Genomic DNA, 288,358 nt, shown 5'->3' on the forward strand with positions numbered 1-288,358 from the left:
ACATCAGATTTGGTGAGAGTCAGATTTGTGCTGCTTTTTCATGATGTGTGAACGTAGAAAATAACCAAATAGACAGAGATAGAGTGAGATAGACAGGATGTTCTGTATTTGTTCCAGTAAAATTACGCTGAAATCATCACCTGCTTCTCTTAAACCACTTTTCCCTGAACAGAAAGCCGTCTAAAGCTGGATATTTCCGGGCCCTGGTTTCAGTCTGAGTCTCACCGCAGCGTCTCCGGGCCTCGGCTTCAGGCTGAGCGCTCGCATCTGACATCTCTGCTCTGCACTGTCTATTTATTTTGATGCGGTTGCTAGGGAACTGTCCCAGAAGAACCTGCTGCTCTCTGGAAAGGTGGAGCATCTTTCATAATAGAGAAAATAAGCATATGAAGAAAGAGAGAGAGAGAGACTGAGGGAGAGAGAGAGAGACAGACAGTCTAAAGGTAATCCTCCCACAAACCCACCCACCCCCTCACCTGAGCTCTACCTGTCAGTGTTTAGCTGGCACGGCTCTTCATTAAGATCAACATCTGTTGCATCCAGCAGGGACACCCGTTATCACACTACTACTGTACACACACACACACACACACACAAACACATTCAGACCAACGCTTTGATCTTTTATTAATCATTTATTGTTTTATCTATTTAATTCATACGTCAGATCCCATTACATTTGCAGGAAATACCTTTTTTTTTTCTTTTTTCTATCTGTGGTCGTAATAGTAGTAATAATTCAAACAGATTCATACTTTTATATTACTGTCCTGAAGCAGACTGGCACAGGAAATGACATACTGTACTCTTTGATTTCAGAAATGAACATCGGACATGGTAGCAAATAATTTACATTAATGTGTCACGTTTTTTTTTTTTTTTTTTAAATAAACACGCTATGCTATGATACACACAGGCCTGTCACGATAACTAGTGATGTTGACTACAGGTGTGCAATATTTAGTTTTGCAATACTGTACCGATTCTCAAAAACGATTTTGAATTTTATTTTGTAAAGGGGGTTCATTTTTTGGTTTTGCTAGATAATAGGGGTGTTACCCTGTGTTCACACACTGGCAGGTGAAAGAGCGACAGGTCACAACTTATTTCCAATAGGAGGGCCCGATTTGTAGCCGTGCCAAGTAGCAGAGCAGCAAAGCATCAAGCGAGTGCCGAGCGGCTGAGTGTCAAGCGACAGACCGCAAAAGTGTTGAGTAACAAGCGATAGAGCGCCAAAGCGACTCAGCTTCGAACGCCAAAGCGTGCAAACAACAGAGCGCCAAAACATCAGGCAACAGTGCGTCAAGTGATAGAGCACCAAAACAACAGAGCATTAATCGACAGAGTGCCACAGCAGCAGGTGACAGCGTCAACGATAGAGCGCCAAAGCATCAGGCAAGAGAGTGTCAACTGTTAGAATGGCAAAGCGACAGAGCATCATGCGTTAAAGCGTTAAGCGACAGAGCGCCAAAGCATCAGGCGACAGTGTCAGATGATAAAGCGCCAAAGTGACAGAGCATCGAGCCTCAAAACCTTAAGTGACAGAGCGCCAAAACAACGGAGCGCCAAAACATCAGGCAACAGAGCTTCAAGTGATAGAGCGCCAAGGCAACAGAGTGTTAAGTGATAGAACGCCAAAGCATCAGATGACAGCGTAAGTGTTAAAAGATAGAGCGCCAAAGCATCATAATATCGAACACTAAGCGTCAAGTGCACCGAAGTGCAGAGCAACCAATCACCCAAGCATCCAGACACAGAGCAGCAAAGCTCCAAGCGACAGAGTTGAGATTTTCAACTGTATGCAAATTAATTTTGACATGGTGAATCAAGATTGTACACTTATAGGCAGAACAATTTCTTTAAACCAATTTTACAGACACAGGGTTCGAGATCTCAACCTTCTCCTCTGTAAAGCTTCCTCAGCAGTGTGAACGGTTCTGAACACAACAGAGCAGGATTATAACCACTGATTATTCCAGGAATTAAATGAATGAAGAGTTAACGAACGCAGCTGATGACTCCCTATGTAACTTGCTACATTAACGTCCGTGCTACCTGGCCAAACATTACCTGGAAAGCTGACAAACTCGGGGCAATGCGAGGGACTTGTCGCCAGCCAGTGTGAACGCAGGGTTATATCTTCATTCTCCATTGTTCTAATTGGGTAAAATGGTTTCATAAAACTTTTTGTAAAAGTTTGAGTTAAAAATTGAAAGTCTTAAGATTAATCACAATTTCAAAACATAGAAAATTATCATAAAGAGGTAGAATCAAATAATCTGATCAGCTGAGGGTGATCAGAGTGATCAATTAGGCGATTATTTTAGGAAGTGATCTTTGAGCATACCAGCTCATTTAAATATAATGGCCATTATTGAAGTTAACAATAAGTATTGTTCTTATTATCGCATCAGTGCATCATGGTTTTATCATATTATGGCATTATCGTGACAGGCCTAGATACGTACGTGTGCCCTAAAACTCCAGACGATTCCAGACGTATCAAACGATGATCTTTCCTCGAGCTGAACCTCAAAGCTAAAGTCGAGCTCCTCACCGCAGAAGCTTTTTTGAGTCATTTATAAAACAGGATTTAACGAATCTCAGTGGGTCGGCGCGGGTGGCCGTAGCCTCTGGGATGTGTAGCATGACTAAAGTGGTGTACGGTCTCGGGTTGACGCGGTAGTACGCGCGGTCGCTAAGGGCTGTACGTGCTGTTTTTAGCTCCACTAATGACCCTGCTCATTATTTTGGTTTTGAAAGTAGCAGACCTGCAGGTCACGACTCCTGCGCTGGCCTGTGGTCGGCCGCCTCGTTCTGGGCATTGATTTAACCTCTTTAACCTGTGACATTACTTACATTCGTCCTGCGTCGTCTCATCATCGTTTTCCCGATAATTACACACGTTCTTCTAAAGCGTTCGAGTGTTTATCGATTTGTAATGCACCTTTATTCCAATGATTTCTTTTTGTTTCCCCTTAATACATACATCCATAATACATGATCTGTTTGTTTCCCTTGTTTTTAATTTATATAAAAATGTTTGTGAAAGGAAAAGCTTTTTAAAAATGAATAAGTTACTGGCTGCTTTCTACTCATTGTGTACAAAGAAATAAATTTGTATTTGTTATACAGCTGTACGTCTGTCGTTCCTGATTGAGAGCTCCAGGATACTGTATTCGTATGTACATCCCTGAGATTATGCAAATACACCGACGTGCCAATGACGAGTCATGGGACCACAGTGTGTAAATGGATCATTATGTGATGCGTCATCTTGTAAGTGATGTTAATTAATACATGGGAATGCTGTATATCATATAATTCATCATTATCATAGTGTAGAGCATGGCGTAGAGGTTTTAGGGTAGGTAAAGTATTTATTTACTGCAGCATCATGATATTACATATCATGTTTCGTGGTTCGGTATCAATACTAACAATGTTCCAGTCTAAAACCTAGTTTAAGTTGTCCAAATTATAAAGAAAAACATATGTAATTATTTCAGTAAAGAAAAAAAGTGTTAAACAAGCCAGAATATGTTTTATATTTTACAGAAGATCAGTTTTGCAGATCTCTGCTGTAATTTCGCAGTCAGTTTTATGAGGTAGAGTCTCCTGGAATTCAGGCTTTCAGTTAACAGCTGTGCTGAACTCATCAAGAGTTAATTACTTGAATTTCTTGTCTCTTAATAAAGTGTTTGAGAGCATCAGTTAAAGTAAAGTAGTGAAGAGGTAGAGTTACAGGTATACAGTGAATAGTGAATATTTGAGTAATGTTCTAATCCAGATTATGAGAAGCAAGAAATACTCAACTAAATAAAGAAAAGTTAAAAAAAAAAAAACAAGAATTTTGAAAGTATCCTTAAGTGCATGATAAAACTGGCTTTCATCAGGACTGCCACAGGAAAGGAAGAGCAAGAGTTCCTCTGTTGTACAGCATAAGTTTGTCAGAGTTACCAGCCTCAAAAACCAAAAGTTAACAAACAGCTCCCCAGATAATTTTAGTTAAGAGTATTTTGGTTTGTTTAACACTTTTAAATTGCTACATGATTCCTTATGTGTTCCTTCATAGTCAGGATGACTTTAGTATTCATTTACAATGTAGAAAAACAAAAAAATATATATAAATTACAAATTGTGATTCCCAATACATCTAATCAATGATTGTGACCGGCAGTGTCTGGCTTGAATTGCCCATGTGAAGAGAAAAGCAAATTTACAGTCATATCTAGATTGAATGCAGTAGACACTTTTATTTTTACCTTTTACCTTAGGATATGGCAAAAGTCATGGAAAACTACAATCCTACCACTGGTACATTAGTCCAACCTACGCTCAGTCTACGTCCAACTTTATTTAGGTTTGCGTTTTACGTTTTTGGCAGTGGTGGATTTTGCAGCCGGTGCTCTGGACGTAGCACTAGAGGTAGCTGAAGCTTCTTTAGAAGGCGTTTTCACGCTTGTGCTCTTTCCTTGTGTCGTCTTGCATTTCTTGGTTCCAGCGCTTCCAGGCCTGTTGATTGGTTGAGCCAGTCCTGCTGTTAGTGGTGCTACTCCCTTTGCACCACCAGAAGAGCCTGGTTTCTTGGTACCTCTTGGTTTAATGGACTCTTCTTTAACATCATTGGTGCTCTTTGCTTGGCTTGTGTTGCTGTTTTTATCAGCCTCTTCATCAGCCTGTGCAAGTGTCTGAAAGTCTTTGTTGACTTCATCGACCTCTTTGACGTTGACGGTGTCTGTGGGCGATTTCTGTACCGTATCGTTCAGATCGGCGTCGCTGCCGTCTTTAGGTTGGTCTGAATGCCTGTCCTCATCCACAGGCTTATTCACATCTGCTTCTCCCGTCCCCTGGAGGTTAGTATTTTCGGTATTGAAGCATTTTGTCTTCTTGTCCGATTCTTCTTCATCGTTTGGCAGGTTGGAGCTGGTTTCCTCTGCTTTGTCAGAGTTGGTAGTTTCGGACGTTTCAGCAAATTCAGCTCGTCCACAGATATCCTTGACCAGCACCGCCGAGCTCTCGCCGGCAGTTTTGCTCTCGTCAGCCCATTTTACCTCCTTCTTCTTTTCGACCTTGCTTTGCCTCTTCACCAGGGCCTTCTTCTCCCACTTCTCCTGACTGCTGGCCCAGTAGTTCTTCTTCTCGCGGGCATGCTTGGTCCGTAGAGTCTTCCCGAGCCTCTTCAGCTCGTGCTGCACGATGGGCTTAAACTTGGGATCAAGACGCACAACTTTGTCGAAGTCCCGCCGAGCCTCTTCCTCGTTACACAAGGCCGAGTGAGCCCGAGCTCGCTGATAGAAGGCTTTCAGATTGTCTTTGAGAGGGACAGAAAGTGAGAAAGAGAGAGACAAAGAAAGAGTGAAAATTCCAACCACACATCGATTTCACGATAAATAATTCAGGTTAAAGAAAACATTACTATTTTTTTTTCCTCTTTTCTTTTACTCAAGGCTGCTGGATGGAATTACCAGGGGAAAGTAAGGAAAAAAAGAAATCGATACGGCGAGTGATGCAAGTGGTTTAAACTTCCTGGGAAAGCAAAGGATTGACGAATGAAACATCCAGTCAGGGCGGCCAAGAAGGAGCATGCAGCATATTGCATCTGACACGCCGCTGAAGGGCCTGTATTGCTCTAAAGAGTGAAGTGAGTGAAAACTGTAATTACCCTGTTCGCTACGAAATTGCGCGTGGGGTAGGAGGGGGGCTGGGGCTGAGGGAGGAAGATGTGTACATGCTGCTGCTTCCTTTTCTTTCTAGCCTTTTTCCTCCCCCCCCATCGTTCTCCAAGCTGACGCCAGCAGGTAGGAAAACCGGTACGTCTCCATGTTTAGCCCTGTTCACACCTGGTATTTTAAATGTTACTCTTGTGAGGCTTATTTCTCGCATCATTTCCGCTGGAGGAGGAGACGGTCACGGTTAAGAGTCTTTCAGTCCTCAGCCCAAATATAGATCAGCAACTACAAGTCTCATCTTCCATTAGCTTGTTATTGTAGAATATTATTGCTAAGCTAAACCCCTCTGGACGGTGTGGAATCGCACATGCGTCATCCTCCATTTGGAGTGGGGAAACCATGTCACAAAGGTTGGAGGGTAAAAAAAAAAAAAAAAAAAGCCTAAAATATTAGGGACTAGGGGTGGGCGATAAGGCTCTAAAATAATATCACGATATTTCAGGGTATTTTTGTGATAACGATATACTTGGCGATATAGGAAAACTAAAATAATTAATTAATTTCAGGAATATAGTATAATAGTGTAACAGTATAATCATAATGTGGCAAAATAAATAATATAGCATAAAATAATATAATGCAGCAAAATATATTGCAGAATATTTAGTGCATGCATATAAACTGCAAACTAAAACAATTATACAATAAATACACCTAAAGCTTCACAGTAAATAATAAACTACTTTTAAGACAGAACAGCCCTATTATCACGATATGGATTTTTAATATCATGATATTTCTGTGTCACGATATATTGCATACGATATATTACATAATACGATATAACATTGCCCACCCCTATTAGGGACAATTCCAAGAGTCAGTATATACATTTCCACAGTTAACCGAAGATTAAAAACACATTTTCCTTATGATTTCTTTGATTTTCCTTTTTTAAATCATATTTTAAAAGCACATATTTTACATATGCAAAATAGCTCTGGTTACATTTTTGTCACAAAGATTTTGGTATTCATTGGGTCACAGGTTATCAAAGAATAGGCATCTCAAGGCATGAGAAGGTGAGTCCGTACTTGCTTATTTTATTTTTTAAAATTCGACGATAATTATCTTAATCAAGTAGCACATAACTTCTTTGTGTCACTGGTGTTGTGTGCTTTAATTGTTAAAAATATATATACTTTTTTTTTTTTTTTATCAAATATATCACCATATATGTCTTTTATTTCATTGATTTTAAGTAGTTACACATGGTCAATGAGGCAGGCTTTTCACAAAATCCTCCATTTTAACTAAAATGTCAGTGGTGTCACAGATGTTACCATGTGATGTTTTTGGCCTTTCATTATTTTATTATTATTTTTTTTTAATAGTATAGGAAGTTGCCTTTAAGTATAAAGAAAGATCGCTTTATATTTGTATATTATATTATATTTTCAGTGCTTGTGTATAAACATACTTTGGTAACATGTTAAGTTAAATGGAATTTCTATATCACATTGTAATTTCAATTACAAATAAATAAATTGATGAAAAAATTAATTATTCAAGATGGGATAACACCAGTGACAAATTGTCCAAAACTCATTTTATGTTAAAATATATTAAAATCTATTTGGAATTAAGCTCTGAATTTTGCACATTTGGTAAGTGGAGTTGTTTAATTGATATTTTAAGGTTGTTTGTTTCTGGGACAAATTAAAAAGATTTTTTTAAATATATCCACTTGAATTCCCACTACAAATAGAGAATGACCCACATATTTAAGGTGGGCTGGGCTTTGCTGTCAGGGACACTTTGAGACACTACAATAATTAAGTTGCAATACTCATTATTGCTCAAAGTATTCACTCTCCCATCCAGATTTATTCAGACCTGCCAACCTTAAAAGTGGTATTGAATTAAAATTGAATTAAATTCTGAATTTTGCGAAACCCAGGTATGTGTAGATAGAATCCAAGAGGGAAACCAAAGGCCCTGAAAACAATACTGCTGATCAGACGCGTCCTCGGCTGTGATAGGTCATTGACCCGGCTGTATTCTAGGATTTGCAGACTGACCTTTATGGTTCTTCAGCAGTTTGCTGTTGAGGTGGATCACCTCCTGATGTTCCCCGAGCTCCAGCCGGCACTGACTGAGGTTCAGAGTGAGCGGCAGCCGAACTTTCTCCAGAGATTCCCAGTCCTCACCTTTATATTCCACTTCCTGCACACACACACACACACACACAGCAGCTGGGTGAGCAGTGAATTGCTTAAATCCCTGCAGGGATATTGTCTATATGCTTTTCTACAGGATCATCACACCGCTCTCTCCCCTGAGACGCAGCTGAGGCAGCGCTCCATCCATCCCTGTTCTCTCTGTGCTCTGCTGCAGATACAGTGTTCACACTAGAGCTGCACAATACATCACTACTGCATCAGCAATCGCCCAACGATACCGTCACAGAATACGCAACGTCAAGTAAATAATATATTATTGTTTTATAATATTGTATATAAAAAATATACAATTTCTCTTCTGCTTATTTTTAGGAAACAGGCCACATTTCAGGAAGTGGAATTACAATTAAATTAAGAAATGAATAATACATAATTAAGCTTTATTTAACAGTTTTACAGCATATATGACTGAGTCTTGTTTCCTCCTCTTAATAAAAGAGGCGTGGACCTATTTTATCTGTAAAGCTGCTTTGTGACTTTTTTTTGTTGTAAAACTTACTATATAAATAATTTTGAATGAATTAAATGAATACCACATGGATTTCATACATATATTATTAAATTCATCATCATTACAAATTTACTAAAATTGTTATAACTTAAAATTTGTGGAAACGTATAGGACAGCACTTAAATATTTTGCTTTATCAAACATTTAGGCTATTTGTGGATCTGTTGACCATTAGATGCAACAGCTTTACCCTGTAAATTACTTTAATAAATGATAATTACATTTACAAAAGGTTGTTTCATGTGTTTACTTTGAAATTAAGGTATTGCTAATTATTTAACATAATTTAACAACAAGAGAATGTGTGCTTAAAGAAGAACTCTGGTGTAAAATGGACTTAAATAGTGTATTAAAACTTGAAAAAGAGTAATTAGTGTGAATAGCCCTCCTCTGCTCTCCTGCAACATTCTGAGATACAGGATTTTGTGCACTTCGCCAAAACAGGCTTTTAGAATGAGTGAAAAGGGAAGTGTCTTGCCCCTGCAGAAAAATAGCTTTTTACACTGTTATCCAGCTCAAATAGCTCCACACCTCACTGATAAAATCGGAAGAGCTCCGACATTTAAAATGAGGCATTTTGAACTTTAAAACTGCACAAGAAGTTTATTAAAAACCACCATTTACATCCCATAGTGTAGATAAGTCTCAGAGCACCGCCATCTTAACTTTAAGTCACAATAAGTCAACAACTATCGAGCTCAAATAGTAAAACATGGGATGCAAGCAGTGGCTTTTAATAAACTTCTAATGCAGTTTTAAAATATGCCCCATCTTACTCATGCTAAAGCCTGTTTGGGTAAAGTGCACAAAATACTGGATCTCAGAAAGCTGCAGGAGAGCGGAGGTGTGCTATTCAACAAAGGTAATTATTTTTTATCATGTTTTAATACACCAAAAGTCCATTTTACACCAGAGTTCTCCTTTAAAGTTAGTGTCTGTGCTTCCATTAAAGGAAAAATGTATGTTAAAAGCTAATATAATATTTATTTACTCCTATCTTGGACAGACAAGAGTTGGCTTGACATGTTGGATCACTGATTACACAATGTAACACAATTAATATGTTACCCTTAATTGTTTTAATGTCTTTAATATTAATCTACAATGTGGAGAATACATTACATGAAGACATACAGCTCTGGAAAAAATTAAGAGACCACTTCAGTTTCTGAATCAGTTTCTCTGACTTTGCTGTTTGAGTAAAATGAAATGAAAAATATTGTTATTTAGAGCATTTATGTGCAGAAAATGAGAAATGGCTGAAATAACAAAAAAGATACAGAACTTCCAGACCTCAAATAATGCAAAGAAAACAAGTTCATATTCATAAAGTTATAAGAGTTCAGAAATCAATATTTGGTGGAATAACCCTGGTTGGTTTTTAATCACAGTTGAATTCATGCATTATATTCTCCTCCACCAGTCTTACACACTGCTTTTGGATAACTTTATGCCTTTGCTCCTGGTGCATCCATCTTCCTCTTGATTATATTCCAGAGGTTTTCAAATTGGTAAAATCAAAGAAACTCATGATTAAGTGCTCTTTCATTTTTTTCCAGAGCTGTATGTGTCCAATTTTTTGATGTAATATTGCGCTGCATCCCTAATTAATTGATTAATAGATGTTTATAAGTCAGCACACTCACCTTGGTCTGAATATAGTCCACATAATCCAGCGCCTCTTTAAATTTAGTCATGGCCACCTCAAAGTTCCTCTCTTTAATATGGAAACTTCCTTCATCCTGGAGCAGCATGATCATCCTCAACATCTGCTGCCGGTCTTTACCCTCGATCAGCGCCGCCATTCTCTCCTCCACCTCCGTCCTCGGCTCCTCCGTCCTCGGCTCCTCCGCCCTCGGCTCTTCCTCAGCAGCCGCTGGGCTCTTCTCCTCACAGGTCGTCTCCTCTCCGTCCTCCTGCTGAGGAGATACCTGAGTGTTCTCACTCAGATTCTCTCCAGGTTCTTCCTCTCTCTCAGTCGGACCTTCAGCTTCCTGTTTCTCCTCCTCTTCCTCCTCCTTCTCCTCCTCCTCCTCCTTCTCTCCGCTCTTCTTCTCCTCCAGCATGTTCCAGTAGCGCTCCTTATCCTCCCAGTACTTCTCCTTCATTCTCTCAGAGAGCTGCTGTAACTCTCTGTGGACCAGTCTGGCCAGCGTCACGTCCAGGCTGGACACCATCAGGAAGTCCTTCTTGGCCTCTCTCTCGCTCCACACGGCGGCGTACGCTTTCGCGCGCTTATAGTACGCTTTCACACAGTCTGTAGAGAAAGAAGAAACAGAACGGAACTTGTAAATTAGCTTTTGAGTTGGTTTATCAAATATAAGACAAAAAGCCATAATCATTAAAGTAATTAAAGTAATAACAAATAAATGAATAAAAAGTATTGCATATTATTTACTACATCTTGTCCTAATAACCCATGTGTGCTGCATCTTCTTATACTTCGCACTGATTGGTTTGGAGAATACTAAAAGTTCGGCAAGGTGTTTTTAACCAGGCGTTCCGCTGAATCCTGCCTCCCTTCAAATACTTAAGTACAGTAGTGAAGAAAAAATAATACTCCAGTACTTAAGTACTAAAATACTGTATTTACTAGAGTATTATTTTTTACTTCACTACTGTAGTTAAGTACTAAAATTCTGTATCTATACTCTACTGGAGTATTATTTGTACAGCATTGGTTTGTAGAATATTGACAGTTCAGCAAGGTGTTTTTACCTAAAGGTGTTGTGCTAAGCTAAATCTTCCCTTTAAGCACTTAAGTACAGTAGTGAAGAAAAAAATAATACTCCATTAGAGTGCAGATACAGCATTTTAGTACTTAAGTACAGTAGTAGTGAGGTAAAAATAATACTCTAGTAAATACAGATACAGCATATTGGTACTAAAGTACTAAAATGATGTATCTGTATCTGCTGGAGTATTGTTTTTACTTCACTACTACTGTACTTAAGTACTAAAATGCTTAAAAAACTTAACTACTGTAGTGAAGTAAAAATAATACTCCAGCAGAGTATATAGATACAGTATTTTAGTACTTAAGTACAGTAGTGAAGATAGTGAAGTACTTCTACTTCTTTATTATACAACTAGTAAATTTAGCAGAGAGATTCTGCTAGTACAATCGAGTACAATCCCAACACTTCTAACACTATTTAAGCGTTACAGTGGCGTAAAATGGGAATAAAATCTGTTCACAGCTAACTTGTTTAGGCCGCAGCATCTCACCCGGGGCGGTGTGGGCACAGCGGGCACCGTGGGTACAGCGGGTACACAAATCACTGCATTGTTCTGCTGTGTGTAGTGTTGTTATTGTGAAGATAAGGCTTTTATAGTACGAAGGAAACATACCACAGGGCCTAATCCTGTATACATGTCACTTTATCCCACTCAAGTAGGACACACACACACACACACACACACTCTTAATCCTCGCTCTGTGCTGAGTGGGCTCGGGCGCTTGGTGCAGATCCCCCCACCGATGGCGCTGCAGCGCTCCTGTTCCATTTGATCTCACTTCGCACTAAATCTTTCATTTTGCCAACATTTAAATAGAGCTTTTTTCTTCTGTAGCCGCCGGCAATAATGCTGCAGGAGAATCCGGCTCTGCAGACAATCCGCAGAGGAAGTGGTGAAAAGAGAAAGAAGATTTAAACTGATAGAGAGACGACAAAGTGAGGATGACACTTGGGATAAAGCTGGTCGGAGAGCGAGTGAGCGGAAAAGTGAAAAAAGACGGAAAACTGCGAGGAAAGTTGATTTCGTAGAACTCGATGAGATTGGGATGAGGGGGATGAGAGCGTATGATGCCAGTTTCCTGGCTTGTGTTGTGCAGAAGACCCAATATTAATGTTATACACAAGCACTGGTTAACTCGAAAACGCAATAATTGCAAGGGGGTGGCTGGGGGGGAGGGCAACTGCCACCCCCTGGACCCTACACGGTAGAAAAAGCATTACTAAAGTGCCCTCTATGGTGGCAAAAAAGAGAGAAAGAAATTCTGTATGGACTACAAATTACCAGTAAAAACACATTCTTTAACTTTAAATTATAAATTGTTATATGAAACAGATAATTAAAATTGTAACTATTTTTAGGTCATATTTTGTGTTGCAGGCAAGATAATCAGACAAAAACAATGCCACTGTCTTAATGACCTAACAGTTTAGGAACTGTTGACTATAAGATGGAGCAAATGTTAAGCTATAAAGTACTTTAATAAATGATAAAAACATTAACAAAGGATAAATACAAAAACATTGTCAGACTTAAGGAGGAGAAATGGGGGGCAACTACCACCCCCTGGAGCCCACATGATAGAAAAAGCTCAGCTAAAGTGCCCTCAATTATGGCAAAAAAAAGAAATAAAAAAAAAAGAAATATTGTATGGACTACAAATTATCATTGAAAACATATTCTATATTAAACAGATAATTAAAATTGTAACTATTTTAAGTCTTATTTTGTTTTGCACAAAAGGGGGAGGAAAGAGGGGCAACTGCCACCCACTGCTTCCCCCATGATAGAAAAAGCATTGCTAAAGTGCCAATCGTGCACAGCATACTCTCAACCGGAAACAACCGTCCACCTGGAGGAGCGCATCCAGCACTGAAGAGCTTACCCAGCACAGAGTGCCAATCAATATCTGGGCATACAGTCATTCATACACTTTTACGAATTCCTTAAAAGAACAGTTGTGTTAATTACAACAATATTCTGTTAATAAATCATGGATTAAATGTTGGTACTTAACTGTATTTTTGGAAAGGGGACAGAAATAATGGTGTAGTTTAATTTATAGCTGACAACCTGGATCCTTTATTTACTGTATTATAACATCTCAGGGTAGTTTTAATGTTTTTTGAAATGAGAATAATGTAATTTAATATAATATAAAAGCTATATAATATATAAATAAAAGGTAATCCACTTTCTGACCACAGTAAGAGTAAGTGTTTCTGTTATATTACAAAATAAAACTGCTAAATTTGTCACAAGGCTCTGTCAATTTAGTAATAAAGAAAAATAAAAAATAATGTTTCCAGATTAACTGCATGTAATAAGATGCAGAGTTTGTGTAGGACTGAGTGTGGCCCAACCCGAACGGACTCATAGTGAACTGTTGAGAAGCAAAAGCCCATAAACCACCAAACCACAGATGCTAATATGGCTAAACAGAGACTGAGCGCCAGCTGTGAGCATTTCACTTCATTTTCTTTGCGTAATTGCAGCTATAGGCCCCGCCAGCCTTCATATATTATTAACAACTGGTAAAAGTTTGTGTAATTTGTGATAGGGAATCTGCTGCAGTGTTTAAAACATTCACGCCATTATTCCATCCTTTACTTTCAACGGAAATGAAGCCAAGTTCGTCTGCCATTCTGTCAAATTTGCCACGAGACCAACCCGCATTCTCCACCAATGTTGGCTCGTCCCTAAGGAAAGGAGTGTAAACTCAAACGTACCTTTATTTGAACTCATTTTAGTGTGGAAAAAGAGAGAAAAGTGCCTTACTCCTACAGGTGCATGTAATAAAAATAAGAATATCATTGAAAATACTCTGCTCCCTTGATTTACAAATGAAATGTAAAATGTACTGATGATCAGTGATGGTTTAGAGAGACATGTCTGTCATCTGCTGGTGTTGATCCACTGTGTTTTATTATCAAGTCTAAAGTCAGTGCAGTTTTGTTTTCCCACAAAATCTTACAGCACTTCATATCTTACAGCTTCCCTCTGCTGAAAACAACTTTTATGGAGATGCAGATTTCATTTTCCAGCAGGACTTGGCACACTGCCCACACTGCTAAAAGTACCGATTGGTCTTATTATATAATATTCACATTGAGACACTGAGACACTGATTTTTGGGTTTTTATTGGCTCTAAGCTATAATCATCTACAATAAAATAAATTAACGCTTAAAATAGATCACTCTGTGTGTAATACAGCTATATAATATATATATATATCAACATTGCACAAAATTGACAAAATTCCCGTATTTCGCTTGTTATAAGAGGCTGTCCACCTGGAGGACTAAATCCAGCAGTGAGGAACTGACCCAGCACAGTGCCCTTCCATATCTGGGCACACAGTCAAACACACACACAGTCAAACACACTACTTACACCCTTTTGGATACCCCTATACAACTACTCAGTACACTACTAAGGATGCCTAAATCGAAGCCCAGCGATTTGAAAATATGCTTTATTACACATAGTATCAGCCACCCATATCATGTTAAGAGTTGTTATTATCATATAAAAGATTGTGTTAATATATTTTCCATTTAATATAGTTTTTTTTAAGCAGAAATTAGGATGGGTGATAAAAGGGGACCCTTGTAATTCTGCAGTAATTACACCAAAACTGAAAATAAAAAAATCCTGGATGTTAATCTGCACACATTTCTCTTATAAAAAATGTTATTTGGGTGAGTAAAGTGGTTCCGTTTATTTACAGTAAGCTTAGATTTCCAGTATTTTGATTAAAATGGCCTTTATGCTACAATAGCAGTAATGCTCCAACAATCCATCAAGCAGTGCAGTTTTATAGCTTACCAAAGTCATACTAGAATATTTGGACAGATTTCTTAAATCTGTAAACCACATAAAATCAGTTTGAGATCAGTAAGCACAATCAGAATTAATGCAAAAGGCACACTGTCGATTTTTGAAGAAAATTAAAGGATTTTGAGAGAGCCTTATTGTCCGAAAAATACAGTACATACAGTCAGCTATTAAGACGTACGGTATAAATCGTACCTTTGTGTTTGTCTATGAGTTCGGAGGCATGCTGGATCACCTCGTAGTATTCCTCCAGCTCCAGCATGCACTGACAGTAATTCAGAACCAGAGGAATGATGAGCTTCCCCAGGTGAATATAGTCCTCGTCCCCCGGCATCTCCTGCACAGAGCCAAACATCACCATATTAAAGCTCTGTGAATATAGTTACTAAATATGCACTGAATATTCTACAGCTAAATTATTTGTCTGGGAAAAAAATGCAAAGCTACATTTCCTTTTTTTTTCTAATTTCATCCCCTTTCTCTCCAATTTGTGAGGCCAATTACCCAGCCACACATTAGGACACTTATTATCACTAATCAGAGGTGTCAAGTAATGAAGTATAAACCCTCGTTATCTTACTTAACCTCCTAAGACCCTGATTGGCACCTGTTAATGTGCAAAAAGACTTTTTTTTACATTAGTTTCTGAGAAAAATAATGTCCACATATGAGGACTTTGGTTTTATATTTTGATTGAACACAATGAAGTCGCAATTAGTAATAATGTCAAAAAACATGTATTTTGTGCCTGAACACAGCAGCATTTTTAGCCTGAGTGCAAAACTTAAATTTAAAACAAAATTTACTGTATTTACTGTTCATTATGTTTTCTTAACAAAATGGAAAGTGTAACGTGTTAACTCTTCTGCCACCACTAGGTGGCAGTATAATGGCCTCATAAGAGGACACCAGGCCCTTGTAGAGCAAAATTCCTAGAAGGTTAAGTAGAAATTTAGGTTATCTACACTCTGTACTGGAGAAATTATTTCACATTTTCACACAATTATCTGAACTTTCTACTCCTTACAATTTAAAAATTGTGCACTACAGGCCTAAGTTGTTTTTCTTAATGGCTTTAAGTAATGTCCCCTGAAGGTAAATGAACTTTATTCAGTCTTCATGTACTTTTTAACCAATAAATTTCCTTGATTTTTTTCATGACTTTTCCACCAATACATTTCCTTCAAGGCAAATTTTCATGATCATGATTTTTAAAATATCAGTGCAGACATAAACAATAAAATCAAACATCAACTAAAACTATAATCCAAATTGATTATAGTAGGTCTAAAATTATTCTGATAAAAATGTTGACACACAATCTTCAATAATAAAATGTGTTTCAGATCCTGAGAGCTCCATTGTTTTGGTCTAAATTACTGCATTAACTCAAATAGATTTTCTCCATCAATAAACTGAAACACAAAGATTTGTAGACCAAATTTTCATGACTTTTTTCCAAAACTTATCCAGGCCTGGAATTTCCTATTTATTGATTTTTTTATTCCATGACTTTTCCAGGTTTTTTAATGACCGTACAAACCCTGAAAGTCATATTAAAATATTTTGACAGTTTCCACCAGAACTGTCTGTCGGGACAATCAATTATTGTGGTCTAAACCAGGTGTTTCAGTTTTAAGTGCATTGGGCGGGGCTAAGGTACTGTTTTATTGGCTGGTTTATGATTTATTCTGATGAATAGCAGGTCTCGTTTTCTGTACAAAAAAAAAAGATAAAAAAATTTAAATAAACTACATGCTGCCCATTATAATTGACCCAGGGTCTGAAAGGGTTAAGGTACAACTATTACCCATCCTTACCCTGGACTGCACCACCCGGAGCAGCAGCACGGCCTCCTTATATTTCTCGGAGGCCTCGCGGTACCGGCCCTGCCGCACCAGCTGATTACCCTGCAGATGGAGAGCAGGAACCACCTGCATCTTCTCATCCTTCTCCATCAGCCAGGACTCGCGGTGGTACGAGAGAGGGTCGCCCACCTGAGCGGGCACACAGAGAACACTGTGAGAGGACTGGCGGGGTGCCCGTCACAGTTGGCTGAGGACGGGAAGCTGCTGCTGTGTGTGCTGTGTCTCCCCTGTGTGTGCCGCCTGATTGGCTGGCAGGCTGTTGTGCCGGTCGTGAGAGGTTTGAGCAGCAGCAGAAATCTGTTGTAGGTGGAGGACGGGGACTGCGGTGTAAAACAGCCATAAGTTTGGACACGCCTTCTCTTCTTTTTCAGTGTGTTTTCTTTATTTTCATGACTATTTTCATTGTAGATTCTCACTGAAGCATTAAAACTATGAACGGTAACACTTTACTTGGATGGTCCATTTTATGGCCTAGTTGATGCTTAACTGACATTCAACTAAATGACTGTTAACTGCAACTTAACTATATGTTGAATGTAAATGATTTAAAATAGAACATAACCCTACACTTAACCCTAACCATAACCATTAATCAATCCTAAAATCTAACCCTACACCTAACCCTAACCCTAAATCAACCCTAAAATCTAACCCTACACTTAACCTTAACCCTTAATCAACCCTAAAATCTAACCCTACACTTAACCCTAACCCTTAATCAACCCTAAAATCTAACCCTACACTTAACCTTAACCCTTAATCAACCCTAAAATCTAACCTTAACCCTTAATCAACCATAAAATCTAACCCTACACCTAACCCTAACGATTAATCAACCCTAAAATCTAACCCTACACTTAACCCTAACCATTAATCAACTCTAAAATCTAATCCTACACCTAACCATTAATCAACCCTAAAATCTAACCCTACACCTAACCCTAACGATTAATCAACCCTAAAATCTAACCCTACACTTAACCCTAACCATTAATCAACTCTAAAATCTAATCCTACACCTAACCATTAATCAACCCTAAAATCTAACCCTACACCTAACCCTAACCCTTAATCAACCCTAGAATCTAACCCTACACCTAACCCTAACCTTAACCATTAATCAACCCTAAAATCTAACCCTACACCTAACCCTAACCATTAATCAACCATAAAATCTAACCCTACACTTAACCTTAACCCTTAATCAACCCTAAAATCTAACCTTAACCCTTAATCAACCCTAAAATCTAACCCTACACCTAACCATTAATCAACCCTACAATCTAACCCTACACTTAACCTTAACCATTAATCAACCCTACAATCTAACCCTAACCTTAACTTTAAATCTAACTCTAAACCCAATCCTGAAATGTATAGATTAGAGTTTGGGTTAGAGTTGAATGTAGGGTTTTATTCAATAGAGAATCATTTACTTTCACCTTTCAGTTTAGCTGCATTTAACAGACATGTAGTTGAATGTTAGTTGAGCACCATCAAATGGACCATCCAATTAAAGTGTTACCCCATGAACGAACACATGTTGAGTTTTATGCACAAAGGTGAAATAACTGGAAACATGTTTTATATTCTAGTTATAAAAAGTATCCTCCCTTTGCTCTGATTACTGCTTTACACACTTTTGGCATCATTCTCTCAATGAGCTTCTTCAAGAGGTGGCCACCTGAAATAAAAAAAGTTTTCCAGCAGTCTTGAAGGAAGGAAGGAGTTCCCAGAGGTGTTTATTAGCACTTGTTGCTCCTTTGTCTTCTTCACTCTGTGCTCCAGCTCACCACAAACCTGGATCTGGATTGGGTTCAGGTCCGGTGACTGTGGAGGTTCAGCTCATTTTTTGTTAAGTACATAAAACTCCACATGTGTCCATTCATAGTTTTGATGCTTTAGTGAGAATCTACAATGTAAAAAGTCATGAAAATAAAGAAAACGCATTGAAAAAGAGAAGGTGTGTCCAAACTTTTGGCCTGTATTCTATGTGTGTGTGTGTACACCTGTCGTACCGAGATTAGCTCCATGATGAAGATTAGCGGCTGCGGCTCCCTCATCAGCTCATCCAGCTCGGGGAAGCCGGTGGAGTGGTAGGTGAACACGTTGCCCATCCCACACATGTGCTTCTGCCCCTCCAGAGGGTCTTTACCCTGAGCGGCCAACCGCATTCCTTTAGACACGATGGGGTACAAACCTGTGTGCTGAGCAACAAAAAAAAAATACATTAAATAAATCCATTATTATACAGTTTCTTTAATTTTACCTAATTAAAAACCTCTGGAATATAATCAAGAGGAAGATGGATGATCACAAGCCATCAAACCACCAAACTGAACTGCTTGAATTTTTGCACCAGGAGTAAAGCAGCATAAAGTTATCCAAAAGCAGCGTGTAAGACTGGTGGAGGAGAACATGATGCCGAGATGCATGAAAAAAACAGTGATTAAAAACCAACCAGGGTTATTCCACCAAATATTGAATATTTCTAAACTCTTAAAACTTTATGAATATGAATATTTCTTTGCATTATTTAAGGTCTGAAAGCTCTACATCTTTTTGTTATTTCAGCCATTTCTCATTTTCTGTAAATAAAGGCAAATAAATGTTCTAAATGACTATTTTTATGTGGAATTCGGGAGAAATGTTGTCTGTAGAACATTTTACTCAATCATAAACCTATAAATAGCAAAATAAGAGAAACTGATTCAGAAACTGAAGTGGTACACATAATACTGTATCCTAGGAATTTTGAATATCATTGAAAAGTTACTTTATTTCAGTAATTCAGTTAAAATGTGATATATTCTTGTTGATGATTATTGGAATATTATTAATGATTATGGCTTACAGCCAATTAAAAAAAATAAAAATCAGTGTCCCAAAAAATTTAAATATTATATAAGACCATTGGTACTTTTGAGGCAGTGTGGGCAGTGTGCCAAGTCCTGCTGGAAAATGAAATCCACATCTCCATAAAACACTGCGCTGACTTTAGACTTGATAATAAAACACAGTGGATCAACACCAGCAGATGTTTCCTTTAATAAATGAAATGGTACCACTTTTATGAAGGGTTTATAAATGGTTTACAATTAGTTTATTAATGGTTACTAATTAGGTTGTAAATGCCTTAAAAATCATTAATAATCAGTTATAACACATACGTAGAAAGGGCAACAATATAGATGGCTGTGGGTTCATTATTTGGCAAACAACAGGTCATTGTTGCCCTTTCTATGTATGTGTTATAACTGATTATTAATGATTTTTAAGGCATTTACAACCTAATTAATAACCATTAATAAATACATTGTAAACCATTTATAAACCCTTCATAAAGGGAGGGTTTTTCTTGTTTTAAAGTGGTCCCAATGAAATTATCATTAAAAACATGCTTCTTATATTTATTTGGGTTATATTTGTCTGATAATAAAGTTTGTTTGTTCAGCAGAAAAATATCACTATGGCAAAAAAAAAATTTTTTTACACCACTGTACATGTTTGTTTGATTTCATTTAACTTTCTTTAATGCATCTGCTCCCAATTAATCCAGTATAATTGCAGATGGATTATATTAATTGTCTTTATTCTGTCATGTACTAAAAAAGTGAAATAATAATTAGCAGATGTATTAATATGTTAATAGATCATCAGTGTAGGAGGCCAGGCGAGGTTGTCTCATATGTATAATAATGAGGAAACTCTCTATCCTTATGTGAGCGCTAATTATCATCCTGTTTAAACTCCCTGCTCTGTTTCTGAGGAGGGGTTTGGTGGTGTTGGGTGATATAAGGGATGAAGGTGTGTGTGTGTGTGTGGGAGTGTTGGTGGAGATTAATTGTTGTAACTGGACTCACGATGGCGTCACACCAGAACTCGGCCACCTCGCCGACCCTCATGGAGGTCAGGAGCACCTCCCACACCTCCATCTTAAACATCTTCCCCACAAAGATCTCAGTGGGCTGCTTATTTCTGCGACTGTCGTCAATCACCGTCCTCTCGAAGTTATCCAGCAGCGTCTGATAGTGGAAAACCAGCTATTCGGGGGGGGGGAAAAAGAGAGAGAGAGAGAGAGAGAGAGAGGGTTGGGGTGTTAGAGCATTGTTCTGAAATCTACTAAAGTTTGGTCATTATTTTTAAAAAGTTCTACATTGTAGATTCACCCAAAGTCATCCAAATAAAGAAAAACCTATTTGAATTACCGTATTTTTCGGACTATAAGGCGCACCGTATTATAAGACGCACTATCAAAGAACGCCTATTTTCTGCTATTTTTCCATACATAGGGCGCATCGCATTATAAGGCGCGTTAAGTGACACTAGAAAGGGTGCCTATATCAAAGTGAACAGGGGTGGCGCCATGTTTCCCTTCCCCCACCGGGGGTGGTCGCTTGCCGGTGGAGCGTCTCAGTATACAAATCTAACGTTAGCTCTTTCAAAGTCAAACGAGTGCTGGATATTAATCTACACAGATTCCTCTCCTGAAAACTGTTTATTTGGGTGAGTAACGTGCTTCAGTTTATTTACAGTAAGCTTAGATTTCCAGATGTCCACTAAGGCTTGCTGCACCAGCGTTAGCATAGCTATCCGCTAGCACGCTAGCTAGTCACCTAAACTAGTAAAGTTAACCCAAACTTAAACGACAGCGTTACACTGAGTAATCCTGCGTGTTCTGGTAAGACAGTGAGATATTAGCTAGCGATTCGTCCCCCGTAGCTTGTTTTAACACGGTAAACAAGCAGATTACAGGCTGATAAAACTCACCTCTGAGAGAGTTAGCGCTTAGCATCTAGCTAATGCTAGCCAGGCAAAGCAGCACAGACTTACAGGCCGATAACTCACCTCTGAACGGTGAACGCTTAGCGATTAGCATCTAACTCTAATAATACTGCTCCAGCAGTATTAAAAGTGCTAAATTTAGAAAATACTGATCTCTGAACAGTGAAAAAGCTAGCTAGCTAAGCGGTTAGCATCTAGCTAATGCTATTGCTGCTCCAGCTTCGGAGCGGCACGGCTCTGCACGGAGTGTGTGTTTACTGCTCCTTACACCTGACGGGTAAAATTTAGATAATACTGATCTCTGAACAGTGAATAAGCTAGCTAATGCTATTTGCTGCTCCAGCCTCGGAGCTGCACGGCTCTGGACTCTGTATAGCACTGAAACTCTGTATAACGCTGCACAAAGTGTGTGTTTACTGCTCCTTACAACCTGACGAGTAAAATTTAGATAATACTGATCTCAGTGAATAAGCTAGCTAGCTTAGCGGTTAGCATCTAGCTAATGCTATTGCTGCTCAGCCTCGGAGCTGCACGGCTCTGGACTCTGTATAGCACTGAAACTCTCTATAACGCTGCACGGAGTGTGTGTTTACTGCTCCTTACAACCTGACGAGTAAAATCCATACAAAAGGCGCACCGTATTATAAGACGCACTGTCAATTTTTGTGAAAATTAAAAGTTTTTAAGTGCGCCTTATACTCCGAAAAATACGGTATGTAATAAACAAAAAAAAAAGTGTTAAACCAACCAGAACCAACCATTCTTCATCTCTGCTGGATTTTCTCAGTCAGTTTTATGAGGTAGAGTCACCTGGAATTCAGGCTTTCAGTTAACAGCTGTGCTGAACTCATCAAGAGTTAATTACTTGAATTTCTTGTCTCTTAATGTGTCTGAAGTGATCTATTGACAAGGAAGGAACACATGAGGAATCATGTAGTAACTTAAAAAAAGTGTTAAACAAACCAAAATACTCTGTAAAGAAGCATTTAGATGCTCTTATTTAAGGAGCTCTTAACTTAAAATGAACTTATTCTGTACAAGAGAGGAAACTCTTGCTCTTCCTTTCCTGGGGCGGCCCTGATGAGTGCCAGTTTCATCATAACATTGTTAATGGTCTTTGCTGTGAATGCACTCGAGAATACTTTGAGATTTCTTGAAATTATTCTTTTCAGATTGACTGACCTTCATTTTTTTCTTCATTTAGTTGAGTAGTTTTTTGCTTCTCATAACCTGGATTCGAACATTACTCAAATATTCACTATTCACTGTATACCTGTAACTCTACCTCTTCACTACTTTACAGCTAGGGGTGTGCAATATTGTATCAAACACAATAATATTATCAACATTTTTGAAAATCATGAACGATATTATACTCTGAAATATGGTGCCATATCACCCACCTCTAATGATCACATTAGGGTACTACTTTTTATTTTACTGTTTTTATTAAAAGAACAATTCACACTGTTCTCATTTTCCATTATATATCTACTAGAGACAGATTATATCTGTCCAGTATCATTTATTTTACTTTAATCCTGGATATATGGAGATTTAAATATTTGGAGTGCATTATTATTATTAGTATCATGACATTCTGGATCATTGACTTCTATTACACATCTAATAAAACAATTATTGTATTTATATATATATATATATATATATATATATATATATATATATATATATATATATATATATATATATATATATATATATATTTCAGTTAGGGGTGTGCTATATCATAATATATCATATCGTATGCAATAATAAAATTTTATACTTATTTTGTTGCAGACAGTAGTGTATTCTTAATTTTATTTTATTTTTTTATTCAGTGTTTTGTCATATCGCCAAGAGTTCAGTTACCGCGAACAATACCATGAAATATCGTGATATCATTTTAGGGCCATATCGCCGAACCCTATTTACAATTGATGCTCTCAAACACATTAAGAGGTAAGAAATGTAAGTTTTAATTAACTCTTGATGAGTTCAGCACAGCTGTTAACTGAAAGCCTGAATTCCAGGTGACTCTACCTCATAAAACTGACTGAGGAAATGCAGCCAAGATGTGCAAAACTGATCATCTAAGAATCTAAAATATAAAATATTTTAAAAACCCAAAACTAGTTTGTAATAAGTATGGTGTGATTGGTAGTCTGGTGAATCTGTGGGCCGTGGTGGGTCGTGACGAGTTGTGCTGTTGTTTCTCTCGCCGCCGGTCTCGCTGCTCTTTTTAGAGTAAGTTATTTCTGGCCGGACGTGGCCGTCGCTGAAATGAGTCATTTTAATGCGTTGTCCGTTTGAACTCGGGCGAGACGCGGGCGAGACACGGGCAGCTCGACAGAATGAGAGCATGCCCACACTCTGCACACACGCGGGGCGGCACACAGCTGCTGAACGGAGAGATTAATCTTGGCATTGTCGTGGAAAATGTTTGTCATCATCTCCAGGCCCGAGGCCATATGGCTGGACACGGCAAGCGGGGAGAGGAACCGGCTCTGCCACTGTTCAGAACCCGCCGCCTGCCAAACTTCTGCTGCTTTACGGCCCAAATGTTGTGTTACCAAACCGAACCTAAGGAGCCCTTTTACACCAACCAATAAAAACCATCTACAACAGACTTTAATGGATGTAAACTGTCAGACACTAAAACTCATCCAGGAACAAACGTCTCGTTAACATTTCATCTCATTTATCACTCCACCATTTATTCCTACCATTTAAAGGAGAACTCCGGTGTAAAAGCTTTCAGAGATTCTGTATTTTTGTGCTTTTTGCAAAGCCCTCTTTACAACGACCGTATCGGGACACTCACCATCAGTGTGTAGTGATTCCCCCTGGGCTACCTTACAAATAAATCAACTTCCCCTTTAGTTGTAATAACTTGACGTTCTAAGTAGGGGTGGGCGATATGGCTCTAAAATAATATCACAATATTTCATGGTATTTTCACGAGAACGATACTTTTGGCGATATGACAAAACACTGAATTAGAAAAATGATTTAAAAAATTTATTATTGCATGCAATATGATACGGCTCACAGAAGTCAATGATCCAGAATGTCATGATACTAGTAATATATAATGGGAAATGAGAACCGTGTGAATTTTTCTTTTGATAAAAACGGCAAAAAAGTAGTACTATTATGTGATAATTAGGGGTGTGATATAAAACATTTCTGGCAATATTGTCACATATGATACGATATGGCACACCCCTAGTTCTAAGTTATGCTAAAAAAGTTAAGTAATGGGTAGTGAAAACTTAAGTTAAGGCAACCTGTTTCCTTACATTTTTTAAAGTAAATTCAGGCTTATCCAGGCTTACAGTGAACATTTCTTTAGTTTTTCTTTAGCATTTCTTAGTTTTTCGTCAAACTTTACACAGAAATACACAGTACAGGCCAAAAGTTTGGACACACCTTCTCTTTTTCAATGCGTTTTCTTTATTTTCATGACTTTTTCCATTGTAGATTCTCACTGAAACATCAAAACTATGAATGAACACGTGTGGAGTTTTATGTTCTTAACAAAAAATGAGCTGAACATCCACAGTCACCGGACCTGAACCCAATCCAGATGGTTTGTGGTGAGCTGGAGCACAGAGTGAAGAAGACAAAGGAGCAACAAGTGCTAATAAACACCTCTGGGAACACCTTCCTTCCTTCAAGACTGTTGGAAAACTTTTCATTTCAGGTGGCCACCTCTTGAAGAAGCTCATTGAGAGAATGATGCGAGTGTGCAAAGCAATAATCAGAGCAAAGGGAGGCTATTTTTTTACAAGAAACTAGAATATAAAACATGTTTTTTAGTTGTTTCAGCTTTTTTTGTTGAGTACATAAAACTCCACATGTGTTTATTCATAGTTTTGATGCTTCAGTGAGAATCTACAATGTAAATAGTCATGAAAATATAAAGAAAACGCATTGAAAAAGAGAAGGTGAAACAAACATTGAAACACCACAATATAGGTGAGCTTAAATAATCAAATGTTACGTCTTACCTTTGTTCCGTTTGGGAAGTGAGGAAGAGGACCTCGGCCTCCACTCAGGATCTTCTTCTTCACTCCGGGATGGTTGAGTAGATACGTTTCCTCCATTTTTTTTTTTGAAGATTTTGGACAAAGTAGTTCTTGTAGACGATGAGAACGTTGACTGGTGCTTTGGTCTAAGTGTGGGAGAGAGGGGGAAAAAGTGAGGGAACAGAAAGAGAAGGAGAGAAAAAGAGAGAGAGAGAGAGTTAAGTCCTCTGCACTCTGTTAATTAAGGGGCTGTAGAAGGCGCTGGCTGGCTGGCTGGCGTGGGGCAGCTCCGGTGAGCCTGGCCTGCTTTCTGACAGATGGTGGGATTAGCAGGTTGAGGATGGCCACTTTAATCTGCCTGGGCTAATCCTCCACCCGCCTCAGAGTCTTCAGAATAATCCTCTGGAAGAAGAAGCGCCGGGCCCGGTGACCAAAGGCCTGAACTCAGGATGGAGGAGAGGTTAAGATTCTTCTGGAAAGCTAAGATTCTAGAAGAGCAGATGACGTCCAGGACTTATGGAGGGGGGTGGCTTCAGGTCAAGAGATGTAATATGGATGCTGAGAACATGCCAGCTCTACTAAGATACAGGGGTTGGACAATGAAACTGAAACACCCGTCATCATTTTAGTGTGGGAGGTTTCATGGCTAAACTGGAGCAGCCTGGTGGTTAATGTTTAATCAATCATTAATTGCACATGGCACCAGTAAGAGCGTGAAGAGTGCGAAGGTTCTAAATACTGCAATGCACACAACATTATGGGAGACATACCAGAGTTCAAAAGAGGACAAATTGTTGGTGCACGTCTTGCTGGAGCATCTGTGACCAAGACAGCAAGTCTTTGTGATGCATCAAGAGCCACGGCATCCAGGGTAATGTCAGCATACCACCAAGAAGAACCAACCACATCCAACAGGATTAACTGTGGACGCTGTAAGAGGAAGCTGTCTGAAAGGGATGTTCGGGTGCTAACCCGGATTGTATCCAATAAAAAACATAAAACCACGGCTGATCAAATCACGCAGAATTCAATGTGCAGCTCAACTCTCCTGTTTCCACCAGAACTGTCCGTCACCACAATCAATTATTGTGCTCTAAAACCAGGTGTTTCAGTTTCATTGTCCAACCCCCTGTATGTCTGTTAAAACAGCAGTAATTAAGAAGGTAAGTAGTGTTTTTGATTAGGGAGAGGCAAACATAAATCAAGCCCTGGAAATAATAAAAGAGAGCACTTCAGTTTCTGAATCAGTTTCTCTGATTTTGTTATTTATAGGTTTATGTTTGAGTAAAATGAACATTGTTGTTTTATTCTATAAACTACAGACAACATTCCTCCCAAATTCCAAATAAAAATACTGTAATAATAGCTGAAACTACGAACAAATGCAGAGCTTTTAAAAACAAGTTCATATTCATAAAGTTTTAAGAGTTCAGAAATATTCAATATTTGGTGGAATAACCCTGTTTTTAATCACAGTTTTCATGTGTCTTGGCATCATGTTCTCCTCCACCAGTCTTACACACTGCTTTTGGATAACTTTATGCTGCTTTACTCCTGGTACAAAAATTCAAGCAGTTCAGTTTGGTGGTTTGATGGTTTGTGATCATCCATCTTCCTCTTGATTATATTCCAGAGGTTTTTAATTTGGTAAAATCAAAGAAACTCATCATTTTTAGTTGGTCTCTTATTTTTTCCCCAGAGCTTGTAACAGCCAATAAAAAAAAAATGTAAAAAAAAAATAAGTGTCTCTGAAAATTAGAATATTATATAAGAACAATTTGTACTTTTGGCAGTGTGGGCAGTGTGCCAAGTCCTGCTGGAAAATGAAATTGGCAACTCCATAAAAGTTGTCAGTAGCAGAGGGAAGCTGTAAGATATAAAGTGCTGTAAGATTTTGTGGGAAAACAAAACTGCACTGACTTTAGACTTGATAATAAAACACAGTGGATCAACACCAGCAGATGACATGATTACACTCTCCTGACAACTTTTATGGAGATGCTGATTTCATTTTCCACTCGGCACACTGTCAAAAATGCCAATTGGTCGTATATAATATTCTAATTGTCTGATTTTCTGTAAGCCAATGAATATTATTACTTTCTTATAATATTAATTATTATCAATATACGCTATCGAATACAGGTCAGATCTGAGAGGAAATATCACAGATTGAAAGACATGTTTCATTATTAGGATTGGGAGATTTACTTACTTTTCCAAAGTCTGGAAGAATCCAGCTGTAAAAATTCACTGAGGCTCAGACCTGCCATCAACCAGAAGCTGCTGGATCACCAGAGTCACTCACCCAGTCACCGCCATGGACCGAGGGGCTGACATCCAGGAAAGAAGCTCAAGATTCAAACCTGACATCTTCCAGTAACACTGAAGTTTGCAGCTGAACCACAAGAACAAACTACACTATATCATATACTCTACACTGCAGCAAAAGGTGTGGAAGGTACAGATATTAGTGTTTTATAAAATACTTCTGTAGAAGTTGAAGCTCAAGCTTTCTTTAATCTACACATTTTTCTAAAAGCTAAAATGACTATAGGGTTTAAACATTAAAATGTTAATGTTGATAATATAATTTGGGATGCACTAAGCTGTTCCCTAGTGATTCAGCTGCATATATGCTGATTGTAAATGAATGTATTTTAGTAGAATGTAAATATATTAAAGAAGTTTAGTTGGGCTGGAGTTTGTCTGGAGTTCTCTTGAGTCTCTGCACAGATCATCTTCATACTAGACTACATACGTCTGCTATGTTCTTGCTGGAGTGTGTGTGTGTGTGTGTGGGGGGGGGGGGGCGGGGGTTGGGGGCAGGAGTGATAGATAACAGTATAAACCAATAGGGAGTCGGAATGGTATATGTTTATACTTCTCTACATCCAATCACAATCAGATTCACTCTATCTGGATGGAGAGATTTATCTGGATAGGGGTTTTATTGAACGATGAGAAGCCGGAATGAAAACTAGCTGAAATTAAATAGAATTAACGAGGCTGTTTTTAAGTTTAGATAATTGTGTGAAAATGTAAAAAATAATCACTCCAGTTAAGTATAGATAACCTACATTTTTACTTAAGTAAAGTAACACCTAAAGTGACACTTACGCTAAAGGGCTTTTAAAGTGTGGAGCAGATTAAACATATATTACACTACAAAACTTTTTTTTTTTTTTTTTTTACCGATTTTTAAAGAACCAACAAAAAAAAACACACACTACACCCCAAGTGCCAACATACCTGATTCACATTACCTTGAAGATCCAGATGCCAACATGGAGGTGCACCAGTTTGCTGCACATATTGATTCTGCTTCTATTTGTGCAGAAGCAACAAATCAAAAAACACCCATAAAATCAATCAGCTCTATCTGATCCACTTGTACCAGCACAACACACCCCAACACCTCATAAACCACCACCTCTAATACCCCACAAAATGAACATTACCTTTATTAAGAATTGTGCTCCATTCCTCCAGCAGTTCTGATTGGCTGTATTGAGACAGTCCTGTATGATGCCATATATACATAATATATACATAATATACAGTACCATCATTCAATGTTTTTTTTCTTTATTTAATTTATACATTTCTACATGGTAGATTAATATTAAAGACATGAAAATGATTAAGGGACACATATAGAATTTTGTAGTAAACAGTAAAAAAAAGGTGTTATTCCTCCACATTAATCTCCTGATCTAAACCTGAGATTTAGGTGATTTGAGGTGATTTAATTGGGATGAGCTGGAGCTTCACAGCGTGAAGGAAAAGCAGCAGCTATTGTTCAGCACCTCCAGAAACTCCTTCCTCCAAGACGCTGAGAAAACTATTCCAGGTGACTCTCCCTCATGAAGACACTGAGCCATCTTACCACATTACCATCACTTTATCTGCACCACTTTACCACATGTCCCACTTTCACACAACTTTCTGTAAACCCAAGAATACATGCACTACATTTTGTATTAAATTCTATTTATTTAAAAAGTCAAAACACAGCAATTACAGTAACAGCAGAAGATTAACAGTGCTGCTCCTCATCACTCCCGCATGATAACAGAGCAAAACAGGCTGAAACATCTCTGATCTAACATTCAATTAAACTGGAATAAATGAGTCTGAGTGTAGAATCGTTCTTCGATTAGCGGCGAGCTTCCAGACGAGCGTCCTGCTGCCCCCTGCCGGTCACTTCTCGATCAGGGAGTCCAGCTGCTCTTGCAGGGAGGCCAGCTGTTGGAGCAGAAATGAGAGGTGATTGATGGCTGGCAGAGCTGCTGTAATTGTGTACTAAGTGGAGGGTGATTAATGAGACTTCCAGCACTATTAGCGTTTTTGTCTGTGTTTCAGTTCAAGCACAAACAAACAGCACAGAGAGGGGTTCTGGTTCTGGTCAGAGGTCAGAGTTGAACACAAAATACAGCTAAATGTACAGTACCAGTCAAAAGTACACACCTTAAACACAGCGTTTACTTCCTTATTTTAAAATATTCTACATTGAGTAATGTTCCACTTCATATTATGGCAAATACTAAGTAAGTAAGGAGCACCAGATGTTAATCTACACAGAATTCTCTACTTAAAACGGTTTATTTGGGGAGTAAAGCCCTTCTGTTTATTTACCTTAAGCTTAGATTTCCAGTATTTTATTTTATTTCTTCCAATATTTCTTTTGCCGTTCAGAGGAGAGTATATCAGACTGTTGTCTGAGTGTTTATCATGATAAAACAAGCTATATGGAATGAACCGCTAGTTGATAGCGCCCTGTGTTACCTGGTAAGCACTGTGGTTAGCGGCTAATGCTAATGCTGCTGCACCCAGCCTTAATGCTGGAGAAACTTCACTGAAAACTCACCCTTAGACAAAATATTGGAAAATCTTGGAAGTTTACTGTAGATAAACAGAAGTGCTTCACTCACCCAAATAAACGGAAAGTTTTCAGAAGAGAAACCTGTGTAGATTAAAGTCCAGCACTTGTTTTATGTTAAAAAAAAAAAAAAAATATATATATATATATATATATATATATATATATATATATATATATATATATATATATATATATATATATATATATATATATATATGTGTGTGTTTTTAAAAATTACAGTTTTGTTTACTTAGATGGTTCCCCGAGCTTCCCCATTTGAAAAGAAGGCAAATATGGCAACACCCTTGTTCACTTGTTCGATGTAGGCATCCTTAGTAGTGTTGTTTAAAATTTGACTTTTAATTCTTATAGTCTTATAGTTTGAAAAATACAGGATTTATATGGAATTTTAGAGAACACCTACCTGTTCCATTTCTCTCTCCTCCTGATGGATAATGTCGTTCAGCAGAGCCTGGAAGCGATTCTGAGGGAGAAAGTAAGGGAGAGGAGAGAAATAGAAGAAGAAGAAAAAGATTGAACCCAGAGTTTCACAGATAAAGAAAGAGAGAGAGAGAGAGAGAGACTAAAACACGCAGAGACAGATATCAGACCGGGACGGGAGTTTGCGGTTATGATGGGGGATATTTGCGTGTGCCAGATCTCCTCTGTTGTTCCAGGCTGCAGTGAAAGGGCCGTTGTGATGAGCGTGACCTTTCCCCGTCCCTCCTGATTGCTATAGCCGAGGACCGAGTCAGCCGGAGTCGCGTTCCAGCCCGAGTCAAAAGGACACGCGAAGCCTCACGCGTCCCGCCACTTTCACAGCCTTTTAAACTCTCCCGAAGGAGTGTTTGGCAGAGTAAGGACTTTTTATGCTTTTTTTTTTTTTTTAAGACTTATGAAGAAACTGGAAAAGGCTGGTGGCAAAAATGCAATATTTATGCTTTGAGAAAACGGGAGGGAAAAGATGGCACTAGTTTTATTCAAAGCATTTTATAAAAGGTTATGATGCACATAAAATCTCTTTTTGTGTGAAAGAGGGTTTGCTATTACAGTTGGGAATCACAGGACATTCAATACTCACGATACGATACTAATCACAATACTGTGATTTTGTGATAATCAAAATAAATCACAGAATAAGAAAATTCTCTACAATATTTCACAGCTTTTTCTGTGTTACTAAAAAGGATAAAATACTCCTAAATCAGAAAACACCAGGAATTATGGATTTATTGGTGTCAGCTTCACAGAATATAAAAACCAATAGTCTTCGCCGCAGGTTTACCCTATTCATTAGATTATAGCGCCACCATGTGGAGTAATGAAGCAGTAACTTTAGTAAGAATTCTGAGTTTTCACGATTTCATACAATCTTTAAAACATTAGAGCAGACACGGACGATAAAACTAAGATAAAACTACATTTCTTTCAGCAACAAAGTTGTCAAAAGTATCTCCATTCATTCCTCTGTAGGTAGAAATAGTAATAGATACTGGGATTTAATAAAATACTTCTGTAGAAGTTGAAAAAGTATCAACTCAAGCTTTTTACCCTTTAAGTAAAAGTGATTAAAAAAAAAAGTACTGAAATACCATGTATTCCTTATCATCCTTATTATTACTACAACCAATTTTTTTTTCTTTTATAATTTTATTTCTAAATTTTTCCTTTTTCTCCCCAATTTACACGGCCAATTACCCAACCCACTCATTAGGACTCCCCCTATCACTAGGGGGAGTCCTAGTCCCCAACTAGGAGGGGGTGAACGAGGAGGGTGAAGAGACATGCTTCCTCTGATACATGTGAAGTCAGACTCCACCTCTTTTCGAGCTGCTGTTGATGCTGTAGCATTGCCGAGTAGCAACACAGCGCTAACGGTCAGAGGAAAGCGCAGCAACTCGTTTCTGATACATCAGCTCACAGACGCCCTGTGCTGTGGACATCACCCTAGGAGTGATGTGGGGAGAGAGCGCCATCTACCCACCCGGAGGGAGCAGGGCCAATTGTGCTCCCTCTGAGCGCCGGCAGCTTGATGACAAAGCTGCATGTGCGAGGGTTCGACCCTGTGACCTCCTGCTCATAGTGGCAGCGCTTTAGACCGCTGGACCACTCGGCGCCCAACTACAACCAAAGTCAATTTCACTCGTATCACTATAAACTAAAGTGATTAACTACAGTAACTACGAGAGCCTCACCTTCAGAGCCTGATTCTCCACCTTCATGATCAGATCCTCCTGCTGCTTCTTGCGGGCGCGGGTCTCCTGCAGCTTGGATTTGACGCTGTTGATCTGCACCTGGTACTCCATCACTGAGGAACAACAGCATTAACAGAGTTTCAGCAGGAGCTTCAGAGCATCACCTCAGAGACCTGCCACTCACACATCACCACGACCAGCCACTCTCATCTGATCTGATCTGCTCCATAAACACTCGCGTGGGCTTTCTGAACCTTCGAGAGCGCTCGCGAGCAGTCGCTGATGAACACAAGAGAATACTAAGCTGACAGCGAGACAGTGCGAGAGACAGCGAGACGATATGACAGACAGTCCTGACATTTTCATTGAAATTCCCGTTCGTCAACCTTTTTTTTTTTTCTTTTTCTTTTTCAAGGCTGTTTTTCCTCTGTATTTTAGAATACAGACATGACACAGCTCCGCACGTGCTTAATAGTGAGGGAAAATAACCCGAGGGGAGATCCAGCGTTATTAAAAACCCAGCACTTCATTCCCGAGCAGACATATAAGCTAATCTGAACCTGACAGAGCTGCTGAAATATGGAGGGCGAGGCTTTAAAAGCCTGCTGGGAGTGAAATATGAAATGACTGCAGATGGCGTCGGAGCGGCGCCGGGAGCCGGCCGGATGACGGAGCTCCTCTTTGACTGCGAGTGTTTGAGCGTGATGGTGTGTGATGTGTGCCAGCGGTGGAGCACAGAGCTGTCAGAGCGCTATCAGGTGTCCAGCTGGACGAATGGCATCCGAGAGGAGAACGGACCTGCCACTCACCGCTGCCGGGTGACGTGCCCGAACAGACGTACGCTATGGGCTCCTGACCCACATTCAGTCGCCCGTAGTGTAAGTACTCAGCGGCCAAATCATTAGAGTAGGTCAGCAGGGCTCCGGCTCACCCCACAGAGCGTAGTATAATAATAGTTTAACAAGAGTCTGCAGCTCTCAAATAAATAATCGTAATCATATCCACCTGCTTTAAATTAAAGTGAAAGTTCTAAACTGAAAGCAGAAGCATTTAGATATATAGATAAAATATATATATATTTTTAATGGTACCAGTGGCCTTTTTACGTACTTACGTCACACATACAGGCTCTAAAAGAGGATCCGGCTCAGTTTTACTGAACGCGAGCGGCTGGTGGAGCATTGGGGACTTCAGAAGAGGAAACTCAGAGCTCAGTAGCTCTTTCACCCATAGTAAAATCAAAGAAACAAAGGAGTGAAGTTTCTGACTGAGCTCTCACTCTCTCTGACTCTGACTGAACATAACTTGTAATCGGATTCATCCGCTATAAAAAGAGACCGCATCACACCCGCCCGGTTTAAAATGATTCTTCCGCATGCTCGATGCAATTACCAATTCTCACCAGAGATGGTCCAAAACTTAGACATCAGCTTTAAATTGTATTATTAACTGAGATACATAAAATGCAATAATTGTATCAGATTTGTAACAGAATCAATGATCAATGATCCACAATGTCATGATACTAATAATGCACTCCAAATATCTCCATATATCTAGGATTAAAGTAAAATAAATGATATTGAACAGATATAACATGGCACGATATTCCATAGTATAATATAGTTTACAGTATTCAAAAATGTTGCCGTTATTATTGCGTCTGATATGATATGCCAGACCCCTACGCCCCATATTTACGCTGATTGTTTAGTACACGTTAGCGTTAGCTAGTGCTAAAAAAAGGGAGTTCATGGCTAACTGCGATAGAATCACAAAACATCCACAGACAGTAGGTACAGATCCCTCCTTCAGACAAAGTTTGCTGGCTAATCCTAATCCTACTGGTTTAGGATTGGGTGGGGTTGATGGATGAGGGGTGGAGTAAGGGTGGTTCAATGCAGGTTTTCTTGGACAAGTCTCCTAACACTACACTGCCCCCAACTCTCTAACAGAAATTAACCCCCTTTACGTCACTTCGGATAAGAGCATCATCTAAATGCCTTAAACGTAAATATAAAGTATTAATATTCTCTTAATTTCTTATTTTTTTGATGATTGATTATTATTTGCAGCTCTCCTACCGATTTGATTGTTTCTGTCGTTTTCGTCTCGTCCTCCGTCCGACTCGTTCAGCTTCTCGTTCAGCTGGCCGACCATGTCGTCTTCTGTGTCGACGATGTTCAGGTCTTCGTCTTCGTGGCGGTCGACTTCGTCCTCCTCATCCTCGCTGCTGCTGCTGATGTCGTTGAAAATCTCCCGGAGTTCATCGTGCGGGACTGGAAAGAGATAAAGATAAGTGTGTGTTGCTCTGAACTCACTGTGATTAAATACAGCTATGTGTTGGGTCCCCAGTATGCCAAAAATTACGGTATTAAAGTGAAATATTACAGATATCACTAATATTCACTTTAAAACTGTGTTTCAATATAAAGAACTCAATTAGCGTCCCCAGAAACAAGTAAGGTGCACTTAAAATCATTTAATGTTCCTCAAAAATCAATAGCGCACCTCATAATCCGGTGCTCCTTATGTATGAACTTACTTGGTCAGGTATTAAGGAGCAGTAAAGCCACTCCGCTGAAGTACAGAGTTATACAGGGTGAGTTTACAGTGAAGTTTCTCCAGCACTAAGGCTGGATGCAGCAGCATTAGAATTAGCCGCTAACCACAGTGCTAGCTCTTTCACCGTTAAGAGGTGGGTATATTGGACTGTAGACTGTAGACTGTTGGCCATGTTAAAACAAGCTAAATCCACATTTTACGGCGACATTTACGTCCTGCTAGCGCTGTGGTTAGCGGCTAATGCTAATGCTGCTGCACCCAGCCTTAGTGCTGGAGAAACTTCACTAAAAACTCACCCTTAGACAAAATATTGGAAATCAAAGCTTACTGTAAATAAACAGAAGCACTTTATTCACCTAAATAAATGGTTTTCAGGAGAGAAATCCGTGTTGATTAATCATCCAGCTCTCATTTCATCTTTGAAAGAAAATCTCAAAGTCAAACGAGTGCTGGATATTAATTTATACATATTCTCTCCTGAAAAATGTTTATTTGGGTGATTAAAGTGCTTCAGTTTATTTACAGTAAGCTTTGACTTACTATATTTTAGCACGTTTAGCAGCGTTTAGCGCTAGTAAATACCACCCGATAGTGTATTCCAGTAACCCAGGGCGCTATTAGCTAGCACTTCGTCCCACGTAGCTTGTTTCATACACACAGACTACAATCCAATATACTCACTGAACACCAAAAGACCTAACGCTGCAGTTAGCAGCTAATGCTAATACTGATCCAGCCTTAGTGCTGGAGAAACTTCACTGAAAACTCTCCCTTACAACTCTGTACTTCAGTGGAGTGGCTTTACTGCTCCTTAATACCTGACTGGTAGAATTCATACATAAGAAGCACCAGATTATAAGCAGCACTTGTCAATTTTTTTTATAGGATTATAAATTATAGGATTTTAAGTGCACCTTACAGTGCGAAAAAATACAGTATTTAATGCAATAAAAATCATACAATGCAATTTTCTGTATTTTTTGTAAGTTAATGTCTACCTAGGATAAAAATTACAGATCTCTTCGTTCTTTGTAGGTGGGAAAACTTAAAAATAGGCAGCGTATTAAAAACCTAATTTCACCCACTGTATAATAACATCCTATAACTCGGTCAGTAATGTTCATTTGTAGCTTTAATCTTACCCGAGGAGCCGTGACCCTTGTGTCCTGATGTTCCAGGTGAGGAGTCCAGATTAGAGAGAGATAAATTATTATCTGCTTCTTTGGACTCATCCTCAGCGATCACCTCCCATCCTGATAATCCAGTCAAGGTAAAAAGCCTAAAGCGTGTTCAGACTGAACTGTGTATAAAATCACAATACTGAAAAACTCTGGGTCACCCCTCACTATAAAATACACAGAGCAACTCTGACATCTGGTGGCAAAACTGAGCATCAAACATCAAATCAGCTGATTAGTTCACTGCCGTGTAAGAAAGAGGGATATTCTATATCATACAGTACTAGTCAAACGTATGTTTTGTATTTTGTATGTTTCCCTTAATTTTTTTCACGTTTTTAATCAAGATTAATCTTCAAATGTAGAAATGTATAAATTGAATGAAAAAAAGGGGGTGTCCAAACTTTTGACTGGTGCTGTTTGTACAAAACTTTGCGAATTATGTTTAATTAGTAAGGAGAGCCCATTAATGTAAATGAGCTGGTATGCCAACTATGTTTTATATAAAAAAAGTGATTTTATTTCATTCATGTTGTAATAATTTAGGTTATTTTATCCTTTAAGATCTTGAAAAGGATGTATTCGCTTTATTATGTTATTATATATAATTATAATAGTAACAAAATTCTTAAAAAGTTAAAATGACAAAAACCTATTTTATACTGTTAATATTGATTTTTGAATAGTATGTTCTTTGAATTAATAAATATTCTTAATACTGTTTTGTCATATTAAGATTTTGCGGGCTTTTGTATTTCCACTTGGGTCTTGAATGTCCCGATAAACACTCTAAACACCAAAAAAAAAAAAATCCATTTGTCTGTTTTCTGTGAATCAGTCATTTGCTTCCATGAGCCTTTTGGATGCTCCTCCCTTATAGTAATGTCACAATAAGGAAACCTGCATAGAACCACACTGGCTCCATCCCTCACCTATCAACCCTCACTAAAGCCCTTCAGATAGAGCACAGCAAAATTAGGCAGCAGACTTCTTCTGAGAGAGGGATCTATACTTACTGTCAGTGGCAAGTCAGCAGATGAGAGAGATGTAAGAGCTTTCAAATAATTCATTTTGTGCTTCTATCGCAGTTGAACTAGCGTGTGATAAATGCTCATCTTAAATATGGCTTATGGCCAGCAACAGTTTATTTGCATATTTGCAAAAAGTGACAGAGCCCTTAAACGGCTCATTCTAAAAGGGACTGAAACTGGTAAGATCTTTTTATGTGCAAGTGCTTTTGTGTAAAGAACGTAATTGTTTTTTTTTTTGTAGCTCACAGACCTACAGGACTTTTACTTGTATAAAAAGAGGTATAATATGTAATATATAAGGGCTACATATAAAAACAGCACAAACAAACAAACAAAAAAACATTATGAACATGACATGAAAGGATACGGACACTGACGGCCTCGGAGTCGGTGCTCAGGAGCCTCTTCACCTCCTTCTCCACATCAGGAGACTCGATGTACTGCCAGATAAAACAGATTACAGTTCAGCTGCAGGGAATACGCTCTCTACACACACACACACACACACTACAGCACTAAACGCAACAGCTGGCTGAACGCCAGCACACACATTAGCGATTAAAACGGGGAGCCGAATCAATAACTGCGCTCCGTTCACCTTAAAGGTGATTTATACAGGAAGCAGAGCAGGAACTTCCCTCACTGTCACTCCACCACCCAGCCAGCGTGGAAAACTGCTGGTGTGCACCGCGCCGGCACAAATGAAGATGGAAGGCTTTATTTATATGTAAATCAAAGTTTTTGCATCAATTCATTTTCCCTTCTCCTTTATTCTTCTGTTAGAGAAATTTAAATCTGATCTTCTCTGCAGTAAAAGACTGAAATACTGCAGCAGCATCAGAACAGAAATAAAGTGGAGGATGAAGAGGAGGGAAATAAACCAGGTTACCTTCTTCTTCGCCGTTTTCCTGAATCGCCTCTTCTTGGTGTTCTTTAGAGGACAGGTAACTACAGAGAAAGAGAGAGAGAGAGAGAGAGAGAGAGTAATGTAATTATTATAATAAATCATAATAATCATTATTATTTATGTTATTACTATTACGTCTGTTATGTATGTTAATGTCATTGTTGTTTTATAATAATAATAATATTCCAACAATGTAACTATGTCATGCTAATAAAGATACGTTAAATTGAACTGAATTTAATTAAATTGAGAGAAAGAGAGAGAGGTAGACAGAGAAGTAGAGAGAGAGGTAAAGAGAAAAGGACAGGTAGAGAGTGAGAGGTCAAGAGAAAGAAAGAGAGAGCTAGAAAGAAGGAGAGAGAGAGAGAGAGAGATAGAGAGGTAGAGAGAGAGGTAGACAGACAGGTAGAGAGGTAGAGAATGAGAAAGGTACAGAGTGAGAGGTAGAGAGTGAGAGGTAGAAGGAGAGTGAGAAAGGTAAAGAGAGAGGTAGAGAGAGAGGTAAAGAAGGAGAAAGTTGGAGAGATAGACAGAGAGATAGACAGAGAAAGAGGCAAAGCGATAGAGAAAGAAAGAGCTAGAGAAGTAGAGAGAGAGAGAGAGAAAGTAAGAGAGAAAGAGTGTGAGAGAAGAGAAAGGTAGAAAGAAAGAGGTAGACAGATGTAGAGAAAGAAAGAGAGAGAGATAGATAGATAGAAAGAGGTAGAGAGAAATAAAGAGAAAGGTACAGAGAAATAAAAAGAAAGGTACAGAGAAATAAAGAAAGGTAGAGAGATACAGAAAGAAAGAAAAAATGAAAGAGCTAGAGAGAGGTAGAGAGAGAGGTAAAGAGAGAGAAAGTAAGAGAGAAAGAGTGTGAGAGAAGAGAAAGGTAGAGAGAAAGAGGTAGAAAGATGTAAAGAAAGAAAGAGAGAGAGATAGATAGAAAGAGAGGTAGAGAGAAATAAGGTGAAAGGTAGAGAGAGATACAGAAAGAAAGAAAGAAAGAAAGAAAGAGGTAAGTTTATTTACATTAGGGCTACCTAGGTCCGTCACAATTACAATATTATGTGCACAATGTATCGTCCCAGAAAATAATTTGATAAAAGATATTATAGTAATTTAAAGACCAATAAATTACAATGAAACAGTGACAAAAGAAACAAAGTTAGCATAACAAAGCAATTATACCATTTTACTGTAATTATACATATTTTGGAAAATATATATTTTCCCCCCCCACTAACTGCAGTCCACACTGTGGGTATGGAGTCACCATTATTGAAGCATTAATTATTTAGCAGCATGACTGAATAAAATAACCATCACTAATCGTCAGTAAATTTTACATTTCATTAAAAAAAAAGCAGAGTCTGGAGGAAGAGTAGAGAGACACACAGTCCAAACTGCTCGAGGTCTAGTGTGAAGTTTCCACCAATCAGTGATGGTTTGGAAAGACATGCCTGTCATCTGCTGGTGTTGATCCACTGTGTTTTATTATCAACAAAATCTTACAGCACATCATGCTTCCCCCTACTGCTACAACTTTTATAGAGTTGAGGATTTTATTTTCCAGCAGGACTTGGCACACTGCCCATGATTTTTGGGTTTTCATTGGCTGTAAGCTTCATAATCATCAACAATAAAATAAATGTTTAATACATCTATATAATAAATCACTTTTTGAGATGAACTATTACTTTAACTGGAGTGATATTTTATCATAGGGATCTCTAATTTAACCACAATACACGGCGTAGGTACTTCGTTCAGCACTGTAAGGAAGGAAGGACTTACTGCCGTGGTTCCAGACGAACTTCTTGTCTTTGTCTTTGTCCTTCTTCTTGCTTTTGGAGTCTGCAGTGCCGGTGGGTTCCTCTAGAGGGGGGTACAGATCTCCGTCGAGAGTGCAGACTAACATCTGCCCAGAGGGGATGGAGAAAAGCGCTTTACACTAATTAAGCCTGCTGGACACACTGCATCACAAATAACTAATCATCATTACACACATAATACTGCAGGCAGGGAGGACAGGATTAATAGTTTTAGATTATTCGTGTCAGGATACTTCCTGTCTGCCTGTCTGTCTGTCTGTCTGTCTGCACCTCCTAACAATCTTTATCCTGTAAACTCAGCTGATGTTACCTGACAGAGGTCTGCAGTTTTGTAGAAAGTCTTCTTGTCCACTGTTTTTAACGACTCCAGGATGCACGGCAAATCCACCAGTTTACACGCCAGTGGCACGCGGTCCACTCGCACAATCCCGTGCCGACCATCAGCTAAACATACAGAGTAATATATAAAATGATTATTAGAAATGCCACAAATTCCCTATTCCGATGTCAATATCAGGTTTTTAAGCATCTGCCAATACATAGTACTGATACCAATACAAACTAACTTATCTACTTCATATACTATACTATAAATCCTATATACAGGGTTTATACACTTTTTAACCAATACATTTCTATGACTTTTTCATGCCTTCAAGGCAAATTTTCATGAAAATACGATTTTTCATGACCAAAACATCAGTGCAGACATGGACAATAAAACCAAAACGCAACTAAAACTATAATCAAAACTGATTAAAGTAGGCCTAAAATGAATCTTATAAAAATGCTGGCACACACTGCATAAAAAATTAATTTTAGCAAGTAAAATTCTCATTTCAAGGCAACAAATCTTAATCTTTTCTCTGACAAGAATAATTATCTTATTCAGTTTTACTTAGAATTTCCACCTTATTGTAAGTAATTTGAACTCATTAGCACTAAAAGTCAAGTTCTGATTCTTGTGTTCAAATTTAAGCCACAAAATAAGGATTTTTTTTCTTGATTTGAGTTTTACTTCACTCATTTTGGGACTTTGTGATTGCTTATTTTGAAAAATGTAGCTAGGATTCTTTTGCTTAATTTAGGCATTTACGTCTTAATTAACATTTATTTGGTCTATTTTTTGCCAATGGATTTTTGTAGTGCAATCTTTAAAAATAAAATGTGTGTCAGATCCTATATTTGGGCTAAATAACTGAAGTAACTCTGTGGTGATATATATGTTAGCTCAAAATAGATTTTCTCCATCAAAAAATGCAAACACAATTTTTTGTAGACCGCATTTCTATGCCTTTCCAAAATTTTCTGGGTATTTTTATTTTTTCAAAACTTATCAAGGCCTGGAAATTGAATTTTAAAAACTTTAAAATTCCATTAGTTTTCCAGTTTTGTCATGACCATACGAACCCTGAATATGCTATACAATATAGAAGCAATAGAGATTATATTTTCAGTAGTAAATGATAAAATATAAAAATGTTTAGGACATATCATCAGATATTAAGCACACATGCTGAGTTAAAGCACTGGCAGCTCTTGTCAGAAGCACATCAGCCAGTACGATCCTATTAGGAGTGTACAGTGCATCACAGTTGGTATCTGTGTTTGTTTTGCCCTTCGATTTCACCTACTGCTCGTTCCCAGCACTAACTGAGGTGGCAAATACAAAATAGCGAGTGATCTGTGCTGCAGCATGGAAGCTAGCAAGCAGGGCTGGTCTGAAAAAAAGCTCAGTGACCAAAGGAGAAATAAAACAAGTGAATATTGGCAGTGAGTTCGAAAGGTAGAGAAGATTTAGAGCTTAAAAAAAAAAGACTACAAGACCGACGCTGAGCTGCTACTTTTCTTCTGAACAGGTAAGCTAACTGGCTAACTAATTCAGTGAAGTAATTCATCACAATCACAAGGTGAGCTTCCTAGGGAATGGTGTTTAAATGAATAAAATAAAATAATTGAGTGTTCACATTCATATCAGTGGTCTGTGTGCAGCTGGAAAAAACAAGGCAAATGATACCTGAAAGAGCTAGATAGGTTAGCATGGTGCAAGGTAACTATGCTGTCTAACGCAATTATGCTACACACGCTAACGTCAAATGAATTCAATCACAAAGGAAGAGCAGATAAGTCACATCGCCGTTGCTTGCCATGGTAGAAGTTGCTGGACTCGTCTTTCACTGAACTCTTCTCGCACTGGACTGTGTAGATTCAGCCTCCAGCCAACTTGGCAACCCGAGTGAGCAACTCTCGGTGGTGCTTTGAAACTGGACTGCTGTAACTTATTCAGACGCTTGCTGAGTGCTCCTTTACTTTTTTTACTTATTTTGGTAAAGACAGTGTTTTATATCCCAAAAAAGATACAATAAGCTTTACATTTTTTTATACAAAAATACAAATTGGCACATTGCAGCAATACGTGCAAGTAAAGAAGCATGTGCGACTATGGCTGTGTATCTTTTTAACATTTTTGAAACTCATACAATAATATGAATTAGATCTCGAATACCTAAAAAAATCCCCCCCCCTCCAATAAGCTTTTCTTAATTGTAAAAAAAGAAAAGAAAAAGAAAACAAAATATATAACATTTCTCTTCACTTAAACCATTGCTAAATGTTTTTTTGTACACTTACCGTGCAGCTCTATGGTCAGTCTGTCTTTGATATTCATGCTTCCAGACCCGGCAATCTGTCTCACTGTGGAGGCGTACTCCTGGAGATACAAGGATTGAGTCAGGCCATGTTTTACAGGAGATTTTCAGATTATTATACACAAAATTCATACAGCTGAACCATGACTATTATATTATTTTTACATACCTTTTCCCCTTCTGATATTATTATGGCTGTAAAATATTATTCACCATTTAATAAAAACCTACAATCTCAGGAAAAAGCGCTTACCTGAGGAAGTCTCAGAATAAACTGACTCTCCAGCTCGTGAGGAGCATCCTCTTTATTTTTAGTTACTTTTCCAACTGCAAAAAAACAAAAAATAATATGGTGAAAATCTCAATTAGGGGTGTGCCATTTCCCTTACGTCACCCTGTGTATACCTGTACTTCCATGCACTATTTTATACTACTGAAAGCATATGTTTTGTATTTATTTTGCAATTTATTATATTTAAATTAATTATTTGTCTGCAGTTTTTATGCAATAAATAAAAAAACTTTTTCAAAAAGACTGTTAACCTAAAAATACCTTGAAACTCCTTAATAAATTGATAAATATTAGGGGTGTGCCATATCGTACACGATAATATCGTCAAGAATTTTTAAATATAGTGAACGATATAATACCCTAAAATATCGTACCATATCACCCATCCCATTTCCCATTATATATCTACTAGAGACAGATTATATCTGTCCAGTATCTTTAATTTTACTTTAATCCTGGATATATGGAGAAATTTGAAGTGCATTATTATTATTATTATTATTATTATTATTATCATGACATTCTGGATCATTGACTTTTATTACAAATCTGATAATTTTTTTGTATTTTTTAATATCTCACTTAGGGGTGTGCAGTATTACATTGTATGTATGTATATATATATTTTTCTTGCAGTGTATAGTGTATCGCCAAAAGTATCATTATCGGGAAAATACCATGAAATATTGTGATACTATTTTAGGGCCATATCGCCCACCCCTAATAAATATATTTATTTATTTATATTTTTGCAAGGTGGGATGTCTGACATGGTGTGTGTTTGCTGGGTATAACATCTTCAGCAATTAATGTACGTAGCTAAATTTGCAGCAAAGACCTAGAAAAAATGCAAACCATTGCCTACCTTTTGTTTTAGAAGTCATTTTGACAGTGTTATAATGCTGTATGTGACCTCAGGTGATGTTTAGATCCTAAAAAATAAAAATAGAAACATTAAAAACAACGAAAACAATGAAAATGTAGTTCTGTTAGTTCATGTTCTGTAGATTAGATAGCCTAAATATACCACAGGAACTTTTAGCCTAGCAAAAACATAGGAGGTCAGAAACAGACAGCTAGCACTTACAAACAAACAAAGACACACACACAAATACAGTAAAACACGCAGTATAAATGTGAGATATGAACAGATAATATAATAATAATAAAAATAAGGTAAATGAGAGTGAGTGCTAGGCAGCGTCAGGCAGTTAGTTAGCTCTCAGGCTAACAACATTAGCGTTACCACAAACGAAAAATATCCAGAATAAGAGGATAATAACTGGATAATGTACAAAAACCCGTAGGAAAATACAGTAAATCTCACCTACACCAAACCCCCACAGAGTTAGAGCTGATTAAAAAGCAGGAAATAGAAGTTTAAACCATATTAATCACATATTCAGCGAAGCTAATGCTAACGCTGCTGCTCCTTCCTCGCGGGGTCTTCTTCTATGGCTGTTCGCGCCTAAACTACAGGGACCAATACCGCCACCTACTGATCTGGAATCAGGCGTTTTTAATAATGATAATAAAGGACAAATAATAATAATAATAATAATAATAATAATAATAATAATAATAATAATAATAATAATAATAATAATAATAATAATAAGACGAAGAAGAAGAAGAAGAAGAAGAAGAAGAATAAACGTTCAGAAAAATACCTACAGATGAATTTGAAGCAGACGTTGTCTGTATTTTACTGTATAAAGCTCTGTAGACTGCACTGTCCTTTCAATATGTTTCTTTATCACTGCTATCAGTGCTGTAAAAAAGTATTTAGTTTTTAAATTACAATTTAATTTATTATGGAAAATTAATTAATGTAAGTTACCCCCCATGAATTAACATTAACATGTATAAACATGAATTAACTACATTTTTTGGAAAGCTGATGTCAATTTTACTACTAACCACAACCAGGCCTGATTACTGCCAGACCTGTAGAATCAATAAATCACTTAAATAGAACCTGCAGTGGGGATTAAATACTGATTATGAGGAATTAAGAGAAAACTGTAATAAATACAGTTTGTTTAAGTCTCAATCCTAATTTTATTGTGTCTAAATTTGTCCCAGTAAATTCATGTGTTACTGATTTTGTACCAGTGTTATACTGCCACCTAGTGTTACAGATGTAAATATACACAGTGGTGTTTGAAAGTGTTTAAAATCTTTAGAATATTCCATATTTCTGATTAATTTGGCTTAAAAGTTAATCAGTCCTAAAAATATTTGATCTGCTCATTTATTTATTGAAAGAAATTAACTTTCTAATTAATTTAACATATCTGACAGTGGCAAAATACAGAATTGTTTCCCTACATTAAAAAAATGAAAAATGAAATTATCCAGACTATAAAGTAACTCATAAGGAATCATGTAGTACCTTAACAACGTTACTCTGTAAAGCATTTAGATGCTCTTATCTGGGGAGCTGTTAACATGCAGTTTCTGAGGCTGGTAACTCTGATGAACTTATCCTGTGCTCTTCCTTTCCTGGAGCGGTCCTGATGAGTGCCAGTTCCATCATCATCAGAGTTGCCAGGTTGGTGGTTTTACCGCCAAATTAGGCTTGCTTGTCAAAAATGAAGGGAGGACAGCGGGAAAGAGAGAGAGAGAGAGAGAGAGAGAGAAATCACAATGTAACCAGAAATCACAAGGCGAAAAAAATAACAGAAATGAGTAAGTAAAAGTCTGTTCTATTTTTTTTCCTAATTATCTTACTAGTAAAAATGTTTTTGACATGGATATAAACCTGTTATAAAAGAACTAATAAAACACTAATGTTACACTATTATCTATTAATGACTTTAAACAAAATATTAAGTCGTACACTCATAGTTGTTTTGACATTTGCTAAACGTGTGACAGACATATATTTTGGGCTAATTTAAGCTTCTGAAGGGCAGGTTATAGACAGACTTTAGACTGGGTACTTTTGTGTGACCTGGCAACCCTGATTATCATAACGTGTTTGATGGTATTTGCGGTGACTGCACTTCAGAATACGTTCAAAGTTCTTTAAATTCTTTTATTTGGATTGAATAACCTTTATTTTGTCTTAACGTATTTTTTCCTTTATTTATTTAAGTAGTTCTTGCTTCTCATATTCTGGATTAACGTTATTAAGGGACAAGGAACTCTTTTTAATGGTAACGTTACTGTGTGCTGCTGTAACATTACAAAATTTGTCGCTGTGGCATTAATAATTAATAATAATAATAATAATAATAATAATAATAATAATAATAATAATAATAATAATAATAATACATTTGTAATTATATTTATATATATTAAACAACTATTTAAAAAGCTTAGCTAGCTAAGTGTTAAAGTTATTTAGCTAAGTTATTTAAGTTAAATGCTAAAGCTAGTTAGCTAAATAGCTAATAATAATGGTAAGATATCGCTGCTGTTCTCTGTTCTAGTTTATTATTATTAATTATAGTATTTTCTATAATTAACTACTTTTAACTAAACGCACACATTTACCTACCCGCATATATAACCCGTGTATATCTGTAGCCACAGTATCACTGCAGTGTATAATGTATGAAAGGCGGAGCGGCGCGCTGCAGTATCAGCTCCCATATGGTCTAGCGGTTAGGATTCCTGGTTTTCACCCAGGCGGCCCGGGTTCGACTCCCGGTATGGGAACGAATTTTTTTTTATTATTTTTCTTAAAAATATAAAACATCAAATACTGACATGTGGAAATGTTAAAATGAGGATTTGTTACTCAAAAAAGATATATTCAAATATACAATATGACATAAAATGATATATGTAATGATCATAGTCCATTGCTTCATGTATTTTTCATATTTAAAGACAATACTGGGCCAGAACACATCAGATAAAAAAGTACTTCTAATGTCCTAATTTAAAATTTGAAAAATATATTTAATTAATTAAAAAATATATAAAACATATAATGAATTCATGAATGAATTACTATTTCATGGAATAACAGTTTTCATGCATCTTGGCATCATGTTCTCCTCCACCAGTCTTACACGCTGCTTTTGGATAACTTTATGCTGCTTTACTCCTGGTGTAAAAATTCAAGCAGTTCAGTTTGGTGGTTTGATGGCTTGTAAACATCCATCTTCCTCTTAATTATATTCCAGAGGTTTTCGATTTGGTAAAATCAAAGAAAATCATAATTTGTAAGGTCTTTAAGGAAAATTAAAGTTAAATGTCTACCTAGTTTGGATGATGTATGTAGTTTAGACAGTGTTTAGTGGGATACTGAGTCTCAGGCACGCTGCTGACCAATCAGATTGGAGGGAAAATGTGACTCTGCTAGGAATTCCCCACGCGCCTCCTCTCACTTCCAGCGAAAACACTGGGACCTTACGGAGGGCACGAGACACCAGCACAGCCCGGAGACTGGTCTGACTGGGCTGCTGATCCGGACGGGGAGAGTCTGACCCGCTGAGAGACCAGTTCTCCCAGTTCCCCCCGCGCTGAGGAGGATTAAACACACACTGGATTACTGATAAACACTTTATTCATCTGAACAGCGCAGAGTCATCAGCAGCGCGCGCCCTGCGCTCAACACGCAACTCCTTACGAGAACTGCCGTGACGTCATGAGTACGGTAAGCCGCTCCGTAGGTTCTTAGTTACGATGTTCACGCGCAGGAATTCAGAAAAATGCTGTATATAGTTAACTAGCGACTTTACAGCCCTGATTTAACGCAGTTAAAGCGTAACTAGTATAGTTATTTTATGTTTTTTAGAGCTAATGGACATTTTTCCCAATAATATAAAAAAATATATAAATAATATAATATATATATATATATTTACAGTACCAGTCAAAAGTTTGGGCACACCTCTTCTTACGCAATGTTTCTTATTTATTTATTTATGTAAAAGTAATATTTGAAATAAAATGTTAAAATATTAAAAAAACTAAAAAAACAAAATAAGAATAAACCAATACTCTGTGAAGTTAACTTAAGAGGAATATCTTGCTCTTTCTTTCCTGGAGCAGTCCTGATGAGTGCCAGTTCCATCATTACAACGTTTTTGATTGTCTTTGAAGTCGGTGACTGCACTTGACAAGATATATTTGAATTCCTTGAAATTCTTCTTTTTGGATTTTTTCTTAAAGTACTTTTTTTCTTTACTTAGTTAAAAAGTTCAAACCAAAATACTCATTGAAAGTTTACTTTTATCTTGTGCAACCGAGGAAACTCTCACTCTTCCTGTCCCGGGGCAGTTCTGATGAGTGCCAGTTCCATCATTATCATAAAATTTTTGACCTTTATTTTTACTTAAAGTACATTTTTCTTTACTTAGCTAAAACGTTCTTGCCAAGTTCTTTGCTTAGTTAAAAAGTTCAAACCAAAATACTCGTTGAAGTTAACTTTTATCCTGTACAACAAAGGGAACTTATGCTCTTCCTTTCCTGGGGCGGTCCTGATGAGTGCCAGTTCCATCATCTAAATGTTTTTAAGGGTCTTTGCAGTGGGTGACTACACTTGAGGATACTTTGAAAGTTCTTAAAATTTACTTTTGGATTGACTGACCTTCATTTCTTATAGCAGTTTATTCTTTATTTAGTTGAGGAGCTCTTGCTTCTCATAATATGGATTAGAATGTAACTCAAATAGGCATATTCAAACAGATTTAAACAAGGCACAGCTGTTAACTGAAAGTCATTTTTAAGTGACTCTACCTCATAAAGCTGAAATTGCAAAAATAATTCCATATGTTTTAGTTCATAGTTTGGATGACTTTAGGATTTATCTACAATGCAGAACATTTTAAATTAATGAATGTCCAAACTTTTGACTCGTACTGTAAACAGGAAACAGTAAAAAACATGTGTACATGTGTTTTTAGGCCCAAAAAGTCCCAAAAAAACAGGCCTACATTGTGTTTACAAAGTAGACTAGCTGTGAATAGTGAATACACAATCCAGACACATTTATAACGTTATAAGTTTTGGTTTCTCTTTTATATTGATTTATTTTTGGGATTATAATGAGGTTTTTGTTCAGGAGCAGATGCTCAAGGCCAGACAGTGCAGTTGGAGTATAGTTGTAGTAAAGCTTTACTATGATCCTTTTCAATAAAGCCCTGAGTGAAACACTTAAGGAAGAAGCGCTGTTGTCCTCCCAGTGACTGCTCCTCTAATCCCAGAAGCCCCCAGGCTGGAATGACCCAGTCCTGCCACCATACCATAACTGTGCGCTTAGCTGTACCAACATGAGGAGGAGCATGTGACCGGCTGAGCTGCTCAGTCTGAGGGTCCGTTGTCTCAGTCTCACAGAACAGCCTTTAGGAGACAGTGGGGGTGGTGGTGTGGTGGGTGTGGGGGGGTGGTTGGGGGTAAAGAGGGGCTTCACACAGTTCCATCAGCACCAACCATCCAGTTAGTCACTGTTCATTTTTTGTTCTAATTCAGCACTTCCAACTCTATTCCTACCAGTTTCATGCCCTTTCAGAACGAGCCATTTGAGGGCTTTGACACTTTTTCATCTAAAAAGTGTTTTCATACTGCACACAAACCAGACCATGGGTCATTTAAGCAATTATACCAAAGAAGGGAGTGCTATAACGTGTAATATTGGCACTGTAGATCAGCACAGCGATGCCAATATTACACGTTATAGCACTAACCTCGAGTGTATTATTGCGATTATACCACAGTTCCATTATCGCCGTTTATTGAAAGATTTTAAAGAGTTAAAGACGAGGAGAAAATTGGATCTGTTTGGTTATAAACCCTCCGCCAGTTAAAATAGTTCTGTTACTGCTCTGTTTGTAACTGCGCAGTTTGGCTTGTAAGCGCTGCATCGTTGCTAGGTGACCTGTATCAGGCGGAGTAATACATGGAGAGCTTCAGTCACAGTGCTTTAGCGGCTGATAACAGTACTCTTAGAATGCCTCTCAGCCAATCACATTGCAGGCTCGGAACTAACTGTAGTATAATTTACAGTATACTAGGGGTGGTACAAAATATTGATATTGCGTCATATCTCCTTGTTCTGTTTGCGATACATTATCATCAACTATGGACATATTTATTGAAACTCAAAACTTCCTAAGCCCTGCCCCCTCAATTAGACTTACTAAAGTTACTGCTTCATTACTCTACATGGTGGCGCTATAATCAAATGAACACGGTAAGCCCCGTCACCTCTTGATAAGGAGATCTGCACAAGTGCAGCAGCCAGAACAAGCCAAAAAAATCAAGTTTTTTACATTATGGGGCCAAACATTCAAATGATATTTAGACCTCCAGTTTGGAGTATCTCACTGAATGAACTGACTTGCACATAAAAAAACTTTAGTTTAATGTAATTTCAGTGTATTATGGCTCTGAAGCTTCTTTTGTAACAAACAAAAAAATATTACATTTATTACATCTCAGTAGATAGCATGCTAAATTTCCTGTCTCACCTTATAGCAGCAGTTACTGAGTTCCAAGTACCAAGTGGTGGCGCTATTCAGATGAATAGGGTAAACATGCGGTAAAGAATATTGGTTCTTAAATGTTGTGAAACTGACACCAATAAATCCATAATTCCTGGCATTTGATTATTTAGGAGTTTTTTCCTCTTAAGTAACAAATATGTTGTAGATTACCATAGAGAATTGTCTTGATACATTATCATTGTATCATGAGATGCCCCTAATAAATACAAATAGTGTTATTATTATGTTATAAATAGTCATTAAAGTTTCCAGTAAAACCTCTCTGTGTTATTTAGTTTTTTGCTGTTACAGTTTGTCCTTTCTTATCACATCTTTCTTGTTTTGACTGCTGTTGCTATTTGAGATGCTATACAGTGTAAAAAAATGCAGTTTAATATACAGCTCTGTACATAATTAAGAGATCACTTCAGTTTCTGTATCAGTTTCTCTGATTTTGCTATTTATAGGTTTATGTTTGAGTAAAATGAACATTGTGGTTTTATTCTCTAAACTACAGACAACATTTCTCCCAAATTACAAATAAAATATTCTCATTTAGAGCAATTATTTGTGTAAAATGAGAAATGGATGAAATAACAAAAAAAGATGCAGAGCTTTCAGACCTCAAATAATGCAAAGAAAACAAGTTCATAACTCAATATTTGGTGGAATAACCCTGGTGGTTTTTAATCACAGTTTTCATTCATGCATCTTGGCGTCATGTTCTCCTCCACCAGTCTTACACACTGCTTTTGGATAACTTTATGCTGCTTTACTCCTGGTGCAAAAATTCCAGCAGTTCATCAAAGAAACCAAAGAAATCATTTTAAGTGGTCTCTTATTCTTATTCTCTTTTTTATCCAGGGCTGTATATTGATATTGAGATTGACATTAATAATGAATAAACTAAGCAACATGTACGTGTGTGTATGTGTGTATGTGTATGTAAACTCTTTAAACGTTAAGCTGATGTGATTCCGGTCGCTGAGCTGCAGTTTGAGTTTGAGTTAAGTGGCTTGATGCTCAGCCCATCTGCTAACTGTCCAAATGTTTGCCAGATGTTTACATTTTTTGGGCCGGGATGCCGGCCTTTTGGGACAGGGGAAATGGAGTATCTTATTTGGCTGCGGGGAGGAGCAGGAATGCGGTATTTCGTCTGGCGATGGGAGTTTTTGGTATTACTCAGCACGGCCTGTCTAGAAAGCGTATCAGCTGGTTCTGATGGAGCCCTCCCATTACTGCACCCCCCCCACCCCCCCGCCTCGATATCCCAACGGCCCTCAGATAGCTGGAAATTTCAGTCTTCTGAAACCAATTATCCTCAGTAAAGAGGCTCTAAATATACCCGCGGCAGCAGGGTAGCAGTGGAGCTGCTCTATAACCCAATGCAAGCTGTGCCTGTTCTTATTTGTTCTTGGGAAAAGAGTGCCCAGGGTGCTCTGGGTGGATTTACCCCTAATAATCTTAGGCCCAGTCCTATTTCACCCCTTGCCCCTACCACTTTCTGTTCACCCCTAGGGGTAGAGTGTCCAGATTCTTGTAGGAATAGATATATAGGTCGTGGTGTCAGCTTGCTTCTTACACTTTGATTGGGAAACTCCATCCTCCCTCAATAAGGAGATCTGCGCAAGCGCAGTAGCCAGAACAAAGTGCGTTTTTTGGTGTTTTGGACACTTGGAAACTTTTTTTTAATCCGATTTTATTAGTGATTTAAAATGTGTTGTACAAATGATAATCTGACCTTTGGTTTAGAGCAAATCGGTCTCTCCCCATTCATAGAGATATAATTGGAATTATATCGTATCGACCACAATTAAGAAATTTAAAAAAACATTGTGATATACATTTTGTTACATTTTGTCATATCGTCCAGCCCTACTACTATAGTTAATAAACTTTATCGCTCCCCTGCATCACAACACAACGACAGTGTCCCCTACGGAGATCTCAGGAACTAACATGCTAAATTTCTTGAAAATTTCGGAAAAATTCTAAGAAGAAGCTTGCGAATAGCTCAGCTTCAGCTCCCTTTCACCGAGGAGCTATGGGTGGACCCCCCGAAGAACTACAGCGCCGTTATACTGATATTTTATTGTATCATGATACATTTTCTTCTCTCCTATCAACAATATGCTTTAATAAGAATATTGAGGAGAGTATCAACAGTGCTTAAAATACACTCATCCAACTGTATGTTTCATTACAGAGAAAGCAAAAATTCTGAATTTGGATAGATTTTTTTTTTTTAAACAAACATTATTCATGCCTCACAAATAAATGTTCATTTCCTGGTCTGGGGGACTGGATGCTATTGCTACACCAATAAGAGTCCTTGGGCAAGACTCCTTAGACTTTATTGGCCCACCTCTGTAATAGATCAGCTAAATGCCATAAATGTAAATGTATTGAACACATCAAAATTGATGCTGGCACATGTGTAATTAATTAATCTGTAACAGTGCGTACTTCACTAGTAGTTACACTGATATTAAATGGATTGTTAATGCTTAACTATACAGGAGCTTTATGTTTTTTATAGGGTTGTCTTATTTCTAAGGGGGAGGGGTTTAGCTCGTTTTTTGTGGTTCTTTCTGTACCATTAGAGTCATGTGCTCTGACCCCGTCCTGCCATTGAACTGCACTGCCTGAGGGTCCGATCTGCACAAAAGAGCTCATAAAGAGGATCTGGCCTCCTTCCCCTATAGAACTGGATCAGGGTTATGTTGGGAACGGGAGGTTTCTACCAATAAGGCGACTGGAATTCCCGTGTACTCGGCCTGGTGCACGTGACCATGACATCACCGTCTCAGCCAAGAACGAGTCTCAGTACTCAGAGCTGATGCTTTAGAAAGGCTAATGGCCTCGCTATTGATCTGTAGGCTCATCTGAAGACATTTGTCTTTATAAATTCTCCATCCAGGAACCGCATCACCAGAGCACCAGCTACACGAGAGCACTCCAAATAAAAAAACTACACCATGAAGCACCATATAGCAATACTGAAGGGATCAATTAGACTCTGAAGGAATACATTAGAAATCATGTAGTAACTTTAAAGTGTTAAACAAACCAAAATACTCTGTAAAACTTGTTGTTTCTGAGGCTGGGAACTATTTTTTTTCCCATTTTCTCCCCAATTTACTCGGCTGTTTGCTCAACCCACTCATTAGTAGAGTAAAGACTAACACACGTCTCCTCCGACATGTGAAGTCAGACTCCGCCTCTTTTTGAACTTTTTTGCCAAGTAGCATCACAGCGCTAATGCTCGGAGGAAAGCGTAGTGACTGGGTTCTGATACATCAGCTCACAGACGCAGCCTTGTGCTGATCCACATCACCCTAGAAGTGATGAAAGAGGGGAAAGAGCGCCATCTACATTACCCATCCAGGAAGAGCAAGGCCATTTGTGCTCTCTCAGGCAGCTGATGGCAAGCTACATGAACGGGATTCGAACCGGCGATACCAGAGATCTTCGGATCATAGTGGCAGCGCTTTAGACCGCTGGACCACTCGGACCCCATGGATGGTAACTCTGATGAACTTACCAGAGGGAACTCTAGCACCTCCTTTCCTGTAGAGGCCTGATGAGTGCCAGTTCCATCATCATAATGTTTTTAATGGCCTTTGCACTTGAGGATACTTTCAAAGCTCTTGAAGTTTTTATTGAAGAAGTTTTTTATTGAGTAGTTCTTGCCATAATATGGATTAGAATGGATTAGGATTAGAATTTCTAAACATAATCAATGCTTGGTGTATATGTAAATGTAAAGGTAAATGTAACATTACTCATTAAATAGAGCTATTTACTGTTATACTGTTTACTGATGCTCTCAAACACATTAAGAGGCAAAAAAAATTAAGTACTTAACTCTTGACGAGTTCAGCACAGCTGTTAACTGAAAGCCAATTTCATAAAGCTCATCTAAGCAAGAGGTGCTACTGTAAAAAATCTAAAATATAAAACAAAATTCCACATGTTTTTCTTCATAGTTTGGATGATTTTAGTATTGATCTACAATGCATGCTAATTTTAAGTTGTGTCCAAACTTTTGACTGGTACTGTATGTCTTCCACAAGGTGGCGTCGTGCGTATAGAAGCTTGTGGTTTGTCATGTGAATGAAACATGAAAGAGGATGTGACATTATTTGTCATCTTTCGGTGTTGCATCATTTTAAAGCTGAAGAGGCTCACAGGCTCTATTTTGAGTTTTTCCCCTCTGTGGGTTTTAGTTCAGCTGAAACTAAAGTGGAATATTAATGACATGTACAAAACTCACTCGTTCCATTTCTGTAAAAAGGTTTCCTGGTGATTATTATGATTATTTGTGCTGGTAAACAGTGTGGGAACTTCTGTGTAGTTCCTATTTTTCTATATTAAACTTTATCTTGTAAATTCCACCTGTATCACCTCGCTTATCTCACGCGTCATCAGCAGTGTGATCATATCCAAATACTCAAAACAAGTGACCTAAAAGTGACTCTACAGGTAACATGGAGAAACCTGCAGACTGTTCCCTGGTGCAGCAGGTAGAGCACCAGCTTATGCCAAAATTGAGCCCCTCCAGCAAAGGGTGGGTGATATGGCTCTAAAATAATATCAGGATATTTCAGAATATGTTTGTGACAATTATAATAATTAATAAAATTAATTTTAAAAATGTAAAAATGTAAAAATTTTATTTAGTGTAACTAAATAAATAATAGTTTATTTAGTTAAAAAAAATCTAATTTTTGTAAACACTAGTTTGCAACAATATTAATAATGCAACATAACAAAAAAACTTTATACTTAATCCTGGGAGCTCCTCAATGAGCACTTAACCCAACACTCCTCCTCTGACAGAATTGTGGGATGAATTGTAATAAATTGAGCTTTATCTTCTACCTAAAGGGGACATATTTAGCTAAAACAGGTCTATGTTCTACAAAAAACACTCTCACATAAAGAGATCTCAGCAGTTCTCATGAACAAGCTAGTTCATGCTTAGCTGCGATAGAAGCACACAACTTTGCTGACTTGCTACGAACAGTAGGTACAGATCCCTCCTTTAGAAGAAGTCTGCTGGCTAATTCTGCTGTGCAGTCTTTGGGGTTCTTAACGGGGAGACTGAAATGCTGTTACTTCAAAAGTGAAAATACAAAGCATGCAAAAAGTGAGTTTTGCATAATGTTGTTCTTTAAGTTTAATCTTTTATAATAATGGACATTTAAATATAAATAAAAAACTATATACAGGTACTTCCTTGTATTGTTGGGAGGGGGACAAAACGATTGGGAGCTTTAATGGTGGAAATGTACACTAGCTCCATATTCCACATTAGTGAGATGAACAGAAAGTGGCCAGTCGTGTAAAATCCAGCCATGTCTGCTTGTTGGCTACATGATGGACCAGTTCTAATGGTTGGTTTTATCAGAGCCATTTTTTTGCAGCTTTTCAAGGATTCTCTCCTCAGCCTTGACTGGTTTTGTTGTGACTGACGGGAGACACAGAGTCTCGAATGCTGTTTTTGTAGCAGATACTCGGATAGTTAATGTGGTTCGAGGAAATGTGCTTCTCTCGAGAGTGTGTGTTAACCACATAAAACTTTATTTTGACACTTTTTCACCAGAAATGAGCTGAAATTAGCTGGTTTAGCTGCATTTTAGCTGTGGTTTGCTAACAGCCAGACTAAAACTGTGGGCTAAAGCAGTTTAGTCACGATTGCTAGAGTTTGCTAAGTATCCTCAAGTGAATTCACCACAAAGATCATCAAAGACAATATGACGGAACTGGCACTCATCAGGACCGCCCCAGGAAAGGAAGAGCAAGAGTTTCCTCTGTTGTACAGGACAAGTTAATCAGAGTTACCAGCCTCAGAAACCTCAAGTTTCACAGAGTATTTTTGTTAGTTTAACACTTTTTTGTTACTGCATGATTCCTTATGTGTTCCTTCATAGTCTTCTATGTGAACTTTTGACTGGTACTCTACATTTCCTGCTCATACAGCATATTCATCCATGCCAGACATACAATATTAAAGAATATATACCAATAAATGCTTAAAATTGATGTTACGTATTGAGGAATTAAAGATTAAAGACCCATCCATAATCACGTCAATTCCAGAAACTGCTTCGGGGTGTATTTAGCTCTTTAGACGATCCCTTAAGGAGGCTCTTGAGATTTGGCGTTTTATCCGCCTTAAGCTAGAGGGTATGGGTTAATTTGTGAAGCGTGAGAAAACTGTAAGTCAACTGTAAGTGTTTTTTTTTTGTGAAAGTGTAAATCTGTTTGAATGTCAGGCTTTACGTATAAATGCAGCAGCATTAACAGCCTTTTCCTCCATTATTATTCAGTTTATTCATTTAGCTGCTTTCCTGCGTTTTGGAATAATGGCCTGTACCACCCTCAGGGCTTGTAAATTATTTAAAGTGATCGATCCGTCAGGGTTCTGCTCTTGTGTAATGCTCTGTAGTGTTTATAGCTTGGCGGAGGTGGCCGTCGGCTGGGGCCAGGCCCTGTTACACGCTGTTCTGTGTTTTATATCTAAGCAGATCTCTGTGGGGAGTGTTGATAGTGGCCGTGTTGGAGTTAAACACGGTGTTTGAGTGATGGAGAAGCCGGTTATGTAGGCTAAACAGTGTCAGATGTCACTGGAGTTAATAGCACCTTTGTCTGGAGCGCTGAGAGCTGAGATGCGCTATAGAGGAGCTGTGTGATGTGAACTGGCTGGAATGTTGGCCTCGGTTTTTGTTTAATGTTTAATGGCTGCAGTTGTGAGCAGAGCGGAGTAGAGCATCATTTACTTCCGTATTTGTCTTGACAAATCAATCCCTTAATTTGATAATCGTAGAGTTTTTCAATATGCCTTTCTCAAAATAATACCCAAATAATCCACTCATCCATCTAAATCATTAAAACCAAGTGTTTCAAACACTTCCATGGCCACAGGAGTATAAAAGCAGCATTTAGCCTCTCTCAGGAGCTCAGTGAACTCCAGCACTGTGGTAAATTTCACTACTCACTACTAAATTTTCCACAGCCAACTGTCAGTGATATTATAACACAGTGGAAGAGACTGGGAACGACAGCGACTCTGTGCTCTGTCAGTGTAAAATAACAGAGCGGGGTCAGCGGATGCTGAAGAGCATAGTGCACAGAGTTCACCTGTTACGTTGGGGTGTGATGGAGGAGGAGGACGTAAGTGCAAAGATAATCTTTTATTAAATAAACAAAACAAACACAGAAAAGAAAACAGATTACATAAACTAAGACTAAGACTGGGGTAAAGACTGGGATACAAACACTAAGATACAAGGCTAGGATACTAAGGCTAAACACTATAAACAGGATACACGGTAGAAATACTGACTAGGATACACAGACTAGAAAACACAAAAGACTCGACACAGCACGTACAAACAGAGGGGCTTATATACAGGAGGGGAGTGAGAAACACCTGGGCTAGGATGACGAGGGGGCAGGGTTACAAACAAGACACAGGTGAGAACACTAATGGTTAGGGCGGGACTAGGGCGGAAACAGGTACAAAAACACAACACAAGCACATGGCAGGGAACACATGAAAGGTAAACAGAGGGGCAGGAGCACTAGGGAACAAATGAGGGAGAAACATAACACAGACATGGGCTAGGGTGTAACATAACCCCCCTTCAACGGCGCCACTACCAGGGGCGCCGAGAGAGAGGGAACAGAGGAAGGGAACATAGACGGGACTAACGACCGAACAGGGGCTGAGACTGGACATGAGACTGGACACGAAACGGGGACAGGACCTGGAACGGAGACGGGACAGGGGACTGGACAGGGAATGGAAACTGGACAGGAGACGTAGACCGGGCAGGGAACTGAGACTGGGACTGGACAGGGGGTTCAGACTGAACAAACGACTGGACTGGGGACTGAGACTGGACAGGGAACAGAACACAGGGCTGAGACTGGACACGGGGCTGAGACTGGACAGGGGGCTGAGACTGGACAGGGGGCTGGACACTAGACAGGGACGGAGACTGGGCAGCAGACCGAACAGAAGACGGGGACTGGACAAAACTGGACAGGGGAACTGGAACCATAACAGTGACGGGGACAGAAACAAATACAGTGACTGGGACGGGAACAGAAAAAACACCGGGGACAGGAACTGGAACTGACACAGATACGGGGACCAGGATCGGGAGAGACAGGGGTACAAACATTGGTGGGTGCCCAGGACTGGCAAAAGTCTGTAGGGAAGTCCAAGGAGCCAGCCTGGGCACAGTTCTGGGGGCAAAGACAGGGGGCCTTGGGGCAGGCCAGGGGGCATACAAAGTTCGAGGAGCAGATACAGGAGCAGCGGGAGCTGCTGGAGCTGGAGCTGAGGCTGAGGCCGGAGCAGCGGGAGCTGCTGGAGCTGAGGCTGAGGCCGGAGCAGCGGGAGCTGCTGGAGCTGGAGCTGAGGCTGAGGCCGGAGCAGCGGGAGCTGCTGGAGCTGGAGCTGAGGCTGAGGCCGGAGCAGCGGGAGCTGCTGGAGCTGGAGCTGAGGTTGAGGCCGGAGCAGCGGGAGCTGCTGGAGCTGGAGCTGAGGCTGAGGCCGGAGCAGCGGGAGCTGCTGGAGCTGAGGCTGAGGCCGGAGCAGCGGGAGCTGCTGGAGCTGGAGCTGAGGCTGAGGCCGGAGCAGCGGGAGCTGCTGGAGCTGGAGCTGAGGTTGAGGCCGGAGCAGCGGGAGCTGCTGGAGCTGGAGCTGAGGTTGAGGCCGGAGCAGCGGGTGCTGCTGGTGCTTGAGCTGGGGCAGCGGGTGCTGCTGGTGCTTGAGCTGGGGCAGCGGGTGCTGCTGGTGCTTGAGCTGGGGCAGCGGGTGCTGCTGGTGCTTGAGCTGGGGCAGCGGGTGCTGCTGGTGCTTGAGCTGGGGCAGCGGGTGCTGCTGGTGCTTGAGCTGGGGCAGCGGGTGCTGCTGGTGCTTGAGCTGGGGCAGCGGGTGCTGCTGGTGCTTGAGCTGGGGCAGCGGGTGCTGCTGGTGCTTGAGCTGGGGCAGCGGGTGCTGCTGGTGCTTGAGCTGGGGCAGCGGGTGCTGCTGGTGCTTGAGCTGGGGCAGAGGGTGCTGCTGGTGCTTGAGCTGGGGCAGAGGGTGCTGCTGGTGCTTGAGCTGGGGCAGAGGGTGCTGCTGGTGCTTGAGCTGGGGCAGAGGGTGCTGCTGGTGCTTGAGCTGGGGCAGAGGGTGCTGCTGGTGCTTGAGCTGGGGCAGAGGGTGCTGCTGGTGCTTGAGCAGGCGCGGCGGGTGCAGCTTGAGCAGGCGCGGCGGGTGCAGCTTGAGCAGGCGCGGCGGGTCTAGGAGCTCGTGACCTGGGAGTAGGCACAGGAGCAGAGGCTGGACCCCCAGGCACAAGAACTGGGGTAACAGCGGGCACAGAGTCAGAGGCGGCCGGGGCCGCGGGAACTGGGTCAGAGGCGGCCGGAGCCGCGGGAACTGGGTCAGAGGCGGCCGGAGCCGCGGGCACAGAGTCAGAGACGGCCGGAGCCGCGGGCACAGAGTCAGAGACGGCCGGAGCCGCGGGAACTGGGTCAGAGGCGGCCGGAGCCGCAGGCACAGAGTCAGGGCTTGGAGGTGGCTGGCACCGCTGGCGAAGAAGCCGCTTCAGCGGGAGCTGAGAGTGCGGCTGCCGCCAAGATCCGGACAGGAGCTGCAGATTCAGCAGTGGGCGTGGTTGTAAACACCGGACCGGAGCTTGCTTCCGGAGCCGGAGTCGAAGATCTGGAAGCCAGCCGGGCTGGTGAGCTGGAAGCCGGTCGGGCTAGAGAGCTGGAAGCCTGCCGAGCTGTAGTGCTGAAAGTTGGCCGGGCTGGAGAGCTGGAAGCCGGCCGCGCTGGAGTGCTGGAAGTCGGCCGCGCTGGAGAGCTGGAAGCCGGCCGCGCTGGAGTGCTGGAAGTCGGCCGGGCTGGAGAGTGCGGTGGAGCTAACATGCTAGTTAGCTTAGCTGGAGCTGGGCCGACACTCTCCACCCCGCGGAGAGGCGCCGGGAGCGGTTCATCCCCCCGAATTAGCTCCGCGAGGAACCGGAGATACTCCAGATCCGCCTTCCTCGTGGCATTCCACTTTGCTACGTCCATTTAGGTCGAGTCTTATGTTACGTTGGGGTGTGATGGAGGAGGAGGACGTAAGTGCAAAGATAATCTTTTATTAAATAAACAAAACAAACACAGAAAAGAAAACAGATTACATAAACTAAGACTAAGACTGGGGTAAAGACTGGGATACAAACACTAAGATACAAGGCTAGGATACTAAGGCTAAACACTATAAACAGGATACACGGTAGAAATACTGACTAGGATACACAGACTAGAAAACACAAAAGACTCGACACAGCACGTACAAACAGAGGGGCTTATATACAGGAGGGGAGTGAGAAACACCTGGGCTAGGATGACGAGGGGGCAGGGTTACAAACAAGACACAGGTGAGAACACTAATGGTTAGGGCGGGACTAGGGCGGAAACAGGTACAAAAACACAACACAAGCACATGGCAGGGAACACATGAAAGGCAAACAGAGGGGCAGGAGCACTAGGGAACAAATGAGGGAGAAACATAACACAGACATGGGCTAGGGTGTAACATCACCAACTTTCTGCAGAGTCACTATACATCACTACACACCTCCAAACTTCATGTAGCTTCAGAGTTCATCACTACACATCTCCAAACTTCATGTAGCTTCAGAGTTCATCACTACACATCTCCAAACTTCATGTAGCTTCAGAGTTCATCATCACTACACACCTCCAAACTTCATGTAGCTTCAGAGTTCATCAATCACTACACACCTCCAAACTTCATGTAGCTTCTCTGTCATCTTCTCATCTATCTATCTATCTATCTATCTATCTATCTATCTATCTATCTATCTATCTATCTATCTATCTATCTATCTATCTATCTATCTATCTATCTATCTATCTATCTATCTATCTATCTACTCAGTTTTAAGTAGTAGAGTTCTTATGTAAACACAGTTATTTCCCCCGACACGCTCCTCATGTGCACCTGTGAGACAGAGTGAAGGAATGGCCGAGAGCGAAACCTGAGATCCTGCAGGTTTTAGCAGAACACTGGATCACCTATACACCAGCAATGGTTCATAATTCAGCAGGGCCTGATTCTCTCTCTGCCCTCTTACTATCTCTCTCTCACACACACACACTTTGTAGAACACAGTGTTATGTATGTAAAGGGTTGTGTATAAAACACAAATTGCAATAGGCGTCAGACGATTGACTGTTGTCTAGGTTTTATTCAGTAAGTGAAGCACCTGTGTTTTCCGCCACTAAGATAGCGCAGGATAGGTGCAGGACAGGACCCATGATACATTGTTTGGCTAACTGCATGAATTTGATTAATGTAAACCATGTGACTTTATGAACTAATTATTTTATTTTAAGTTGGTCCTAAATTTTAGGGATGTCAGTAGAACTTATACACAATATACAACTTGATTTATTAATCTGAACTAAAAAATTTTAATTTAAAAGTTTTAAATTTTTACCGTATAGAAATTTGGATGAAATCAAATTAAATTTTCTTAGTTTATTAGGAAAACAGTAATAATAAAATAAGAACAAAGTAACATATAAATAATAAAAGGACATAAAGTTTTTATACATATGTTTGTCATTACATTTTTACAAAAACATTAATTTCTCCTTTTAAAAGTGAATTGTGAAGAACAATTGGTTTGATTTTTTTTTTAAGATTTTACATCATGTACAATATGCTAAAAAGAATTGCCTACATGAATATGTGTGTAGTTAATGGAAGGGGGGGGGGGGTAAATTATTAAAATACCTAAAATGTAAAGCTCTAAAACAACAAATAAAATAATAAAATATAAACACAAATAAAGAAATAAAGGACTAAAATAACCACAGTTATAAAAAAGTAAAAAGTTGGAACTAACATAAATAATAATACGTTAAAAATGAAAAAAAAAAAAGGAAGAAATAAATGAAATAAAAAGGTAAAAGGCCAAAAATAAAAGCAGTAATAAAGCAAATAAAACGATTAAATGAATAAAATAAATGAAATAAAAGTGCTAAAAGGTGAAACATAAAATTAGATAAATAAAAAGACAAAATAATTCAAATAAATAAAAAGGTAAATCCTAACCCTTCCCTAAGCCTAAGTGGTCATTTACATGTGTAAATAAAATGTATTAATTTTTTTTATTAAAAAGTATTAAAAAGCAACTATATTACTTTATATATTATTTTTCTAAAGCTATCTTTGTATAGATATGATATGAATGAATATATTTGTAAATCACCTGTTTAATATAGTGTATTAGAGTATTGGAGTTTTGAGGGAGTGTCAGTGTTTACCTGTCTAAAGCCACAGTTCGTTTATCACTGTTACTGAACCATTACTGAACCATAGAGGCCATAGTGACTCAGCAGCTTTCCACAGTTTCCATCAAACCACCTACACATGCTATTGTGACGACAATCAGGCTGCATACCTGTGCTGTACCTGAGCTTACCTCATTATCACCTGACTCTTAACCCACGCTGACTCTTTTACAGGGGTGAGATAAAGCAAAATAAATTAAAAAACAAGAATTTAATCATAAATACAGCTCAGGAAAAAAATGAGACCTCTTTTTTCGGAATCAGTTTCTCTGATTTTGCTATTTATAGGTTTATGTTTGAGTAAAATGAACATTGTTGTTTTATTCTATAAACTACAGACAACATTTCTCCCAAATTACAAATAAAAATATTCTCATTTAGAGCATTTATTTGCAGAAAATGAGAAATGGCTGAAATAACAAAAAAAAAAGATGCAGAACTTTCAGACCTCAAATAATACAAATAAAACAAGTTCATATTCATAAAGTTTTAAGAGTTCAGAAATAATCAATATTTGGTGGAATAACCCTGGTTTTTAATCACAGTTTTTTTTATGCATCTTGGCATCATGTTCTCCTCCACCAGTCTTACACACTGCTTTTGGATAACTTTATGCTGCTTTACTCCTGGTGCAAAAATTCAAGCAGTTCAGTTTGGTGGTTTGATGGTTTGTGATCATCCATCTTCCTCTTGATTATGTTTAAGAGGTTTTCAATTTGGTAAAGTCAAAGAAACTCATCATTTTTAAGTGCTCTCTTATTTTTTCAGTGCTGTATATATTCAGAGTAAACACTGTATCAAACAGGCCAACACACAATAAAGAATAGAGGTAACTTGCTCTTACAGCCTACAACACATTGCCCAATATGCAAATATATGGTGCCAGGAGCCAATGAGACGGATGCTTGTTTTACGAGCCAACACTGATGAAAAAACAACACTTTTAAAATAGCTTAAACAACATTTTAAAGTTTTAACATTGAAGTTCTTTAAACTTATTGATTTGTATTGTCTGGTAAATTCACTCAGCATAATTTTAATTCATCTGACCAAAACTCAAAATCACTTTTTTTAGACATTTTCCAAGTAAAAAAGTTGAAATATAGCACTTGCAGCTGAGGAATGGTGTGCTAAAACCTTCTTCCTTAATTTCTAACCTAGTAATTAGCTAAACCATTGTTAAGTAAGTCGTTAAGTTGTTAAGCCAACTGTACGAAGTAATTGACCGAGTCTCTGTTAACACTGAACATCGTCCCTCAGGAAACGGTCCTGTGAAACATTAATGACGTACTGTGGGACTTCAGCCACATCGTCTTCACACCTGTCCTGCTCTCCTGAGCTCTAATGCTCCATAATTTCTTCTAACTGTCATGTCTGCCTGGTTTTACGTCATCATCGCTTCAGCTGACCTTCTGCCATCTCCCAGGGTTTAATTAAAGTAGTGCTCTGCCCTTTCACTCCTGTCCTTTAGTGCGACCCACGAGAGAGAGAGACGGTGTCCACCATGCTGGTACAGAACCACAGAACCGGGGCTGTTCTGAGCTTCTAATGACTCATAAAACCATAATCACCTGACCTCAGACCTTTATAAACACGCCCAGCTCCTCACAGGGTTATGTCTCTATAGGGGGATTCCAGTCACAAAGTTTTTGCTTTGAAAACTTTGAAAATCCTCTAAAATATTGCGAAAAGTTTTTGATGAACAGAGGAAGTTTTTAAATATCAGATGAAAGAGGATGTTTCCAGTAATACAAAGTACAGTTACAAAGGTTTTATTCCTAGTGCTTTTTTCTGAACTACCCTTAAAGGGATAGTTCGGTATTTTTGACATGAGTCTGTACACTGTAAAAAGTGAAGCATGGAGCTGTTCATTCAAGCTAATAAATATGATTGAACACATAGTACAATTATTGACTTTATTGTGAAACTCAACCTTTTTGAATTTTGATGTGTCAATTTTGATTCAGACTAAATTAATTACAATTCTGAAGGAAATAAACCAAATGTTTTGGTTCCACTGAAATCATGCTCGAAGAAAAGAGATAAGGATGTAATATTTTTAATTTGAATCAAACATGAAGTGCGCATGCGCACTGTGGAGCACGGGAGAAGTTGTAGAGAAGTGCTTCAGAGCACTGAGGGAGAGAGGGAGAAAGTGCCTGAACGCGCTCGCGAGAGAGAGAATGAGAGAGGGAGAAAGTGCCTGAACGCGCTCGCGAGATAGCAATGCATGCTTATGGTATTGTGGCGTCGGGACTGGAGGGGGGGCGCAAGGAATTATGGGAGCTCACCCTGTTGGGGGAAGTGGGTGTTTTTCTGCGTGTTTATGTTACTGTTTATCCCAGAGTTTCATGTCATGTTTTATTATCACTGTTCTAGTATTATTCATGTAGTAATCAGTTATGTGGTTGTTTTGTGCCTCACCCTTTGTGTGTTTTCTGTGTGTGGGAGTGGGGTTAGCTGCGTTGGAGCTGTAGGTAGTTTTACTTTCAAAAGTGGAATCCCACGTAAATCCAGCTCTTAGTGTCCTCCTCAGAGCAAAATAAAAAGAGCAAGAGAGCACTGAAACGAATCTCGCTGGTAATCCGTCCTCTTCCACGCCACAGTAACTTCTGGAACTTCTGAATATACTGCCATGTTTTTTTTTTTTAAGTTCGGTTCAATTTAAATGTATTAGTTTGGTTCCGAAACTGAAATGTAAAGAATTTAACTTGGATCAAGGTGAATAATTAATATTGGGTCGAGTGAAGTAATATGGTTTATGTCAAAATAAAATAATAAGGTTGTAACAATTGACTTTATTTAGATTGAGTGAAGTCAAATAGTTTAGATGCAACAAATGGACATCAATTTTTTTAATTTGAGCAGGGCTACACTTTTTACAGTGTATGGCATCATCATAACCAGTGTCGTGCATCCACACTGACTTACCCCCCACAGCGTCCTGTGAGCCGAGTTCTTGTCCAGTTTAGGTCAAAGCGAAAGTAGTCCGGCATGTTTGCTGGGGTCAGGAAAATAACTCCTTTTTCTTCCCAAAGCAGTACGTGTTCAAAAGAGTGATTTATTTACATCACAAAAAACTAACCCTGCAAAAGTCACGCCTCGTAAATCACTTGGGTCCTACTTTCTCTCGTTCCATATCAATGCGCGCAGCGCTGCAACCTGACAGCTAGCCTACGTGTTTGGGTCGCTTTGTTTACTTCTCGCTTGTTGACGCGTGTGCAGCTCGCTGTCAGAATGACGCGCACTGATACGAAATGAGAGAAAGTAGGACCCAAGTGATTTACGAGGCGTGACTTTTGCAGGGTTAGTTTTTTGTGATGTAAATAAATCACTCTTTTGAACACGTACTGCTTTGGGAAGAAAAAGGAGTTATTTTCCTGACCCCAGCAAACATGCCGGACTACTTTCGCTTTGACCTAAACTGGACAAGAACTCGGCTCACAGGACGCTGTGGGGGGTAAGTCAGTGTGGATGCACGACACTGGTTATGATGATGCCATACAGACTCATGTCAAAAATACCGAACTATCCCTTTAACTTCCTTATACAACCCTATATGCCCCTATACTACCCTATACTAACTATACTCCCTATGCTCTTCTAGAGCATATAATACCTATGCTCTTCTATACTAGCCTAGACTACACTATACTGTTCTATGCTTTATTGTCACTATGCTACCCTTCACACCCTATACCAGTATATACTACTCTATATAACCCTATACTGATTAATATTACCCTATGTAACCTTATACTACACTGTTTTTTCCTATATTCCTTATTGTTACTTCACCACCCTATATGCCCCTACACTACCCTATACTATCTATACTACCTTATAACAGCCTACATTTCCTATATTACCCTATACTTCCCTATATCACCTATGCTCTTCTATACTAGCCTAGACTACACTATACTATTCTATGCTTTTTTGTCACTATGCAACCCTATACTCCCTATTCTGCTGTAGACTACTCTATATTACCCTATACTAGTTTATACTACCCTATATTACCTTATCCTACTCTGTACCTTCCTATATTCCATATTGTCACTATACCACCCTACATGCCCCTATACTACCCTATACTAACTATACTACCTTGTATCAGCCAATGCTTCCCTATATTACTCAGGCTCTTTTATACTAGCCTAGACTTTACTATACTATTCTATACTTTATTGCCACTATGCTACCCTATACTCCCTATACTACATTATACCAGCCTATACATCCTATATTTCTCTATACTACTCTATACTTCTCTATATTACCTATGCTCTTCTATGTTAGCCTAGACTACACTATACTATTCTATACTTTATTGTCACTATGCTACGCTATACTACTATATACTACCCTATATTACCCTATAATGGTTTGTACTACCCTATTTAACCTTATACTGCACTGTACTTTTTATATTTCTTATTGTTACTATACCACCCTATATGCCCCTATACTACCCTATACTAACTATACTACCTTATACCAGCCAATGCTCATTATAGTAGCATATACTTCCCTATATTACTCATGCTCCTCTATACTAGCCTAAACTACATTGAACTATCATATACTCTATTGTTACTTTTCTACCCTGTACTCCCTATAGTTCTATAGACTACCCTTTATGTACTGGTTTATGCTACCCTATATAACCTAATTCTACACTGTACTTTCCTATATTCCTTATTGTCACTATACTACCCTAAAGGATATTACCCTACATTATGCTATATACCCCTATGCTACAAGATTGTCTTTATACTACCCTATACTGTGCTCTCCACCTTTATAGTACCGTATAGTCCCTATACTAAGCTACACAGCACAATTCTGCCCTATAGACCCTATAGTCCCTATATTACCCTATAATACCATATACTCCCTATACTACTCTCTATGACCTTATCCTACTCGATTCTACCCTATACTCTCTATATTGACCTATACCATCTATATTCCCCTATAATTCACTATACTAAAGAAACATATATAGCTGTATATATATTTTTTTCATATTATTATAGTGAAAGGAACGTAATTGCGCATAACATTTGCAATGCATTTGAATGCAATCCTGGCTAATGAGCTTTCTTAAGCTTCTGCCTTCTTCTAGACCTGTTTCTTACTCACTTTCCCTCAATGTCGTAATAACAAATATCTGCAGACGTTTGAGTTCCTGGGTAATGATACAGTTACCTTAAACACAGCTTTACGTTGAACCATAAACGCTGGGTTATGTATGTTTTGAGTCTGTGCCAGCACATCCCAACCTGCTGAAGAGGAATTTAAAGAGGAGAATCAGCAGTTTGGGTTTAAGAAAAAGAAACTTCAGTTCAGCCCACAGTTATGATTTTTTGATATATGTCGGTTTGGGGCTGTTTGGGGTAAATTTGGTCCGGATGTGGGCACTCTGCCAGCTGTAAAAGCTTTATTGGTGCTGTAAGCTGGACGTTTCTGTGGAGGGGTTGTGTTGAGGTTGGACTCTGGCTGTAATAACTGAGAGCGAGTCTGGTTTATTTTTAGTCTGTAAAGGAAAGGTGTGTCTTTGCAGTGAGTCAGCAGCAGCAGCAGCAGCAGCAGCAGCACATGATCCAGGCCGGTCCCAGCTCTCGCCACATGTTCTTACACACACAGACAAAGTTCACTAAGTTTAATCTTAATTCTTTTAAGACGTCAGGGTTCAGTCAGTGGATTCCTCTTCTGCTGAGAGCAACAGTAGTTTAAAAATGGCAGAATATATAGGAAGCTATCTCTTCAGCTTTTTTTATTTTTCCTAATTTGTATTTTTCCCGGGCCACTATCCATAGGCCTCACGACCACCCCACTTATAGGGACCATAACTTTTTTATGTACACATTTTGTACACATTTATGTACACATCTTATTATCATCTTTCCATTTATAGCAACAAAAAAGATCCATCTACTGTAGGTCTCCATTACTTCCCTCCCACCACCAATATTCACAAAACTAAAGCTACATATGGAGAATTACATTAATTTAAGGTTATCAGATATAGATAAGATGCACATAGACATAAAAAGACATAGACAAACAAAGACCAACACTACAAAATATATATATTACAATATATACAATTCACACGCTGTAATAAGCAAAATGCCTAGTTATATAACACATGGCAAAGACTACAAAGTAATTCCAAATTTAGTATGATGTGGGAAAAGATGGATCTATCTCTTAATGTACATATCATATTATAGAAAGTACGAGCAAGTTTCATCAAATAGTTTTGTACTGTTTGTTAAATTTGCAGTCATTCTCTCCAGGTTACAATGATCTGTAAACAAGTTAAGTCAGTGTTTTATAGAAATTTGAGTTCTGTTTTTTTTTTTTTTAAGTAGTGCTATAATGGGACATACAGGGATGACCTGACCCAGGATCTCAGATAACCTTCCCGTGACCTCCGACTAGAAAACATGAATTTGCGGACAGAGACAAAAGGCATGAAAATAGTTATCTATTAATGCTGGGAGTATGGGCACACTCTATAAAACAGAGGTACGATATGAGTACTTTTTTGTACTCAGAGGTACACTCTTCATAATTGTACCCTCAAAGGTACAATATTGGTCTTTACAGGGTCAGATGTTTCCTCTGAACTACTGAAGTCATTCCTAACAGCTATAAGTACAGATTTGTACCATTTAACCTGCAGCCAAAAGGTACATTCAGTATTCTGTATCACTGTACTAATAAACAATATATATATTTAATTAAACATTTTTAAATTTGAAAGCCAGACAATTTTGAATCATCAAGTTCTTGACTCATATTCAGTTGATGATATTTTTTACAATCTTTATAATCTTTACGGGTACAAAAAACATGGGCACAAAAACGGACTTTCACTGAAAGGTTCCTTTTTACCTAAATATAAGGTACTTACACTTATTTTTCTTAGTGTGCATGTGTTACTGTGGCTAAATCCCATTTGATGCAGTCTTTCAAACATGTAATGGAATCTATAAAGGATTTTATATTGTATTAACTGGACACAGTATTTGGATTATTTAGGCATAAGTCTGCAGATTGATCTCTGGGCAAACCAGAGATAATGAGCTCCCCCCCCCCCAAAACCAGTCCAGAATGAGTCCTGGGTGTGAACTCATTTATTCAGGACAAGTGTGAAAACGCCCTAAAACTGTGTTTTTCAACCTGTGGTGTGCAGCCCCTCCCCACCAGATCCACATAGGTAATATAGGGTAATATAAAAGCAAGTCTATTTAAGTCCTGAAGTGGAAATTTCACCTCACAAGTCCAATTTCAAACTCAAAACGTCAGAGGAGCTTCACCAACCTCGAGTTCATAATCCAATATCACCACCTGAAGAGCAGAGGTGGAAAGTAACTAGTGTAACTAATGTACTCACATTACTGTAATTGAGTAGATTTTATGAGTAATTTTTAAAATAGGTAATTTTACCTTTACTCAAGTTCATTTTGACACAAGTAATTCACTGCGCTACATTGGAAAACTCCGCGTAACTGAGTAAAAAATGAAATGCTGGGAAAAAAATTGTTTGAATAAAAAAAAAAAAAAATTAGTTTGTTCTCCATGGCAGCGCAGCTAAACTTTTCCCAGCAGTGTATATTATAGTTAGCAGGAGAAAGGCTGTGTGAATCAGCTGGGCTCGGGGGAACCTGTGTTATGTCGAGTTATGCTACCCATCAATATGTGCTTCTTTACAGCACTGTGCATGTACCGTATGATTTTTTTTTTTTTTGTATGATTTCATGTTTTTTATGATAATTCCTAAAGTTTTTATTAGGAACATTAAACAACCTGCTTAAACATGTAAATAGCAATTAAAGCATAGCAATGGCAAGTTAAAAAATAATAATGAACTGTAAAACTATAAAAATACGGGTTATAGTCACATATATGACCATAACTTTTTTACTTTTTAACAGTAAACAAAAAACAATGGGTCATAGAAACCTATACCACTTGCTCTTGAAAATGTTTTATGGGGCTGTCTGAGCAAATACTGCCTGAAAGGTCCAAATTATTTAATTTAATAATTATTTTATTTATGATTTGTACTTTTTTACATCAAATAAATAAAAGTAACTATGTAATTTTTAATCAGTTCTATCTCTATTCTAACTTCTCTCTAACTCTCTCTACCTCACTCTGTCTTTCTCTTACGCTTTTAATGTGTTTATCACAAAACCTCACATTGTCATAACAATAAAATCATACAACTCTTTTTACATGCCCAGAGATTAATCTGCAGGCTCATGCCTAAATAATCCAAATACTGTGTCCACATTTAAAAAAGTTAAACAAGGTTTTTTCTTTCAGAGCTAAAGAGAAAGCTTCCTATACATTCTGCCATTTTTTTTAAAGAACTGTTGCTGTCAGTGGAAAAGGAATTCACTGATTGGAAAACCCATGAGCTCATTATGTCTGTTTTGTTTTCACACACAAGAACATTTTTAAAAAACGTGAATCAATGTTGAAATTCTTCATGCCACTTTTCTGTGTGTAGTTTTATTTATAAAGGTTTTAGCTGGCATATTGGATAAAATTCTTGAGCGACGAGGAACAGTGTTTTGGCGTGCAGAATGTTTTTACTGTAAAGCTCCTCCAATGCATTTATTTAACGTTTATTACACTACACCCCTATTACAATAAGGTTGTATTAAGCATAGATTGTATATAGCTGGACAGAGCATCGTCTCTCAAAAGTGAAGCCACCACAGGTCGGGCGCCCCCTGCTGTTCGGTTTCAGAAAGCTGTGTAACTCCACCCATCCCCATAGGTTTCAATGGCAAAACAGACAACTTGCAATCACGTTTTTTTCTAATATGCTGTAATTCTACCTCCTTTATTTAAATGCAGCAGCTAGTGTAACCTCTGCTTATATTGTACATTTTTTATATCCCTACAGAATTCGTTTTTTAAAACGTTATTCAGCTCTATTTAAAATAAAGGTGTGGTTAATGTAAAAGGGCTGGTTATGGGCGGGACCAATAACAGACCGTCAGCTCCGCTCCGCTCCGCTCTGCAGCCTGTGACCTCGAGGCAGCCCTCAGGGGCGGGGTTATTTAAATGAGTAGGCTGTCTCTCCACAGTCTTTCTCCCTCCTCTGGTCTCTACTGCGCTCTACAGACTCGGGTTTCAGGATCGCCAACATGACGGAAGATTTTGGCTTCATTTTCATTGAATGAATGGGAACGGCGACATGGTGTCCATCTTTTTTACAGTCTCTGGTATTAAGTATTAAGTTTTTTTTATTAAATAGGATGCAATGGAAAACAATGCAATAAGTTGAAATATCCACATACATTTCCGGATTGGCTGCTTGATAGCAGCTTTCACAACAAATGCATTGAACCCGCAGTGAAGGCGCACCCAGGTCTTGGAGAAGGTGGGAATTTTCTCCCACTCTGAGGCAGGTTTTCACCTGTAAACGTGTTTTAGACTGCACACTGCATTATCTATGCAATGCCTAATGATTATAATCCAGCCTGGTGACTCTTTCATTGTCTTTCTGCGGTGTTTAAAAACACAAAACACAGCCGCCAGATTGCAGGCTGCCTAATCTGTTTGATGGTCTTTAACTACACAATTACTGTTAATTGTGCTGTCTAAGTTGCCTCTATTAAAGCAGGTAATCATCAGTAAGCCTGCGGTGGAGCACCGCAGTATTCTGCAGATTTACAGCTGAACTGCAGCTCAGTGACTCATCCCTGCTGTGTGCTTTTGTCTTTTTACATTTTATTATATTCAGATTTATGCTACTATTTCCGAGTCACATTTTATTTGGATTGACAGTAATTCCAATAATTATGCACCAGTACATATACATACACTACACACACACATATATATATATATGTATATATATATATACAGAGGCAGTTAAAACTGTGAATTAATACTGAAGTTATCCAGACAAAGAAACTTAAAAGTGTTATATAAACCAAATACTCTGTGAAGAAGTATTTAGATGCTCTTATCTGGGGGGAGCTGTTAACTTTCTGTGGTTTCTGAGGCTGGTAACTCTGATGAACTTATCCTGTACAACAAAGGAAACTCTTGCTCTTCCTTTCCTGGGGCGGTCCTGATGAGTGCCAGTTCCATCATCATATCGTTTTTGGTGGTCTTTGAGACTGTAATTGAATAAAGACTTAATAAAATATATAAGATATATGAGATTATTTCATGCTGTCTTTTACATTTCCTAAAATAAGATAAGAATTCAGTTTAATGCCTTGTTTTTACCATATTAATTGTATTGTAAATATATATATATATATATATATATATATATATATATTTATATATAAAAAAATTGTTGACATGCAATAGTTTGGGTCTTAGGAGGATATTTATATATACTCCTAAGACCCAAACTATTGCATGTCATTAATTTTTTTATTTATCTTTGCTATTTGGGCTAATTGACACCTGATTAGTGTAAAAACAAAGAATGATCTTTTTACATGATATAATTTTTGAGAAAAAATATGTCCACATATGAGGACAGCAGGCCCTAATAGAGCACAATTTAGTGTTGTGATCTAGACAACCCAGAATGTGATGTCCACACATGTGGACGCCAGGTCCTAGGAGGACATAGAGAAAGAGAGATGTAACATATTTCTAGTGTCAGTCCTGATTCTGTCACTCTGTCTGTTCTGCTCTAGACTTAACTACTCAGCAAAGACTCCTCTTCCCAGCATGCACTCACACCAGACTTCCCTGACAGTGCTGATCATGTGGTGCTACGGTGTTCCTGCTCCCCCAGTTACTACTTGGTTCCACCTGTCGTTTCTAGTATAAATACCCTACATTTTGCTCTGTGTTTCCTTCGTTTATTCCCTTTTGTTACCGACTTGTTTTTAATTGATTAGCACTTGCTTTGGTGGATTATTTACCAAGCATGACCCTTTTTGCCTGACTACGCTCTGGTACATTGTTTATATTTGCTGCCATATTGATTTTGACCCTGCATGTCCCCTTTGTTAATAAACTGTGTGATTTATCTTGTATCTGCCAGTGTCTATCACTCAATTTATCCTGTACAACAGAGGAAACTCTTGCTCTTCCCTTCCTGATGAGTGCCAGTTTAATCATCATATCGTTTTTAGTGGTCTTTGAGACTGTAATTGAAAAAGACTTAATAAAAGATATACAATATATAAGATTATTGTATGCTGTCTTTCACATTTTCTAAAATAAGATTAGAATTCAGTTCATCGCCTTGTTTACAAGGCATTTTCTTTCATATATAAGAACATATATATATAAATATACACGTATATATATATATGTTTATTGAATTGTAACACCTGTATTGTGAGCTCTGGACTCTTAACTACTCAGCAAAGACTCCACTTCCCAGCATGCACTCACACCAGACTTCCCTGACACTGCTGATCATGTGGCGCTACGGTGTTCCCGCTCCCCCAGTTACCCCCTCATTTTGCTCTGTTTCTCGCTGAGTATTGAATCAAATATTTCACAACGTGTTTCCTTTGTTTAGTACCGACTTGTTTTTATTTGTTTAGCCCTTTCTTTGCTGGATTATTTACCACGTATGACCCTTTTTGTCTGACTACGCTCTGATATGCTGTTTATATTTCGACCCTATATTTTGACCCTGCCTATCCCCTTTGTGTATGTGCAAGTGTCTATGGTGTGTCTGGTCAGCGTGACAAACACTCTATTCTCAAAAAGTACTATTATAGTTGATCTGAAATGCACAGAAAGAGTTATATACAGTATATAAATTTCATATCTATGCTGTTTAAACTCGGCGCAGTATCTCGCCTCAAACACGTCTCAGTTCTTCTTACTGAAGCTTCGCCGCAGACCCCTCACATCCTGTTTGTCAGCTGGGTTTTCACAGATAAAGATGACTGACAAGCAAGTGATGCGCGCACACACACACGCACACACACTCACACTCCCTGAGCATGCATGCACGCGCACCACAACATGCAAATGAGCAAATATGAACGATATGAACAGCTAGAGTACGTTTCTAAACAGAAACTCAGGCGTCAGCCTGGAGATCAGACTGGCGGCAGTGCTCTCTCCGGGCCTCTTCAGCTGATTGGCTGCAGGTGTGAACATCACGAGGGAAACATAAGCGTGAAACTCAGAGCTCACGCGTCACCAGTTAGACTTTGATATATCACCACTGAGTGTCCTACCTGTCGCAGGTGCGGCTCATCTCTTCTCTTCTACTGCTCCTCAGTGTGTGTTTAAACACACTCTCTTTTACTTTGAGCTTTGAGTAGAGTAGTCTGCTGAAAATATAATACACTTATTTATATTATAGTCACTTAGAACAACCTGCCAAGGGGCTACAGATGATGAGCTTTTTAGCTAACTCTGGCGCATTTACATTGATTTTCCCTGTTGAATAAATAAATAAATAAATAAATAAAATTAAATTAAATAAAACGATCAGTTCTCTACTGTCGTGATTCCTAAACTCTTAACGCTGGTTTATATAGTAGAGTAAATTCAGTGTTTTTTCATTATTTAAAACATATTTTGTTGCATATTTAGTACACAAAAATGTGTTAAACAAATCAGAATATGTTTTATAATTTACATTTTTCAAACTAGCACCTCTTGCTTAGTTGAGCTTTGCACATCTTCTGCCATTTTCTCAGTCGTCTCAAGAGACAAGAGTTTATTTTATTTGAAGTATTATTACTTGAATTTCTTGTCTCTTAATGTTAGTTTGAGAGCATCAGTTAAAGTAAAGTAGTGAAGAGGTAGAGTTACAGGTATACAGTGAATAGTGAATATTTGAGTAATGTTCTAATAATCCAGATTATGGCAAAAACTACTCAACTAAGTAAAAAGAAAAATGCTATCAAATATACTCCTTTTATGTGAGCTAAATTGTTGAAAAGGCACAATTTAATCTGATATATTATCCAAGTAACACTACTTACCACAGCTATGAATAAACTCAGCTGCTCCATGCTGTTTACGTGCATGGCATGTGCTGCATTCACTGCTCACAGCCCTGCAACTCCGTTCTCTATATGTGTACATCTGTGCTGCACATCCCATTGAAAACACTGTGTTTTTAAAAAGCGAAGCAGCACATTTTTTATGTTCTGTGTTAAACCAGCTTTACACTGCACAGATGTACACACTGAAACACAGAATCTTCTTACTATATTTACTTTATTGCTTAATCAGAGGAGATGATGTGTTTGTTGGTGCGCATTTTGGTGCATTTAGCTTTATGCCAAAACCTAATCAAATAGAGGGAGAAGCTCTCCAAAAAAACATATAATAAACTCATCAACTGATCCGGATCATAGAAACCAACTGCACATGTGAAAACACCCTAAAAATTAAGGTCAGCCAATGTGGAATAACTTTTCAAGAACTTTGAAAGTATCCTCAAGCAGTTGGTGCAGTTGGTGCAACAACCATTAATAACATTATGATGATGAAACTGGCACTCATCAGGACAGACCCAGGAAAGGAACTTGCATATTTTAATCAGAATGGATCTTTGAGTTACTTTAATTTCACCACAGTTCACAACTAAGAGATATTCTAGGAGTGCCAGTATTGCACTGTAATGGCACTCTGACCAAAGAGTTTCAGCCTCATACTGTACAGTGCCTATAAGAAACAACACCAACCAGAACTAATCAGCAGTGTAGAAATTATCTTAGCTAATAATTAATCCCTCCACTATATTTTACTATATACAGCTCTGTAGAAAACTAAGAGAGCACTTAAAATGATGAGTTTCTTTGATTTTACCAAATTGAAAACCTCTGGAATATAATCAAGAGGAAGATGGATGATCACAAACCATCAAACCACCAAACTGAACTGCTTGAATTTTTGCACCAGGAGTAAAGCAGCATAAAGTTATCCAAAAGCAGTGTGTAAGACTGGTGGAGGAGAACATGATGCCAAGATGCATGAAAACTGTGATAAAAAACAGGGTTATTCCACCAAATATTGATTTCCGATTATTTGAGGTCTTTTTTATTATTTCAGCCATTTCTCATTTTCTGTAAAAAAATGCTCTAAATGACAATATTTTATTTGGAATTTGGGAGAAATGTTGTCTGTAGTTTATAGAATAAAACAACAATGTTCATTTTACTCAAACATAAACCTATAAATAGTAAAATCAGAGAAAGTGATTCAGAAACTGAAGTGGTCTCTTCATTTTTGCCAGAGCTGTATATTTTATTTGTTACGGAATAAAAAAATAATCAGATCAATAAATAAACAATAAAAAAAGCAAAAAGAAAGATAAATGCTGGTGGTTTCATGCTGTCATTAACATTCCCTAAAATCTAAAATAAGATAAAAAAAACAACTCATTATATTGCCTTGCTTACAGCAGTTTATTGCAGTTTATCACAGTATATAGAATTATAACACCTGTATTGTAAGATATATTGGTCTGCTTTCTACAGGGAGGGTTTGCTCTCCAGTCTTATAACCTCTAGCTACACCCATCAAATTCACCAGTGTTAAATTAACACTGTGAGCACATTTTCTGTGTACCTGTTCTGGTTACTCTGCTGGATGAGGTCATGGTTGTGAAGTGATGATGTCATGGGGTTAACAGATTTTTCTGAAATAGAACTGGTTCTGGAACTGTGAGATTGTGCGTGTGGGTGCAGAGTTCAGTTCCTTACTTTCAGAATTACTGAATAAGTACATATAGTTTCATAATTACAAGAGCTATGGGCATGTCTTGGGCTTTGAGAATTTAGGTTTTGTGGTCTATATGCTTATATTTAATATAATATCTATTTTATAATAATTAAGTCAGCTTAATTACTTAATTATTGCTATTTAAGTAATATTCTAATCCATAATATGGCAAGAACTACTAAACTATGTAAAGATGTGATGCGAAACATTTTAAGAACTTTGAAAGTATCCTCACATGCATCAAAAACATTATGATGATGAAACTGGCACTCATCAGGACCGTTCCAGGAAAGGAACTTGAGTATCTAAATCAGAGTTACCTTCATAGCGTTATAGTTCATAGCTGAGAGACATTCTAGGAGTGCCAGTATTGCACTGTAATGGCACTCTAACTGAAGATCAAGCTGAACTGCTTGAATTTTTGCACCAGGAGTAAAGCAGCATAAAGTTATCCAAAAGCAGTGTGTAAGACTGGTGAAGGAGAACATAATGCCAAGATGCATGAAAAAAAACTGTGATTAAAAACCAACCAGGGTTATTCCACCAAATATTGATTTCTGAACTCTTAAAACTTTATGAATATGAACTTGTTGTTTTCTTTGCATTATTTGAGGTCTGAAAGCTCTGCATCTTTTTTTTTTTTTGTTATTTCAGCCCTTTCTCATTTCCTGCAAATAAATGCTCTAAATGACAATACAGTGATAAATATAACTATATATATTTGGAATATTTATAGAATAAAACAACAATGTTCATTTTGTTTAAACATATACGTATAAATAGCCAAATCAAAGAAACTGATTCAGAAACTGAAGTGGTCTATTCATTTTTTTAAAGAGCTATATTGCCCAACTCTAGGTTATGTCCATCTTGTTTCTGTCCAATGAAAAAAAGGTATCTCATAAAAAAGGTAATTTGAACAAATAAACTGTTCTTTACTCAATTTTTGTCCAATTTTCACAATGAATGAACCCATAGAGGTTCTCCAAAATGACCTGAAATAAACTATTTTTACATTGACTTCCGTTAAAAAAGCTTCTTGTTTTTAGTTGCTCTGTTTTTCTTTGGAAAGCAACGATACACAGTATTGTACGATATATCGCTGATGTAATAATCGGTACAGGCCTAATCTCTACACCTGATCTACACTCTGAACTCCTGCTGATCACTCCTGCTCACTCCTCACTCCTCACACCTCCTCCCCAACAGAAAAAAACAAGTCTTTCACCTTTCCCCATCGCTGCAGGGCCAGCCCGGCTCTCCCCTCCCCCACCGCAGCTCCCGGCCAATCACAGCCGCGGCCCAAGCTCACCTGAAGGGGTTTGCATTCAGGGCCCGCCCTCGCAGCCGATTGGCCAGGTAGGGAGCTCTGTTTGCGGCGCAGTGGCTGCTCGGGTTGGTGAGTCAGAGTGAGAGCGAGGGAGTCGCTGCTGCACTTCTTCTTCTTCTTCTTTTTCTTCTTCTTACTGAAGAAAAACGAGAGGAAAAAAAGAGAAATCGCGCGGCCTCCTCCACTTTTACACTTTTTTTCACGTGAACTTTATCTGCTGTTGGTGCGAAGAGGAGCGGTGGAGGGCAGCCTGGCGTCCGGCAGCTTCAGCGGGCCTGTTCCGGCACTCTAGACACACCCTTGGATATCTTTTTTCTTCTTTTATTTATCTTTTTTCCTGCTGTTCTTCGGGTTTTTACATTTTTCACTAGTTTTTTTGTTGTAATTCTCGTTTGAAATCTTCTGCGGATCTTCTACGAGTCATGGAGCGTGAGAGAAAGAGCTGCTGTGCTGAGGTTAGTGATGAAACTGGGTGCTTTATTTTATATATTTGACCTCTTTTCACTCTTAAAGCTTATTACAAGACTTATTACATAGTAATTACACACTTAATACATGTTTATAACAATAATATTAACAATAAGTAAGTGATTGGAGTGTGCTGTGATACTTTTGGCTAGCCGGTGTGTTGATTACGATAGTTAAGACAAATTTTGTTATATATTGTCATATATGTAAATATATACGTATATTAACGTAACAAACTTGATTTAAAACAAAATGTAGCTATACATTATACAGTTTAATAGTTGAGTAATATCAGTGCAGATACATCTTAATGACCTTTTAATGAAACTAAACTTAAAGTTTAGAATGAGTGAAAAGCGCAAAATATATGTGCACACATATATATTTATATGAATTTCTTCAATGTAGCATTTGTAGTTTTGCTCCTTTTGTCAAAAGCAATACATATTTCTTTTTACAAAGTCACATGTCATGACTTGTTACCTTATATGGGTCGCTAGAGCAAGGCAGGGAATCATGTTTTGCAAGCCTATTGACCAAGCCCATGTGACAAATACAATACAGCAGGTTTCTGTGAGGAATTGAGCCGGACAATAACTACATTTTTATTTATATATTGTGATAGAGGATGTTTCAGTAACGGTTATATAGTGCTGGCCTATGCAGGTTAACATTTATCATAGAAAAATGAAGTGTGTATATCAATATATTAAAGTATTGCAATATTTTGTTTTGCAACATTGTATAAATTTTTAAAAGCACAGTATCGATTTTTTTATTATTTTAGTTTACATAACATAGATTGGTGTCAGAAGTGGTTTATTTAGTTTTGTTTAGTTTATGCATTGCTAAATCCCACTGTTCTGATTGAGTCTTCATATTGATTCATATTTGCATATGTTCTTATACTATGACAGTTTTACTTATACAGCTCTGGAAGAAATTAAGAAACTAGTTTTAAGAGTTTTAAGAGTTCAGAAATCAATATTTGGTGGAATAACCCTGGTGATTTTTAATCACAGTTTTCTTGCATCTTGGCATCATGTTCTCCTCCACCAGTCTTACACACTGCTTTTGGATAACTTTATGCTGCTTTACTCCTGGTGCAAAAAATCAAGCAGTTCAGTTTGGTGGTTTGATGGCTTGTGATCATCCATCTTCCTCTTGATTATATTCCAGAGGTTTTCAATTTGGTAAAATCAAAGATACGTATTATTTTAAGCGCTCTCGTTTTTTTCCAGAGCTGTATTTGATTAAAAGAATTTCAGTATACTGTTTTGTCTTGCTTACAGTATTGCTAGGCCTATCAGATCAATTGATCAGATTTTTTTGGTGGATGATATATCATCCCAGAAATTGGTGTGTTAAATGATATTGTTGTCATTTTGAGACTAATAAATGCCACTGATATAATAGTAATAGAATAGCATAACAAAGCATTTCGCTGTGATGCTACTCGGCAATATAAGTTCAAAAAGAAGCGTAGTCTGACTTCACATGTGTCGGAGGAGGCATGTGCTAGTCTTCACTCTCCTTGTGTTGCCAAGATAGCAATGAACGTCTGACTGTTGACATCTGTCTAGGTTGTATTCAATCAGTGGCACACCTGTGTTTTGTGTTGCCAAGATAGCAATACACCACAGCCATCAGTGTAGATATATTTAGAAGAACTGTTGCTATTTAAACGATACAGGTGAAAGTTTTGAAAATAGACGGTTTATTGCAGGGTGTAAGATAGCAATGAGCAGAATTTTCTCCATCAGACAGAAGCTGTGAGCAGTGTTTGTGACCTTTGCTCAGATACAGGCCGGTTCTCGCGGTTGTTCTCCCGGCTGATTGTCGTTAATGTTGGCTATGTTGGCTTATCGAGCTCATCGCTTCTCTGGAAGCCGTTCTGAATGCTGCTCATCCTGTTCCTCTCTCTGAGGTCTGGCCGGTTCTCAATGAGATGCAAAGGTAAACATCAGCATTTTTATCTCTATCTGTAATATCTGGCTTTTTAGCTCCATAAACAGAAGATCCCTTTCACTGCGCTGATCTGGGCGGTTGGTTGGATTTGGTGTTTGTGATGAAGGTGAAGCAGGGCTTCCTCTTTCGCACTAACGTGTTCCTCTTGTGTCCCGTGGACGAGCGGCTGTGGTGAGTTGGGTCACCACGGTCTCAGCGTTCAATCTTTCATATGACAAACTTCTCATGACCCGAGACAACATCGTTACTGAGGCCTGTCACGTTAATTATTACCAAAATCACTGTAATTACTGTAATTATCGGTATATTGAGAGATATATGCGTATGGATGTGACCTTCAGAATTTTTACTGATCTCAGTATTGCGTATTATTGCTTAGTAAACAATGGAGAGTACATTATCCTTAAAAACTGTTTTGTTTAGTTATATATTGTAGTTATATTTCTTTTACACATTTCCAATTAAGGCTTTTAGCATATTATCCCTTATCCAGAGCAGCTATTAAGATAGATACATAGATTGATAGATACATACATACATACATACATACATACATACACATGTATGTACGAACGTACATAGACAGATACATACATACAGACATACATACATACAGACAGACATACATATCTGTCAGACTGACAGATAGATAGACAGACAGACAGACAGATATATTAGATAGATAGATACATACATACATACATATATAGAGAGATAGATTCATAAATACATACATTCATACATACATACATACCTACACACACCTATGTACAAACGTACATAGATAGATACATACATACAGACATACACAGATAGATACATACATACAGCCATATATACAACCATACATACAAACACCAATACCAAACATTGTAAAGAGTAGCAAAAGCTTTTGTTTTTATGTGCTTGTATGAAATATGAGAAAATACACTGTCAGGAAAACAAACCACAATTACAAACCAGAGAAGCAGCTAATATACATTTTTGAAATTTAATTTAAAACTGGAAAAAAGGGAAGAATAACATTTAAATATATGTAAAGAAGAGAGTTGCTAATTAAGAAGAGTAATAAAGAGTATTATCATTGTATTAGACCGTTTAAAATGGTTATAAACTTAACAATAACATTGTTTATTGCATTTCCTGAACAATATACCATCCAAACTGATATTGGCTCCACACCAGTCAGCAGTCGTGTATTTTTCAGGCTTGTGAACACTAGTGAAGTGCATGTACGTGAGCACACTCTGTGTTAAATGTGTGACAGGGTGTTGCGCTGTATCCTGTTTCAGTTTCAAATCTACTTTTTTTATCCTGTTATCTCCCTACCCTGAGCCAGTCACCATAAACTGCTCTTTTACACAATATATTGTTCTAAAGGGAACTGTACTGCAGTAAACAATATTACTGTCATTTTAAGAGCATTTAAGCAGTAGAAAATTCTATATAGTTGCTATTCAGTCAAATATACAGCTCTGGAAAAAAAAAAAGAGACCACTTAAAAATTAAGAGTTTCTTATATTGCCATTTAGAGCATTTTTCTTTTTTTTGTAGAAAATGAGAAATGTCTAAAATAACAAAAAAGATGCAGAGCTTTCATACCTCAAATAATGCAAAGAAAACAAGTTCATATTCATAAAGTTTTAAGAGTTCAGAAATCAATATTTGGTGGAATAACCCTGATTTTTAATCAGTTTTTTTTCATGCATCTTGGCATCATGTTCTCCTCCACCAGTCTTACACACTGCTTTTGGACAACTTAATGCTGCTTTACTCCTGGTGTAAAAATTCAAGCAGTTCAGTTTGGTGGTTTGATGGCTTGTGATCATCCATCTTCCTCTTGATTATATTCCAGAGGTTTTTAATTTGGTAAAATCAAAGAGCTCATCGTGTTTAAGTGCTCTCTTTTTCTCCAGAGCTGTATAACAATGTAAGCTATTTTATATTGTTTTAGATTTGTATCTTTGTAAACAGAACAAATATATTAAGGCTATTAATGAAAATTATGTTCAGTGTTTGGGGTTCAGCTAAATTTGGCTAAATTAACATTTTGTTTGGTTCTTTTTCAAGCAAAAAATGTCATTATAGTATCAGATCCTTTACATTAAAGGACAGCAAAATTTTATTGAGGTCATATCTACGTATTGACTGATATATCGATACTGTACTAATCGTGACAGACCTGCTCTATCCTGTATCTATTTATAGTTTAGGTATTGAGGATTCAGAGTTATTGTAATGTAGATGTGTGTTTGATTGGCTGTTGGTGGTTTCATGATGAAGCTCCAGTAGATCTAGACGCCTGATTGGCCACAGAGCTTTGTGACTCTCTAAGCACCCCCCCTCCCACCTCCCCCGGGTCGTCTGGTGTTTGATTTATATTGTAAATGAGTTTGAGCTCCTGGAATCAGGCGGCGCTGAAACTCACGCCCTGCAGCCCTGAGGGGCTTTGTGTGGAGCGTCTCTAGTGTCGGGTCTGGGCAGGGTGGGTTTAGTGTCGGGCCTGGGCAGGGTGGGTTTAGTGTCAGGCCGGGACAGGGTGGCTTTAGCGTCGGGCCAGGGCAGGGTGGGTTTAGTGTCGGGCCGGGGCAGGGTGGGTTTAGTGTCGGGCCGGGACAGGGTGGGATTAGTGTCAGGCCGGGACAGGGTGGGCTCAGCGTCGGGCCAGGGCAGAGTGGGTTTAGTGTCGGGCCGGGACAGGGTGGCTTTAGCATCGGGCCAGGGCAGAGTGGGTTTAGCGTCGGGCCGGGGCAGGGTGGGTTTAGTGTCGGGCCGGGACAGGGTGGGCTCAGCGTCGGGTCGGGGCAGGGTGGCTTTAGCGTCGGGCCAGGGCAGAGTGGGCTCAGTGTCAGGCCGGGGCAGGGTGGGTTTAGCGCCGGGCCGGGCCAGGGTGGGCTCAGAGTTGGGTCGGGGCAGGGTGGGTTTAGTGTCGGGCCGGGCCAGGGTGGGCTCAGAGTCGGGTCGGGGCAGGGTGGGTTTAGTGTCGGGCCGGGGCAGGGTGGGCTCAGAGTCAGGCCGGGGCAGGGTGGGTTTAGTGTCGGGCCGGGGCAGGGTGGGCTCAGAGTCGGGTCGGGGCAGGGTGGGTTTAGTGTTGGGCCGGGGCAGGGTGGGCTCAGAGTCAGGCCGGGGCAGGGTGGGTTTAGTGTCGGGCCGGGGCAGGGTGGGCTCAGAGTCAGGCCGGGGCAGGGTGGGCTCAGAGTCAGGCCGGGGCAGGGTGGGTTTAGTGTCGGGCCGGGGCAGGGTGGGCTCAGAGTCGGGTCGGGGCAGGGTGGGTTTAGTGTCGGGCCGGGGCAGGGTGGGCTCAGAGTCGGGCTGGGGCAGGGTGGGTTTAGCGTTGGGCCGGGGCAGGGTGGGGTGTGTAATTGGATCATTAGTCCTGTTGAGCAGGAGTGGCGGGTTTTCGCACTGCACTGACTGGCCTGGCCTGACACGCTGTGGAGGGCGGGGCCTGAGAAACGTCTCAGGGTTTGTCTATACCGTCCTGTGGCTGTACTGTTTGGCCATCTGACTATAAACACTAGTAGCTATACTTCTACCTACAGAGTAATAAATGTCAAATTCTGATTCAAATTATAATTCTGAATTATTCTGAATAATGACCTTTGAATCAGACTTTGACATTTATTACTCTGTAGGTAGAAGTATAGCTACTAGTGTTTATAGTGCACTATAAGAACTAATACAGCCATTATTAATCATTTACACAGTCCACTAATTTAGCATGAATAACACTTACACAGAATAAAGCCTAATAAGTAGTGAATAAATCATTTACTAATGTCTAATTAAGGTTTTATTAAGCAAATAATAAGACAATGCCTGTGTTCCTTAAAATAAAGTGTTACCAAATTTGATTTGATTGGATCATTCTAACACATGAATATTCTCTGATCTAAACCATTCCACTGTAGCCCTGGCTGTATGTTTTGGGTCATCGTCTTGCCGGAAGATGAATCTTTTCTTCCCAGTCTCAAGTATTTTGCAGCCTCCATCTGAAGTATAGATAATAGGGTTTAAAAGACTTCTGTAGAAGTTAAAGTATCAACTCAAGCTTTATTTAATCTACTCTTTAAGTAAAAGTGTAAAATTACTGGTTTCAAAACTATTTAAAGTACATAAGTAAACGTAACGTAAGGGGAATAAATAAAGCCATTAAGAACAAAAGCTTAGGCCACGCCCACAGAGTCTTATAGTGCACTACACCCCCTCCCCAAAACATTTTTTTCTAAAAGCAATAATGACAATAATAGTAAATTTTTACCAAATTTCAAATAAATATTTTGTCGTTTAGAGCATTTACTTGTGGAAAATGAGAAATGACTGAAATAACAAAAAGTTCATATTATAAAGCATCTTGTTCTCCTCCACCAGTCTTACACACTGCTTTTGGATAACTTTATGCTGCTTTACTCCTGGTGCAAAAAACAATTCAAGCAGTTCAGTTTGGTGGTTTGATGGCTTGTGATCATTCATCTTTCTCTTGATTATATTCCAGAGGTTTTTAATTTGGTAAAATCTAAGAAACTCATCATTTTTAAGTGCTCTCTTATTTTTTTCCAGAGCTGTATATCATGTAGCTGATTTTGGGACATATTTGGACAAAAGGAAACCCATTTGATTTATAATTCTGCAGACAGGATCTTCTCAACGTGGCAGATCAGCTTCAGTTTTTTAACAAATGTTTTTTTAACACTTGTCGCTTCTTTGAGTTCAGGAAGCTCACAGACTGAACTGTTTCACACTCAGCAGAAATGACATTTCACTACATTTAAGTGATAAAACACGGTCTGATGTGGAGGACTGATAAACCCACACAGGAAACCATACAGCACCTAAAGAACATTCGCCTTAATATACACTCTTAAAACAGGGGTTCATCAACAGGGTGGGTCTGTATTGCTTAAAGTACTTCATAACCTTGTCCTTAAGAACATTAAGACTTTAACTGGATCATTCTAACACATCAATATATTCTCTGATCTAAACCATTACAGCTCCACTGTAGCTCTGGCTGTATGTTCAGGGTCATCGTCTTGCCGGAAGGTCTCATGTCTTTTACAGCCTCCAGCAGGTTTTCTTCTTCCAGGATTGTTCTGTATTTATTTATCTCCATCCATCAACCCTGACTAGCTTCCCAAACTCTGTCCCTGCTGAAGAAAAGCATCCCCACAGCATGATGCTGCCACCACCATGTTTCACAGTGGGGGTGGTGTGTTCTGGGTGATGAGCAGTGTTATTTTTCTCCCTCACATAGTGCTTTGCAATTAGGACAAAAAGTTACAAAGTTAATCTGACCAAATGTATGACTTATAGTTCTCCTGTGGACAGATTCTCCTGATCCACCTGAGCTGTGGATCTCTGCAGCTTCTCCAGAGTGACCATGGGCCTCTTGGCTGCTTCTCTGACCAGTGCTCTCCTTGCTCGATCTGCCAGTTTGATTGGACCATGCCCATGTCTTGTAGAGTACTTATACTATTTTTGGATGCTCAAAGCTTGGGATATGTTTTTATAACATAACCCTGCTTTAAACTTCTTCACAACATAGTAGCAGCAGCAGCAGTATAGTAGCAGTGACAGTAACAGCAGTAACACCATTAGTGTTAGTAGTATTAGTAGTATTAGTAATATCTATCTATGGTAGGACATATTATACTATTGTTTCTGTACATATCCTTCCATTTCTTCATTGAAAAAGTAATTATAAGTTATTATAAAGCCGACATATACTGTTATATACTGTTAGTTTCTATAGGGTTAGTTTCAATAATAAGAAAATGTGTGTAAATTGGTGGTTCAGTGCCCTTTCAGCGTAGTTATGGAGACTAAAACTTACCGTTTTTGTGAAATACACACATCAGATCTTAAAGAAAGACAGATTATCCATTTTTATCAGAGTCAAAAACTCATGTTGTTTAGCCTTAAAATCCGGTGTGCCTTATGTATGAGTTTTACTAGTCAGGTATTAAGGAGCAGTAAAGCCACTCCGCTGAAGTACAGAGTTATAAGGGTGAGTTTTCAGTGAGGTTTCTCCAGCACTAAGGCTGGAGCAGTATTAGCATTAGCCGCTAACTGCAGCACTAGCTGTAGCCTGTGTGTTTACCGAGTTAAAACAAGCTACGTGGGACGAACCGCTAGCTAATAGCGCCCTGGGTTACTGGAACATTTAGGGTTACTCAGTGTGGACTAGCACAGCTAGCACTGCTACTTACTGCAGCTAGCTCTGCTGCTAACCGTGTTAAAATACCTGAAATCTAAGCTTACTGTTAATAAATGAAGATAAATCTTTGTAGATTAACATATAGCGCTCGTTTAAATTTTCATTTTGAAGAAAATGTTTTTTTAAGAATTACAGTTTTGTTATTTAGACGTCCCCCAGCAGCGAGACCCAGTGAATTAGAAGGGAAACATGGCGACACCCCTGTTCCTTACTAGTGTCACTTAAAATGCACCTTATAATCTAAAATGCGTCATATGTATAAAAATAGACCAGAAAATAGACGTTTATTGATTGTGTGCCTTATAGTGTGTAAAATACGGTATTCTAAACCTAAAACGAGAGTAATCAGGCCGTCATATTATATAGTTTAGTAAAGAATTAAACTTCTGAACATGCTGCTCGAAACCGCTGGAGGTTTGCATCACGTTTCTATACTGTTCTCCTCAGCTGCTGCATTGAGCAATGCACTTCTCTCAGTGTTGCAACTCTGTGTACCCTCAACCCAGCGAACGACATGCTCAGACTGGCACACAGGGCGCTCAGGGATACCAGAGAAACACTCAGGGTGAAGGCTTTTGTTAGAGATTGGTGCAACAGTTGTGGTGTTCTAAAGAACGGCTTTCTGACATCATCTTATCATCATTCAGATTTACCCAAGTCCTCTGCCCTGCAGCAACTTGTTTAAACAAAAGTGGACGGGTGGAGCAATGGTCAAAAATTCAACTGAACAAAAACTTTAAGCGCAAATCCAACTTTAACTCAACAACAAACAGAATAAAGAATAAAATAACATTGCTGTTCCCTTAAATGAGCTGCTGGTGTATCTTTTCAGCGTGAACAAACATGTCAGCTTCCTCTGCTGAGACGCACAAAAGCGCTGTGCTGTTAAGATACGAACGCGCAAAAGTCAGAGCTCACCTGGTGTGACTGGCACACTGATTGGTTTCTTTCACGCTATGGCCAAAATGAACTACACCCATGATTAATTAAGATAATCAGTTCATGCCTTTTTGCATTTTTCGAGCTGCTCAAGGTATATTTTTTGTGCCCTCAGGATACCAAAAAACACACAGACACGCCTCTAAATCAAACTGCATGATCTGCAATTGACTGGTGCACTATAAATTTATAAAATAGGGCCCTAAGAGTCTTTGATTTATTTTATTTCTGTGAGTAACACCATAAATGTCCTATAGAGCTGCATTAGTTCATGTATGAATTATTAAATAAGAAAGTGAAATACTGCCAGAGCGACTATAAGTTTGCTATCTGCTCCATGTGCTTCATGTTTCACCTGCCCCAAAGCTGACTACAGTCGTTTAGCCAGAAAAAGAAAAAAAATCCACTTTTTTTTGCTTAAAAAAATAATAATGTGTTACTGATTCCGCATTTATAAAATGAGAAAAAATATTTTCAATCACTTATATCACAGCTAGTTCCAGCACTGCATGCAATGTGATTGGCTGAGAGGCATTCTATGAGTGCCGTTATCAGCCGGTAATGCACTGTGACCCAAGCTCTCCATGTATTACTCCGCCACATACAGGTAACCTAGCTACAAACAGAGCAGCAATGGAACTATTTTAACTGGCGGAGTGTTTATAACCAAACAGATCACATTTTCTCCTCCTCTTTAACTCTTTAAAATCTTTCAATAAACAGTGATAATGGAAATGTTGTATAATTGCAATAATACACTTGAGCATTCGTGCATATGACCGCAGCACAGCAGTGCCAATATTACACATTATAGCACTCCCTCTTGTGTATTATTGCTCAATTATTGTGATTTGTGTGGTTATGATTTTTTAAAGGATGTTATACAGTACTGCTTGATTCATTGTTAATTATTACTAATCGATTACACTGCAGACGCAGAGGATCAGGGTTAAGTTGAGTAATACTGGAAATTTCCTTTTAACAATCTTTCCTCCTCTCACGGATTACGTAATAACTGCTCTGAATGGTTTCATAGCTGGTGGAAGAAGTGACTTCTGTTAAAGGTGCCCTCAGTACCCCCAGTCTCTTACCCCGAGCTTTACGGGGCAGTCTGCAGGTTATAGTCCTGCAGCTGGGCGCTGGACGGGTCGAGCATTGGCCGGGCAGCTCTGGCCGGGGGAGTGTTTTTACCTCCTCTGCTTCCCAAGCTGATAAAGATTAACATGTTTTCTGGAAGAGGGAGGAGCACTGCTGGAGTTTCAGCTCACAGCTTTCTTTTGATAACACTTAATGGTAATAAAACACAAAGGTGTAGAGTCTGAGGTCGACTGAAACTGGCACTTTAATTTAATTTAATTAAAGTAAATTTTATTTATATAACACTCAGCAGGGCATTACACATGTTGTAAAGTAACATATGAGATTGTAAAAGTTTGTTATTAGTGTAAAATTGTCTTTATTTTTTAACATTTTTAACTGTAGTCCATTTTTAACTGTAGTCTCACTGTTAGCCAATCACTCCGCCCACTCCTCAAGCGGACTAAAGCAGTGTTATACTGGATCACCAGAGCACTCCTTTTTTCCACAAAAAACAGCTCACATGGCATTCATTCATACTAGAGACACAACTAGACATTTTAAAATTAATGAAAATGATGGAATCAGACCTTTTAGACCTTTTTAAGACCTTAAAAAATATAATTTAAGACCCAAAAATGTAGTCGTAATTTCTTTGTTAGAAGTTGCATTACGTTAAACAACCACACTGAATTTTATGTAGGAACTATACATAATAATGAAACAACACTTAAAAGAACACAGTGAAAGCATGTTGTTCAGATTGAGCTCTGTTGTAGCTTCCTGCACATATGGAAAAAAGAGGAAATGATCAATTAAATTGTAGTGATGATACTTATATTACTCATACTACTACTAACACCATTGCTACTTTGACTACTACTAAAAATAATATATAATATATAATAATAAAAAGCAGTAAAATATATTCATCATTATCATTATCTGATCATTTATCATTATCTGATTTGGCCATATGTTTAAAAGTGTTGCCTGGTAACATAAATGTCCACAAAAATAAAAACTTGGAAATAAAAGCATGGAGATTTTGGTTTGTACCTCGAGTAACATGCAGATGTTTCCACAAGTTTACTGTGGAAGATATACTATATGCATCTTGGCATCATGTTCTCCTCCACCAGTCTTACACACTGCTTTTGGATAACTTTATGCTGCTTTACTCCTGGTGCAAAAATTCAAGCAGTTCAGTTTGGTGGTTTGATGGTTTGTGATCATCCATCTTCCTCTTGATTATATTCCAGAGGTTTTCAATTTAATAAAATCAAAGAAACTTGTCGTTTTTAAGTGCTCTCTTATTTTTTTCAGAGCATTATATATTATGTCTTTGTTTATGACATAAGATAAAATGATCCGGACTAGTGCTGGCTAACTCTTGTTCTTTTTTTTTTTACGGGGCAGTCCTGATGAGTGCCAGTTTCATCATCATAAGATACTTTTTAAAAAGTAGTAGTTCTTGCTTCTCATAATCTGGATTAGAACATTATTCTATAAATATTCACTATTCACTGTATACCTGTAACTCTACCTCTTCACTACTTTACTTTAACTGATGCTCTCAAACACTTTATTAAGAGGCAAGAAGTTCAAGGAATTAACTCTTGACGAGTTCAGCACAGCTGTTAAATGTCTTGATATTTGTCATGGTATCTTTGCAGTTTAGCACCTATACAGATGAGTGTGTTCCCAAGCTGTCACCTGAATTAACACTTCATGGTCAACCTACATACCGCTGTCCCATGACTTTTGGCATGTCGGAGGCTGCATTAAGCTACTTTAAGTTGCACCAGTTGTTGACATAGACTGATGTGCAAATGCACACACACAGCTTACAGTGCAGTCTCTGTAAAAGTGACGTACTGCCAATCGAATAGGACTATTTTACTGGCACTAACGTGTAGTGTAATCTAATGGCAGATACATTTATTATACAACTATAAATACTTTTAAAAATATTTATATTGCTTAAAATATCAGTATTAAATCATTCCAAAAGTAGGCTTTGATCTAGCGCACTAACACTGTAAAATGAAAAGTGTATTGAGATGAGTTTCCACAGACGAAGTGAAAATAACAGTTCACTCTTCTGGTGATCAGAAACTCACACTTTGTCATGAGCTCGTCTTTTTTTATTCAGAGCTCGAGATCTGTGCTTTAATATGCTTTTAAACACCGTGAAAGCTTTACACTGTACAGAGCTGCTCAAAAGACCTTATATATTGTCAGTGTCATGAAAAAACGTGTCATGCAAAGCCATTTCTATTGGTCTGTTCATTATTTAATTTGGCACATTCACTTTTTCATTATAATAACTAGAAATAACTATATAATAACTATTAAAAGCAGAAGTTCTTTTCTTTAGATTAGAAATTACAGATGAAGGCAGAGAGCGGTGAGCACTGTTTCCTACACCTTTAAATAAAGACTCTTGAGAAAAGAAACTAGAAAAAAAAGCTGCTACAGGAAGACGTCTGGCTGACCCACATGGAAACAGCAGCGTTAGCTTTAGCCTTTAGCTCTATAGATTAACATGATTAAGGACTGAGAGTCTCAGTTTCAGCAGAGAAGAGAATTAGAATTAGAATTAGAATTAGAGTTAGAGTTAGAGTTAGAGTTAGTCTGACAGGAGAAGAACTGCAGTAATAAAGTTATTGATAAGATAAAGATAAAAAAAATATATAAAAAAGCAGATTGTCTGGATCATACAGCACTGCAGCTACTAGACCACTAAACAATAGTGGAGTTCTCGAAGTTCTGATCAGTAGTGAATACCAGCATTAGCTTATAATTATAAAACAGCATATCTTTAGCTGTAGAGTGAAGAGGAAGGTGGTTAGATTTCTCAAGATTTTATCTCATGATAGTGGAGTATGTGACGCTTTTTCATGACAGATATAGACCATTTACTCTAAGCAGCAGCAGAAGCAGCCGTGGTGGTGTGGTTTACATGGGAAGTGGTTGAACATGTCATCCATCTCCTGATATGTGATGTGGCCTTAATATCTTATGAAACGCCCTACTGATGATGAGCGTAAAGCTGAACTTCAGCTTGAATTTTTGCACCAGGAGTAAAGCAGCATAAAGTTATCCAAAAGCAGTGTGTAAGACTGGTGGAGGAGAACATGATGCCAAGATGCATGAATGAAAACTGTGATTAAAAACCACCAGGGTTATTCCACCAAATATTGATTTCTGAACTCTTAAAACTTAAATATGAATATGAACTTGTTTTTTTTTTGCATTATTTGAGGTCTGAAAGCTCTGCATCTTTCTCCTTTTCTGCAGATAAATGCTCTAAATCACAATATTTTATTTGTAATTTGGGGGAAATGTTGTCTGTAGTTTATAGAATAAAACAGAAATTTTCATTTTACTCAAACAAATACCTATAAATAGCAAAATCAGAGAAACTGATTCAGAAACTCAATGAATAAACCTTTATTTATGCAGCCGAGCGTAATTACATAGGGAAGGGATTGACAGAAACAACAAAAAAAAGGAGATAGAATAAAATAAGTAATAAAAAAACATAAAAAAAGTATAGTAATAAAATATTAAGATATAAAATAAATAAGGTTAAAATAATAATTTAAGAGTAGGAATTATAAAATCATAGGTAAAAAAAAGGGAACAGAACTAATAAAAATTCAACTAAAGATTAAAGATTAGCAATACCTAAAAATAATAAAAGAAAAGAAAGAAACTAAAAAAGAAATGTGAAAAAAACAGATAAAACAAACCAACATTACAAACTAAACAAATTAAAATAAAGAAACTTAAAACATACCAAAACTGAAGTGCTCTCTTAATTTTTTCCAGAGCTGTATATATATATATATATAATAAAATAAAATAAAGATATGTCCTATATATATATATATATATATATGGTATAAGACATATATCTTTTTTTTGGGTGAATTGGTTTATTGGTTATTTGGATCTCATATTACACTGTGTTAGTTTTTCCCATCTCTCTGCAATCGTGAGTAAATGATGGTGTTCCACAGAGCCCAGCACGCCTCCTCAAATATTGACCAGCTTCTCCGCAATCTGTATGTTCATAAAGTGGCAAACACTTCATAACACACCGGTGATGTGGCATTTCACCCTCGACTGATCAGCCAATGAGAGTCACGTGTGAAAGACTATTTTAACATCGTATGAAATCTTGTGTCAAAAATGTATTGTTCCATATTAAACTTAAGCTTGGACAGCTGAGATGATTGGGGGCGTGGGGGTGGGGCTTTTATTATGGCGGGAGGTTTATTGCAGCTGTGTTTGTCAGTGATTGCCCTGTAGATCTGCGTCTCTTTATTAAAGACTCAGGTGATCTGCGTATCCAGTTTCTCATCAGCTCGTTCTTCAGGCTGGGTGACAATTGCTTTATGGTGGCAGTTAAGTTGTGTAATAATGGATCCTGGATGTTCAGTGGTTTGTTTTTATGTTGCTTATTTTTTGTTTAAAGCAACAGTTACTAACACTTTTTATTTTAAATCGAAAATATTCTAATAATGCATACCATTATTCTAAATAATGGCATTAATGTCCTGACACAAGCATCCCTGCAATGTCTAATATAACCATTCATTTAAAAACAGATTAAACAGAGTGGTCTGGTAGGTTCGTTGGGTGTTATTTTGCATTCTACATGTTGATAAAAATGGACAAAATAGAGAATGGCTTACAGATGACTTCCCTTTTTGTAATACTTAGACAATTGTCGATATTTATATTGTGGGAAACTTTCTAATGTGAAAATCTTTGAGAAAAAAAAATGAGGTCACTTAAAAATGATTGAAAAATTGAAAAACTCTGGAATATAATCAAGAGGAAGATGGATGATCACAAACCATCAAACCACCAAACTGAACTGCTTGAATTTTTGCACCAGGAGTAAAGCAGCATAAAGTTATCCAAAAGCAGTGTGTAAGACTGGTGGAGGAGAACATGACTTTTTGTTATTTCAGTCATTTCTCATTTTCCACAAGTAAATGCTCTAAACGACAAAATATTTATTTGAAATTTGGTAAAAATGTACTATTATTGTGATTATGGCTTTTAGAAAAAAATGTTTTGGGGAGGGGGTGGTGCACTATAGGACTCTGTGGGTGTGGCCTAAGCTTTTGTTCTTAATGGCTTTATTTATTCCCCTTACATTACTTTTTCTTATATACTTTAAATAGTTTTGAAACCAGTACTTTTACACTTTTACTTAAAGAGTAGATTAAATAAAGCTTGAAATAAAGCATGAAAACTGTGATTAGAAACCCTCAGGGTTATTCATAAAACTTTATGAATATGAACTTGTTTTCTTTGCATTATTTGAGGTCTGAAAGCTCTGTATCTGTTTTTTGTCATTTTAGCCATTTCTCATTTTTCAGCCATTTTCTGTAAATAAATGATCTTAATGAGAATATTTTTATTTGGAATTTGGGAGAAATGTTGTCTGTAGTTTATAGAATAAAACAACAATGTTCATTTTTGTCACGAATGACCCAGGCAGGGAGACGAGGAGGTGGACACAAGTGCAGGTAGGGTGAGAAATGAATAATTTAATAAATAAATATAAATAAACCAGGAAACGAGAAACAAGTAAACACTTAAACATAAAACAGGGAGATATATACAAGGATCAAGGGAGTGAACTAAATAAATTAAACTAGATAAACAAATAACCAAAAACCAAAACAAACGAGAGAAACCAGAGAACATCAACTAAACCAACAAGAGATAATAAATAGCGAAATAAACTGGGAGTAAATAAACAAAGAAACAAACGAGGGACTGAATAAATACAATACTAAACAAGGCAGGGATATATACAAGGAAAACTAACAAGAGGCTAAACTAGACAGGGATAAATAAACTAAGCAGGGAACTAAAGGGAACAAGAAACAAGAAGATGTAAACAAGGAACTAGGGCTAGGGCTAAGGCTGAAATCACAAAGAGACACGGAGAGACAAACAACAGTGGAAGGTGCAAAGACCGACGGAGACAAAGTGGCAGAGGAGGGCTATTTAAAGAAACAGGAAACACTATAATTAGAAACACCTGGGGAAGGGGCGGAGCAACAAATGAGAAACACATGGAAAAGTACTGAGACAGAACACAGGGGCACAGGTCACGTGGGACACACACAGAGACATGAAACAGGGCTAAGACATGACAATTTTACTCAAATATAGACCTATAAATATCAAAATCAGAGAAACTGATTCAGAAACTGAAGTGGACTCTTCATTTTTTTCAGAGCTGTAGTATATACTGTATATACTGTATAACAGTACTGCTGGGAGAGTTTCATTCTGTAATCCAGTGACTGCTCTGTAATATTCAGAATGAATGTAGAATGTAGGAGAGAATAAAAGCTGTTCTCCTGATCTGAGTCTAGTTTATTGTGATAATGTTGAGCCCTGAGAAAAAATGAGCTGATGTTAGTGTGAATGTGACTATTACCCTTTGTTCTGTGTCTTCTGTAGTGTCAGTGTGTCTTCTGCACACAATCAATTAAATAATCTATCTATCAATCTTAGTTGCCCTCAATGTACTTCCCTTAAAAACTTATTTTTTAATGTAGTCGAATATTTACAAAAACAGGAATTGACATGATAAAGAAAATAATAACTACAGTTAATATTTTTTAAAACATCAATAATAGAAGATAGAAATTAATAATAATAATAATAATAATAATAATAATAATAATAATAATAATAATAAAGTTTGGTTTAATTGATAAGAAAATAAGATCAAAAGTAGATAAGATTAATACAAAGAACAGTTCAAATTAAGCTAAAACTTTTAAATAGTACAATAAAAAATGAGAATAAGAAGACAGAATAATAAAAAAAAAACATAAAAAATTTTTTTTTAATAAAAATTAAATAAAGAACTAAGATATAAGCGTTAAATAAAAGTTATAAATAAATAAGATTAAGTAAATCAGGTACAGGCTTTCTGAAGGTAGTTAGATATTAAAAGTTTAAAATCATTTAGTGATAGTTAGGCCAGTCACAATAACTACGTTATCAAGTTATCGTTCAATAAATTGACATGCCTTCAATCATTTTAATAATCGAAATATCGTCCATTGTGTTTGCACTTACAAAATGCTCTTGCATATTTTGTGACTGTGGGCGTGGCTGCAGTGACCAGGTAGTGTGGAAGCACAGAAAGACATAGACAAAGGCAGTAAATAAACTCAAAATATACCTTTATTAGGAAAAATGCCCTCCATCAACACTCAAAACAAATTTAAATAAATATAATAACAGCCCAGTGCGACTTTAGTGTCTTAGGCAGAGTCTTTATGTCGGTTCAATGCGGGCCAGCTGGGACAGACCGGGGCTGCACATCATGGTGTGGGGCAGACCCACGGTTCCCCTGCCTCTGCACTTTGCAAAATCAGGTGCATGTACAGGAATGGAAAGTTTGTCTTTTTAAAAAGGTTAATTCCTTTGTTATGATACTATGTTAACCCTTGTGTGGTGTTCATATTTTTGTTACTTGTTTACTTTGTTACTTGTATTTAATTCAGCAAAATGAAGCAATTCTACATTAAAATGCTTTAAACATGCTCGCTTCACCTAAATTTCAAGCAGTATAAACAGCTTACATGGTTAATATTTACCCTTTACCTTTCTTATGTTACATTTCTTTCAAAAAGTGCTACTCTTTTTTTATTACTTTTTTAATAAAATGTAAAAGAAAATGAATTAAACTCAAGATATGAGTAGAAAATTTGTTTAGTTTCAAATTTACAAATGAAGCAATGTTTATTAGCCCCTGGCCAAACATACTTTATGTAATATAAATGTGTGTGTGTGTGTGTGTGTGGGGGGGGGTGTATAGTGTGTGTTTATCGAAAATGTGTTTTGATATATGTTTTTCACAAAAAATGAGCCAATGCCAATGAGTTTGAGTTAGAAAAAATATTTTTTTAGTATCATTTGATGAAAAATGAAAACGGGTCCCACAGACCCGAACACCACACAAGGGTTAACATTTTATTAGTGCCAAATTAGTGGTCTAAAAATGCGAACAATATTGTTTATCGCAATAATTTCGGGGACAAAATATCGCCCGAAAAAAAAGGTTATCGTGACAGGCCTAGTCATGGAGCTGCAGGAAGTCATGGGACTGACAGTGTCTGGGTGGTGTGGAGCACATGGCCTAAAGCCTGCAGCTCTTTAGAGACTGGAGAAGTGCTGTTCTCACTGTGTGTTTAATATATTTCAGCTGAGTTATGTCAGTCCTGGAGCATTTCTGAAGCATTGTGATGTGAGGTGTGTCAGGCTTACGTAAGGCAGCGCGTGACCCTCCGTTAATTGGCTGAGCTGCTGAAGTTTTATGGTGATTGATTAGATAAAGAGCGAGGCTGAGATAACGGAGCTCCACTCTCTCGCTATCAGGGTCATTCTGTGAAACGGCAGGAAAACTCTGTCCTTTATATATTTATAGAGGCTGAGATATATTTAGAACGTCTTACAGAACGTCTGTAAAAAAACGTCAGCAGTCACCATGACTTTAGATTAACCTCTTCACCTCATTAACTCTTTGAAGGGTGCTGTTTTTATGTGTAATTACTGAATAATTATGGCATAATACCAAAATACATAGTACAAGTCCCACCAGCACAAAGTCCCACCAGCACCACTCTAGAGACAAAATGCAGACTGTATTTTTTGCACTATAAGGTGCACCGGATTATAAGGCGCATTATGAGACACTAGTAAGGAACAGTGGTGTCGCCATGTTTTCTTTCTAATTCAGCAGGTTAATCTACACAGATTACTCTGTGGTGTTTGGGCTGATCTGGAGGGAAGCCTAACGCTGCTTGTGTTCAGACCTGTTCGGAATGTACCGAACAATTACCAACAGCTTCAGCCGTACTGTTCCTCCAGCTGATCCTCCTCACTAACTCCTCTCAGCTGCACTGTTCCTCCAGCATCATCAGTGTATATACACCATCATATCTGTATATACTGCTTTTTCATCATTTGCCTGCATTTCAGTGCATCCATTTGCATTTGACTGCATTTTTCTGCATTTCACAGCATTTGTCTGCATTTTACTGCATTCTGTCTGCATTTCAGTGCATTCGTCTGCATTTCAACTTTGTCTGTTTGACCTATTGTATGCACTTCTTCACAGTTGCGTTTCTTTCCATTTCTATGCATTTCTTTGCATTTCAGTATATTTGTCTGCATTTCACTGCATTTCTCTGCATATCAATGCATCTGTTTTTCTGCATTTTTCCACCTTTGTATGTTTGACTTATTGTATGCACTACCCCACATTTGTTTGCATTTGTTTCCATTTCTATGCATTTCACTGAATTTGTCTGCATTTCAATTCATTTGTCTGCATTTCAATGTATTTGACAGCCTTTGAGTGCATTTGATTGCATTTTTATGCATCTGTTTCTCTGCATTTTTCCACCTTTGTCTGTTTGTCTTACTGTATGCACTTCCCCACATTTGTCTGCATTTCTATGCATTTCTTTGCATTTCAATGCATTTGTCGGCATTTCATAGCATTTGTCTGCATTTCAATGCATCTGTTTGTCTGCATTTTCCACCTTTGTCTGTTTGTTTTATTGTATGCACTTCTTTAAATTTGTCTGCATTGCTTTCCATTTTTTTGCATTTCTTTGCATTTTTCTTTGTTTGCTTTTTCTTGCATTTGTTTGCACTTCTTTGCATTTGTCTGCTTTTGCCTGCACCGTATGCGCTTGTCTGCACCGCCTGCGATTGTTTGCAGCAGTAGGAATCTGTTTGAGCAGTGTTTTGGTTTAGGCTGGTATCTGTGGGCGTGAGGGAGGCATGTTTTGCTGGTATGTTCAGAGGAGCTCCTCTCTGCCTCCTCCAGTCGACATGTGCTGTAACATGTTGGTGATGGTATGACTGTAAACACATCAGGGATGGGCGAGTCAAGATGGCGGGGGTGGCGCTGTTTCAACAACAGCACATCTGCTGCGTTCAGACACTGAAACACTGAATTATAAACTTATGACTTATAAACCTGCAGAGACAAGAAATATGGTGATCTTTGCTTTTAGAAACTTTTGGTGTGACTCTCATTGAGGTTTAGAGCTGCCTGCAATATTTGTCGTATAGTACAGTATAAATATTATATATTTTACCATATGTATAATATATTTTCTGTAGAAATCATCAATCAAGTGTTGAGTGTGTGTGATCAGAGATTAAGATATTAAACATGCTAAGTTTAAGATCTGAAATCAGCCATTCATTCTTTATTTGAGTTGCCCTTTCTCTTATAGCCATACCCCGGGTTGCCAGGTATGGAACACAAGAGCAGTTAAACACAGTGAGCTGTAGCCTCAGCATCCTCAGCATGTACGCTTCATAAGAAGAAACACAGGAGTAAAACACCAGTAATAAATATTTGTAATGCCTTTAATAGGTGTAGACTGAGATTGATCTGGTCTCTGAGAACCCAGAAGGACTACAAGACGAATGCAGAGCTGCTAATTTACTCCTAAAGTTAAGCTAACCATTGTTACGTAGCCAATTTATCTCAAACTCTAGTTAGTAGGAATTGCCATTTTGATGCATATTATAGCATTCATACTCATTGCTTTAATGAGTACAGCTAGGCTATCGAGGCTGTGAGTATTTGAGAAAGGTAAAGTGATCCAGACTAGTGCTGCCTATTGCAGTTATTCACTGTGTATTCAATGGTTTTGCTTAGCAGCAAATACAAAAAATATAGGTAACACTTAAGTACAAGTACAAGTACACTACAGTAATAAACCTTGTTAAATGGTTATGTATTAACTAATTATTATTATTATTATTATTATTATTGTCTTAACTACTGTTAACTAATGATTAGTTGAGACATTTATAAGTAAGTATTGTTAATTTTTAGTGGGTACCACTTATAAATAAGACTACCTTTATAAAGGGTTTATGAATGGTTTATGAAGGAGATTATGAATGGTTATTAATTGGGCTGCAAATACTTTAAAACTCATTAATAAGCAGTTAATAAAGCAGTCTTACTTTGTGTTTTCCATCAATCAGTATTAAACATGTCTTATTAATATATTTGTAAGTATGTTTAACTATTTACTATAAATTAAATGACCTTTTCAATTGATGTTTTGTAGTTGCTTATCAATGGTTTTAAGGCATTTACAACCTAATCACTAATACTGAATAATCTAATTTATAAACCATTTACAAACCCTTTATATGGGTAGTCTTATTTTAAAATGTTTGCTGTAATATATGTTAAAAGGCAAAAATGTAATTCTCTATTGATACAGTTATAATTTATATATGAATTATAATTTTACGGTGCCATTGTTTCCAAGTTTCCAGTGAGTGTCCTTAACCTGGCAACCCGTTTGAGCTGTTTTCACATGTTTTCTGTCATTTAGTACATATTGTTCCTTTAATCAGACATTATTAATGTGAATATATGCTGATATATAATCCATTAAACATGTTTTATCCTGGCAGCACATGCAGGATTATACTCATACACAGATTGGCACGGCCGGGTTGTAAGAATGTGAAATGCTGGCAGGGCAGTGATGAGCTTCTCTGAGAGCTCGGCTCTTCTAGTCTAGTCATGCAGTGAATTGTTCCCTCACAGGAGCCAAAACACTCCATAACATCTTCAAAATAAGATATGTGAGATATCTGAGAAATGACTCTCTGCTGCCGCAGGAAGAATAGAGGCGCATATTTGTCGTATTTCTCTTTATATTCTTGTTAAAAGCCTCGAAATGTTAAAAAAATAAATACAATTGCAGATCAATCCAGATCTAGCTGAAGCTGTTTTTAATACAGTATGGTGTGTGAATATAAGTTTGTGTAGTAAAATAATATATATATTGTACTATTTTTCTACTATTTCACACATAGGGCTCTATCTTACACCATGCACAAGGCGTGTTGTGATGTTCATTGCTATCTTACACCCCGCCAACAGTCTATTTTCACACCTTCCACCTGCATCGTTTAAATAGCAACGGTGCTTCTGAATATATGTACGACAGTGCCCCATTGCAATAGCAATCCAACAAAGTTACTTGTTTCAAGCTGTGCAAAGTGCAAAGTGTAAAGTGTACTTTTCCTGTCATTATGATTGCAAAGACACACTGACGCCCTAAATCAAGCTGCCTAAAAAAATAAGAGAGCACTTAAAAATGATGAGTTTCTTTGATTTTACCAAATTGAAAACCTCTGGAATATAATCAAGAGAAAGATGAATGATCACAAGCCATCAAACCACCAAACTGAACTGCTTACATTTTTGCACCAGGAGTAAAGCAGCACAAAGTTATCCAAAAGCAGTGTGTAAGACTGGTGGAGGAGAACATGATGCCAAGTTGCATGAATGAAAACTGTGATTAAAAACCAGGGTTATTCCACCCAATATTGATTTCTGAACTCTTAAAACTTTATGAATATGCTTTAAATGACAATATTTTATTTATTATTAGTTTATAGAATAAAACAACAATGTTCATTTTACTCAAACATAAACCTATAAATAGCATAGAAACTGATTCATAAACTCGAGTGCTCTCTTAATTTTTTTTTCAGATACAAAATATGTAGAGCTTTTAGACACTGGTTTTTAATCACAGTTTTTTTCATGCATCTTGGCATCATGTTCTCCTCCGCCAGTCTTACACACTGCTTTTAGATAACGTTATACTGATTTATTAACTTTATCTAGTAAAATCAAAGAAGCTCGTCAATTTTAAGGTATAATAATTAATTGCTGTAAAATCATTTAACTAATGTCTCAATTTATTATTATTCATACCATTTATACCACTAAGCATTAAATTGAGGAGTAATGTTTAATAATGTCTTATAATGTCTAGTATCAATGTATAATTAATTCAGACATTAATCATTTAATCATTTAATAATGTTTATTACTGTCATAAGTTTTGTTATTTGTGACCCTTATTGTAAAGTGTTACCGTATATTTTTATAGTTGGGTTTAATTTCGGGTCTGAAAGGGTTAACTCTGGTGTTTTCTCTGGTGCAGTCCTGCATCTCCTGAATCTTGTATCTCCTCTAATTGGAGAACTCATCTTCTCAAAGCTCTGCAGTAATTTCCTGTCTTGTTTTCACAACTCTGCTGCTTCTTCCTATCTGTGGCATGTGGCCTGTTGCCACACAGTAGAAATAGATCAGCGCGAGAGCACTGTTAACTCTATTTCTCGCCGCTGCTCTCGCGCTGACCGGCCTGAGGGTCTGGAGGAGGTGCTGAGCTGCTGCTGCTGCTGGTAAGACTGGTCTTATCTGCTGTAAGAAGCTGATATATTGATATATTGATTATTGCTGTATTAGAGGATGATGCTGTGTCCTGTAGAGGAAGTGCGCGAGTGTTTGGAGCACGAGAGCGAGATGTGTGAGAGAGAGGAAGTGAGGAAAGGTGCATGGTGTTCTGTTCCTTTCTGTTTCTCAGTACTGAACTTTAGCCTTCGAGACCACGCTGTGCTGTGCTGTGCTGTGCTTTCTATCTATCTATCTATCTATCTATCTATCTATCTATCTATCTATCTATCTATCTATCTATCTATCTATCTATCTATCTATCTATCTATCTATCTATCTATCTATCTAGGTGCTTAAAAGTTTGTGAACTCTTTTTGATTTATCCATATTTCTGCATAAAAACAACCTAAAACATCATCAGATTTTAACAAAAACTCTATAAGTACATAAAGAAAACCCAGTTAAACAAATGAGACACAAATATTATACTTACTTACGTACTTATCTATCTATCTATCTATCTATCTATCTATCTATCTATCTATCTATCTATCTATCTATCTATCTATCTATCTATCTATCTATCTATCTATCTATCTATCTATCTATGTAGGTGCTTAAAAGTTTAAAACAACCTAAAACATCATCAGATTTTCTAAAATATCAAATCCTAAAAGTAGATAAAGTGAACCCAGTTAAACAAACGATACACAAGTATTAAGGAAGGTGGGTCATGCAGCAGGACAATGACCCTAGGTCGTTTCAGTACGTTGATCAGCAGAATGGCTGATCATTAGTGGAATCTTTTAAAAACATAGTTTTATCTCTTATATCTCATATAATACTGGGTATTTATTTAGGTAGACAATATTATAGTCATTTTAAGGCCCTTTCATGTCACTTATAGAATGATTAATAGATAATAGATAAATAAATAAAATGTTTGTGTTTTTATTCTGAAGATTCCGAGAACAGTGTTATAGTGATTTTTCTCAGAATTAAAAGTAGGGTGGCATGGTTTGAGGTTTTCTGTAGGGTGGTGGTGAAGTGGGGGGGGGCTGTGGGGGAGGTGGTTAACATCTCTAAAATGACTAGGGGGCTTCCAGACACTGTGGGTGTTATTATATGTGTTTTTAGTGCATTTTGCATTTGTTGTAGAACTGCTTAGTATTATAGTATCTTACTTATAGTATCTACACCTGATCTTAATCATAATTTTAATTTATCAATCTCTTTATGTTTATCAATACAAGATCCTCGCAGCTTATTTAAAAAAAAATAAATTACAGTATTTAACATAGTGAAGGATTGAGTAGAGTAGAGTATTGAATTGTTGGTCAAATTTTAATGCTGATAAAATTTTATTGTTCAAATGTTTAGTATGTGTAATGTATGTTGTTGTTATTTTTACTTGTTCTATACATTTTCTGTTCTGTTCTGTTTTTGTTCTGTTCAGTTCATCCATAGTCTAAAGGAGGGGTCGTCAGTAGGCGGCCCACAAGCATGAAACATCTGGGGCATGAGGTTGTTTGAACTATAATGAACAATAATGAAAAAATAAATAATTAAATGCTTCTCTGGTGAGCTTTTGTTTACATCCCTCCCCCGTCTCTCTTTGTCACGCTCGGCGTGACTTTAGTTTCCGCCCGTTCTCGTTTTTCCTCCCGTTCTTGGGCTCCCTGTCTCCTTATAAGGGCGTTTTTCCGACCGTGTCCCAATTCACTAGCCGGGGCAGTGGTAGTGTATTGGACCGTGACCCTGATGACATGGGTTCAATCCCACATGAGGAGCGGTGTGTTTATTTATTTACTTATATCTTTCTTCTTGGGTTTACCTGCTTTGAGATCAACTGTTCTGCAATTGGGTTCAACAACCCTCTGGGCTGGAGAGCTACTAGTCTGTAGCTCCATCCCATTACACTGTATTGTTTCCGTGTAATGGCCAGGAATATATCTGTTCCCATCCACCTACAGTATATAGCACAATCTGTGCCTTTTCACTGTGTATAATATCATTACATATTATTAAGTATTTATTTGATTGCTATTTACTGTTAACTTATGTACAACATTATTGTACATAGTGTAGAAATCTTATACTATTTATATTAATATGATCTAGTTTTGCAATATATTTTGACAAGATGCATTAGATAAATTCTGCTTCTGTAATATAGCAAATTTACTTTTTTTTCTTTAGGATACATATATTATTTATTAACTATAATATATTATTGTGACTTTCACCCGCTAGTTCTGATTAGACATAGGAAATATATAGGAAACATATTGTTTGGCTGTACGTACGACGTGAATGAAAGTTTGTAGCGTAAAGTAAGAGGGGTGTAGAAGTTTCCGATCTGGTACTGAGAGAACGACGTGTTGTGCTCTGTGTCTGTGGTCTAACAGTCAGGAAGTAGCAGAACCCAACAGTGATGCATTTCCTGTCACTGCAAGATTCACAGGTCAGTTTGCGGCTGTCCTCTTTCTGTTCTAAATTATCAGCATTTATTTTAACCTCTCTCACCCTCCCTTCTCTCTCTCTCTCTCTCTCTCTCTCTATATATATATATATATATATATCAATGTCACAAAGGCGTGAAAAGTATTCACTATTCATTACTCTGTAGGTAGAAGTATAGATACTAGAGTTTAAAATACGTCTGTAGCTGCTTAAACTTCTTAATCTTTAAGTAAAAGTGTTTTAAAAGTACTGGTTTCTAAACTACTTAAAGTATAAAAAATAAAGCCATTAATTAAAAAAGCTTAGGCCACACCCACAGAGTCCTATAGTGCACTACACCCCACCTCTCCCAAAAGCACATTTTTCTAAAAGCTATAATGACTATAATGTTAAAATATTAAAATGTTAATGTTGATCATATAATTTGGGATTTTGCACTCGGCTGTTCTCTAGTGTTTCAGCTGCATATATGCCCCATTGAAAATGAATGTATTTTACATACAGAGGAATGTAAATATATTAGAGAAGCCTAGTTGGACTTGAGTTTGTCTGGAGTTCTCAGGTGTGCAGGTGTGATGGATCACAGTATAAACCAATAGGGAGTCGGAATGGATGGAGAGATTTATCTGGATACACTCTAAGAAATATAAGTACAGATTTGTACTTAAAAGAGTACAAAGCTTGTCGCTGGGGCTGTACCTTATATTGAGGCACAAAAAAGTACCTTTCAGTGAAAGTCCTTTTTTGTACCCATGGTTTTTGTGGCAGTAAAGATCATAAAGATTATAAACATTATCATCAACTAAATATGGCTCAAAAACTTGATGATACAAAATTGTCTGGCTTTCAAATAAAAAATGTGCAATTTAAATATATATTGTTCATTAGTACAGTGATGCAGAATACATAATGTACCTTTTGGTTGGTTAAATGGTACAAATTTGTACTTATTGCTGTTAGAAATGACTTTGTACTTCAGAGGGAACAAATCTGACCCCGTAAAGACCAATATTGTACCTTTGAGGGTACAATTATAAAGAGTGTACCTTCGAGTACAAAAAAGTACTCATATCGTACCTCTGTTTTTTAGAGTGTAGGGGTTCAAAGTTGTTTTAAAATGTAAGAAGTTTAAGGTAAAAGTAGTCTAAAAAAATAATAATTACTCCAGTAAAGTATAGATAATCAACATTTCTACTTAAGTAACGTAACAAAAGTATTTGTACTTCGTGATTTAAAGGAGAACTCTTGTGTGAAATTGACTTTTGCTGAAGTAAAACATTAGAAAGAGCTATAACCTTTGTTGAATAGCCCACCTCCGCTCTCCCACAGCTTTCCGAGATACTTAGTTGGACTGGAGTTTGTCTGGAGTTCTCTTGAGTCTCTGCACGGATCATCTTCATACTAGGCTACATACAGCTGCTATGTTCTTGCTGGAGTGTGTGTGTGTGTGTGTGTTGGGGGGGTGGGACGTGTGCAGGTGTGATTGATAACAGTATAAACCAATAGGGAGTCGGAATGGTATATGTTTATACTTCTCTACATCCAATCACAATCAGATTCACTCTATCTGGATGGAGAGATTTATCTGGATAGGGGTTTTATTGAACGATGAGAAGCCGGAATGAAACTGAGCTGAAATTAAATAGGAGTAACGAGGCTGTTTTTATTAAAATGTAAGGAGTAGAAAGTTCAGATAACTGTGTGAAAATGTAAAGTGAAGTATAGATAACCTACATTTCTACTTAAGTAGCGTAGCAAAGTCTCTTTCTCTCTCTCTCTCTCTCTCTCTCTCTCTCTCTCTGACCACCATAAGTCTTAAACGTGTGCAGTGTGCTTTTTGCTAACAGCTCAGCTTGGTGCCGTACAGTCTCGAGCTCAACACTGTCGTATTGATTCGCTCTGACAGCAAAACATTTACCAATAATTTAGCCATTTAGAGTCTGATCATATCTAATAGTGCCTGTGATTTGATTCACCATAATAAAAGCTGATGTGAATTCAGTGTGTAAGAGAAAGAGACATCAGGCTACACTACTGTAGAGTAGCAGAGTGCCACTTTACAGCATCATAACATCATTTTTTGGTCTCAAAGCCAATTTTTTATACTTACATCCCCATAAATGTAACTATACATCATTCAACACCTACAGCAAAAAAGCAGTGATTGGGAAAAAATGAAGAGAGCACTTCAGTTTCTGAATCAGTTTCTCTGATTTTGCTATTTATAGGTTTATGTTTGAGTAAAATGAACATTGTTGTTTTATTCTATAAACTACAGACAACATTTCTCCCAAATTACAAATAAAAATATTCTCATTTAGAGCATTTATTTACAGAAAATGAGAAATGACTGAAATAACAAAAAAGATGCAGAGCTTTCAGACCTCAAATAATGCATAATAGTTTTCATGCATCTTGGCGTCATGTTCTCCTCCTCCACCAGTCTTACACACTGCTTTTGGATAACTTTATGCTGCTTTACTCCTGGTGCAAAAAAAAATCAAGCAGTTCAGTTTGGTGGTTTGATGGTTTGTGATCATCCATCTTCCTCTTGATTATATTCCATAGGTTTTTAATTTGGTAAAATCAAAGAAACACCTAAAATCCTTTAATTTCCCCCCAAAAAATGTCTGTAAACCTTATAATCCTGTGTGCCTTATCATTAAGGCATTAAAGAGCAGTAAAGCCACTCTGCTGAAGTACAGCGTTATGCAGGAGTTTTAGTGAAGTTTCTCTAGCACTAAGGCTGGAGCAGTATTAGCATTAGCCGCTAATATCACTCTGGCTTACTGGAGCACTCAGGGTTACTCAGTGTAGCGCAGTCAGGCGGCATTTACTAGCGCTAAGCGCTGCTAGAGAAACATGGCCATACCATTGTTCCTTACTGTTGTTGCTTAAAATGCGCCCTTATAATTTAAAATGCGATAATATGTATGTGTAAAAATTGACCATACCTCTGTTGCCCTCAATGTACTTCCGAGTCAATAAAGCTTTATAATCTTCGCTATTAAAAGTAAAGTAAAGTAAAGCTATTAGTGTTATCCAGCCCCGCCCCCTGCTGTCTACATTCTCCCGAGCCGAGCTGAAGTGAGATCAGTGATAAGCCCAGGTCTCGGGTGGGTGTGGGGCTCATACCTCAAAGCTGAGCGGGGAGCGCCTGGGGGTTCAGTGGGAAAGTACAAGAGTTACGAGAGATCAGATTAAATTCCATTTATCTTCAGCAGACGGCAGCTCAGCGCCGGCCTGTGTGGAGGATTCCTCTCTCAGGCTTTTTAAGAAATTTGTGGCTGGTATGATGACAAAGCGTACAGTGGGTACAGTGGGTTTATCACTGATCTTTTTTCTCCTGCACTGCATTTATTTGTTGCTTTTGTTTTTATTTTTGTGTTTGTTGCACAGTTTAGCACCTGGTAGCTGTTAGAGAATACCCTCAGGCTTTTTTTTTTTGGCAACCATGATCAACAGCTCGTATGCTGCCAACCAGTGAAGTATAATACAGCTTTTATTTCTATTGTAGCTTAAACACGTTGTAAAGGCTGTACAAAACCAATGACTGTATATAAACATGGATGTTGTGGTTCATTCTCATCAGAAATGTTCAATTAATCTGCTTAACTACAGCTCAGGTGCTCCATGTAATGCATATTGTATTGATCTTTAGGCAAGCAATCAACATTGCACTGTACAGCTTGATTTAAGGCGTGTCAGTGTGTCGTCATAACAACATAACACAAAAATGTGCTATCATAACAACAGGAAAAGTACAGCTTAAGCAAAATTCTCAAAATCCATCAACAAATTCTCTTAAATAACAAAAACAGATGCAGAGCTTTCAGATCTCAAATAATGCAAAGAAGACAGGTTTATATTTTTTAAAGTTTCAATAGTTCAGAAATCAATATTTGGTGGAATAACCCTGGTGGTTTTTATTCACAAATTTTTGCATCTTGGCATCATGTTCTCCTCCACCAGTCTTACACACTGCTTTATGCTGCTTTACTCCTGGTGCAAAAATTCAAGCAGTTCGGCTTGGTTTAATGGCTTGTGATCATCCATCTTTTTATTTTTGATTATTTTCCAGAGTTTTTTTTTAATTTGGTAATTTGGCTTATTATTTCCACAGCTGTATTAGCATGGCCATTGGTCAGTCATTAGTATTGACCACGAGTTTCGTACTTAATACATATTAAAAAGGGTCATATTAAAAAGGTATTTGGATTATTTGGGAAGCCTTGTGATCAAGAGCTTGGGATCATTTCTCCTTCAGAACTGCTGTTTGGGCAGTTTGGGCCATTCTCCTCTATGGGATGTAGCTGTAGAATTTGGTCGATAGTTACTACTTGTTAGATGGGTTTTAAAGGTTAATAAATCTAAAAATATTATCACATTATGGTGCAGCGCATGTAGTGTTGCGAAACTGTTATTGTGAAACTGGCTAATATTTATAGAATAGCAACGTTTAGCCACGCCCCCTCTAGAATGTGTAGTTGTCCTTTTTATATCCACCACTGCTTTTCCCAGTAATTCTCTCTCAGACTGGCTGAAACAACTGGATAATTTACTGTGTTTTCAGACTTATTATGAGCGTATAAAACCAGCAGTGATGATTAGGCTGCTGCCGCCGCTGCCAGATGAATAAAAGTAATTATTTAAATAATAAAAAGCAGACCTGCCGCCCTTCCTCCCCCTGTTTGCCTCTCTGTTGGCCATCATCAGTGCCAGCGAAGGCATGAGTCATGTCCTCACAGGAACTGGTGAAAACAGCAATGTTCAGCTGATGGGAGCCCGTGACCTTGTAAAAGCAGCTTTGTTGTTCTGCAGGCTGATGGAAAGAGTTCTGCCCCTCCACCCGTTATTCTCTCGTTCCCTCACTATCAGTATTTCCCTCGCTCAGCTCAGCATTCCTGCAGTCTGCTCTCAGAGATCATCACTGAGTCATGCTCTACTCTTCAGCCTGTTGTTTTTACTCTGATTGTACTGAGAGACTGGGAGACTTACTGACTAACACACTGAACTAACTGCCAAAATGCTCATGTTGGGCTCTCATAGGTGAACCGTAGGCTTTTAGAGGGAAAAAAATGAAGAGAGCACTTCAGTTTCTGAATCAGTTTCTCTGATTTTGCTATTTATAGGTTTATGTTTGAGTAAAATGAACATTGTTGTTTTATTCTATAAACTACAGACATTTATTATACAAATATTCTCATTTAGAGCATTTATTTACAGAAAATGAGAAATGGCTGAAAAAACAAAAAAGAAGCAGAGCTTTCAGACCTCAAATAATGCAAAGAAAACAAATTCATATTCATAAAGTTTTAAGAGTTCAGAAATCAATATTTGGTGGAATAAAATCTTACACACTGCTTTAGGGTAACTTTATGCCTTTACTCCTGGTGCAAAAATTCAAGCAGTTCAACTTGGTCCTTTTGATTATATTACAGAGGTTTTCAAATTGGTAAAATCAAAGAAACTCATAATTTTTAAGTGGGGTCTTATTTTTTTCCAGAGCTGCATATTATGATTAGGCTGCGTTGTAGGCTGTAAGAGCAAGCATCATTTTCTGAGCTGTTTACTAAGTTGTACTTGTTGTGTGCTATTCTGTTCTTTCTATAACTATTTCAAATCTATATTTTACCTACAAATAATAGGATTAAATAAAAATATATATATTTTATTCACCTGACGACAACATTCAAAGTAGAATTATTGTGTAAAGCAATTGATATTGAAGGTCAGACAGTACACAGCAGGATTAGCCAGCAGACTTTGTCGGAGTGAGGGATCTATACCTAGTCTGTCCATGGCAAGTCAGCAGATTAAGGAGAAGGAGGAACTGTCGAATAAAGAGCTTTGTGCTTCTATCACAGATAAGCATGAACCATCTTGTTTGTGTTTTGTACAAACTCAGCCTTAATATGTTGAGGCCAATAAAAGCTGATTTGCATAAAAGTGACAGAGCCCTTAAACGTTTTGTTTTGAAAAAAGGACAGAGAGCTTGTAGAGACCTCTATACAGTATGTGAAAGTGATTTTGCATAAAGTACTTAATGAACATGTTGTTTATAGCCCATAGATGTACAGTACGGGTATAATATATCCCCTTTTAGGAGATGATATGAGGTGCTCTTCAGATGTTTTAGAGTTAGTATCTTGTCTCTTTTTGGGTGAATCTCTGTTCAGACGTGCACACGGAGAAGGAACATGTTCAGAAATGCCAGGAATACCAGTCCTGTGTCCTCGCCAAGAAGGGAAGACCTCTTTTTAAGGCCTCTTTATACTTCCTTTCTTTTATCTCTATATATCTTTCTATCATCCCTCTTCTCTCGCGCTCTCTTTTCTCAGGATCTTGTTTTTCTCAGAAACAGCTGACTCCACCGTGGCTATGATGTCATATCCCATATATGGGAGTCTTCTGCTTATTTTTTTCATCTTTTATTCATGACATCAGCTGAGGGTCACGCCGCACACTGAATGCGTGTTCTGCAGCAGCGTGAGCGAGCGCTTGGTTAGATCAGTGTCTCTGTATCTCTGGAGTCTGAATGCTCTGTTTTTCTCCTCTGGATTTCTACAGGCTGCAGAGTGACTCACGCTTCAGTCAGTCAATTCACTTAAATCACCTCCTTACATGGTCAATAGTGAGCTCAGCACACACAGAGATAAACACCGGGGGGCTGAGGGTCCTTTTTGGGGGCTGAGGGAAGAAATTTGTCCACAAAAATCCTCAAAAAGCCTCAGCTTGTTTGTTGGTCCATCAGCCTGCGCAGGTTTTTTCCTCTTGCTCAGAGATTAAACCAGTGATTTACAGTGAGTTTACATGCTCTCAAAAATGAATTAATAATCAGAGTGGAAAAGAGAATATGGATAAAATATTGTGTTTAATGCTACCAGTGTGCCGGAACCACCATCCCTGCTAGACCTAATACTGTATATTCATTCTAAAATCTGGGGTGTCGGGTTGCTTTTCGCAGGAGTTCTTCTTCTTCTGGCCACATCACGCGTCTTTACGTACTTTACGTCACACGTACAGCCTCTAAAAGAGGATCCGGCTCAGTTTTACTGAATGTGAGCAGCTGGTGGAGCATTGGGGACTTCAGAAGGGGAAACTCAGAGCTCAGTAGCTCTTTCACCCATAGTAAAACCAAAGAAACAAAGGAGTGAAGTTTCACTTCACTATTAATTTACTATGTAGCAAAAATAATAAAATGAATAAAAACTTTAGAAGAGAATGTTTTATGAATACAGGATTTATAGAAGGTGTTACATAGTTTTCTAATGGATCAGATCCAGAGCTGAAAGTACCCTGTTAGATGTTAGATGTTGTTGGACAGGCCGGGGTTTGCCCTGGTGTGGACGGAGTGTATCACTGACAGGCTGTGCGCTCTGAGTGTGTGTGTGTGTGAGAGAGAGTGTGTGTGTGTGTCTGTGTGTGTGTGTGTGTGTGTGTGTGTGTGTGTGTGTGAGAGAGAGCCCCACCCAGGCGAGTGTTTGCTCACTGGAGTCTTGTGTATTGAGTAACTCTCCAGCAGGCCGCCGCCACTATCTCCCTGCCAGGACCCAATGACGCTCCGCTGCTCCCTCCACCCGCCACCCGGCACAGACAAGGCCGCTGTTGTCATGCGCTCTGCAGGCATTTGCAGGCCGCTGTCATGGTGGCAGGGACCACTCACAGTGCCTCCCCCTGTGGTCTGGGTATACTAGTTCATCTCAAAAACTTAGAAAAAGTTAATTTATTTCAATAATTCAGTTCAGAATGTGAAACTCAGAATATATGTTTCTTTTATTGCTCATTTATTATGACTTACAGCCAATGAAAACTCAAAAATCAGTGTCTCAGAAAATTTGAATATTAAATAAGACCAATTGATACTTTTGGGGCAATGTGGGCATTGTGCCAAGTCCTGCTGGAAAATGAAATCCACATCCCCATAATGTAACGCATTGGAAGCAGGATGCAAACGCAAGAATCAAACAAACCAGAACTCTGTAGACCACGAACAAAAAGCATGACAGAGAACAAAGGAGCACATGGGGTATTTGTACACAGGCACAGACAAGGCACACCTGTGGAAGTAACGAGGGGGCAGGGCTACAAATGAGACAGGAGAGATTACAGATGACAGGGCGGGGCTAAGGTGGAGACAAGACCAAAACCAAAAAGTAGAGCCATGTGAAGCACATGGGGAGGTAAACAAAATGGTTTGGAGAGTCATATTTATTTTAAATTTTAGTATGATGTTCTTTTTATGAAATTATGTGTTTGTTTTACGCCAGATATAACGGGACACACATCTTCCAATTTTTTTTGGAATATTTTCCCCAAAGTTCTGGAGATCATCAAGATTTTAGTTGGTAAATGTGAGACGGGAGGTTGTGTTGTTTTTGGTCAGCAGTGTTTTTTATCTTGGAACTCTCCCATGGAGACCCTTTTCACCCAGTCTCTTTCTTTCTTTCTTTCTTTCTCTTATTGAATCATTAAAACTGATCTTAACTGAGGCTTTAGTGATATCCTGCAGTTCTTTAAATGTTGTTCTGGCTTCTTTTGGGATCTCCTGGATGAGTTGCTCATGCCCTTTTGGAGTAATTTCGGGGAAGGTTCACCAGTGTTTCATCACTGCAAAAAAAAAAACATTGGCAAAAAATAGATAAGATTGATTTAAATTGAGACATAAATGCTTAAATTAAGCAACAAAAAAACTGCTAATGGGGTAAGCAAAATTTTCTTAAAATATTAAAGTATTCTTAAAATAAGCAATGACAAAGCCTCAAAATGAGTGAAGTAAGACTCAAATCAATCAAAAATATTTTCTTTTTTATATACAGCTTACATTTCTACACAAGTAACAGAATAACTTGACTGGTGGCTTCTTGTGTTTATCTTGAGTTTAAATTACTCAAAATAAGGTAAGAATTAAGTGAGTCTTATTAGGATCATTATTCCTAAAATGAGCAAAATAATCTTACACTTAAGACTGAGACTAAACATTCTTATCAGAGCAGGAAATAAGATTTATTGCTTTGAAACTAGATAATTTCACTTGCTAAGATTTCGTTTTTGCAGTAATGTTACACTGCAAAAAAATAAATTTTAGGAAGTAAAATTGTTAAATTTCAAGGCAATAAATCTTATTTTTTTCTAGTCTTACTAAGCATTGTATAAGTGTAAGATTATTTAATCAGACTCAGTTAGAATTTTCACCTTATTTTAAGTAGTTTAAAAAAGTCACCAGTTAAGTTGTTCTGTTTCTTGTGTCCAAATGTAAGCCAAAAACAGTGATATTTGCTTGATTTAGGTGTTACTTCATTCATTTTGACACTTTGCGATTGCTTGTTATAATAAATATAATTTTTCTTATATATGATATAATATAAGACAAATTAGCTTACCCCATTGCCAGTAAATAAACATCTTAATTTACATATATGTTGTCTAGTTTTTGCCAATGGATTTTGGCAGTGTGTAATATCACTGACAGTTGGCTGTGGAATATTTAGTAGTGAGTAGTGAAATTTCACGACTGGACTGGACCCATTCTTTCACTAATGTTTGTAGAAGCAGTGCTGCTTTTATTAAACACCTGTAGATCCATGGAAGTTACCGATGTGATCTGATGTGAATTTTGGGATTTTCAGATGGGTGTGTGAGTTCTAGCCCCAGAGTAGTCCGCTGTGTTGAAGCTATAGGAGCCTCTGCGGGGTCAGGCCTGTTTTTTCAGTTCTGATTACTGGAAGAAGTTTAAAAGAGAAAGCAGAAGTGAAAGTGGGAGGCGGGTCTGAGTTTTATGCTGGACTGTGTTCAGATGTTCTGCAGACTCTGACCTCCTGCTCCAGCTGCAGTGAGGAGATTACAGTGGGTATAGGGTTCACTGCTTCCCTGACCTGTGCAGGAGTGCAACAGTAGCCCTGATAACCTGCATACAGTACCGGCCAAAAACATTTATTTTATTATTTTATAATGATCTGCATTGTAGATTAATACTAAACTATTCCAAACTATGAAGAAAGACTAAACAACCCAGAATATGTGTTATATTTTAAATTATACTTCAAATTAGCACTTCTTTCTTAGCACATCTCTGCATCTTCTTAGCCAACCTTATGAGGTAATGTCTCCTGGAAGTCAGGCTTTATTCAGTTAACAGCTGTGCTGAACTCATCAAGAGTTAATTACTTAAATTTCTTGTCTCTTAATGTAAAGTTTGAGAGAATCAGTTAGTAAGTAAAGTAGTGAAGAGGTAGAGTTACAGGTATACAGTGAATAGTGAATATTTGAGTAATGTTCTAATCCAGATTTTCTCATGTGAAGTCAACGCAAATACCATCAAAAAGGTTATGATAATGATGATGAAACTGGCACTCATCAGGACCATCCCAGGAAAGGAAGAGCTGTTGAACAGGATACATGTTTTCATATGTGTTCCTTCATAGTCTGGATGACTTCAGTATTCATGTACTTTATTTTTCGGACTATAAGGTTGAAGTGAAGTGAGCTAGGGTGTCGCCATGTTTCCATTCTCTTCCAATGGGGAAGCCGAGGAAAGCGCCTAAGTAAAAAAACTGTAATTCTTTAAAAAAAAACATTTTTTTTAAGTTAAACGAGCACTGGATATTAGTCTACACAGATTTCTCTTGTGAAAACTGTTTATTTGGGTGATTAAAGTGCTTCTGTTTATTTAGAGTAAGCCTAGATTTCCAATATTTAGTCAAAAAGAGATTTTCTTCAGTGACGTTTCTCCAGCACTAAGGCTGGGTGCAGCAGCATTAGCATTAGCAGCTAACCTCAGCGCTAGCAGGACATAATCGCCACCTAATAGTCTTAGACTAAGGAACCCTAAATGTGTCCTTTAACCCAGGGCACTTTCAGCTAATGGTTCAATGTACTCATTCCCCTCTGAATGGCGAAAGAGCTAGTGCTGCGGTTAGCGGCTAATGCTAATACTGCTCCAGCCTTAGTGCTGGAGAAACTTTACTGAAAACTCACCCTTATAAACTCTGTACTTCAGCGGAGTGGCTTTACTGCTCCTTAATACCTGACTGGTAGAATTCATACATAAGAAGCACCAGATTATAAAGCGCACTGACGATTTTTGGGAAAATTAAAGGATTTTAAATGCGTTTTACAGTCCGAAAAACACAGAAACAAAGAAAAATACTGAATGATATTGAAAGAGGTGTGTCCAAACTTTTAATTTGTACTGTATATCTTTTATCAATCCCCCTAATTATAGTTAAAATACCAAGTAAATTTATATTTTACTACCATTCTGACTGAAAATACAGTTTGTGGTGATAATACCAATCTCGTATCAGAGACAGTACGGGTGTAGGTGGGTGGAGGCAGGAGGCAGATGTAGCTCTCTGACTGTGGGAGCTGTGGGAACACTGGGAGAGCAGTGCTTGGTGCTAATGGCTTGGGGGATACAGTCGGCTAAAGGCTAATGATCAGGCTAATGTTTCAGCCTCAGCCACTCGATCCTCCTCTCCTCAGGGCAGATCAGCTCAGCCTGAGGTCACATTCCCACAACCAGCCTTCTGCTCCAAACCAGCGTTTATCTGAGTTCATTTACTCTACAGGACAGACAGACAGACAGACAGACAGACATACAGACAGTCAGGTTCTCTGATTTTGCTATTTATAGGTTTATGTTTGAGTAAAATGAACATTGTTGTTTTATTCTATAAACTACAGACAACATTTCTCCCAAATTCCAAATAAAAATATTCTCATTTAGAGCATTTATTTACAGAAAATCTAATAATGCAAAGAAAACAAGTTCATATTCATAAAGAGTTCAGAAATCAAATTTTGCTGGAATAATCCTGTTTTTTAATAACAGTTTTTATGCATGTTGGCATCATGTTCTCCTCCACCAGTCTTACACACTGCTTTTGGATAACTTTATGCTGCTTTACTCTTGGTGCAAAAATTTAAGCAGTTCAGTTTGGTGGTTTGATGGTTTGTGATCATCCATCTTTCTCTTGATTATATTCCAGAGGTTTTCAATTTGGTAAAATCAAAGAAACTCATCATTTTTAAGTGCTCTCTTATTTTTTTCCAGATTAGTAGAATCACTTTATTAATCATAGGTGTTTTTTTTTTTAAAAAGGCAGTCGCTCAAGGTACAGAAGAGTAAGAGTAAAAATCAGGGTGGGTTGACGCGAGAGTTCTGCTGCCTGTTTACTGTAAATACAGCATCGAGTTTAGAGAGATTTTTTTTTAAGTTCATTTCTTAATATCAACTAAAACAAACAGCAACTGGATAAATGGTTAAAGGAGATGTTTAGTACAGAATGTTAACTAAACAGAGTGCCAGATTTTCATTGACTTTGACATTTCCTTTCAAAAATATTCAAAAATATATTTATTTAACTCTTAACACTTTTAATTTTCCAGCTGGTTGCTATTTTGTTTGCCGCAAACCAAACCCAACCTAACAGAAATCCAACACAAACCACACCCAACCCAACCAAACCCAAGTTAACCAAACAATTCCAATCCACCAAAAAAAAACTTTAAATCAAACCCAACCCAAATCAAACAAAATTTAACCAAATAAATCCAATCCAAACCAAACCCAACCCGACCAAACCAATCCATATCAAAACTTTTTAAACCCAACCAACCAAACCCAAACCAAAGTTAACTAAACAAATCCAATCCAAACTAAAAAAAAAACTTTAAACCAAACCCAACCCAAATCAAACAAAATTTAACCAAATAAATCCAATCCAAACCAAACCCAACCCGACCAAACCAATCCAAATCAAAACTTTTTAAACCCAACCAACCAAACCCAAACCAAAGTTAACCAAACAAATCCAATCCAACCTAAAACATTTTAAACCACACCCAACACAACCCAACAAAAACACAACCAAACAAACCAAACCCAGATGGTTGCTATTTTGCATCATCATAAATGCCATGTGGTATTTGTATTATTTGTATTAATTTTTCATTTTTGTTAACCATTTAACATAGTGTATTGCTCTAAACTTTCGTTCACTTATTCGTCTGAACACAGAAAGTGGTTTATTTGCCATTTTTGGCAATTTGGAACATTTTTTTGGTTGTTGAAAATATTCTGTGTTGCCCTATTACAGAATTTAATTGATTGCCAGATTTGCATCAGTTTGGTTTAGGGTTGAATTTAAAGCAGATTTTGGCCAGATTTAATGTTTTGGCTCATTTCTGGCTCGAGCACTGTATTTGCCAGCATCCCGGCTGCTCAGTATAATACAGCAGGACTGTATAATACAGATACTTTTTAATACAGAATATTGCTTATGTGGCAGCTGAGTTATGAGTTAGAAACCAAAAGCACTAAAATCTCTGTATAGCTTTTTTAATCCCTGCAGAAAGTGTGCTGCTTTAGCAGGAATGATTTTGTGATGGAAACATGACGCAGATACTGGAGCAGTAGCTGGAATCAGGGCTGGATCCACACTGTCTGCAGTAATAAAGGACAAAGACAATCGAGTCTCTGCTCCTTCTGTCCTTCAGGCTCCTCCTTTCAAAAGCAAACGAGCCCCACCCGTCTACAGCACACTGGAGCCTATTCTGCCCACGGTGATCCAGTACCACAGTACCACCACACCCTCCAACCCCCAAAACCTTCTCTTCCCCACTATTTACCCCCCTCCCAACACCAACCACGGGTTTGATCTTTAACCAGACACCACCAACAGCCCCCCCTTACTGCCTCCCTCATGCCCCCCTGGACTGGAAAGGGTGGTCTGCTGAGTTTCGTAATGATGTGAGGAGGGGTGCGGTTCTGAACTTTGGAAGAGACGTGTTTGGTTGAGTTACGTTTCCATGCTTGTTTTACTCCTAAAACATTCTTCTTTTTCTGAGAGAGAGGGAGAGAGAGAGGTGTGATAATCAGGCCATCTGAGGTCATTTCCTCCCCGAGTGTGGGAGTGGAGGGCTGAGTATCACCATCAGGTCTTAATGAATGAAGACGAGACCTGGCAGCAGGGTTGGCGTTGAGCACATGGCCGCTTGCTGCATTTAAATTCTTCTAATAATGACTACAGGATCTCCAGATCTTCTTTTTATACTTGTGGTTTGGTTTCTTTGGTTACTTTGGTTTGTACAAAATAAAGGAATTTATACACTGTTTGACTGGTTTGTCATACTGTATTGTTTGTGATACTATTATTTCGATTTTTAAAACAGTTTAAACTTTCATATTGTGATAAACGTGTTAGATTGGGTGTAGTTTGTAGTGGTTTATTAACAAGATAATTTCTACATCTATCAAATAATGCAATATCTGCTGCTCCTCTGTGTTCATTTGTACAGAAATAAACACTAGACCGGACCATAGAACCTTCTTCTTGTATTTACAGCCCAGAGAGAATGTTTTGTATATTAGTAATGCAACTCAAACCCAACACATTTCAAACTAAACCAAACCCAACACAACATAACCCAACATAAACCCAACCCAAACCACATTTAACCTGACAAATCCAACTTAACCCAACAAAAACCCAACCAACCAAACCAAATTTAACCAAACAAATCCAATCCAAATCCGAACATTTTAAACCAAACCCAACACAGCCCAACCCAACATAAACCCAATCAACAAACCAAACAAAAAATCAAACAAACAAATCCAATACAAACCAAATCATTTCAAACCAAACCCAACCTAGCAGTACCCAAAAAAACCAACAAACCAAGTGCTAAGCCAAAACCAATCCAAATTTAACCAAACGAATCCAAACCAAAACATTTCAAACCAAATACAAGCCAAATTTGACCAAACCCAACAAATCCTTTGGGACATCTATGAACTAATTCAGACCAGAACAAAACAACCAACCACATGTGTGGAAAAAAACACCTGTAGAACAACCATATTTTGACATCACATCCTGTGTTTGGATCGTTTAGATGCCATTGGCTTGCTCAGGCATTGTTCACACTTACTCTAAAGAACTGCATCATCAGAGCACATTATCTCACCACGGTTCGTTTTAATTAAACACCAAATCACCAAAGCACGATCTTAATGGGAATGTGAAGCCGGTTGAGGACGCCGCCAGTGATCACTTAATGGCGTAACACGTTAATGGCTCTCGCCGCTTTAGTCCTGAATGTATAAACAGAAGCGAGAGTGTTGTGGATGAGGGGGAAGTGTGCTGATGGATGAGTTACTGGAAAGCAGGGCTCATTTTTCCACCCGGCCGCTTAGCTTTGGCTTTGGCTTTGGCCCGAGTGCCTCCCAGAGATCTGACAGCGAGCTTTTGGCTGCGTCAGCCTCGGTCTTGGAGGTGATGAGCAAAAATCTCCCACAGAACAAGGGAGGGCTTTGCTGCACTCGTTTTTTTTTCCGGGTACAGCTCTGTCCCTGTAGTATTGCCTCAGATTAACTTTGATCACAGAGTCGTAATGTGATTTTCTCTTTCTCTTTTCTTCAAGGTGTAGAAGCTCCAGATGCCGCCAGAGTGGCACTCAGCCTGAGAACCAGGGAAGAGCCGCCACCCTCCTCCATCAGACGCCGCCACCCACAATCCCCCGCCACTGAAAAGCAGCCGGCTGAGTGAGGAACAGAAAGAGAGAAAGAGAAAGAGAGAGAGAGAACAGCAACACAAAAACCTAAAGCAGAAAAAGGGAACTAGGAGGGGTTGCGCCTTTTTTGGTCCCCAGTATCGCCTCTTGTTTGTGAAAGCAGCAGAATTTCCTCAGCAGTGGGCCGGCCGGACTCCGGGTCTTTTTCTCGTGGCGAGGGGCGTGGTGGTTTGGTGTGGAGAGCGTGGGGGATTCTCTGGAGAGGCAGGAGTATCTGCCTGTCAGTCTGAGCCCTCCCCAAAACCCCGCCCCCCCATTCCCACACCAGCTGCTGAAGCACCATGACCACTGCAGTCCAGCCCAGCGAGCTCGTCTTTGAGTTCGCCAGCAATGGCATGGATGAAATCAACCAGGTAACCAATGTTCCTCACTTACTCGACCTTCTGTACCACTTTAAAAAGTGAACTCTGGTGTAAAATTTACTTTTGGTGTAGTGAAACATCATAAAGAGTACTAACCTGTGTTGAATAGCACATAGCTTTACGAGCATTTCCAGCAATTCTGTGCTTTTTGCCCAACACTCTTTACAACGGCCGCTTTGGGGCATTTAAAAGTGCTTTTTTACACCAATATTCAGGCTCAAAGTAGCTCCACAAAGCATTAATAACTTAAAAACTGCACAAGAAGCTTATTAAAAAAACACTATTTACAACCCGTAGCATCGCCTAATCTCCGGGTGCAGCCATCACTGTACTGATCATGAATTTACTTGGGTAAGATGGTCCAGTCCAGCCCAGCGAGCTCGTCTTTGAGTTCACCAGCAATGGCATGGATGAAATCAAGCAAGTAACCAATGTTCCTCATTAACTCGATCTTCTGTACCACTTTAAAGGAGAACTCTAGTGTATAATAGACTTTTGGTGTAGTAAAACATGATAACAAGTACTTACCTTTGTTGAGTAACACATAGCTTTACAAGAATTTCCAGCAATTTTGTGCTTTTTGCCCAGAACTCTTTATAACGGCCGCTTTGAGGCATTTTAAAGCGCTTTTTACACCGTTATTCAGGCTTAAAGTAGCTCCGCAACTCATTGGTAGAATCCGAAAAGCCCTGACATTTGAAATAAGGCCTTAATAACTTTAAAACTGCGCAAGAAGATAAAAAAACACTGTTTATAACCCGTAGTGTAGCCTAATCTCTTGGCGCTGCCATTACTAAACTGATCAGGCCAATAAGGATTATATTTTCAGTAGTACATGATAAAATGAAACATGATCAGGATGTATGATCAGATATTAAGAAAACATGCTGAGTTAAAGTACTGGCAGGTCTTGTCAGCAGTGCGTCACTGTGCACCCTGAGGTTGCCAATACACAACAGCGAGCGAGCGGTGCTGCAGCATGGAAGCTAGCAAGCAGGGCTGGTTCAGCTTTACCTTGCTACACAGCCTAAAAAGCCTCAGCATGTCTCAAAAAAGCTCAGTGACCAAAGAAGGAATAAAATTAGAGTAAATATTGGCTGCGAGAATGTTTCTCTGCCTCTGCTACCAGCTCTTTAAAAAATATACTTGTGGCTTTTAACCCTTAAAGAACTGAAAGGTTAAACAACTGCCAGAAGAGGTAATAAACCTATAATTACTTCTGTAATTACATCACTATTACATCACTATTGTTGTAGTGATAGATTGCCATGCATTTAACATTCCCTGGTCCACAGTAGTAGCAAGCGCAGTGGGTAGTAATTATGGTGACTGGCGGCTTCTGGCTAGAATTGTCCATGTGAACAGTAAAGTGACACATTATGTGGGACATAATATCAGTATTTGTCCTGTAAGTAAATCTGACAGTAGCATATATATATATATATATATCCAATCATTATTATGTAATATATGTAATATATATACACACATATACATCTACAGTACCATTCAAACGTTTGGACACACCTCTTCTCTCTCCTCCACTATGTTTTCTTTCTTTTGAGGATGTTTTACACTGTGAAATTGAATATTAAAGACTATCATAAAGCTATACAGGAACACATGGTAAATTATTTTGAATAATAAACCAGAATATATTTCATTTAAAGTTTAGATTCTTCTTAATAAGGATCTGCAGACTCTTGGTGTGATTTTAATCCCAGTATCTTCATGAGGGAGAGTCACCTGGAATAATTTTCTCAGCGTCTTAAAGGAAGAAGGAGTTCCTGGAGGTGCTGAACAATAGTTGCGGCTTTTCTTTCTTCACACTGTGAAGCTCCAGCTCATCTCAGATCTCCTCAAATCACCATCTCAGTTCATCAGGTTTAGATCAGGGGATTAATGTAGAGGAAAAACACTTTTTTATACTGATTTTTATACTACGTACAGGAGTTCTATATGTGTCCCTTAATTACAGTATAGTGTCTTTAACCAAGATTATCATCTACAATGTAGAAATGTAGAGATTAAATAAAGACAAAATGAGAAAAGCATATTGAATGGGAAGGTGTGTTCAGACTTTTGAGGGTTTTTTTGTACGTGTTTATTTGTAAAAGTCAACTTCTGTCTTTTGTTTCTCGCCTCCCCCTCGAGAGGATTGTTTTAGAACAGAGAAGTGCTGAGGGGGGTTGGGGCGGTGTGTGTGTGTGTGTGTGTGTGTGTGGGAGGGGTGTGGTTAAAGGTCCAGGCCTTTGATGCCTCCTGTGCTGACGTGTGTGTGTGTGTGTGTGTGTGTGTGTGTGTGTTCGGGGAGAAATGACTGTGAAGGATTCTGGCAGAACTCAGCTGGTGGAAAGTGTGAGATGGGAGCCCTTCCAGTGTGTGTGTGTGTGTGTGTGTGTGTGTGTGGAGATAGAAGGTAGCATCTGTGGTGCAGAGGTCATTGTTTGTTTTATGCAAATGAGCAGACTTGTGCTGGATTCCGATTGAGCCCGTTAATCATATGCGCTCCGAATAATTTAATATATTTGATTGATGCCGTTTTTCAGAGCAGATTTCGGGTCTTTTTGGATCCAGATCTTTTAATCTGGTTCGGATCAGAAGCAGCATCTTGATTCTGAAAGCTGATTGGATCTGGGGTGTCTGCTGTGTGTGTGTCGGGACACATATTTGCATGTTTTATTTGTTTATGTAGATGTGTATATGTGTGCTTGTGTCTGCAGAGTAGCAGTCAAAAGTTTGGAAACACCTACATTCTTATTTATTTTTCAATGCAATTCAATTCAATGTAGCTTTATTAGCATAACTGTAAATTACAGTGTTGCCAAAGCATTATAACAACTAACAACAACAATGATATATGAACATACATAACAGACATAATGACATTTATAACAAAAAATAATTATCATCAATAATTATAATTTTATAATAATAATGATTTTCTCTGGGATGGTGTCCCCAGGATTTTAAGGGTCTTATTTTTTTTCTTTATTTATTATATTTTATTTCTTTATTTACTTTATTATTTCTACATAGTAGATTAATCTCGATTAAAGACATGAAAACAATTAAGGGAAACTTAATTAAGGAAATTATGTAGTAAACAGATAAAAAAAGAGAAATGTGATACTTTCAGAATTCAGAATCTAAAGTAGTAAACTTTCTAAATTCTGGATTATTACTAAAAATAATTCAGAATGTTTTCCTGTATAGCTTTTTCTTTAATTTTAACAAATTAAAATCCTCTGGAATATAATCAAGAGGAAGATGGATACATTTTTGCACCAGGAGTAAAGCAGCACAAAGTTATCCAAAAGCAGTGTGTAAGACTGGTGGAGGAGAACATGATGCCAAGATGCATAAAAAACTGTGATTAAAAACCAACCAGGGTTATTCCACCAAAAATTGATTTCTGAACTCCTAAAACTTGACTATGAATACGAACTTGTTGTTTTCTTTGCATTATTTGAGGTCTGAAAGCTCTGCTTCTTTTTGTTATTTCAGACTTTTCTGCAGATTGTCTGTAAATAAATGAGAATATTTCTATTTGGAATTTGGGAGGAATGTTGTCTGTAGTTTATAGAATAAAACCCCAATGTTAATTTAACTCAAACATAAACCTATAAATAGCAAAATCAGAGAAACTGATTCAGAAACTGAAGTGCTCTCTCCGTTTTTTACAGAGCTGTATTCATACGTGTGGAAAACGACTCGCTCTATTCAGGTCTGTGAACTGAGACGATTCAGGCTTAACCAGTCGGACCAGTTAGGACGCTGTACTGGAAGAGGGCCTGTTCCACCCTCAGGTCTCCTTTTGTTCTAAAATAACTCCAGCATCTCGGCCCCGCCCTTCTCACGCTATGTTACGCTACGTTACCGCGGGGGTGCGCATGTATTTTAACGTAGTGAACGAACATGTATGTGGACCATTGTTTTCAGTATCTGATGTTCCTTTTTGTGCAGCAGTAACTGTAGCTAAACATGTCCACACACTGTTTTTGATTAGTCCTGAATTAATACAACATTTCCACTAAAATAAGCTCAGGACTCTGACTTGGCTCCATTCCAAAACATTAACGACTTGTGTGCTTTGGGTCATTGTCTTGGTGCATGGCCCACATTCCATTGAGATTCAGATTGTCCATCAATGATGGCAAAAACAGGCAACGACAGGCAGCAGTGTTCTTTTGTTCTCAGCATTGCTGTTCATTGTTTTAATGATGGTGGCCAGTGATTTTTTTTAAAGTCTGTAAGTTTGAGTGTTTGGTGAGAACTGGTGTAATTGTGCAGAGCATGCTAAAAAGTACTTTTAAAACATGCATTTTGATGCAGTCTCTTTCAAAGTGAATGAATCTGACGATTTTAGCCAAAATTTTGTTGTGCTCGTTTTTATTTTGCCAGATCTCTTCAGTTTTAATCAGTGTGTTTCTTTGGTTTAACAATATGTGATTGAGAAGAGTTTGCTATTATTTGCTATTATATCTCCATGTTCGCAGTAGCTCTAGTTTCAGCACCATTAGCAGCACCATGGCTGCTCAGGTAACCAGCAAAAGCTGTTATAGATAGAAAACGTTTTTTAGAATGTATATATACGGTATTTTTTGTACTATAAGGTACACTTAAAATCTGCGCTAGCTATTTCCCTGTTCAGAGTAGAGTAGTTAAGTATTATCAGTCTGTATCCTGCTCTTAACCCCAACTAGCACTACTGGAGCAGCATTAGCATTAGCCACTAACCACGCTCGCTATTTCCCTGTTTAGAGGGGAGTATTATCGGCCTATAGACTGCTTCTAAACCCTGGCTAGCACTGCTGGAGCAGCATTAGCATTAGCCGCTAACAACGCTAGCTATTTCCCCGTTCAGAGTTGAGTAGTTAAGTATTATCAGTCTGTATCCTGCTCTTAACCCCGGCTAGCACTGCTGGAGCAACATAATCATTATTAGCTATTTCCCCGTTTAAAGTTATAGGCCTGTAGCCTGCTCTTTACCTGTGCTAGCATTGCTGGAGCGGTTAGCCACTAATGCTAATGCTCCAGCCTTAGTGCTGGAGAAATTTTGGGAATCTACACTTACTGTAAATAAATGTAAGCACTTTTTATTACAGTTTTGTTTACTTAGCTTAGCATAGCTTTACTTAGCTTAGTTAGCTACCCACCACCACCAGAAAATAGATGTTTATTGATAGTGAAATTTATAATATAGTGTATTATAGTCATTATAGTTTGTGAAATACTGCATCTGGTTTGCAGGAATGTCAGCAAAAGCACACTAATTATTGGATTTTGTTTTTTTCAGTCTTTTTAGTTTTAGGTTAAGTTTTGCAGAGATATAGAAGATTCACAATTTTGTAAACTGTATTACTATACTGTATGTGTGTGTGGGATGTTTGTGAGTGTGTGTGTACATGGCTTTTTCCACATGGCCTGTAAATGTGTGTGTGTGTGTGTGTGTGTGTGTGGAGTGTGTGTGTGTGTGTGTGTGTGCGTGTGTGGGGGACGTGTACAGCTGTGTGTCTGGACTCTAATCTTCAGCTGTGCTGGATCGGGTTCTGCAGAGTCAATAATTACCACCATAAGTCACGACATCATGTAATAACAGTGAAATTATGTTAAGCCTGTGTGTCTGAGAGCAGAGAGAGCCGATAGCTAACTACTGTAGCGCCGTGTGTATAGAAAAACCTAGATACATCCCTCACAACATCATTAAAAAGTGACTTTATTTCAGTAATTCAGTTGAAAATGTGAAACTCTATATATTTTATAGACGTATTAAACACAGAGTGATCTATTTTAAGTGTTAATTTCTTTCATTGTTGATGATTATGAAGCTCACAGCCAATGAAAACCCAAAAATCAGTGTCTCGGAAAATTAGAATATTATATAAAAAGACCAATCGGTACTTTTGGCAGTGTGGGCAGTGTGCCAAGTCCTGCTGGAAAATGAAATCTGCATCTCCATAAAAGTTGTCAGTAGCAGAGGGAAGCTGTAAGATATGAAGTGCTGTAAGATTTTGTGGGAAAACAAAACTGCACTGACTTTAGACTTGATAATAAAACACAGTGGATCAACACCAGCAGATGACAGACATGACTCTCCAAACCATCACTGATCATCAGTAAATTTTACATTTCATTTAAAGTAAATCAAGGGAGCAGAGTCTGGAGGAAGAGTGGAGAGACACACAGTCCAAACTGCTCGAGGTCTAGTGTGAAGTTTCCACCAATCAGTGATGGTTTGGAGACAACTTTTATGTAGATGCGGATTTCATTTTCTAGCAGGAAGTGTCAAGAGTTCTTGAGACTTGAATTTCTTAATTTCTTAATGTGTTCGAGAGCATCAGCTGTGTTGTGAAGAGGTTGTGAAGAGTTCTCCATCAAACCAAACTGATCTGCTTGAATTTTTGCACCAGGAGTAAAGCAGCATACAGTTATCCAAAAGCAGTGTGTAAGACTGGTGGAGGAGAACATGATGCCAAGATGCATGAAAAAAAACTGTGATTAAAAAACAGGGTTATTCCACCAAATATTGAATATTTCTCAACTCTTGAAACTTTATGAATATGAACTTGTTTTGTCTTTGCATTATTTGAGGTCTGAAAGCTCTGCATTTTTTCCAATTTTCTGTAAATAAATGCTCTAATTTACAATATTTTTACTTGGAATTTGGGTGAAATATTGTCTGTAGTTTATAGAATAAAACAATAGTGTTCATTTTACTCAAACATAAACCTGTAAATAGCAAAATCAGATAAACTGATCCAGAAACTGAAGTAGTTTTTTCTTTATTTTTTCCAGATCTGTATATAATAGAGGGATTTTGGTCACTTTGAGTTAAATTATTTTTATTAAATGAACACTAGGCTTGTTTTTGTACTGTGAACGTATGGTGGTGTTTAGAAAGCTGGTGAATAAAAAGAGCATTCAGATCAGAGGGATGAGCTTCAGGCTACTGGTTCTGTTATAACGGAATGGGGAACTCAGATATGCAAATCCATGATCTTTATCTCTTATTTCCCTTTAGAGATGTGCTCGATGACAGGGATGAGGAAGAGGCCCGTTCTGAGGCTTCATGTAGAGGAGGAGCTATGTATTCTCCTGTTTTCTAATTTCTAACGATCTGATAATGATTCTGACGAGGATTAGCCATTAGATAAACATGGTATAAACTGGTATGTAATGTAGCGTTAATATTATTTATCTGATAGTGTTGGGAATGTTTTATTGGGAATGTATAGCTCTAATGCAGCCGTTGATTAAACTGTGATATGTAAAGCATCTCAACCTTTTATAGAGTAAAGTATATAAAGTTTAACCCTGTAATTTTTTTTTAATATTACATTATTTTTTGTTCAGTGTTTTTTTTATATAATTTTATTTCAATTTTTTATCCCATTTTCTCTTAATTTACACAACCAATTACCCAACCCATTTATTAGGACTCCCTCTATCACTAGTGATGCTCCAACACAAATGTATCCTCCAATACATGTGAATTCAGACTCCGCCCCTTTTCAGAGGAAAGCGGAGTGACTCGGTTCTGATACATCAGCTCACAGATGCAGCCTTGTGCTGATCCACATCACCCTAGGAGTGATGAGGGGAAAGAAAGAGCGCCATCTACTGTACCCACCCACAGAGCGCAAGACCAATTGTGGTCTCTCAGGACTCATGCAGCTGATGGCAAGCTGCATGACCAGGATTCAAACCAGCAATCTCTCGATCATAGTGGCAAGGCCACTATACATATATCGGCAACATTGTAATTATTAACATTTTTATAGGGCCTACAATAGAACCCTGTGGAACTCCACAATTCCCAATAGTTTAGATTATAGATTAATAACTGAAGAATTAATCAAGGATTTGAGAGGATGTTGTAGACTCACTGATTTAGGGTGTGTCTTTGCTATCGTAACGACAGGAAAAGTACACCTTGCGTAGCTCAAAACGCAAAGCAAAAGGCATGTACTATTTCTAATTCTCTTAATTAATCATAGATGTGTTTTTAATTTTGGGCATAACTTAAAATAAACCAATCAGAGTGTCTCTTGCTCATCATTGCCTTTAAGAGTCAGGTGAGCTCTGACTTTGGTGGATTGCTATTGTAACGGTGCAGCTACCTGGACGTGTTCAACAAACTCTTCTCAGCAGAGGAAACTGAGCTGCTGGTTGACGCTGTGAAGGAGCTCCAGCAGCTCATTTACGGGAACAGCAACGTTATTTTATTTACTATTCTGTTTATTGTTGATTGCTGTTAAAAGTTGGGTTTCTGCACTTATGCATGCTTATGCGTGTTTAACAAGCAGGGATATGAACAGTGAAAAGTGAACTGAACAGTTAGATTAGTGAACATTTACACCTTTAAAGACATTTCCAGCATTTTAACACTGTTTCTTCAGGCCTGTTACACTCTGCTACCATCTCCTGGTGGTGAAATGCAAATGAAGTAAGGGGTCATTCTGGCTTTACATTTCACATCTTTATTAAATCAGTTTTGAGTAATAATACTAATTGAGGATAATTGAGGATAGGGTTGATTATAATAGCCAGGTAGCTTCTTAAAATATATCTGCTATTTTAGATATATAGATATTTACTGTATACACATCCACAGTACCAGTACAGTTCGGACGCACCTTAAATTCAGTGTTTTTTCATTATTTTAAAATGTTCTGAATTCTTGAAGATAAATATATGGAATTATTTAGTGAAAAATCTAGTATTGTATTTCCTTTTTGTACCATACCATATTTATTTACTGTATTTACTTTCTTATTTATATTTAATATAGCGTTACACATCTAAGCCACATATGTACATCCAATACAGTAAGGAAGAGTATTTGGCTGTTTATATTCATACAATATTCTTACATCATTGTTAGTTGCCTTGTGCAGTTAGACCATTTTTGTTCAAATTCAGTTCAATTAATCAGATTGTTAGTCAAAATATAAATCCACAAAAAAATTAACTCGTGCCATAGAGAGTTAAACAAACCAGAATATATTCTTATATGTAAAATATGTAGATTCTTCATAGTAGCCCCTTTTTATTCTCTATTTATTCTAGTCAGCTTTATGAAGTAGAGTCACCTGGAATTCAGGCTTTCAGTTAACAGCTGTGCTGAACTCATCAAGAGTTAATAACTTGAATTTCTTGTCTCTTAATAAAGTGTTTGAGAGCATCAGTTAAAGTAAAGTAGTGAAGAGGTAGAGTTACAGGTATACAGTGAATAGTCAATATTTAATTAATGTTCGAATCCAGATTATGAGAAGCAACAACTACTCAACTAAATAGAGTAAAAAATAAAGATCAGTCAATCTGAAAAATAAGAATTTAAAGAAGTTTGAAAGGATCCTCAAGTGCAGTCACTGCAAAGACCATCAAAAGCGTTATGATGATGAAACTGGCACTCATTAGGACCGCCCCAGGAAAGGGCTTTCTTATATGTTCCTTCACAGTCTGGATGATTGTCAGATTTAACAGTGCTGGACTGGAGTGTAATTGGGTCAGTAAAGGTCAGGGAGATGTATTACTCCTCCAGAAAGAACCACCAGCATCGATTTCCATTCCTTCTTCACCTCCATCAGAACCGCTGTCCGACAGAGAGCTAATCGGGCCACTGTCTCACTTCCTGCTGGAGTCTGACTAAGAGGTTCTGCTGGACACACACACACACACACACACACACTCTGGGCCTGGCCCACTCCGGGAATGGAGCAGGAAGTGCGGTGCTGACTGAGGTGGAGAGATATTGCAGCTGAATGGACTCGACCCGATTCTCCCCGTCCACTCAGAGACACTGATAGAGTCGAGGAGAAAAGAGAGAGAAAAAGAGAGAGAGAGAGAGAGAGAGAGAGAGAGAGAAGATAGAAGAATAGAAAATGAATGAAGAGAAAAAGACTGGAGTGTAATTTAGTGTGTGATTGTACAGTAGATGGTGGTAAATGGTGGAAGATTGTGGTACAGGGTGGGTAGTCTGGGCTCAGCTATTTCCTGTTTCCTCCCATCACCGCCCGGTGCTGCTGGTACCCCACCCTCTCACAGGAACAGTAGAGCTCCAGTGGAGATAAAGGCCGGGACGGTGTTCCTGGCATTTAGTCAAAGTCAAAGTCAAAGTGGTTTTTATTGTCATTTCAGCTATATACAGAGTACACAGTGAAACGAAACAACGTTCCTCCAGGGACCATGGTGCACATAAACACAGTGTAGACAGAACAATAGTGCAACAGTACAAAAGTGCAGACAGACAATACAACACCATACAGACAAAGAATAATAAATATCAAAACAGTGTGCAAATTTTGCAGTGTGCAAAAAAGACCAGTGAGGTAGTAATTACCTTTATTACACAGTGTGCAATAGAGTCCAGTGAGGTAGTAGGGTTTTTAGTGCTTTCCATTTTCTGGGGTAAGTGGGGTAAGAGTGACAGTGTGTGCATGTACAGAAAAAACATCAGTTCAGTCTCTGCAGTTGAGGAGTCTGATGGCTTGGAGGTAGAAGCTGTTGCAGAATCTGGTCGTGCTGGACCGGATGCTGCGGTACCTCCTTCCCGAAGGCAGGAGGGAGAACAGTTCGTGTGAGGGATGGGTGGGGTCATGCACAATGCTGGTTGCTTTGCGGATGCTGCGGGTGGTGTAAATGTCCGTGATGGAGGGGAGAGAGACGCCGATGATCCTCTCAGCTGTCCTCACAATACGCTGGAGGGTCTTGCGGTCAGAGACGGTGCAGGTCCCAAACCAGGCAGTGATGCAGCTGCTCAGGATGCTCTCAATGGTCCCTCTATAGAAGAGTGTGAGGATGGGTGGAGGGAGACGGGCCTTTCTCAGCTTCCGGAGGAAGTAGAGACGCTGCTGGGCTTTCTTGGCTGTAGAGCTGGTGTTCAGGGTCCAGGTGAGGTTATCTGCTAAGTGGACACCAAGGAACTTGGTGCTCTTTAATATTTTCAGTTGCCGAATTCTGATTGGATCAGTAGTATTTTCAGAATCTGTTGCTACTAATAGACCCTTCATTTTGTATGCAATTCTGTGAAGCATTTGCTATTTTAATGCTATTTTTATACACTATATTTTAAATGTATTTTGTGCTGCTCCGCATTGCTGTGTTTGATGATGTAAGGTTTGGATAGATTTAAGCAGCTCAAGCTTGTAAACTCTTGTAAGTTGGAGGTGTGTAGTGATGAACTCTGAAGCTACATGAAGTTTGGAGGTGTGTAGTGATGAACTCTGAAGCTACATGAAGTTTGGAGGTGTGTAGTGATGATGAACTCTGAAGCTACATGAAGTTTGGAGGTGTGTAGTGATGAACTCTGAAGCTACATGAAGGTTGGAGGTGTGTAGTGATGAACTCTGAAGCTACATGAAGGTTGGAGGTGTGTAGTGATGAACTCTGAAGCTACATGAAGTTTGGAGGTGTGTAGTGAGTGATGAACTCTGAAGCTACATGAAGTTTGGAGGTGTGTAGTGAGTGATGAACTCTGAAGCTACATGAAGTTTGGAGGTGTGTAGTGATGATGAACTCTGAAGCTACATGAAGGTTGGAGGTGTGTAGTGATTGATGAACTCTGAAGCTACATGAAGTTTGGAGGTGTGTAGTGATGAACTCTGAAGCTACATGAAGTTTGGAGGTGTGTAGTGATGATGTCTGAAGCTACATGAAGTTTGGAGGTGTGTAGTGATTGATGAACTCTGAAGCTACATGAAGTTTGGAGGTGTGTAGTGATGATGAACTCTGAAGCTACATGAAGTTTGGAGGTGTGTAGTGATGATGAACTCTGAAGCTACATGAAGGTTGGAGGTGTGTAGTGATGAACTCTGAAGCTACATAATGGTTGGAGGTGTGTAGTGATGATGAACTCTGAAGCTACATGAAGGTTGGAGGTGTGTAGTGATGAACTCTGAAGCTACATGAAGTTTGGAGGTGTGTAGTGATGATGAACTCTGAAGCTACATGAAGGTTGGAGGTGTGTAGTGATGAACTCTGAAGCTACATGAAGTTTGGAGGTGTGTAGTGATGATGAACTCTGAAGCTACATAATGGTTGGAGGTGTGTAGTGATGAACTCTGAAGCTACATGAAGTTTGGAGGTGTGTAGTGATGAACTCTGAAGCTACATAATGGTTGGAGGTGTGTAGTGATGATGAACTCTGAAGCTACATGAAGGTTGGAGGTGTGTAGTGATGAACTCTGAAGCTACATGAAGTTTGGAGGTGTGTAGTGATGATGAACTCTGAAGCTACATGAAGTTTGGAGGTGTGTAGTGATGATGAACTCTGAAGCTACATGAAGGTTGGAGGTGTGTAGTGATTAGTGTAGTGACTCTGCAGAAAGTTGGTGAACTCTGTACACTATGCTCCTCAGCATCCGCTGTAGTTCCCATTCTCTTCCACTGTGTTATAATATCACTGACAGTTGGCTGTGGAATATTTAGTAGTGAGTAGTGAGGAAATTTCACGACTGGACTTGTTGCACAGGTGAAGTTCATTGAGCTCCCGAGACCCATTCTTTCACTAATGTTTGTAGAAGCAGTCCCAGCATGCCTAGCTGCTGCTTTTATTATATACCTGTGGCCACACAAGTGATTAAGGAACATCTTAATTGAATGATTTGGATAGGTGATGATATAGTGTATCATCAAAATGTCTTTAATCATTATGGTATACATTTTTATGTTATTTTTATACCGGATCCTTAGTGGAATGGATTCAGTGTGTAAATCTATTATTAACACATCATTAGTCCTGCGTTCACTCAGAGCCATCATGATGTTCGGTGACCTTCACGATGTCCACAGACACTTATTATACATCCTACACAGAGACTACACATCATAATCTGTGTAATGTGTAGTGATTTAGTCGTGTAAATGCTGTTTAAACTCTGTACTGGCTTTAGTACAGTTTGTAATGATGTTATTTTATATACAATCAAGAGGAAGATGGATGATCACAAGCCATCAAACCACCAAACTGAACTGCTTGAACTTTTGCACCAGGAGTAAAGCAGCATAAAGTTATCCAAAAGCAGTGTGCAAGACTGGTGGAGGAGAACATGATGCCAAGATGCATGAAAACTGTGATTAAAAACCAGGGTTATTCCACCAAATATTGATTTCTGAATTCTTAAAACTTTATGAATATGAACTTGTTTTCTTTGCATTATTTGAGGTCTGAAAGCTCTTAATCTTTTTTGTTATTTCATTTTCTGTAAATAAATGCTCTAAATGACAATATTTTTATTTGGAATTTGGGAGAAATGTTGTTCGTAGTTTATACACTGTGTTCCAAATTATTATGCAAATAATATTTTCTCAGATTTTCCAAAATTACCTATATGAATTGCAGTTATTGTAATTTTCCAGTCATCAACTATTATAGTACAATTGAAAGATTTTTGAACAAACTGCCAATGATAACAGTATAATAAAAAAAAATAAAACACTCAAAATGCACTCAAAATGCATGTTCCAAATTATTATGCACAGCAGAGTTTTCAACCTTTTCATTTTTATGAAGAACAAAAAAATGGTCATTTGTGAAATTATAAGCATTAGCAAGTTATTACAAACTGAAATCAAACAGTTTTCCAGTCAAAACTTTATTCTAGGTGATGTTACATTTGCACATAGGACCCCTTGTTCGAAAGGATCTTCTGAACTTTCTAGTTCATTGAATTTGTCAGGTTTTGGATGGTATCTGCTTCAATTGTCTTGCATGAGGACAGAATACCCTCCCAGAGCTGTTGCTTACATGTGAACTGCCTCACGCCATCCTAGACACTCCTTTTGATGATGCTCCAGAGGTTCTCAATGGGGTTGTGGTCAGGGGAGCATGGGGGCCACACCATAAGTTTGTCCCCTTTTATGCCTATAGCAGCCAGAGATGCAGATGTGTTCTTTGCAGCATGAGACGGTGCATTATCATGCATGAAAATGATCTTGCTGTGGAATGCACGGTTCTTCTTCTTGAACCATGACAGGAAGTGCTGTTTGAGAAACTCCACAAACATTATGGAGGTCATCTTTACCCCTTCAGGGATCCTAAAGGGCCCGACAATCTCTCTCCCCATGATTCCAGCCCAAAACATTACTCCACCTCCTCCGTAGCCTTGTTTGCATGGGGTGTCCATCAACCAGCCATCCACCACTCCATCCATCAGGATCATCGATTGTTGCACGGCACTCAACGGTGAACAAAACAGTTTTGAAGTCAGTCTTCATGTATTGTTTGGCCCACTGGAGCTGTTTCTGCTTGTGTGCAGTGGATAGAGGAGGTCGACAGGATGGCTTATGCACAGCTGCAAACCTCTGAAGGACCCTGCATCTTGTTGTTCGGGGGATGTTGGAGGCACCAGCAGCTTCAAAAACCTGTCTGCTGCTATGACAAGGCATTTTTGCAGCTGCTCTTTTAACCTGTTGTAATTGCCTGTTGGAAAGAGTCCTCAATTTTTCCTTATCAGCACGTACACGTGTGTGCTCTGAGTCAGCTACATACTTCTGGATTGTGCGATGATCATGATGAAGTGTCTTGGCAATGTTGATTGTAGTCATGCCTTGACAAAAACACTCCACAATTTGTTGCTTCTCAGCAGCCGACACATCCTTTTTCTTTTCCATTTTGGCTTAAAATGTAGGCTGCTTAATAATGTGGGACAGCCTTCTTAAGTAGTCTTGCTTTTAATTGGACACGCCTGCCAAACTTATTAGCACAGGTGTCTGCAATTGCTTTCAGTGATATAAAGAGCCCTGACACACATCACCATCAATGAGTTTAACTGACAAACAAAAAAAATCTTATTTTATCACTCCTAAACACTTTTTGCATAATAATTTGGAACACAGTGTAGAATAAAACATCAATGGTTATTTTTCTCAAATATATACTTATAAATAGCAAAATCAGAGAAACTGATTCAGTTTATTTGCTAATTGTAGATTAATGATTAATGGTGTTTTCTCGTCTGTGTGTTTGACCCGACAGCTGGACGACCCGTCAGTGTTCCCCGCCGTCATCGTGGAGCATGTCCCCGCCGCTGACCTCATGCAGGTGTACTCAGGTCTGGAGGCGGACGAGGTGACCAATGGCATCATGGTGGACACGATGCAGGACGTGGTGGAGGAGAGCATCATGGTGGGAGATGTGGGGCTCTCAGGTGAGTCAATCACAGCATCCCGGTGACCATAAAACACAAAGACACCAACTGCACAAAAATTAAAGATCTAGGACCCTATTTTTTGCAATCTATAGGCAAGCCGTCAGTCAATCAAGGTGTGTCAGTGTGTCTTCGCTATTGTAACGACAGGAAAAGTACACCTTGCACAGCTCAAAACAAGCAACGTAATGTGAAATAACCCAGTCAGAGTGTCTCTTTAAGAGCTCATCATTCCCTTTAAGAGTAGATCAGGTGAGCTCTGTCTTTGGTGGATTGCTATTGTAACGGTGCAGCTACCTGGACGTGTCCAACAAACTCTTCTCAGCAGAGGAAACTGAGCTGCTGGTTGACGCTTTGAAGGAGCTCCAGCAATGTTATTTTATTTAGTATTCTGTTTATCGGTGATGTAAAAGTTGGGTTTGTGCTGCTGCCAAGATAGCGATGAACGTCTGACTGTTGGCGTCTGTCTAGGTTGTATTCAGTCAGTGGAGCTCCTGTGTTTTCTGTTGCCAAGATAAACAAGCAAAACTCCAGAAATGTACCTGAACACACCTCATTTCATAACCAGAACACCACGCCCATCAGTGTAGATATATTCAGAAGCTCTGCTGCTATTTAAACGACGCAGGTTGAAGTTGTGGAAATAGACTGTTAGCAGGGTGTAAGATACCAATGAACATTACAAACTTTCAATATTATTAAATTAATGTGAATCCCAGGTCATGCTGCTTCTCCATCAGCAGCCGGAGTCTGAGAGAGTACAGTAGGTCATTGTCGGAAGTTGTTAAAAAGGTGGAGTCTGACTTCACATGTATCAGCCATCCCAATATCCTTTAGAGTTTGCTAAATTAAAAATAAATGTTGTGTTATTTAGGTGAAATCTATTCTATATAACACACTTATGTTGCATTATGTATAAAGTGTGGCTTTAAGATAATGTTATATGTGATGTTTTGTTACAGTGGAGACGCCGGTCTCTGGAGCAGAAGATAATTTAGAGACGACGGAGGCGGCCGAGGCTCTGCTGAACATGGAGTCTCCCAACAACATCCTGGATGAGAAGCGAATGAGTAAGACCTGTCTCACTATTTCCCTGTCTTACTTATTCACTGTCTTACTGACTCCCTGTCTAACAGTCCCACTGTCTCACAGTCTAACTTTCTCACTGACTCACTGACTAGCTTATTTACTGTCTCACTGTCTCTCTCTCTCACTGTCCCGTTGTCATACTTATTCAGTGTCTCACTGTCCCACTTATTCAGTGTCTCACTGTCCCACTTATTCAGTGTCTCACTGTCCCACTTATTCAGTGTCTCACAAACTCATTGTCTGACTGTCTAACAGTTCCACTGTCTGACTCACTGACTTGCTTATTCAGTGTCTCACTGTCCCACTTATTCACTGTCTCACAAACTCATTGTCCATTGTCTCTCTGACTTACTTATTGACTTTCTCACTGTCCCACTGTCTAACTGACTCACTGACTTGCATATTCAGTCTCACTGTCCTAATTGTCTCACTGTCCCACTGTTTCTCTGACTTACTTATTCACTGTCTCACTGTCCCACTGTCTAACTGACTTACTTATTCACTGTCTCACTGTCCCACTGTCTAACTGACTTGCATAATCACTATCACTGTCCCAATTGTCTCACTGTCCCACTGTTTAACTGTCCCACTGTCTCTCTGACTTACTTATTCATTGTCCCACTGACTCATTGTCTCACTGTCTTGATTATTCACTGTCTCAGTGTCATGCTGTCTCACTTACTGTCTCATGAATATATTTCTAAAAGCATCTAGTTTATTTCGTATGCTTTAATGATGTGGAAAATTATTCAAATGTAATGTTAGAATTTATTTTGAAGCCCCCCTGCCCCTCTTCTGAGGACCAATTAAACTTTATTAGTGTTAATACAGAGTCCCAGTATCTGTAGTAATTGTGCATTTATTAAAGAGATAATAAAATAAGCAAAATAACAGACTAAAAGGGAATGATTTTCCAGAAATCAGCAGTGGGAGTAATTGATTTATTGGTACAGAAACTGTTGAGTGTTTGATTTTAAAGCTTTTAGAATATTCAGAATGTCTGATGTGCTTTATTTCCTCTGCCTCTGTAGTTCATCCATACGGAGCTCTGCTGGATTCAGATCTGACCTACATCTCCCTGCGGCCGGAGCAGCTCTCCGCCGACTGCATGGACGTGTCTCTGGACGAGGAGACGTCCTCCATGGACGAGATTCCTCAGAAGACTGTCTGCAAACCGGTCAGGAAAAACAAAGGTACTGCCTACAGCACACACAGCTTCCAGCAGAGGGAGCTGTAGATCTACACTACACTACTCTGTACTACACTGTACTACACTATACTACACCACTGATGATGATGATTATCTGTGATAATGTCCTTAAACAAGATGTGGCATTAAATTAATGAATAATTCAGATTCATAACAAATCATATGACTGTGATTAGCAGCTGATAATGAACGTGGCCGTGAGTGTGAGTGTGTTTGAGACATATATATGATATAAAATTCTTAATTAGAGAATTAAATTATATTTTCTCTTTATATATTTTCAGTACGCAAACCGAGAATGGTGCGCCCCTGTTCCCCCATCACCAACCCAACACTTCCCCTGAAGAAGAAGAGCAAAGAGGGAAAAGGTAAGACCCAGAAATAAAGAAAACTGTTTTATAATAATAATAAACAAAAAATAACACACTTTATTCATATAGCACCTTTCATACATAAAAATGCAGCTCAAAGTGATATACATAAAGAGAGAGGTGAACAAAACACCAACACAGTTAAGACAAGAAACACAAAAACCAAGTAAAAAAGTGTAATTAAAAATTAAAGATAATGTTTAAAAAGAAGTTTTTTTTTTTTTTTCTTAAAAGCAGTAGTTCAGCGAGCCTGGCGAATATTTACTGGTAATGTGTTCCAAATTTTGACCGCATAAAAGCATTACTTTAAGAAATGAAGAAAAGAAGGTCAGTCAATCTGAGACGAAGAATTTTAAGAAAGTATCTTTAAGTGCAGTCACTGCATAGGTCGTCAAAAATGTCATGGTGAAACTGGCACTCATCAGGAGCACCTCAGATTAGGAAGATCAAGAAAAAAAAAGCTCCATTTGTTTAACACTTACGTACTATGTTTACTATATGATTCTTTATGTGTATATATATATTCCCATACATATACAGGGGTTGGACAATAAATTGGAGCAGTCTGGTGTTCAATCTTCATTAATTGCACATTATTGCAGCAGTAAGAGCAGAGTGTGAAGGTTCAATTAGCAGGGTAAGAGCACAGTTCTGCTCTAAATATTGCAATGCACACAACATTATGGGTGACATACCAGAGTTCAAAAGAGGACAAATTGTTGGTGCACGTCTTGCTGGAGCATCTGTGACCAAGACAGCAAGTCTTTGTGATGCATCAAGAGCCACGGTACCCAGGGTAATGTCAGCTTACCACCAAGAAGGACCAACCACATCCAACAGGATTAACTGTGGACGCTGTAAGAGGAAGCTGTCTGAAAGGGATGTTCGGGTGCTAACCCGGATTGTATCCAAAAAAAATAAAACCACGGCTGATCAAATCACGCAGAATTCAATGTGCACCTCAACTCTCCTGTTTCCACCAGAACTGTCCGTCACCATAATCAATTATTGTGCTCTAAAACCAGGTGTTTCAGTTTCACTGTCCAACCCCTGTATATACACACACACAGACACATACATAATACAGTGGCTACCCCACCCCCCCTCCACCGCCCCCCCGTTTCTCTGCTCTCTGTACTGAGCGTCTCTCTGGGCTGGTTAATTGATGAGGTGCTCTCAGAGTGTGGTGGTTGTGAGGGAAATAAAAGTGATAGCGGGCTGGAGGGCACATCGATGGCGTCCTGATAGAGGCCCTTATGCAGGCGTCCCCCGGCCGGCCGCATACATATACATCACCCTGACACGCCGAGCCGCTCGCTCTCCCGCCGACGCTGCCGGGGCTGCTGTTTTTAACCACTTCTGGCCAAAAGCACACGACAAACAAGAGTAATCTACTGCCAGCGCCCGCTAATTAATTCCAGCCCGGCTGCAGACCAACGCCAAACTGATTTATTAAGGTTATGAGGAAGAATGCTATAATTGCACCTATGCCAATTCTGTTTGTTAAATAAAACCTGTGGAATAAGGTGTGAAATATGGCCGAAGCCGGATTTCGGCTTTTTTTTTTTCGTACGGCTTCCAACTTTTAATGAGTAACGCTGAGCCTCGTCTCTTCCTCCTCCTCTTCCTTCTCCTCCTCCTCCTCCCTCGCTCCGCTCACACAGGTAACACCATCTACCTGTGGGAGTTCCTGCTGGCTCTGCTGCAGGACAAGAACACCTGTCCCAAATACATCAAGTGGACGCAGAGAGAGAAGGGCATCTTCAAGCTGGTGGACTCCAAGGCCGTGTCCAAGCTGTGGGGGAAGCATAAGAATAAGCCGGATATGAACTACGAGACCATGGGCCGAGCACTCAGGTGAGCTTTAAATTCAGGTTCCTGCTCACACTGGATTAATGCGGCCGGTGCTGCATAATTACCATGTATAAATTATGTTAATATAAACAGTATGCACACACTTTACCTTTGTGTTGTTAAGCGACTGAAGAATAACTCCTTATGCACACATTATGCTCACATTTTATTATACTTTATATTATTCTCTACTATATTATACTAAAAACTACTAGCAATTTAAATCACTAGTGGAATTAATAGTAGCAGTGTCCAAGGACTAAAGCGCTGCCACTATGATAGGGAGTTGGAATCCCTGGTTCGAATCCCAGTCATGAAGCTTGCCATCAGCTGCCAGAGCCCTGAAAGAGCACAGTTGGCCTTGCTCTTTCTGGTTGGGTACAGTAGATGGCGCTCTTTCTTTCCCCTCTTTCATCACTCCTAGGGTGATGTGGATCAGCACAATGTTGCGTCTGTGAGCTGATGTATCAGAACCAAGTAGCGGCGGAGTCTGACATGTATCTGAGGAAGCAATGGCCAGTCTTCACCCTCCTGTTGCTGGGTAATTGGCCTTAGAAACAAATTAGAAATACATTTAAAAATTGTATCAACTAATATAATACTTAATATTCATTAATACTGTATATTCATTGCAATTACACTTTCTCACCAGAGAGGGCCCCAAATCCACAAATCCATAAAACTTACAGACTGTTGCTTTAAGCAGAATCTGTATCGAATTTCAGACACAAAAATGATGAAAAAAAATAAAAATTAAAAATAAAATTAAAAATTAAAATAAAAGATTAAGGTAAAATTGTGAGAATGTGCATAAGCTTTTTTCAAAGTACAAACATGTAAATTAGGTGTATTCAGGCAAATCTTTGGAGTATTGCTTATTTTGGCAAAGGAAAACACAGCAGCTCCACTGACTGAATACAATCTAGACAGACGTCAACAGTCAGACGTTCATCGCTATCTTGGCAACACAGGCATACTATGGGTGTGCCTGTTGGCAACTATGCAAACTTTTACATCAACAATAAACAGAATAGTAAATAAAATAACATTGCTGTTCCCGTAAATGAGCTGCTGGAGCTCCTTCACAGCGTCAACCAGCAGCTCAGTTTCCTCTGCTGAGAAGCGTTTGTTGGACACGTCCAGGTAGCTGCACCGTTAAAATAGCAATCCACCAAAGGCAGAGCTCACCTATCTCTTAAAGGGAATGATGAGCAAGAGACACTCTGATTACAGTAATTAAGAGAATTAGTGCTTGCATTTTTCTCGCCTTTTTGAGCCACGCAAGGTGTACGGGTACTTTTCCCGTCGTTACGATAGCAAAGGCACACTGACACACTGCCCTAAATCAAGCTGTCCTATTTTAAAACGCTAAAATAGGGACTATAGTGTTGTAAATTGTTTTAAAAAACGTAAATAAATGAACATTTATGTGAATTAAAATAAATTTAGATAAATTTAGAGTATTTGAGAATCTGCTTTCTCTCAGCAGCTGGTGGAGTGTAGAGTTGGAGGTTGATTGTTTGTAATGGGGTGGTGGAGGTGGTTGGGGGGGGTTTGCGGGGGTGGCTGGCGGGGTTGTTAGGACACGGTATTAGTTCATTACAGGTTTGTACGTGTCAGCAGGCTGGATACCTGTGACTATTACCTGTGGCCGGTTATTCCTGGCTATAATTGGTGACTTGTTTAATGACTTTGAGGCGGTTGCTAGGATACAGGACGGGAAACGGGGCTGATATTTACGGAGATGCTCTCGGACTGTCGTTATTGTACGATATATTGTCACTTATAGAAGAGTTATTTAAGATGTGTTAGATTGATAATGTACATTTGCATCAAATGCTTTTCGATAATTTTGATTAACCAGTGTTATGGCAATTAAGTCTATACTTAATAGTATATATATATTTCTTTTGTTTGTTGCCTTTTGTTCTTTGTGTAAACACTCTCTACAAAAAAAGTCTTTAAACCCTGTCTTACTACCTGCACAAGGTGTGTCGTTGTAATGCTCATTGCTATCTTACACTCCACCGTCTATCTTACACTCCAACAGTCTATTTTAACTTCTTCTACATGCTTAATTTAAATAGCAACAGTGCTTCCAAATATATCTACTCTAGAATTTTTTCGGCGTATTGCTATCTTGGCAACAGAATGCAAAAGTGCACCACTGACTGAATACACACTAACAGACGTCAACAACCAGAGTCCAATAAAAAATGATGAGTTTTTTAAAGCAGCATAAACTTATCCAAAAGCAGCATGTAAGACTGGTGGAGGAGAACATGATGCCAAGATGCATGAAGGAAAACTGTGATTAAAAACCACCAGGGTTATTCCACCAAATATTGAATATTTCTGAACTCTTAAAACTTTATGAATATAAACTTGTTTTCTTTGTGGTTATATTATTTGAGGTCTGAAAGCTCTGCATCTTTTTTGTTATTTCAGCCATTTCTCATAACTATAATATTTTTATTTGTAATTTGGGAGAAATGTTGTCTGTAGTTTATAGAATAAAACAACAATGTTCATTTTACTCAAACATAAACCTATAAATAGCTAAATCAGAGAAACTGATTCAGAAACTTAATTTTTTGACTTGAGGGACTCTCTCTTCTCTCTCTCTCTCTCTCTCTCTCTCTCTCTCTTCTCTCTCTCTCTTCTCTCTCTCTCTTCTCTCTCTCTTCTCCCTCTCTCTCTCTCTCTCAGGTATTACTATCAGAGGGGTATCCTGGCGAAGGTCGAGGGCCAGCGGCTGGTTTATCAGTTTAAGGAGATGCCCACGGACCTGGTGGTGATTGATGAAGACGAGGATCAGTGTGGAGACTCCAGCCCGGCGTACGGAGGCCAGCGCTCCGCTCCCGGCGGCCGGGCGGTGAGCCGCGGGGCGTCCCGGGCCCAGGGGAAAGGATCGGGACACATGCCGGCCAGATCAGTGAAGAGAGAGCCGAGTCCCGGCCTGCTGTACCACACCGCCAGCGGCAAACACACCCAACACCTCCTGCAGACCGTACACGTCCTACAACCCAACCAGGGAGCTGCTGTTCCTGCACCCACACACACTGTGAGGTACGACAGAGACACACACACATGTGTATATATATATATATATATATATATACACATACACACCTTTCCTGGAGCAGTCCTGATGAGTGCCAGTTCCATCATCATTATGTTTTTGATGGTCTTCGCGACGACTGCACATGAGGATACTTCTAAAGTTCTTGAAATCCTTTTTTTTTTTGGATTGATTGACCTTTATTTCTTTAAAACATATTCTGGTTTGTTTAACACGTTTTTTAATAGTTCATAGTTTTTATTGCTTTAGTATTTATCTACAATGCAGAACATTCTAAAATACTGAAAAAACACGGAATTTAAGCAGAATTTAAAGTTGTTTTTCTGATAAATATACAGCCTCTTTTTTCTAAAATTACCCCATAAGAGATTAAAAATATATATATTAGAGCAAATATGACTGTAAAAGTGCAAAAAATATATATTGATGAATTAATTAAGGTAAAAAAAAAATCATGGAAGCTTAATTTTAATGCAGCATATTATCTCCCTGTATAATAATTAGAAATTGTTAAAAAATAAACCGAAAATCTTAGCAGCTTTTGTTTATTTAGGTTATTTTTTTAACAGTTCAAACATACAGATGATTCCTGATGGTTTTTCTCCTGCTGACTCAGACCCTCTCTCTCTCTCTCTTTCTCTTTTCTCCTCTATATCTTTTCTATCTTTTCTCCAGAACCATTAACATGCCCGCCACAGTTCCCATGGTGCTCACCTCCGGACCGCAGGGAGGAGCTCCGGTCACCCTCCAGACCATGCCCTTCTCCTCAGTGCTGTCCAACGGGGACTCCTCCGCCCACAGGTCCCCGCCTCGGGTCATCCTCCACACCGTGCCTTCCTCCAGTCCCGGGGGCAAAGACGTGTTAACCATACAGACCGCCTCGCTGACCACCGACCACGGGGCCGTCCAGCACCCCCAGCAGCTCCTGATGTCCGGCGGCGGCGGCGCGGCGCAGCATTCGGGCGCTCTGAACGGCCTGACCCGCCTCGTCACCCTCAACGCCTCCAGCACAGGGCAGCCTGTGGTTGCCCAGCAGCCCGGGACGGTCATCGCCACCGTGCTGAAGTCCGGCGAACTGCAGAGCCTGCAGGTCAAAGAGGAGGTCCTGGACCCTCAGTACCTTCAGTCGTTGGTTAACTGCAACCCCGTATCCATCGGCAACCACTTTTGCAAGGAGGAAATGGACGCGGGGGAGGCGGAGCTTTACCAAAAGACTGTAATCATCGGTGCCGGCGGTCAAATAATCAACGGACACTCAAGAGACATGAGTTCTGAGCTGGCGAGAAGCCCGAGCGAAGGTTTGACCCCTGTGGAGGAGCTGGAGGTCAAAAGCGAAATGGTAAATGGTACCATTGGTATTTCCTCACCAACCACCATCACCAACACAAACACCACCACCATGCAGATACCCACCACTCAGTTCATCCAGGTAAAGATGGAGATTTCAGAGACCTAAAAAGAAGAGAACCTGAGACGAACCAGCCCATATCAGAACCAGCCCAGAACCAATTAACCCAACAACAAAAAAAACCCCCAAAAGAACCAACCAGAAACTAAGAAGCTCATCAGATATCCAACATTAAAAACCCAAGAACCTAAGGATGGATGGTTGGTTGGTTGGATGGATGGATTCTACAGTAAAAGGCATGGATGCTGCTGGATGGACCTGCTGTTTTCTCTACTCTATTTTTTTTTGGTTTTATTTCGTTTTTTTTACAGCTTTTCTTGTCATATAGTGCCTAAATTTAATTTCTATTATATATTGAGGGATAATAATAATAATATAATAAAGTACACAGTACGAAAGTTCCCTGAATCTAGAGAAAGATCTAGATCCAGACGCTTTCGACTCTACTTCTTCTCCTACTTCCCCACCTCCAAACCCCCCGACCAATCAGAGAGCAGCCACCTCCACTTATCGGAGCGGGGACAGTTCCACCACATGTGCCAGTTCAGACATTTCTCTCTCTTTTTTCTGCCCGTTTCATCTCCAAAGAGTCGCGTTTGCCCTTTTCAAGACACTCAAATCTCTCAAAACTCCACTTAAAGAGGGGCGGGAGAGAAGAAAGTGCGCAGGAAGTGAGGCGAAGTGCGGTTTGACGGACAGCCGCCGCGAAACCGAAGCATGAAAAACCATAGAAATAAATAAATAAATAAATAAACACGTACACAAACACACACCGTGGACTTTCAGGTTCAAGAAAATATATTTTAATATTTTTGTTCAAAGCCGTCGTCAGAACGAGACGCGTCCGCCGGCGGTTACCTGCTGATAAGGGCGCCGCTCCTGAAATAAAAAAAAAATAAATAAATAAAAAAAAAAGAAGTGTGGCCTTTCGGATTTGGACTGAACGGATTTCCGGATTTCTTCTTTATTCCCCGAGTTGGAGAGTCAGAAACAGTCCGAAAATATTATTTTTTTGAACAGAATGAATATTATGATCGTTATATTATCATCATCATCATAATGAGAGCGAGAGGGTGAATGTGTTGTTTCGGGTTCAGATACACAGGACTGTACATTTCTTGTAGCATAAAAACTATAAACTATAAAAAATATAATAAAACTATAAAAAACACACAGTTAAAAGCCATTAAGATTAAGACTGAAGGTCTTAAATTCTTAAAAGGATTCCTACTGGGTTTATTTTTTAATTTTTTACACCGTACTTCATTCAAGCCTTGTTACTGTGGACTAGAAACGGGCATTGCGTGTCCTGAGCGCTGAAAGACATGCTTGAATGAGTTAGATGCTTGTAAATATTAAAATATAGAATATTTACTGACTATAAAAAAAGACATTTGACAAAGATAAAGAGATTCTACAGCAGATTCCAGAAAAACTAAAGGATTTCCGAAAGAGAAAGTCCTGTATACTTTGATACGCCCTGTTCATAATGAGGAAAGAGGATATGAAATGAATGCCATGGAATACACAGATTATGCATATATGCATATATAAATATATATATATATATATATGGTATACATATGGTATGCATTTGAGATCCAGATTCATTTGATGGCCACACATTTATTTATTTTGTGAAAATTATGTCAAAATCCTGTAAAAAAAAAAGCCTTAATTTTTTATTGTTCCAATATGCAAAAAGGAGGGAAGCGACCCAGAATCAGCAGTGCTTTAGTTTTACTGTTCTATTGTTCTATTGTTTTATTGTTTTATTGCCTTACCTTTTATATTTTATCTATTTCCAATATAAGGGGATATGTTTAAAAAGGAAAAAAAAACTTTATAGCTTTTTGAGATTTATCTTTGTTGTCTTTGTTATAATTTGGTGTCTACTGTGATGCATTTAAAGCCATTATTATTATTATCTTTATTTTTTTTTAAACAGATCTTTTGATCTTCTTTTGATGTTTCATTTCATTTTCTGTCCTTTTTTAATGCTGGCATACTCTTACCCCATTTCAGTGAGTCAAAATAATAAAATATATAATAAATATAAAAAAAACAGAACCAAGAACCACCCTTTCCCTTCTATTACTGTACAATAATTCTATTATTCCTACTGTATGTAATATATGTTCCAACAGAAAATGTCTCAATAAATGGTTATAATATATATTTTTATATACATTTTTGAAATTTCAACATTATTCAATATATTATTCCAGAAGTTACTTTCCAGATTCTAAGTGTCATAACTAAAAATCAGAGTAAAATATAGACATAAAACACATTATTAATATATTTTGTTTTGATCAGCAGAATTTACCCTATCTAACCTGTGCAACATTATCTGTCATTAACTATCAGTGAGTAATCTAGCTCAGAAAAACCGTTCTCAGCAACAGTTGTTAGCATTACAGCTAATCTGCTATTCTATGCTTCACACCAATAAGAGCCAATTGAGTCCTCAGGCCAGACAGTATTGATTAAAGATATATATTTATTTTAATACAGTGGCCTTGATCTTTCTGTAACTATTAGCAAGTAATCCAGCTTGGAAAAAGCAGTTTCTGAGCATCACCGCTAAACCCCGGTAAGACCTCAGGCCAGAAAGTATTAATTAAAATGTATTAATATATATTCCAACAAATAATATATGACAAAGTTTTTATTCTGAGCTGTAAACTATAGGTATAATACACATATTATTTCAAACAGCAGAACTTACCCTATCTAACCTGTGCAACACTATAGATCTGTCATTAAATCTTGGCGAGTAATCCAGCTCAGAAAAACAGTTAGCATCATGGATAACTTGGGTTTGCCCAGCTGTTAAAATTGAAGCTAACATGCTATTTTATGCTTGATATTAAGAGACCTTGGTTGAGTCCTTAGGCCAGATAGTATTAATTACATTTTTAGGCAAATAAAGGTATATCAAACATTCATACATATAACAAAGGTTAGTCTACATTTACAAGAGATATATTGCAAAAAATATATTGCGGAAAAAAAACTAAATATGTATGTAACTTAAGGTTTATATGCTTATGTTAAGCCAATTGGGTAAGCCAATGAATTTCTTAGAATTAGCTCAATCATTTAGTCTCAAATTGAGTGAAGTAAGACTTAAATCAATCAAAAATCACTAATATTTTTTAAGCGCTGATTATTTTGCTTAAATTTAGACAAAATTATCAATAGTCAATAAACTTGAATAGAGACTTTTTGATTAAGGTCACTATTATTTTACAGTAAAATGAGCTAAATCGTTTTACACGTTTACACTATAATGCTTAGTAAAAAGACCACAATTCTGAACATGATAAAAAACATGTATAAAAAAGATGTATTGCGTTGACATTAGATAGTTTCAGTATATACTGTAGATATATTATGCTATATACTGCACTGTTTACAGCACCTGTCACTGACTGTTGATTCAAGCTGAGCACAAAGGGCAGAACACCATATCGGCGCCTTAATTACTGTTGATATCGATGCTGGGATTATACAGTATATCCTTTTAACCAAAACTAAGTAATATATTGTGATATATATTGAATTTTAACTATATTCTCCAGCCCTAGTCCCTCTCTTAACCCCCTAATCGTGTTCTGCGGTGTGTCGCCGGCTCTGAGAGCTGTGGCCGATCCCGGTTATATGTGTTAAATTTGTTAAATGTATTTATTTGTGCAGTCCTCTCACATCTAATGTAGTTTTCCTTGTACAGCAAACGCAGCACACTGGCTATCTGAGACTTCACCATTACAGGCCTCCCCTGGTGGATAGTGTGCTGTAGCACTATTGATTCCGGACTCAATTTGCACTAAATTGGTGGAGAGTGAAGCTGCAGCGCCGGAGCCCCAGCCTCGGGCCACTCGGTTCCTGACTCTGCACGGCCAAAAGTGCACAAGTGTGGCCAGAAAAATATAAAATAGTATAGCCACATTTAGGAGGTGTAGTAATGTACGTTGAAATGTCTCGATTAATATATATATGACTGAAAATGATACTGGATAAGAAATAAAATCGGCATGACTAAATCGAGACTACTGAGATGGGAGTAGCTACTCGATTTATACACTGTCGCCATCTCCGAAACAACTTTATAATAACCTCACATCTATAGCCTAGATTTTAAAATGTTCTATGTAAAATGTAAAATGTTTTCAACATCTCTGCTGGATTTTCTCAGTCAGATTTATGAGATTCTTGTCTCTTAATAAAGTGTTTGAGAGCATCAGTTAAAGTAAAGTAGTGAAGAGGTAGAGTTACAGGTATACAGTGAATAGTGAATATTTGAGTAATGTTCTCATCCAGATTATGAGAAGCAAGAAATACTCAACTAAATAAAGGAAAAAAAAAAGGTCAGTCAAGAGCCATCGATTTCTAAAAAAACAAAAAAAAAAGTAAAATTTTTAATACAGGTACTGTACCTGTGTCCCATGACGTTTAGCATTTTAGTGTATTATAAATAAGATTATAAAAATCAGACATATTTTCAGAAATCAGAAATTATTAAGGCTTTTTCTCTGAAAGCACATAGAAGCTTTCAGTTAACAGCTGTGCTCGTTAACTCGTCACGAGTTAATTACTTGAATTTATTGCCTCTTAATGTGTTTGAGAGCATTTGATTAATGTTTTAATCCATATTATGAGGAGCAAAAACTACTCAACTAAGCAAAGAAAAGAATTACTTTAAGAAAATTATCTTCAAGTGCAGTCACTGCAAAGACCATCAAAAAATGTAAAATGATGGAACTGGCACTCATCAGGACAGGATAGTTTCATCAGCCTCAGAAAACGCTTAGCTCCCCAGTTAAAAGATATTAAAATAGATAAAAAAGATGTAAAATGATGGAACTGGCACTCATCAGGACAGAATAGGTTCATCAGCCTCAGAAAACGCTTAGCTCCCCAGTTAAAAGATATTAAAATAGATAAAAAAAGATGTAAAATGATGGAACTGGTACTCATCAGGACAGAATAGGTTCATCAGCCTCAGAAAACGCTTAGCTCCCCAGTTAAAAGATAATATTAAGATAGATAAAAAGATATTTCAAGTTAAATTAAACCACTAAAGTGAACTTAAATAAATGTCCCAATTTGGGATCTAGTCCCTTGAATCATCTTGTGCCCTCAAGTCCATTACCTCTCCTCATTTGCATATTGGGCGTGTCCTTCCACCTCTCACTCACCATCGGTGTGTAGTCATTTCCCCCAGGCTACAAGTCTTCAATTGGGATTTATATATATATATATATTTATATATATATATATATATATATACACACTGTATTTTGTTATACAATAGTTAATAACGTTCTATACGTATAACTATAAATAGCGAACATCAGAGAAACTTTGAATTAAATCGTCTATCCGTCTATCCATTTCTTAATATTTATTTTTCCCACCTTCCTAAATAAAACCATCCATCTGAACAGTGCTCACGACAATCAAAAGCAGATTATTATGCAACTTTAATACGACAATCACTGCAGCTCAGTTCTTCAGGGTTTTAAATGCGCTGATGTTAAACACACTCACTGTCTCTGGGGTAAAGTACGCCGGCTCGTATCTCATCTCACCCGTTCTCCGGCACTCGTTTACCTTCAGTCTTTCTTTTCTTTTGTTTCCAGCTTAGAAAACATCTTGCTTTATGTTCGACTGTAGACTGTAGTCTTTTTTAATACAATAAAGCACATTTTGCTTAAAGAAAACCCTCAAAAAAACTTGTGCTCTTCTTTCTTTCACTCTGTTCAGTGTTTTCACTGTTTTTTCACTGTATAAAACAACAAATATCGAATGGAACCGTCAACTATACCAAACTAATTGCCTCAAATAATATATTTAAATTTCTTGTTTATGAAGCCAAATTAGGGACAAAAGTTTTGTCAATTTCTAAAAAAAACCCTGAAAGTTTAAGTATTGAAACGATTTACAAAAAACATTTGATACACTTATTTTTATTTTTAATATATTTTTTATTTTTTTCCAATATCAAGCTTAATACTTGTTTTTAGTTGTTTTCTGTTTGCAATGCACACAAAGGAATACTATAATATTATAGTATAATAAATCTACATTAACATTAAATCAAATTAACTAAAATAAGTAACTGTTTTTAGCCTGTGCTTAGCATTTTTAAAGATCATTTTATTTCCAGGTATTAAAACTGGATCTGATATAGAGTTTTGAATAAAGATGGAAAATCAATCAGAAACATTAGGGCACAAATATTGTCCGGTAGAGCCTGAACAACTGTATGAAATGTCCTTAAGAAGAAAGTCGTCACTGGTGTACTGAGTAACAGATTTCAAACAGACGAAGACCAAGAAAACCCACAGCAGAAAGATGAAGAGAAACCTTGTGAGTTCTGTAAAGAAACACCATAAAACAATTGATTTAGAACTCCAGAAGGATTTGCAACTAAATATTAAGTCTTTAAGACTTTAAGAATTTATTTTTAAGATTATCTGTTCCAATACTTCTACTCACAAGAAAAAAAAGTTGGGTTCTAGCCGAAGGTGCTACAGTATCTTCCGAACTGTGTATCAGATACAGATTTACTAAATACCTGGAAATAAAAGCTGAAATGTTAATATTTTGAGTGTATATTGAATTTGTAAGACTTTAAGACTTTGTTTGTGTTGCTGAGAGTTTCTTTGGTTTTACCAAATTGAAAACCTCTGGAATTTAATCAAGAGGAAGATGGATGATCACAAACCATTAAACCACCAAACTGAACTGCTTGAATTTTTGCATCAGGAGTAAAGCAGCATAAAGTTATCCAAAAGCAGTGTGTAAGACTGGTGGAGGAGAACATGATGCCAAGATGCATGAAAACTGTAAAAAGTTCGGGTTCTGGCAGAATGTGCTATACACTACAAAATATATAGGACAAATATATGTATATTAAGCAAAAAAAATGCTAATGGGGTAAGCAAAATTTTCTTAGCAAGATTTCTTACAAAAAGCAATGACAAAGTCTCAAAATAAGTGAAGTATCACCTAAATCAAGCAAAAAACTTTTTTGAGCATAAGAATCTGCTTGCTGCTTGATTGTGCTTTTTGATTTTGAGTTAAAATGACTTAAAATAAGGTACAAATTCTAAGTAAGAATGATTAAGATAATTATCCCTAAAATACGCAAAATAAACACTCCCACAATGCTTAGTAAGACAAAAAGTCTTAGCCGAGAGGAAAATAAGACTTAAATTTAGAAAATTTCACTTGCTAAGATTGAGTTTTTTGCAGTGTAGTATCTTCTGAACTGTGCATCAGACACAGATTTACTAAAAAATACCTGAGAATAAAAGCTGAAAAGTTTATATTTTGACTCATATTCTTATTTTAATCTTATTTCAAACCCAAGTGGAGGGGAGTGTATATTGAATTTGCAAGTTGGTGAGACTTGAGTTATAAAGTTTTAATACCTATAAAAAATAATACTGGTGGCCAAAGTTTGAGTTGGCTTCAGAACTCATCTATAATAATCTACTGCAGAACCTAGCCTTGATATTTGGATTTTTTTTATATATTTATATATATACTATTTCTACAGTGTGCTGTAAAAACTCCGGCTAAACCAATTAATTCCTTAATCTGACAGCTTCTGCAGCCATGTTGACAACCGGCGAGCCGGCGGGGTGCTCGCATTGTTCCGTGTGATGGGAAACAGGTTGTTTCTGGCTGAGCTTCTCTCCGAGCGAATTTCTTTATCTGATAACTCAAATTAACACAGAAGTTTGCGGTGAGGTCAGAGCGAGTTCTGGTGTTTGTGGAGCATCTTGCTGAGATCTCGCTGTGCCGAGCGAAGGAGGGGAGGAAGGGGGGAGATCTTCTTCCTTCTTCCAGCCATATGTGCTCCGAAATCGCCTCGTCTGTTCGGCTCTGAGAATAAAGAGCGAAGCCGCCGCCTCGATTTCGCCGAGGACAGAGCGACCGCAATCTGTTAACAACGGCAGGGAGGAAAAACAAGCGCAGAGGAGCGCCGGTGATAAACGTATTAGTAAATCAGTTTTTTGATGCTCTCTGAAGCTCAGCTCAAGACCTTTTCTCTCTCTTACGTTGGCGGCGGAAATCAGCGATAAATACAAATAAATGCATGGTTTTGTGTTGAGTTCGATTTTACTGTGTGTTTTTTATGTGTTCGGCGAGAGAGATAGAGCGAGAGAGAGCGACGGAATCGCCTGGAGTAAAATAATATTAAATCATCATCATCATAATAATCATCACCTCCGACAAACGAGCGAAAAGGAGCAGCTGCGTATTTAACCCCGTAAACTACAGGCTTATTATGAAGATCCTCATCGAGATCTAACTAATTCAGACCCTACAACACAATGGACTCTTTACTAATCAAGATGGGCTTTAATCGAATTAATCAATTAATCAGTTAATTTGTATATTAAACAAAACTTGCTTATGCAAAGCTGATACTGCAGTAGACAAATACACAATACACAAAAACATTTTAAGCCCTATCTGGAGGGGATTAGTTTCTCAGGAGGTTCTGGGGTAGTTTTTTACTCTTCTACTCTTTTATGGGTTTTTTTTATCCTCTGTGATTTTATTCCTGTCCAGAACGACCATGTATACGTTTTCCTCAGATGTCCTTAAAAAAAAAAATACAACTGGAATTATCTACTGTTATTCAGCTGAACTTTACGTGGTCCTCCGGTTATTTTATTAGCCCCGTCTGGACGGGATTAGTTTCTCAGGGGGATGTCTGTAAAAAAAAAAATTTCACGCTTCTACTCAGTGATAAAACTCCTGCATCTGGACTGGAATTGAAAAAAAACAGCAGGACCAGTAAGTTTTGTCTCGGCTTTCTCTGTCACGTGACATCATCACGTTCAGTAGCTCCTCCATTTCCACTTGCTGGTGTGTTTTTTTTTTACTGTGGATCTCCATGGAAACCGTGGCGCACCCAAAGTGTAATTACGGTGCGCAACAGTGGATAAATAGCTATTTTATTAAACGCGAGGAGACGAAACTCAGAGATGTGCGTCCGGATGGGAGGATCTCCACTGACTGAATACAACCTAGACAGATGCAAACAGTCAGATGTTCATCGCTATCTTGGCAGCAAAGGATCACAAACCCAACTTTTACATCAACAATAAACAGAATAGTTAATAAAATAACGTTGCTGTTCCCGTAAATGAGCTGCTGGAGCTCCTTCACAGCGTCAACCAGCAGCTCAGTTTCCTCTGCTGAGAAGAGTTTGTTGGACACGTCCAGGTAGCTGCACCATTAAAATAGCAATCCACCAAAGACAGAGCTCACCTGATCTACTCTTAAAGAGAATGATGAGCAAGAGACACTCTGATTGGTTTATTAATTATGTTAAGCACAATAATTACACATAGTATATAGTATATCAGTACAGTACTGTATATCAGGTATCTATATACAGCTCTTGAAAAAGAGGCCACTTAATGATGATGTTTTTTTTTATTTTACCAAATTAAAAACCTCTGGAATATAATCAAGAGGAAGATGGATGATCACAAACCATCAAACCACCAAACTGAACTGCTTGAATTTTTGCACCAGGAGTGAAGCAGCATAAAGTTATACAAAAGCAGTGTGTAAGACTGGTGGAGGAGAACATGATGCCAAGATACATAAAAACTGATTAAAAACCAAACCAGGGTTATTCCACCAAATATTGATTATTTCTGAACTCTTAAAACTTTATGAATATGAACTTGTTTTCTTTGCATTATTTGAGGTCTGAAAGCTCTGCATCTTTTTTTTTTTGTTGTTATTTCAGCCATTTCTCATTATCTGTAAATAAATGTAGTAAATGACTATAATATTTATATTTAGAACTTGGGAGAAATGTTGTCTGTAGTTTATAGAATAAAACAACAATGTTCGTTTTACTCAAACATAAACCTATAAATAGCTTTATTTCTTCCAGGGCTGAATAATGAATATCAAATCAAATTAATTAGTTCTTGACAACTGGTGTCACCAAGCTGCTTTAAAAAATCTGGTATTCTTGAAACATAATTATTCTTTTAGGACTTGTATTTGTGTGTTTTTTATAAACTGCTGTTCTCAGTGCAGTCTCTGTTCTCTGTATGCTGCAATGTGATTGCAATGTGATATGCTGTCGACATCAATAATTCTCTATTCTGGTTGTGGAGACACACTGTCCTGCACATTTTTCTGAATTCCCTTCTGCAACATGTTGTCAGAGGTGCAGTGGGTGTGATAAAGCAGAGAAACCACAAAAATGTGCAAAGCAAAAGGGTACTGATCTATATTATACAGCTCAAGTCATTACTATGATAGATTATTAATAGAACTGATGGATAGAAGACCAGAATTCACCTAAAAATCAGTAATTCAGTTCAAAATGTGAAATTCATATATTATATAGATGGATTAAACACAGAGTGATCTATTTTAAGCTGTTCATTTATTTTGTTGTTGATGATGTTTATGACTTACAGCCAATGAAAACTCAAATATCAGTGTCTCAGAAAATGTTAGTATCATATAAGACCAATTGCTACATTTGGCAGTGTGCCAAGTCCTGCTGGAAAATTAAATCCATATGTGCAAAGCTGGTCATCTAAGCAAGAGGTGCTACTTTGAAGAATGTTAAATATAAAACTTATTCTGGTTTGTTTAACACTTTTTCTTTACAAAATAATTCCATACGTTTTTCGTAGTTTTCTTCACAGCAGGTCACTATCACCAGAGTTCTGATTTCTATGCTCACCTGTTTCCTGTTGCCCAATAGTTAGCAGTATTTAAGGACGTTGCACCTGTACTCTGGTGCGACATCTTGAATTCTAAACTTTCCCACATGGTTTCCATTACCTAGCATTCACTCAGTGTTCCTGCTCACTGATTGCACTGATTACGCACACCTGCTCACCTGTGTATATATACCCCTCAGCTCTGTCTCACCCCTGCCGTGTATGATTCTGGACTGCTTTACTACTACTACTACTACTACTACTACTACTACTACTACTACTACTCTTGCCTGAATGTTATTGACCCTGCCTGTCCCTCACTACCCGTTTGAGCTTAATCCCTTTAATGAACACTGTTGTTTGTTTCTGGGATTGTCTGTCCTTTGTCTGGCCAGTGCGACATCTTTTTTTTTCTGTATTTTTTTTAACTAGATTTTGGATTTGCCCGAGTTTGTACTGTTTGCCTGTATTTCCCTGATTTTTTATTAATAAATAAACATGCCTTTGGATCTTTTTTCAGTTTGAAATAGGTTAGTTTTAATCTACAATGCAGGACATTGTAACATTAAGAAAAACACAGAATTTAAGGTTTCCAAATGTTCTTATTTTTTGACTGGTATTGTATGTGCCACCCAGTGTGTGGTATGACTAACAACGGCATTATAAACGATTGTGTATTATTGTGAAGGTGGTCTTTTGGAGGCAAACGGCAGGTGTGTGTGTGTGTGTGTGTCTGTGTGATGATGGAGCCATCTGGCAGCTGGTCTACACTGCAGCTCCTTGCCCTCAAGTCTCTTATTCACACACAGCTGCAGAATACAGCGCTCTCCATTCCACAGGCAAAGCAAACAAATACACAGACAAATAAAGCAATAACAGCCAGTAAACACAGTACAGCGCCCCCCGGGCCCCGGCTACACCACGGCTCCACCAGCACCGGCTCCAGCAGCAGTGCAGATGGACGGAGATGGCAGTGCGGAGGTGTTGCTTAGCATTTTTTAGGATGCAAAACATACAACATGCCAGCTACTGCTTCCTCACGGCAGAGCTGCACAAATCATTCAGTACAAACAGTACTAAATACAGCAATAGAACATCAATAGAGCAGTCCTAATACTTAAATACAGCAATAGAACATCAGTAGAGCAGTTTCAACACTCAAATACGGCAGTTTAACATCAATAGAGCAGTCCTAATACTTAAATATAGTAGAAAAACATCAGTAGAGCAGTTTCAACACTCAAATACAGCAGTTTAACATCAGTAGAGCGGTCCTAATACTTGAATATAGCAGTAAAACATCAATAGAGCAGTCCTAATACTTAAATATAGCAGAAAAACATCAGTAGAGCAGTTCCAACACTCAAATATGGCAGTTTAACATCAGTAGAGCGGTCCTAATACTTAAATACAGCAGTACACAATCCGTAGAGCAGTCCCAAAACTTAAATATAGCGTTAAAACATCCGTAGAGCTGTTCTAACATTTATATTCAGAGGTTTAACATCAGTAGAGCAATCCCAACCTTTAAATACAGCAGATTAACAGCAGTAGAGTGGCTCTAACATTTAAATAAAACAGTTTAAGATCGGTAGAGCAGCCCCAAACTTTAAATACATCAGTATAACATCAGTAGAGCAATCCCAACCTTTAATACAGCAGTTTAACAGCAGCAGAGTGGCTCTAACACTTAAATAAAACAGTTTAAGATGGGTAGAGCAGTCCCAAACTTTAAATACATTAGCATAACATCAGTAGAGCAGTCTCAACTCTGAAACACAGGAGTTTAATATCAGTAGAGCAGTCCTAACAGTTACATTCAGCAGTTAAACATCAGTAGAGCAGTCCCAACACTCAAATACAGCAGTAGAACATCAGTAGAGCAGTCCCGACACTTAAATACAGCAGTAGAACATCAGTAGAGCAGTCCTGACACTTAAATACAGCAGTAGAACATCATTAGAGCAGTGCCCACACTTAAATACAGGAGTACAACATCAGTAGAGCAGTTCCAACACTTAAATACAGCAGTAGAACTTCAGTAGAGCAGTGCCAACACTTAAATACAGGAGTACAACATCAGTAGAGCAGTCCCAACAGCAGTAGAGTGGCTCCTACCAGTTAAATTCAGCCGTTAAACATCAGTAGAGCAGTCCAAATACTTCAACACAGCAGTATAACATCAGTAGAGCAGTCCTAACATTTAAATACAGCAGTAAAACATCAGTAGAGCTGTTCTAAAATGTAGAGTCAGAGGTTTAACAACAGTAGAGCAGTCCCAACCATTAAATACAGCAGTGTAACAGCAGTAGAGTGGATCCAACATTTAAATAAAACAGTTTACCATCGGTAGAGCAGTCCCAAACATTAAATTCAGAAAATGTAACATCAGTAGAGCAGTCCCAACTCTGAAATTCATGAGTTTAACATAAGTAGAGCTGTTCCAACCTTTAAATTCAACAGTTTAGCATAAGCCGAGCTCTTGTAACATTAAAATTTAGTAGTATAACATCACTAGAGCAGTCCTAATATTTAAATACAGGGTAGAGCTGCGTGGTGGTTGGAGTAGAGGGCAGTGAGGGCAGTGAGGACAGCGGTGGCCTGAGGGTTTACAGCGCTGAGCACTTCCACCTGAGACGCAGTGAAGCAGAAAGCGCTTAAGAGACGTAATGCAGGACTTTGAGGCTGATGCTGAAGCTCTGTCTCATCACAAAATACTGCAGGACGCTGCGGCTGCCCAGTGGCCAAATTCACCAGGGTGACAAGAAGCTGCAGGGCAGTGACACACACACCAGGCCTTTACGATGCAGGCAGTGTGTGTGTGTGTAACAGGAGGCTGCTGAAGGTTGTGTATAAACCGATAAGATATTTCTGGTTTTGTCAGCTCAGCTTTATTTAATAAAACCACGTGTGCAAAATATCTTTATCACCAACAAGCTCTACAATACAGAGTTACTATATTCACTAATACCACTTTACTACAACTTTACTACTGTACACAACACAAGCCTTATGTTCACCATGACCAGAAGAAGCTCCGCCCACTTCTCTACTACAATACAGAGTTACTATATTCACTAATACCACTTTACTACAACTTTACTACTGTACACAACACAAGCCTTATGATCACCATGACCAGAAGAAGCTCCGCCTACTTCTCTACTACAATACAGAGTAACTATATTCACTAATACCACTTTACTACTGTACACAACACAAGCCTTATGTTCACCATGACCAGAAGAAGCTCCACCCACTTCTCTGCTGGACGAATCTGGGATAATGGACCATTATATAGTGGAAATGTGGAGATGAATAGGACCATCCAAACTGCTGTGCAAAATAACACCTAAAAAACCCTTTGCAAGAGGTGTGTTGCGATGCTTATTGCTATCTTACCCCCTTGTTTTCACTCCTTTCTCCTGCCTGGTTTAAATAGCAGCAGAGCTTCTGAATAACTCTACACTGATGGACGTGTTATTGTTACTGTTTATCTTGGTAACAGAAAACACAAGAGCTCCACTGACTGAATACAACCTAGACAGACGCCAACAGTCAGACGTTCATCGCTATCTTGGCAATGCAGTGCACAAACCCAACTTTTACATCAACAGTAAACAGAATAGTAAATCCAGTAAAGCATCCAGTAAATTACCTGCTCGCACACCTTCACAGCGTGACACATCCAGGTAGCTGCACCGTTAAAATAGCAATCCGACAAAGTCAAAGTGCACCTGACTCTTAAAGGGAATGATGAGCAGGTGATGTGCTGATTGGTTCATTTCACATTAAGCCCACATGTTTACACACCCATGGCTAATGAAGAGAATTAGTACATGCCTTTTGCACGTTTTGAGCTTTGCAAGCTGTACTTTTCCTGTCGTTACGATAGCAAAGACACAATGACACGCCATAAATCAAGCTGCACGGTGCATGTATACAACGCTAAATTACCTGAACTATCTTGTGTTCATACTGTCTTTTATTAAATACAATCTAAATATATTAAAAGAAACACATGCTGTCCCGTGTATTTTTTCTCTTTGGATTGTACTTTGACCATATTTATTACAATATAGTGTTATATACTGAAACGTAAACCCAGTATTGTGATATATAAGAACTGTATTGCCAGATTCAGTCCTATAACTGTAAAGTGTGGTGGAGACTGGGGAAGAATGGTGTTGTGGGGGATGCTGATGGATGTGTGTGTGTGTTTATGCAATGTTACAGTAAGATTACTCACACACACACCAGGCAGCTGCTGAACACACTGACACATTGACACAAACACATACACATACAAACCCACCCACTCACATACACACACAAACACACACACACACACACACACTGGTGCTTGTGTATCTGTACTTTCCACATTGTGTGACATTTTACTTTAACTCTACAACATTACCAAAATGAAGGGTGGACATATTATGCAAATTGTATTTCCACTCCTATAAACATTCCAAACATCATTTCATTCTGCTGGTTTTGAACCTGAAACAGTACACAGCAGGATTAGCCAGCAGACTTTTTCTGAGGGTGGGATCTGTACCTACTGTCCATAGCAAGTCAGCAGATGAGGGAGATATAAAGACTTTTAAATAATGAGTTTTGTGCTTTTTTGGCAGTCAAGCATGACACTCATGTGTGGTAAATTCTCAGTGTAAACGTGGGGCGTGGCCAGCAACAGCTTATTTGCATTAAAGTGACAGATCCCTTAAATGGCTTATTCTGAAAGGGGCTCAAACTGGTAAGAATAGAGCTGGTGATATCTCTTTATCTTTATGTAAGAGTGATTTCGTGTAAAGAACTCAAGCATGAATTAAGCATGAAGTTTTGTATATCCTATAGACCTATTTTAACGTGTAAAGAAATTTACTTTTACTTTAATTTTTTTATTTAAAAACAATTAAAGGTTGCTTTTTAAGAAACAATAATTGATTACCAGCTTTTAGTTGGTATATTTCAATGTAAATAAACTTTAAAAATCTCTACTGCAGCATTTACACACTTTCAACGTCATAATAACTAGAAAAAGACACAGATAAAACACAGAGAACTCTGTAACTATTAAAAGTAAAAGTTCTTTCTTTTCTTTAGAGAAATTACAGATGAAGGCAGAGAGCGGTGAGTACTGTTTCTACACCTTCAAATAAAGACTATTAGAAACTGGAGAAAAAAAACTGCTGCAGGAAGACGTCTGGCTGACCCACATGGAAACAGCAGCTTTAGCCTTTAGCTCAGATTATTAACATGATTAAGGACTGAGTCTCAGTTTCAGCAGAAAAGAGAGAAGAATTAGATTTAATCTGACAGGAGAAGAAGTGCAGTAATAAAGTCATTTATAAGATAAAGATATTTATATTTATGTAGAAAGATATCGGTCAGACTGGCTTTGATCCCAGAATTACTTCTGGTTGGTATAAAATAAATCATACATACTGCTAATTTAACTCACGTACATGATTTGACTGGGTGCACGGTACAGATTAGAAGCACCAGTATGTGGGTGTATATGGATGATGTCATGATTTATCACGTACAGAATGATCTTCATCCCGACGATGATGATGATGATGATGATGATGTTCTACAGCAGTAAGCTGGGGTTGACGTGTTGCCAGATATGCGCAGGTGTTATTGCACATTTCAGTCAGATGATGGCAGTAGCAGCACATCCCACTGCTCCAGAGTCTGCCTGCATTCAAACACACACACACACACACACACACACTTGGTGTACTGCATATGTGCAGCAGCAGCTCTGCACTGAGATAAACGGCAGCAGAGGAAACACGCGGCTCGCGGCTGAATTACCCGCCGTTTGAAGTGCCAACAAAAAAGCAGCAGCTCTCATGCCTTCCTGCCCAACCCCACAGCCACGGTGTGTGTTCTGCCTGCGCCAACCCGCACACTGTGTGTGTGTGTGTGTGTGTGTGTGCATAGTGTGTGTAGTGTGTGTATATAGTGTGGCTGTGTGTGTATGTGTGTGTTGTATTTGTATGACGGAATGACTGTGTAACTGTGTATGTAAGGTGTGTGTATAGTGTGAATGTGTAATATGTGTGTTTATATAGTGTATGTAGTGCATGTGTAGTGTATGTGTAGTGTGTGTATGTACAGTGTGTAGTGTGTGTATAGCGTGGCTGTGTGTATGTGTGTGTATCTTCTACATCCTGCAGCTATGCATGTGTAATCTGTGTAGTGAGTGATTCTCTCTCTCTCTCTCTCGTAGTGTGTGTATGTATAGTGTGTGTAGTGTGTGTAGTGAGTGTGTTTTTGCCTTCTATATCCTGCAGCTGTGCATGTGTTGTCAGTCTCTCTCCTTCTATCTCTCTCTCTCACATTGTGTGTGTGTGTGTGTGGTACATTTCTGTTTCTGTGTAACTGTGTGTGCGTAAAGTGTACATGTAGTGCATGTGTATTGTGTGTGTGTAGTGTGTGTACTGTGTGTGTGTGCAAATGTATGTGTAGTGCATGTATACTGTGCGTACAGTGTGTGTAGTGTGTTTATGCCTAGTGTGTGTGTTTATCTTATAGTGTGTGTGTGTGTGTGTGTGGTACATTTCTGTTTCAGTTTGACTGTGTGTACAGTGTGTGTAAAGTGTAAAGTGGGTGTTTATGCCTAGTGTGTGTTTATCTTATAGTGTGTGTATGTGTGTGGTACGTTTCTGTTTTTGTGTAACTGTGTGTGTGCGTAAAGTGTAGATGTAGTGCATGTGTATTGTGCGTACAGTGTGTGTTGTGTGTTTATGCCTAGTGTGTGTATCTTATAGTGTGTGTTTGTGTGTGTGTATGTGTGTGGTACGTTTTTGTTTCGGTGTAACTGCATGTACTGTGTGTGTAAAGTGTCTATGTAGTGCATGTGTACAGTGTGTGTGTATAGTGTTTGTGTAGTGTGCGTGTTAAGCCTGCAGCTGTGTAGTAAGTCTATCTCTCTCGGTCTCTCTCTCTGTCTCAGTGTGTGTGTGTGTGTGTGTGTGTGTGTGTGCGTGTATGTGGTACAGCGCTGTTTCTGTGTAACTGTGTGTACTGTGTGTGTATGTGTAGTGCATGTCTACTGTATATGTAGTGCATGTGTAATGTGTGTAGTGTGTGTATGTGTAGTGTTTGTGTACTGTGTGTTTATGTATTATGTATATGTACATTTCTGTGACTGAAAGGTTGTTGTGTATGTGTAGTTGTGTGTTTATATGTGTGTTGTGTGTAGTGATCTCTCTGTGTGCAGTGTGTGTGTGTGTGTGTGTGTGTGTTGTGTGTCTGTGCAGTGAGCATCTCTCTCTCTCTCTCTCTCACTGTAGTGTGTGTGTGTGTGTGTGTGTTCTGTGTCCTGCAGCTGTGCATGTGTAATCTGTGTAGTGAGTGACTCTCTCTATATCTGTGTGTGTGTGCAGTGTGTGTGTAGCGTGTGTGTGTGTGTGTGTGTGTGTGTGTTCCCTCACTGTGCTGAAGAGAACAGGCTTATAGAGGATTTTTCCCTCATGGCTCCATCCAGCCCCATCCAACCAGATGCTGAGAAGCTTTAGGGCAGGTGGAGCTGTAGTAGTGTATGTGAAGCAGTTGTAGTGCAGGTGGAGCAGTTGTAGTGCAGGTGGAGCAGTTGTAGTGCAGGTGGAGCAGTTGTAGTGCAGGTGGAGCTGTAGTAGTGTAGGTGTAGCAGTTGTAGTGCAGGTGAAGCTGTAGTAGTTTAGGTGAAGCAGTTGTATTACAGGTGAAGCAGTTGTAGTGCAGGTGGAGGTGTTGAAGTGCAGGTAAATCAGTTGTATTACAGGTGAAGCTGTTGTAGTGCAGGTGAAGCAGTTGTAGTGCAGGTGAAGCAGTTGTAGTGCAGGTGGAGCTGTAGTAGTGTATGTGAAGCAGTTGTAGTGCAGGTGAATCAGTTGTAGTGCAGGTGGAGCTGTAGTAGTGTATGTGGAGCATATTTACTGATTTACTGATTTACATCTACATGATTTACATTTACTGATTTACATCTATTTACTGATTATTTGTCACATACTTGTCCTGTTCTGTGTCTCTCCTGTCCTTATGTTCATTTATTTATGTGTCTCTGCCCCTATTTTCAATGTGCTCACCTGTGTTCATCTGTAGCTCCGCCCACTCGTTAACTGTTCCCAAGTGTTTCCTGTTTTCTGTCCCCTTCTATGTATAGGTATATACAGTCCTTTTGTTTCAGTGTCCCTTGTCAGCTCTTCTATGTCTTATCATAAGTCAGGTTATGTGTCTCTTTGTTTTTAATGACAGTAGGTACAGATCCCTCCCTCAAAAGAAGTCTGCTGGCTAGTGTTGCTGTGTACTGCTGTGTAGGTTCTCCTTATTGTCTTTATTGCCTTATTTTCTGGTGATTGGAGAGTTTATAGTGTTTATGGGGGCAGTCCAGACCCAAATGTCCCCTTTAAGATTGATTTTTTATTTTTTTTAACATCGTAGAGCTGCTGCTGCATCTGCTGCCGTTAACACAGTTCAGATTATCATGGTCAGAACAATTAGACGGGAAGCTGACGGCTCATTTCCTCTCAGTTGTCATTATTATTACTGCTGCAGGAGAATGATGCAGAGTGCCCGTCCTCCTGCCCTCCATTTACACTAAACTACATCCTGGTCCTTAGATGTCTTTAGGCATTTTAATAGTGCTATAATCTGCTTTATTAGATGGGTAATAATGGTTCCCGTTACCAATCAGACTCGTGGACAGCACTCACACATGCTATAATAACCGGAATCATGGAACAAATCATCTGTCTCTATTACACAACTGTAACTGTTGGTGTATGTTAACATTATACACATTATGGACAATTCCTCCAATGTCCTACCATCCTCAGATCCTCGTCTTTATCTCCTCCTTTTATTTTCTGATCTAGGATTAAACTCATTTAACGATGAGAAGGATTGCATGTTGAAATTTTATTAAAATAAAAAAAATAATAAATCCATACATCGAAGTATCGCAATATTTTGTTCTGCAATACCGTACATCACTGTGTAGATTTAAATTTAAATGTTAGTTTAAATGTAAAGGTTGGTGTCAGAAGTGGTTCATTTAGTCACATTCTTGTCACCTGTGTTCATCTGTAGCTCCTCCCCCTTGTTAACCGCTCCCAAGTGTTTACTGTCCCCTTCTGTGTTTATATATAAATATATATATATATAGTCCCTTTGTTTTAGTGCCCCCTATCAGTTCTTGTATGTTTTTTTTTTCAGTATCTATGTTTTTCGTGACATTTCTTGTGTTATTCAAATTCCCTCTCCCTCCCCGACACATTTAGTTTTGTAATTAAATCCCACCCACTAGATAGCAGTGTTTTACTCTGTCAATAGTTTGCACTGTTCTGATTGGATAAAAATAAACTTATATAAAAACCTTTTTTCTTAAAGGGATAGTTCGGGATTTTTGACATGAATCTGTATGGCATCAACATGACCAGTGTCGTGCATTCTCACTGACTTACCCCCGACCATGTCCGGTGAGCAGAGTTCTTGTCCAGTATTGTCCAAGTCGAAAGTAGTCCGGCATGTTTGCTGGGGTCACGAAAAGAAAGCGTTTTTCTTCCCAAAACAGTACGAGTGCAAAAGAGTGATTTATTTGCATAACAAAAAACGGTGTCTGCAAAAGTCACGCCTCATTATCATATGGGCACTACCTTTTTGAATCAATGCGTGCGATTGCGCAACCTGGCAGCTAGCCTACGGTTTCGATTTCACTGTTTACTGTTCGGGAACATGTCGGACTACGAGAGCGACGAGGAATATATTGATTTCCGCTCAAAGCCAAGGGGGTATCTTTATGAACCTGAGTATCCTGAGGAGGAACTTGCCCAAATCGAATTGGATCGTGCAGAAAGAGAGAGGGTGGACAGAGAAGTGATTGAGACCGAAGCTGGAGCCACTGCTGCTGCTGCTACGATACAAAGGGTTTCCGACAAATCCTGGTGCACTTGTTTGAAGTGAGAACTACTGCCGACAGAGGTGGAATGTTGGGATTTATTTATGCCCGAGATACAGAACCTGTCAACTGATAAGGACGTCGGCGGGCCAGCTGCTGCCTGCATCACAAACAACAGCGACTTCCCTGCACTCCTGAATGCCGGTGTTCTGTCGAATTGTGCTACCCATCGACACATGCTTCCCAACGGTACTGCGCATGCGCTGACCTACACAATGTAATTATTTCTTGTGTTTTTTATGTATAATTAATCTGTTTTAGGGCGGTTTATTTGCATTAAACAACCTGGACGCACTGTCACTGCACAAAAGTGTAAATGGAAACAAACAATTACAATTATTATCATAAATAATTACAAAAGCAGTTTGTAATGAGCTCTATTTGCCATAACTTTGCCATGATACAATAATTTATGCAATCCAAATCTAATAACGTACATCTACTGGACTTTGACTGCGTACATGCCTTAAATTAGTGCTTCTTTTGTATTTTTAAACTTGAATATACATTAGGGCAGCACAGCTCGACAAGGTAGCACAATTCGAACACCGGCATCTTGAGAACTTTCCTTCACGTTCCAAAGATCAACTGGAAGAGGCGTCCCAGCCCAGCTGGACCCGATGGGCAGTTATCTGCAGAGTAAGTGTTGACTGTGTTCAAGAAACTTCTCTCTAAAGCTTGCTCTTTGCGTTGCTGGTTGAAGCTGAGCGAAGCCAAAGATCTGAAAGACTAGTGCGCTGCTCGCAGTTAGAATGACATGCGCACTGATTCAAAGTAGTGCCCATATGATAATAAGGCGTGACTTTTGCAGACACCGTTTTTTGTTATGCAAATAAATCACTCTTTTGCACTCGTACTGTTTTGGGAAGAAAAACGCTTTTTTTTCGTGACCCCAGCAAACATGCCGGACTACTTTCGACTTGGACAATACTGGACAAGAACTCTGCTCACCGGACATGGTCGGGGGTAAGTCAGTGAGAATGCACGACACTGGTCATGTTGATGCCATACAGATTCATGTCAAAAATCCCGAACTATCCCTTTAAGAATCAATATACTCTATAGGGGTGGGTATTGGCAAGAACTTGCCATAATTATTAGGTCTTTAGAAATAAAAATAGAGGAAAAATAGTAATCTGGCTAATAAAATTATAGAGCAAAAAAAAAATGAAATATTGTGTCACTCTCTCCACACTATATTAATTTCAAATTGTTAGCAGACTTAGATATTTTTAAATTCCTTTATTATTATTATTTATTCATCTCTAGACCAGCCCCATTTTACCAGGATGTCCAAAATACAGTTACCACTTCAGTTTCTCTGATTTTGCTATTTATAAGTTTATATTTGAGTAAAATGAACATTGTTGTTTTATTCTATAAACTAAAGACAACATTTCTCCCAAATTCCAAATAAAAATATTGCAAATAATGCAAAGAAAACAAGTTAATATTCATGAAGTTTTAAGAGTTCAGAAATCAATATTTGGTGGAATAATAACCCTGATGGTTTTTAATCACAGTTTTTATTTCATGCATCTTGGCATCATGTTCTCCTCCACCAGTCTTACACACTGCTTTTGGATAACTTTATGCTGCTTTACTCCTGGTGCAAAAAATCAAGCAGTTCAGTTTGGTGGTTTGATGGCTTGTGATCATCCATCTTCCTCTTGATTATATTCCTCATCATTTTAAAGTGCTCTCTTATTTTTTTCAGTCTCAGACTGCCTTCATTGAGCGAAACACAACCTAAATGATTGATTTATTTGTTTTTTTGTTTATATATATAGATTTTTTATCTTCAGAACAGCTCTATTGTACCAAGTTGTCCGAATGCGTTTTGCTTTCAGGCCATTTTGTCACTTTCTCTGGGAAGAGTGAGACAGCACTTTATAATCCCGTTAGTGATGCTTTCACACTTCAGCTCGGGGTGAAGTTTCTCTCCCACACAGACCCACATCTCCAGCTTACTGTTTCAGTCTGGTGCCGAGTCCCGGCAGGCGAGAGGTGTCAGAGTCTGGACAGATAACGTCTAGCGTAGCGGCGTTTATACAGCCACGTTCACCGTGCTGCCATAACCGTCTCCTGAACCGAAGAGAGAGGAGCGCTAAACGCTTCTGATGTTTTGCGAGCTGAGAGATGAAAGTAACAGGAAATGAGGTTTTAAGAGAACGTTCAGAGCATCAGAGAGGCGGCTTTGATCCCCCATCTCTCAGCCTGGCCTTCTCTTACACACTAATACACACCACGAGTTCTGAGGAGCACAGAGAGCAATGCATTAAGAGAAAAGAGCGCCATGTTGTGAGAGCACTGCGTTGTGAGAGCGCTGTATTGTGAAAGGTTGCTCGAGGCCCCGCAATCAGATCAATCAAGATAAAGGAAGTCATATCGTAAGTTCATATTAACCTAATATGATTCTATAGTCATTCTTATATACTGTAGAGTCAACAAAGAGCTCTCACAACACGGTGCTCTCACAACACAACATTCTCAATCAGTGCTCACATTACAGCAATTTCAGTAAATGGTGCTCTTAAATCACAGTGCTCTTGCATCACGCCAATGTCACGTTGCAACACTCTTACATCAGGGTGCTTTCACAACATGGCACTCTCACAATGTGGTGATCTCATATCAAGGTGCTCTCACATCATGGCGCTTTCACAACATAGCACGCTCACATCGTAATGATCTCATAACATGGCACTCTTACAACATGCGCTCTCACATTATGGCAATCTTGAAACAAAAGGCTCTCACAACATGACGCTCTTACAACACAGCAATCTCAGTACATGGTGCTTTTACATCATGGTGCTTTCACAACATAGCGCTCTCACATCATGGTGCTCTCACATTACGGTTCTTTCACAACACAGCGCTCTTACATCAAGGTGCTTTCACAACACAGCACTCACATCATGGTGATCTCATAACATGGCACTCTCACATCAAGACACTCTCACATTATGGCAATCTTGAAACTAAAGGATCTCACAACATGGCGCTCTTACAACACAGCAATCTCAGTACATGGTGCTCTTACACCATGGTGCTTTCACAACATAGCGCTCTCACATTACTGTGCTCTCACATTACGGTGCTTTCACAACACAGCGTTCTTACATCACAGCGCTTTCACAACATGCAGCTGTCACATCACAACGCTCTTACATTATGCCACTGTCACAACATAATGCTCTTACATCACAGCACTTTCACAACTCAGCGCTCTCACATCGTGGTGATCTCATAACATGGCACTCTCACATCAATGCGCTCTCATTATGGCAATCTTGAAACAAAAGGCTCTCACAACATGGCGCTCTCACAACACAGCAATCTCAGTACATGGTGCTCTTACATCATGGTGCTTTCACAACAATGCCACTCTCACATCATGCTAATGTCAACACAACACTCTTACATTGTGGCGATCTCACAACATGGTGATTTCACATCACAGCGCTTTTATGAAAAGGCACTCTCAAATCACGGCACTTTCACAACACAATGCTATCACAACACGCCGCTCTCACAATGCATCGCTCTCAAAACACAGTGCTCTCAAATCATGGCACACTTATGATCCGGCATTCTCAAATCATAGCGCTCTCACAACAAAATGCTATTAAAACACAGGGCTCTCACAACACATTACTCTCACAATGCGGTGCTCTCACATTGCAGCAATCTCACAGATAAAATTCAAAATATGTGCAGTTTCTCAGTATAAGACAGGTTTACACTGTATATTTATTTCAACCAGCTGTTATACAAATTCTATATTCTTTATTCTATATTTAATATTTTTGCACTCTTACCATATTTTCTTACTCAAATATATATTTATATTTATATTTTTATTGCTGAATGTTATGCGTGAACACAATTTAGATTGGTATTTATTTAGCTGAACTCTGAATTGTTTGTACTGTGTGTATTGTGTGTATTGTGTGTACTGTGTGTATTGTGTGTATTGTTTGTACTGTGTGTATTGTGTGTACTGTGTGTATTGTGTGTACTGTGTGTACTGTGTGTATTGTGTATATTGTTTGTACTGTGTGTACTGTGTGTATTGTGTGTACTGTGTGTATTGTGTGTTCTGTGTGTATTGTGTGTATTGTGTATATTGTTTGTACTGTGTGTACTGTGTGTATTGTGTGTACTGTGTGTATTGTGTATATTGTTTGTACTGTGTGTACTGTGTGTATTGTGTGTATTGTGTGTATTGTGTGTACTGTGTGTATTGTGTGTACTGTGTGTATTGTTTGTACTGTGTGTATTGTGTGTATTGTGTGTACTGTGTGTACTGTGTGTATTGTGTGTACTGTGTGTATTGTGTGTACTGTGTGTATTGTGTGTACTGTGTGTATTGTGTGTATTGTGTGTATTGTGTGTACTGTGTGTATTGTGTGTACTGTGTGTATTGTTTGTACTGTGTGTATTGTGTGTACTGTGTGTATTGTGTGTATTGTTTGTACTGTGTGTACTGTGTGTATTGTGTGTACTGTGTGTACTGTGTATATTGTGTGTATTGTTTGTACTGTGTGTACTGTGTGTATTGTGTGTACTGTGTGTACTGTGTATATTGTGTGTATTGTTTGTACTGTGTGTATTGTGTGTACTGTGTGTACTGTGTGTACTGTGTGTATTGTGTGTACTGTGTGTACTGTGTGTATTGTGTATATTGTGTGTACTGTGTGTATTGTGTGTATTGTTTGTACTGTGTGTATTGTGTGTATTGTGTGTATTGTTTGTACTGTGTGTATTGTGTGTACTGTGTGTATTGTGTGTACTGTGTGTACTGTGTGTATTGTGTGTACTGTGTGTATTGTGTGTACTGTGTGTATTGTGTATATTGTTTGTACTGTGTGTATTGTGTGTATTGTGTATATTGTTTGTACTGTGTGTACTGTGTGTATTGTGTGTACTGTGTGTATTGTGTGTACTGTGTGTATTGTGTGTATTGTTTGTACTGTGTGTATTGTGTGTACTGTGTGTATTGTGTGTACTGTGTGTATTGTGTGTACTGTGTGTATTGTGTGTACTGTGTGTATTGTGTGTATTGTTTGTACTGTGTGTATTGTGTGTATTGTGTATATTGTTTGTACTGTGTGTACTGTGTGTATTGTGTGTACTGTGTGTACTGTGTATATTGTTTGTACTGTGTGTATTGTGTGTATTGTGTGTACTGTGTGTATTGTGTGTACTGTGTGTATTGTGTGTATTGTTTGTACTGTGTGTATTGTGTGTACTGTGTGTATTGTGTGTACTGTGTGTACTGTGTGTATTGTGTGTACTGTGTGTACTGTGTGTATTGTGTGTTCTGTGTGTATTGTGTGTATTGTGTATATTGTTTGTACTGTGTGTACTGTGTGTATTGTGTGTACTGTGTGTACTGTGTGTATTGTGTGTTCTGTGTGTATTGTGTGTATTGTGTATATTGTTTGTACTGTGTGTACTGTGTGTATTGTGTGTACTGTGTGTACTGTGTGTATTGTGTGTTCTGTGTGTATTGTGTGTATTGTGTGTATTGTGTGTATTGTTTGTACTGTGTGTACTGTGTGTATTGTGTGTATTGTGTGTATTGTGTATATTGTTTGTACTGTGTGTACTGTGTGTACTGTGTGTATTGTGTGTATTGTGTGTATTGTGTATATTGTTTGTACTGTGTGTACTGTGTGTATTGTGTGTATTGTGTGTATTGTGTATATTGTTTGTACTGTGTGTACTGTGTGTATTGTCCAGTCCTAATTAAAAGTCACGTGTTTTTTTTTCTCTGTTATAAAAAGTTTCTCATACTTTTCATTACTTTTCTTATATATAATATAAATAATGACACGCAGGGAAACATTTTATGCCGTTTTATTGAAAGGGGAATTGTTAAAACAAAACAGAGGTCTTTAAAGCGATATAAATGTAATTAATGGAGCAAGCCTTTACTTAGACACAACAACCTGATTGAAAACAGTCCCACATCTCCAATTATAGAGCAATATAAGTCTGAGAATTATAACACTGCAGTTTATGTACACGGCACTTCAGCTTCAGCACAGCCTGGATTTATAAAAAAAAAAAAAAAAACTGCTTTTAAAAGCTGGATTTCTGAAGTTCTATTAAGTCTGGCGTTTATGAATATATATAAAAAGCCAAATTACAGCCAGTGCCAGTACTGCAATTACGCCTGTAAGCAGAAATCATTCACATGCAAAATACTGTAAATATCTAAAAATATATTTTAAATGAGTGGTTCTCAAACTGTTTTAAGATTACATATGTAGAACCTACTGGGGTATTCAGTGTGGGCCTTGTCTGCAATTTATTGATTATTGTTTGTGTTTAATGATATATACTGTATATATACAGGGGTTGGAGAATGAAACTGAAACACCTGGTTTTAGAGCACAATAATTGATTGTGGTGACGGACAGTTCTGGTGGAAACAGGAGAGTTGAGGTGCACATTGAATTCTGCGTGATTTGATCAGCCGTGGTTTTATGTTTTTTGGATACAATCCGGGTTAGCACCCGAACATCCCTTTCAGACAGCTTCCTCTTACAGCGTCCACAGTTAATCCTGTTGGATGTGGTTGGTCCTTCTTGGTGGTATGCTGACATTACCCTGGATACCGTGGCTCTTGATGCATCACAAAGACTTGCTGTCTTGGTCACAGATGCTCCAGCAAGACGTGCACCAACAATTTGTCCTCTTTTGAACTCTGGTATGTCACCCATAATGTTGTGTGCATTGTAATATTTAGAGCAGAACTGTGCTCTTACCCTGCTAATTGAACCTTCACACTCTGCTCTTACTGCTGCAATGTGAAATTAATGAAGATTGAACACCAGGCTGCTCCCATTTAGCCATGAAACCTAAAATCCCACACTAAAATGACAGATGTTTTAGTTTCATTGTCCAACCCCTGTATATATATATATATATATATATTATATATATGAAATAGTTGAGTAAATAACATAACTAACACTTCCTGTAAAACCTGGCTTCAATAATGACTGTCATAAGTCTCAAAATAGCATATATAGCACATTATAAAGTACAGTATGAGACTTTATGAAGAGATGTGTCCCATGATTTTAGCTGACTCCAGAAAAAAATGGGAGGGGTAGTTTGGGAGGGGCACTGGGTGATGTATGGGTTTAGGGGCAGGGCAGGAGGGAGGGAGATTGGCTGAGCTGCAACAGGTATAGTAAGGTATACTATATTTTACTGTATATATTACATTATGAAGAAAGGATTCATTAGGAGTGTTACCCTAATGCACAAAAGCACAATTTTAAACTTAACAGAATTTAATTTTGATTAGCATTGTTCATATATGAAACATCCTGTACACAAAAATACAGTTTGAGAACCACTGCTCCAAATCTACATTATCTATACAGGTTTATTATTAGTATTAATAATACAATGCCTCTCATCCACAGAAGATTATAAGATAAACTGAACAAGAGCCCAGAGGATAGTGCAGGAAGACCTGAAGACTGCTAATTTATAGAGCAGCCCAACAACACTACTAACAATAATAATGATAATCGATTTTCTTTTCTCAACTGAAGAGCAGTATAAAGAGATTTTAGCTTTTTACTTCCTCTCCAGAGCACCAGAATATAGTAAAACAAAACACTTTTTGAGGGTCTATTGCACAAATGAATGGGATTATATTGTGCTGATAAAAAGATAATGGTTAGATAGTGATTGTGTGATAATGGCAAAATATACATGTATCTACGCACCTTGTCTGCCAGCTAATTGGCCCTTCCATTGTTTTAATTATCAGATATTGCATGATATTTTAAGGCCACACCAGCCCAATTATATTAGTTTTATTTTTTTATATTTATGATTCTCATTTCTAGTCTTATGAGTAAGTGGGCATCCTAAAAACAAAATATAGAGGAGAATTGTGCTTTAAACATCGCCATGCATGGTCGTATCATATTTAAAGTCGCTTGCTAGGCTAACTTAACATTCCAACAGGTTATTTAACCTTATTAAAAGCTAAATAGCTATTCAGAGCAGAGATATCTAGCTTCCACACATAAAACAAAGTACAACACAAAAAGAAAGGGAGCTGCATCTGTGGTTGAAGGAGCTAAAGATAAAGTGTTCATACGTAAGTATGTAAATAGCTGTAAATAAGGTTAAATAGCCTGTTAAACTGTTGGATTAGTATAGCTAGCTACTTTATGATCAGTGTCCAAAGCGGCAGCACACACTGTCGACAATTAAAAGACCATTAAAATAATGTTTTAAATGCTAATTGAAATTCCAATGTCCAAACCAGCATATAAATGTGATGAGTATTAATACTACAGTGCCCAGCTAGGCCAACTACACTAATGTTAGCTGACTGACTAACAACTCATTCGATATTTTGTCATGTTGGCCATTTTAGCAATTTAGCTAACATCAGACTTACTGAAAAATCCTGCAAAAAACTTGATAGAGTTTGTATATAATGTTGTAACAGCTATTTAGAGCATAGCTAATTAGCTTTGGCATCAAACAAAGCAGAACACAAAAAGATGGATGTGATTTAAAGCTACATATAGCTTATAATCACCACCTTCAAAAAAAGAAGGGGAGCTGCGTCTGTGGTTGAAGGAGCTAAATATAAAACGCCAAACAAATCATCCATATGTCAACTCTTAACATTCTGTTAGCTTTGTATGTGTAAATAGCTGTAAATAAGCTTAAATAGCCTGTTGAACTGTTGTATTAGCATAGCTAGCTACTTTATGATCATAAATGTGACAAGAGTATTAATACTACAGTGCCCAGCTAGGCTAACTACACTAATGTTGTTAGCTGACTGGCTAACCTTTAAAACACTTCCATCTTTTGGTGCTGTGTTTTATTTCATGTTAAAGCTAATTAGCTATACTCTAAATAGCTGTTAATAAGGTTAAATAGCCTGTTGGGCTTTTGGATTAGCATAGCTAGCTACTTCATGATCAGTGTACACAGTAGCCATAGCTAATTTAGACTGCATTCACTTTAAATATGTTACGACCAAAAAAACATTTTATAAGAAATTCAATGTCCAAGGCAGAAGAAACAAATGTTTGAGTGTGGATATTAAACTCAGTATTGTGAATCAATGCTAATCATGTAACATTTCCATGGATGTAGTTTGGACACAATCAAAAAGACTCATAATAGAGCTCAATCTGTTTTATTGAGCAGCACCGCTAGTCGTCCAACCCGTCGCTCTCAGGGTCTTCAGATTCGTCCCAGCATACGAGCGATCCACCAGTTGCAGGGCATCACGATCTGGCAGATGACCCGACCGCCCTGGTAATAGTACGGGTAGGGCCAGTAGCCCAGCAGGGGCTCGTGGTAGCGGCGGCAGTAGCGGTAGCCGCGCCGGCAGTACTGGCAGCAGTAGCCTTGATCGTCCAGAGAGCTGTCCAGCTGAAGTCCGTTTTCAGTCTGTGGAAGACATGAGGTGAAAGGGTCAAACAAAAACCTGCAAACACATGCGCCGTAATAAAGCCGTAAAAGTTGGATTTAAGGAAAAGATACGTGAGTTCTGTTTCCTACAGGAAGAAGTCTGCCTGACCCACATGGAAACAGCAGCTTTTTAGCCTTTAGCTCTATAGATTAACATTATTAAGGACTGAGTCTCTTCAGTTTCATCAGAGAAGAGAAGAATTGTGGTGGAGAAAACCCACCAGGATATGAGTTTTAGATTATTCAGAGAGAAAGATCACAGGGCTCAGAACAGTGTTTAAAGTGGACGACCCCCCTGTGAAGTGTTAGCAGTCGACGGCCTGATATAAAACTCTTGACCTTTCTATTATGACAAAGGTGGGATCGTGCCACTGCTGTGCCTCTGATCTCTGCGGCCCTTACTGTCACTACCTGCTCATCTTCACCTGGAGGGAGCCACCACCAGCCCCTGCCACCCACTGCCAGCCACCACTATCCCCTACAAGCTACTGCCTACCTCTGCCAGCCACTGGCAGCCACTGCAGGCTGCTGCCTGCCACCACCATCCACTGCAAGCTACCAGCTCCTGCCACCAACTATTGCAAGCTACTGCCTGTCACCACCATCCCCTGCCCGCCACCGCCATCTCCTGCAAGCTACTGCCCGCCACCGCCATCCCCTGCATGTTACTGCCTGCCACCGCCATCCACTGCAAGCTACTGCCAGCCACTGTCATCCATTGCAAGCTACTGCCAGCTACCACCTTCCGCCACCAACTATTGCAAGCAATTGCCCACCACCATCGCCTGCAAGTTACTGTCTTTCACCGCCATCCACCGCAAGCTACCACCTGCCACCACCAGCCACTGCAAGCAATTGCCAACCACCGCCATCCCCTGCAAGCTACTGCCAGCCACCACCTCACGCCACCAACTATTGCAAGCAATTGCCCACCACCACCATCCCCTGCAAGTTGCTGCCTTCCACCGCCATCCACTGTCAGCCACTGCAAGCTACTGCCAGCTACCACCTGCCACCACCAGCAACTGCAAGCTACTGCCTGCCACCACCAGCCAAAGCCAGCCACTCAGATAATTACACTCTTTCTTTCATCTCTACCCTTTCAGTCCTGCCGGCCCAATCCTGGCGCACCAGCCTGAGTGCAGGTACCTTGTCCTTATATACATAAATGTACCCCCCCTCCCACACTATCACCACCAGACACACACACACACACACCTTTCAACATACACACACACACACACATACAAAGCCCCCCCCCCTCCACCTTGACCTTGGCGTAAGGTAGACGGCACATTCCTAAAGCAATTAGCGCAGTAATGATCGCCTAACAAGGGTCCTGTTTATTTGCTCTCCTGGGCAGGATGTGAATCTGCAGGAAGGGGCTTTAAATGAAAGCTGGGCAAAAGGTAAATTGGGTAGAATTAATGGCCCTTGGCCTCCTCCATTGTGATGGCGAGCGCGTGCCCTCTCCAGATTACCTGGGGCTGAGTGCCATGCCTTTGATCAGGCAGCTGCAGCGAGATGGATTCACAGAAGTGCCACTTAACTCTATCGCGCTCTCCTAACTGTAAGAGCAGATAGCGCCCTCGACTCCGCCGCACTGTCTCGTCTCACTGCGTTTCAATCTCCGGCAGCCGAGGGCTCCTCCGAGACACTGCCGCTATTTGTCTGATTAAAAACCGCTGCGCTACAGCCAATCACAGCCTTCGATCTGGGAGGGATGCGCAGACGAGGCGTTTGCCGTAATGCAAATGATGCAAGCGGTGCAGATGAGCGTGCAGGAGCGAGGTGGTTATGAGAAAACTGTCTCACTTGAAAGGAAATTACAGGATAATCATACAGATACAGTAAACAATAACAGCAGGGATATAGGCAAGAAAGTGCTGTACAGCATCTGTCTGCTTTCCAGGACCATGTGTTTAAATTAGTCTTGTGTTTGTGTGTTTAAATGAGAGTAGTAGAGTATACTGTATTTTTTGATGAATATGACTTTAATTTTATTGGAATTTACATCATCAATCAAAGCAGTGTTTGATATTTTTACGAGTTGCTTGTAATTACAATTCTAGCCAGTGTTTATCCTCTCTCACAAGATAGCACCTCACACCATTCCCAAACCATTTCAAATTCAACCCTTAAATTTATGCTTTTCTGCATCATGATCAATCAATACTTAATTTTTTTAAACGTTGACCCTTTGACCTCATAAAGAGACACTGCACATAGCATCTAGTGATGGTCACACAACAACATTACAACATTATGGCGGGAATCCCAGTCAAAAGTTTCTACAGTCAGTCCAGACAGAAACATGGGCCAGGTAAATATTCTCATTCAATTTTAGTTTTGAAACTAGTTTATTTATTTACTGTAGAAAGTTTGGTCCCAAAAGGCAAGAGTAAAATTTAGTGTTAAAATAAACTATCATCCCCATATGAGGACATCCGGTATAAAGACAAAGATTTTTTTTAAATATATTTGTTAAGTCCTACTAATTCCAAATTGGTAGAGGAACTTCATCTATTGAGACCCTCAAGTGTGTCCTAATATGGGCTTACATTACGTCACATCACATTTCTGTCAACATTACAATCAACTGACTGATAACAGGAAGGTGAGAATCCCAGTCAAAGGTTTCTACAGCCAGTCCAGACCGAAACATGGGCCAGGTAGAAATTTCATTAGAGCTAAAGCTAAATTAAAGCTAAAATTACATGTTTGGACTAATAGGATCCTTTTTTTATCTTCAATGGCTAGGATCATTTTTTTTTATGTAAAAATAAAGTACTGTCCCCGTATATGTTTTTTTTTTGTTGTTGCCAAAAATACCTCCTGTACCAACAAAAAGTTTAGCTTTTATACTTATTATAGATAGATTCTTCACTGTGGCAAATCCCACTTTCCACTACCATATACTTACCTGCAGTACCACAAGGGCAACCTTTTTTTTACAGATAGATAGATAGATAGATAGATAGATAGATAGATAGATAGATAGATAGATAGATAGATAGATAGATAGATAGACTGTAAAAAGTAAAACACTGCTCTCATTCATTTAAAGTGTTTTCGTTAAAACAACCGAAGAAAAAGATTAGATCTGTGAAAATAAGTTATGTTACACCTTAGCCCATGTCTGTCTTCGGTTTCTGCCTTATTTTGTCTCTTGTGCTCCTGCCCCTCTGTTTACCTGTCATGTTTCCCAGCCATGTGCTTGTGTTGTTGTTTTTTTGTACCTGTCTCCACCCTAGCTCCACCCCAGCCCTGCCCTAGCTATTTAGTGTTCTCACCTGTGTCTTGTCTGTAACCCCGCCCCCTCGTCATCCTAGCCCAGGTGTTTCTCACTCTCCTCATGTATTTAAGCCCGTCTGTTTGAATGTTCAGTGTCGAGTCTTTTGTATTTTGTATTTTGTATGCTGTATCTTTGTATCCCTGCAGTCCGTTTGTATCCTAGTCTTAGTTTCTTAGTCTGTGTTTCTTGTATCCTTGTCTTAGTTTCTTAGTCAGTGTTTCTCAGTTTATATTTATCCTAGCCTTGTTTTTTTTGTATGTTTTTTGCGTTACCCGCGTTTTGTTTATTGTTTTATTTTATCTTGTTTGTTTAATAAAGTATATATTGCACTTACGTCCATCCCTCCGTCTCCCGCGTAACATAAGACTCGACCTAAATATGGACGTAGCAAGGTGGCAGGCAACGAGGAGAGCGGACCTCGAGTATCTCCGGTTCCTCGCCGAGCAAATTCGGGGAGATGAACCACTCCCGGCGCCTCTCCTCGGCTTGGAGCTCGTCAGCCCAGCTCCAGCTAAGCTAGCTAGCCTGCTAACTCCACCGCGCTCTCAAGCCCGGCCGGCTTCCAGCTCTCAAGCCCGGCCGGCTTCCAGCTCTCAAGCCCGGCCGACTTCCAGCTCTCAAGCCCGGCCGGCTTCCAGCTCACAAGCACGGACGGTTTCCAGCTCTACAGTCCGGCCGGCTCCCAGCTCTCAAGCCCGCCCGGCTCCCAGCTCGCAAGCCCTGCCGGCTCCGAGCTCTACAGCCCTGCCGGATTCCAGGTTTCCGACTCCTGCTCCAGAAGCAAGCTCCGGTCCGATTTCCACAGCCTCGCCCACTGCTGAATCTGCGGCTCCAGTCCGGGTCTTGGCGGCAGCCGCACTCTCAGCTCCCGCTGAAGCGGCTTCTTCGCCAGCGGTGCCAGCCGCTTCCAAGCCCGCGATGGCAGCCGCCTCCACGTCAGCGGTGCCTGCCGCGCTCACGCCAGCAGGACCCACCGCCTCTGTTTCAGCGCTGCCCGCGGCTCCGGCCGCCTCTGACCCTGTTCCCGCGGCTCCGGCCGCCTCTGACTCTGTGCCCGCGGCTCCGGCCGCCTCTGACTCTGTGCCCGTGGCCCCGGCCGCCTCTGACTCTGTGCCCGCTGTTACCCCAGTTCATGTGCATGGGGGTCCAGCCTCTGCTCCTGTGCCTACTCCCAGGTCACGAGCTCCTAGACCCGCCGCGCCTGCTCAAGCTGCACCCGCCGCGCCTGCTCAAGCTGCACCCGCCGCGCCTGCTCAAGCTGCACCCGCCGCGCCTGCTCAAGCTGCACCCGCCGCGCCTGCTCAAGCTGCACCCGCCGCGCTTGCTCAAGCAGCACCCACTGCTCCAGCCCCAGCTCCAGCTCAAGCACCAGCAGCTTCCGCTGCTCCAGCCTCAGCTCCAGCACCTGCTGCCTCAGCCTCAGCTCCTGCACCTGCTGCCTCAGCCTCAGCTCCAGCACCTGCTGCCTCAGCCTCAGCTCCAGCACCTGCTGCCTCAGCCTCAGCTCCAGCACCTGCTGCCTCAGCCTCAGCTCCAGCACCTGCTGCCTCAGCCTCAGCTCCAGCACCTGCTGCCACAGCCTCAGCTCCAGCACCTGCTGCCACAGCTCCAGCACCTGCTGCCACAGCTCCAGCTCCAGCACCTGCTGCCACAGCTCCAGCTCCAGCACCGGCTGCCACAGCTCCAGCTCCAGCACCTGCTGCCACAGCTCCAGCTCCAGCACCTGCTGCCACAGCTCCAGCTCCAGCACCTGCTGCCACAGCTCCAGCTCCAGCACCTGCTGCCACAGCTCCAGCTCCAGCACCTGCTGCCACAGCTCCAGCACCAGCAGCTCCCGCTGCTACAGCCTCAGCTCCAGCACCAGCAGCTCCCGCTGCTACAGCCTCAGCTCCAGCACCAGCAGCTCCCGCTGCTACAGCCTCAGCTCAAGCACCAGCAGTGCCTGCCACCCATGTGGTATCCACTGCCCCTGACCCGGTACCTGCTCCCAGAACTTTGTACACCCCCAAGCCTACTCCCAGAACAATGCTTGGTCCCAAGCCCCGTGATTCCCGGCCTGCCCCGAGGCCTTCTGACTTTGCCCCCAGTGCTGTGTTTGTACCCATGTCTCTCCCTGTCCTGGTCCCCGTGTCTGTGTTTGTTCCCGTTCCTGTCCCCGGTGGTTTTCCTGTTCCCGTCCCTGTCACTGTGTTTGTGTCCGTCCCTGTCCATGTATTTGTTCCAGTTCCCCTGTCCAGTTTTGTCCAGCCCCCTGTCCAGTCTCAGCCCCGTGTCCAGTCCCAGTCTCCGTTCCCTGTCCAGTCTCCGTCTCCTGTTCGGTCCCCTGTCCAGTCTCTGTCTCCTGTCCAGTCCCCTGTTCAGCCATGTGTCCTGTCCCCGTCCCAGTCTACATTCCAGTCTCCGTCCCATGTCAAGTTCCCTGTCCGGTCTACGTCTCCTGTCCAGTTTCCATTCCCTGTCCAGTCCCCTGTCCCGTCTCCGTTCCAGGTCCTGTCCCCGTTTCGTGTCCAGTCTCATGTCCAGTCTCAGCCCCTGTTCGGTCGTTAGTCCCGTCTGTTCCCTTCCTCTGTTCCCTCTCTCTCGGCGCCCCTGGTAGTGGCGCCGTTGAGGGGGGGTAATGTTACACCTTAGCCCATGTCTGTCTTCTGTTTCTGCCTTATTTTGTCTCTTGTGCTCCTGCCCCTCTGTTTACCTGTCATGTTTCCCAGCCATGTGCTTGTGTTGTTGTTTTTTTGTACCTGTCTCCACCCTAGCTCCACCCCAGCCCTGCCCTAGCTATTTAGTGTTCTCACCTGTGTCTTGTCTGTAACCCCGCCCCCTCGTCATCCTAGCCCAGGTGTTTCTCACTCTCCTCATGTATTTAAGCCCGTCTGTTTGAATGTTCAGTGTCGAGTCTTTTGTATTTTGTATGCTGTATCTTTGTATCCCTGCAGTCCGTTTGTATCCTAGTCTTAGTTTCTTAGTCTGTGTTTCTTGTATCCTTGTCTTAGTTTCTTAGTCAGTGTTTCTCAGTTTATATTTATCCTAGCCTTGTTTTTTTTGTATGTTTTTTGCGTTACCCGCGTTTTGTTTATTGTTTTATTTTATCTTGTTTGTTTAATAAAGTATATATTGCACTTACGTCCATCCCTCCGTCTCCCGCGTAACAAGTTACCATCGTTTTTAACCAGTGTTAAGTGTTCATGTGTTTTTATGTGTTTTTATATTAAAAAAAACTTGTGTTCCCACCTTATTTTTTGAGTGATACTTGGTCACTAACTTGTGAGTTCTTAACATTTGTTCCACCCTGTTCCTTCACGGTGTGTATGGAGACAGTTACAATTAGAATGTAGTATATTTCTCTTATTATTCTATTGCCATGGCTATAAATATTTATAAAAATGCATAACCCACTATAGCCATGTTTATTAAGCATTATGACTTGTGATTATAGTACATTATACGCTATGCTTATGATATCCATGTTAAAATAGTATATATTTATCATTAATAATCCAGTTCCGCAATGAAAAAGTATGTCACTTTACTTAGAGCTCACAAAGACCTGTTATAATACATTATAATTGACTATAACTAATATTATATTCAAGACATATATATATAATCCATGAGTGGTTAAAAATATATTTATAGGATTACAGAGGGTGTGTTTATAAGTTGGAAGCTGTTTTAGTCATGATACAAGTCTACAAGCTGGGACTGAGTTTCTTGGTATTGACGTAAAACATGTTATAAACACAGCTATAAATGCATTATAATCACAGTTCATGATGCATAGTAAACACGGCTGTGATGAATTATAGAGTTTTATAAATATGTATAGCCATATTTATAATGCCTTATGAATGCATTATAAATGTGTTATGAATATGTTTATAGAGTCTTATAGAGATGACATTCATAGAAAGTGTTCCCGAATTTTTTTATTTGGGACAATTCAAAAGAATTTAATTGTTCCAATCTAAAACGATAGCTTAAACGGTGTAAACATGATCAGGATGAATCAAATATTTTTTTCTATATTGAGCCAATGAGAAATATTTAGTGTGATCGATTACTTCAAATTTTTAAGTTTCGCCAATGTTTTATTTTTTTTACAGTGTAGATAGATAGATAGAAACCTTGATAATGTCAGGTATACCCAGGCAGGGAGACGAGGAGGCGGACGCAAGTGCAGGTAGGAACCGAAGATAAATAATTTATTAAATAAATAACAAATAAACAAGGAAACAAGGAATGAGAAACACAAAACAAAGAAACACAAATAACCAATAAAAAACGAGCGATGATAATAATAAACAAACAGGGAATATATATATAAGGGAAATAAACAAGAAATAAACAAGAAACAAATGACTAAGGTTATATACAGGGAGCTAGGGAACATAGAGCTAAACAAGAAACTAAACTAGACAAGGAGAACTAAACTAAGCAGGGCAAGGGAGAAAACAATGGAAATAAATAGGAAACTAGAAATACACACAAGAGATAAACAGAGGTAAACACAGAGCAAGGTCTAGGGCTATGAAACGCGGTGAAGCAACAGAGAGACAAAACAACAGGGGAAGGTGCAAAGACCGACGGAGGACAAGGTGGCAGAGGAGTGCTTTTTATAGTAACATGAAACACACTAGAATTAGAAACACCTGGGGAAGGGGCGGAGCTACAAATGAGAAACAGGTGGAAAAGTACTGAGACGGGAGACACAGGGGAGCACAGGTCACGTGGGGAAGACACACAGAGACACGAGACGAGGCCAAGACGTGACAGATAAACCTGCTAAACATGCTATTGTATTCACTCTTCATTTCCTCTCTATTTATTTCCTGTTTATCAGTGATACAACAAAGAAGGGCACTTTTTAAAATGAGTCAGAAAAGGTGAATAAAGTCAGAGAGACGTATTAAACCATCCCTGCACTTAACTGTGATCTGGAACTGCTGTTTTAGCATAAAAATCCTAATCTCTGCCCCTCAAAACCAGACCTGCGCTAATCATATGCAGGAGAGCAGCTCTCCAGGCAATAACCTCGTATTTCCATTAGAAACATGCAGACGTACAGCTCCGCCCGCTGTAGTATCATCATCATCACGCGGTCTAGTATTTATAGCAGTAAAATATCAGTAAAACGTAACTGCTGACATGCCCCAACCCACCTCCCACCCCCCGCTCTCTGTCTCTTACAATAGAGACGCAGTGATTCACATCACGTCCGAGTCTTCGTGAGCGCACTACAAAAAGTGATGAATAGTGTGAAGATGACGTTTTGTTAATGATAGGGACTACAGTAAAAGAAAGCGGGATGATGCCTATCCCCGTTTGATTTATCGCTCTGACAAAACACACGTCATCAATTACTGATTCATAATGTTTGTCAGGTTCAGGGACTTCAGTGTTGAGCAAGAATTCATTATGGGATGAGCACAAAAAAAAAGGCTGTCAGAGCATAGGTGATTATTTTATCAGGTCCGCACAGAAAGACACAGTCACATAAAAGCATCACGTTTACGCAAAAAAAAAAAAAAAGGATGTTACACGTATTTTAGTTTAAATGAAATCTGAATAGGCGGTGAGGACAATGGATTCTATAGTCCTATTGTTCCTTACTAAGATAAAATACTCAAAATGATTTTGTGAAGATGTTTAAAAAGCATGTATTAATCACTCAGTGTTGTGGTGCTGATGCTTGTGCACAGTATCAGTGATGATGTTGAACGGTGGAGACGTTAGTGTATGCTACCTTCTGGCTCTCTGCTTTTAGTTAGTTTAGCTTTTATTAGTCAGTGCTGTGATTATACTATATATGTTGTATATATAAAATCTGATTTAGCTATTTATAGGTTTGTGTTTGAGTAAAATGAAGTGTTGTTTTATTCTATAACTACAGACAACATTTCTCCCAAATTCCAAATAAAAATATTATCTTTTAGAGCATTTATTTGCAGAAAATGAGAAATAACTTCAACAAAATAAAAAAAAGATGCAGAGCTTTCAGACCTCAAATAATGCAAAGATAAAAACAAGTTCATATTCATAAAGAGATTTAAGAGTTCAGAAATAATTAATATTTGGTGGAATAACTCTGGTGGTTTTTAATCCCAGTTTGGCATCATGTTCTCCTCCACCAGTCTTACACACTGCTTTTGGATAACTTTATGCTGCTTTATTCCTGGTGCAAAAATTCAAGCAGTTCAGTTTGGTGGTTTGTGATCATCTTCAAGAATTTCCCCCCGGGGATCAATAAAGTATCTATCTATCTATCTATCTATCTATCTATCTATCTATCTATCTATCTATCTATCTATCTATCTATCTATCTATCTATCTATCTATCTATCTATCTATCTATCTATCTATCTATCTATCTATCTATCTATCTATCTATCTATCTATCTATCTATCTATCTATCTATCTATCTATCTATCTATCTATCTATCTATCTATCTATCCAATTACTTTTTAATGACTTATAAACAATATAGAAGTAATTTTGCTAAGAACCAGAGGTGTGAAGCTGTTTTGAAGTGTTAGTTTTAACAAATACTACACAAATAAGGTTTGATTTAATTTCCTTTGGATTGCATATGAAAAGATAAACTAAACATTCTTTAAAAAAAAAATTATTTAGAATAATTTTGACACCATTTCTTTTGGTCCATTCATCACAAAATATTGTGGTTGGTTGTCAAATTAGGTAAAATAAAGATGTCCCCATTAGTTTTTTTTTTCCCGTCTTATTTATGTAAAGCTAATTTGCAATACCTTTGGTTGGAAGAGAAATGAGGAGTATAAAGAAATTACATTCTGCAAAAAAATCCATCCATCCATTATTCTTTGTCTTATTACTGGATTTATGTAGAGCTGCGCTGTAATACCTATGGTTATAAAAGGTGGTACACCAATAAAGTTCATTTAATTTGATTTAGATGGCACCGATAAGAGGAAAAATTAGGAGAGTGAAAATAAATTCCGTTCTGCAAAAAATATTTAATTTCAAGGTTCATTTTGTTTCATTTTTATTCAGCCATTCACTACACATACTGTAGTCCATACAATATAAAGGAGAGATGTTGTGATCAAATGAGGCCTTTATATATAGGCAGTCTTGTTCAATCAGTGATCTGGTAAAAGATAAAATTAGGTAACAATAAGAAAGATAACCTTTTTGTATATATGTAAAGCTGCTTTGCAATAACGTTGGTTATAAAAAGGTGCTACATAAATACATTTATTTGATTTAAATGGCACTGATAGATTCTGCAAAAAATATTTAATTTCAAGTTTCATTTTAGGACATTTCTATTAAACCATTCACTATTAATAGTCAGTAGAATATAAAGGAGAGCTGTTGGGTTCAACTGAGGTCTTTATATATATATAGGCAGACATGTTTAATAAAAAATAAAATTAGGTAAACAATAAGAGAGATATCCCGTTTGTATTTATGTAAAGCTGATTTTCAATAACGTTGGTTATAAAAGGTGCTACATAAATACATTTATTTGATTTAGATGGCACTGATCGATTCTGCAGAAAATATTTAATTTCAAGTTTCATTTTGGGGCATTTCTCTTCAACCATTCACTATTAATAGTCAGTAGAATATAAAGGAGAGCTGTTGGGTTCAAATTAGGTCAAGAATTGAAATAAGGAAACACAAGCTGTTGTTTATTTCCTGACAGCAACACTTTGCTCTTTTGAGCCAGACTTTGAGCTCCGTGTTCATTTGCATTTCTTCAAATGCAGACATGAAGCGATGGCATTTAGCGTGAGAGGAATACTCGGTTGGTTATTTATTATAATAAAGCAGAACTCGCTGGCGCTTCTTGAATTTGCACACCTCAGAGCTTTATTACTCAGATACACAGAGCCGTTACACGGGTGCATCTTAAACATGTGTTAAGCTTCATTCAGTCCGATCGAGATGTCAAACACATGCTACTCTCCTGTCGATGCTCACTGAATCACGTGCGCCTTCATGCGTGAAATGATCAGTTCTTGGTGCGATGGATTTCTGCGCAGACGTGAAGGAACTCCGTTATCTAAAGTTGATTCACGGTTTGGTTGAGTGCTCTCCAGCGGCTCCTTCACAATGAGGCACGGTGCGCGGTGAGCACCATCAGCGTAATCCTGACTGATACTCAGGCAGTAGTGTTTAATCGGTGAACTGTAAACTGTAGAGGCTTGAGTCGGGACAATGAGGTAGGCCAAGGATTCGGGATGCCAGGTCACAACACTGGTGTATGAAGTGAATACCATCAGTGTGATCCTGATAAATACTTCAGTCATGTTTATTTGTGCTTAATTAGTGTCCTGCAACCATAAAGACTTTAGTCGGGCCATGGAATCGGGACGCTTGGACATACCAATGATGCGTCCCAACAGGAACGGTGGTCGGCTCCTTGACAATACGATGCACCATGAGTTTAATCCTGCTTGATCTGCAACCAGTAATGTTTAATCACTATTCAAACAATAGTGAATTGAGGGAGTTGGGCCGCTGATTCAGGCTGCCAGGTCATGACAATATGTCCCCATCAGCAACCATGTTGTTCTTAATAAGATGATATATGTTTTGAGTACCAGCAGTGTAACCCTGCTTGATACTCAGGCAGTAGTATTTAATCAGTAATCTGCAAACCATAGAGACTTGAGTTGGGCCACTGGGTCGTGACAAATGATTCATTGCATCTGCCCCCCCATGTTGGGTTCCTTAAAAATAAGATATATTCTGTGTGTACAAAAAGTTAAATCCTGCTTGATTCTTAGTCAATAGCGTTTAATCCCTATTCAAATCATAGCGCCTTGAGTCGGGCCGCTAAGTCATGGCGATGCGTCCCATCAGCAATCATGTTGGATCGCTTGACAATAAGATATATGATGCTTGATATTCAAGCAGTAATAAATTTTATCAGTGATCTGCAAACCATACAGACTTGATTTGGGTCATGACAATGATGCGTCAGCAACCATGTTGGGTTCCTTGACAGTAAGATATATTCTGTAAGCACAAAAGGTTGAATTCTGCTTGATCTTCAGTCAATAGTGTTTAATCACTATTCAAACCATAGTTAGTTTAGTTGGGCAACTGATTTAGGCCAGGTCACGATGATGCGTTTCATCCTCAATGGTGTTGAATCACTTGACAAATTGATATATGCTGTGAGTATTATCAGTGTAATCCTGTTAATTTAATCAGAAATGTAGTTAGCGAGTTGGGCCACCAAATCAGGACATTGGGTCACAACTATACATCCCATCAGTAACCGTGGTGAGCTCCTGTGGGTACTACCAGTGTCATTTTGTTTGATTCTCAGGAATAGTGTTTAATCAATGATCTGCAAACTCTGGTGTCTTGATTTGGGCCACTGAATTGGGACACCAGGTCACTCTTTGATGTATGCTGTGGTGAGTACCATCAGTGTAATGCTGCTTGATTCTCAGACAGTAGTGTTTATTCACTACTCAAACCATAGCGGCATGAGTCGGGCCACTGAATCAGGATACTGGGTCAAGATAAGGCATCCAATCAGAAACTATAGTGGGTTTCTTGATGTGCAAGGATTATGAGTACTATGAGTAGCATGAGTGTAATCTTGTTTTATACTCAGGCAGTAATGTTTAATCAATGATCTGCACACTGTGGCATCTTGATTCGGGCCAATGATTTGGGACACTAGGTCATGACAGTGTGCCCAATCATTAAAAACCATTGTGGCCTCCTTGATGTACTGTATGCTGTGGTGAGTATTATCAGTGTAATCCTGCTGGATTTCATCAGAAATGTAGTTAGCGAGTTGGGCCACCAAATCAGAACACTGGGTCACAACTATGCATGCCATCAGCAACCATGGTGAGCTTCCTGTGAGTACTACCAGTGTCATTTTGTTTGATTCCCAGGAATAGTGTTTAATCAATGATCTGCAAACTGTGGCATCTCGATTTGGGCAACTGAATCGGGACACCAGGTCACTCTTTGATGTATGCAGTGGTGAGTATTATCAGTGTGATGCTGCTTGATTCTCAGGCAGTAGTGTTCAGTAATCAGTGATCTGCAGAGCGTAAGGGTTTCGCCGAAGTCGGGCCGCCGAATCAGGAAGGATGGAAGATGGGTCATGCCGAGGCGGCGTCATTCCTTCAGCACGACCGCGGTGAGCAACCACGGTGAGCTCCATCTCGGGAACATGCTTTCAGTCGTTTGCAAAAGTCCAACAGCCAACTGGACTCTGGCCCAATCATTAGAGAGCTTATCCTCGCAAAGTAGGTCAAGGACCATGATGCAATTTCTCAGCACCGCTGGATGATGTTTATCCAGTTTGAAGGAAGTCCAGAGCTGCGCTACGGCGCGGTGCATCAGCATGGCGGCGGTGGGGAAAGGTCAGGCGTGTGTATCTCGGCCCTTCTGTTGCAGGAACTTTGATGATTATTTATAAAGCGTCCGTGGCGTGATGGGTACAGGCCCGTCGCATGGAAAAACATCTAACATCTGAATTTCCCGCGACCCCCCGCGGCGGCCCGAAGGCCAGTGGCTCGGGGGACGAAAGGCGGGAGCTCTCGCGGCACGAAAAGGTCTAGAATATCTGACTTCCCACCGGTATCGACACGACTCCAGACTCCAATTACCAGGAGCCACATCCCCTCCGACGCTCACAAAGGCCTTTGTTATCACTCGGCCCACAAACACAACCCGCCTGTGCCTGGCCTTGGAATTGGCTGGACTGGTATGTATTACCCGGCTGATAGAAGCCGAGGTGTTTCAAAAGAAGAAGTGGGTTTCATCTCTGGGTTGGCTTTAATTATGCGAAACATTGAGGCTCTGGCAATTGGACGAGGCGGGTGGGCGAAGCATTCCTGGGCCTCTACAGATAAATGTGTCCTTTTCATTGCGGCTCTTTTTTTTTGTCGGTCTCTCTTACTTTCCTCGCTGGAGTCAGTGGAGTCGGGGGCGTTGTTTAGTGGTAGTTTGGTGTTTGGTGTGTTTACGATGCGTAGGAGCCTTTGGAAGCATTAAATATAAAAACACTGATCATAACATAAGCATAACATTATGACCATATACTGTAGGATACTTTATTAACCTCCTTTTACCCAAAGGTCTCTAAAGCATTCCCATTCATTCATTACTCATGTAGGTAGAAAAAGTACAGGATACTAGGCTTTACACAGCTTTACTCTGCAAAAAACTAAATCTTAGCAAGTGAAATGATTGTTTTTATTTTAGAAATAATGATCTTATTCAATCTTGTTTTAAAAGTCATTTTAACTCCCATTTAACAGGCCAGAATTTGTGTCAATTGTCTGCCTCACATTACACCCCTAAATCCTGAGGATTTCTATTCAAGTATTACATAAAAAGCTTTCATGTTTGATAAGAAATATTACTACTGACAAGCATCATTGTAGTTGGTATAGAAAATATAAAAAATATATATTTCTAATTAAATCTGCCAATGTCAAAAAGTGAATAAAATCATAAAATCAGCTATTTCCTAAACTTCTTTTTAAAATCAATATTTTTTCCTGAATACAAATTAAAAAGTTAATCTCCTCCAAACCTTTAGTTTCGTTATTTAGTTTGTTTGTCTAGTTTTTACATCTTTAGTTTCAAACATGCAGAATTTGGGTTGATTCCTGTTACTGATCTGAAATTATTAAGTGGAGTAAAGAGAAAACAGGCAGCCTCTCCAAATCCCTCAAATTTTCAGAATATAAATAAGTTATTTTACTGCAGAGAATAAGGGTTTTCTATCACCTACACCTGTAGCCAATATACAGAACAGGACATTTTTAAGGGGTTTACTCCAAATAAGCACAAAAAATAAGCACAGAAAGTCACCATTTAAGTTATTCTGATTCTTGTGCAAAAAAAAAAAGCCACAACATAAGGGATTTTAGCTTGATTTTAATCTTATTTAATTCATTTTTAGAAGGAAATGCAGGATAGTTGCGCAGCTGAAATGGCTTCCACTATTCACTATGGTGGTTGCTATGTTGTATCAAAGTGGTTGCTAAGGTGTTGCTATGGTGTCCATGATGGTTGTTATATTGTTGCTAGGGTGTCTGGTTGTTTTTTATGCCATTGCTAATTGGTTGCTAGGTGGTTGCTGTGGTGTCTGATGGTTGCTATAATGTTGCTAGGTAGTTGCTAAGGTGTTGGTATATTGTTGCTAGGGTCTTGCTAGGGTGTTTCTATTGTATCCGTGGTGTTAAGCGCAACCGTAATTATAATAGAATTACAAAAGTGTCTTATATAGAAAATAATATGTATAAAGGATGTAGAAACATGATCGGCAGTGGTCATAATGTTATGGTTGATGAGTGTGTGTGTGCACAGTAGTATATACTATGGTCATATATGTAAAATGAACGTATGAAGGACATCCACTCCTTTATTAGGAGAGGAATAAAATCGACTCTTTTTCCGCTCGATTCCTCGTCTTCATGCCTTGATAATTAAGCCATGGTTAATAAATTGATCTCTTCGTTAATGGGTGACCTTGGGAGGCTCTCTTTGTATATCTGCAGCCACATTAGAGCGTAAAAAAAAAATAGATGAAGCAAGAAAAGGTTCCTGCGAGGGGCTTTAGGGAACTTTGCTTCCTTTGAAGGCTAAATATCCCTTTCCATTAAGTGCCAGACACTAAGGGAGTCTTAAGTGAACCGGCCTGATTTAAGCAGATATATAGAGCAATTCCAATGCCCTGTGGTCCACACAGTCTGTTTTGAGTTGGAATGGGGGCTCCAATTAATGAACGATTTATACGAGAGAGAGAGAGAGAAAAAAATAAAAGTGAGGAATATCCAGTTCAGTGGTCTGAGCACGTCTCTTACCACAGCGCCTCAAGCCTGGTACTTACATAGTCATTTACTGGCAATTGGTCCATGACGTCCCTAGCCTGGCGTGCTCCCCGAGTCTGGCCCTCTGGGGCGTGGCGCACTTCCTCCACATCCTCCACATCATGGAATTCAGCATCTGGAACACAGCGGGAGGCAGACAGGAGACGGGGATGTGTGGCTAAAACCGGCACAGTCTAGTAAACATACAGCGTTTAGTGCCTTGTGGAAATGCTGTTTATATAAACATATATATACACACACACTCATCGTCTAAATTATCAAACAAAATACTATAAAAAAAAAATGCAACTAAAATTTCAACTATTCTGCTATTCAGAAGAAAGACAAAGAAAAAGGTGACCAGGAACCAGGATATTGGCAATTTGTGGTCAAATCAATTAATGCTGCAGTCTTAAGGAAAGGCAGAGTAATAATCTGCATGCATGTACAGGTGTTGGACAATGAAACTGAAACACCTGGTGGAAACAGGAGAGTTGAGGTGCACATTGAATTCCGTGGTTTTATGTTTTTTGGATACAATCCGGGTTAGCACCCGAACCTCCCTTTCAGACAGCTTCCTCTTACAGCGTCCACAGTTAATCCTGTTGGATGTGGTTGGTCCTTCTTGGTGGTATGCTGACATTACCCTGGATACTGTGGCTCTTAATGCATCTCGAAGACTTGCTGTCTTGGTCACAGATGCTCCAGCAAGACGTGCACCAACAATTTGTCCTCTTTTGAACTCTGGTATGTCCCCCATAATGTTGTGTGCATTGTAATATTTAGAGCAGAACTGTGCTCTTACCCTGCTAATTGAACCTTCACACTCTGCTCTTACTGGTGCAATGTGAAATTAATGAATAATTAAAGATTGAACACCAGGCTGCTCTAGTTTAGCTATGAAACCTCCCACACTAAAATGACAGGTGTTTCAGTTTCATTGTCCATCCCCTTCATTGTCCTGGGTCATGCAGCTGTCTGCCAATGGTGCTGGCACCAACAGGATGAATTTCAGTTTAATTTAAAATAAAATGTGTCATTTTCTTTTAAAGGCATTTTATCTGATAAGCTTTTCCAGAGTGACTTACAAGGTTATTTTTATTAAAGAGGTGTGTGTGTGTGTGTGTGCGTGTGTGTGTAAGAGTCTTGCACAGTGTTAGGAGTCTTGCCCAAGGACCCTTATTCTTATTGGTGTAGCACAGCCCAATCACCCAGACTGAGTAATAGATTGAGTAATAGTCTGTGTGCATGCAGTCCTGTGTTGTGCAGCCATCTGCCAATAGTGCTGGCACCAATCGACTGAATCAATCATGGTTTTGATTTGATGTAATAATAACAACATCAATGGAATCTGGTGTGGCATGCAAGCCACATAGCTTATCTTATTTATATGTATGCAGTTGCATTTATTTTTGTTATAATAAATACATCTTACAAATGCAAAAAAATGGGACTTGCATATAAATATAAATATAAATATAAATAGTCTGAAACTTGCATCATTGGCACATTGGACAATATCAAACCAACCACCAAGTTTTATTGCTGTCAGTTAATTCCTTCCTGGTGCTATAAGTATATGTTTATATATTGACGGTGAGTTTATTGCAGTCTTTGGGCGCTTCCTCAATTCTCTGATTCATTAAAACTCTTCATTAAATGCTTCTGGTTAGAACTTCAGCAGGAATAGTAGGTTAGTAGATCAGATCAACCTCATCAACAAATTCAGCTCCTCATAATCATTTTCCAAGTCTCTGTAAATAGGTCAGTTTACCGCTTTCAAGTAAACTAATGAACCATATTAAAACGCTGAATATTAAAGTGAAGGAAGACGAGACGTTTGAAGAAGCTCCTGATGGTAATTCCACTGTGCACCATGCGCATCGATGAGCTCTACTCGCGCTGTTTGATTGGAACTCGATTAATAAAAAAAGTCACAGAGTGGCACGAGAAGAGAAATCCTGAAGGAAGGAGAGATGATGACATCTGCTTCAAGCTTCTGTTCACTGATCAACTTCAGTTTGGATCATTTCTTCTCGTATTAGACCTACTTTATCTGAATAATTCCCTGTAGAATCGATACACAGATGCTCAAACTAAAGGCCTCATTCACCAACGTCTTCCTAAAAAGAAGAATTTGTTTTGTGAAAAGTCCCAATAAACCAAGTATATCATTCTTTACAGCTCTTACTGCTGCTTCTACAATACAGCTCTGGAAATAATAAAAGAGAGCACTTCAGTTTCTGAATCAGTTTCTCTGATTTTACTATTTATAGGTTTATGTTTGAGTAAAATGAACATTGTTTTTTTATTCTATAAACTACAGACAACATTTCTCCCAAAAAACAAGTTCATATTCATAAAGTTTTAAGAGTTTAGAAATCAATATTTGGTGGAATAACCCTGGTTGGTTTTTAATCAGTTTTTTTTCATGCATCTTGGCATCATGTTCTCCTCCACCAGTCGTACACACTGCTTTTGGATAACTTTATGCTGCTTTACTCCTGGTACAAAAATTCAAGCAGTTCAGTTTGGTGGTTTGATGGTTTGTGATCATCCATCTTCCTCTTGATTATATTCCAGAGGTTTTCAATTTGGTAAAATCAAAGAAACTCATCATTTTTAGGTGGTCTCTTATTTTTTTCCAGACAATAACTAGATGATCGACTTATCGTTAAATAAATGGACATGACCTCAATTATTTTAATAATTGTGATATCGTCCTTAGACCAAATTAGTGGTCTACAAATGCAAACAATATCGTTTATCGCAATAATTTCTGTGACAAAATATCGTTCACATGAAAATTATTGTGACAGACATTCTATGGCTTGATATTGAATCACAACATAGATAATATATTATTATATTTTAATATTATACATAAGCCATAGCTTTATATAAAATAAATAAATAAATATATATATATATATATATATAAAAACAGACGCTTACGTCACTACGCCTAATATTTTTCTTAAGCCCGACCCGATTCCGGTCTTGAGGAAAGTGGTGGAAAATCTCAGCCCAACCTGGGCAGAGAATCTAAGCTAATCTGTAAACGGTGAATAGCTTTATTTGAGTAATGTTTTAATCTATATCAGGGGTCGGCAATTAGCCATTACGTGGCCACAAAAAAAAATCTGTTTTTGGAAAATGAAGCAGGTAAACCCGAAAAGAAAGAGGAAAAAAAACAAACAAAAAAAACAAACAAAAAAAACCAACGCTCCTCACGCAGGACAGAACCCATGTTATTAGGGTCACGTTCCAATACACTACCACTGCCCCGGCTAGAGAATTGGGACATGGTTGGGGAAAAAAATGCCCTTTTAAGGAGATAGGGAGCACAAGAACGGGCGGAAAAATGAGAACGGTTAAAAACTAAAGTCAGGCAACAGGGGGAGAAACGGGAGGAATGTAAACAAAAGCTCACAAGAGAAACATTATATATATATATATTTTTTTTTTTTTTCTTCATTATTGTTTTTTATAGTTTAAAACAACCTCACGGGCAAGATGTTTCATGCTTGGGGCCACATCTGGCCCACAGGTGCCAATTGCCAACTTCTGCTCTGTATTATATTAAAAAAAACCGGTAAAGCAAAAGCAACTGTTTTCTTTGTTGCACAGGATAAGTTCATCAGTTTGTGTTACCAACCTCAGAAACCCCAAGCTAAAAACAGCTTAATTCTTTAATTATTTTGGTTTGTTTTACTCTTTAAATTAAAACGATGCTGCTGGTAAATCAGGTACCCGTGAGAGGAGAGGGGTGGATCCAGTGGATGGGAATATCCTGGCAGATCTCCCAGATCTTGGAGTTGATGAGGAACGCTCTGTCAGTGATGGGTTTCTCCGCCGGGATCCAGACGTGAGAGTCCACCACCTGCAGGTCCACGTCCCCCGTCTCGCTCACCTGCGGACAGGTAATACATTACGCTAAGCTCCGCCTCCACAGTCCATCTCCATGAGCCCGGGCTGGACACAGCTGCAGCCTGAGCTTCAGTCCTTTACCCTGCATTACACCACTAACGCTCACCAGCGTCCACCGGGAGCGGAAAGACTAACGGCCGGTATACCACTTGACCTCCCTCACAGACTGCAGCTCTTTTCCTCTCCTCCTTTACTCCTTTACTCCCACTCTCTCCATCCCTGTCGCTCTGCAGGTAGCCGTGGTGTTGCATTTTAATGGTAAAGTGACTGGAGGAAAGAAGCTGACTTTAAAATGACTTTAAAAAACTCTGTTCTGCTGAGTTCCTCACTGTTCCTCTCTGTATCCCAATAATTACTCTTTCATTTGTCTTTGCATTTTTGTCATACTTACATTTTTTCAGATTATTCAAGGATTAGATAGATAGATAGATAGATAGATATAAATATATTAGATTAGATAGATAAATATATAGATAAAATAAAAATAAGAACACAATAAAATGGAATAGAACAAAATAGACATCCAGATAAATACACAAAAAAAAGAAAAAATAAACTTTAATATCAAACAAAGATAACCTGAGTAAATATTAAAAGATTTTAATTCATTATACTTCATTTGTTCTACTAAAATCCATTTGTTCTTGTTCTTTGTGAAATATAATATCTCTGAATTCTATATGATGCTTTCTCAGCCTCCATTGTCTGCAGTAGCTAAGAAAAAAAATCCTCAGAAATACGAGTTGATCAGAGAGATGTTAGGTGTCGAAGTCAACCTGAAGCCGGGCTACAGCATAGCCGACACCATCTCATCAGCTAAAGAGCTTACAGCTCTGTTTACTCCAGCTAGTTAGCGTTAGCTATCTTGCGTAAATAACTATGGGTTTAAATTGGATCTCCGGTTGATTCTGCATTTTACACAGAAGTTAAATATATACACTGGGGAAGCACGGTTTCACAAGGCAGCTCTTTAAAATGATTTAACTGATACTGCTATTATTTTAATATGGTGCCATTATTATTAGTTGGTTTAAATGACCTAATAAAGTAATTATAATATAATTTATCGCAATTTCATTAGTGACAATTCACAAATCCACACTAATGTATTGCTGTGTACTCCAACTGACAATACTGAAGGATATAAATTATCCTATAGCATGATCCCGCTGCACCCTCTCAGCCACCTCCATGCCTCCCTTTCTTAATTAATTGATTATTTTTTTTTAGTTTATTTCTCTTTATGCAGAGCAAGAGCATCATTAACAGAGTTAACATTGTTTATGTTGCCATAATTTATATGAAAGGAATCTTTGATCCATTTTATTTCAATGGACTGCAAACACCTAATGTTTTTTATAAAATATCTTGGTATTTAAAATAATTTTAGACAAACAAAAATTCAGGTTTGAAGCAAAAAAAAAAACACATGAACCCTAGATCAGCGGAAAATATGATGATTTCTGTTTAGTCTGAAGCCTTATAAATATATGATAAATATTATAAGGTGACATATTATACCTCTTTTTACAGAAGTTAGAATAGGTCTATGCTCTTTACACAACATCACTCTTACACAAAGTTTCAGTTTCAGTCCCTTTCAGAACAAGCCGTTTAAGGGCTCGGACACTTTTATGCAAATAAGCTGTTTATGGCCACATTAAGCATTAACATTAAGCTAGGCATTTAAGACACATTAGCGTTAGCTTACGCTAAATGGCAAAACACAAACAAGCTTAACTAGTTAATTCTTAACTGCCACAGAAGCACAAAACTCATTATATGAAAATTCTTACATCTCCCTCATCTGCTGACTAGCCACAGACAGTAGGTACAGATCCCTGCTTCAGACGAAGTCTGTTAATCCTGAAAGTGTTTCTTATAAAATATCATGGTCATTAAAATCATGGTCATGACAAATATGAAAAGTATCAAAAAGGGACGTATTATATTATAGCTCATTTTACACAAGTTAGAATAGGTCTACATTCTATACAAACATGTTCATAAAGTAAATTTTGCATGAAAGGTCACCTTTAAGCATTTTGAGGACATAATTAAAAGTTTTTTGCTCTTAAAATGATTATATTGATAATATTATTATTTTAATGTGGTATTATTATTATTATTATTATTATTAGTGGATTAAAATGATCTTAACATGTATTATTATAATAATACAATACACATGATCCCACTGCACCCCCCCCAACCCCCTCCCTTTTTTAATTTATTTTCTATTTTTTTTTTTTTAGTTTATTTCCCATTACGCAGAGCGAAAGCATCATTAACATTGTTAATTTGTTGATACTGTATTACTGCATAAACTATCGCAGCTTAATGACAGCGACGCCTCGCCTTTTAACATCTAATAGATCTATATTAATCTAATAGAGATGTATCAGCCACTTTAGCTAATGCAATCTCATGAAATATTTGTTTGCTTTAGCCGTGTGCATATGTAAATAAATAAAACACACACTAAACAAACTCCGGTCCCGGTCCCGTGTTAATTAGCGGCGAGAACAGAGGAGCGGCTCGGATGACGAATGTTTTTACAAGGTGATTTTCTCCCAGTCTGAAGCTTAATTGCACATTAGTTAAGCTTGATGTAGAATCCTGGGGCTATAGTTTCAGCTACTACCATTTATATCAGGACGCGTCCCCCTTCCCTCAGTTCTCCTTTTCCAGCTTTATTAGAAGTAATTTTCGGCGCCCCGTCTTGTTTGTTGTGAAGCGACACGGCGCTGACCTGTGGCGAGGTAGAATCCACACAAGTTCCGCCTGATTAAAAGCTGCATCAACTCCGCCGCTCGCTTTGACACAGTTTTCTGACTCTTAACACAACCCCCTCCCTCCCTTCCCCTTTCCTCCATCACCCTCCAATCCCTCATCCTCCCTCCCCCCCCACCCCTCCGACGTTACACTGAACTAATGATGACTCGGAGGACAGCCCGCCCGCCCGGCCGCGGCGGAGAAACGCTGCTGTTTTGGGCTGAAATTAAAACCGGGCCCGGCAGCGCTCACAGCCCCGCTTTTAATTGGCCCTCTTAACCGCTCAAGCAAAGCATGTCTCCCTCACAAGTAAATAGAGGTTAGGCCACTGATCCAGCAACACGACTTTTACTGCATATTTGAGAAATTACACCAATAAACTCAAGGGGAGAGCGCGTCTCGGGACTTACAAAAGGTCATCACAGAGCCAAAGACGAGCAATAAACATGCTGGTCTACATGTAGCTGGAATACATGATGAATACACTGGATACGCCAGCATAATCAATTGTTTTAGGCTTTAAAACAAGCGAGAAAAAAAAGTTTATTTTTACTGTACTGTGCCTCAAGCTCTCTCATTTGACTGTTTGATATATTTTACTTAATGACATTTAGACCATGCATCCACCAAACAAAGAGTCTTACACTCATTAGTCTTTATAATGATGTATAAAACGGACATTGTGATTCCATTCGCTTCAGTTGTACAAAAATCAAGCCCATATTGTCGGCCATCTTGCCAAATTTGCAACCAGAGTCCGCAAAACAAAGGCAAAAGCAGACTCGCCAATAAACTCAAGGGTAGAGTGTTTCTCCTGGACTTACAAAAGGTCATCACCGAGCCAAAGACGAGCAATAAACACGCTGGTCTACATGTAGCCGGAATACATGATGAATACACTGTGGATACGCCATCATAATCAATTGTTTTAGGCTTTAAAACAAGCGAGAAAGTTTTCATTTTTACTGTACTGCGCCTCAAGCGCTCTCATTTAACTGTTTGATATTTCACTTCATGACTTTTAGAACATGCAGTCGTTGGCCAATTAATCAGGTACACTAAAGGACTATTCAAAAGCTTCCATTCTAAAGAAATGAAGTAAAAATTGTCGGCCATCTTGCCAAATTTGCAGCTAGAGTCCGCAAAACAAAGGCAAAGGCAGATTTGCCAATAAACTCAAGGGTAAAGTGAGTCTCAGGACTTAATTTCTACAGTGGTTTGCCTCAAGCTCTCTTATTTGGCTTTTCGATATTTCACTTCATGACTTTTAGACCATGCATCCATCAAATCATGCAATCATTGGCCAGTTAATCAGGTACATCAAATAACTATGCAAAAGCTGGTGTGCCATGGTTCCTTTTCCTTCCATTCTTTACAAATTGTCAGCCATTTTTAATCAGTCTGCAAAACAAAGGCAAAGGCAAACTCGCCTATAAACTCAAGGGTAGAGCGTTTCTCCTGGACTTACAAAAGGTCATCACAGAGCCAAAGACGAGCAATAAACACGCTGGTCTACATGTAGCCGGAATACATGATGAATACACTGTGGATACGCCATCATAATCAATTGTTTTAGGCTTTAAAACAAGCGAGAAAGTTTTCATTTTTACTGTACTGTGCCTCAAGCGCTCTCATTTAACTGTTTGATATTTCACTTCATGACTTTCAGACCATGCATCCATCAAACAAAAGAGTCTTGCACTCATTGGTCATTATAATGATATGTAGTTTTAGTTTTTTCTTTGTTTTTAAAGAGAGAAAGAATGAAAGGAATCTTTAGTAGCCCAAGAACTCAAAAAGAGAAGAGAAGAGAGAACAGCCAGTGGCTCTTCACACACAAACACACACACACACACACTCTCATACAATCAAACACACAGCAAACACTGCTCTGTGTTTCTGCCTCTTTTAAAGGAAGTGCACAGGTGTTGCTGGTTAGGCTTGATTGCCTCCAGAAGTCACTTGCTGCTCCCCCTGGTGGCTGGAGGCTGACTAGCCGTGGAGTCAGCCCTTACATGCATTCATTGCCCAATTTATCAGATGAATGATCATCTCAGTCCTCGGACCTGGTTATTATTGGTAATCTTTGGTGTGATTTAAAGCATTTATGCTGTTCATGATCAGAAACCGTCAATCTTGACTGAACTGGAGATGTTTTGAATGTTTTGTGAAGAAGAATGGTCCAAAATACCTTCAACCAGAAGCTTCAACTAGACTCTCATTGGAAGCTATAGGAGACTGTTAGAGGCTGTTATTATTTCTGCAAAAGGAGGATCTACTAAATATTTATATCATTTTTCTGTTGGAGTCCAACTGAAATTACTGGTCTGAACCAATGACTTCATTGGAAAATCATTAAAATTATCAGAGATACCCAAACTTTTTGTACCACTGTACTATACTGAACACTGCATTTCCCCCCATTAATTATTTCAAATGTTTTTCACCTACATAATTGTTTTGTCACATGATTGATGTCAAATGTTATCGCAAATAAAATAACACCAGACGAAGGCAACAAGTTAACTGTAACTACAAAATGGCGGATGGTTTATACAGGCTAACACCATGAAAGTTAGCTTAAAATCAAAATTAAGAATAAGCAAAAAACAGTGAAAATTAAGTGGGTTGGTAAATGTTTGGAGGGTGAAATAGCGCTGGGACTCTCCTCTCCTGCTCTGCAGAGTCGTCTTCATGTGAAAGCTGTGTGTTTGCAAGTATTTCTGCCTTTGCTGGGTTTGCTGGGTGGTGTTGGCTAGTTAGTTAGTTAGTTAGGCTAGCTGCACCTGCAGGACTGTGGTTAGGTTAGCATAGCTTGCTTTAGCTCAGCACTATCTAAGCTTAGCCTAGCCTGGCTGGTTAACGTTCCGGCTATCAGACTGCGGCTGAGGTGACTGACAGAGTGACGAGCCAGGGCTGCTGTTTGGGCGCTATCCTGTGCTAAGCTAATGCTGTTACTGGAGTTGCCGTTGGAGGTGATGATACAAAAATGTCTTGTGTGTATATAACGGTAATCTTCAATGGGTCTGCGGAGTGATACAGATTTAGTGTGAGAATGCTGTGTTATTATCACAAATATCAGCATGGTTAGACAACCAATCAGATTGTGAGATCAGAACTAACTAGCACAGTTAGTTCCGATCCTGCAATGAACTTGGCTAAGAGGCATTCTATAAGTGCCGTTATCAGCCAGTAATGCACTGTAACCGAAGCTCTCCATGTATTACTCTGCCAAATACAGGGGTTGGAGAATGAAACTGAAACACCTGGTTTTAGAGCACAATAATTGATTGTGGTGACGGACAGTTCTGGTGGAAACAGGAGAGTTGAGGTGAACATTGAATTCTGCGTGATTTGATCAGCCGTGGTTTTATGTTTTTTGGATACAATCCGGGTTAGCACCCGAACATCCCTTTCAGACAGCTTCCTCTTACAGCGTCCACAGTTAATCCTGTTGGATGTGGTTGGTGCTTCTTGGTGGTATGCTGACATTACCCTGGATACCGTGGCTCTTGATGCAAAACAAAGACTTGCTGTCGTGGCCACAGATGCTCCAGCAAGACGTGCACCAACAATTTGTCCTCTTTTGAACTCTGGTATGTCTCCCATAATGTTGTGTGCATTGCAGTATTTAGAGCAGAACTGTGCTCTTACCCTGCTAATTGAACCTTCACACTCTGCTCTTACTGCTGCAATGTGCAATTGATGAAGATTGAACACCAGGCTGCTCCAATTTAGCCATGAAACCTAAAATCCCACACTAAAATGACAGGGGTTTCAGTTTCATTGTCCAACCCCTGTACAGGTAACCTAGCAACGATGCAGCGCTTTCAAACCAAATACAAACTAAATGCAATGTCATTATACACCACTGGGAGCTGCTAGATCCCATAGGCACAGTAAATAAATGCCATGTCTTCAATAGGTGGTATTGAACGTGTAATATTTCGAAACCATTTGCCAATATTACACGTTATAGCCTTGCATGCTTGATAGGTTGCAGCAGCAGCAGCAGTGGTATAAAGTGTGTAAATGCTGTATAGCTGTATACACTCTGCAGTCGTGGCCCTACATCAATATACGCTGTGTTAATTTTTAGCAGGAGAGAATAAGAAATGCATTGGAAGGGAAACTCATCCTGAGACACTGTGCTGAGAGAGAGAGAGAGAGAGAGAGAGAGAGAGAGAGGGAGGCGGTGATTTCATCGTCTGCGCTCGGGCGGCGGGTGACTGGAGGGAAGCTCAGGGATTACCTCTTTCATCATTTCCTTGGCTGAATAAATTGGTAATTGTAAAAATACTGGCAGCAAACCATTCATGTTTGTCACCTGGATGTACTCGGGGGGTGCTTTATTTCCTTATCAGCCGAGTGCAGTTTCTCCTCAGTCCGCATTGTTTTGCAGGGAGCTGAAGCGAGGCGGCGCGGGCGCGGCGGCACTTGCGTGCCCTGTGGCTGGCCTGCACTCGCTGCTAATAATGCAGGAGTTAACCCCTACCTGCTCTACACCTTCACTAACTCTCGCTCTACCTTTACCTCTAATTAATTCTCTCCATTCCACTCACTCTCGCTTCACACGGCCGGAAGGTGCGGTGTCATGTAGCGGGGTGCAAATTTGTACATTGCCAGATCACCTTTGGTCTTCATTACAGACACTCTAACAACCCAACGTACCTTTAATAATGACCCTTGTGAAAAAGTGTACTTAAAAAAGTGTACTTAAGATCATTACAAGTATGTTCAGTTAGGTAAAGAACACTAAAAGTACATTTTATATTCAATATACTCAATGAAAATACTCATACACAAAATAAACTTTTTTTGCATTTCCATACAATGCATGTTTAAGTCAGGTGAGCTCTGACTTTGGTGTATTGCTATTTTAACGGTGCAGCTACCTGGACGAGCCCAACAAACGTTTCTTAGAAAGGAAACTGAGCTGCTGGTTGACGCTGTGAAGGAGCTCCAGCAGCTCATTTATTACGGGAACAGCAATGTTATTTTATTTACTATTCTGTTTATTGTTGATGTAAAAGTTGGGTTTGTGCACTGCTGTGTTGCCAAGATAGCGATGAACGTCTGACTGTTGGCGTCTGTCTAGGTTGTATTCAGTCAGTGGAGCTCCTGTGTTTTCTGTTACAAGGATAAACAAGCAAAAAAAGCAGAAATTAACCTGAACACACCTCATTTCATAACCAGAACACCACGCCCATCAGTGTAGAGTGAAAATAGACTGTTGGCGGGGTGTAAGATAGCAATGAACATCACATATTGGAGATGTATGGGATGGATTATTACAGGACTCCATTAGGAACCTCTACAACTCTCTACATGCTGTAGCTCAATAAATACAGTATGACCAAGAGTCACTCTTAACTCTTATCTATTTTCTGAGTCGCACTGCAATTCCGATGTTTTTTTCTGGCTGCAACTATTTGTACAACTATTTATTTGATGTTGAGTGCACGTTTGAAGGTAAATACTTTTGTACTTTTACTGAAGTGGCGTTCTAAAGGGAGGCTTTCTGTATTTAATAGAGTAATATTTCACCTTCAGTATCTCTACCTCAAGTCAACTCCACGGTTTGTGTACTTCGTCCGCACGGCTACCTAAAAGCACACAGCTGCATTCCTCTGCTAAATTCACTTTACTGCTGGAAAAGGCTGAAAAGATTTAAGAGATGTCGGAATGTAAACCATACCAGAGTTAATTTTCCATTCCTGTAGAGCCGGAGTTTACAGCACGGCTGCAGTCTGACGGGGAGTTGAGTCTCAGGTCTGAGTGAAATGAGAGATCATAACTCAGAATCTGATGCAGTACCAGTCAAAAGTTTGGACACACCTTAAATTCTGCGTTTTTTAATTATTTTAAAATGTTCTACATAAAACTATGAAAAAAAACATGGAATTTGATGGAGACGATGCTTTTACAGTGCGATTCAGATTTATTGGTATTCTCTGTGAAGATGAGACAAAATAGGCCACAAAAATATCTTGGCAATATAAAGCCAGGCGGACACTGTGCGATTTTTTTAATCGGATGCGTTCTGGAGAGCTCACACTGCAGGTTTGAATCGTTTGTCGTGTATGAACAACGCCTCCGATTCATCTGCACATCACTGTACGGTCCGACTGACCTGCTGCGACGGGGGAGCTTACACTGCACGTCTAAACGCAGCCCGTAGGCGGAGCTTTCTTTGCGTACAAACTCTCGCTTCAACACAACATGTCGCCCTGCAAAAGAAAGCGCTTAGCTTTGCTTATTTGTGCCCTGTTGTGCGCTGAAAGTCCACGGAAGAGACGTACATGGACTCGCAGGTGGCTGAGGCGACGTGGACTCTACGGGTTGTCCGTTTTACAGAAGGAGAGCGCATAGAAAAATGACTGTGCGTCAGGCTGCGAAAGAAACACCAGCAGCTTAAATAAAATAAAATAATTTTATTTTTTATTCTGTTTATTGTTTATGTAAAAACGGGTTTTGCAACACTGAATATTAAACAAGCAATCGGTTATTCACACTGGATAGGCACCCTCATTTACAGTGCCGCTGAGCATTAACAGTTTAAAAGGGATTAAAAAAATATATAAAAAATAGAAATAAAAACTGACATTTATTATAGACGAATAAAATATATACGTAAAAAAGGAAAAATAGGACCTTTTAAAAAGATCATAAAAATTGACATAAAAGGTAAAAAAATGTATATCTTATGAAGATATATATTTAATGATTTGATTAATAAAAGAAGAAAAATAATTAAAATGAATAAATAAAAAATATAAAATACAAACTCATTAAAAATTTGTTTAAAATAACCCAGACTTTCTGCAGAATAATCAAAGTTTCATTTAGTTTCAGTTTCAAATCATGAAAACAGCTCACCAAAACCTCAAACTATTCTTTATATTTGACAATATTTACTTACAGGTCCTTTGCTTGTACTTACAGGCCCTTACTTATTTTTATTCAACTGAACTGAGTTTCTGTAGCCTCGCGCTGAATTCAGCTCCGTGCTGCAAAAGAGAGCGAGAGAGAGGCGCAGCGCATTTTGTCTGATTTATCTTGATTAATTATCAGTACATTTATTAGCTTTAGTAAGTTTAATAGCATTAATTTTACTACACTTCTCCGACCTTATTTATTAAAACGTTTATTTTAGAAGACAGAGGTTATTCTGCGCTAAGCTGGCTTTGCGTGGCTAATATTCTGGAGCACTGGACGAGATTTTAATTAATAAATTAATATATTTATAATTTTAATAAATTTGCCCTGGCGAAAAGAAACGAATTATAAAATATAGCTTTATATTTCTGTGCATGTTTTAAGTTTTATATAATTGACGGGCAGCACCAGACGCTGACAATGTGCTTTATTTTTCAGATATAATAGCAAAGTGAAATAAAATAAATTTATGTTTGTCAAAGTTATTTTCTCTTTTAATTTTTCTTTTCAAAAACTCCAGCTATTGACTGAGAATAAGCATCTGTTGAAATTATTAAACAGCAGAATGCCTGTGTCTGCTATATTAAGCTATAAGTCTGTGTACCGAACATAAATATAAATCCTTATAACTGACAGAAATAAATATGACTAATAATAATGTATAGTTACTGTGCAGATTTTTGGGAAAACGGGTCGTGACGTTAAGAAATCAGCCCGCAAAACAGCTCACACTGTGAGACAAGCGACCAAAATTTCTGGCATGTCAGAAATCCCTGGTCGCGTCCGACTGCTCATTCGCAGCTCGTACGGGCAATTAATCGGACATCGCTTCCCCTCTCACACTGCACGACAAACGACGCACGATCAAGCGAAAATTCGTCCCGATCATGAAATTCAGTCGCATCCGACCAGATCGGGCTTAAAATCGGGCTAAAATCGGGCTAAAATCGCACAGTGTCCGCCTGGCTTAAGATTAATTTGAGGTAAAACTGGGACACAGCTGAGCTTACCACCAATTTGTGTCGTCTGCCAATCAAAAAAATTAAGAATAAAGTTCTAGTTTAAATTGATTTTATGAAAAGTGTGAATAAAATCACTTTTATAAAAGTATAAATCATAAAACTATATTATTTGTTTGGTAATTGGGCCAAATTTGGCTGCAAAAGTTTGATTTTTTTAGTGAAAACTTTGCAGACATATTTTAGGGTTTTGGCTTGATTTGATGTGTGAATACACCTTAGATTCTGTGTTTTTTCATTATTATAAAATGTTCTTCATTGTAAATGAACACTAAATGATCTAAACTCTGGAAAAAAAAAACATATAAAACACAGAATTTTAAATTAGTAAACAAAAAAAGTGTTAAACAAACCAGAATATGTTTTATACTATTTAACATTCTTCAAAGTAGCACCTCTTGCTTAGATGACAGCTTTGCCTCTTTAAGAGTTTAATTCAATTACTTGAATTTTTTTCAAGCGCAAGTAGTGAAGAGGTAGAGTTACAGGTATACAGTGAATAGCTATATTTCAGTAATGTTCTAATACAGTTAAAAAAATTTCCATATTTTTTTATTTATTTATAAGATGCACTTAACATCCTATAATTTTCCCAAAAATCATCAAATCTGGCGCGCCTTTTGTATAAATTTTACCAGTCAGGTATTTAGTAGCAGGAAAGCCACTCCGCTGAAGTTTTAGTTCTCCAGCACTGAGACTGCTAAGCGCTAGCTATTTAGCCGTTCAGAGGTGAGTATTATTGGCCTGTAGCTTGCTGTTATCCCCAGCTAGCACTGCTGGAGCAGTATTATCATTAGCCTGCACTTGTATTGTTTACAATTCTGCACTTACAGGATCCCTCCTTTTAATGCTGTCAGGAGGCATAAGCTGCTAACCGCTAGCGCTAAGCTAATAATGCTAAAACAGCCTTAGTGTAAATCTGGAAATCTAAGCTTACTGTAAATAAATGGAAGTGCTTTATTCAACCAGGGGAGAAATCTGTCTAGATTAACATCCAGCACTCGTTTGACTGCAGTGACCATCAAAAAATGATGATGAAACTGGCACTTATCAGGACTGCCCCAGGAAAGGAAGAGCAGGAGTTTTCTCTGTTGTTCATTAGAGCTAACAACCCCAGATAAGAGCACCTTAATGCTTCTTCACAGAGTATTTTGGTTGGTTTAACACTGTTTTAAGTTACTACATGATTCCTTATGTGTTCCTTCATAATCTGATAGATCACTTCACTATTTATTTACTATGTAGGAGAAAAAAATACATAAGAATATTGAACCAGAAGGTGTATCCAAACTTTTGACTGGTCCTGTATGTATGTATGTATGAATGTGTAAATATATTAGCAGTCAGCACAGCCCCCCCCCCCAATGCCCCCCCCCACTCTCTACTCCCTTTCAGCCCCCCCAATTGATTCCACATCTGTGAAATAAGGCTGAACTGAAAAGTCTAATTAGGTTCCACAATGTGCGAAAAGAGGGGAATGGCAGCGACATATGGCGGCAGCTTCGCAATTAGTATCTGTAAACATGGATTAGACATTAAAAATAGGAGGACGAGGAATTGCAGCCCGTTTTTTGTCTATAATACACCTTCTGTTCATAAAGTCAAAGAGGATATTTACGGCTGGAGATGACAATGGATCTGCTTATCTCTGCTGCCGCACAGGAAGGTGCAGGAGATTAATCTGCTCTCGCTGTGCTCCTTCTCTCCGCTAAACACCGACCGCCAGACGGCTAAGCCTAAAACCATATCTAAGACTACGTTCACATTCACACGGCAGGTAAAAGTGGCCCAAATCCTTCTCTTACTCACCAAATCTGATGTTTAAATTCATCTGTTCACATTCTTTACATCGTTTTTAATGTGATCTATTTCCAACATTGGTCTGAAGAGTTCACGCTCCTAAACTGACGCTCTAAATGCGATAAAGAGCAGCAGAAAACGCTTCACGTGAAGTTTCGGTTTCATCTTCAGCAAGAATGTGTTTTATACAACAGTTAGTTCCGACCTCACAATCTGATTGGTTGAGAAGTGATGTAGCCGTGCTGATATTTGTAATAACATCACTGCCTTCTCACACTAAACCTGTATCACTCCGCGGACGCGTTGCTGAGTAACGGCGTATACACACAGGACACCCGCAGCAGCGCTAGCTTAGCACAGGCTAGCGCTCAGCCGCGGCACGCTCGCCCGCAGTCCGCAGTGCTGGCTCGCCTTTCGTGGAAAAAAGGGAAAGAAAATCGCTCGGCTAATGCCGTCTGACAGCCAGAACGCTAACCAGCCAGGCTAGGCTAAGCTAAATTAATGCTGAGCTAAAGCAAGCTACGCTAACCTAACCACAGTCCAGCCGGCTAGCTAAAACCAATACCACCCAGCAAAACAAGCAGAAATGCTCAAAAAATGTACAGCGTTCACCTGAAGACGACTCGACGGAGCAGGAGAGGAGAGTATTAGTGTTATTTCACGCTCCTAACGTTACCATCTTCACTTATTCCCAATTTTGATTTTAAGCTAACTTTCGTAGTGTTAGTCTGTATGAACCATACACCGTTTTGTAGTTAAGTTTCAGTTCTGTTACAGTTGTGTAAGGAACTACTTTTTGGCGGAAGGCACAGTCCATATTAAAGCGTATTCATTCTTAATTTCTTAAAGTTCTTAAGTGATTTATTTTCTTTATTCATTTTGTAATAAAAAACTGTTGTATAAAAGCAATAGAACACTCGAGGTCGTGTGTTATCACAAATAACGGCTGTGATTATCTACGACCGAATCACAGCTGTGATGTTATTCGTGATAAGACACTCCCTCTCATGTTCTATTGCTTAATTAACCTACTGTTAAAAGAAGCACAGAATTTGGCCACGCCCATTTTTGGTTTTTAATATTCCTTTAAAATTTTGGACAGGTTTAGCTACTTTATTAGAAATTAGACAGACAGGTCAAGACCAAGACTTGCATTAGTCGAGTCCAAGTTATTGCTATCTTACACCCCACCAACAGTCTATTTTCACGCCTCCCCCCTGCGTTGTTTAAATAGCAATAGCAACAGTACTTCAGAATATATCTGTACCGATGGTCTGGAAACGACACATGCTATTCCCGCATTTCGAGCTGCACAAGGTGTACTTTTCCCGTTGTTATGATAGCAAAGACACGCTGACATGCCCTTAATCAAGTTGCACGGTGCACGGTCAATGGCTTGCCTATAGATCACTAAAATCGGTCCCTTAGATCTTTAATTGTCGAATCGAAGTCAAGATCCAGCCTAGATTAATATTTTTTTATCATATACTGTAGTTCAGACTGAATTGTATTGCTGTGAATAGAAAGTTTTGCTTATCTAAATTTCAATACCTCCCACTGAAGTGGTTAAAATTCAGATTGTTTTTTGACGTTTGCACTTGTTTCTATCATATAAGAAAAGGGCTGGATTTGGGCCACTTTTACCCACTGTTTGATCGTAGCTGATAAAAAGTATATATTTTCAATGTCTTTTACAGTATATAACATTAAACAATATATACTTAGAACAAATGGTCCGCTTTTAATAAATGGTCCACCTCACCCTGAGACCCAGACTAGACCAAGTCCCAATGAGGTTGAATCCAAAACGAGACGAGATGAAATAGAAACATTTTGTTTATGGTTTCTAAATTGGTCTTAAGACCAAAACTGGACTCAATGACTCAATAACACTAGTTCATACTGAATTGTATTGCTGTAAATTGAAAGTGTAGCAAATCTGAATTTCAATGCCTCATATTAAAGTGTAGAAAATTCAGATTCAGTTTTTTATCATTTCCACTCTATATAAGAAAAGGACCTGATTTGGGCCACTTTTATCAACTGTTTGATTGTAGCCTATAAAAGTATGTATTTTTTATGTCCTTTACTGTATATAATATTAAGAAATATATACATAGAATAAAAGGTCCGCTTTTAATAAATGGTACCTTAGACAGAAGCATTGGACTTGACTGGTCTCAACTACAGTTTCAAGTTCATACCTCATACTGAAGTGAATGAAATTCATATTGTTTTTTTGACGTTCGCACTGGTTTCTATAATTTTTCACATCAGACTTTCACTCACTGTTTGATCGTAGCCTATAAAAGTATGCATTCTCTATGTCTTTTATAGTACATAACAGTACAGTATATAACATTAATACACATAGAACAAAAGATTGGCTTTTAATAAATGGTACCTTAAACAAAAGCACTGGACTTGACTGGTCTAGCAACAGTTTCCACATCAAGTCCACCTTACCCCGAAACCCAACATCCCAATGAGGTCAAGTTCAAAATGAGATGAGACTGGACTCAATGACTCAATAACACTAGTTCAGATTGAATAATATTGCTGTAAATAAAAAATGTAGCAAATCTGAATTTCAATACCTCCTACCGAATTGGTCGAAATTCGTGTTTTTTTGTCGTTTGCACTCATAGCCTATAAAAAGTAAAATAGACTCCAACCTCCAGATCACTCACTACCTGTTATTTTTGGCGACACCAATAAATGTGGCGTTTGATTGATGGAATTTGGGCCATCACTCTTGCCAAAGCGTCTCAGGCAGCCATTAGATCCCGAGAAGAGAGATGAATCACTTCAACCCTGAGTAAAGTGAAATTTACGGAGCAAACATCTTCAAATACCATTTTAATGGCTTACCTTTCCGAAGGACCTCGCTCTCTCCTTAAGGCTATTTGGGCCGAGCCTTCAGAGGAGATGATTAAAAATTAATATTAGATCAGGATTGACGGCAAACACCATTTGATGTGCGCCACAAAGGGGTTATGGGTTTGTGGACTTTCTGATGGTTTCACGGGCACTGGAGACCCAAGTTTATACTTTTGTGGAAAATGCTGGAGGCAAGATGAGAGGCGGAGGGTGGGAGTGGAGGGGTGTCGGAGGGAAGATGAGAGACGGGGGGGTGATGGAGGCTGGAGTAAATTTCATTCTGAAGCCCTTACATCTCTTTCTGCTGATTCTGTTGCAAAATTCATGATGTTTTTCTGTCTTTAGAAGAGCATCACTAGAAGGTAGGCTTCTGGACAAGGCAGGCTTTGGCATACCTCCAGCTCGGCGTCCTTCAGCTCCACCTCCGCCGGGCTGGGCAGCTCCTTGGTCTGGGTTCGGATGTAGCATCTCTGGTGTTTGGCGAACCGGATTCCGGTGATTCCCTTAATTAAACCAGTAAAGAAAGAAATATTTATTAGTGTTTTTGCACGTATAGGATCATGGAGTGATGCAATTTGATGAAAGGAACATCATATTGTAGGGCACACTTCCACCAAAATCCACCAAAGTCCCTATTTTACAACCCAAAAACAGTCTATTTTCACTCCTATATTCCTCCTGCATCGCTTAAATAGCAGCATAGCTTCTGAATATATCTACACTGATGGGCGTGGTGTTCTGGTTATGAAATGAGGTGTGTTCAGACAGACGCCAACAGTTGTTCAGATGTTCATTGCTATCTTGGCAACTACGGAAACTTTTACATTAAAAATGTATTTTTACTGTGTCGTTAAAATAGCAATCTGCTATTTTTAGGAGCGCACTTGGCTCTTAAAAAAGGGAATGACGACCAAGTGACACACTGATTGGTTTACTTTTGTTTTGCATGCATTTTAAGCTGCACAAGGTGTACTTTTCCTGTCGGTATGATAGCAAAGGCACACTGCAAAGCAAAATCTTGAATCACCTGAATACTAATAACATTCACCTGTCAAATTTGCTTGTCTCTTTGTAAAGTATTGCCAACCTGTGCCTGTGCCTGATGATATTGTTTATTACAATAATTTCTGGGACGATATATTGTAGGGAATGGCAAGGGACACTCTGCTTGGTTTATTTCACATTACATCGTTTTTTCATTCATTTTATAATGTCTAGTTGTGTCGCTAGTATGAATGAATGCCATGTGAGACGTTTTTTTGTGAAAAAAAGAAAAGTGATCCGTCATAACACTGCTTTAGTCCGGTGGAGGAGTGGGCGGGCAGAAACGATAGGATTTTGTCTCTTGCTCATGAATATTCATACATGCGAACATATGACCTCTGATTGGCTAACAGCACTGCGACACCAGGAGGCTGCAAGACGAACAACAGCTAAAAACGTTTTAAAATAAAAACATTTTTACACTAATAACATGTGTAATAATGCCCTGCTAAGTGCAGTTCAGCCACTGATCTAGTCTTAGAGTCTCTGTAAAACGCCAAATCCACTGGAGATCCTATGTAAACATATAGTTACATACACACATAGGTGGGTAGTCCAGGTGGTGGATTTTTATTTTTAACTAGTGTAAACAGAACTGTTCTAAACATACACCTACCTGTCTCTATTATACTTCGCTGCTGGTTTTGTTCCATAGACTAATTCTAACCATTTGTTTCTTAGCTCTGAATTACTGGGTAAAGCATATAAACACTGATGTGTTATTCGCACAAATAACACAGGAATGAACTGCATTTTGTTCCTAGCGCTGTTAGCTCCTATCTGAAGAGACGGTGTCACTGCCCGGCTTCAGCTCTGCATGTGGGCTGTCCAGAGCTGAGGTGGGCGGGGCCATGAATACTAATTCACGGGTTGACGTAGACACGATGCTTTTCCTGATCGACTCGTTTATGTTTTTCTGAATATTTTCTTTTACTAGCTACTATAAAGAACAAGGAAAAGTGGATTTTAGCAGAAGGACTGCTTTTAAGAAGAAATATTTGTCTAGTAACATCAATAAGTGGAGAGAATAGCTTGAAAGGTTTGATTACCAAATTACCAAAAATATTGCTTTTCTTGTGCCTGAAATTATGGAGATTAATTGCTGCTGAATTTCCTGTAGCAGCTTCACAGAGGATGGAAGAATCTTTTGATGGTATGTGAAGATTGCTGTGCCTGGTGATCCAGAAAATGAAGGAGAGACACTTCATTACTGGGATAAGAAATGGGGGAAGGAAGCGACTTTAGGAAAAGTGATTAAATTCATTTTTATATTAGCCTGATTAAAGGCTGGAGCAGCTTTATATTAAATAGTCATGATTAATATTGGAGAGATGAGATGTTCCAGTTGTTGGACAAGGTTAAAGAACAGCATCCCAGTCACTCCAGTCACCCCAGTCACTCCAGTAACTCTAGTACGCAAGTGCCACCTACACTACTAAGCTCTGCCCAGTTGTGCCAGTCAGTGCCAGCAAGGTGTCGCCCAGAGAGAAAGAACAAACACTCTTACTGTTATTTTACATGCGTTGTAAGCTACACAGGGTGTACTTTTCCTGTTGTTATGATAGCAAAGGCACACTGATACGCCTACTCCCGTCACTCCAGTCACTCTGGTACTCCAGTCACTCCACTCACTCCAGTACTCCAGTCACTGCAGTCACTCCAGTACTTCAGTCACTCCAGTCACTTCAGTCACTCCAGTCGCTTCAGTACTCCAGTCACTACAGTCACTCCAGTCACTTCAGTCACTCCAGTCACTTCAGTCACTCCAGTACTCCAGTCACTCCAGTCGCTTCAGTCACTCCAGTCACTTCAGTACTCCAGTCACTAGAGTCACTTCAGTACTCCAGTCACTCCAGTCGCTTCAGTACTCCAGTACTTCAGTCACTGCAGTACTTCAGTCACTCCAGTCACTCCAGTCACTCCAGTACTTCAGTCACTCCAGTCACTTCAGTCACTCCAGTCACTTCAGTACTCCAGTCACTACAGTCACTCCAGTCGCTTCAGTACTCCAGTACTTCAGTCACTGCAGTACTTCAGTCACTCCAGTCACTCCAGTCACTCCAGTACTTCAGTCACTCCAGTCACTACAGTCACTCCAGTCGCTTCAGTCGTTTCAGTCACTCCAGTACTCCAGTCACTTCAGTCTCTCCAGTCACTTTAGTCACACCAGTACTCCAATCACTTCAGTCACTTCAGTCACTTCAGTCACTCCAGTCAGTTCAGTCACTCCAGTACTCCAGTCACTACAGTCACTTCAGTACTTCAGTACTCCAGTCGCTCCAGTACTCCAGTCACTACAGTCACTTCAGTCCCTCCAGTACTCTAGTCACTCCAGTCGCTTCAGTCACTCCAGTCACTTCAGTACTCCAGTCACTACAGTCACTTCAGTACTCCAGTCACTTCAGTTGCTTCAGTCACTTCAGTCACTCCAGTACTTCAGTCACTCCAGTCACTTCAGTCACTCCAGTCGCTTCAGTACTCCAGTCACTACAGTCACTCCAGTCACTTCAGTCACTCCAGTCACTTCAGTCGTTTCAGTCACTCCAGTACTCCAGTCACTCCAGTCGCTTCAGTCACTCCAGTCACTTCAGTCACTCCAGTCACTTCAGTCGTTTCAGTCACTCCAGTACTCCAGTCACTCCAGTCGCTTCAGTCACTCCAGTCACTTCAGTACTCCAGTCACTACAGTCACTTCAGTACTCCAGTCACTACAGTCACTCCAGTCGCTTCAGTACTCCAGTACTTCAGTCACTGCAGTACTTCAGTCACTCCAGTCACTTCAGTCACTCCAGTACTTCAGTCACTCCAGTCACTTCAGTCACTCCAGTCGCTTCAGTACTCCAGTCACTACAGTCACTCCAGTCGCTTCAGTCGTTTCAGTCACTCCAGTACTCCAGTCACTTCAGTCTCTCCAGTCACTTTAGTCACACCAGTACTCCAATCACTTCAGTCACTTCAGTCACTTCAGTCACTCCAGTCAGTTCAGTCACTCCAGTACTCCAGTCACTACAGTCACTTCAGTACTTCAGTACTCCAGTCGCTCCAGTACTCCAGTCACTACAGTCACTTCAGTCCCTCCAGTACTCTAGTCACTCCAGTCGCTTCAGTCACTCCAGTCACTTCAGTACTCCAGTCACTACAGTCACTTCAGTACTCCAGTCACTTCAGTTGCTTCAGTCACTTCAGTCACTCCAGTACTTCAGTCACTCCAGTCACTTCAGTCACTCCAGTTGCTTCAGTACTCCAGTCACTACAGTCACTCCAGTCGCTTCAGTACTCCAGTCACCCCACTCACTCCAGTACTCCAGTCACCCCAGTCACTCCCATCACTCCAGTCACTTCAGTCACTCCAGTACCCCAGTCACTTCAGTCTCTCCAGTCACTCCAGTACCCCAGTCACTCCAGTACCCCAGTCACTTCAGTCACTCCAGTCACTCCAGTACCCCAGTCACTCCAGTCACTTCAGTCACTCCAGTCACTGCAGTCACTCCAGTCACTCCAGTACTCCAGTCACTCCAGTACCCCAGTCACTCCAGTACCCCAGTCACTTCAGTCACTCCAGTACCCCAGTCACTCCAGTCACTTCAGTCACTCCAGTCACTCCAGTACTTCAGTCTCTCCAGTCACTTTAGTCACACCAGTACTCCAATCACTTCAGTCACTTCAGTCACTCCAGTCAGTTCAGTCACTCCAGTACTCCAGTCACTACAGTCACTTCAGTACTTCAGTACTCCAGTCGCTCCAGTACTCCAGTACTCCAGTCACTACAGTCACTTCAGTCCCTCCAGTACTCCAGTCACTCCAGTCACTTCAGTCACTTTAGTCACTTCAGTACTCCAGTCACTTCAGTACTCCAGTCACTTCAGTACTCCAGTACTCCAGTCACTCCAGTGCCACCTACACTACTAAGCTCTGCCCAGTTGTGCCAGTCAGTGCCAGCGAGGCATCGCCCAGAGAGAGAACAAACACTCTTACTTCTATTTTACATGCGTTGTAAGCTGCATAAGGTGTACTTTTCCTGTTGTTATGACAATAAAGGCACACTAAAATGCCCTAAATCAAGTTGAGGACTTCTTTACATCGATAATATCTACTAAAATAGGGTCTCTAAGCTCTGCCCAGTTGTGCCAGTCAGTGCCAGTTTGTTCTTTCTCACCCAGAGACACAACAAACACTCTGCGGCAGCTTCCCAAACTCTTCACCCAATAGCAGTGCTCTGCGGTGGACAGAATATTAGATGGAGACGATGCTTTTACAGTGCGATTCAGATTTATTGGCACTCTCTGTGAAGATGAGATAAAATAGGCTGCAAAAATATCAAGAAATGTCTTTGTTCTTTTTCTGTTTGATCTTGGTGATATAAGAAAATCTCAACTTGAGGTAAAACTGGGGCACAGCTGAGCTTACAACTAATTTGGGTCGTCTGCCGACCCAACAAAAAAAATTAAGAATAAAGTTCTGGTTTTAACTGATTTTAGGAAAAGTGTAAATAAAATCACTTTTTTTTTAAAAAAAGAATACAATTTAGTGGCTGTAGAAGAGTTTGATTCTTTAGTAATAATTTCACAGACACATTTTTAATAATTAAATTCAGTATTTTTCCATTATTTTAAAGTGCTCTCCATTGTAGATTAATACTAATGGTAGAAATAATGGCAGCACTTTACTTTACAGATCGCTAATAAATGGGTAATGATATGGTAATATTATGGAAACAAGTTGTATTAATCCATAAATTAAATATTAATTTACTATTTGTTACTGATAAGTAAATCAGTAATTGTGGAGGTTACATCTCTGTAACAATATTAAGTAATAATATTATAATATTAAGGTAACAAGTTTTATTTACACATTCATTAATTGACAATTTTGTATTAGTTTCTAGCCCTTACAGTTTTTGCTCCAGATCGCGTTTTAGCTGATAATAATAATAATAATAATAATAATAATAATAATAATAATAATAATAATAATAATAATAAATATTGCCGCAAGCGGCAATTTATGGGGTTGCAAGTTGTTTTTATTATAAATTATTTTCTAGCTTTCGAGTTGTTACTAAATAACAAATCAGAACAAGTATGGAAACATTTTACAGATATACTTCTTTGATTACTTGTTACTTCTAGTTCTTCATGGATAATAAGTTAATATTTTAATAATACTTAAATTTAGATGATAATCAGTAAACTATAGCTAAAAACTTTTGTAGTGGTAGTCATAAAAAATAGTATATATAATATATATTATAATATATATATATATATATAATTTTCAACAGAATTACAAATTTAGATTTACTATTTTCTTTCTGACTACCACTTCAATCTCAATCTTTTAATTGAGAGCTATTACCTCCACAATTACTGATTTATTAATCAGTAACAAGTAGGAAATTTATATTTAATGTATGGATTAATACAACTTGTTACCATAATATTACCATAATAGTATTACCCACTTATTAGCGATCTGTAAAGTAAAGTGCTACAGAAATAATAGCATTATAATACACTTTAAAATCACACTTTAAGGTCAAAATACACTTTAAGATAAACAATAGTGATCTGAAGATCTGGCAGAATTAAAAGTACACTTGTTTCCATGTTTGTTGGCAGACTTTAAAACACAATTACAATTTTTAAGGTTAAAATATGAACAATAGGTCAAATTTATTTATTCTAAATGCTTAATTAATCACTTCTTGATGCATCCTCATTAAAAAATGCCCTAGTGTCATATTGACTGTTGAGCTTTTGTGTTAAATATTAAATATTAATAATACTCTTGCCAATATTTCAATATTAAAACAGAAAACTATGAACGAAACTGACGGCAAAACCAAAACTCTCCCATATTAATCAGCAGAACTGTCTAATCCAGCCCCAGCTGACAGAAAGCCATGCAGAGAAATGCGACGTGCTGTTTTCTGGTTTTGATGGACATCCCCTGCCAATTTCCACCCACCAGGAATCTCCTGTATTACACAATTCTACTGGTTCTGGTGGGAGGAAGCCACAGAAATCCAGCCAACTGCCAATGGACTCTTGTTTTGGCTAGCGCTGTGCTAAATAATGAAAGAGCATCCAATTATTCTGTCTTGGACTTCTAGTTATACATGGCTCCAGTATCAGTGGGATCAAAAATCACATTTTTCACCCTTTTTTTTAAGTTTTGCTCTTTGATTAGAGCATTTTAACCCATTTAAATATATAATTTTATATAGAATAATGTTAAAAATATACATTCAATTAGGTAATCTGTTACAATTCTACGAAAAAATATTAAAATAATTATCTTTCTCAATTCCAACTAAAGCCAAAAATGTCTGGACAGCACTGCAGCTCAAGAATAAACATCTATATCTTAATGATCTGTGTAGAAACTTCTCAGAAGTGGTTTTATTCATGCCAAACGACTATTTTTGCTGTCAGTTTGAGCTTGTATTTGTGGATAATACTGGATTAATAATTGTACATCATTTATCCAACATCCAGACTGACTTTTCTCAACCTCAAATCATTTTCTTTAACACACAAATAGGTATGCCTTCTTGTCTACATTGCAAAAAAAAATAACAATTTAAAAAGTGACATTTTATATCTCTTATATCTATTTAAGTTCTTTACACAAAATCGTTCTTACATAAAGATTCAAAAAAAGATTTCACCTGCGTTATTCTTACCAGTTTCAGTCCTTTTTAGAAGGAGCCGTTTAAGGGCTCTGACACTTTTATGCAAATAAATGAAAGCTGTTGCTGCCCACTTCCCATGTTTATGCTGAGCAATTAGCACATGTTAGCGTTAGCTAGTGCTAAATGTCAACACATGAACAAGCTAGGTAATGCTAAACTGCTATAAAAGCACAAAACTCATCATTTAAAAGTATTTACATCTCCCTCATCTGCTGACTTGACATTAACAGTAGGTACAGATCCCTCCCTCAGACAAAGTCTGCTGGCTAATCCTGCTGTGTACTGTCTGGGGTATATAAATGTATATATATATATATATATATATACATATATATATATATATATATGTATATATATATATATATATATGTATATATATATATATATATATATATATATATATATATATATATATATATATATATATATATATTGTAATGTATACTTGCTATTACAGCCTTTAACATTCAGATTACACATTACAATGCTGGATAATATATCATATGAAGAACTCAACTCGAACATAAGTTATTAAATTGTGTATTCATGAAGCAATTAAGTACAGAAAGATGCTTGTTTATTTGTGTCACAGAAATACAATAGATTCATGTTTAGATACAAAAAAAATACAATTAATATGTTTTATAATATCATATATTATTTATTTAATACCTACAGCCATTTAAACCATTTTTTTTGAGTAAAATAGAAATAGAAATATATGCAGTCATCTGAAGGATTGGCTTTCAGCTGACGTTTCTATACAGATCTAAAAGTAAATCCAGGACACAGAACCCGTCTATTAAACTCAGCTTTTTACTTTTTAGCCATTCAATGTTTTTTTTTCTGTGCATTTTCATCACTTCTCCCTGAATTGAGAGAAAATTATAGTTGTGTTTAGAACTGATTCAGATAGAAAAACATCTGCTGAAGTCTGATAAAAAATCACCCAGCGGTGAGTAATGGATGATATACTGCATCCTATCAGATTTCTGTTTCCATTACGTCTCCAGGGACCTATAGGTCAAGTGTCCATGAGGATTTCATCTTCGCTAGAGATGCCATTATTTCTGCATCCACAGTTCTGGCACACCGCCTGAGTGCTGGGTCTGAATTGTTTTTAGGGGGTGAATTTAGTGTGTTAAACTACATAAAATGTTATTTTCTTTAGAAATGATACAAACCGTCCCTGTTTACCTTAAATCAGAGAGTTTTGGTTTCTCAGACATGGATTAAACCCAGTCTTATACTAAGTACAGTATCTCTTCCAATGAGGAATCTTCCATTTACAGTGATGTGAAGTATAGTCCAAGACTAGGTTTAGGAGCCATAGAAGCAATTGATGATTCAAATATAAGCTTGGTCTAGAACTTATACAGCATTTTAAATGGGGTTTCCCATCTAAAAGAAACTTTAATGAAGGGATAAGTTTAATCAATGTCTGGGAAATCAACCAATAGTGTTTAAAGGTGCAAAATCTGATATTTTAGAAAACATGCCAGACAGTAACTCATGTCTATGTAAAGTTGTGTAAGAATGATTCAGGAAGAAATAGGATGAGTAGAAAAGTAGTGGGATAAATAAGGAAGACAAGTAGTGGGATGAGTAAAGAAGAGATAGGATGAGTAGAAAAGTAGTAGGGTAAGTAAGGAAGAGATAGGATGAGTAGAGAAGTGGTGGGATGAGTAGAGAAGTGGTGGAATAATTAAGAAAGAGATAGGATGAGTATAAAAGTGATGGGATGAGTAAGGAAGAGATAGGATGAGTAGAAAAGTGAAAGGGATGAGTAAAGAAGAGATAGGATGAGTAGAAAAGTAGTGGGATAAATAAGGAAGAGATAGAATGAGTAGAGAAGTGGTGGGATGAGTGAGGAAGAGATAGGATGAGTAGAAAAGTGGTAGGATGAGTAGAGAAGTGGTGGGATGAGTAAGGAAGAGATAGAATGAGTAAAAAAGTGGTAGGATAAGTAGAGAAGTGGTGGAATAAGTAAGGAAGAGATAAGATGAGTAGAAAAGTGGTGGGATGTGTAAAGAATAGATAGGATGAGTAGAAAAGTAGTGGGATAAATAAGGAAGAGATAGAATGAGTAGAGAAGTGGTGGGATGAGTAGAGAAGTGGTGGAATAATTAAGAAAGAGATAGGATGAGTATAAAAGTGATGGGATGAGTAAGGAAGAGATAGGATGAGTAGAAAAGTGAAAGGGATGAGTAAAGAAGAGATAGGATGAGTAGAAAAGTGGTGGGATGAGTAAAGAAGAGACAGGATGAGTAGAAAAGTAGTGGGATAAATAAGGAAGAGATAGAATGAGTAGAGAAGTGGTGGGATGAGTAAGCAAGAGATAGAATGAGTAGAAAAGTGGTAGGATGAGTAGAGAAGTGGTGGAATAAGTAAGGAAGAGATAGGATGAGTATAGAAGTGGTGGGATAAGTAAGAAAGAGATAGGATGAGTAGAAAAGTGAAAGGGATGAGTAAAGAAGAGATAGGATGAGTAGAAAAGTGGTGGGATGAGTAAAGAAGAGATAGGATGAGTAGAAAAGTAGTGGGATAAATATGGAAGAGATAGAATGAGTAGAGAAGTGGTGGGATGAGTAAGGAAGAGATAGAATGAGTAGAAATGTAGTTGGATGAGTAAGGAAGAGATAGAATGAGTAGAAAAGTGATAGGATGAGTAGAGAAGTGGTGGAATAAGTAAGGAAGAGATAGGATGAGTATAAAAGTGGTGGGATGAGTAAGGAAGAGATAGGATGAGTAGAAAAGTGGTGGGATGAGTAAGGAAGAGATAGGAAAAGTAGAAATGTAGTTGGATGAGTAAGGAAGAGATAGAATGAGTAGAAAAGTGATAGGATGAGTAGAGAAGTGGTGGAATAAGTAAGGAAGAGATAGGATGAGTATAGAAGTGGTGGGATGAGTAAGGAAGAGATAGGATGAGTAGAAAAGTAGTGGGATAAATAAGGAAGAGATAGAATGAGTAGAGAAGTGGTGGGATGAGTAAGGAAGAGATAGGATGAGTAGAAAAGTGGAAGGATAAGTAAGGAAGAGATAGGATGAGTAGAAAAGTGGTGGGATGAGTAAGGAAGAGATAGGATGAGTAGAAAAGTAGTGGGATAAATAAGGAAGAGATAGAATGAGTAGAGAAGTGGTGGGATGAGTAAGGAAGAGATAGGATGAGTAGAAAAGTGGTAGGATGAGTAGAGAAGTGGTGGGATGAGTAAGGACGAGATAGGAAAAGTAGAAATGTAGTTGGATGAGTAAGGAAGAGATAGAATGAGTAGAAAAGTGGTAGGATGAGTAGAGAAGTGGTGGAATAAGTAAGGAAGAGATAGGATGAGTAGAGAAGTGGTGGGGTGAGTAAGGAAGAGATAGGATGAGTAGAAAAGTGAAAGGGATGAGTAAAGAAGAGATAGGATGAGTAGAAAAGTATTAGGATAAGTAAGGAAGAGATAGGATGAGTAGAAAAGTGGTGGGATGAGTAAGGAAGAGATAGGAAAAGTAGAAATGTAGTTGGATGAGTAAGGAAGAGATAGAATGAGTAGAAAAGTGGTAGGATGAGTAGAGAAGTGGTGGAATAAGTAAGGAAGAGATAGGATGAGTATAAAAGTGATGACATGAGTATGGAAAGTGGTGGGATGATTAAGGAAGGGGTAAGATAAGTAGAAAAATGGTGGGATGAGTAAGGAACAGATAGGATGAGTAGGAAAGTGGTGGGATGAGTAGGGAAAGGGGTATGTGGTAAGTAGGGAAGTGACAACATGAGTAAAGAAGTGGTGAGATGAGTAAGGAATGAGTGGAATGATTAAAGAAAGGGTGGGATGAGAAGAAATGGGTGGGATGAGTAAAGAAGAGATAGGATGAGTATAAAAAAAAGTGGTGGGATGATTAAGGAAGAGACAGGGCGAGTAGGAAAGTGGTGGGATGATTAAGGAATGGGTGGGATGAGTAGAAATGGGTGGGATGCGTAAAGAAGAGATAGGATGAGTAGAGAATGTGGTGAGGTGAGCAAAGAAGAGATAGGATGAGTAGGAAAGTGGTGGGATGAGTAGGGAAAGGGGTATGTGGTAAGTAGGAAAGTGACAAGATGAGTAAGGAATCAGTGGAATGAGTAAAGAAGAGATAGGATGAGTAGAAAAGTGGTGGAATGAGTAAGAAAATGGTGGGATGAGTAGTAAGTGGTGGTATGAGTAAGTAGGAAAGTGATGATGGTCGAGTGGAGGGCAAAACATTCTGGTGAAAATGATCACAAAACATTTTCCCACCAAAATTAAACTCCAGTTTTGGTGTAAAAAATAATCTAACAATATTTTGATACAATACAGAGTTTAAAAGTTTGGATGTTTCTCTAAATTCAGTCCTTGTTTCAGTGAAAAGCTCTCTTGAACATATTTTGAGCTCAACATTGGTGGTCTTCACCTAAACTACAATAAAATAAAAATTAAAATATTAATACACTGGACGGTTCCGCCAGCAGCTCTTACATTTTGGAAATCGTGGACCTCCAGAACCTCGTTGGTGCCGTTTCCCACTCTAAATATCTCCACATGATCGGCCGGGTCAATCTCCATCACGCTCTCCGTCTCCACGCCGTCCAGAATAGCCTTATATTTATGATCATAAACCTGAAAAACACAAAGATCTGATTAGTGATGGATACAAAGTACGGAGAAGTCTGGCTGTTTTCTTTTATACTTTATATTCCTTGTATTTGGTGAATTTGCCCCTATTGTTTAATGACCCTCCAGACCCCTCTGTTTTCTCTCTGTTTTCTCTTCCTGCTTTTATCTCTCTCTCATGTATTGAGATGCCCTGTTCTTGCTGTTCTGCCCTGGTTCCGCCCCAATCCCGACTCTAAACCCCAACTTCATAACTCATGTCCTGTAACTGTAGTTTCTCATTATTTCTATCTGAGCCGTTATTCTGCTGCTGTTTTCTTATTTATTGTGTTATTTGTTTCTGGCTTTTAGAGTGTTGGTTTCTTATTGTATGGTTTTTGAATTTACCCTTCAATATTTTTGCCAGAGTTTATATTATATTTATATTATATTTGCTGAAAATAGGCTACAATAAGACGTAAGAAGGGAGAGGGGTATGGGATAAGTAGGAAAATGATGGGATGATTAAAGAATTAGGGGTGGGATGAGTAGGATATTGATAGGATGAGTAGAAAGTGTTGGGATGAGTAAGGAATGAATGGGATGATTTAGGAAAGGATAGGATGAGTAGGGAGAGGGGTATGGGATAAGTAGATATATGATGGAGAGAGTAAGAAAGGTGTGGGATGAATAAGGAATGGGTGGGGTGAGTAAGGAAGGGGTGAAATGAGTAAGGAATGAGTAATGAATGGGTGGGATGGTCAATGAAAAGACAGGATGAGTAAAAAAGTGGTGGGATGAGTAAGGAATTGGAGGGGTGAGTAAGGAAGGAGTAGGATGAGTAGGGACGTGTTGAAATGAGTAGGAAAGGGATGGGATGATTAAGGAATTGGTGGGATGGTCAATGAAGAGATAGAAGGAGTAGAAAAGTGGTGGAATGATTAAGGAAGAGATAGGATGAGTAGAGAGAGGGGAATTGGGTAAGTAGAGATATGGTGGAGAGAGTAAGAAAGGTGTGGTATGAGTAAGGAAGGGGTTGGATGATTATGGAAGAGAGAGGATGAGAAGGAAGATGTTGCAATCAGTAGAAAAGTGATGGGATGAGTAAGGAATTGGTGGGATGGTCAATGAAGAGATAGGAGGAGTAGAAAATTGGTGGGATGAGTAAGGAATGAGTGGGGTGAGTCAGAAAGAGATAGGATGAGTAAGGAAGTGTTGAAATGAGCAGGGAAGGAATTGGATAAGTAGGAAAGTGTTGTAATGAGAAGGTAATGGGTGGGATCACCAATGAAGACAGGATGAGTAGAAAAGTGGTGGGATGAATAAGGAAGAAATAGAATGAGTAGAAAAGTGGTGGGATGAGTAATGGAGGGATAGGATGAGTAGGGAGAGGGCTATGAGATAAGTAGAGATATGAAAGAGAGGAGAAGGGTATAGGATAAATAGGGGTATGATGGAGAGAGTAAGGAAGGGGTGGGATGAGTAAGGAAGAGATAGAATTAGGAGAAAAGTGGTGGGATGAGTAAGAAAGGGGTTGGATGATTAAGGAAGTGATAGAATAAGTGGGAAAGTGTTTAGATAAGTAAGGAATGGGTGGGATGAGTAAAAAAGATATATGATGAATAGAAAAGTAATGGGATTAGTGAGAAAGTGATAGGATGAGAAGAAAAGTGGTGGGATGAGTAGGGAAGGTAGTGGATGACCACCACCACCTGCAGGAGAAGACAGAATAGAATAGAATATAAGATAGAGTGGTGGGGGATGAGTAAGGAAGAGATAGGAGTGGTGGGGATGAGTAAGGGAGAGATAGGAGTGGTGGGGATGAGTAAGGGAGAGATAGGAGTGGTGGGGATGAGTAAGGAAGAGATAGGAGTGGTGGGGATGAGTAAGGGAGAGATAGGAGTGGTGGGGATGAGTAAGGGAGAGATAGGAGTGGTGGGGATGAGTAAGGAAGAGATAGGAGTGGTGGGGATGAGTAAGGGAGAGATAGGAGTGGTGGGGATGAGTAAGGGAGAGATAGGAGTGGTGGGGATGAGTAAGGGAGAGATAGGAGTGGTGGGGATGAGTAAGGAAGAGATAGGAGTGGTGGGGGATGAGAAAGGAAGAGATAGGAGTGGTGGGGATGAGTAAGGGAGAGATAGGAGTGGTAGGGATGAGTAAGGAAGAGATAGGAGTGGTGGGGATGAGTAAGGGAGAGATAGGAGTGGTAGGGATGAGTAAGGAAGAGATAGGAGTGGTGGGGATGAGTAAGGGAGAGATAGGAGTGGTGGGGATGAGTAAGGGAGAGATAGGAGTGGTGGGGATGAGTAAGGGAGAGATAGGAGTGGTGGGGATGAGTAAGGAAGAGATAGGAGTGGTGGGGGATGAGTAAGGAAGAGATAGGAGTGGTGGGGATGAGTAAGGGAGAGATAGGAGTGGTGGGGATGAGTAAGGGAGAGATAGGAGTGGTGGGGATGAGTAAGGAAGAGATAGGAATGGTGGGGATGAGTAAGGAAGAGATAGGAGTGGTGGGGATGAGTACGGGAAAGATAGGAGTGGTGGGGATGAGTAAGGGAGAGATAGGAGTGGTGGGGATGAGTAAGGAAGAGATAGGAGTGGTGGGGGATGAGTAAGGAAGAGATAGGAGTGGTGGGGATGAGTAAGGGAGAGATAGGAGTGGTGGGGATGAGTAAGGAAGAGATAGGAGTGGTGGGGGATGAGTAAGGAAGAGATAGGAGTGGTGGGGATGAGTAAGGGAGAGATAGGAGTGGTGGGGATGAGTAAGGGAGAGATAGGAGTGGTGGGGATGAGTAAGGAAGAGATAGGAGTGGTGGGGATGAGTAAGGAAGAGATAGGAGTGGTGGGGATGAGTAAGGGAGAGATAGGAGTGGTGAGGATGAGTAAGGAAGAGATAGGAGTGGTGGGAGATGAGTAAGGAAGAGATAGGAGTGGTGGGGATGAGTAAGGGAGAGATAGGAGTGGTGAGGATGAGTAAGGAAGAGATAGGAGTGGTGGGGATGAGTAAGGAAGAGATAGGAGTGGTGGGAGATGAGTAAGGAAGAGATAGGAGTGGTGGGGGATGAGTAAGGAAGAGATAGGAGTGGTGGGGATGAGTAAGGGAGAGATAAGAGTGGTGGGGATGAGTAAGGAAGAGATAGGAGTGGTGGGGGATGAGTAAGGAAGAGATAGGAGTGGTGGGGATGAGTAAGGGAGAGATAGGAGTGGTGGGGATGAGTAAGGTGAGATCTTGTCTACGTGGCTTAATCAGCATCTGACCTGCATAATAGTAAACATCTCCATTTAATCAGTTAAACAGTTAAATAAGTATAATCATCATGTTTTAACTTTATCAAAAGAAAAAGATTACACCTCGTTTTTAAAGTGCAAATAATTAAACATGGATCTCATTGTTTTTGGGTAAATTAGTCTGTAGTTATGTAGGCGTACGCTGCAGTTACTGCTCTGATCAAAGTTAATTCATAAATAACGTCTTATAAGAAAATCAAAGCAAGAAACACACAGAGCCAAATCAAATTAGAGAGAACAGCAGGTAAACTGGCTCACGAAACAACAGAGCAAACAAAAGCTCAAACCCTATGAGCCCTGAAATCAAATATAACAACAATAAACAATCACTACTGTAAATACAGCGTAAAAGAGATCATACTTACATAACATTTATAAAAAGCACTTTATTATAGATAAAACCAGCAAGTCGGGAGGGATACTGTAAGTAGTGATTAATGGACTCACAAGATAGCACCTCACATCGTATACAGCTGTGAGAGTTCCAAAGATGTCCCCTCAGGTAACACTTCATAATCAATGATCAATTACGCTACATACTGCTGTCCCATGACTTTATAACTCCATATACAGTACCAGTCAAAAGTTTGGACACATCTTTAACTCAGTGGTTAACACTAAAATCATCCAAAAATCATTCAGATATGCCCGAAAAGTACTGGTCTATATATGGCTAAAGTATTTCCACTTTTTTCACTACTATGTTGGTATAGTTGTCTGTTTTTTGTGGTTTATTTTGTGTGTGTAATTTGTTTTGTATAATTGAAAATTGAATAAAACTATTATTGCTAAAAATAACAATCATCTGAAATATAAAGAAACACACACAAAATAAATTAGTTAAACCAGAATATGTTTTATATTTTAATTTTTTCAAAGTAGCTCCTATTGTTTAAATGATCAATCTCTGCTGGATTTTCTCAGTCAGTTTTATGAGGTAGAGTCACCTGGAATTCAGGCTTTCAGTTAACAGCTGTGCTGAACTCATCAAGAGTTAATTACTTGAGTTATTTCTTGTCTCTTAATAAAGTGTTTGAGAGCATCAGTTAAAGTAAAGTAGTGAAGAGGTAGAGTTACAGGTATACATTGAATATTTGAGTAATGTTATAATCCAGATTATGAGAAGAAAGAAATACTCAACTAAGTAAAAGTAAAAGATAAAAAATGTTATAATGATGAAACTGGCACTCATCAGCACTGCCCCAGAAAAGAAAGGGCAAGAGTTCTTTTTAAGTTACTACATGATTCCTTGTTTGAATCACATCTTTAATTGGAAGACCTAAACCTAAAGCTTTAGCATTTAGCATTTAGCATGATGCTGATAACTGATAATTTGTGTATCTCAGGATTGCATATGCCGCCGGTTGAATGCGGAATGTGTAAATTATCACGGCGGCAGCATCGGCGCCCTTGGCCCGGTGAGCTTTTAATATTTGATTAGCAAATACGACAGTGAACAAATCAATACATTACTCAAGGTATCCTGATGATGAACGTGGTCACGAGCGGTAATGCATAAATCTCTGCGAGTTATTCACCTTGAACCGCGGCTCCAGCGGTCACAGCAGCCGATAATTAAATTTCATTATCTTATTTCTTTACAATATCGAGCTCCTTTAACTCGTACAGGGCGGCTAATGCAGAGTATAAAGCTGGAGAGGAAAGAATAATCCGGCTTTCTCCTCATAAAGAACCGTACTGTTGCGCATGGAGGACAAGAGGAACAGCGCAGGCTTTAGAAATCCGCCTTTCAGCGAGCTGCTCGGCCCTCCTGCTGCATTAATGCCTTAATAATGGCCCAAAGGCTGGTTCACAGAAGTAGTAATGAGGTACAGGTACTTTGTCGAGTTACGAAACAACTTAATTTCAGAAGGACAAACCAATTGAATGCCCTCGCCTCTCGAATCTGAGCTCTACTTTCTGAGTCCCATTAAGAAATGGAGCACTCATACCTGTAATGCATTAGGGGCCTTATTGTACACCCAGTGCAAGGCGTGTAACGATGCTCATTGCTATCTTACACCCAGTAAACAGTCTATTTTCATGCCTTGTGCACATGGCGTTAAAATAGAATCCGAGTTTAGAAATAAATCTGCTGTATTTTTTTGCACTTTAAGGTGCTTCAGATTATAAGCTGCATTTTAAGAGACACTATAAGGAAGTTCTAATTCATAAGGCTAAATAAGTTAGGGTAAGCTACGGTTAGCAGCAGGCTACAGGCCAATAATACTCACCTCTGATTGGGGAAATAGCAGCTAGCGGCTAATGCTAATGCTACTCCATTCTTGCTGTACTTCAGCGTTTAGAGTGGCTTTACTGCTCCTTAGTACCTGACTGATTGAATTCATACATAAGGTAGCATTTTAAGAGACACTATAAGGAACTTCTAAATCATCAGGTTAACTAAGTTAAGTAAAGCTAAGTTAAGTGAACAAAAATGTAATAAAAAAATAACGATTGCTGGATGTTAATCTACACAGATTTCTCTCCTGAAAATTGGGTTTATTTGGGTGAGTAAAGCGCTTCCATTTATTTACAGTAAGCATTGATTCCCAAATTTCTCCAGCACTAAAGCTGGAGCATAAGCATTAGCATTAGCATTAGCGGCTAATGCCACTGAGGAACCCTGAGTGTTCTGTAAGCCAGCACGGTATATCAGCGCTATTACCACAGTTCTATATACGAACCTCTGAGCGAAGAAAGAGCAAGCACAGTTAGCAGATAATGCTAATGCTGCTCCATCAGTGCTAGCCAGGGATATCTGCATGCTACAGGCTGATAATACTCGCCTCTGAATGGCTAAAGAGGAGAGAATTGGGAGAGTTAAAGAATTTAAGCGCACCTTATAGTGCGAAAAATACGGTACACTGATGGGCGTGGTGGTCTGTAAGTGGGGTGTGTTCAGGTAAATATCTGTTATGTTTCTAGCATGGCATTGAAAAACACAGTCAGTGCTCCACTGACTGATTAAAACCCTGACAACAGTCAACAGTCACTCGTTACACAGACACCGCACAAATCCAGCTTTTACATCAACATTATACAGAATACAAAATAAAATAATGCTGCACTGTTAAGATACCAAAGCATAAAGATAGCATAAAGTCAGAGCAGTGAGCAAGTGGTACACTGATTAATTTATGTCATGTTACGCCCAAAATTTACCACATCCATGGTTAATTTAAATAATTAGTACATGCGTTTTTTGCATGTACTTTTTGCGTCCTCAAGACCAAACAACAAAATAAGAAATATATTGTTGAGACAAACAGATCTACAGGGAGATGAACAGAAGGAAAGAGGAATATGTGTCTGGTATATTTTTTAGTTTTGTCCTCGTATGTACGAGTGATTTCTAAACCCCGGGGACTCTGATGGAAAAATTCATTGGGTGGATATTCTGAGATTTGGAGTGTTAGACCACCGTGATGCCGTCGCCTCCCGGACGAAGCTCGGCGCTGGAGCAGCTCCGGCGCTGGAGCTCCTGCTTTAGGGAAGTAATGATTTTCCCAGGAATGGAGGCGGTCGGGTCTTGCTGCTGCTGAAGTGGATTTTTCCAGCAGATTTTCGAGCACAGATGGAATCTGCTTGTACATTCTTATGATCTCTACGGGATATAATATTAGATTTGTCCAGTAATACGCTATTCTGTTGGTTGAGCAGAAGCACAGAGCACTACAATGCTGCTTTGAGGGGTTGAGTTTCCTCACACTGTGTGTACATGTGTTTGTCTGAACCAATAGATTTTAAAGGCAAATAGAACAAAAACATGAAAACCGCTTATAAATGATGAGTTTTTTTTATTTTACCAAAAAGAAAACCGAAATGTAATCAAACCAACCTGAACTCCTTAGATTTTTGCACCAGGAGGTGCTTAAAGTTATCCAAAAGCAGTGTGTAAGACTAGTGGAGGAGAACATGATGCCAAGATGCATGAAGGAAAACTGTGATTTAAAACCACCAGGGTTATTCCACCATATATTAATTATTTCTGAACTTTTAAAACTTTATAAATATGAACTTGTTTTCTTTTTCTTTGAATTATTGAGGTCTGAAATCTCTGCATCTTTTTTGTTATTTAAGCCATTTCTAATTTTTCAGCCATTTTCTGTAAATAAATGCTCTAAATGAGAATATTTTTATTTGGAATTTGGGAGAAATGTTGTCTGTAGTTTATAGAATAAAACAACAATGTTCATTTTACTCAAACATAAACCTATAAATAGCAAAATCAAAGAAACTGATTCAGAAACTGAAGTGGTCTCTTTATTTTTATTTTTTTCTCCTTATTTTTTATTTTTAATTAGGCAAAGAAAACAAGTTCATACTCATAAAGTTTTAAGAGTTCAGAAATCAATATTTGGTGGAATAATCCTGGTTTTTAATCACAGTTTTTCATGCATCTTGGCATCATGTTCTCCTCCACCAGTCTTACACACTGCTTTTGGATAACTTTATGCTGCTTTACTCCTGGTGCAAAAATTCAAGCAGTTCAGTTTGGTGGTTTGATGGTTTGTGATCATCCATCTTCCTCTTGATTATATTCCAGAGGTTTTCCATTTGGTAAAATCAAAGGTGTATATGGGTGAAATCTCAGCCTTCAACAAAGACAGTGCCATCGATGTGGAGATCTGCGCAAGCGCAGCATACATAACAAACCGAAAAATCACTTTTTAGTGAACTATTGAGTCAAACATGACCAACTGTTCATGGAGTTGTATTAGATTTCATCAGGAATTTTAAATATATTTCTAAAACTATAATTTGATCCTCAGTTTCCAGTATTTTTTCTCTAATTCAGATGAAACAGACTCTTATAGGGTTTTTAATTCTAAGAATTAGAATATGAACTGGATTAGGGTATTAGTGTATAGCTGTAGTGCTCAGAGCTGATCTGTGATCAGTATTGAGATGTTATGAATGTGAATATGCTTCAGTATGAGGTGAGTTAAGGACAGGAGGGCGGGGCGATGAGGCCGGGGGGTGGGAGGAGTTACCGTACCCTCGGGTCAGGTGGGTAAGGTCAGCGGGCGCTGTTACAGGTGATTGGAGGAGACGGGTTGGCGTGATCAGGACAGCGTACGTCCTGCTCGTCCTTCAGGGCTTTCAGACATGAGCGCCCGTCACCGAGCGGCATCACGGCTGTCATTCAGCACCTCCTCCTCCTCCCATACAGGACCTGAGGGAGACCAGGGTCAGGCTGCCAGGTCTCAGATGGATTGGGGTGAGGTGGCCTATATTCCTCTGAACCTGCACTCCCATAATTCTGAGGTAAACTGAGGTAACTGACAGCCTGAGAGACGGATAAAGGTTCTGGAGACGCAGTGTTATAACACTCTAATTCACTTTATAATATAATATAACATCAGATCATTTACCTTTACAACTCTTAATTACTTACTCATTAAATACAACAACTATTAGTTTTATTTATTATCAAAATAATGTAACACATCAGCTAATGAACCTTTTGAAGTGTTAATTACTTATTAAATACAATTACTATTGATTTATTCATTATTAAAATAAAGTAACACATCAAGTAATTAAACTTTAGAAGTGTCAATTACTTGATAAATATACAAATTGTTGTTTTGTTTATTATTAAAGAATATAATTGTTTTGTGTTTTATTAAAATAGTATAGCACATTAGCTAATTAGCCTTTAGAAGTGTTAATTACTTATTAAATAAAATTACAATTGTTGTTTATTATTAAAACAATGTAACACATCAACTAATTAACCTTTAAAAGTGTTAATTACTTATTAAATACAATGACAATTATCGTTTATTATTAAAATAACACAACACATTAGCTAATTAGCCTTTAGAAGTTTTAATTACTTATTAAATAAAATTACAATTGTTGTTTATTATTAAAACAATGTAACACATCAGCTAATTAACCTTTAAAAGTGTTAATTACTTATTAAATACAATGACAATTATCGTTTATTATTAAAATAACACAACACATTAGCTAATTAGCCTTTAGAAGTTTTAATTACTTAATAAATACAATTACAATTATTGTTTATTATTTGAATAATGCAACACATCAAGTAATTAGCTTTTACAAGTCTTAATTCTTTATTAAATACAATTATTATTGTTTTATTTATTATTAATATAATTTATTACATCAGATATTTATTATAAGTAAAATTATGTAATTAAATGTATATTATTTATTAAACTACTAATTTATATTATTTTTATTATATAATGTTTTATTATAAAGTATATAAACAATGGTAGTAATAGATGTAGTATCGTAATAATTCAAGGAATGCGCATTATTATTATTATTATTATTATTATTATTATTATTATTATTATTATTCTTATTATTATTAAATAGTACTTTATTTCATAAACAGGTGGAATTAATTTAGTGCACATTTCAGATAAACTTAGTTATGTTTTATTTTGAAATTAGAATCACAGAAGACTCTTATTATGACAGCTGTGAACTGGAGTGTGTCTGAAACTGCCCTATTTAAAATTCCTTAAACAAACCAAATTACTCTGTGAAGCATTTAGGTGCTCTTATCTGGGGTGCAACAGAGGGAACTATAACTCTTCCTTTTATAAGGCAGTACTGATGAGTGCCAGTTTCACCATCTTTATAACATTTTTGATGGTCTTTATGGTGACTGCACTTAAGGATACTTTCTAAGTTCCTGAAATTCTTTGTTTTAAATTGACTGACCTTCATTTTTCTTAAAGTATTTTTGGTAACACTTTCTATGAATGTCATCTTTATTAGACTCTATAACTACATTCATAATATATTATAATGCATTCATAAGGCGTTATAAACATGGCTATAAATATTTATAAAAATGCATAACCCATTATAGCGATGTTTATTAAGCATTATGACTTGTGATTATAATGCATTATAAGCTATGCTTATGATGTACATGTTAAAATAGTATATATATATTGTTAATTATCCAGTCCTGCAATGAAAAAGTATGTCACTTTACTTAGATGCACAAGGACCTGTTATAATACATTATAATTGACTATAGCTAATATTATATTCAAGACAAGAATAATCCATGAGTGGTTAAAAATATATTTATAGGATTACAGAGGGTGTGTTTATAAGTTGGAAGCTTTTTTAGTCATAATACAGTCTGCAAGCTGGGACTGAGTTTCTTGGTATTGATGTATAACATGGTATAAACACAGCTATTAATGCATTATAATCACAGTTCATGATGCATAATAAACATGGCTATGATGAACTATAGAGTTTTATTAATATGTATAGCCATGTTTATAATGCCTTATAAATGCATTATAATGTGTTATAAATATGTTTAGAGAGTCTTATAGAGATGACATTCATAGAAAGTGTTATAGTGTTTTTTTTTTTTTATTTAGTTGAGTAGCTCTTGTTTTTCATAACCTGGATTCGAACATTACTCAAATATTCACTATTCACTGTATACCTGTAACTCTACCTCTTCACTACTTTACTTTAACTGATGCTCTCAAACACTTTATTAAGAGACAAGAAATTCAAGTAGTTAACTCTTGATGAGTTCAGCACAGCTGTTAACTGAAAGCCTGAATTCCAGGTGACTCTACCTCATAAAGCTGACTGAGAAAATCCATTTTAGTATTAATCTACAATGCAAAGAAACCTTAAAGCAGTGTATTTATTCAATTCAGATTTTTTGTTTAGACTAGAGATTAATTGAAATATCTTTTGCTGCTAAAAATGGTATAAAAAGCTGTATGATTTTAGGATTATTCAGGCAGAGATCCATCAAAACCTCAACAACTCTTTTATCCTTTTCTTTTCCCTCCACCAGGAGCTCCCTGCACTCCCGCAAATCATGGTTTAAGTACGTGTTGGACGTGTGGTCACATGACCACAGCAAATATCTCCCCAGGGCTGCACTCTGAAACCCTGCGAGATGCTTTCTTCACCCCGTCTCTTTCTTCTTTCCTTTTTTCCTCTGTTTTTCTTCTTTTAGCTAAAGCCAGAGTGGTTATAAATTACCGCGCCGCTACCTTCACAACACTCCCAGCTCTCCCAGCTCTCCCACTGCAGCGTTTACTGGGTTCTCCTCATTTCCCTCATGTTTTTATCCTGGAAATGAAACAGATTCCACATCTAACATCCAGATTTTTTATTCAAAAACTCCAACAGAAGGCAAACCGAGGAGACACTGTAAGATATTTCCCTGGAAAGTTGCAGTAAAAACACTGGCAGCAGGGTTTCCAGCTGTCACATTTTGGTTAGAAGAACATCAGCGCACCGTGCACCATGATTTAGAGTGAGTCAGTGTGTCTTTGCTGTCGTAACAACTGGAAAAGTACACCTTGCAAAGCAAAAAAACATGCAAAAGCTATGGGTGTAGTTAATTTTGCGCATAACGTGAAATAAACCAATCAGAGCATCACTTGCTCATTATTCTCTTCAAGAGTAAAATCAGGTGAGCTCTGACTTTGGCGGATTGCTATTTTAACGGTGCAGCTACCTGGACGTGTCCAACAAACAAACGCTTCTCAGCAGAGGAAACTGAGCTGCTGGTTGACGCTGTGAAGGAGCTCCAGCAGCTCATTTATTAGGGGAACAGCAATGTTATTTTATTTAGTATTCGATGTTGCCAAGATAGTGATGAACGTCTGACTGTTGTTGTCTGTCTAGGTTGTATTCAGTCAGTGGAGCTCCTGTGTTTTCTATTACCAAGATAAACAAGCAAAACTCCAGAAATGTACCTGAACACACCTCATTTCCAGAACACCACGCCCATCAGTGTAGATATATTCAGAAGCTCTGATGTTGCCAGCGTTTAAGATAGCAATGAGCATCACTAAGCGCCTTCTGGAGGGTGTAAAAAATGGCTCTTAATCTTTTAAGTTTTCTGGATATCCTTAGTAAATTTTTTAAAACATTATGGTCATGTTGCTGCAAAGCCACTTGTGTAAACTTTTTATTATATTATATTTTTAATTTTATTTTATCTCTATCATAAATACAATTACTTGGGGTGCACATAGACCTGTTATTAAACATTATAAATGACTATATAGTATTATATAGGGATATTTCTTCCTCTTCCTCTTAATATTTGGTGGAATAATTCTGTTTTTTAATCACAGTTTTTTTTTCATGCATCTCGGCATCATGTTCTCCTCCACCAGTCTTACACACTGCTTTTGGATAACTTTATGCTGCTTTACTCCTCTTGATGGTTTGTGATCATCCATCTTCCTCTTGGTTATATACCAGAGGTTTTCAATTTGGTAAAATCAAAGAAACTCATCAGCTGTATATACTGTATTTATGTATATATAATGCCTTATATATATATATTTAGATAGATAGATAGATAGATAGATAGATAGAAAGTGTTACCAAAACACTATATTTCAATTAATACTGTAATTGTCCTGTATTTCTACAGTGTAGAGGATGAACTGCAGTGGTAATGGAACAGAAACAGTGTTTAGTCTCTGAGATAAGAGCAGGACTGAGGGGAATAAATATGTAGAAATAAAACAGAGATTGTTGTTACTCAGGCTCAGACATATTGTTGTAAAAATGGAGAAGCTCTTGGGAAATATCTCCGTCTCCAGATCAGTTTCAGGCAGGAGCACAGATGGCAGATTCACATGTGCTGATGGCGTGTCAGAGTCCGGCGCGGAGCTGGAGTGGAGGTATGTATTATACTGGGAATTAAACTCCAGTGCTGTCGGTGTCGCATGTTTCCATGTTTCAATCTGCTCAGTGATGCTTCCCTTTATTACAGACCTGGGGTACGTTTCCCAAAAGCGTAGTTGCTAACTACGTTAGCAACTTACATAGTCTGGACGATGCAGCTGCGACGCAGGTGTTTCCCAAAAGCGTGGTTGGAACTATGGAGGTAACCACGTTAGTAACTTGCATAGTGCAGCACTTAGTTAAGCTACTCAGGTGTTTCCCAGAACCGTGGTTCCAGCGAATGTTCGCAACTACCGTGGTTCAGCTGCGTCGTTCCAACTACAGCTCTAGACCTGTCGTTAAGAGCTTAGTTCCTGGTGGTTAGTGCAGACGATGGACGGTAGGATTCAGAAAGCTGATAAATCACATTAATATTGCTGCACGAGGATTTAAGATATCAAAAGTACCTATTTCTTTTTAATGTTTGTGTTTATTACATTAATTGAGCCACTTCACTTTTACCAATGTGCGCCCAGGTAAAATAATACAATTCAGTCCTTTTTTAATGTATGTCTTTAACATTTAGCTTTATTTGGCAAACATGAATTCAGTGTAGTGAAAAGAGAAGTGCTCTTTAGCTAAAATGTATTTTACAGTCTTGGAAAGATGTATGCCAATTATTCAAGCAGGCATCTCTTGAGTAAAGATAACTTGTGCTGTGAACATTTATGAAATAGTTAATAATTATTTTTTTAAACCCATTGTGCTATATGCACTCTGTGAATAAGATATGCAATAAGCAGGTGTTTTGAATTACCTAATTATCCTCTGCAGGTAACAGGGCCAGACAGAGTGTGAATAAAGAAAATTTATTATTTAGCCAATACAACGTGTGTTTCTAGGCCTATACAAATGTTATCAATTAGTATTTGTTAAATAATATATTACAGGAAATACGTAGAAATATGTAGGCTACATTAATATATATGTAAAAAATAATAACATTAATTGCCATTATGAAATAAAACATTAAGAGAATAAAACCACGAACTAGGATTCGAACTAGGCGTCCATCCAGTGTCTGTCGAGTTTTGCTACCCTGTCAAACCGTATTATCCTAGTGCATATTTAATTTTTAAATATAAAATTGCTAGAAAAAGCCCCATATTTAAACATGCTTTCGGTAGAATATTTGGAAAGCCTGAATCAAAATATCAGGAGACAGTTTTGGGTTATTAGGGTGATTATAAACCTTATGTTTTTTATTATTGCTAACTTATTATTACTTTCATTATCATCAGCTGTCATTTACGCATTTGTAATACTCAGAAATAATGGCAAGGGGTTCCTGTTTTTTTAATGCAACCAAAAAGAACAGAATTACCATAAAAAAACAATAAATAAATAAAAAATGTTTCCACGCATGGGCGCTGGTGTTGAGAAGCACATCTCGATGGGTTGCACAATTCGACAGAACACCGCGCGCTGCACCGTCGTAGGCGCTCTGCTGAACCACTGAGTAACACATTTCTCATGTCTCATTTTAATAAGACTTCTTCAGAATGGTGATTATTTTATTTAAAAAAAATATTGCAATAGCAAATATGTGTATGTTTTTTTTTAAGTAACACTGTCTGTTACAAATAATAATGAATATATAGCAATTATTGTCTACATTTTACTTGCAGTTCATTGTTATTTTATTAATAGTATTGTTGACCGTTATGTTCTGGTGATAATTACAATATAAATAGCCTAAATGATACATTAGTAACATATTTTTGGCATAATATTTTAAAGATTGTGAGTTTTGCACGTTTTCTGCTGGGAAAGTCTGGCCGAACACATCTGGAAACACCTTAGTTAAGACCACGGTGGTTCAAACCAACATAGTTCAGACTTCTGTGGTACCAACAAAGTACGATGGTTTCGGGAAACGGTCGTACTTCTGATGTTAGTTAGTTTAACGATGCATCGTACCACGTTAGTTCAATGCTAGGCTCCGTCGTTGTACGGGAAACGCACCCCTGATCTCCTCTAACTTCCCTTTATCTTTACTGAACGCCGCATGGTCCTTTGTTTCTGGAGATATATTGATTTTTAACGCTGTATTTACGCTGTTTTGTCGCGTCAACCCTCCAACTGTTCGCATGTGGGCGTTACAAAGGCGTTCCCTGCGTCGTCCAATTAAATCGTTTTAACCCTTAGAAACCTACAGACGAATTTTCTGTCCAAAATCTCACCTTGTGTTCTCAGCTTAATTACCCAGAAATCCCTTCACACATAAACATAATCCATATATGGTTAGAAAGGGCGGAGCTTACTCTTTGAAAAAATAGTGATCAAATCCCAGTGCGGTAAAGCTAAATCTATAAGAAACCCATTGAGAGAAAAACTCCTTCCCCAACCAATATTATTTACCTTTAGTGCTTCAAACATATTTATATGATGTTTCAATCAAACCAAATAATATCAGTAAATAAAGACTCAAAAGTGTGAAACTACCTGCTTTACTCAAACTAAAGCTATAGTGTGCGCACTACTTCATATAGTTTTTATTTTACTTGCACATTTTTACTAAGTAGTTATTTTGCACTAAACTAATGTTTTTATTTATTTAGACTAAAAAGTTTACATTTTTGTATATATTTATGTTTTCTTTGTGTGTCCTGATTAAAATACTGAAAGGTATAGGCTGCTCTGAGTGTCAGGTTTTTAATAAGTTAATCTACATGTATCCTAGAGGTGTGATTATTGATTATCAAGATAAATAAAATAACTCCGCCTGATGCTGTTTCTCCATGTATTTTATCAAAGTAATAATTAATAAGCCATGTAATGAACAATATATTATCAGTATTCTTATGCTTTTAACTCATAAACACTCTAGTCTAACCATTTTTGAAAATATATCTTAGGTGTGAATATATATAAAGTCTACACATTCAAAAATAAAATTGGTAAAATTTTGAGCAAAACATGATCAGTTCCAGTAAAATATAACAATTCTGCTTCCTTTTACATTTTAAATGATGATATTTTTGAGCAGCCGTATGTCTTCTGGAGTAAAAGACATCAGGGCATGTGTCTGTCTGATATAATTACAAGCTCTTATTATTTCCTATAAACTAATAAATATAACTGTGTATTTATAAATATAAATATTCGATTGAGCTTTATAACACTGCCTAGCGAGCAGCATATAGACTAACCAAAGCAAACTTTTCCTATTCAATTATATATTAATATAAAAAAAATGATGAACTTATCCCGTGCAACAGAGATAACGATTGCTCTTCCTTTCCTGAGGTAATCCTGATGAGTGCCAGTTTCATCATCGCAACATTTTTGATGGTCTTTGCGGTGACTGCATTTAAAGATGCTTTTAAAGTCCTTGACCTTAATTTTTTCATAAAGTATTTTATTTTATTGCTAAGTTGAGTAGTTCTTACGGAGCCCCTAAGGTGATATCATGGTAAAAAAAAAAAAAAAAACACAGCCACATTAACTTATTAAGATTTGGGAATGATAACCAATTTTGTGGGAACAAGATACAGTAATTAAGGCATGGCCACAACTTAAAGTTAATTCAATCGTGGCCATTAAGGCTTATTATGGGTTCTAAAATAGATGATTTAGGGTGTGTTGTGTGTTTTTGATATCGTGAAGATGCAAAAAAATACGGCTTGTGCAGCTCTAAATGTGCAAAAGGTATATACTATTTTTTATTTTTTTAAACTAATCATTAACCAATTAAAGAAATTAACCAATCAGTATGTCACATGTCATTCACTTTAAGAGTCAGGTGAGCTCTGACTTTGGCGCATTCGAATCTTAACAGCACGGCACATCAGAAATTGACCTGAACTTTATTCCTAGATGCTAATTTAATGGCGTGGGCACATGGCGTGAAAATAGGCTGTTGACAGGGTGTAAGATAGCAATAAGCATCGCGACCCGCCTTGCACAGTGTATACGATATGACCGTATATCTTTTACCTTCCATACAAATACTGTAATACTCGTTCACACTGTAAAGATACACCAGCAGCTCATTTAAAAGAGAACAGCAATGTTATTTTATTCTTTATTCTGTTTATCGTTGAGTTAAAATTCGGGTTTGCGCAATGCAGGGTTTTTATTTGTGTGTGTTACAAGTGGTTAGATAGGATTGGCGGTTAACTGGTGACTGTTGTCAGCGTTTTAATCAGTCAGTGGCGCACCAGTGTATTTCCATCTGCCAACACACCTCATTTCCAGACCACCACCACGCCCATCAGGTACTGTAGATACTGTATATTACTAAACTCTATTCCTAGACCCTTTTTTAATGGCGTGGACACAAGTCATGAAAATAGACAATTGACAGGGTGTAAGATATCAATGAGCATTGCGACGCACCTCACATAGTGCGTACGATATGAACATATATCTTTTACCTTCCATACAAAAATACTGTAGAAGAAGAGGAAACGTTATGCTGTGAAGATACACCAGAAGCTAATTTAAAAGAGAACAGCAATGCTATTTTATTCTTTATTCTGTTTATTGATTGTTGAGTTAAAAGTTGGGTTTGCGCACTGCAGGGTTTTTATTCATGTGTTTAACGAGTGGTTAGACAGGATTGGATGGTTAACTGGTGACTGTTGTCAGGGTTTTAATCAGTCAGTGGCGCACACAACTCATTTCCAGACCACCACCACCCCCATCAGATACTATACTGTAGATACTGTATATTCCTAAACTCTATTCCTAGACCCTTTTTTAATGGCGCAGGCACAAAGCATAAAAATTTACTGTAATCGAGGTGTAAGATAGCAACGAGCATCGAGACTCGCCTTTCGCAGTGTGTACGATAGGGACCTATATCTTTTATCTTTCATATAAATACTGTAGCATTGCAATCCCACACTTTCTTCTTTTGGGAACAACATTTTCTTTAAAAATAAGTGTAAACTTGGTTTGAAATGCTGATGGTTCTTTGTTTCTGTTGAAGGCGAAGAAAGACATTATCTTTTTTTTTTTTTTTTTTTTTATCGTCTGCGGTGCTCACAGACAAACGATTGGAGGATGTGGACGCTGATGACAAGGCCTGTCAGCTCGCATGGCCATTACAATTAAGATAAATAGGCAGGGGATGCTTTCAGGGCTGCCAAAGGCGTTTAGTGGAGCATCTGGAGATGTCCAATGAAGACAAGCAGCTGCTTTTGGACATAAGCCCGCCTCGGAAACGGGCGCGCGGTGGTCACCGGCTAACAGACAGAATCATCAGCGGCGAGAGTGATATTCCTGGAGGAATTTGATCGTTCTCAAAATTCATTTTCTTTGGTGGGCTCGGCTCTTCTGAGAGAGCTTTTAGAAGAGGAGGAAGGAGGTCCGCATTTGTCTGCATTTCATCTGGAAGCCGGCAGGAGGGATTTTTGACCGATTTTTGAACGTTTCGTAACGTTTTTGAACTTCTAACTTCGAGCCGAGGCCTTCGATAAATTTCTAAGCGAGCTACAAAGCCGGACCGCAAAGGTCTCATTTGTTAAAATGAGAGGCCAGACTTCAAAAGAGCCCTGCGAAAGTACTGCTCGACTCCTGAAGTGATTTTTAGAAAGTATGCAGCATAAACAGGCCGCCCTGCTTCTGCGGTGTGTTTAATTACGGATGCATACGAAACGAGACCTAGAACGAGGGCCAAAAGCTTTCCTGTGGCCTCTTGTTTTCTTATAGCCTTTAGTGCGTCCCAGAGGACTCATTAAAGTGTTGTCCGGAGCGTAGTTAAATTAGTCCGCTGCTTAAAAAAAAAAAAAAAAACCTCCAGGAAACTAAGCCAGCAAGAACACTTTCTTACTTTCTTTTTGTGGACCTTTAGAGATTGATTTTGCAATGAAGAAAAAAATAAAATACAGGATCTGCCGAAGCTTACAGCCCTTTTCACTCCTGATTAATATTGTATACACTGCACAACTTCGCTAATGGACAGTTTGCTATCATTAACTGTAGGAATGGGTGCACAGTGTGTTTCCATTTGCTTTTAGTCAGTAGAAACGAAGCCAAAAATGTCGGCCACATTGTTTTTTTTACAGTCAGACAGACTTGCAATTTCATTTAATAAATGCAAGAGTCTCAGACTACCTTCACTCAGTTTATAGCACAGCCTAAAGGATCAGAAACAGAGCAGAGATACCCAGTTTGTACAGTTTATCCAGTTTGTACAGCAAGTATAATAATGTACCAACAGTTAAAGTGCAATTAATGTAAAATCGTATTACCAAAACATGTACATTTCCATCAAATTGCAGTGAGTTTAACTCCCTGAGCTGCTGCCAGAGAGTCAGCACACACCGGTGACCATTAATCGTTGAATACATAATGTTTTAAACACTATTTGGACTATTAGTTCTACCTAACTGGTAATTTTTAAAGCTAAAAACAGATTTAGCAATAAAAAACTGCAAATATATTTGTATAACACCACATAATTAATAAAACTATGATTAACTAGCGAGGGTTAGCTACTCAGCTACTCCATGTAATGCAGACTGTTCAATCCAGACACTATAAACAGTTTCTAAGTGTAATCCTGCCTTGTATACAGCTCTGGAAAAAATAATAGAGCACTTAAAAATGATGAGTTTCTTTGATTTTACCAAATTGAAAACCTCTGGAATATAATCAAGAGGAAGATGGATGATCACAAGCCATCAAACCACCAAACTGAACTGCTTGAATTTTTGCACCAGGAGTAAAGCAGTATAAAGTTATCCAAAAGCAGTGTGTAAGACTGGTGGAGGAGAACATGATGCCAAGATGCATGAAATAAAAACAGTGATTAAAAACCACCAGGATTATTCCACCAAATATTGATTTCTGAACTCTTAAAACTTTGAACTTGTTTTCTTTGCATTATTTGAGCTCTGAAATCTCTGCATCTTTTTTGTTATTTTAGCCACATACAGCTCAGTATACAGTTTATATACAACTCTGATAAAACTAAGAGAGCTCTTCAGTTTCTGAATCAGTTTCTCTGATTTTGCTATTTATAGGTTTATGTTTGAGTAAAATTAACATTGTTGTTTTATTCTATAAACTACACACAACATTTCTCCCACATTCCAAATAAAAATATTTAAATAATTTAGAGCATTTATTTTGCAGAAAAAGAAAAATGGCTGAAATAACAAAAAAGTGCTTTAGGCTTTCAGACCTCAAATAATGCCAAAAAGTTTTAAGAGTTTAGAAATCAATATTTGGTGTAATAACCATGGTTTTTAAATACAGTCATGTTCTCCTCCACCAGTCTTACACACTGCTTTTGGATAACTTTATGCTGCTTTACTCCTGGTGCAAAAATTCAAGCAGTTCAGTTTGGTGGTTTGATGGTTTGTGATCATCCATCTTCCTCTTGATTATATTCCAGAGGTTTACAATTTGGTAAAATCAAAGAAATTCATCATTTTATGTGGTCTCTTTTTTTTTTTTATCCAGAGCTGTACACTATAAATACACTATATTCCAGAGTGATAACATCAACAGAAGGCTAAGAATACAGCGTGTATGAGTGCGGTGTGGAATTCTGTAATTGCGGTGTTTTACAGAGGAATTTCCGTAAGCGCTCGCTCTGCAGTTACGCTCCTCGAGTGAGCGTTTACTCTCAGGTTGAGGAGTGTGCGCTCTCTCCTCACGTCGACTTCACCTCACGCTCTCGCGCCTCAGAGCGAGAGAGAGGAGCGTAATGACCCACTTTCTCTCCCTATTTCACCAGTGACCCCTGCCGCTCGCCACATTTGGCCACCTTTCCGCGGCCCGCCGAGCTTCTACAGCTGCTTTTAATTTGCTGCAGCGCGCCGTCGCTCGTTTTCTTCTGTGCCAATGCATACATGACTAATCACATCAGCTGCTTCAAACACCCCCAACTCTCAGCACTCATAAATCACCTTGATCTGAGCTACTGTGTGGGTAATAGTGCTGCATTCAGGGGAGGAAGGGGAGAAAAGCCGGGAGCTCGGGGAGCAATTGGAGTTCTCATTATTAGTCAGCGCAGTATTGTTAGTTGGAGTTGGGGGATTGGGACGTTTGTGTCTGAGGCATTGTTTGCTCTTAAGATCGGTACTAATAAAATCATCATTTCGCCAGGAAACCCACCGGGACAGCGGCGGCTGACTGCCGAGTCTGCTCACTGCTTTATTTATCTAATGCACTGACTGCACTGACACAAACTTTACATGCACTTCAGATATTCCGACTACTATAGAGACAACTTTAGAGATTAACAAAAATACAATCAATGCATTTACAGTACATACATTTTGTGTAATCATATAATCAGATAATAAAACTAACTTTACATGCACTTCATATAATCTGACAACAGAACTTCAGAGATTAACAGAAATCCAATTAATACATTTCTATGAACTTTGGGTCATCAAATAATCAGATAATAAAACAAACTTTACATGCACTTCAGATAATCTGACTACAGACTACAGAACTTCAGAGATTAACAAAAATCCAAACAATGCATTAACAGTACATGAACTTTGGGTAATCAGATAATCAAATAATAAAAACACTCTTGAAGAAGTGTCCACATGTTCATTGTAATATCTAGATGCAATAGTGCTGCCAACAATTGAGCACCTTTGGGGCATCCTCAAACTCTTATTTTTCCATTATTTTCAAATGTTCTGTATTGTAGATTAATACTAAAACCAAACAACAAACCAAAATATGATTTATATTTATAGAACCTCAACCTCTCTCTGCTGGATTTTCTCAGTCAGCTTTATGAGGTAGAGTCACCTGGAATTCAGGCCTTCAGTTAACAGCTGTGCTGAACTCATCAAGAGTTAATTACTTGAATTTCTTGTCTCTTAATAAAGTGTTTGAGAGCATCAGTTAAAGTAAAGTAGTGAAGAGGTAGAGTTACAGGTATACAGTGAATAGAGAATATTTGAGTATATAATGTTCTAATCTACTCAACTAAATAAAGAAAACAAAATTACTTTTAGAAAAAAATGAATGTCAGTCAATCTGAAACATTTAAAGAACTTTAAAAAAGTATGTTATGATGATGAAACTGGCACTCATCAGGATTGCCTCAGAAAAAGAAAGATCAAGAGTTAGCCAGCACTAGTCAGGATTACTTTATCTGTATTAACCCTTTAACAGGTCAGGATTTGAGTCAGTTTTCGGCCTAAAAATCTTTCATGTTTAATAAGGAACATTACTACTGAAAATCATAGTTCTAATTGTAATAGAACGTATAGAAAAATATATAAGTAAATCTGCTAATGTTAAAATATAATGAATAAAATCATAAAACTGGCTCTTTCCTGAACTTCATTTTAAAATCAATATTTTTATGTATACAAATCAAACAGTTAATCTCCTCCAAACCTTTAGTTTCATTATCTAGTTTGTTTGTCTAATTTTTATGTCTATTTTCAACCATGCAGAATTTGTGTTGATTTGTATGATTTCTGTTACTGATCTGGAATTATTAAGTGAAGTAGACAGTCTGGCACAAACACCCACCAAGTTTCATTCCTGCCGGTTGAGTCGTCCTGAGTGCAGCTGTATTTTTGCGCTGAGTGTGTATCGCTCCTTTAATCCTTTAAGTAAGTTTAATGACACGGGGCTCAACTGTTCAATTGTGTGGCGGCAGATAAGACAGATATCCCGAGGTTGTGTTTGGGCATTGCCAGGGGAGCTGTGACCTCTTTTCTCTTCACCTACAAACTGTAACTACCCACAACTTTCTCTCAGGCCCTCGCCAAAGCCGTTTCAAAGACAGGACAAAAGAACAGTTTCAGGACATCGGGGTGATGCAACACTTGCAGGCTTTGGTCGACCAGTGTAATTGATATTGCTGTGCTGTGGTGGCGGCGGTGGGCGGTGGGTGGTGTTGGGTGGTGTTGGGTCGAGTTTGCGGGGGTAACTGATGTGTAGTGTAGAAATAAACAGAAAAAGGTTACAAAAGGAATTCTGAATATAACGCATTTCATGTTATACTGTACATAATGCCTCATAATTATTGTCATAGGCTTCTACAGGAGGTTTCATGGCTAAATTGGAGCAGTCTGGTGTTCAATCTTCATTAACTGCACATTGCACCAGTAAGAGCAGAGTGTGAAGGTTCAATTAGCAGGGTAAGAGCACAGTTCTGCTCTAAATACTGCAATGCACACAACATTATGGGCGACATACCAGAGTTCAAAAGAGGACAAATTGTTGGTGCACGTCTTGCTGGAGCATCTGTGACCAAGACAGCAAGTCTTTGTGATGCATCAAGAGCCACGGTATCTAGGGTAATGTCAGCATACCACCAGGTACATAGGATGATAGTACATCCTTGTATTTTTAAGAAGGGGGCACAAATAATCAAGAGCTTTGTTGGAGGAAATGAACTCTAGCTCCATATTCCACATTCAACAACTTGGAAAGGAAACATGCCAACAGCTATTTGGGTTTACAGTTAGTTTCATAAATATTTGGAATAGAAACAGGCTTTCTAGGTCGTCATCAACAAGACATTAGCGTTATTTATTTTCACTGTTGATCATCTTCAGTTGTTTAATGACAGTCTGACACAAACACAGGGATTGTTACCAGCTTTGTTTCTCTCTCCGGAACTGAAAATCATCACACTCTACTTTCCACTTTCTTTCTTTTTCCATCTCTGTATCTCTTATTCTGAGCCGCCACACTCAAGTATGAGCAAAGTGCAGTCACAAAGACCATGAAAAATGTTACGGTGATGAAACTGACATTCATCAGTACTGCACAAGAAAAGAAAGAGCAAGACTTAGCCAGCACTAGTACGGATCACTTTACCTATCTCAAATACTCAAATATCTCAAGTATTGTAATGTGGCAGGCCATGGTATAGCATCTATGTCTTGTGATGGCAGCAGAATGTGGATGGGCATTGCCCTGTTGGAATATCACACCTTCATGGTCATCTTTAACAAGTCATAGGCGTTATTTTTTACCAATGAAGATCTTCAGTCGTTTCATGACGGTGTGGCACAAACACAGGGATTGTTACCAGCTTTATTTCTCTCTCCAGCACTAATAATCATCCACTTTCCATCCCTGTGTTTTTTATTTTAAGCCGGCACGCTCAAGTATGAGCAACCGATCCCCACATAAACAACCATTAAATGTAAAATGTTATGTTGATGGAACTGGCACTCATCAGGACTGCACGAAGAAAGGAAAGGAAGGTGCAAGACTTTGCTAGCACTAGTCCAGATCACTTTACCTATCTCAAATACTGACTTAGCATAGCATAGCATCTATGTTTTGAGATGGCAGCAGTTTGTGGATGAGGATTGTCCTGTTGGAATATCTTTTTATCTTTTACTTTTTACTGTCCACTGTGTCTCCAAACATGGATTTATTGGTTGTCTTCAACAAGACATTAGCGTAATTTTTTTCACAGATGATCATCTTCAGTCATTAAATGACGGTCTGCCACAAAAACAGGCATTGTTCCCAGCTTTGTTTTTTCTCTCTCCAGCACTGAAAATCATCACACTCTACCGTCCACTTTCTTTCTTTTTCAATCTCTGTATCTCTTATTCTGAGCCGCCACGCTCAAGTATGAGCAACCGATCCCCACGTAAAGAAGACACAATGCGGCCTGTCTCCGATTGTTCGTGTGAATAGGCCTGCCGTGTGAATACAGGCCAATCTTCCATGGTGAATGGGCGGCGGGAGTCGCATGAAATATTCATCAAAGACATCTCCTCAGACTCGCCCTCTCCGCCGAGTCTCTCTGAATGTGAAACAGATTTTACACGGACAAATATGGAGCTAAACGTCCATTCAGGAGCCGTTCTGAGCGAGCCGCCCACGAGGGAGGTCACCTCTGCTGCAGCCGGAGAGGACGGCGTGGCTCCGGGTGGTTCTCGGTGCTTCTCGGCGGTTCTCCCGGTTCTCGGCTCCACCGCGTGTTAATAAATGCAGCGAGGCGCTCGGTACCCCGGCGGCTAAGTGGCATTTAGAAACAGCTTGTGAGAGCAGAAAGTCCCAGCTTTCAATCTTCTAGATGCACACGATAATTTGGCTAGATGAACAGCATTAGCTGCTAATGAGCACCGAAATGGTCTTCTGCTGCTAAAAAAACATTAATGATCCATTTCCATCTTAAAGTACCGACTGAAGTCTGGAAAATAATCGGGGGAATTAGCAGGCCACTATTTTAAGTCTGATGTTATCTATAAGTATTCCCCGACTGACACCAAAATAATCATCAGATCGCATCTAATTATTCTTTTTGATGAAGTATAGACCCCATACTCTGAGACCTTCTCGACTTTAGTTCACTTAATGACGAGGCGAGCGTTAAAAAACCTTAGAAACCATCTAATCATGTAGAGAATGCTTTTGGATGCAGATATTATAGACACCCTCAACTCAACTCATGGCTCAAGCTGGAAGGTGCATTGCAATGCTTATTGCTATGTTACACCCCACCTACAGTCTATTTTCACTCCTTCCGTCTGCATCGTTTAAATAGCAGCAGTGCTTCTGAATATACTGTATCTACACTAATAGGTGTTGTGTTCTGGAAATCAGGTGTTCAGGTACATTTCTGATGTATTGCTGGCATATCTTGGCAACGGAAAACACAGGTAGGAGCTCCACTGACTCAATACAACCTAGACAGACGACAAAAGTTAGACGCTTATTGCTATCTTGACAGCTATGCAATATTTTAAATCCACAATAAACAGAATGAACAAGCATGAACGAGCAAGTCCATTTCCTCTGCTGAGAAGCGTTTGTTGGACTCGTCCAGGTAGCTGCACCATTAAAATAGCAATGCCCCAAAGTCAGAGCTCACCTGGTCTACTCTTAAAGAGAATGATGAGCAAGGGACATCTATCTATCTATCTATCTGTCTGTCTGTCTTTTTCCGTCGTTATGATAGCAAAGACACACTGATTTGTCTTACTTACACTCATGCAAAGCAATGGCAATGTACTGTCAGGACAAAGCTATATACGCTTGGAGGAGAATGCTAAGCCTGAATTACTTTACAGTATATGACAGATTTTAAACCTCATCTACAACAGTAAATGCCAGGTGTATATCTATCTATCTATTTATCTGTCTGTCTGTCTGTCTGTTTGTCTTTTCCTGTTGTTACAATAGCAAATATACACTTTTCTCTTACTTACACAAATGCAATGTATTGTCAGTACAAAGCTATATACACTTGGAGGAGAATGCTAAGTCCAAGTTCATTTACTGTATATGATAGATTTTAAACCTCATCAGCTACAGTAAATGCAAGATGTCTATCTATCTATCTATCTATCTATCTATCTATCTATCTATCTATCTATCTGTCTGTCTGTCTGTCTGTCTGTCTGTCTGTCTGTCTGTCTGTCTGTCTGTCTGTCTGTCTGTCTGTCTTTTTCCGTCGTTATGATAGCAAAGACACACTGATTTGTCTTACTTACACTCATGCAAAGCAATGGCAATGTACTGTCAGTAAAAAGCTATATACGCTTGGAGGAGAATGCTAAGCCTGAATTAATTTACTGTATATGATAGATTATAAACCTCATCTACAACAGTAAATGTCAGGTGTCTATCTATCTATCTATCTATCTGTCTATCTGTCTGTCTGTCTGTCTGTCTGTCTGTCTTTTCCTGTTGTTACAATAGCAAATATTCACTTTTCTTTTGCTTACACAAATGCAATGTATTGTCAGTACAAAGCTATATACACTTGGAAGAGAAGTCCAAATTCCTTTACTGTATATGATAAACTTTAAACCTCATCAACTACAGTAAATGCATGGTATCTATCTATCTATCTATCTATCTATCTATCTATCTATCTATCTATCTATCTATCTATCTATCTATCTATCTATCTATCTATCTATCTATCTATCTATCTATCTATCTATCTATCTATCTATCTATCTATCTATCTATCTATCTATCTATCTATCTATCTATCTATCTATCTATCTATCCCAGAGGGCAGAAGCACATACAACCAAAAGAGGAAAAAACAAAGGACAGACACAGGCTGATATGTGACACAAATGGCACCCATTCAGTGGAAAAGACCATTTATCATTTATTTCAATTATGTTTTTTTTCTTTTTTGCTGTTAAATTCCCAGTAAAACTCATATTTTGGAGATTTTAGAGGTTTAGAGTGTGTAGTGAATCACGTTCAGGTGAATTCATGGTCGTGGCCGTGTGTTAAAGTGCACAGAGTAACGCTGAGACTCTCTTCGGCTGGAGATGAAGCTGTAGAACAGACTACTGAGTATTTATTCAATCATCTCCAATCATACACATTCATGAAGCGTTTTCAGAAACACTTTCTATGAATGTCATGTCTCTATAAGACTCTATAAGATACTCATAACAGCATTATAATTATAATGCATTCATAAGGCATTATGGGCATGATTATACATATTTATGAAAATCTGTAACCTGTTATACGTCAATATCAAGAAAATCAGTCCCTGTATAATACTCTAAATTTATTACTAACCACTCATGAATTATACTTGTCTTGAATATAATATTAGTTATACGACTTTCACTGTGGGACTAGCTCTGAAAAAAAAAAAAGAAATCATTAAAATTGATGAGTTTCTTTAATTTTACCAAATTGAAAACCTCTGGAATATAATCAAGAGGAAGATGGATGATCACAAACCATCAAACCACCAAACTGAACTGCTTGAATTTTTGCACCAGGAGTAAAGCAGCATAAAGTTATCCAAAAGCAGTGTGTAAGACTGGTGGAGGAGAACATGATGCCAAGATGCATGAAAACAAAAACTGTGATTAAAAACCAACCAGGGTTATTCCACCAAATATTGATTTCTGATTTCTTAAAACATTTCTAATTTTCTGTAAATAAATGCTCTAAATGACTATAATATTTTTATTTGGAATTTGGGAGAAATGTTGTCTGTAGTTTATAGAATAAAACAACAATGTTCATTTTACTCAAACATAAACCTATAAATAGCAAGATCAGAGAAACTGATACAGAAACAAACTATTTTAACACACATATTATATGCAAAGCTTATAATGTATTATGATCGCAAGTCATAATGCATAATAAACATGGTTGTAACAGGTTATGCATGTTTATGAATATATATTATAGCCTTTTGAATGCATTATAATAATGTTACGAATGTGTTTATAGAGTCTAATAGAGATGATATGCATTTTCTCACTTTTCCATCAGATTTTAGTCATTTTTATTTTGTATCTTTACGTTCCAGCGACTCACAGTAACCTCACAGTAATTCTGCCCCGACTCGTCCAAATATTAACGTCCCAAGAGTGTCAGACCTGAAGCCTGAAGATGAGAAGATGAGCTGATTTCTGCAGTCAGGTTTTGTGAAAGCAGAGTTCAGGCGTAATCGCGGTGCGCGAGAGGCATCTGTGTTTACTGCAATTAGCAGCCCTGTCTGAGGGCTTTCCAAACGACTTTCTTAAGAGTTAAATTGAGGCGATTTCAGCGTCTGCAGTCGACGTCTCCATAAGCAGAGAGCAAAATTACAGAGGCAGGTAGAGCGTGAGAGAATAAACACCCCCTGTTTACTCCCCTCCACACGCCGCCTGTGTTATTAGCAGATAAATGAACTCCACTCGCTGATGAAAGCCATTTCACATTCACAAATATCTACAAGGTCATCCATGTGTTCAATCCACCGCGTTTCTTTTTTTTCCTCCTCCCGCTTGAAAAACATCGATAGAAAGGAATGAGATCTTATTCGGAAAGTTTAAAAAGAGAGATAGAGAGAGAAAGGCAGATTTATTTCATTATTTCTGAGATTAAATGAAATGGGTGTCTATTCATGTATCTTCCATTCTCCTATCAGATCTGGGGAACTCTTTATTTAAATAAAGAATAATGGCAGACCGATGCTTTAGAAAAATAATAAAGAAATGAGTTAACAAGGTAAGTTGATGATTTACCTCTTGTTAAATGTATTAACATGGCTGTGCTGTTAAATGGTAAACCTGATGAACTTATCCTGTGCAACAGAGGTAAATCTTAATCTTCCTTTCTTGGAGTGGTCCTGATGAGTGCCAGTTCCACCATTATAACATTTTTAATGGTCTTTTTTGTGGTGAATGGACTTGAGGATACTTTTAAAAAATTCTTGATTTTTTTCTCAGGTTGACCGCCCTTCAGTTTCGCCAGGGGCGGATCTAGAAAAATATTTATGGGGTGGCAAGAGGTGTGCAGGAATTTTTGAGGGCTGGTAACAAACAATACATGAAAGATAAGATTTTTATAGCCTCAAAATCAGCACTGCAACTATACATCATGATTTCATTATAATTTTCTGCAGTCTGACATCAGAGATTTGCTCTCATAAATGTCAAATTGACAATAATAACTTTTCTGTTAATTCTGGGGTGGCAGCAGGGGTGGCAAGGCTTTCTTTTTATGCCACCCCGGTAGATCTGCCCATGAATTTTTGCATTAACCCTTTCAGACCCTGCATCCATTACAATGGACATTGTACATTTTGATCAGAATAGATCATAAAGCAGCCAATAAACAAGTTTATAAAGCAATGAAACAGTAACTTGGCCCCGCCCACTGCAAAACAAAACAGTAGTACCAGTACTAGAGCCATTGGGGCAAAGTAACAGCTAGTTTTTACTAATTTAATGTCATTTTAAATCACATTTTAATCATTTTGAACTCTTTAAGGATGTAATAAAATAAAAAGATCAATATGAAATATAAAATATTACACACAGGCTTCCAATGCAATGGAAATAAGAAAAAAAAAAACAATTAAATATTTTAGTTAGTTGAATTTATTTGCGATATAAGTTTATAGTCTTTAGAAAATCTATCCAATATAATACTTAAACTTAAAAATATTTTAAAATATATAAAACATTGTCATGAATGAGGTGCAGGGAAGACGTGGAGGTGGATGAAAATGCAGGTAAGAAAGAATTTAATAAATAAATAACAAATAAACAAAGAAACAAGGAACAAGTAACACGAAACAAAGAAACACAAATAATCAATAACCAAAACAACCAGAGAACATAAACTAAACCAACTAGAGATAAAGATAATAAATAAACAGGGAATATTTACAAGGGAAGAAACTAGAAATAAACAAGGAAATAAACTATAAACGAGAAAACAAGAAATAAACGAGAAACAAGGGACTAAGGCTTTAGGAGACAAGGAAACACAGAGAGAAGCTATTAAACACTGAGAGAGACGAACGACAGGTGAAGGTGCAAAGACCGACCAGGGACAAGTGGCACAGGGGATCTATTTAAAGAAACAGGAAACACACTAGAATTGGAAACACCTGGGGAAGGGGCGGAGCTACAAATGAGAAACACGTGGTGGAAAACTACTGACAAGAGACACAGAGGAGCACAGGTCACGTGTTTGATAAATAATTCCATTCTTCATGCAGTACTTTTGATGACTTTAGCATTAATCTACAATTCAGAATATTTTAAAATAATAAAAAAACACTGGATTTGTGAAGGTGTGTCTAATCTTTTGACTGGTACTTTATATAAAAACACATTTAAATTAAATAGCTCCCTTATACAAAACAATAAAACATCAAGAAATTACTGTACTACTGTACTGACTCATTTAAGTCATTGTTTTTTCGTGGATTTTTGTTCTGAATTGTTTTCATATCAGTTTTAAACAGCTGCAGAAGCTGCATTTGCATGTGTTTAGCACAGATCTTTCAGAGCTTTCTCACACTAATTACTTTTCTTACTATTTTCTTTTCTTCTTATTATTTGTCAAATATAGCAGATATTTAACAGTCTTGCAGGTGCAGACACCTTTATTAGTAGTGTTTAATAGAGTTGAAAAATAAATTCGGTGAAGAGAGATAATAGTGGTTTTATATATGCAGAGAAATCAGAAAAATCAATTTCTGTTTCTTTCCTGCCTCTTTTGATCTGAACTACATTTCCCACAATCCCTTCTGTTCAAAGACATTTAAATAATGAACAGTTCCCTGATCTGCTTCACCTGAATACTAATTCACTGCACCTGTGACTGATTAACTCATTTGTACATATATAAAGCTGCATGTTTCATGTGTGCTTTGCGAAGTATTGCCAACCATAGGGAACTCGTACTATAATAAAGCACAGTGATGAGCTGGAACTATATTATCCACAATGTGGAACAAGTACTATAATAATAAACTGACTGTAAGAAGCTGCTATAGTGATAAAATAATAATCCACGGTAAGGAACTGGTAGTGTAATAAACAGTGGTATGTATAGATAATTAATGATAGATATCTAGGATTTTAATTCGGATGAATAGCATTATGAAAACAGCTGATGATGAATAAAAAGAAATATATATATATAGCTGTGTTCTTAATGTCTTATAAAGACATATTATTTGGCTATTAACATGTTCGGTAACACTTTCTATGAATGTTATCTCTATAATACTCTATAAACATATTCATAACACATTATAATGCATTTATAATGCATTATAAACATGGCTATACATATTTATAAAAATGTATAATTCATCATAGCCATGTTTATTATGCATCATGAACTGTGATTATAATGCATTTATAGCTGTGTTTATAACATGTTATACGTCAATACCAAGAAACTCAGTGCCAGCTTGTAGACTTTATCATGACTAAAAAAGCTTAAAAAACACACCCTCAGTAATCCTATAAATATATTTTAACCACTTATACATTGTGCTTGTCGTAAGTATAAAATTAGTTATAGTCAATTATAATGTATTATAACAGGTCTTTGTAAAGTAAAGTGACAGACTTTCATCGTGGCACTAGATTATTAATGATAGATACTACTATACTATTTTAAAATATAAATTATAAGCACAGCTTATAATGTATTATGACCACATCTCATTATGCTTAATAAACATAGCTATAATGGGTTATGCATTTTTATAAATGTTTATAGCCATGTTTATAATGCCTTATGAATGCATTATAATATGTTATGAATGTAGTTATAGAGTCTAATAGAGATGACATTCATAGAAAGTGTTACCACATGTTCATAGAGTCTTTTAAACACCCAATAATTCAAATTCAATTTACCCAAATATTCCTATTCTGTTTGCTGAGCTGCAAACTTTATTAAAGTTAAATGTTTTAATTTTAGAGCAGAATCTCTGCATTAAAACGTAAAACTCACTAAACTGTAGACACTCGTGTTCCAGCCATTTCCAATTAATGGCAGCCCATAATATCCATCCCCATCTGCAGAATGATAACTGCACAGCTATCACTGTGACATATTTCCACCAGCAGCTCTGCTAACGCTAAAATGACTGTTATCATCATGTCTGATGTAGTAAATGCAGTCATTAGTAAGTGATGTGGAATGTTTGGAGGGGAGAATAAGAGGCTGGTTAAAGAACTAATAGCTCTAATGCACCAATAAATGATCTCACATTAAAGTTAGTGAGCAATAAATCTGTTTTTCTTTAATTCTACTTTCAAAAACGACTTAAAAATTCTACTTTTGTTTTCAAAAGTATTTGAGACAACATGAATCAAAGCAGAAGGGCTTAGAAAAGTTAAAATATACTGTAGTCTGTTTACAAATATCATATTGTTATATATTAGGAAAGTTCATAAGCATACTGCATACATTTGGTTTATTATAGTACTGGTTCTTTTTAGATGTTTATTATATTACCAGCCTCATTTTATGTTTTATTTTAGTAACAGTTCCTTGTTGTGGTTTATTGTAGTACCAGCTCATCACAGTAAACTATTAGAATATCCATTCCTAACTGTTGTTACTCTATTATACCACAGTTAGTTCCGACCCTGCAATGTGATTGGCTGAGAGGCGTTCTATCAGTGCCGTTATCAGTCGGTAATGCACTGTAACTAACCGAAGCTCTCCATGTATTACTGTATTACTCAGCGATCGATGCAGCGCTTACAAGCCAAATACAAACCAATTGCGATGTCATTAAACACCACTCACTGGGGGCACTGGATCCCAAAGAGGCACAGTGCTGAAACGCTATGCAATGTTTACATACCTTGAGTGTATTCTTGCGTAACTAACAGCTCCTCAAAGTGCATTATTTTAATATTCATTCCTAACTATAGTTTATTGAAGAATCGGTGCATTAAGTACCAGTTTCACACCCGGTTTATCTAGTATGATCTCCATACTGCGGACTATTTTAATATCCGCTCCTAACTGTGGTTATTTGCAGTATCAGCTCTTTATTAGGGTTTAAGATAAGATAAGATAAGATAAGATAAGATGATCCTTTATAAATCACACCACAATGGGGAAATTTACAATGTTACAGCAGCACAGAGGAAAGGACAGAGAAACAGGTCAGGAAAAAATATAAACAAATAATGATAAATCTATATATACAAAAAAAAAAAACAATTACAAGAAATATATAAAAGATACTTAAAAATGATACATAGTAAATAAAAAATATATATACATCTAGTGCATAGAGATATGATTAAGGTAGGGTGGAACAGTGAATATATATCAAATAAATAGTAGATAAAAAGGTAAGAAAAATATTGCACGTTAAACATTATAGCAGCAGTTCCACCGCCTGTCTACAGATTATAGTCTGTACATCGTTGTAACACCTTAGCCCATGTCTGTCTTCTGTTTCTCCCTCATTTGGTTTCTTGTGCTCCTGCCCCTCTGTTTACCTGTCATGTTTCCCAGCCATGTGCTATTGTTGTATTTAGTATCTGTCTCCACCCTAGCTCCGCCCCAGCCCTGCCCTATAGCATTAGTGTTCTCACCTGTGTCCTGTTTGTAACCCCGCCCCCTCGTCATCCAAGCCCAGGTGTTTCTCACTCTCCTCTTGTATTTAAGCCCCTCTGTTTGAATGTTCAGTGTCGAGTCTTTTGTATCCTTTGTATCTTTTGTATCTTTGTATCCTTGCCGTTCGTTTGAATCCTCGTCTTCCGTGCACTCTGGTTTTGTGTTCCTAGTTCTAGTTTATCCTTGCCTTGTTTTCTTTGTAGTTTTGTGCGTTACCCGAGTTTTGTTTACTGTTTTATTTTATCTTGTTTGTTTGATAAAATATATATTATATTTGCACTTACGTCCATCCCACCGTCCCCACTTCCGTAACAATCGTGCTGAAGCTCTGCTGCTGGCGTCTGACTGCAGTATAAACTGTGTGTTTTGCTGCTGAAGCTGATTGGCAGTGAGATTACAAACATGTAAAAAGGTCAGACGTGTGAAGCTCTATTAATATAAGCATCTGAAAAACATTCTCCAACATAATGGTATTGTTTTCCCCAGAAGCGGAAGAATGTCATGTTCCCGAGCTTTCGACTCGTTTCTCTCATGTTTTTCCCCATTTCCACAAACCCAACGCTACAAGTCAGCAATTTCACAAACACAAATCCAGAACTGAGGCCTTTAACCTGAACGCCGGTCTAAAAACACCCAGTTCTGCTTCATACACCTGAACATCAAACCCCACCGCGTACCCCCGGGAGACGACAATCACGCCATGTTTAATATTTCATCACTGCGTCAAATCAGAGTCCCTGAAGGTTTATTAACACGGACTGCCAAACAGCACCACATCTGCTGAGCCAAGAACACAAAAAATAACACCAGAAACCATGATGTGATGAGATCCGTCACTTAAAACAACAAAAGAACGTTACTGCTGCATCCCAATACTAATACACTATTATTATAGGGTATATAATATATAATAATCCTAATACTGCAGCTTTAAAATGTTTCTTTCTAAGATTTTCTTAAAAATCCTGTATAAAATGTATTTAATGAATTGACAAATGCATTGAACTAATTCGGTACCTCTTTAAAATAAGGCTCCTTTATAAAGGGTTATAAACAGTCTATGAGGGAGTTTATTAACAGTTAATAATTAGGTAAACTTGTAAATACTTTACAAACCATTAATAACTAGTTACAACACATAAAACATGTCCTAACTTTGTTTTGTTTTTTTTAACAGTCAGCATTAACATATCTGCTGGCCAGTCCTCAGTGCTCATTCTGCTGGACCTCTCGGCCTCCTTCGACACGGTCAACCACGACTTCCTCCTAACTATACTCTCAAACATGGGGATCTCAGACAATGTGCTGTCATGGTTCAGATCATACCTCACTGGGCGCTCGTTCAAGGTGTCGTGGCAAGGACAGCTGTCCTCAGCCCGCTCCTTATCCACTGGGGTTCCCCAGGGTTCGGTACTGGGTCCCCTTCTCTTCTCAAAATACACTGCCTCTCTTGGTCAGGTTATCCGCTCACATGGCTTTTCCTACCATTGCTTTGCTGATGACACCCAGCTATACCTGTCGTTCTCACCTGAAGATCACTCAATCTCTGCACGGATATCGCAGTGTCTCTCTGACATATCCTCTTGGATGAAGGAGCATCACCTTCAATTAAATCTCTCAAAGACTGAACTTCTGGTTATACCAGCAAAACCATCTTTTCAACACAACTTCTCTATAAGTATCGACTCTCTCTCTCTCTCACCGACAAAGGTTGCTAGGAACCTGGGTGTTCTGGTTGATGACCAGCTCTCCTTCACCGCATCAAATTCAAAACTCTTACAATCGCCTACAAGGTGATGACAGAACAGCTCCTTCCTACCTGCACTGATCACTCCTGAAGACTTACGCTACCTCCCGGCCGCTGCGCTCCTCCAATGAACGTCGCCTCGCTTTACCAAACAAACACTCACACAAAGCAATCCAGACTGTTCTCATACAGAGTTCCCCAATGGTGGAACAAACTACCTTCCACTACCAGATCAGGAGAATCTCTCGCTATCTTTAAGAAACTCCTGAAGACAGAGCTCTTCAAAGAGCACTTACTCTCCTAACACCTCTAACTAACTACCTTCTACTACCAGACCAGGAGAATCTCTCACTATCTTTAATAAACTCCTGAAGACAGAGCTCTTCAAAGAGCACTTACTCTCCTAACACCTCTAACTAACTACCTTCTACTACTAGACCAGGAGAATCTCTCACTATCTTTAATAAACTCCTGAAGACAGAGCTCTTCAAAGAGCACTTACTCTCCTAACACCTCTAACACACTAACTACTTCTAACCCCATTTCCTTCTTCCCCTCCTTCACTTCTCTATCCCTTTATTTCCCTTCGACCTCCTCTAAGCCCTATCTAAAAATGGTTCATCTTAATTCCTATTACTTTTGTACTTGACTTTTGTAAGTCGCTCTGGACAAAAGCATCTGCCAAATGTAATGTAAAATGTAATGTAATCTAATAAAATAATATAGACTGTCAGTTTAGTTCATTAATGTTCTTTTATGTTGATTTACACCACATTTAATCCAGATTAATCTGAGTAGTTAAAGTTAATAACAGACATATTAATGCTGACTGATGAAACAGAAAATGTAAGATAGGCATCCAGAAAGATCTGAGGTTTAACAGTATAAATTAATGTAAAATCACTAATTGGCAAAAAACAGGCCACTATTGTCCTTTTTATGTATGTGCTGTAACTGCTTATTATTACCAAAACTAAACTCATGAACAGATACATGAACAGACAGAAATACTAGAATTAACACTGGAATTTCATTCCAAATGAAATGTAAAATTTACTGATGATCAGTGATGGTTTGGAGAGTCATGTCTGTCATCTGCTGGTGTTGATCCACTGTGTTTTATTATCAAGTCTAAAGTCAGTGCAGTTTTGTTTTCCCACAAAATCTTACAGCACTTCATATCTTACAGCTTCCCTCTGCTGACAACAACTTTTATGGAGGTGCGGATTTCATTTTCCAGCAGGACTTGGCACACTGCCCACACTGCCAAAAGTACATATTGGTCTTGTATAATATTCAAATATTTCTAATTTTCTATTTCTAATTCTCTGTGTGTAATACATCTGTATAATATGAGTTTCACATTTTCAATAACTTTTTTAAGTAATATTGTTTTTTTTTTTTTTTTTTTTACGATTCTTCTCTTCATTCACACGCATCCATGCTGCTATAGCAAACTTGCACTCTGTACTTTATGTTGCTGTTATTTTGTTTATATATCTTGATATCTATTTTATTTAATTATCTATTTTATTTAATTCTATTTTATTGTATTTTATATTTATATTTATCTATTTATCAGTTGCTCTTTGGGTGTAAATGGAACGTGAGAACACAATTTCGTTCCTCCTCATTTACCACAGAAAACCACAAGTGATTTATTTATTTTTTCCTTAAACTTCTATTATACTATATGTACATCAATATTGTAAGTCGCTTTGAACAAAAGCGTCTGCCAAATATAATATAATATAATATAATATAATATAATGTAATGTAATGTAGTATTTCCTTTGCCATAAAATAGTATTAATTCTAATTTCCGAAGCTTATTTTACGCAGAATCTGAATTACATGAGGGTATTTGTGCAGAAATGTGCTCAGAGCAGCAGGAGAAAGGAGTGTGAGGGAGTTTTTCTCGGGTAAGAGCCGGCACTCAGAGCACTGCAGAAGAATGAAACAGGATGTGAAGGCTCAATCAGACTCTAAATTGCACAATATATATGGTGGGGGGGGGGGTGCGGCGGCACGACACGGGCAGAGCAGAGAGGAAAATGAGGGTGGACGTTGTACTCACAGTCTCACAGTCTCTGCTGCAGAGCAATTTCTGCTACCAACCTGAAGGAGAATATTTATTCACTGAAAGAAGAAGAAAAAAAATAATAAAAAAAAGCCTGTTTTGTCCACTAATGTACCTTCTAGCCTCGGTCGGACATGGGAGAAGTGGCGCATAATGGATGCTAATGCTCCTTCTTAGGAAAAGAAGTAAAACTGGTGCGCTGGTGTTAAATCAGTGTCAGATGGCGGCTTGATTGTATGGATCTTTGTTCAGGGTTTAATCATTCAGAATCCTGAAGGCCGGCCTGTGCGGACCGCCGGCTCCGGGAGATATTCAGAGCCAGAATTTTAATCAGACTCAGGGTTTAGTGTGAATGGAGGTCTAGCACATTTAAAAACTACATTTCAAAGAAAAGTGGAGGCTGGAAGGATCACAACTGGGCGAGAACTCGGGCTCAAAATCTGAAAAAAACACCCCCCCACACATTACTTTTAGCTGGACTGCAGAGGAGAGGTAATTTCGCTTACTGACTAAAGTCTATTATACTCTGGATCTGCTGTGCACACTGTGCAGAAATGAAACAAAATTATAAAAACTAGTGTTTTTAATGGAGCTGCGTACAGTATATATAAATGGCTGCATCGCACTGATCAACCCTTCAACACGAATGACACTTTATCATTTATCATTAATAAGCAACTAAAATTAAAATTAAAAGCAAAATGATGCAGAGATAAACCTTTTTTTTATATTTTGTCATTTCACAGCCTCAAACCTGACAAAAAGTGTATTTTATAAAAGAGATTTTAAGTGATAGACCCAAAAAAAACCCACCATGTTTCACAGTGGGTATGGGTATGGTGTGTTCAGGATGATGTGCGATCAAGCTGATCTTATCTTTAGTTACAGTTTACATTTTTATGCACATCTCTGCCGCCAGTTGCTTTTCTCAGTCAGTTTTATGAGGTAGAGTCACCTGAATTTGTTGGCTTTCAGTTAACAGCTGTGCTGAACTCATCAAGAGTTAATTACTTGAATTTCTTGCCTCTTAGGGCTCTATCGTATAGCCTGTGTACACCAAGGCGTGTCGTGGTGCTCATTTCTGTCTTAAAACCCATTAAAAATATAGCTCAAAATAAGTTGAAATAAGTTAAAATAAGTTGAAATAGGGTCGGAGTTTAGGAATATGTATATATATCTACCCTGATGGGTGTGGTGGTGGTCTGGAAGTGAGGTGTGTTCAGGTACATTTCTGTCACGTTTTTATCTCAGAGGCAGGAAATACAGGTGTGCCACTGACTCATCAAAACCCTGACAACAGTCAACAGTCAACCACCCAATCCTCTCTTAGGCCATGCTAATCTTATTCATTCAGATCCAGCTTTTACATCAACAATAAACAGAATAAAGAATAAAATAACATTGCTGTTCCTTTAAATGAGCTGCTGGCATACCTTTACAGCGTGAACAAGCAGGTCAGTATCCTCTGCTGAGACGCGCAAAAGTGCTGCATGGTTAAGATACAAATGTGCCAAAGTCAGACTCTTATTACCTTAGGTTATGCCCAAAATACAGCCATGAGTAATTAAAATAATTAGTTCATGCCTTTTTCTTTGCATTTGAGATGTGCAAGGTGTACTTTTCCTGTCATTATGATAGCAAAGACACACTGACACGCCCTAAATCAAGATGCTTAATCCGCAAGGCCCTTAAAATTAGTTTGAGAGCATCAGTTAAAGTAAAGTAGTGAAGAGGTAGAGTTACAGGTATACAGTGAATAGTGAATATTTGAGTAATGTTCGAATCCAGGTTATGAGAAGCAATAAATACTCAACTAAGTAAATCTAAATAAAGTTTTTGATTTTTCTTTTAAAGTATCCTCAAATGCAGTCACTGCAAAGAGCATCAGAAACGTTATAATGGTGAATCTGGATCAGTGGTGGTACAGCAGAACCGGGTTGATCTGGTTCTCCTCGTTTTCTCCTCGTTTTCTCCACGTTTTCTCCTCCACAGCTGCAGGTTATAAACGCAGGCTGAGTCTGTGCTGCTGTGTGAGCGGGGAGGAGTGGACTGGGCTGTACTAAGTGGATAAATGAGGCTGACGTGGTGAATCAGGGAAGATTACAGACTGAAGGCAGAGCGTCCCTGGAGGGAGTGACTAAAGCAGCTGCTCAGATCGGCCAGTCTGCTCTATTACAGTAATTATTCTCCCCAAAGACAGTGCGGGAAAATCCTCGTTAGCAAATAAATAAATAAAAATAGAAAAAATTCAACCTGAAAAAGCTAAAAAACACGGCTTTAGGCCTGTTATCATATCTATTTCTGCGTCACGCCATTTCTCTCCACACTCAGCTCTGCCTGCGATCTGCAGCCTCCGGACTACATTGGCCTAGTAGATCACCTGAGTACTGGCCACATGGTTTAGCGCTATAAAAAGAGCTTATTTGCTGTCAGTCTGTGCTAAATATTGATGGTTTATCTTTGTACAACATGTTTTCCTATCGCCTGTATTACTCTTTTCGTTTGACCTTGCTTTTATACTACTGACCTTAATTTTTTTTACCTGCCCTATGATTAATTATTAGTAATTGCTTTGCCGTGTTTTGACCTCTAGACTGTTTATTTACTCTATAGTATGTTATCTCCTTGTTGCTGCTGTTTACTGGTATTGACCTTGTTTTGTTTGACCACACTTTTGTCTTATAACCTAGTTTAGCAATCACCTACCAACTGCTTAGCAACCACCACATACATCATAGCAATGTCTTAGCAACCACCTAGCAACCGCTTAACATCATAGCAGTTGCCACAGACACCATAACAACACCCTGGCAACCACCTAGCAACTGCTTAGCTTAACCATAGCAACCACCATGGATACCTTAGCAACCACCTAGAAACACCTTAGCAACCACAGCGTATACCATAGCAACAACCCAGAAACACCACAGATTTCATAGCAACATCTTAGCAACCACCCAGCAACACCTTATTGGCATACCATAGCGACACCTTAGCAAACCCCTTGCATATTAAGATCATAGCAACAACCGCAGACACTATAGCAACACCTTGGCAACCACCTAGAAACACCTTAGCAACTGCTTAGCAACACCATAGCAACCACCACGGATACCATAGCAATGCCTTAGCAACCACCTAGCAACTGCATAGCAACACCTTTGCAACCACCTAGCCACACATTAGCAACCACCTAGCAACTGCTTAGCAACACCATAGCAACCACCACGGATACCATAGCAATGTCTTAGCAACCACCTACCAATACCTTAGCAACCACCTTAGAACCACCACAAATACCATAGCAACATCTTAGCAACCATCTAGCAACCACTTAGAAACAACATCTAAGGGAGTCATTTTAGCTGCACAACCATCCTTTTCTAGTTTCAAATGTTTTTCATCATATTTTGGATGACTTTAGTAGTATTAGATAGACAGACAGACAGACAGACAGACAGATAGATAGATAGATAGATATTGCATTAATAAGAGTAATAGAAAGTGTAATTATTGTGGCGGGTCTACCGTGAACACCTGAACTGTAGTCTAAAGAAGCGAAGCGTCACCTTCTGCTCTCTGATCTCGTTATCCGGAGTTACAGTAGCTCTTTCCACCTTTATAGTGCCGAGGAACCAACAGGCAGCGGCGGAGCCAAAAGGGTAGTTTTGGGACACAGCCGGTAAATAAAGCCACTCAGGAGGGCTGTTCAGTTCCCCACACCTGCGACTATTACCGAAGAGCAGGTGCAGCGCTGTTCATTAAGCAGCACATCCTGCACCCCAAAGTCCTTTAGAGGTGGTCGGGGGCACATTGTAGGAGGCTGCCTCGTGGCAAGGGCATGGCAACAAGGTGAGCGAGGCAATTTCCACCCCAATAATGGAGGACATCTTCCTAAGCCTGACAGCCATGGCAGCCAGAGCCAATTTCACAGCGCGGCCCTGCCGCCTATACATGTGATCTATTGGAGAGTGTCCTCTGTGCTGCAGTCAATATGGTGGCAGTCAGTGAAGGTCTAGATAAGGTAGCTGGAGGGAAGATTGCTGTGCAATCCACACATGTGGTGCGATGGTCCTTGCACTGCTTAAAAAAGCTCCACAGCACATATGGCCATAGGGTAAAAAAAAGGGGTTTCTAACATATTCACACAAGAAAAGGAAGCCATATTTTTACCAATTACCTGCAACCTCTATTCCAGAAATGTGGAAATGCTGTGTAAAACGCAGATAAATGTGAATAACAGCAGAACGCTGGGCTAGAATGATTTAAAAACCTCATAAAACCGTATTTTAATAGAGAAAATAGTAAGAAATTTTGCAATTTCATTGAAAAAAAAGAATTCTCATTTATATATGAGAAGGCATTGAAGAGTTTCAAAAGTTGTAAGAAGTTGTAAAAGTAAAAAGAAAGAAAAGGTCATGCTAATTAAAATAAAACAGCTGAAATAAGAGTATTGACTGAGTATAAAAAGAGTATTCTAGAGAGTCAAAGCCTCTCAGAAGCGAATCTGGCCAAAAAATTGTGAAACAATTTCAAAAAATGTTCCTTAACTTAAAAATTTTAGAGAAATCTCTTTGTGTAAGAGAGATAAGGTCAGTAGTCAGTACTGGATGCTGGTGATCTTCAGGCCCTCAGGTGGCGCTGTATTTAAAACAGGCTGTACTGATTTATTAATTAGTGATCCAATTAGGAGTGAACCCAATCAATACAATCACATCTAGAGATAATAGAACTTTATATATAATCACAATAACACACTCGAGGTTCGTGCTATAACATGTAATATTGGCACTGCTGTGCTGCAGTCGTAGGCACAAGCCTTGAGGCATAAACCCATAGTTTAATAGAAAAAATATTGAAAAATTCTACCATTTCATAAAAAAATAACTTTTAACTCACATTGACAAGTTTCAGAAGTAGTAAAAAGTTGTAGAAGTGAAAAGAAAAGGTCATACTAACTAAAATAAAACAGCTGAAATAAGAGTAATAATTTTCTCCTATTGTAACTCTTATATGACTGGGTATAAAAAAAAAACATTCTAGAGAGTAAAAGCCTCTCAAAAGCAAATCTGACCAAAAACTGCTTCGAAAAAACGTTGAACAATTTCAGAAAATGTTCCTCAAATTAAAAATTTTAGAGAAATCCCTTTGTGTAAGAGACAAGTTTGATAGTTACTACTGGATGCTGGTGATCTTCAGGCCCTCAAGTGACACTGCATTGAAAAAAGGGCTGTACTGATTTAGTAATCAGTAATAGCATAGCATATTAAATTATAGCATTAATAGATTTATTAAGTCAGATAATTACAACAGCTATGAACAAACACTGCCTCTGCTGCTGCTCCATGCTAAGCTCTTTTTTTACACTGAACGCTGTTTGTGCAGAGCTCTACGCTTACATCCATGCAACTTTGTTTATCAGCGCAACTGCGAGGATGCCGTGCTACCTTTTTAAAGGTAAATAAGCTTTATTATTTTATTTACGTTTTCTGGGATTAAAAGCGTGAATTCAGCTGTAACTGGAAATATCTGCGCTGCAAAACTGTGCTGGAATGAGGTGCACAGCTTTCCACACGTGCTCACGTTTACAAGCACGTGCCCAACCATGTGGATGCAGGCCATGCAGTTAATTACCTCTTGTTTATTCCTGCCCCCCCCCTTCCACTCCCCCTCCTCCTCGCACTTCTCAGGCAGCAGCAGCCTGTCACTCACACAGACACAGAGACAGCGCTGTGTAGCTACTTCTTAAATCTTTCAGAATCAAAACAATGCAACATGACGTGTTTCATTTTTGAATTAACTTTAGAGACATCGCACGTCCTGTGATGACGTTGCTTAAACGATATATCCTGCAGCTCTAACTGGTACTGTATGCCATATATTGTTTTATGAAGCGTTGCAGAATTATCTTAGGGACTGTTGCATTTATTAACCACTTAAACGCTCCTGCGAGAACAGTGCAGATCTGGTGCGCACTCGGTAAACAAACCCAGACTTTTTATTTCGAACACAGGCATTCATAATTAGACAAACGGGACAAGTGTCAAATCGCTAATGCTTGTAATTTAAATTTTGGGCTGCTTTAAAAGGGGCTAAATGTTGGGTTTTGCTGCTGTTAGGTGATACAGAGAGCAGCTAATCCCAGCGGAAGTCTCTGCGCTCTGAACAATAATTAGGACACGCTGAACATAAAGGCAGCAATGTGCTAAAAAACCAAGCCAGGATGTGGACAACACTGGCACACACACACAGAAAACACACACACACACACACACATGTGCATATACACCCAACACCCACACAACACACACACCTCACACACTTAAGCACACACTGGCAGGCTAAGCGATGGGAAACTCTTTATCTTCCCCAGGCCTCTGTAACAACATATGTTTGCAAGTAATTAAAAGAAGTTCCCCAAGCGGTTCCCGTGTCATATTGAAATACAATACGCTGAACAAATTACCTTTCTATGGCTGTTTATGCAAAGCCGGGCACCAGAGACCGGTCTTCCTCGGCCCGCCACCGCCGCCGCACAGATGAATAGGCACTCCGCTGCTCCATTGATGTATTGACTTATAATTAGTTTGTCAGGAACTACAGCTCTCGGGAGTTGGGGAATAATTGATGAGGCCTTACAGGGCAATATAAAGCTGCTGAAAAGCATCTGTCATCTACACATCATTCTGCCCAGCGCTCCGCACATCGTTCCGCACATCGTTCCTAATCACGTCAATTCTACAATAAGCCAGGAGGAGCCAGGAGGAGCCAGGAGCCGGGAGAGGTCCTAATATCCTGAGGCTAAACCAGATACAGACTGAAGAATCGACTCGACCATTTACCTACAAGCTGACCTACAACCACAGTTACAGATAAAGAAAGTTGGGTATAGAATATAGAAAAAAGCACTTAAAAATGATGAGTTTCCTTGATTTTACCAAATTAAAAACCTCTGGAATATAATCAAGAGGAAGGTAGATCACCACAAGCCATCAAACCATCCAAAAGCAGTGTGTAAGACTGGTGGAGGAGAACATGAACATGATGTCAAGATGCATGAAAAAAAAAACAGGGTTATTCCACTAAATAATGGTTTCTTTCCATTATTTGAGCTTATTTTGCTATTTTAGCCATTTCTCATTTTCTGCAAATCAAAGCTATAAATGACTGTATTATTATTTGTAATTTGGGAGAGGAGAAATGTTGTCCGTAGTTTATAGAATAAAACAACAAAAACAAAAACAAAATGTTCATTCTACTCAAACTGTCAGGAAAGGGGGGGTGACCCAGGGAGGGAGACGAGGAGACGGACGCAAGTGCAGGTAAGAAATAATAATTTAATACATAAATAACAAAGAAACAAGGAACAAGTAAACACGCAACCATAAGACAGGGAGACATATACAAGGAACTAGGGAATAAACTAAATGACTGAAAATAACCAAAAACAAACGAGAGGAACTAAAGAACATAAACTAAACCAACTAGAGATAATAAATAAACAGGGAATATATATATACAAGGGAAGAAACTAGAAATAAACAAGGAAATAAACTATAAACAAGAAATAAACGAGAAACAAGGGACTAAGGCTTTAGGAGACAAGGAAACACAGAGAGAAGCTATAAAACACAGAGAGAGACGAACGACAGGGGAAGGTGCAAAGACCGACAAAGGACAAGTGGCACAGGGGCGGAGCTACAAATGAGACACGTGGTGGAAAAGTACTGAGACGGGAGACACAGAGGAGCACAGGTCACGTGGGGAAGACACACAGAGACACGAGACGAGGCCAGGACGTGACACAAACATAAACCTATAAATAGCACAATCAGAGAAACTGATTCAGAAACTGAAGTGATCTCTTTGAAAGTAAGATAATTTTATAGCAGCAACACATAAAAAAGGGCTGGAATAAACCAACAAAACAAAAGGATGGAAAAAAGTAGTAGTCCATCTAAAAAAAAAAAGAATATAATTGAAATGTTACTTTATTTCAGTAATTCAGTTCAAAATGTGAAACTCATATTATATTATATAGATGTATTAAACACAGAGTGATCTATTTTAAGCGTTTATTTATTTTATTGATGTTTATTGTTGATTATGAAGCTTACAACCAATGAAAACCCCAAAACTCAGTGTCTCAGAAAATTAGAATATTATATAAGACCAATCGGTACTTTTGGCAGTGTGGGCAGTGTGCCAAGTCCTGCTGGAAAATGAAATCCACATCTCCATAAAAGTTGTGAGCAGAGGCAAGCATGAAGAAGCTCATATTCATGAAGTTTTAGGAGTTCAACAATCAGTATATGAATAGAAATCAATTCTTGGCATCATGTTCTCCTCCACCAGTCTTACACACTGCTTTTGGAGAACTTTATGCTAATCACTCCTGGTGCAAAAATCAATCATCAATCTTCCTTTTGATTATATTCCAGAGGTTTTTAATTTGGTCAAATCAAAGAAACTCCTTATTTTTAAATGGTCTCTTATTTTTCCAGAGCTGTATATTTATTTAACAGCAATATATCAAGTTTTATTTCATAGCTATAAAATACAGGCCTTTTTTGTGTGGAGTTTTAAAGCTGCCTGATGTTGGATGTTGGTATTCACCTGTATCATTCCCACTTGAGTCTGAATAGAGGAGAGAAATTGATGTAGATCACCTTTGACTTAAATACAGACGTGGATTCACGGTATAAACTGACCATGATGATTCTTTTATCCTGTTTAATACTCTCTTTAACCAGACCATAATCTCCTGCACTGAATGATAGAGTCTTAAAAGTCAGTGATGAGATGGAGGGATGGATCATTTTGTGGAAAGAGTTTCTGAATGCTTCTTATGGCGTCAGAGCAAAAATACCAGGTGAAAAAAGTGAACAGTGTGTTTTGACATTTTGCGTGTGTCAATTAACTTCTCGTGAGCACAAATGTAAAACTTGTGAGCAAGAAAAAAAGGGAATCGTGTGCGCGCTGAACAGAATATCGCTCTCCAGCTTCATTTTTCTCCTCTCAGATGTTTTTTTTCCTCTCGAATTGACAGTTCTCTTCTCCTTAAATGAGTTTTTTGCGCTCGATTGTAGAAAGGGGTGGTTTTGACAGTTTGGGGGCGGGGTCATAGTCGCCTCCCTCAGTGAATGCTATTGGCTGATATTTCCAGGGTTCCAAGTTAGCTAACTAGCTATGCTAACCCGGAGATCGGGTTGTTTGGATGTTAGCATAGCTAGTTAGCTTTAACTCTCCAGCTGTCCTTATTTCTTTGTCCTCCTCTGGCTTAGCATTCGCTGAAGGAGGAGACCCTGACCCCGCCCACAAACTGTCAAAACCACCCCTTTTTAACACTTGTTGCAAAAAACTCCCTAGAGCAAAAACAGCAGCCTCAGGTAATTCTCATGAATTTGAGAGGAAAAAACACCCAACAAGAGAAAAATGAAGCTCAGGAGCGATATTCTGTTCCCTTTTTTTGCTTGTGTAACTGATAAATTCTTTTATTTTTATTTTTTTAATTAAAATATTTATTTGTTTTTAATGTGAACTCCACCAAAACCTTTTAAATTAAACTGTAATTGATTATCTGAAGCAAGGTTGCTATAAAAAAACAGGTTTTATATGTTGTATGTTTGTTTATTAGTAGTTAATTTTGGTTCCTCCTTACCTTGTTGTTGCTGGGGCCCTAATTAGCGCTACACCTGCAGCAAGCACATGTGGGCAGTGTTGCAACTTAGCGACTTTGTCGCTATATTTAGTGACTTTTCAGACCCTCTGGCGACTTTTTTTTTTTTTAAAAGCGACTAGCGACAAATCTAGCGAGTTTTTGTGGTGTTATTGGAGACTTTTGGCGACTCTGAGATAAACACATGTTCTTCAGTTACACAACATTCACTGTGCAGTCTCTCACAGTCAGAACAGACCTTCACCGCTCCACGAAAACACTGTAAATCAACTGCGCATGCCCAAACCGCTGCTGACTGACCCCGCCCCCTATTTACAGAGCAAAAATATAAATATAAATGTATCTTCAGTGTGACACGAAAAGAAATCACTGAATTTAACTCACACAGTCTCAGTTACTCACCTCATTCACCACACAGCCTGTCACTCACTCTAGCTAGCTCATAATTGAACAATCTGTATATAATAGGTTTAAAAATAAAGAAAACTTTAAAAAATAATAATAATAAAACAAAAAAAAAAAGAAAAAGAAAGAAACGTAGAATAACAGTTCTGACTAACTGCTGCTCTTATAATAACATTTAACAAAAGGACAAAAAACTGATTCATGTAAATTCATCATGTAAAAATTGTATTTTGTAAAAAGTTATTTTAAGAAGTGACTGCCTATTTAAAAATCAACAGAAGTTGTTCATTTGTTGGAGTTCATTTGTAACATTTCTACCATATTTAGGTTGTTTTTACTCACTTTTTTGTCTCCCACAACGTTAATCCTTTACAGCTTCAAAAACATATATTATGCAAATTAGGCGATGACATAATTTAGCGACTTCTAGCGACTTTTAGGCCAATTTACAGCCTTTTACAGCCAATAGCTACTGGGGAGTTGGCAACACTACATGTGGCCTATCACACTATTGCTATATTTTGTGCAGGTATGTTCATGTGTTGCGCTATTTGATGAGTTCTGCTTAATATTTTGAGGTCTTATTGGTTCTAAAATACTGTAATAAGTATTATACTATAAAATATAAAAACAGAAGAAAATACACAATGCAAATACTTTTTCACAGCACATGGATTGTGTATATGGATTGACGAACATTCAAATAAAGAGTAAAAAAAAAAAAAGCTAATTTAGTTTTATCTCCACAATTAACCCTAAAGAAACTCCTACATTCTGTAAATAAGGTCAGATAAACAGCTATGTTCAGTAAGTGTAATTTTAGAGGCTTTCTTGAGTTAAAATGACTGAAAAAAGAGGTGTAACGAACTTTTAAACATATTTTAATGCGTTCGTATTGATAACATTTTTGGATTTGAGGTTTTAAAACAATGCATTTTTATTATTTGTGTTCCTGAGTCAACAGTTTAAGCTCCTCAGCTCTATTATCAGACTCCTAGAAGCCACTATATGAACAGATGTTTAACCTATTACAGTAACTATTTTATATCACTGTTTTATATATTTTTATAAATGCAATATACATATTTTATCCTGTATATATAAGATCTAAAGTGAAAATCTGATTTTTTTCCTGCATCCTAGCTCTGTGCTGTTTCATGTATATATGTATATATGTAACGCTGGAGCAGACGGGAGGCGGACGTAAAAGCGGGTAAGACAGACTTTAATGAATAATAAGTAAATAAACAAACAAACAAGGAAATAACGAACATAAATAAGTACATAAACAAACCGGGAAAACCAACAAAGAGCTAAGCTAAACAGATAAAAAACTAAACAAAACTAGGGACATATACAAGGGATAAATATACGTAAATATATATACAGGTATAAACAAGGAAACGGACAGAAAATAAACGTGACAGGAAATAAACGTTAAATAAAGGGAACTAGAAATAAACAAGAGATAAACGAAGCGTAAAGAAAAAAGTGAACAAACTATAGCAAACGTGGCGAGACAAACGACAGAGGAAGGTTCAAAGACCGACAGCAAACATAGACTAACAGGGGTACCACTTTAAAATAAGACTACCTTTATAAAGGGTTTATAAATAGTTTACAATTAGTTTATTAATGGCTACTAATTAGGTTGTAAATGCCTTAAAAATCATTAATAATCAGTTATAACACATATGTAGAAAGGGAAACAATATAGATGACTGTGTAATATAGTTCACTATTTGGCAAACAACAGGTCATTGTTGCCCTTTCTACAACCTAATTTACAACCTAATTAGTAACCATTAATAAACTAATTGTAAACCATTTATAAACCGTTTATAAAGGTAGTCTTATTTTAAAGTGGTACCCTAACAGGTACTATTTATACTAACATGAAACAATGAACACCTGGGGAAAGGGCGGAGCTACAAATTACAGACACGTGACGGAAAAGTACTGGGGAACACACTAGGAAACGCTGAAACACAGGGGAACAGAGCGAGGCCATATATATATATATATATATATATATATACAGTGATGGTATAGTTACTTTGAAAAAGTAATCTGATTACTGATTACTGATTACTCCTTTAAAAAGTAACTAAGTTACTTTATCAGTTACTTTCAGCAGCTGCAGACACCACCTCCCGCCGCCTTAACATAAACATTATAACCAGTTTTGCCAATACTCCCTTTATTGGAAAATGCATTTTTAACAGCAACAATGTATCTCTAGACATTTAAAGTTGAACTATTTCCTGAAAAAATACGTTTTTTTTATAAAAATAAAAGACAATTTCTCTTGAATTAACTTAACATAAATTATTTTTTTATAAAAAATAAAATAGGGTCTTTCTTGATTTCTTGATTAACATAAATACTTGTTTTTATAAAAAAGAAAAATAAAGAAAGTCTTTCTTGACCTGAAATATTTAACACTGTAAATCTTAACATTGAACCTGTTGTTCTCTGCAGGGCAGCAGGGAGTGGTTTTATAAAACAGAACCGTGTATATGGTCTAGACCAGGGATCACATATATGCAGACTGCAGTCCGGGTCCGGACCCAGACGTTGTCTAATCCGGACCCAAACCAGTGAACTACTAAAAAGTATTTAATTTTGACAGCGTTCGTTTAAAGCGTCAGAACTTTTCTTGTCTTTACGGTATACGCGCTCTGCGGCACAAAATCTTCAAACGCTCTCCTCTGCCAATCAGATCTGTGCAGACCGCTGCCCTGGCTAGTGAATTGGGACGCAGCCGGGAAAAACCGCCTTTATAAAGAGATAGGGAGCCCGAGAACTGGCGGAAAAATGAGAACAGGCGGAAACTAAAGACACGCCGAGCGCGAGAGAGAGAGACAGGGGAGGATTGTAAAGGTGACGGGAAAGGGAGCGGTGTGTGTGTGTGTGTGTGTGTGAGGTGGAGAGAGAGAGAGAGAGAGAGAGTAACGCACAGTGACTTGGATAAGTAACTTTAATCTGATTACTGGATTGGAAATAGTAACAATATATGTGCAACATTTTAACAAAATGTTAAAACACGCTGGTTAATTTATTATTTTGTTTTATTGGAATTTAACCTCTTTGTCTCTTTTTTATTCTCGTTTGTTTATCTGTTGCATTTAATTCCTGTAGATTCAGTGAGATGATTTAACTTCTTCACCCCTCAAACCAGAGATCCACCCACCAGAGACTCCAACAGACACCCCAAACACCATGAAGAATGCTGAGAATCCCTGTACGTATTAAAAGATGGATATATAATCCATGAAAATTGTCTGAAACAGAACAGCCAACCATCACTGGCTGTGCTTTTCAAGGTTAACAAACAGTCAGAGAGTCAGAGATCCAGAGTTCAGTGTGTTTTTCAAACCGTACACCTCCTTACAGAGCTGAAAAAACACAAAAACAGCTTCATTTCCAGTGAAATGACTGAGATACTCGCAGAACTCTCTTACAGGAGTATTGTGAACTCAACTTAACACCAAGAAACACGTCTGAAAATACACCGACTTGCCAAAAGTCATTGGATTCCAGTGTGTAAATTGATTGTAAATTGAATTAAAGTGGGTGTCTGTCCAGATGGCGGATTTGTTACTTTCAGAAACTCAATTAAAACTTCTTCTGTTTCTAAATTTCTGCAAAAATAATAATAAACACGTCCTGATCTAAACTGAGCTCTGAATTTGTTAAAGCTCTGTCTTGATGGAAAAAAACGCACAGAAAACCCAACAAAAAATACAAGCCTAGCACATCTATTATAAAGAAACACATACGGAATCATGTAGGGACTAAAAAGTGCTAAACAAACCAAAATACATGAATTTATCCTTTCCTGGAGCAGTCCTGATGAGTGCCAGTTCCATCATTATACCATTTTTGGGTCACTTTGTGGTGACTGCATTTGAGGATACTTTCAAAATTCTTAAAAGTCTTCATTTTTACTTCACAACTTTACAACTTATACTCTCAAACACTTTATTAAGAGACAAAAAAATTCAAGTAATTAACTCTTGATGAGTTCAGCACAGCTGTTAACTGAAAGCCTGAATTCCAGGTGACTCTACCTCATAAAGCTAAATGAGAAAATCCAGCAGAGATGTTCAAAAACTGATCATCTACGCAATTTAAATCTATAATATAAAACATATCCTGGTTGTTTTTCTTCATAGTTTGGATGATTTTAGTATTAATATTAATGCAGAAAAGGTTTAAGTAATAAAAAAACACTGAATTTATGGTGTATCCAGACTTTTAACTGGTGCTATATGTGGTCTTATCAAAAAACATTTTTTAACCTTAAATAACTAATAATAATCTTTCTTGAATCTAGAACTTCTAACCTTTCACAAAGTTAAGTTAGGAATTGACACATCTGAAGGTGCATTTAATTATACATATATTTTTCAGTTTAGTTGTCAGCATGCTCGTAATACTGAAAGCCAACAAAATTAGGCCTGTAACAATAGCTAATTTTTGTTTGGGCAATACATGTTGTCCCAAAAATAATTGTGAAATATATAATTATTGTCATTTTAATTATTGTCTCGTTAAAAATACGTAAAAATAACGTCAGAGCCTTTTGTTAAAACTACATTACATTACATTACACTTTCATTAAAAAAGAAAAAGTGTTTAAAAATTTATGTAAGCACATATTTTCTACACATAGTATGTGATGTTTTATAAGGGGCACTCTCAATGAACGTCTATTTTGTGTACTTCTATATATAAGGCGCCCCGGATATTAAGTGCGTTTTATGCAACAGTAGTAAGGAACAAGGGTGACGCCATGTTTCCCTTCTAATGGAAAAGCTGGTGGAAGTGCCTAAGTACACAAAACTGTAATTAAACAAAAAGCTTCCTTTTTTCTGAAAACTGTTTATTTGGGTGAGTAAATCACTTTTAGAAGTTTAGAATTTCAGAATTTTAGTGCAGTTAGCAGCAGTGCTAGCCATGCTTAGCGCTAATAAATGCCTCTCTGAATGGTAAGTACTGCTCCTTAATACCTGACTGGTAGAATTCATACACAAGGCACACTGTAGATTTTTGGGAAACTTGTCTATAAGTCCTTTTAACTTTCACTTTCTACCAAATCTATACTTAGAAAATATGTCTTTTCAATGTCTTTTTTTAACTCATAATGCTGGGGGAATATAATAGCAAACATTTGCACCCATTTCAATACAATACAGATGTAATTGTTATATTATAATACCATTATTTGGACATTAGAATTGGAATTAGAGTGTTTAATACCAGTTGATGCACTTTAATGGGCTTTATCTCCTGAGGAAAATGTAGTAATATACAGTACAGTACTGAGGTCAAAAGTCATGTGTTAAATATATCGTACGATAAATCGATTGTGTAATGATCGTGATAGGCCTGATTTAAACGTGAGTTTATAGTCTGGGTTGGTGATGGTCTCCATAGTACGTGACTCTCCACCACTTGTCCCATAATTCCCTGACTGGTGTTAAATGGTGGCCAGTCTTCAGTCAGGCCCATCATTGGGTTTTAAAGTGGCGTCACATCGCTCACAGCTCCAGACCGGGGAGGCCCCAATCCAGCAGACCCCATTACTGCCTGAGTGGATCCTCTACCATTAGATCCTCAGAAACCCAGGCAGACACTGTCATTAAGATCACCCCATCCCCATTCCATCCCCCATCCACCCCAGAGTCATCCGGCTTTCTGTGAAACCAGTGTGATGACTCTCAACCTGGAGAGTGAGATACATCACACCAGGGTCCTTTAATATTTCAACCAGAGGAAGCCAGAGAACTGGAGACCAATGTGATGATTTTTTTTTTTTAGTTTTAATAATATGATCAATAACAGAGATTCTTGACCAAACAGTCATAACACATTATGCATTAAAAACATAATTATACACATTTATAAAAATGTGTAACACATCATAGACATGCTTATTTTGCATTATGAATTGTGATTATAATGCATCATTAGCTGTGGATGTAATAGCTTACACTTCAGGGTTAAAATATCGGTAACACTTTTTGAGTGTCATCTTTATTAGACTCTATAACTACATTCATAATATATTATAATGCATCCAGAAGGCATTATAAACAAGGCTATAAATATTTATAAAAATGCATAACCCACTATAGTCATGTTTATTAAGCATTATGACTTGTGATTATAATACATTATAAGCTATGCTTATGATATACATGTTAAAATAGTGTATAGTTATCGTTAGTAATCCAGTCCTGCAATGAAAAAGTATGTCACTTTACTTAGAGCGCACAAAGACCTGTTATAATACATTATAATTGACTATAACTAATATTATATTCAAGACAAGTATAATTCATGAGTGGTTAAAAATATATTTATAGGATTATTGAGGTTGTGTTTATAAGTTGGAAGCTGTTTTAGTCATGATACAGTCTACAAGCTGGGACTGAGTTTTTTGGTATTGACGTATAACATGTTATAAACACAGCTATTAATGCATTATAATCACAGTTCATGATGCATAATAAACATGGCTATGATGAATTATAGAGTTTTATACATATGTATAGCCATGTTTATAATGCCTTATGAATGCATTATAATGTGTTATGAATATGTTTATAGAGTCTAATAGAGATGACATTCATAGAAAGTGTTACCAAAATATCATATATACTTTATGTTACTAATAATATGTTGCCAGGCTGAACAATGTTTTACCACTACTGAATCTATACACTAATTTAGTTGTGATTTGTTTCATTCTGTCCAGCAAACAGACAACGAGTCACATGTGAGCCAAACATAAGACAGAAAAACGCAGATAAAACAGAAATAATCGATTATTTAAGGAATAAGGCAAATAAGAACGATCAGGGGCAGGAAGGGTCAGTAACAAAATGGCAGCGTAAAGTGACTGAGCAGGCAAAGAGGTCATAAACAGGATACACAGGATATCCAAAATTGGGTTAAAAGGGAGAAGAGATGGTCAAAATACAAAAACAGCTAACAAACAATGGACTAAGTAAAAGAGTGGTCTAAATCAGCGTTTCTCAACCTTTTTTCTATCACGACACCCTTTAAATATATGCGAGATGTCACGGCACCCCAGTTTACACGGGGGGGAGGGGGGGGGGTGCTGGCGCATTACTTCAGGTGAGAACGGGGGGGGGGGGAGGGGGGTTGGGGTGCTGGCGCAGTACTTCAGGTGAGAACGAGGGGTGTTGCTGGCGGAATATGAAATAAAATAGCGCGTGCATCGCGTGGGGGACAAAAACTTTACAGTGTGTCCCAATTTAGGGGCTGCATCCTTCAGAGGCTGTATTCGAAGACAGATTGCGTCACAGCTGCGCAGTAATACACCGCCTCTGTGGGTCGCATCCTTCAGAGTATGCTGCCTGTGAATTGGGACACACCCCGACACGAGCTGACTCTGGAAATGAAATATGCACGTGAGGCGCAATATTTTGACGGCACCCCCGATGAAGCCAGACGGCACCCCAGGGTGCCGCGGCACCCTGGTTGAGAAACACTGGTCTAAATAGCAAAAAAGGTTGGAAACAATTGGTCAAAAACAAAGGAAACGCGAAGTAGAAGGCTATGTAAAATAGGTTCAATACCCGGCATGGATTAGGTGAAAGCAGGGGAAATTTATACAAAAGAGTCCAGGTGTGAGAAATTAAGAGCACGGCGAGCTGGAACACCAATGTGTCATGTTATCTGACATGTCCAGAGGGTTGAGCACAGGTACATTATGGGAAATGTAGTCTCTTTTTGAAGCATTAGAGTCTGACAGAAAGCTCAGACCACTTTCTTTGAGTAATGTTATCTAAAGTTCTCCCGATGTTAGAAGCAAACATTCCTATTGAAAAGTTTCATGAACTTGTTCAAAGTTCCCTCAAATTTTAGGAGAAAACATTGACAAAGAACATCTCAGCAAGAGCTACACTACCCAAAAGAAGCATCTAAGAGCTTTTTTAATTCACATTTATATCACTTAAATATCGGCGTGAGATATAACTGTATGCCACGTTGCTTTATTTGGCATGTCTGCATTATTACTTTGCCCTTATATTGACCTCTATAATAAAAGATAAAGGTCAATAACTCACAATAATGTCACAATGTTTAACCACTACTGAGAATCTATACACCAAATTAGATATGTATATTTGTTTCTCTGTGCTATTTTAGTGGGTATATATTAATTTTACCTAGCACATTTTTAGTCATTTTAAACTTTTAGTTTCTAATCACTATCAGAAAGCCTGGGCTTGATTTAAATGTGTTTTTTAATAGTTTATCTTTTTCTTATTTAATTTTTTAAGGTATTTTATTTATTTAATTTTTTATTACTTTTAATGTTTTATTCTAATGTTTTACATGTTATATTTTCTTATTTTCTTAGTTATATTATTCATTTTATCATTTCTTATCCTTCTTAACATTATAATTTACTTTTATTTTTATCTTTTTATTTATTTTATTTTTTACAAATTATTTACTTTTTATGTGTCAATTAGTTTTTTTATGGTATTTTAGAATTTTATATCAAATGTTGATTTAAAATTTGTTCTTCTTTTATTTATTATTTTATATTTTTACTTTACTTCTTACTATTTTTAATTTATTAATAAATGTTTTCAATCCCTTTGATGTTGTAAATGCTCGCAACATTGTAAATAAGGGTTAATTAAGGGTTAATTAAAGGTAAATTAATGTTTTTCACGAGTGAGAATAAAGGTTGATTGATTGATTATATAGAACAGATTGCAACAGCCTAAAAAAAATATAGTAATTATATTTCTTTCTAAATGAATATTAAAAACTAAATTAAAACTATTGTCATTTAATCTTTAAGCAAACAAACAAATAAACCAAACTCACTGTTGGATCATCTTACCTTCGCAGGGCTGGAGTTGCAGAAGTATCTCAGGCTAAAGATACAAACAGCCAGCATCAGGAAAACCAACCCCAGAATCAGGGCTCCACGCTGGTAACTCCGATATCTGGCGTTTTTCTCCTTCCCCAGCTCGACCTGCCGAATACAGTCAGAAATATGATCAAATAAAGCAGAAGAATCTCACCCTGACTCCTGACTCTTCCACAGCGAGGAAAATGTAGATACAGCGTTAAAGAGAATAAGAGAACAATCAAGTGGTACAATAATGTATTGAGTCATGAAAGAGAATAAATGAACAATAATAGTACAATAGCATTTTCAGGCATGAAAGAGAATGCAGGAACAAAAAAATAGGCTACAATAATATTTTGAAGCTATGCACGGCGGATGTAGGGTGCGGCGCGATGAGGCACAGTAGAGAGTGAAATGATAATCACATGGGCAATTTGAATTCTTGCGAAATGGCACAAAAGGTCACATTTATTAAAATGGTCCCAAATTAAAAGTTCGCCTGTTGGACTTAATTCCCCGAGCTTAAGGACACAAATTAATAAAGGCGAGGTTTTGTTCCGGGGAGAGAGTAAAAAGCTCGGTATTCTCGCCGGCGTGCTCTCGGCTCTCCGAGGACGCGGCCAATCAGAATTTTTACGAAACGTGGAGTCGAACAATCTTCAATTAGGGATGTCTCTCGCTGAAAGAGCGGCTTATAACATTCTCCGTGAATCTGTTAAAGAAAAGGAAGGAGAGAAACGACTGCTGCTGCTCTACTTTATCTCACTGCTGACGGAGAAAAGCTCTCCAGGAGGTCCTTCCACCCTCCAACGTAGAGCCTCCATGTATTATTCTTAACAGCAAAGCAGCGCATTATAAACCGGCGAGCCGCGAACGGCCGTTAATTATAACGAGTGGGAGTCTCGGGCTGGGAGGCTTGTAGACGTGGAGTTTCATTATATCATCTTAACATTAAGAGAAAAAGTAGATTTCTCTACAGCGGTTTGGTAACAGAAAAGGAATTAAGGTGTTGGATGAAGTGTTCAATGCTTCAGGCCTTCAGACCTTCCAGAACTTTCCATTCTGTCCAGCTAACAGGGGAAAAAAATCACACCACTTTCTTTGAGAACTGTATTTTTCGCGCTATAAGGTTATAATGCGCATTATATATGAGACACTAGTAAGGAACTGGGGTTTCAATATGTTTTCCTTCTAATTTCGCAGGTCTCGCAGTCTGCTGGGTGCTGATGGGGGGTTACTAAGATAAGTAAAGCTAAGCTTAGTAAACAAAACTGTAATTTTTAATAAAAAAAACATTCCTTTAAAGTCAAGCGAGTGCTGATGGATGTTAATCTACACACAGTTTTATCTCCTAAAAACTGTTAATTTGGATGAGTAAAGAAAGCGCGGTAACACTTCCTATGAAGCCTGTATTCATAATGCATTATGAGTGTATTTATAATGCGTTATATGACATACATAATGCCTTATAATGACTGTAATAAGCTTGTATAATAACTCATAAGCGCTTACAATGACATTCATAAAACATTATAAGCTACAAGTATAAGGATTTATAAAGCCAGGGTTTATAATGCCTTATAATGTCTGTTCATAAGAACGTTGAACATACTAATGTTGTAATGCACTATAACACATATATGGTATATTCTAGTATTACAAGTTATAATGCATTATAATGTGCATCTTTAATTTTTAAATTAAAGTACATAACACATTATAAAGCATTATATACAGTCATTACAGGCTTTAAGTGAAGTGAGTTTTTTATATGCCTTTTACATGTAAATTTTACTATGCCTTAATGTAATGCCTCATAGAGCATTATAAGTGCTCTTTACTGGCTTTAAGTGAAGTCTGTTTTGGTAATGCTGTTATACTAAAGGAATATTCGCTTGAATACAAAATAAAACCCTTACAAAGCATTATAAGTGCTCTTTACTGGCTTTAAGTGAAGTGAGAAACGCACATAGATTCACAGAATGGATTCACAAACAAGACATACAACTCATTCAAAAACAAACGATTCAAAAACATAATTTATTGTAGTTAAGCAATTGCAACGTATTTTGTAAAAGATTAAGCAAGGATTTCCTCATATATTTATCAAGATCAAATCACACTGTACATAGTTGTACACAGAAAAATTGTGTTTCTATTTCTCTCAATACATTTCAGTACGGTCAATGTGTGAGAATGCAAGTATCAGTACAGTTAAATTGCGGGAGAACTGTTCACAGCTTTTTCGAGAACTTTCTGATGTCATGCAGAAGTCGTCCAAGGATCCCGTTCCTGTGCTTTCTACCAAGCCAGTGCTCCCATTCAATAACCTTCAGATGTTCTTTGAGAAGTGTTGTAGCATTATGAGAAAATGATGAGAAATTAAACTAAATTAAAAAGCACTTCAGCGTCTATTTCTCTGTGCCCATTCAGCGAGCTGCATGCATTTACCGCAATACCGCGTGTATATGCGCACTCGGAATAAGAGCAGATGGCTGGACCGCGAATCTCTAAAGCACGGATGTGTAACGTCTATATCAGCACTGAGCTGAACTAAACCCTCCATTACCCTTTCTTATTAGCTAATGACCTCAAATTGTCTACAAAGGCTCCTACAAAATACGCCATCAGTAGCAAAGGACTGCTGAAAATGAAAGAGGAACTATAGCTTCAAGATGTAGCAGCAGTATAACTGAACCTATTGCAGCTCTTTAACCAATCCTGCTTTAGAGCGAGGAAAGTACCGCCTACCTAATTAACATACACATGTAGAAATAAATAAATAAATAAATGTGGAAATAAATAAATAAATAAATAAATAAATGTGGAAATAAATAAATGCGTAAATAATAAAAGTATAAATAAATAAAAGCACAAATAATTGAATAAATAAATAAATACACCAATAAATAATTGAATAAACACATTTATATATAAGTAAATGATTTATTTATATATGTATTTCATTATTTATGCATGTATTTATTTATTTATTTAATTCTTTATTTATTTATTCATTTATATGTGCATTTATTTATTTATACTTATGTCATTTTTGGTCCTCCATAGGGAAATGTGCAGTGTGTGCCTCTTTAAAATTATAAAGCTGCCCATCTCTTTTAACTCACTGGAAAATAATGATGCATATTTCGCGCTACGAGTCTATTGAATAAACGAATCCTTGAAGCAGAAAATATTCCTTGATCATTTGTTCTATTCAAGGAACTCGAATTACTCGAGGAATCATTTAAAAATAACTTAGCCAAAATAACAAGTGAACGTAACCTTAGGCCCCTTTCTCCTACTTTTCCTGCGTACTGGTACAAACACGTATTCACACAGCAGGTAAAAGCGACCTAAACACGATTCTCTGACCAAATCAGATATTGAGTGTAATCTGTTCACACAGTCTTTTTAATGTGACTCATACTGTATGTGACATCTGTCTGAGCAATGCACAATTTGTAAGTGACATGCATGTGCATCAAAGCACTGCTTTACATTAAGTTTAATCCTCGTCAGAATCTCAAGAGCTATGAATGATTTGTGTATCACCACAAAAAAAAACAAAAAAAAAAAGAACACGTTATTCGTCCAAGTCGATTTTTTTTCTTTGCTGCTACTGCTGCGATCTTTGGTCAATTTATTAGGACCAGCTGAGACTCAAGTCTTCTATTATTATTGGAATGGATAGATCAGTTCAAATATTTCAGAGCTCTGATACCTTGCTATCCCTCCATTAAAATTGGCGCTATTGGCAAGTTTCCTGTTTATTTGTGGTCATTTTCTATTACTCTTGTGGTCCTTTTTTCTCTGTGACGTAAAAGTCACACGAATTCCGATCTGGGCATTCAGACAGAGTCGCATTGATACAAATTGGATATGTATCATATTTCAATGCCACATATTGAAATGGCCCAAATCAGAATTTTATATATCAGATTCATTATGTTTTTTGCTGTTGACACAGCCACACAAATGACACGCCTGTGTCACATATGATGTAACAGATCAGATTTGCATGCTGTTTGAACACAGTCTAATTGCCAAAAATAGCTGTTTACAAGATTAATCACAGTTTATGGCCTAATTTAAGAACATATACTACACGTTTCATTGAACACATTGCATTTAGTTTTGGCTTTATCTGATAATTACTTACCTGGTTTCTAATATTTTACAGTACAATCGTGGCAGAGTAGGTCATGCCTGGAGACGAAGCAAGAAATGGGTGCTTGGAATTCTGGAGGTTGGCGCAACATCCAGGAAGCCCATTTTGAAAGTTGTTTCTGGCAGGTTTAGGGAGCACCTACTTCCTGTTGTAATGCAACATGTGAGAGGGGGCACTAGTGTTGTCACTGATGAGTGGCGGGCTTACAGATCTCTTGCAGCTCATGGTTATGTTCATCACACTGTTTGCCACAAAAGACATTTTGTAAACCCAGCTACAGGAGCCCACACCCAACATTTAGAAAGGGCTTGGCAAAAGTACAAAGTTGAGGTTTGGCGTCACCGTGGTAATCGAACCACAAAACTTCTCAAAGAACATCTGAAGGTTATTGAATGGGAGCACTGGCTTGGTAGAAAGCACAGGTACGGGATCCTTGGACGACTTCTGCATGACATCAGAAAGTTCTCGAAAAACCTGTGAACAGTTCTCCCGCAATTTAACTGTACTGATACTTGCATTCTCACACATTGACTGTACTGAAATGTATTGAGAGAAATAGAAACACAATTGTTCTGTGTACAATATGTGCAATTGCTTAACTACAATAAATTATGTTTTTGAATCGTTTGTTTTTGAATGAGTTGTATGTCTTGTTTGTGAATCCATTCTGTGAATCTATGTGCGTTTCTCACTTCACTTAAAGCCAGTAAAGAGCACTTATAATGCTTTGTAAGGGTTTTATTTTGTATTCAAGCGAATATTCCTTTAGTATAACAGCATTACCAAAACAGACTTCACTTAAAGCCAGTAAAGAGTACTTATAATGCTCTATGAGGCATTACATTAAGGCATAGTAAAATTTACATGTAAAAGGCATATAAAAAACTCACTTCACTTAAAGCCTGTAATGACTGTATATAATGCTTTATAATGTGTTATGTACTTTAATTTAAAAATTAAAGATGCACATTATAATGCATTATAACTTGTGATACTAGAATATACCATATATGTGTTATAGTGCATTACAACATTAGTATGTTCAACGTTCTTATGAACAGACATTATAAGGCATTATAAACCCTGGCTTTATAAATCCTTATACTTGTAGCTTATAATGTGTTATGAATGTCATTGTAAGCACTTATGAGTTATTATACAAGCTTATTACAGTCATTATAAGGCATTATGTATGTCATATAACGCATTATAAATACACTCATAATGCATTATGAATACAGGCTTCATAGGAAGTGTTACCGAAAGCGCTTCTGTTTATTAACAGTAAGCTTACATTTTCAGATTTTCACTATGGCTAAGTGCAGCAGCATTAGCATTAGCATTATCTGCTTTACCAGTCTGGTAAGCCAGGGTGATATTACCTAGTGGTCATTCCCATGTAGCTGTGTTTTAACATGTTAAACACAAAGGCTACAGTCAGATATACTCACCACTGAATGGCGAAAGAAGAACTAGCGCTTAGCACGGTTAGCAGCTAATGCTCATGCTACTCCAGCAGTGCTAGCTTGGGTTAGTAGCAGGCTACAGGCCAAAAATACTCACTTCTAAACGGTAAAAGAGTTAGAGCTTAGTGCAGCTAGTGGCTAAAGCTAATGCTGCTTCAGACTTAGTGCTGGAGAAACTTCACTGAAACTCCTATACAACAGGATTATAAGGCACACTGATGATTTTTTGGGGAAAATTAAAGGATTTTAAGTGTGCCTTATAGTGTGAAAATGATGGTAATGTTATCTAAAGTTCTCCCAATGTTTCTACAAAAGTTTTATGACCTCTTTCAAAGTTCTCTCAAATTTTAGGAGACAAATTGTCAAATAACCTTTATTAAATTGTTCTAGAAATGCAATACAAAATATAACTTACTCTTGTAACTTGCTCTTACAGCCTATAACACTGTTATATAACACATACAGTATATATAGTATATAAAGTTGGTTTGGCCTCAACTAGGGTTCAACTACAATTTGAAAAAAATGCCAAAACAGAGTATTTAGTTAGAGCAACTTTTAAACACATAAACACACTTTAGTAGAATTTATGGTAACACTTTCTATAAATATCATCTTTATTAGACGCCATAACCACATTCATAACATATTATAATGCATTTATAAGGCATTATAAACATGGCTATAAATGTTTATAAAAATGCATAACCTATGTAGCCATGTTTGTTAAGCATTATAACTTGTGATCATAATACATTATAAGCTCTGCTTATAACATACATGTTAAAATAGTATATCTCTATCATTAATAATCTAGTCCTACAATGAAAGTCTGGCACTTTACTTAGAGGCACAAAGACCTGTTATAATACATTATGATTGACTATAACTAATATTATATTTGAGACAAGAATACTTTATGAGTGGTTAAAACATATTTATATGATTATTGAGGGTGTGTTTATAAGTTTTTAAAGCTTTTTTAGGGACTGAGTTTCTTGGTATTGATGTATAACATGTTATAAACACAGCTATTAATGCATTATAATCACAGTTCATGATGCATAATAAACATGCCTATAATGAATTATACATTTTTATAAATATGTATAGTCACGTTTATAATGCCTTATGAATGCATTATAATGTGTTATGAGTATGTTTATAGAGTCTTATAGAGATGACATTCAAAGAAAGTGTTACCGAATGTATTTAGTGTAACTTAATGTAAAATACTTTTCCATTATGCATTGTGCAAATATTTGTTAATACAGTCTTAAGAGTTCTTTACTTTTTTATTATTTATACTGTATATACTGTACTGTTTATTTTAGCCACAGTATACTCAGTGCTGTGCTATCCCATTGCTGCTGTAATACTGTAAAATTCCCCACTGTGGGACAAAAAAAGATTATCTTATCTTATCTTATCTTTTTCTTACAATAAACTGAATAAAGTTGAGTTAGTTGAGTTTATTATTTTGCCACAGTTTACAGTAATATTCAATATATTTTTGTTCAGGTGACTTGAAATTCACTTTAGGGAGATCAAAAGAATTAAGTTTAGTTTTTTAAGGTTCAGATTGATCCCCAGTTATTACTGTCTGCCCACACTGTAAAAAGTGTAGCCCTGCTCAAATTAAAAAAATTGATGTCCATTTGTTGCATCTAAACTATTTGACTTCACTCAATCTAAATAAAGTCAATTGTTACAACCTGATTATTTTATTTTGACATAAACCATATTACTTCACTCGACCCAATATTAATTATTCACCTTGATCCAAGTTAAATTCTTTACATTTCAGTTTCGGAACCAAACTAATACATTTAAATTGAACCGAACTTAAAAAAAAAACATGGCAGCATATTCCAGTTCCAGAAGTTACTGTGGCGTGGAAGAGGACGGATTACCAGCGAGATTCGTTTCAGTGCTCTCTTGCTCTTTTTATTTTGCTCTGAGGAGGACACTAAGAGCTGGATTTACATGGGATTCCACTTTTGAAAGTGAAACTAACTACAGCTCCAACGCAGCTAACCCCACTCCCACACACAGAAAACACACAAAGGGTGAGGCACTTACACAAAACAACCACATAACTGATAACTACATGAATAATACTAGAACAGTGATAATAAAACATGACATGAAACTCTGGGATAAACAGTAACATAAACACGCAGAAAAACACCCACTTCCCCCAACAGGGTGAGCTCCCATAATTCCTTCCGCCCCCCCTCCAGTCCCGACGCCACAATACCATAAGCATGCGTTGCTATCTCGCGAGCGCGTTCAGGCACTTTCTCCCTCTCTCATTCTCTCTCTCGCGAGCGCGTTCAGGCACTTTCTCCCTCTCTCCCTCAGTGCTCTGAAGCACTTCTCTACAACTTCTCCCGTGCTCCACAGTGCGCATGCGCAATTCATGTTTGATTCAAATTAAAAATATTACATCCTTATCTCTTTTCTTCGAGTATGATTTCAGTGGAACCAAAACATTTGGTTTATTTCCTTCAGAATTGTAATTAA

General features: G+C 38.4%; 4 protein-coding genes, 1 long non-coding RNA gene and 1 other non-coding gene across 9 annotated transcripts in view; 3 read left to right on the forward strand and 3 right to left on the reverse strand.

Annotated features, from left to right (window-relative positions):
- Positions 1-622: 622 nt before the first annotated feature.
- LOC103044419 (golgin subfamily A member 6-like protein 6) lies at positions 623-27,405 on the reverse strand. Its single transcript, XM_049484134.1, has 8 exons — positions 25,671-27,405; positions 20,733-20,912; positions 18,888-19,076; positions 16,822-16,998; positions 15,197-15,338; positions 10,073-10,683; positions 7,754-7,898; positions 623-5,314 (listed from the first exon to the last, which is right to left on the reverse strand). Exons 1-8 carry the CDS (start codon positions 25,764-25,766, stop codon positions 4,356-4,358), a joined length of 2,499 nt encoding a protein of 832 aa, XP_049340091.1. The 5' UTR covers positions 25,767-27,405; the 3' UTR covers positions 623-4,355.
- A 2,259-nt stretch (positions 27,406-29,664) lies between these two features.
- On the reverse strand, positions 29,665-44,676 carry taf7 (TAF7 RNA polymerase II, TATA box binding protein (TBP)-associated factor). The gene is made up of 13 exons (XM_022683652.2): positions 44,531-44,676; positions 44,069-44,135; positions 43,165-43,238; positions 42,895-42,973; positions 40,574-40,707; positions 40,226-40,349; positions 38,432-38,490; positions 37,910-37,982; positions 36,476-36,586; positions 34,853-35,047; positions 32,769-32,881; positions 30,998-31,057; positions 29,665-29,936 (listed from the first exon to the last, which is right to left on the reverse strand). Exons 2-13 carry the CDS (start codon positions 44,085-44,087, stop codon positions 29,892-29,894), a joined length of 1,086 nt encoding a protein of 361 aa, XP_022539373.2. The 5' UTR covers positions 44,088-44,135; positions 44,531-44,676; the 3' UTR covers positions 29,665-29,891.
- A 2,124-nt stretch (positions 44,677-46,800) lies between these two features.
- On the forward strand, positions 46,801-46,872 carry trnae-uuc (transfer RNA glutamic acid (anticodon UUC)). The gene has a single exon. It is a non-coding gene; the product is annotated as a tRNA-Glu (tRNA).
- A 708-nt stretch (positions 46,873-47,580) lies between these two features.
- On the forward strand, positions 47,581-151,333 carry elf1 (E74-like ETS transcription factor 1). 3 transcript variants are annotated; one of them, XR_007440908.1, is made up of 10 exons: positions 79,122-79,523; positions 120,927-121,429; positions 136,419-136,590; positions 137,553-137,660; positions 138,711-138,872; positions 139,174-139,257; positions 140,925-141,117; positions 143,824-144,183; positions 144,872-150,497; positions 150,601-151,333. XR_007440908.1 is itself a non-coding variant. In XM_022683651.2 (9 exons), exons 2-9 carry the CDS (start codon positions 121,358-121,360, stop codon positions 145,650-145,652), a joined length of 1,932 nt encoding a protein of 643 aa, XP_022539372.2. In that variant the 5' UTR covers positions 47,581-47,818; positions 120,927-121,357; the 3' UTR covers positions 145,653-151,333. The 3 variants fall into 3 exon arrangements, 2 of the variants coding, with proteins under 2 accessions (XP_022539372.2, XP_022539371.2); XM_022683651.2 differs by lacking the exon at positions 79,122-79,523 and adding an exon at positions 47,581-47,818 and having other exon boundaries at positions 144,872-151,333; XM_022683650.2 differs by having other exon boundaries at positions 144,872-151,333.
- Positions 132,078-134,516, forward strand: LOC125804742 (uncharacterized). Of its 2 annotated transcripts, XR_007440914.1 has the most exons (4): positions 132,078-132,772; positions 133,108-133,230; positions 133,354-133,526; positions 133,610-134,516. It is a non-coding gene; the product is annotated as an uncharacterized LOC125804742 (long non-coding RNA). The 2 variants fall into 2 exon arrangements; XR_007440913.1 differs by having other exon boundaries at positions 133,354-134,516.
- Positions 151,334-172,144: 20,811 nt separating the features above from the next.
- tnmd (tenomodulin) overlaps positions 172,145-288,358 on the reverse strand; it is a 119,103-nt gene continuing 2,889 nt past the window's right edge. Inside the window, exons 2-7 of the mRNA XM_049484150.1 lie at positions 280,184-280,318; positions 223,462-223,602; positions 211,644-211,751; positions 195,659-195,818; positions 191,926-192,041; positions 172,145-175,751 (exon numbers count right to left, since the gene is read on the reverse strand). Of these exons, the coding sequence (XP_049340107.1) occupies positions 175,542-175,751; positions 191,926-192,041; positions 195,659-195,818; positions 211,644-211,751; positions 223,462-223,602; positions 280,184-280,318 (870 nt within the window). The 3' untranslated portion in view covers positions 172,145-175,541. The remainder of the gene's footprint in view (positions 175,752-191,925; positions 192,042-195,658; positions 195,819-211,643; positions 211,752-223,461; positions 223,603-280,183; positions 280,319-288,358) is intronic.

This window comes from Astyanax mexicanus, chromosome 10 (genome assembly GCF_023375975.1).
Source record: "Astyanax mexicanus isolate ESR-SI-001 chromosome 10, AstMex3_surface, whole genome shotgun sequence".
Taxonomy (NCBI): domain Eukaryota; kingdom Metazoa; phylum Chordata; class Actinopteri; order Characiformes; family Acestrorhamphidae; genus Astyanax; species Astyanax mexicanus.

What these genes read in the sequence shown, in the direction of transcription:
- LOC103044419 (XM_049484134.1), bottom strand. Translation starts at nt 25,766, where the DNA reads ATGGAGGAAACGTATCTACTCAACCATCCCGGAGTGAAGAAGAAGATC. An exon ending in TCCGGGTGGTGCAGTCCAGG is followed by an intron (nt 15,339 to 16,821) that starts GTAAGGATGGGT and finishes GGCTCTGTGCAG; the next exon opens with GAGATGCCGGGGGACGAGGA. An exon ending in TGGACTATATTCAGACCAAG is followed by an intron (nt 7,899 to 10,072) that starts GTGAGTGTGCTG and finishes GTGTGTGTGCAG; the next exon opens with GAAGTGGAATATAAAGGTGA.
- taf7 (XM_022683652.2), bottom strand. An exon ending in TTATTCTGAGACTTCCTCAG is followed by an intron (nt 42,974 to 43,164) that starts GTAAGCGCTTTT and finishes TTGTATCTCCAG; the next exon opens with GAGTACGCCTCCACAGTGAG. An exon ending in AGGAGAGAGAAATGGAACAG is followed by an intron (nt 29,937 to 30,997) that starts GTAGGTGTTCTC and finishes CTGCTCCAACAG; the next exon opens with CTGGCCTCCCTGCAAGAGCA.
- elf1 (XM_022683651.2), top strand. Translation starts at nt 121,358, where the DNA reads ATGACCACTGCAGTCCAGCCCAGCGAGCTCGTCTTTGAGTTCGCCAGC. An exon ending in CCTGGATGAGAAGCGAATGA is followed by an intron (nt 137,661 to 138,710) that starts GTAAGACCTGTC and finishes CTGCCTCTGTAG; the next exon opens with TTCATCCATACGGAGCTCTG. An exon ending in GAAGAGCAAAGAGGGAAAAG is followed by an intron (nt 139,258 to 140,924) that starts GTAAGACCCAGA and finishes CCGCTCACACAG; the next exon opens with GTAACACCATCTACCTGTGG.